This window comes from Chlorocebus sabaeus, chromosome 14, assembly GCF_047675955.1.
Source record: "Chlorocebus sabaeus isolate Y175 chromosome 14, mChlSab1.0.hap1, whole genome shotgun sequence".
NCBI classification, from domain to species: Eukaryota; Metazoa; Chordata; class Mammalia; order Primates; family Cercopithecidae; genus Chlorocebus; species Chlorocebus sabaeus.
In genome coordinates this window covers 48,254,125-48,500,717 of record NC_132917.1, presented here as the reverse complement: position 1 = coordinate 48,500,717, position 246,593 = coordinate 48,254,125, and the positions used below count along the sequence as shown (strand labels likewise).

At 40.5% G+C, this 246,593-nt stretch overlaps 2 protein-coding genes, 1 non-coding gene and 2 pseudogenes across 9 annotated transcripts; 2 read left to right on the top strand and 3 right to left on the bottom strand.

The window, feature by feature from the left end:
- Positions 1–6,045: 6,045 nt before the first annotated feature.
- On the bottom strand, positions 6,046–153,151 carry STON1 (stonin 1). Of its 4 annotated transcripts, XM_038006916.2 has the most exons (12): positions 153,054–153,151; positions 152,412–152,597; positions 104,051–106,027; positions 94,695–94,897; positions 67,786–67,887; positions 67,433–67,556; positions 42,692–42,747; positions 40,042–40,126; positions 38,112–38,701; positions 16,201–16,461; positions 14,471–14,560; positions 6,046–6,505 (listed from the first exon to the last, which is right to left on the bottom strand). In XM_038006916.2, the coding sequence occupies exons 3-12, from the start codon at positions 105,978–105,980 to the stop codon at positions 6,398–6,400; spliced, it is 3,549 nt and encodes a 1,182-aa protein (XP_037862844.2). In that variant the 5' UTR covers positions 105,981–106,027; positions 152,412–152,597; positions 153,054–153,151; the 3' UTR covers positions 6,046–6,397. The 4 variants fall into 4 exon arrangements, with proteins under 4 accessions (XP_037862844.2, XP_037862843.2, XP_037862841.2 ...); XM_038006915.2 differs by lacking the exons at positions 6,046–6,505; positions 14,471–14,560; positions 16,201–16,461; ... (3 more) ...; positions 67,433–67,556; positions 67,786–67,887 and adding exons at positions 88,017–91,275; positions 116,993–117,095; XM_038006913.2 differs by lacking the exons at positions 6,046–6,505; positions 14,471–14,560; positions 16,201–16,461; ... (3 more) ...; positions 67,433–67,556; positions 67,786–67,887 and adding an exon at positions 88,017–91,275.
- Positions 51,789–52,295, top strand: LOC103220305 (translationally-controlled tumor protein-like; annotated as a pseudogene).
- A 5,921-nt stretch (positions 153,152–159,072) lies between the features above and the next one.
- LOC103220310 (peptidyl-prolyl cis-trans isomerase A pseudogene) lies at positions 159,073–159,825 on the bottom strand (annotated as a pseudogene).
- Positions 159,826–167,716: 7,891 nt separating this feature from the next.
- Positions 167,717–238,440, bottom strand: PPP1R21 (protein phosphatase 1 regulatory subunit 21). Of its 4 annotated transcripts, none has more exons than XM_038006911.2 (22): positions 238,208–238,440; positions 228,157–228,225; positions 224,487–224,672; positions 220,884–220,985; positions 219,208–219,372; positions 218,976–219,034; positions 217,893–217,987; positions 214,270–214,322; positions 213,620–213,769; positions 208,413–208,514; positions 208,231–208,319; positions 204,811–204,947; positions 199,596–199,688; positions 192,970–193,097; positions 188,429–188,581; positions 184,201–184,293; positions 181,549–181,791; positions 177,478–177,510; positions 175,513–175,629; positions 172,633–172,731; positions 171,298–171,426; positions 167,717–168,401 (listed from the first exon to the last, which is right to left on the bottom strand). In XM_038006911.2, exons 3-22 carry the CDS (start codon positions 224,619–224,621, stop codon positions 168,372–168,374), a joined length of 2,205 nt encoding a protein of 734 aa, XP_037862839.2. In that variant the 5' UTR covers positions 224,622–224,672; positions 228,157–228,225; positions 238,208–238,440; the 3' UTR covers positions 167,717–168,371. The 4 variants fall into 4 exon arrangements, with proteins under 4 accessions (XP_037862839.2, XP_007968888.2, XP_072879057.1 ...); XM_007970697.3 differs by having other exon boundaries at positions 224,487–224,633; XM_073022956.1 differs by lacking the exon at positions 238,208–238,440 and adding an exon at positions 237,882–237,903 and having other exon boundaries at positions 224,487–224,633.
- LOC119627400 (U6 spliceosomal RNA) lies at positions 180,740–180,843 on the top strand. Its single transcript, XR_005243596.1, has one exon. It is a non-coding gene; the product is annotated as a U6 spliceosomal RNA (small nuclear RNA).
- Positions 238,441–246,593: the final 8,153 nt, after the last annotated feature.

Genomic DNA, 246,593 nt, shown 5'->3' with positions numbered 1-246,593 from the left:
ACTTCAAATAAACAGAATCATATAGTACATACTCTTTGTATAAGGCTCCTTTGACTCAACCCAATGTATTTGCTACTTATCCATGTTATTGCTTGAATATTGCTGATTAGTATTACATTGTATGAATAGAACATTGTTTCTATTCTTCTATTAATGATCTGTGCTATTTCCCGTTTTTAGCTCCTTTGAGATTTTATGATATAAATGTATAGACATAACTAGACACTCTACACATCCAATCTGTTTTCAATCCTTATGCCACTGTGCAAAGTGATTCAAAGGATCATAACATTATAAATTTTATAAAATCTCTTCTCTGTATTGTGTTTTTCACATTTCTGACTTTTCTGCTGCATAACAAGTTACTTGTCTTTATTCATATGCAGGCCTCTCTCGTAAGCTAGTGTTCCAAAATTTGTCTCAGCAATATAAAAGAATACTAATTAGTCGTGTTGCTGTATACCTAACACAAACTTTCTGATTCATATATAAATCCCAGAACCAAAACAGCTAAGAAAGCAAAAAAAGCATAAAGGAAAAAAAGGGAAATAAAATCTATTCTTGTGGAGAAACTTTACACACTCAAATGCAGTTTGAGACCAAGCTACTTCTACAAATACTCTGACAATAACTTTCATAACCTTTGCACAAAAACTGATGTTTATTTTCTACACGATAAGTTTTAACACATGGAGGTACAGTATATTGTCTTCCTCATTCTCATTCCCATATTCTTCAGTTGCTAAGATCTACCAGTTATTCTTCTGAATTGTCTTCTACACCAGTTTATATTCCAGGGCCAGGCATGGTGGCTCATGCCTGTAATCCCAGCACTTTGAGAAGACAAGGCAGGAGGATCACCTGAGGCCAAAAGTTCAAAATCAGCCTGGACAACATAGTGAGACCCCATCTCTACAAAAATTAAAATTAAAAAATTAGTCAGGTGTGGTGGCAATATGCCTGTAGTACCAGCTACTCAGGAGACTGAGATAGGAGAATCACTTAAGCCCAGGAATTCGAGGTTGCAGTGAGCTATGATCATGCCACTGTACTTTAGCCTGGGCAACAAAGTGAGACCCTGTCTCAACAACAACAAAAATTCCCATGTAAATGTAAACTGAAAAAAAACTGTATTCTTATTGCCACACCCACATCTCAGATCATTTTCCCCTTACTCTTGGAGTATCTCCCTAATTTTTATTCCTATCCCATCTTTCCCATGTCCATACTTTCATACCCACTACCACTGATTAATCGTCATAAAATCCTATTTCACCTTATTATATACATACAAAAAAAAAATCCTGAGCAATTCATCGGACCATAAATTTACATTTTAGAGCTTAGCCTAACATTCAGAGAGTCCTAACTTTATTTCTACTGATCTACTTTAAATCTACTAACTTTATTTCGTGCTGATTTTCTACATGAAACAAATTGTTCTAATCACTTTTCCCTAGCCATGCCATTCTTACTGTCTGAACACCTTATCCCTTACCTGTCCTTCCCTGCATCCTTTAAGGCCCTAAAACAACCACCACAGGTTTATCTTTTTTATCTTTTTTCTTAAAACAAAACAAAACAAAACAACCAGAGTCTCACTCTGTAAGCCAGGTTGGAGTTCAGTGGTGCGATTATGGCTCACTGCAGGCTCTACTTCCTGGGTTCAAGTGATCCTCCCACCTTAGCCTCCCAAGTACCTGGAACTACAGGAGTGCATCACCATGTCTGGTTTTTTTTTTGTTTTTTTTTGTTTTTTTTTTTCTTGTAGAGATGGGGTTTAGCCATGTTGCCCAGGCTGGTCTTGAACTCCTGTCTTCAAGCAATACTCCTGCCTTGGCCTCCCAAAGTGTTGAGATTACAGGCATGATCCACCGTGCCCAGCCTTTTTTGTTTTTTAAAAATTAAACTCTCTTTACTTTTTCCTTAATCTGCTATAGTCAAGACTCTTCCTTTATCCAAAATAAAGTAGGACACAAATGTTTTGTATTTTTTGATTAACATTTGATATTTTCACTGGTAGGCTGCAAAATGGCTAAGAGGGGTTAATTCATCTGGAATAATTCATCTAAATTTACAAAATGATTTTAAAAGGCAATGGTATTTTTTCCTCTATTTATAACATTTTCTGTAAAGGGCATGATTTTGGTTTCCTCAAATTGTAGTGAGTCCACATGTAATTAAGAATCTCTGTCACAAAGATTTCAATAAATGTGTTTATAATTAGAAATGATTTCCTCAAAATGAACAATATTTTTATCTTTTTATTCCCCTATGAGTTATTAACTAGGGCTTTCTACTCATAATTTAGCCTTCTAGTTATAAATCACAACATTCCCACTGGCTTAGAGTGTATTTACACAAAAACTAGGATAATATTAACCTACTAATATGAGTCAAAATAAAATCTCCCATTAAATCCCCTCCCTTTTTACCCACCACAATTAACTGATGCTATTCACTCTAAAAGTTATCCTTTTTCCTACACAATCTAAGTGACTGAAACTGAGTGTGTCAATTAGATTTCTTGCTGCTCTATGGAGTCTGAGCTATAGAGGTGATTATTTACAAACATTACAGCCATAACTGAGGTGTTCTGCACATTGAATAAAATAGGTAAATGTACCAGACAAGGTCAGTTGGTCAGTCCCTAAGAGACTAACTGTGCAAACTCAGCAAGATCTTCTTAGTCTACAGAGAGAAGAAGAAAGTATGCAAGAAAGAGCTACAGCATAGGCCAGGCGTGGTGGCTCACACCTGTAATCCTAGTACTTTGGGAGGCCAAGGCAGGCAAATCACTTGAGCTCCCAAGTTCAAGATAGGCCTGGGCAACATGGCAAAACCCTGTCTCTACAAAAAATACAAAAATTAACCAGGCATGGTAGTGCCTGTAATGCCAACTACTTGGGAGGCTGAGGCATGAGGATCTCTTCAGCCTGGGAAGTGGAGGTTGCAGTAAACTGAGATAGCACCACTGCACTCCAGCCTGGGTGATAGAGCCAGACCTTGTCTCAGAAAAAGAGAAGGGGAGGAGAAAGCGGGGGGGGGGGGGGGGGGGGGAAGGGGAGGAGAAACTGACAGGAGGAGAAGGGGAGGAGAAATGGAGGGGAGCGGAAGGGGAGGAGAAGGAGAGGAGAGGGAGGGGAGGGGAGGAAAGGGTTAGGGGAGCGGAGGGAAGGGGAGAGGAGAGGAGGAAAAGAAGGAGGGAGGGAGGAAAGGAGGGAGGGAGAAAGGGGAGAAAGAATTACAGCATGCTAACAAAAATACTTGAGAAATTCTCAAAGTATACTGACATAGAAATCTCTCTACCTATAAAAGAGCTTAGAAATGACATTTACCAAGAGACTGTCTTTATAAGAACTTAAGAAACTTAGAGTATTTTGTTATAAAAATGCAATAGGAAATGTTTGCCTTGGACATAATAAAGATGTTCCTGAAAGGAAAAGTAATATGATATCAAAGCCAAGTCTCAGGTAAACTCTCCTGACTTACAGGGCTTAAAGAGTAATTTTCTCTTTTAAAATGAACTAGTGTCTCACTCTATCTTTACTACACAGGTAAAAAATGTAGGTAGTGAAATCAATTTAGTGGGTCAACACGATCAATTTTTTTAATGAAACAAAACAGAATCAAATAGATGATGCTGGGAAGGCTATCATATGCTAAAGGCAAGCGTAATTTTCTGAAACTTTTGTCTCATTTGTGTTATATGTGTCAGTCGACATGCAAATATATACTGAGTTGTTAAATTGTATTTCTTAGTGTAGATTCAGGCCAAAAAATGTTAAAGTCACTGTTCAGATGACTTCTCAAGAACTACGATTTTTCCTAGCATTATCTGAGACTAATAAAAAGGTAACAGATCCAAAATAATTTGGTGATCTCTTAATTATCTCTGTAGTCACCAATAAAACTATGTAATTGGTTTATGTTAGCACACAAGGAAAATTATTATTGTTTTGTGATAAGCATACATTTAAATTGATTTTTTGCATTTTTAAAAGATGAGGGGCATGAGAGCAAGCAAAGACACAAATGGAACAACCATGACTTAATCTTTAATGATCAAATACACTACACAAATAAAGAGGCCCAATATAATAACAGTATGTGTAATACGCCATTTAAAAAATCACCAAAGTAAAATGAGATTTTAAAGTTCATAGTGAAGAAGAGGAAAAGAATTTTAGAAACAAATATTATTGCCTCCCTCGGGCACTTGAACCAACACATTAATTCCCAGCTCCCAGGTGTGTACACCATATCAATAAATTCAGCCCTTAATTTGCAATAAAATTTGCCTGGGGAAAATACAGAATGACTGGGTGGGCCTGAAAGAAAACAGGAAGAAGACAGTACACTTCTCACCTGTAATCCCAGCACTTTGGGAGGCCGAGGCAGGCGCATTACGAGGTTAGGAGATAAAGACCATCTTGGCTAACACGGTGAAATTCCGTCTCTACTAAAAATACAAAAAATTAGCCAGGCATGGTGGCGGGCACATGTAGTCCCAGCTACTCGGCAGGCTGAGGCAGGAGAACGGCGTGAACCCGGGAGGCGGAGCTTGCAGTGAGCCGAGATCGCACCACTGCACTCCAGCCTGGGCAACACAGTGAGATTCTGTCTCCAAAAAAAAAAAAGAAAAAAAAAAAAGAAAAAAAAAAAAGAAAGTACACTCCTCAGCTCTGTAGTGGGTACATTTCAGAGGCAGATGCAAAGGGCTCTCTTTTTACTTTCCATGTAGAGAATACAGACATTTCATGGAAGGCAACACCCTTGAAAAGAACGCACAGCTCCTGGGAGTTCTCAAGATCCAGAGAAGGATCTGGAATAGCACTGGTAATAAGGAAAAGGTCAATCACTTTTGGATGAAGGTCAATCACTAAGGATGAAGAGGGCCTAGTAGGAGAATACAGCTAGGGGACCAGCCCACTCACTAGTACTAACTGAATCCTCATGCGGCTGCCGACTTTAGGCCAGAGACAATACCCCATCCACGTTGCCCAGGGCTCAGAGGAGATCCATCCAGATTTCGAGAAGATATACCAATAGCTGAGCCTCTTGTGTAGGACAGAAAAGTGTTCGAAAAAATTAAACTCCCCAATAGGGTTGCTTTCCAGAAAGATATGGAGAATTTGCCCTGTAACCAGTCAGATCCAGATATCGAATCCTTAAGGAGCTTTAATAGGCCATAACCTACTCATCCCTGCACTGCTTTTTGTGTGACAGTTACTGTCCTTAAAATCACCATTCAGGGATAAAAACAGAGCTCCTAGACTTACAGAGCATATGTGCCCCACCTGTTAAGAGCAGCAGAGTGATGGGGAAAATGTTTCTGTGAGAGATGTGAATCTATTAAGCAAGAGAATATTATAGGATAACATCGGAATATTAATTTGCTTTGTTTTTATTGCTCCAGGAAAATGAGGGCTATTTATCTGATGTTTTGTTTTCTCTCTGTGATTTCAAGACAGTTATCCAGTCCTCCGTATCTCAAATGAAATTGCCAAAGCAGAAGTTCCTGAAGAGAACATCTCTTCTTGACTTTTGCTTTAGAAAGCCTAAAATCAATGAAGGAGATCCCTGTTAAGAAAAAGAGAGTGAGGCACTGCCTTTGAAGGGGAAAGGGTTTGCAAAGGGGTCTTCCACTGCACAAAAAACAGAAAAAGTAGGGAGAGAGAAAAACCCACCATGATTAGGCAAAATACAGAAGTATAAAATTTCAAGAAGTAGAACAGGAACCTAACCCACTTCTTCACAATTCCCCAGAAATATAAAGAAGAATGGCCTAGCCAGATGATAAGTCCAGAGAGGTTGATCCTTAGCTATAGGGATCCTAGCCTTGGCAAAAATTTTCATGTTCAAATAATAGTATAGGCATCTGCCTCCAAGGGACCATCTGGGCTTAAACAGTCAACATATTTCCAGTAATCAGTATAGAATCAAAACCCAAAGAAGCCTTTTTGAATATCCCACTACTTAAAAGACTCCCAAGGACATTCTATAACATGGTTTGGTGAGAGGTGGGAGGAATGCTGGTCCCAATCTAATAACTGATACTGACTTTACCATGAAGGGGAACTGAAATGTGATTTAAATTTTACTTCAAGAAAAAAGAAATGTGATACTTTTTCATGTTCCATTATCCTGATGCATCTATGCTTTGTAATGGTATAGAATGAGAGTTTTTAAAAACCCTGTTAAGACACAAAATGAAATACATATAAAATTGTGTATTTGTATCTGCATCTGAATTATAATTTTATTAAATTCCATACAGTGAACTACAAATTTAAACAGCTCTCTGCTGGACTATATTTAAAATAAAAATGAATTTCACAATATGCAATATAGACCAACTGATGTTCACAAAATAGCTGTACTGAGCTCACAAGGTTTACCACTCTGCATCACCAATGGCTTTTGCAAATACATAGTCTCTCCCTCCAAAACACATAACACCATCTTTCAAATAGAATTTCCATTTGTTCTTGCTTCGATGAATCTGGAGGGAGAAAAGTAGTTTACATTAATTAATTTTACAAGTTAAAGGATCACCTGCATTTCTTTGCTACAGTAAATGGGATTATTCTCACCCTAAATGTGAGTGCCTTAAAACTAAAACCACCTCAAGATAGTTTATTCATTCCACAAACATTTGAGTTCCTATGTGTTAGACACTGTTTTAGGCACTGGAAATATATTAAGATACATATATTTCTATACTGTATATTTTATATATAAAAACACACATCCTGTATATGTAAAACCAAAAAAAAAAATCCCTGCCTTTTAAGAGTTTACATTTTAATAGGGAAGGACAGAAACCTAATACTTAAGTAAATTGTATAGAATATTAAGCTGTCATTTGAGGTGACACTTGAGCAAAAACTTGAAAAGGTAAGGAATAAAGCCAGGCAGATATTGACTCAGAAGCATTCCAGATAAAAGGAACAGAAGTGAACAGTCCTGAAGAGGGGCATGCCTGGATTGTTCAAGAATAGCAAAGAGTCCATTATGTCTGCAAAGGAATAAACAGGAAAGACGTAGGTAATGTTACCAGAAATGAAAAACTGATACTTCATTGTGAGGAAGAAAGTCACAATAAAGCACTGAACAAGGTCAGAAGATACAGTTTATAATCTGTTAGATTCTGCTGGCTGTTTTCTAGATTCCACAAATCAGCCTAGACACAGACAAAACAAAAAATAAAAAATTTTACTACTTCAAGAGGTAACAAGCCATAAAAACTTGCTACCTCTAAGTAAACTGCAAGTGACTATTTAAAAGCCCTAGGAATATATGATCTGAGATCAAGAGTAAAATTTAAACCTAGTTGTTGACTACAAATAGTCAAGTCCAGGAAAAGCTGTGACTGGTATTCAGATGCATTTTGTGAAGCATAAGAAAACACACAAGGCTGGGCGCGGTGGCTCAAGCCTGTAATCCCAGCACTGTGGGAGGCCGAGACGGGCGGATCACGAGGTCAGGAGATCGAGACCATCCTGGCTAACACGGTGAAACCCCGTCTCTACTAAAAATACAAAAAACTAGCCGGGCGAGGTGGTGGGCGCCTGTAGTCCCAGCTACTCCGGAGGCTGAGGCAGGAGAATGGCGTAAACCCGGGAGGCGGAGCTTGCAGTGAGCTGAGATCTGGCCACTGCACTCCAGCCTGGGCGACAGAGCGAGACTCCGTCTCAAAAAAAAAAAAAAAAAAAAAAAAAAGAAAACACACAAGATAAACCCCTATTTTTGTGGCAGGGGGGTGGTTTAAGTCCTAGTAAATTTTTTCTGAGTTTTATTCCCAAATTGTCTTGCACAGGCACTTGCACATGTCTTAAAAATCCCTTGGGAATACAATAGTGACAACAAAAATCCCAAACTCAGCACAGGTAATAAAATATAACCAGAATTAGCAGAAGAACAGCAACAGAAGCAACAATTCATTGTGGTACCTTTATCTAGTGACTATATTTTTTCTAGATATACAACAATAGTTCAGTGTTAGGAATTTATTAATATAAACATCACATTACTTGAGTTACTGACAAATCGTATAATCACCTCTAATTGTGTTGAAAAAGTATTTAATAAAGCTATTGCATTTTAGATTTTTTAAAACTCACGAAAAAAAGATTAAAAGACTGTGTATTATATACACACACACACACACACCCCATCTCAGCCCAAAAGCCAGTGACACACTTAGTGGGAAAAATCCTGAAAGCATTCTCACTAAAGTCAGGACACAGACAAGGATATCCACTATTACCCAACTTCTTAAACACTCTAGAGGTACTAGCCAATGCAATTAGACAAGAAAAAATAAGTAGAGATATAAAAATTGAGAAGAAATAGATTTATAAATACAGTGATTGCATGTCTCAAAAATCCAAAATAATCAATGAGAAATTACTAAGAATGCTGATATAAAATTAATATACAGAAATAATTCATAGCCTTCATGTATAGAATCAACAGTTGGAAGACATTCCAGAGGAATAAGCCAATTAGCACCACAACCAAAGAGATAAATAGGAATACACTGAAGAAATACTTGACCTACTGGTAGCATTCAACACTCTCTCCTCTTTGAAATATTCTCCTCACTTGGCTTCTAAAATCCCCTGGTTTTCCACTCTCTGACCACTCCTTAGTTTCCTTTACTGAATCCTCCTTATATCTCTTACCTCTCAATTTTAAGGTACACCAGGATGCTTATTTTTGCTTATATTCACTTTTGGTGATTCTAGTCTCATGACTTTAAATACCATTTATATGCTGTTGACTCCAAGAATTTATGTCTAGCTCACAACTCTCCCTTAAATCCCAGATTCTCATTCAACTGCTTCAGCATCCTCTCCTGAATGTCAAGTAGATATCTGAAGCAAGTTTAAAACTATGACACTTATACTCTCTTCCCCAAACCTCACAATCTTCCCCACCTCACTGGGAAATGATCGCTCATTCTTCTAAGAGCTCAAGTCAAAAATCTTAGAGGTATTCTTTACGCTTGCTACTTACGTCCCATATCCAGATCCATCAGTACATGTTAGTTCTACCTACAAAACATATTCATATTCCAGAAACTTCTACCACTACCACTACTGTTACTCTTATCTCAGCCATCATCTTCTCTTGCCCAGATTAATACAATAGCCTCATAACTAGTTCCTGTTTTTACCCGTGTTCCCTGACAACACCCACTTTCAGTCTACTATAAACAGCATACCCAGAGTGTCTGCTAAAATCATAAATCAGACGTCATTTCTCTTCTCAAAACTCTCCAATGACCTCCCATCGAAAAACTAAAGCCCTTACAATGGACTACAAGATTCTTCATTTTTCCTAACTTACTGCTCTGGCCTCTGCACTGTTCCCTGAACACATGGGCAAACTCCTACCTCAGGACTTTTGTATTTCTTGTTCCTTCTGTCTAAAATGCTTAAAACCCTAATATCCTCACAGTTCATTCCCTTACTTCCTTCTGATCTTTACCCTATTACATTCTCAGTAAGGGCCCCCCAGACACTCCATCTAAAATTGCAACCTATTCCTCCCCAACATCATTAAAATAACAAATTTTATTAATATGATCTCAATGAAAATACCAACAGGGTTTTATTTTGAATCAGACATGTTGATTCTGGAGTTAATATGAAAAATAAACAAGAATATCCAGGAAAACTCTGCAAAAAAAAAAAAAAAGTAAAGAATTATTAGCCTTACCAGATATTAAAAATCTTAATAATTAAATCACAGTAGCATTGGCCTATGGACCTATGCTATCCCCTTTCTGGGTATTTAATAGATATATCTGCACACATTATGAAAATGTCTTATGTACATAGTAATTCAAATCAAAACACTGAAAAATCACAAATATCCATCAGTAGAGGATTGGTTAAATTTTAGTAATCCTACAATAGGATATTATACAGCTATTAAAATATCAACACAAAGAAAGCCTCCTTATGTGGGAAGAGCTGAGAGAAATGTTCTTTAAAGAAAAAAAGCAAAGTACAGAATATAGTGTTATTTAGGTTATCTTTTGTATTTGTATTTGAATAAAGAAATTCTATGAAAACTAATATAACTACTTATTTGCATTCAAGACAAGAAAGGAGCTACTAACAGAAAGCACAAATGGTGAAGGAATGTGAACCAGACTTTTCACTGTATACCTTTTTATAGTATTTTGATTTTTCAATCATGTGTGTGCACTATCTATTCAAAGAAGGAAATGTACATATATATAGACTATTAGACATATATATATAAAGAGACCATATATATATACACACATATATACATATCTCTCTGTATATATAAAGAAACCATGCTACACCCCTAGAAATTAATCATTGTATAGTATCTAAGGGATAAAGTCAGCTATAAGCAAGTCTGCTAAAGTGTCAAATGAAGATATAGGATATTCAAATGGTTTCACATTCCACTATAAATAGGGTCCTATTTGTAGCACAGAACATTTCCATCTGTAGTAAAAGGTTTCATTTCACCATTAATTTTCCCTATAATGTCTTTATTATTTAAATCTTTATATTAATTTTAGACATTCTCTAGGCCGCTGAAACAAAATATCTACACCATTTAACTAATTCTTATCCAGTATGTAAACCAGTGGCCTTCATTTAGTTCTTTTCCACTGTACCTGTTTATATTTTCAAAGTTTTCCCCCAATTGTTAAATTTTAAAGATAAATTCCATCTGTTAATCAAATCCAAATAAAATATACTAAAGAAGCCAAACAGTGCTTCTCAAAATTTAATGGACATGCAAATCATTTTGGAGTCTTGTTAAAATGTACATTCTTATCCAGTACTCTGGGGTGGGACTCAGGATTCTGCATTTGTAATACTTTCCCAGAGGAACTGATACTACCTGCCTTTAAAACAAGCTGAGTAAGTCAGCAGAGTGGCACAGCAAAAGCGTGCGGAGATCATAAAACACACTGAATTAGTAAAGCTCTGAAAAAAGACTACTGAAAGTTCTTTCAATTTACTTAAGTTGGGTTAAATTCAATACTATTTGAAAAGAATCAACCAGTGACCAGCACTGGAAAGTTTTCCTTTCATAAAGATTCACTATAACAGTGTTCCTCACCCCACTTTGACCTTATAGATACATTCTTTTGGCTATCTTCTGACTACATCACTCCCTTTTTAAAATGTTTCAATGGTTCCCCAATGCCCTGCTTTCCATTAACTTTGTTACCACTGTTCTTAAAATATTCACTAAGTAGAAGTGTTCTAAGATACTAGATTTGTTAGCAGTGTACATTTAATATCACTTCTATCTATTCCATAAGACTATTATAAGAAACAAAAGATAATGTATGAGAAAACACACTGAAAAAATACAAAGTACTATGTAATTAATTACAAGCTATCTCCCACATTGCAGCAAACAAAGGATACCATATCCATAATGGTCTAGAAAATTCTTCATGAGACTTTATGGAATGCATATATAATTAAATGCCTTATAATGTTTTTTTCATAGAAGGCAATGTATTGTTTATAAGAAACTAAAACAAGTCTCAAACTAAGAACTGTTCCTTTTCTATCCCCTATTCCTTCTTATGTTTATATTTTTATTCAGCATCTAAATTGCCATTTTCTATTTGCATAAAATGTTATAGGGGAGAAAGCGACCTTATTTTCAGAGAAAAAGATTTCTTTTTACAGCAATTCAAAACATTATCCTTTGTTTCCCCTAAATATATTCAAATTATGACTGGAATAAAAGGCCCATTAGTTATCAAGGAAACACAAATCAAAACCGCAATAATATACCATTCCACACCCATTAGAATAGTTAGAATTAGAAAGTCGGATCATGGCCAGTGCTGGCCAGGATGTGGAGAAATTGCAACCCTCAAACACTGCTAATAAGAATGTAAAATACTATAGCCACTTTGGAAAATAGTCTAGCAGCTCCTTAAACTGTCACCACATGACCCAGGAATTCAACTCCTAAGTATATGCCAAGACAGATGAAAACATATGTCCATGCAAAAACTTGTACACAAATGTTTATAGAGGCATTATTCATAGTAGCAAAAAGGTATCTGTGGGGTTCAGAACACATTATCCCATATGTATTCTGGCATCCTGACATTTGAAAAAATGGCAGAAGCAGGAAAGTCTTTCTGACCTTGCCCTCGCCCTTCTCCCCTGAACCAAGCCATGAAAGAATTATCTGACCTTCCTCTAAAGTAAGTCATAAAACCTTTATTACAGAGGTCCCTACCCTGTACACAAAGGAAAATAAGTGTCCTTATTTCTGAAGACACAGAGACACAAAAATCTGAACAAACAGGTCTTACTAAGTTCCCTCCGGTTTATTGCCATTATGTCATATACTTTTTTCCTCTGATTATACTTCCATATGACTGTCCAGGAAAATACTTTTCCCTGTTTCTTTGGGTCTTCATTTCTAAAGATTCCTGTGTCGGCCAGGCGCGGTGGCTCAGGCGTGTAATCCCAGCACTTTGAGATGCCGAGGCAGGCAGATCACGAGGTCAGGAGATCAAGACTATCCTGGCTAACACGGTGAAACCCTGTCTCTACTAAAAATACAAAAAAAATTAGCTGGGCATGGTGGCGGGTGCCTGTAGTCCCAGCTACTCGGGAGGCTGAGGCAGGAGAATGGCATGAACCCAGGAGGCAGAGCTTGCAGTGAGCTGAGATCACACCACTGCACTCCATCCTGGGCAACAGAGCAAGACTACATCTCAAAAAAAAAAAAAAAAAAAAAAATTTCCTGTTTCAGTAAAATGTACATTAGAATAAATTTGAATGATTTTCTCGTTAATCTGTCTTTTTCTAGGTGCCTCAACCAGAAATAGCAATGGGTGAGGAAAAGGTATTAATTTTTTCTCCCCTACAGTAGAAACAACCCAAATATCCATCAACAGAGAAATGGAAAAAGAAAATGTGGTATATCCATTCAATAGACTATTATTCAGCAATTTTTTTAAAAAACGAAGACCTGATATATGTTACAATATGGATGACTCTTGAAAACACTGTGCTAAGTGAAAGAAGCCAGTAACAAAAGACCACATATTATATAATTCCTTTCATATGAAATTCCAGAATAGGAAAATCCACAGAAATAGAGAGTAGATCAGTGGTTTCTTAGGCCTAGGGGCTTGGAGTAGTGGAAATGGGGAGAATACTGCCCTGAGAATTAAAAAGTATGGGGTTTCTTTTTGAGGTGATAAAATGGTTCTAAAATTGACTGTGATAATTGTTATACATATCCATGAATATACTAAACAAACCATTGAATTGTATACTTTAAATAGGTGAATCGTATACTGTGTTAATTATATCTCAAAGCCACTTTAAGAATATAAATATTCATGAATGAAAGACAAAAACTCCCCATTTGACTATATAATCACAGCTGTAGTGTTTTTTAAAAAGCACTATTATTTTTCGTTGCTAGAGTTAAACTGCTACTAACATAATCTCTAGGCTGGAAACCTGAGAGACACCTTCAGCTAATGACCAAGTCCCACTGATTCTTCCATCATAACCTCTGACTTTTCCATGTTCTTATACTGCCATCCTCAGTCTGGGCTCTGGGCTCTGGGGACTTCTCATGTGCCCTGCCCACTTTTACCATTTGCTTTTTCCAAATCAAACACATCTAACTTTTAAACCCAATTACAGTTTTCTCAATAACCTTCTCAGAAGGCTAGTGTCCCTCAGACCAAGTATAGATTTTTCCTACTAGCATTCAGGATATTCTAATCTGCTTTCTACTCTGTCTCCCAACGCAGCTTCATTTCCTAGTACTATACATCCAATAAGAGAACACTTTGTTCAAGCCAGAGCTATCTCTTCAGTGTCCCTTGTACATACTACATCCATTCATTTCTCTGCTTTTTATTGGGCTATTCTATTCTGATGCTTATTCTCCATATTTACCTGTATCCTACAAATCATTCAAGGCCCATTTCAAAACCCCACATCACCCATGAAGGATTTGTGGGGAACTCCAACTACAAATGATTTGTTACATTTCCTAGCCACCTCTAGCACTTACGATCTGTGCTGCATATCTTAGCATTTGATTTACGTGCTACTCATCTTAGCATTTGATTTACATTCCACATATTTTAGCATTTGATTTACCTGTCACATATTTTAGCTGTTGGTTTACCTACCGTCTCATTGCATGTCTTTCTAGTTTTCCAAAAGAAACATCTTGTTTCAATAAGATCATTACTTCCTTAAGGACTATCACCTTTTCTGGTATCACTGAGATCATATAGCACAGTGCTAGACCCAAAATACACACTCAGAATTTCCAGAATTACACTGCTGTTTTGATTAATTGTGAAGTGTAACTCACCATCTTATTTCCCATCATTTTACATACCTTTCTACTATAAATGCAATTAATAAACCCAAAGTCCAAAAGGTAAATACAGTACCTTATCATACTGACAGACAATTACATTATCCGTGTCAAACAGGTCTGGCACATCCTGTTCACTAACATCATCTCCAGAATTTAAAGGGTCCTAAAGATGAAAGATTATCACATTAAGGAATATTATGATGCTTTAAATTTTTTAAAGATAAAAAGACATACAGAAATAAAGGAACTTGGCCGGGAGTGGTGGCTCATGCCTATAATCCCAGCACTATGGGAGGCCTAGGCAGGCAGATTGATTGAGGCCAGGAGTCTGAGACTTACTTGGGCAACATGGTGAAATCCCATCTCTACCAAACATACAAAAAATTAACTTGGCATGGTGGCACACACCTGTAATCCCAGCTACTCGGGAGAGTAAGGTAGGAGAATCATCTGAGCCCAGTAAGTTGAGGCTGCAGTGAGCCATGATCGCACCACTTCACTCAAGCCTGAGCAACAGACTGAGACTCCATCTCGAAAACCAAACCAAAACAAAACAAAGAAATAAAGGAACCTAGAGCAGCAGAATATAATTGTACTAAAAGTCAAACAGCCTGGATTTAAATTTACCCTGTTTGAGCCGGGTGCAGTGGCTCACACTTATAATCCCAGCACTTTGAAAGGCCGAGGCAGACGGATCACTTGAGGCCAGGAGTTCAAGACCAGCCTGGCCAACATGGTGAAACTCCGTCTCTACTAAAAATATAAATATTAGCTGGGCATGGTGGTGTGCCTGTAATCCCAGCTACTCAGGAGACTGAGGCGTGAGAATAATTTGAACCCAGGATGTAGAGGTTGCAGTGAGCCAAGATCATACCACTACACTCCAGCCTGGGCAACAAAGCAAGACTCTGTCTCAAAAAAAGAAATAAAAAATAAAAAATAAATCCCTGTTTGGCCATTTAATAATTACAAGACTGACCTTAGGCAAGTTACTAATTCTCTCCATATCTCAGTTTCCTCATATCTAAAATCAGGATAGGAATAAGAACTATAGGACTTTGGGACTATTAAGATAAGGCAGGTAAGACTTAATATGATGCCTGGCACATATGTAAGGCTACCATAAATGATAGCTAATACTACTTATACACTTTTTAATAATCACACTCTACCTGGAGTTTATGACATTTATTAGAATTAGAGCAGATACTATATGTTTCTACCAGGTTGCCTTCTTTAACAGCCATTCCCATTCCCTAGATCACCTACTACCTCTACTTAAGACCAATACAAAAGCCCATTCCCAAATATTTATTATTGGTTTTAAATTACAGTTGAAGATTAAAAGTTTAAATCTAAGGATATATTAAGTCTTTTTTTTTTTTTTTTTTTTTTTTTTTTTAGACAGAGTCGTGCTCTGTCGCCCAGGCTGGAATACAGTGGCGCTTCTTGGTTCACTACAACCTCTGCATCCTGTGATTCTTTAGCGTCAGTCTCCTGAGTAGTTAGGTTTACAGGCATGTGCCACCATGCCCAGCTAATTTTTGTTTTATTAGTAAAGACAGGGTTTCAACATGTTGGCCCAAGCTGGCCTCGAACTCCAAACCTCAAATGATCCACCAGCCTCAGCCTCCCAAAGTGCTGGGATTACAGGCTTGAGCCACCATGCCCAGCCCCAAATAAGTCTTATTTCAAAAGAGTAAAGAAAAGATTAATCTTGCCATTCCTTTTGGTTCCAAAGCATAATAAAGTAGAAATGTTATAAATTAATAAAGAAAGTCTCAGCTGAAAAGCCATCCTTACCTCTTCTACAATGTCTACTTGAGGATCTTCATTATCGCTACTGTTTGTGGCTGAATCCTCATTTGAAATACTGTCAGCTTCTTCTTCAAGTACCTTCAGATCTCCTGCATCAATAACCCCTAGAAATTCATTCTCATCTACATCTCTTGCACTTCCTATTTCTTCATTGGAAGATGTATCACCAGTTCCATCGACTTGAATTATTTCACCAGTATCATCATCAGTAACCCGAATGCTTAAATCTACCCGTGAATTAGAATCCTAAAATAGAGAAAGAAATACACTAAAGTTCAAGTCAAATAAGGCATATAAAATATTGAATCCAAATTTAAAATTAACAGACATTCCACAGATGGTCACTTCAAGCAAATTTCTGCCTTATGACATTAAAATCTGAATAAGCCTAGCATTTCTATGTAATGTAGGAATAATTTTTTAAATTATAAATAAAGCAACCACCCACTTACAATCATAGGGAGACAGCAAATCAGTTCATGACTTTCAGATAATATTTACCAGTTTTTATACATACCATCTAAATTTATATAGTACCTATTAGGATTTAACTATTTCATTTGACTTTAAACAATAATTCAACGAAATAGAAAAGACAAATGTCATTGTGCTTAATGGATAAATAAAAATGTAAAGGATTATACTAAGTGAAATAAGCCAAACACAGAAGGACAAACCTTAGATGATTCCACTTATATGAGGCACCGAGAATAGGCAAATTCACAAAAACAGAAAGTAAAATCGAGGTTACTAGGGGCTATGAAGAGGGGAATGAAAAGTTATTGTTTAATGAGTACAGAGTTTCTGTTTGAGAAGACGAAAAAGTACTGGAAATAGAGAGTGGTTTTGGTTGTACAACACTGTGAATGTATTTAATACCACTGAAATGTACACCTAAAAATGAGTAAAATGGCAAATTTTTATGTTATAGATAATTCGCTGCAACAAAAGTAAAAAATATATAAAGGAAATTTAGTAAGCACCTCTAGTCACGTAGATGGCTATTATTTTATCATTACCTTCATCCAGTACAGTTAACAAATAAACCCCTCTGCTAAGTATTTTATAGGCATTTTCTTATTTATTTATTTATTTATTTATTTATTTATTTATTTATTTTTTTGAGACAGACTCTCGCTCTGTCGCCCAGGCTGGAGTGCAATGGCACAATCTCGGCTCACTGCAAGCTCCACCTCCCAGGTTCAGGAAATACTCCTGCCTCAGCCTCCTGAGTAGCTGGGACTACAGGTGTCCGCCACCACATCCAGCTAAGTTTTTGTATTTTTAGTGGAGATGGGGTTTCACCGTGTTAGCCAGGATGGTCTCAATCTCCTGACCTCATGATCTGCCCACCTCGGCCTCCCAAAGTGCTGGGATTACAGGCATGAGCCACAGCGCCTGGCCTGCACTCTTCACTCTTCAATGTAGGGTTCTGTATTGGCCATACCATACTACCCAACCCCCAATTAATTTGTCATAGATAGGACAAAGATCAATAAAATGTCAAGCTCCTTAAGATCAGGGGCTGTTTTATGATTATATATGCTACAGAATCTATAGCAGTAGTTCTTAACCTCTTTGGAAAAGTCAGAGGCCCCTTGAAAACTTGATGAAAGCTCCAGATGCTATAATGCTGGTTGTTTTGGAAATCCATACATATGTTGACACACATATTGCATAAACAACAGGTTACATTAACTTTAAGACTGAAGTATAGAAGTGTAGCCCAAGTATATGGAAAAGATGACTTTCCATCCTTTACAATCAGAAATACAAAGGTCATACTAAGTGAAATAAGGCAAACACAGAAGGACAAATCTTATATGATTCCACTTATATGAGGTACCTAGAACAGGCAAATTCATAAAAACAGAAAGTAAAATCAAGGTTAACAGGGGCTATGAAGAGGGGAATGAAGAGTGATATAGCACCCAAAGAGCCTTCATCAAATCAGCCTGGAAAGTCTTGGGAATTTTAAGAATCAAGAAGGCTACTAACAGAAGCCAAGAAGTTTTACTAAGATTTGAACAGATGCCCTTTATTTATATTTCTTCTGAGTTTGCTAGTCATAGGTGATGTTTAATACAATAATACTTAAGATACAACTTTAATAATCTCAATAACTTAAGATACAACTTTAATAATATGCATATACTCAACTTAGTTTTTGAGTGGACAACTGCCCTTCTAGGGTTCAAACCCATATGAATATTACCAATAATGAACTCTCAAAAAAGTATACCCAACAAATAATGCTGTGTAGAAAAATTCTAATTAATAGACCAAAATTATGTAAGTTTACATGTAATTAATTTTACTACATTGGAAACAGATTTCCTTCACAGATGAAATATAAGGAATATCACATGTATGCAAAAATTAGTGACTCTGTGCTCAAAAATGAAAATAAGTCCAAATTACATAAATAAGATAAATTTGTACTCTGCTATGAATACATTAGAGAAATCTTAGAGGGCCCACTGCCCATAATGTAAAAGCTGAAAAGTATGCTACTGTCACACTAACAATGAACAAAAGCTGGATAAATATACAAAATCACACCTTTTCTTGAAGCAGCCTGAAATCCAAGGAGGGACACCCCTTACAGATGGGACATACAAACATCTCTCTCTATAAGAAGAGTAATGCCTATTTCCAACTATAAATACTATTTACCTCAGTCTCTCCTTTATTTAAATAAGATGTCTGACATTCAGTTAAAAATGATGCTGGGCACAGACACTCATGCCTGTAATCCCAGAACTTCGGGACGCCAAAGCTGGCAGATTGCTTGAGCCCAGAAGTTCAGGACTAGTCTGGGAAACATAGCAAGATCCTATCTCTACAAAAAATACAAAAAAAAAAAAAAAAAAAAAATTAGCTTGGAGTGGTGGTGCATGCTGAGGAGGTGGAGGCAGGAAGATCACCTGAGCCCAGGGAGGTTGAGGCTGCAGTGAGCTGTGATTGCATCACTGCACTCCAGCCTAAGTGACAGAGTGAGACCCTTCTCAAAAATAATAATACAAACAAAAAGCAACAAAAACCAACCATCACACTGCAAAGCAATCAAGAGAACCAGACTCAGAGATACTTAGAAATGTCAGACTATGATTGATATACCAAATAATTTAGTGAAAAATGTGGAAAAAAATCCATGAACAAATAAATAATTTCAGCACAGATAACAAGTTTGGGGAGTTAGGAAAAGAAAGAAAAAAGAAAAACAAGAATTTTAACACAAAATTCCAAAAATAAAAACCACAAAATCAGAGTAAAAATTTCAACTGAAGGGGTCATCAGTAGATGTGACACAGCAAAAAAGAATCAAAATCATTCAGGAAAACAGAAAAAAGGAAGAACACAGACACACACACACACACACACACACACACACACACACACACCCTGACAAGTTGATTAATAACTATATTAAATATAAATGGCCTAAACATCTCATTTAAAATACAGAGATTATCAGACTGGATTAAATTAGCAAGACCCAACCATATGCTGTCTATCTGGGAGGCTGAGGTGGGCAGATCACAAGGTCAGGAGTTCAAGAGCAGCCTGGTCAATATGGTGAAACCCCATCTCTATTAAAAATATTTTTTTAAAAATTAGCTGGGCATGGTGGCACATGCCTATAATCCCAGCTAGTCAGGAGGCTGAGGCAGGAAAATTGCTTGAATCCAGGAGGCGGAGATTGCAGTGAGCCAAGATCGCGCCACTGCACTCCAGTCTGGACAACAGAGCAAGACACTATCAAAAAAAGAAAAAAAAAAGGGAAAGAAAGAAAGAAACTCACTTTAAATACAGTGACACAGGTAGGTTAAAAGTAAATGAACAGAAAAAACACATACCATGCAAACACTAATCAAAATAAACCTAAAACTGCTCTATTAATATCAGAAAATGTAAACTTCAGAACCAGAAATATTATCAGAGATAAATAAAAAACATTAAATAATAATAAAGGGATCAATTGAAGAAGATGACTATCCTAAATACTTATATACCTACAAACATAGCTTCAAAAATAAACTAAAAAGTAATAAAAGTAAAAGAAGAAATAGACAAATCTACTATTACAGGTAAAGGCTTAACATTCCTCTCTCAGTAGTCAATAGAAAAAGTGGACTGAAATTCAGTGAAGATACGGAAACCCTGGACAATGCAATCAATCAACTTGATCTAATTAATATCTAGAGAATACCCCACCCAAAAATAGCCAAATAGCTTCAAGAGCACACATCATGTTTGCCAAGATAAACCATATTCTGAAACACAAAACAAACCCTGACAAATTTCAAATAGATAAAGTATATTCTCTGACCACAAAAAAATTATACTAGAAACCAATAACAGAAAGATATCTGAAAAATTTCCCAAATATTTAAAAATTAAACAACACAATTCTAAATACCCAATGGTCAAAGACTAAATCATAAAAGAAATTAGAAAATAATTGTAATTGAATGCAAATGAAAACATAATGTCCAAACTTTTGAGATATACCCAAAGCAGTGCCTAGGGGGAAATTTATATCATTAAATTATTATATCAGAAAATAAGTATGTCTCAAATCAATGGCCTAATATTCCACCTTAAGAAACTAGAAAAAGAAGGCCAAAATAAGTCCAAAGTAAACAGAAGGAAGGAAATAATTAAAATTTTAAAAGGGAAAAACAGTGAAATTACAAACCGAAAAAAAAAAAAGAGAGAGAGAGAGAAATCAGTTAGGCCAAAAGTTCATTCTTTGAAATTATCAATAAAAGTGAAAAACCTGGCCAGGCAGGGTGGCTCACACCTGTAATCCCAGCACTTTAGCAGGCCAAGGCAGGCGGATCACTTGAGGCCAAGAGTTGGAGACCAGCCTGGCCAACATGGTGAAATCCAGTCTCTACTAAAAATACAAAATTCAGTCAGGTGTGGTGGCGTACACCTGTAATCCCAGCTAGTCGGGAGGCTGAGGCATGAGAATCACTTGAACCCAGGAGGTACAGATTGCAGTGAGCCAAGATCACACCACCTGAACTCCAGCCTGAGCAACAGAGCGAGACTGTCTCAAAAAAAAAAAAAAAAAAAAAAAAAATTGAAAAACCTCTAGCATGACAGAGAGAGAAAGAGCGAGAGAGAGACAGACAGAAGACACAAGCAAACAGTATTAATAATTAAAGAAGGGATGTTACATAGATCCTAGAGGCATTAAAATAATATATTATCAACTTTCAATAAATTTTACAACTTAAGTAAAATGGATAAATTCATTGAAAGAAATTACCAAAATTTACTCAAGAAGAAACAGATAACCTAAAGAGACATATCAGTTAAAGAAATTTAATTCCATTAAAAACCTTCCCACAAAGAAAAATTCTAAATTCAGAAAGCTAAAAACTCTATCAGAAAACAGGAGAGATACAGATATATAGCAATTCATTTTATGAAACTAACATTATCCTAATACCCAGCACAAAATAAGAAAACTACAGACCAGTATTCCTCATGAACATAGAAGCAAAAATCCACAACGAAATTTTAGCAAATTGAATCCAGCAATGCATAAAATGAATAACACAACATTACAAAAGGAAGTTTATCCTGAGAATGCATTTGAAAGTTGAACATTCAAAAGTCAATCAGTGTATCTCACCATATCAAAACATGAAAGAAGGAAACCCATTTGTTTCAACAGATATAGGGGAAAATTGTTTAAACCTAATGTCAACTCATGATTTAAAAAAACAAACTACATTAAAGAAAACTTTTTCCATCTGATAAAGGATATCTACAAAAAAAAAAAATTAAAACCATACAGCTAACATAGTACTTGATGAAAGATAGAATGCTTTCCCCTTAAAATCAGGAACGGGATTTCTGCTCTCAGCACTCTTATTTAATTTTGTACCGGAAGTCCTAAATCAGTGCAATAAGCCAAGAAAAAAAAAGCTATGGGAAGAAATATACATATACACCCATATTTATATATATACTTTATAAACATATATATAAAACATAATGTCCAAACTTTTGAGATGTACCCAAAGCAGTGCCTAGAGGGAAATTTATAGCATTAAATTTATGCTATAATGTGTGTGTGTGTGTGTGTGTGTGTGTGTGTGTGTGTGTATTTTTTTTTTTTTTTTTTTTTTTTTTGAGACAGAGTCTGGCTCTGTCACCCAGGCTGGAGTGCAGTGGTGCGGTCTCCACTCACTGCAAGCTCTGCCTCCCAGGTTCACGCCATTCTCCTGCCTCAGCCTCCCGAGTGGCTGGGACTACAAGCGCTCACCACCACGCCCAGCTAATTTTTTGTATTTTTAGTAGAGACAGGGTTTCACCACGATGGTCTCTATCTCCTGACCTTGTGATCCACCCACCTCGGCCTCCCAAAGTGCTGGGATTACAGGCGTGAGCCACTGCTCCCGACCCCAGAAGAAATATTTTTTTATTCATCAAAATAGATTACAGTCTATATAACACAACCCCAAAGGGTCTACAAAACAACTACTAAAATTATTAAGTGGGTTTAACAAGGTCACAGGATATTAGGTCAATTTACAAAATTCAACTGCATGTCTATATAGCAGCAATAAACAATTAGAAATTGAAATTTTAAAACACTACCTTTAGACCAGGTATGGTGGCTTATGCCTGTAATCCCAGCACTTTGGGAGGACAAGACAAAAGGATCGCTTGAGTTCAGGAGTTCAAGACCAAACTTATCTCTACTAAAAATAAAAATGTTTAAAAATTACCCAGGTATAGTGTTGTGTACCTACAGTCCCAGCTACTCAGGAGGCTGAGGCAGGAAAATCACTTGAGCCTGGGAGATCAGGGCTGCAGTGAGCTATGACCTGCCACTGCTCTCCAGCCTGGGCAACACAGCAAGACACTGTCTCAAAATATAAAAATAAAAATAATTTTTAAAATGTTTATTATACAGCATTTTATGTTTTAAAAAATTATTTTCATAAAATCCATTTTTACATTAGAGATCTCAAAATGGGAAAATAACAATGTTTTACACTTTAATACTTGTAGGCAGATTGTTTTAGGACAAGTAAAATAAACATATTTGAAGGATTAAGTTTCAGTTTTGATTGATTGATTGAGATAGGATCTTAGTCTATTGCCCAGGCTTAAATGCAGTGGCCCAATCTCAGTTCACTGCAGCCTTGACCTCCTGGACTCAAGCGATTCTCCCACCTCAGTCTCCCGAGTAGCTGGAACTATAGGAGGGGAGCGCCATGCCCAGCTAATTTTTTTGTATTGTTTATATTGATGGGGTTTTGCCATGTTGTTCAGGCTGGTCTTGAACTCGTGGACTCAAGCAATCCTCCTTCCTCAGTCTCCCAATGTGCTGGGATTACAGCCATGAGCCACTATGCCCAGCCAAGTTTCAGTTTAGAATGTGTAATATTTTAATACATCTACAAGGAAAACCTCTTTCCTAAATGGAACTTCTCTTTTTTTTTTTTAACTTGTACTTTAGGTTCAGGGGTATATGTACAGGTTTGTTATGTGTCATGGGGGTTTAGTTTACAGATAATTTCATCACCCAGGTAATAAGCACAGTACTCAATAGGTATTTTTTCTGATCCTCTCCCTCCTCCCACACTCCACCCTCAATTATTCCCGTGTTCATTGTTCCCCTCCTAGTATCCATGTGTTCTCGTTGTTTAGCTCCCACTTATAAGTGAGAACATGTGGTAGTTGGAAATAAATTTTTAAAATTATATACCTTTAAAGCATCAAGAGGAAAGCAACTCACCTACGTATAAGGAATCCCCAATAAGTGTTCTGGCAGATTCCTCAGCAGAAGTTTGAAGACCACAAGGCAGTGGGATGACATATTTAAAGTGTTTTTAAAAAAAAAAAAAAAAAAAAAATCAACCAATATTTCTGTGTCTGGCAAAATTATTTTTCAAAAATAAGGGAGGGAGTTGCTTCCAGTCTCTCTCTCCCACTGCAAAACCCAGCTAGAGTAGTTCCTATTGCCATGGATCTCCTTGAATAAATTCTGCCTTACCATCCTTTAAAAAATGAAAGATAAATTAAGACATTCCTAGATAAAAACCAAGGGAATTCATTATCATTAGATTTTCCCTACAAGAAATATTAAAAGGAGTCCTTTAAATTAAAATGAATAGATGCTAGATAGTAACTTGAAGCTACACAAAATGTAAAATTATCTGGTAAAGGTAAATAGATGGACAATACAAAAATCAGTGTTAACATAATTTTATTTTATAATTGATTTTATTCTTCTACATCATTTAAAAGACAAAAGCGTAAAAAAAATCTGTTAATGGGTAAATAATATATAAAGAAGTAATCTGTAACAACAATAAGACAAAGTGGGTGAGGGCGATGTTGTAAAGGAGTAAACTTTTTGTATGTGATTGAATTTAAGTGGGTATCTGATTAAAAGAGATTATTACAAGCCTAAAATATTACATGTAATACCCATAGTAACCACAAAGAAAATATCTATAGAATGTTCACAAAGGAAATGAGAAGGGAAACCAAAAATCAGTTATACACAAAGGAAGGTAACAAAGGAGGAAATCACAGAAAACCTAAATACATATAGAAAACAGCAAAACGGCAAGAGTTAGTTCTTTCCAATTAGTAATTACTGTAAATGCAAATGAATTAAATTCCCCAATCAAAAGACATAGTTTAGGAGAATGGATAAAATATAACATCCAATTATATGCTCTCTATAAGAGATTAAATATCTAGGACATGAATAGGCTGAAAGTGCAAAGATGGAAAAATAAATTCCATGCAAATGATAACCAATAGAGCTGCAATGGTTATGTTACCACTAGAAAAAAAGGATTTTAGGTCAAAAACTGTTATTTAAAAAGGAAAAAAAAAATTTAAATTACATAATGAAAAAAGAATCAATTTACCAAGAAGATATAACAATTATAAATACATGTGCACCAAACATTAGATCTCCTAAATATATGCAACAGGCCGGGTAAAGTGGCCCATGCTTGTAATTCCAGCACTTTGGGAGGCTGAGGCAGGCGGATTACTTGAAGTCAGGAGTTCGAGATCAGACTAGCCAATATGGTGAAACCCTGTCTCTACTAGAACTACAAATATTAGCCAGGAGTGGTGGTGGGTGCCTGTAATCCCACCTACTCAGGAGCTGAGGCAGGAGAATCACCTGAACCCAAAGGCAGAGGTTGCACTGAGCCAAGATTGTGCCACTGCACTACAGCCCCGGCAACAGAGTGAAACTCTGTCTCAAAAAAAAAAAAAAAAAAAAAGTCTGGGGATGAAGTGAAAACAATGGGGAGGGAAATGTATAGCTATAAATGCTTACATTTTAAAAGATCAATCTCAAATTAACAGTTTAACTTTACATCTTAAAAAACTATAAAGGAAAGAACAAATCAAACCTAAAGCTAGCAGAATGAAATAAATAATAACATTAGAGGAAAAGAAAACACAGAAATGAGAAACAATAGAGAAAAATCGACAAAACCAAGAGCTGCTTCTTCAAAAAGATCAATAAAATTGATAAACCTTTATAACTAGACTGATAAGAAGAAGAGAAGACTCAACTAAAATTATCAATGAGGGTCGGCCACAGTGGCTCATGCCTGTAATCACAGCACTCTGAGAGGCTGAGGCAGGTGGATCACTTGAGGCCAGGAGTTGGAGACCAGCCTGGCCAGCATGGCAAAACCCCAACTCTACTAAAAATACAAAAATTAGCTGGGCATAGTAGAGCACCTGCAATCCCAGCTACTCAGGAGGCTGAGGCACAAGAATCATTTGAACTCAGGAGGCAGAGGTTGCAGTGAGCCGGGATCACACTACTGCACTTCAGCCTGGGCGACAGAGACTGTTTCAATAATAATAATAATAATAATAAATTATAAATAAAAGAGGGGACATCATTACCAATTTTACAGAAATATAAAGAACTTTAAAACTATGAACACTTACACCACAACAAATCAGATAATCTATTTTAAAAATTAACAAACTCCTAGAAATACACAATCCAGACTGAATCAGAATAGAAAATCTTAATAAGTATATTGATTGGAAAGTAGACTGAATAAGTAATCAAAACCCTACCTACAAAGAAAAATCCAGAACCAAATGGCTTCACTAGAAAATTATACCAAACATGTAAAGATGAATACCAATCACCCTCAAACTCTTCCAAAAAATGGAAGAACAAAATATCTCCAAACTTATTTTATGAGGCCAGCATTACCCTGATACCAAAGCCAGACAAAGACAAAACATAAAAATGACAGACCAATACTTCTGATGAATATTCATGTAAAAATCCTCCACAAAACACTGGCAAATAGATATAATAGCACATTATAAGAATCCTACACCATGGCCAAATGAGATTTATTCCTGGGATGCAAGGATAGTTTAACATAAAAAAAAAAAAATCATACTGAATGGCAAATCCCTGAAATCTCTTCTCTAAGATTAGAAAGAAGGAAAGGACAAATACTTTCACCACTTCTAATCAACACAGTAATAAAAAAGAGTACTAGCTAGGACAATTAGGCAAGTAAAAGAAATTAAAGACATCAAAATTAGAAAGGAAAAACTAAACTAAAATTATCTCTGTTTGCAGATGTACTATTCACAATAGCAAAGACACGGAATCAGCCTAGGTGCCCATACACGGTGAACTGAATAAAGAAAATGTGTTACATATATACCATGGAATGCTATGCAGCCACAAAAAAAAAAAAAAAAAAAAGGAGGGAGGGAATCATGTTCTTTGCAGCAACATGCATACTGCTGAGTGCCATTATCCTAAGTGAATTAACACAGGAACAGAAAACCATATACAAGATGTTGTCACTTATAAATTAGGAGCTAAATATTTGGCACATACAGACACAGTAGTGGAAATATGGGGACTCCAAAAAGGGAGAAGAAGTGGGAGCAAGGGCTGAAGAACAATTTTGGGTACTATGCACAGTAACTGGATGACAGGATCAATCACACCCCAAACCTCAGCATGATGCAATATACCTATGTCACAAACCTTGCACATGTACTCCCTGAATCTTAAAAGTTGAAATGATAAATAATAAAAATTTAAAAATCAAACCAGTGTGTTATTAATGTAAAGACAGGTGTATATACCAATGGAATAAAGATCCCAGCAACAAACCCTTAAATAAAAGGTCAATTTTCCAGAAGGGTAACAAGACCATTCAATGTGGAATGGACAGTCTTTTCAACAAATAATTTTGGGAAAACTAGGACCACATTGAAAATAATGGGGTTGAACCCTAAATTTACACCATCTACAAAAATTAACTCAAAATGGATCAAAGAGCTAAACATAAGAACTGAAACTATAAATCTCTTAGAGGATAACACATGGTGAAAATTTCATGACATTGGATTTGAAAATAATTTACTGGATATGACACCAAAAGCATAGGTAACAAAAGAAAAAAATAGATAAAATGGACTTCACCAAAATCAAAAACTTTTGTGCTCAAAAGACACTATTAACATAGAGTAACGGTGACCCATGAAATGGAAGAAGATATTTGCAAATCATACATCTGATAAGAGGTGAATATCCAGGATATATAAAGAACTACAACTCAACAACAACAAAGCAAACAGTCCAATTAAAAAAAAAAAAATGGGCAAAGGACTTGAATAGACTTCTCTCCAAAGAAATGCAAACTCCATGCGCATTACACATTAACTCCCCATTTCTCACTCTCCCAGTCCCTGACAAACAACCATTCTACTTTCCGTCTCTATGAATTTGACTACTTTAGTTACCTCATATAAGTGGAATCAGACAGTATTTGCCCTTCTTCATTTAGCATAATGTCTCAGAGGCACCTCTAAAACAGATTTCAAAACACATTATAAGTCTGGCTCAAGATATGAAAAGGAATCAAGGAAAAAAGAATCACCTAGATCCAAATCTCAGTCAAGATCACAGTCTAGGTCTAGGTCAAAATCTAGATCAAGGTCTTGGACTAGTCCTAAGTCCAGTGGCCACTGACAGCATAGACCATGCTCAATTTTAGGCATGTATCATTCATTTACTCATAGTTCGGTTTACTTAAATTATCAGGAATACAATGTTGCAATGATGCTTTAAAAACACTTGTTAGTTTTCCCTGTACCAGGCAACAGTTATAATTAAATGATATGCTGTTGAGAAGCCACTCTTAAGAGTCCAGTTTGTCTAATGTTATGAGCAGCTACCAATTTGTGGTGTGTCTATATATTTTTGTAAAGATTCTCATTTTTTATGCTTGAAGTATTTGTTGAAAAATGTTGGTTGACCACAATTTGCAATATTGTCTCATTAAAAATAAACTTTCATATTCATATTTGGTAGAACTGTTAACCTAGAAATGTAGCTTGCTAATAAGATAGAATGATACAAAAGTGAAGTAGTAGCCACAATACAACACTGACTGCTCAGACACATTTAGGTTCAGGGTGGACCTTTACGTCTTGTCAAGATGTCTAGGCCCAGCCAGGCGCAGTGGCTCACACCTGTAATCCCAGCACTTTGGGAAGCCAAGGTGGGTGGATCATGAAGTCAGGAGTTCGAGACCAGCCTAACCAACATGGTGAAACCCCGTCTCTACTAAAAATACAAAAATTAGCCAGGCATAGTGGCACATACCTGTAATCTCAGCTACTCAGGAGGCTGAGGCAAGAGAATCGCTTGAACCCAGCAGGTGGATGTTGCAGTGAGCCAAAATCATGCCACTGCACTCCAGCCTGGGCAACAGAGTGAGACTCCATCTCAAAAAAAAAAAGTGTCTAGGCCAATGATAATTATTTTTGATGCAGTGTGGATTAGTTCTTTTGTTAACCCCACTGTCTTGGGGAATGATACCAGCTGGGTAATTGAGTTCTTGACTGAAACATGGAGGCTTGACTGCTTTTCTTCTCATTCCTATGAAGATTTGGAACACAGAAAACACAAAAACTCACCTTAAAATTTGAGCAGGTCGATGATGGCAAAAATAATTTTAAGGAGAAAGGAATATTCTTATGTAGTTATTCTAAAGTTTAAGGAACGTTGCTGACCATAATATTGCTTAGTTTTCTTACTGCTGTTAGAAGCAATTGTTTCCAAGTAGGTTTCGTGTGTGTGTGCATACTGTAAAAGAATTGAAAGTTTGATGCTTACAGCACTTGGCTCATGCATTTGTATCAAAATTTGTCTGCCTCTTTAAGAGGGAGGCCTGCTTTTCACACCTCAGTTTATTTAATACGAGGCAAGTTGAAAGATAACACTCATTCTAGGCGATTCTGTGGTGCCATAAAATTTAAAATAATTTGGGAAAAAGGATTAGCCAGTTGTAAGCAAGAGTCACGTCTTCTGAGCTTTCGATTATCAGTGTAGTACCTGACTAAAAATGAAGTAATACCCTTAACCATTTATAATTTCTAGTATTTCTCTGAAAGATCGTTTTGGGGACAAAAGTGACTTGACATGTCCAATTTCATTTCAGAATAAAAAGCTAGCATCTTTAAAAATCTCAGATTGCTTGCTTACAGATATAAGTAAGAATTATGGAGAAACAATTCCTTTTAGAGGATTACTTTTTTCAATTTTGGTTTTAGTAATCTAGGCTTTGCCTATAAAGAATACAATGATGGATTTTAAATACTGTTTGTGGAATGTGTTTAAAGGATTGATTCTAGAACGTTCGTATATTTGATAGTATTTCTAACTTTCATTTCTTTACTGTTTGCAGTTAATGTTCATGTTCTGCTATGCAATCATTTATATGCACATTTCTTTAATTTTTTTAGCTTTTCCTGGATGTATAGTTTAAACAACAAAAAGTCTATTTAAAACTGTAGCAGTATTTTGCAGTTCTAGCAAAGAGGAAAGTTGTGGGATTAAACTTTATATTTTCTTTCTTATAGAGGCTTCTAAAAAGGTATTTTTATGTTCTTTTTAACAAATATTGTATATAACCTTTAAAACATCAATGTTTGGATCAAAACAAGACCCAGCTTCTTTTCTGCTTGCTGTAAATTAAGCAAACATGCTATAATAAAAGCAAAATGAAGGAAAAAAAAAAGTTCTTGATGGCATTTTTAGGTACTATTTATAATAGCACCAAAAACCATGAAATATTTAGATAAAAATATAACAGAATAAATAAAATATGCATATGCTAAAAACTAGAAAACATTAGTAAGAGAAGTCAAAAACCTAAATTAAAAAAAAAAAAAACAAAAAACTTATGCCCCTGAATTGGAAGACTCAATATGTGAAGACATCAATTTCCCTTACTGATCTACCGATTCAACACAACCCAAAGCAGTCTTAGCAACTTTTCTTTTTAGAAACTGACAAGCACATCCTAACATTTATATGGAAATACAAAGGAATTAGAATAGCCCAAACAATTTGGAAAAAAGAACAAATTTGAGAAATTCACACTCTCTGATTTACTATAAAGTTGCCATAATCAAGACAGTGTGGTACTAGCAAAAAGACAGTCACGTGAATGAATGAAACAGAATGAACCTTCAGTAATAAACCAACACAGATGTAATAATTTTCACTAAAGGTGAAGTGCTTTAGAAATGTGCACAGACAGCTAATTCAGTGAGACAGGGCAGTCTTTTTAACAAACGATGGTGAAACAATTGAATATCCATATGTAAAAAAAAATGAGCCGGCCAGGCACGGTGGCTCATGCCTGTTTTCCCAGCACTTTGGGAGGCTGAGGCAGGTGGATCACCTGAGGTCATGAGTTCAAGGCCAGACCAATCAATACGGTGAAACCCTGCCTCTACTAAAAATACAAAAAATTAGCCAGGCATGGCAGTGGGCATCTGTAATCCCAGCTTCTCGGGAGACTGAGACAGGAGAATCGCTTGAACCCAATGAGCTGAGATCATGCCACTGCACTCCAGCCTGGGCAACAGGCCTAAATGTAAAATCTGTAACTATACAATATTTAGAAGTATAAGAAAATCTCTGCAGCCTTTGATAAGACACATGAAAAAGAAAACAAAAGATAAAAATAATAAACTTGACTTCATCAAAATTAAAAACTTCTCCTTACCAAAAGATAGCATTAACTACCAAGGATGTGGTGTACCAACAACAAATCTTATATATTGCTGGTAGAAATGCAAAATTCTACCATACATTGCTGGTGGAAATACAGCCACCTTGGAAATGAGTTTGACTGTTTCTCATAAGCATACATTTATCATCTTATCTAACAACCCCACTCCTAGGTATTTACACATACAAAACCTACACATAAATGTTTTCAGGGTTTTTTTTGTTTGGTTTTTTTGTTTGTTTGTTTGTTTTTTGAGACAGAGTCTCACTCTGTCTCCCAGGCTAGAGTGCAGTGGCATGATATCAGCTCACTGGGTTCAAGCAATTATCTCTCCTGCCTCAGCCTCCCAAGTAGCTGGGCTTACAGGCGTGTACCACCATGCCCAGCTAATTTTCGTATTTTTAGTAGAGATGGGGTTTCGCCATGTTGGCCAGGCTGATCTCGAATTCCTGACATCGAGTAATTCAACCATCTCAGTTGCCTAAAGTGCTGGGATTACCCAGCGCCTGGCCCTTTCAGGGGCTTTATTCACAAACACCAAAAACTGGAAACAACCCAAATGTCAAACTGATAAGTAAATGTGGTATAACCATACAATGGAATGTACTCATACACGCAATAACATGGATGAATCTCCAATGTATTGTGCTGAAAATACATGCTGCATGATTGTGTCTAACATTCTGGAAACCGTAAACCTATCCCAAAAGAAAACAGATCAGTAAGTGACCGCCAGGAACTGGGGGCTGAAGGAAGGTATTGACTACAAAGGCATGTGAGGAAACTCTGAGGTAATGAAAATGTTCTCTATCTCAGGTAGGGTTGTATAATTTCAGTTTGTCAAAATTCATATGGTACATCTAAAAACTACCTTTTAAAAGATGAATTTTATTGTATATATATCATGCCTCTTTAAATTTGAGTTATTTTAAAGCCAGTTAGTTTGAGACCAGCCCAGCCAACATGGTGAAACCCCCGTGTCTACCAAAAATACAAAAATCAGCTGGACATGGTGGTGTAGGCCTATACTCCCAGCTACTTGAGAGGCTGAGGCAGGAGAATCTCTTGAACCTGGGAGGCGAGGGTTGCAGTGAGCCAAGATCGTGCTACTGCATTCCAGCCTGGGTGACAAAGTGAGACTCCATCTCAAAAATATATAAAAAATAATAATAATAAAGTCAATTAGTATAAGATTTTTCCTAGGCCTAAACCACACATTGAAATTGGTTTTTTTGTTTGTTTGTTTGTTTGAGATGGAGTCTCGCTCTGTTGCCCAGGCTGGAACGCAGTGGCACGATCTTAGCTCACCACAACCTCCGCCTCCCAGGTTCAAGCGATTCTCTTGCCCCAGCTCCCGAGCAGCTGGGATTACAGGTACCTGCCACCACACTCTGCTAATTTTTGTATTTTTAGTAGAAATGAGGTTTCACCACATTGACCAGGCTGGTCTCGAACTCCTAACCTCAAGTGATCCACCCACCTTGGCCTCCCAAATTGCTGGGATTACAGGCAGGAGCCACCATGCCCAGCCTGGCTTTTCATTTTAATAGCAACAAGTACTGAAAACCTTAAACCATAAGATCTTTTGTTCAAAAATGAAGCAGAGCTTCCGTGTTACTTTGCCAGATGAGCATAAGCATATAAAGGAATACTGAAGATTTTAGGACTCTTCTAGTTGAATTTATGTAGCCTCATACCACTTTCCTTCAATCAGTGAGGCCCTCTTTACTCTGGAAGAGGATTAAAATTACAAATCTAAATTTAATTTCAATAACAGCAAAAGAGTTATCATTCTCAACTTTTTTCTTCAGAAGCACTTCCACCAGGTATTGAAAAATTCACGATTATCTGACTCCAATCTCTTCTGAAGTGGTAATTTGACCAAAATAGCCAGGAGTTGTGCAGCAACATCCATAATTGATACCGCAGGACCATGAAAAGATTTAAGTCTTTCATATAGCCAAACATCCACCACATAGATCATCAATTAACTCCTCTAGGTCAAATTGTTATGAGGGGGCTTTTGCTCCCTCTCAAAAATAGTAAATGTCTCCCCAAGGATCAAACAAGGGTCCTTTCAAGCATTGTCCTTTCAGCAGCCAGAAAAATTCTGCATGAAGAATTTAATATTCTGCCTACATTGTTTGATAAATGTCTTGGGAAACACAATAATTCAAAACCATGGTTCTAATATATTTGAGTTTTATGTCAGCAGATGAGACTTCTTTTAGAATTATTGGCGTGTCTTAGCACTAATGCATGCCATGTGCTGAAATAGATAGCAACGCTTTCTTTACTAAAGCAGCAAAACCATGTTTGCCAAGCATCTCGGGAGCTCCAATGGTGTAAAGTACCAAATTTTACTAGCCAAACTTTTCATTATTAGAAAGATGTCAGTTTCCAATTTAAAAAAAAAAAGAGCTCACAACATACAAATTCTTTGATGGTATCAATGTACAAATAATGATTAAAATCAGATGTTGGCAGCCCTAAGAAACACTGGTATTTTTAGCCTGTTGAACGTTAAAGGAAAGTCGCTGCTGATACTTCTATGAATTCCAGCCAAACCTGAAAGAAATGTCAACAATTCTAATGCAGATGATGTCATCTGACAGAGGAAATGCTTCCGTTTTTTTTCTCTGCTCTAAAACAAACCAGCTCAATAATGTCCAATATTCTCAGCTTAACCATGGTGTCTTTGATTGTATGTGGCTTCCATGACTGGGTAGTATAATAAGCAAGTAAATAGGATGCTTCATGATAAAGCTTTGCTTGCCAAATCCAGCTTCCAGTCTTTGTCATTTAAGGTTCCCTCCAATGAAAGAACCATATTTTTCCAATGGCTAGTAAAAGTTTGCAGAACTTTATACCCATATGTGGGGATAAATATAAAACAAGATAAGCCTAAGCTACAATACACATTCTTTTCACATTTTCAGCCTAAATTATGTCAAATTCAGTGGCCTATAATTGTAATGGCAGCGCATATTTTCTTTTATTCTTAACAGGAATTTAATCTATTACAATATAGTAACAATGATAATTATATATTACCTGACCATGTACAGTAGCATTCCATGCTACTTCACTCTTATTTGGAATGAAATATATCTTAATATATTTTGACAGATATAAAAAATTATTTTGTTAAATTGGCTTTCTTCTTATAATGAAGAAAAAGTCACATATCTGGTTTAAACATCTCTGACTTTGATATATTAATTTCATAATGGCATACAGAGACTCAAAAAGTATTTACTCAATTTAAATGAATTATAAAGTCAAATAATTATTGATAGGACATTTTATCTTTTAGAGGAATACGTGCGGACTTAGAAGAAAAATGAAAACTCTCACTTAGGAGTTATATATTCTCTTATCCTCTCACTCCATTTTTCACTCATACATTGATTTTGAGCTACATCAGTGGTTCTTAGCCTTGACTATATATTACAATCACTTCAGAAGCTCTTAAATATTGATGACTGAACCCCATTCCAGATCAATTAGATTTAAATCTCTTGGGGTAGACGTGCACTTTCTTTTAATGGCCCAGTGATGTTATCATTCAGCCAGGATTGAGAACTACTGAGCCAAATAAACTAATTCTAGATCCCATCCTTAAAAGCTTATACTCTAGTACACACGAGTGTGTATATATTCTTAGATTACTGCATATACAAAGATAAATGTACCTGTCAATGCAAAGAAAACATATCAATATATCTTTGAACTACATTATGACAGACGTGCTTCAGGCGACAAAACAGAAGAGCTACATCCAATTTAATAATGAAGGAAAAATTAGGTGGAGAAGTACTGAAGATTTCTGAAGGAAGTAACGAATAAGCAGGAATTAACCAGAGGAAAGGATGGTGGGAAGAAACTCCAGGCATCAAATGGGGGGGGATGACAAAAGCAAAAAGAAAAGTAGGAAACAACAAGGTTAAAAACCAAGAATCACTCACGGTTATCAGTTCCCAATAAAGAATATTCATGTGAGGAAGGAAGAGTAAATAGGAAACTTTGGCAGAGAAAGAACGTGTAATATGCTTTGTGTATGTATATTAAGGTGCCTGAAGTTTATTTATTATAGGTGAAGGGCAGTCAGTGATGTGTTAAGTGGAGAAAGACACAATCAGGCTGCATTTGGGACAGATCTCTGGAAGCCACCAGGAAGACAGTGCTAACATGCACTGAGCATTTACCACGGTGCCAGTGTGCTGCTGAGCACTTTTCATTGATTGTCTTAACTAATCCTACCACAATTATATGGTAGATACTATTATCTTTATTTGACAAATGAGTAACTTCTCTAAGTCATATAATTATTAAGGAATAGAGAAGGGATTCAAAACTATTCTGATCCCTGAAGCCTAGGCCTTTGACCTCTAGGACGGATGGATTGGCAGGAGCAGAGTAAGAGGTAGAAGAGACTACACACTGATAAATTAGTTAGATAAAATTATCCCACATGAGAAACAATTAGGGCAATGGCACTAGGAGTGGAGAAGGAGAAACAGATTCCAGGAATATTTACAAAATTTAAAAATTATCAAACTCACATAATTCAGCCTTAAAAAGGAATGAAATTCTGACACATGTTACTATATGGACTAACCTTGAAAACACTGTGCTAAGTGAAATAAGATAGTCACGAAAGGGCAAACATTGTATGATTCCATCTTTAAAGTACCCAGAAAAGTCAAATTCAGACAAAGAAAATAGAACAGAAGTTACAAGGGGCAGAATCAAAAGTTATCAAGAATATATTGTGTGAAACAGAATGTTAAACCCACACAGATCCTTACTTCTTAAACCTATAGATCCAAAAGCTCTCCAGTAGTTTACAACATAGGAAAAGTAAATGAGTAGAGTTGATTATAACTTGCTTTAAGCTACTTATAAAAAGTAAAACTACTTGTAAAGTCTTTGAAAATTAGTTCAGCATAAACTTACCAAACTGCTTACTGTCTCAAAGGTAACTTAAAATAAATCAATCAGCATTTTATATATACTCTTATATGTCTATATTTTTGTGTTTTAGATATAGACCTTTTTTAAAACAAACAAACAAGTTACATGAAAAGTTACCCAATATATTACAAGCTCATAGAGCATAATAGGTCTAATCTAAAGCTTACTATGGTGCCAGAAGCTTTAAATACTCAATATATATTATCTCTGATAATTCTCAAAATTACAAGGTTGGCATTAGGGCCAATTTAAAGACTAAAACTGAATTTCAGTGAGTAATGTTACACAGTTTGCTTGCAAGTAGTGAACCTAGAATTTGAACCTACTGTGGTTTCAAAGCTTATGTTCTCAACCACTACCCCTAATCAATCCCTGATTAATATCCCTTAACTAATCTATTTCCCCATATCAGAAAAAGGACATGATGACATACAACACATAACAGTAGAATAAGTCCTTGACTCATCACACCAAACATCTGCAAAGTTCACACAGAATCCAGGCAAAAAGTGCCTCCAAAAGTAGTAGTGATGAAAACAAACATTTTACATTTGTAGTTAGTTTTACCTCAAAACCAAATGTTTCATAATTATTAGTTTAGCCTACATTTATTTACTAAATGTTATATATTATGTAAAAACAAAATTTAAAAACTCAATAAAACATTTTAATATGAACACTTACAGCAAAACTAACAACAGATTTGCTCAGAGATCTTGAACAGGTTTCATTAAATATCTGAAACATTATAAAACAGGTCAAATAGTTTCTGATCATCATTTTCTTTGTTCATGGGCTTTCACTATGCCCTATATCTTTTCCTAAGTAGCAAAATTTAAATATCTTGAAGATAAAATATTAAGGTGGTGCTTAACTATCTATTGCTACAGACTTGTACAGTGGCTCTGGATGATGGCTAAACCATTAGCTGGAGCAAAAACCTTTAAGTATTTTTCACATGTCCTAAATTGTATAACTAGAATTAGCCACAAGATGTATTTCATCTTTGTAAAAAGAACGTAATTTTTTAAATTTTTATAATCCAAAATTATCCAAGAATCTTTCTGCCATTACTATTAATTCCTTGAAAATTAATAATTCAGACCTATTTTTGGTATCAAAAGTTAACTATAAGCTAATTTTTTGTAGTTTCAATACCAAAAGAAATTAAGGAAAACTAGTACTTTAGTAGGCAGGGAGAAACAAAATTACTAGCAACAAAATCCCTCATGTAGGGAAAAGTTTCCATATAAGAATTCAGAAAAATTAGGTAGAGCAGGAAAAAAAATACTTTGTGGGCTTCTTTTGTATATTACATTTGATAATTAATTATCTCAAAACATTCCATAAACTACTGGTATGGATTTCTGGGTCTTTTAATTTTTATCTGCAGACAAAAAACAAGTTTCCCAATGTAAGAGACTGGTAAATAGATTACCTTTTAAAACAAATGCATTTTCTCTAAAGATGTATTCTAATTCATCTATTGAAATGAAAACTTTAGAAATGCTAAGCATGAATATTTTAAGAACTGATGGTTATATTAAAAACAACAATAAAGATACAATCTTCTTGGTTGTACCACATGTGGATGTATATAACACTACTGATCTGTACCTTTAGAAATGGTTAAGTTGGTAAATTTTATGTTACGTGTATTTTATCACAATTAAAAATTTTTTTAATCAATAGAAAAAACAATCTTCTAAAGGAAAAAACAAAACAAAATATATATAATTCTGATTAACATTATAGCTTGAAAATACTCAGGATATCCAATCACTGGCCACTGTCTGTCCCGATACCAAGAAGTTGGACACAGAACTATACCTTCTCTGATACAGGAATGTTGCTGGGTTCCTCTGTATTTCTTGGTTGCTTTACAGATTCACATCCATACATCCCATTTTTAAGAATATGAAGCTGAATATCAGTCACGTGCTGGTGTAGAGCCCTGTGAGGGCTCGTGGAGAGGGACTCATCATGCAGATTTTGAGTCATGCTAGCTGAACCACTGAGCACTGACTCCACATTAGAATTTGTTTGAGAGACCTGTGGAGAAAATACAACACCTGGAAGACTGACATACTGAGAACTTTCCCGATGACGTAACAAAGCTTCAGGCACGATTTTATGCTCATTTCCAGGAGATACAAGTATATCACTGGTGGCATTTTCTAAGTGTTTCCTATCTACTGGCCCAGAAGGTAGAACTGTGGGTTGCTGTAGCACAGTTTCAATTCTCTGTGATTTTTCAGTAGTTGCTTGAAGAGAGCATGGATTTAATTGTGGAACACTAGTTTGTATTACTGAAGGCTGGCCAAGCTGTTGAAATACTTGCTGAATTGGATGCTGAAGAATACCTGCTCTTCCAGAAGTCTGCGTCACCATAATTGGTACATTGACTTTATAAAGGTGACCTTAAAAAGGAGGAAACAAACTTGTAAGTATAATAGAATTAAAGTTTCCTTTGACAACAATCACAAAAAAAATCTCATCCACAACAGGCTAGAAAAAAATATACTGATATGTTAATGGTGGTTATCTCTAGGGGTTTTTCTTTTATTCTTCAGACATTTTTGGATTTTCCACAATCAATATATAAATTCTTATTTTTTAATTATGTATGTTTAGCTTTAATTCCAGACTTCTCCCACAATTATTTATATGTCACACTCTGAGATACAAAAAGGCCACCAATATTTAATCCATGAACCTCTTCCATTGTTTGATAAATTAATGTTATCAACCAAAAACTGGATTTTAACAAATATAATCATGTAAAATATAACTTTCATATATTTAAAATGCCATATAACAAGAAAATGCTATCCAAAAGAGAGTTTAATGATTTCAAAAGTAATCAAATTTCTTCTCCTTTCTTCCTTTAAAATAACACTATAAAAGAAAAAAAAAGGCTGGGTGCGGTGGCTCATGCCTGTAATCACAGCACTTTGGGAGGCCTGGGCGGCCGGATCACAAGGTCTGGAGATCGAGAACCTTCTGGCTAACACGGCGAAACCCCGTCTTTACTAAAAATACAAAAAATTAGACGGGCGTGGTGGTGGGCACCTGTAGTCCCAGCTACTCAGGAGGCTGAGGCAGGAGAATGGCGTGAACCCAGAAGGCAGAGCTTGCAGTGAGCCGAGATCAAGTCACTGCACTCCAGCCTGGGCGACAGAGTGAGACTCCGTCTCAAAAAAAAAGAAAAAAAAAAAGGACTTATTTTTGAGCACTGAGTTAGGTGCTTTACTTAAACTTGACAACAACCCAAAGAAGAGGTATGATCCTCTTCAAAATTAAGAGATGGTGCTCTGAAAAGCAGAGACTGGTTAACCTCAAAACTGTTGTTTGTTCTATCAGACCATGCAATCTCTAATAAGAAAGAGGACAAAGGTGGATCAATCTAATCTTTAATCCGTAATTAGAGCTAGCAGGAATGCAGGTAAGTTATTTTATTTTGTATTTGCTAAAATTTAGATAACTGACTTGAATTAGAAAAAATACATACAAAGAACTCCTATACAATATTGGGAAAGAGAACTGGGAATGAAATACAGGACAGGCCTAGTACAGTGTCTTTTTGTGGTAGACTGTCTCCATAACAATAAAAACCACCATTTATCATTACTTCTAAAATCTATTTTATTAAAAGTTCTTATAACTTCTGGTATACAGTCTATTAAAAAATCATGAAGCTTAACGTCCAAAAAATAGTACCAATGCTAAAAACAAAAATATTCTTAGAATATACTCTCACCAGATACAGTCTGTAGTGTCACACCTGCTGGTACATGAATGGGATAACCAGGAAAAGTAAAGTTTGCACTGGAGTTTGAAGTACCCTAGATATAAGAAATTTATATTAGAAAGTTAGAAAAGGACTTTACTTGTATCTTTTTTTCCCTGATCTCACAGGGAGTCAAAAAATCTGATTCTGGACAATAGTTTGACAATACTTAACATTTAACATTAGGGCTGAGTTCTTTGAATAAAACAGTTTTTCGATATTGATCATCCCATTAAGGATCAAGAAGAATCCTATTCTACAGTTATTAGCAACGAAGTCAGTAAGTCCTAATGAACAGTATAAACATTGACTCAAAAAACTTGCCCAAGACATAGCTTTGCAGGGCCATTGATTCTCAGATCTGCAAAAATTTGAAAGATTGATAACATCCAGTGTTGTTGAGAATGTGATAAAAATTGGTTTTCTCAAACCACTGTTTGTATGAATGTATATTGGTACAATCCTTTTGGAGGGTAATTTTTGCAATATATATACCAAAATTGAAAATACATATGACCTTTGACCCAGGAATTCTACTTTTAGAAATTTGTCCTGCTTATCACACAAACACACAGAAATATATACAAGCATAACCAATGGAATACTATATTAGAAAAATGCTGGAAATAATTTAAATGTTCACCAACAAAAGTTTGTTAATTAAACTGTGTTACATCCACTAAGGCCAATGTGTACTAACTGAAATTGAAAGCAGTACATCTGTATTACTAAATTAGAAAACAGAAATTACAGAAACAGTAAAAAGAGTATTCATACTTTTTACCCTGAAAACTAATATAGCTTTCATGAAAGAAGTCTGGATGGATAAACATCAAACAGTTAAAATGTTTATTCTTGGAGTATAAGACTACAGAGCTCTTTCTTTTATCTATAAATGTTTTGCTTTTTTACTTTTAAAAGACAGGGTTTCATTCTGTGGCCCAGGCTGAAGAGCAGTGGTGCAGTCATAACTCACTGTAACCTCCAATTCCTAGGCTCAAGTGATCCTCCTGCCTCAGCCTCTCAAGTAGCCAGGACTACAGGCACACACCACCATGGTCAGCTAATTTTTTTAAAAAAAATTTGTACAGGCCGGGCACGGTGGCTCACGCCTGTAATCCCAGCACTTTGGGAGGCCAAGGCGAGTGGATCACTTGAGGTCAGGAGTTTGAGACCACCCTGGCCAACATGGTGAAACCCCGTCTCAACTAAAATACAAAAAATTAGTTGGGCATGGTGGTGGGCGTCTGTAATCTCAGCTACTCAGGAGGCTGAAGCAGAAGAATCACCTGAACCTGGGAGGCGGAGGTTGCAGTAAGCCAAGATCATGCCACCACACTCTAGCCTTGGATGACAGAGTGAGACTCTGTCTCAAAAAAAAAAAAAACTGTAGCGATATGGTCTTGCTATGGTGCCCAGTACCTCAGTCTCCCAAAACACTGATATTACAGGTGTGAGCCACTGTGCTCAGCCTATTTTTACTTTTTATTAATATAAGCTTATTATTTATTTAAACAGGAAAAAAATATTTCCTTGAATTCCAAAGGCAGAGGTATTTCTTCATTGGTCTCCTATCAAAAGCAGCACCATACTTTCCAAAAATCCTATTGAGGTGTGTGGTTTTGGCTGTTCTTAGTGAAGAAATGGAAATAACTAGCCCACTAAGCATTTGCCCTAGAAAGGCAACCTATGGGCAGAAAGAAAATTAAAAACAGTTAGTATATACTCCCAGTACTATGGAAGAAAGATAAAAGTGAAAAGCTGCTATTCTTCTCTACCTGAAAAACTACTTGGTTTTCTATGTTAACATGTACATTTATCCTCTGCCTCCAAGTACTAAGGGGAAAAATATTAACAAGCTGTACTTCACGAAGGTACAAAATGACAAAAATATTCCAGTTTAATTAAAGTAAAAACTATGATGTTGCTTCATTCTGGAGGGGAAAAAAAAATCAGAAAAAAAACCTCAAAATTATCTATTTAGGATGTAACAAGGATATAACATTATACAGTGTATTAAAACCTCATACAACATAACTTCAGACATTTCCTAACCTTGTAGGTATAGTCTTGGAAGATGCTAATGACCTCTTGGCAAGAAAATGTCAATTCTGAAACTTCTGAGTTTTATTACATCTATGCTATAGATGTTATTCTGTCGCCCCACTCTTTACCACATCTTTTGTTTCTTTTGTTTGTTTGTTTGTTTGTTTGTTTCCTTTGAGACAGAATTTCGCTCTTGTCACCCAGGCTGGAGTGCAATGGCATGATCTCGGCTCACTGCAACCTCTGCCTCCCAGGTTCAAGCGATTCTCATGCCTCAGCCTCCTGAGTAGCTGGGATTATAGGTGCCCGCCACTAGGCCCGGCTAATTTTTGTACTTTTTAGTAGAGACAGGGTTTCGCCAGTTGGCCAGGCTGGTCTCAAACTCCTGATCTCAGGTGATCCACCTGCCTCAGCCTCCCAAAGTGTTGGGATTACAAGCATGAGCCACCGCGCCCAGCCACATTTTTTCACTTTCAGCTGGAGGGTAAGAAATTACATCTACGTTCAGCATTTTGCTACCACTCACTAACAGTGGGGCATATCTTTTAAAATATATTTTAAGTAAGCCACATACCAGTTCTGCTGTAGTAAAACTTGGAAGAGTTCTACCAGCAGGAATAACTAATGATGCTGCATAGAAAACAAAATAAATATGCGTTCATTAGAATTTACCAATTTAATAAAATCACTAAATATAGCTTATTTTTAAAAAATATTTTCTATCACTAACGGGTTAAACCATGGTGAATTCTAAACTTCCTGATTCCAAGTGAGGTAAAAAGTAATTATATTTTTTGCAACAACTTCAGATAAAGACTTTACAAATAAACTCCTTTAAGTGCCGAAAGAAAATATCTCATTGTAACCAACCACACTGTACTTTGGAAATCCATAACAAAACACCTAGATTGTCCTTAGTAAGTAAAGGTAGCACTAAATCTCTCTTACAACCCTTCACTGGAGAGAAAAAGTAATATTTATTAAAGAGGCACATTTCCAAGAGATTATAATATTGAGCATAAATTTGTAACCCAACATAAACCCATTCTAAATTGTATAGGTTCAAAATAAATTCCAACTCATTATTTTATGAAAAGTTACTTACAGTACTTTGGGCAAGTAAGCAAGCACACCTGAATAGTTTTAGGAACAAAAGAATAAGAACATGTCTCCTCAAGTCTCTGCAGTAAAACAGGTACAACTGCTAAAAACAAATCCCCAGATTGACAACTCGACTTACATTAGAGCTACAATCCCATATATCTTTCCTTTATTATCTACCAGTTTTTCTGTGCTAACCAGCCTTTCATTTATAATACATCTCAAAGATTGACCAGCTAGTTGTAAATGTAATCTATCATTTAAAAATAAGTGTAAAGAAAAAATAGTAACTACAGTAGAGGGATCTTAGTTGATCAGTGTAATCATATACCTTAGATACTCAAGGTTCATTTTACCTAAACTTGACGAAATATGGCTGTTAGAATGTCATTTTCCCTCATCTTTAATAAAAACACAATCTTTAGCATGTTTATGTGTTAATGTAATATTTATTATGGCTTGTTTTTCACATACTGCATTAAGGAAAATTGCCCCAAAGATCTGTTCCTGACATTAGAATCGCTCCATCACATAAAACAACTCATAAACAAACAACTCATAAAAGCTAACATTTTTTTAAACTAACCATTCCTTCCACGTTAAGACAACAGAAGAAAGGCTACAGATTGATGGTTAATGAAGCACAGAATTGTTTTTATCCTCTGTTCATCTATGACTTTCCTTATTAACAGGCATTATCTTAGAAAAGCTAAATTAGAAAGAATTGAACTGGCAGGAACACAATGGTATTAGTCTTCATTAGCTAAAGTGAGCAAAGCTTAAGCTGCTACAGCTTAAGTAATAGCCTGAGAGGAAACAAAAATCTGTTAACACATTGTCTAAAGCAATTAAAAGAATTCCTTGAGAAAAAATAGCAACAATCATCCTCTTTTAAATACTTGCAATAAATCCTGTAAGATAATTATCTATATTTAAATAAATCAAACAGGACTATAAGAGAGTTTTTAAAGTTTCTTTATAGACATTGGAATAAAAGCATTGAACAGTTTTATAATGAAGTTTCATGCAGCTCCTACTTAATTTTGATACTAAACTAACAAGTTATATAATTGAACATATAAAAATAACTTGTGATCAACCACACCGTACTTTGGAAATCCATAACAAAACACCCAGATTGTCCTTAGTAAGTCAAGGTAGCACTGAATCTCTCATATAAATCATATAAAAATAACAAGTTATTTTTACATATTCACGTTATACCTTTAAATGTACGTGAAACAAATTTTAATATTCAAGATGGTTTTAATAACAAAGTAAGTTTTAAATGAGTATGTATTTTTACTCAAACTAAAAGTGTCATAACTTTGATCTTCACGTATATGTTCTAGAAATACTACATTTTTTTAACTTTTAAGTTCAGGGGTACATGTGAAGGTTTGGTTCCACAGGTAAATTCATGTCACAGGGGTTTGTTGTACAGATTATTTCATTACCCAGGAATTAAGCCCAGTACCCAGTAGTTATCACCCTCCACCCTTAAGCAGACCCAGTGTCTGTTGTTTCCTTGTGTTCATGAGTTCTCATCATCTAGCTCCCACTTGTAAGTGAAAACACGCAGTATTTGGTTGTCTTTCCTGCTTTAGTTTGTTGAAGATAATAGCCTCCAGCTTCATCCGTGTTCCCACAAAAGACATGATCTCATTCTTTTTTATGGCTGCATAGTATCCATGGTATATATGTACCACATTCCCTTTATCCAATCTGTCACTGATGAGCATTTAGGTTATTCCCTGTCTTTGCTACTGTGAAAAAATGCTGCAATGAACATTCGCATGCATCTTTATGGTAGAATGCTTTATATTCCTCTGAGTATATACCCAGTAATGGGATTGCTGGGTCAAATAGCAGTTCTGCTTTTAGCTCTTTGAGGAATTGCCATACTGTTTTCCACAATGGCTGAACTAATTTACACTCCCACCAACAGTGTGTAAGTATTTCCTTTTCTCTACAACCTCACCAGTATCTATTAGTTTTTTACTTTTTAACAATAGCCATTCGGACTGGTATGAGATGGCATCTCCTTGTGTTTTTGATTTGCATTTCTCTAATGATCAGTAATATTGAGCTTTTTTCCATATGCTTGTTGGCTGCATGCATGTCTTCTTTTGAAAAGTATCTGTTCGTGTCCTTTACCCACTTTTTAATGGGACTGTTTGTTTTTCTCTTGTAAATTTAAGTTCCTTATAGATGCTGGATATTAGACCTTTATCAGATGCATAGTTTGCAAATATTTTCTCCCATTCTGTAGGCTGCTTCCTCTGTTGATAGTTTGTTTCACTGTGCAGAAACTCTTAAGTTTAATTAGATCTCACTTGTAAATTTTTGCTTTTCTTGTGATTGCTTTTGGTGTCTTCATCATGAAATCTTTGCCTGTTCCTATGTCCAAGATGGTATTGCCTAGGTTGTTTTCTAGGGTTTTTACAGTTTGGGATTTTACATTTAAGTCTTTAATCCATCTTGAGTTGATTTTTGTAAGTGGTATAAGAAAGGGGTCCAGCTTCAGTCTTCTGCATATGGCTAGCCAGTTATCCCAGCACCATTTATTGAATTGAGCGTCCTTTTCCCATTGCTCACTTTTGTTGACTTTGTCAAAGGTCAGATGGCTATAGACGCGCAGTCTTACTTCCTGGCTCTCTATTCTGTTCCATTGGTCTATGGATCTGTTTTTGTGCCTGTACCATGCTGTTTTGGTTACCATGGCCCTGTAGTATAGTTTTAAGTCAGGTAATGTGATGCCTCCAGCTTTGTCTTTTTTGTTTAGGATTGCCTTGGCTATTCACGCTCTTTGTTAGTTCCATATGAATTTTAAGTGTTTTCCAGTTCTGTGAAGAATTTCATTGGAATTTGATAGGAATAGCATTAAATCTGTACATTGTTTTGGGTAGTATGGCCATTTTAATAATATTGATTCTTCCTATCCATGAGCATGGGATGTTTTCCCATTTGTTTGTGTCTTCTCTGATTTCTTTGAGCAGGGTTTTGTAATTCTCATTGTAAAGATCTTTCACCTCCCTGGTTAGCTGTATTGCTAGGTGTTTTATTCTTTTTGTGGCAAAGGAATTGCGCTCCTGGTTTGCCTCTCAGCTCGGCTATTGTTGATATATAGGAATGCTAGTGACTTTTGCACATTGATTTTTGTATCCTAAAACTTTGCTGAAGTTGTTTATTACCTGAAGGAGCTTTTGGCCAAGACTATAGAGTTTTCTACATATAGAGTCATGTCATCTGCAAATAGGGACAGTTTGACTTCCTCTCTTCCTATTTGGATGTCCTTTATTTCTTTGTCTTGCCTGACAGCTCTAGCTAGGACTTCCAATACTATGTTGAATAGGAGTGGTGAGAGAGGGCATACTTGTCTTGTGCTGTTTTCAAGGGGAATGCATTCAGCTTTTCCCCATTCAGTATAATGTTGGTTGTAGGTTTGTCATAGATGGCTTGTATTATTTTGAGGTATGTTCCTTCAATACCTAATTTCTTGAGTTTTTAACATGAAAGGCTGTTGAATTTTATCTAAAGCCTTTTCTGCATCTATTGAGATAAGCACTTGGTTTCTGTCTTTAGCTTTGTTTATGTAATGAATCACATTTATTGATTTCAGTGTGTTGAACCAACTTTGCATTCCAGGGATAAAGTCTACTTGATCATGGTGGATTCGCTTTTTGATGTGCTGCTAAATTCGGTTTACAAGTATCAAGTATTTCATTAAGGATTTTTGCAGCGATGTTCATCAGGAATATTGGCCTGAAGGTTTCTTTTTTGTTGTGTCTCTCCCAGGCTTTGGTATCAGGATGATACTGGCCTCACAGAATTGGCTGGGGAGGAGTCCTTCCTCCTCAATTTTTTGGAATAGTTTCAGTAAGAATAGTAGCAGCTCTTTTTGTACATCAGGTAGAACTCAGCTGTTTATCCATCACATCCTGGGCTTTTTTTGGTTGGTAGGCTATTTATTACGGATTCAATTTTGGAGTTCCAATAAGGAACTGTTCAGGGAATCAATTTCTTCCTGGTTAAGTCTTGGGAGGATGTATGTGTTCAGGAATTTATTCATCACCTCTAGGCTTTCTAGTTTGTGTGCATAGAGGTGTTTTTCACAATAGTTTCTGATGGTTATTTTCATTTCTGTGGGGTCAGTGGTAACATCCCTTCATTTCTAATTGTGTTTATTTGGATCTTCTCTCTTTATTAGTCTAGCCAGCAGTCTATCTATCTTATTAATTTTTTCAAAAACCAACTCCTGGATTCATTAATCTTTTGAATGGTTTTTTGTGCCTTGATTTCCTTCAGTTCCGCTCTAATTTTGGTCTTCTGCTAGCTTTGGGGCTGATTTGTTCTTGCTTCTCTGATTCTTTCAATTGTGATGTTACATTATTAATTTGAGATCTCTCTAAGTTTTTGATGTGGGCATTTAGTGCTATGAATTTCCCTCTTAACACTGCCTTAGCTGTGTCCCAGAGATTCTGGTGTATTGTATCTTTGTTCTCATTAGAAATTTAAAAATAAATTTTAACATAGCAAGAATTCAATTCCACAAACATAATTTTAAGAATGTTGTAATACACTAACATGGCATAACAATATCCACATTCATAAGTGTATTGTTTCTTATTCACCATCAAAAATCCTTTGATACATTGTGGCAGTTATAGTTTTGTGATTCTTGGATCTTCTTTGAACCAACCCAAATAAAATTACATGATTCACGAAATACAGAAACAGGTGAATTTCTTCTTTGTGAATACTCATTAGCATAAAAGATGTCTCCTGATGACCAAACAATATTCTAACTCTCAAATCACCTAAAGAACCAACCACATTGCTGAAATTTTCAACACATCTAAGTTGAAGAACAATTGGACATATAGTTTAACACCTATATTTTAGGAGTTTTAATGCTCAAATATGAAAGCCACCACAAAAGTCTCAGTGTCCCTGTTCTTCCCTTCCCTTCCTTCCATCATGACTGATAGTATCATTTCAAAAAGATCATGTGACATGAAGACCAAATACAGAAGCTGACTTGAAGTCCCCTAGAAATAAGGTAATCATAGGGTGACTACACGTCCCAGTTTGCCCAGGACAGTCCCAGTTTATACCTGTTAGTTATTCTGAGGTAATTATTAATAGAATCTCATTTCTCTCTCTCTCAAAATTAAATTATATATTACATATAGTCACCCTAAGTGCAGAACAACAGTTCTCGGAGTGTAATATACAAACCACTGAGGGTACCTAAGACCATTTTCAGTGTGTTCATAAGGTCAAAACTATTTTCATAATACCAAGACAAAGTATGCCTTTTTCTCATTTAGTGTTTTTATTTGGTTTTGTTGACATTTGAACTGATGATGCAAAAGCAATAACAAGTAAAACTGTAGCCATCTTAGCATGAATTAAGGTAGTAGCACCAAACCTTGCAAGTGGTCTCTTTATTCTCCATTGCTACTCACCACTAAAATAACACAACAGACAAAAGCAGCATGAACAACCACAAAGATATTTCACTTAAGATAAGAAAGTCCTTTGCATAATCTAAGAATTATTAATTATACTAAATTTCAACTAGCAAGTATACTTCCTTTTAATATTTTATGAGGTGAAATAGAAAGATAAAGCATTTCTGCAGCATACAAAAGTACAAAAAGTACAAGGAAAAGCATTTGTGCCATTGTTTAAGCTGGGAGTTAATATAGCCTTTTTTTTCTAAGGTGGCAGATTAACGCGTTAGCAGGCCTCTGCAATTTGGATATAATAAAATAGTAAATAAAGATCAATGGTGTAAGCTTTAATTCAAGAAGGAAAATGGGAATCCACTGGAGTCATGCAGGATACTCCAAATCCCAGAGACAAGAATCCCACCAAACAGTCACTGTGATGGCATTTGGCTGATGAAAGTAAGTGAAGCCCCAGTACATGAGAGAGAAAGACAGCCTCCCTCAGTGACTCACCTTTCCACTGGAGATCAGAGCAACCCAAGCTGAGGGAGAACTTTTTTTTTCTCCCAAGCCCTGAAGCTAACCTGGGGAGAGGGCTGTAGACACTGTGAGGGAAAAACACTAGAAGAAGCTGCAGATACTTTCCCAGACATAGGACCAAGCACAGGATGCTATTTTTAATCTGTGTGCATACAAAGTCAGCCATTCTAAGCAACCCAGCTGCATGGCCATACAAGCATTTTACTCTTGGGCCAGAGACTAGAGCACCTGCTCGGGAGCAGGATAGTAGTCTCCACAGTCTCCACCACTTCTGAGGTGGAAAGCACCTCAGAAGTAGGTACTGGAATTATACTCTTCCCTATTGCAAGCTTGGAGTGGGAGGAGAGCTGCTACCGCTGCAGTTTCTCCTGGGCAATGAGACTTGCAACCATGGCCAGCTTGGCAATCTGAAACTGAACTGCATGTGCCATCACTTGGTACCCCTGCCTGTTCCCCTGGGATCGAGGTGAAGTGGGGTCCCCTCTGCTCCACCCTCAGGCAGAAATCCAGGCATTCAGGGCACTCACTTGCCTGAACCAGCAGCCTGAATCACTCATCTTTCATGGGCAGAGATCATGGTGCAGCAGGGTCATCTCCACTCCATGCCCAGGCAGATGTCCAGACCTTTGGAGCACCCACTCACCTTGATTAACAGCCTGACCCACTCCACCCTTCCTGTGCAGAGATCCTGGTGCAAGGGGGCCCTGTCTGCTACACACCTAGGCAGATCTCCAGGTATTCACAGCACCTGCTTGCCTGGTCCAGCAGCCTGAGTCATCCCACCTCTCCTATGCAGAGATCTTGATGCAGGGAGGCCCTCTCCACTCCATGCCCAGACAGATCTCCAGGTATCTTGAGCACTCACTACCCTGGATTAGAATTTTAGGCTATCCCCCATCATTGTGCAGAGAACCTGGGGCAAGGAGGTTCCCCAGTTCCATGCCTAAATACACCTCTGGGCACCTGGTGGCTGCACAGTGGATTCTCCCTCAGCATCAGTGCTTGTACCTGCCACTGAGGGACCTGTAGATGGATGTGCCCAGTCTGGCCCCACTCTTCGTGGCCCCTGCCCTCCCAGACTGTCCAAGGTCAATGCTAAAGAAAAAATCTTAAAGGCAGCTAGAGAAAAAGGTGAGATCATGTACAAAAGGAAACCCTTTAGGCTAAAAGCAGATGTCTCAGCAGAAACCTTACAAGCCAGGACAGACTAGGGGCCTATTTTCAGTATTCTTAATGAAAAGAAATTCCAACCAAGAATTTCATACCCTGCCAAGTTAAGTTTCATAAGCACAGCAGAAATAAAAGCTTTTCCAGACATGCAAGCATTAAAGGAATTAGTTACGACTAGACCACCATTACAAGAGCTCCTTAAGGGAGCTCTAAACATGGAAACAAAAGACCAATGCCAGCTACCATGAAAACACACTTAAGCACACAGACCCTATAAAGTAACCACACAATAGAAACTACAAAGCAGCCAGCTAACAATTTCATGATAGGATCAAAACCTTACATATCAGTCAGACAGTGACTCATGCCTGTAATCCCAACACTTTGGGAGGCCGAGGCAGGCAGATCACTTGAGGTAAGGAGTTCATGATCAGCCTGGCAACATGGCAAAACCGTGTCTCTACTAAAAATACAAAAATTAGCCAGGTGTGGTGATGCTCGCCTGCAGTCCCAGCTACTCAGGAAGCTGAGGCAGGAGAATCTCTTGAACCCGGAGACGAAGGTTATAGTGAGCTGAGATTGTGCCACTCTACTCCAGCCTGAGTGACAGAGCAAGACTCCATCCGAATAAAAAAAAAAACCTCACATATCAATATTAACCTTGAATGTAAATGGTCTAAACACTCCACTAAAAAGACACAAAGTGGTAAGTTGTATAAAAAACAAGATGCACGTAACAACACCCATAGGCTCAAAATAAAGGGCTGAAGAGTGATCCACCAAGCAAATAGAAAACAAAAAAGAGCAGAGGTCACTATTATTATATCAGACAAAACAGACTTTAAACCAACAACAATAAAAAAAAGACAAAGAAGGCCATTATATAATGATAAAGCCTTCAATTCAACAAGAAGGCTTAACTATCCTAAATATACACTCATCCAAAACTGGAGCACCCAGAATCACAAACAAGTACTTCTAGACCTACAAAACTCTTATACAGCCACACGATAATAGTGGGGGATTTCAACACCCTACTGAAAATATTAGATCATCGAGGCAGAAAACTAACAAAGGAATTCTGAATTTAAACTTGACCAATTAGACCTCATGGACATCTACAGAATACTCCACCCATTGACCACAGAATAATACTCCCATCATCTGCACATGGAACATACTCCAAAACCGAACATAGGCTCAGCCATAAAGCAAATCTCAATAAATTCCAAAAAATGAACATCATACCAACCATACTCACAGACCACAGAGGAATAAAAATAGAAATCCCCTTTTCCACCCACTCCTGCCTCCCACCAAGCACTGCTCCAGCTGTATCATGTTCACTCTGATCTCTGGAATCCTGCTAAGCCAGCACCACTGCATCTCCCTTCAGCCTCCATCATGATTATCTACCCGGACCTTATTAGCCATGATGAGCTGTTCTCCAGCATTTACAATATCTGGGAGATTGCAAGTGGTCTGTGCATGTAAGTGGGATGGGGGGGTGGGGAGGAAGATGGTCAGTAGGACAGAGGGTGACATTGACAGAAATGCCTCCGCAGAAGGCCCTGAGGGTGAAGGTACCAAAAGCACATTAATCACTTATGTTGATACTGTCATGAACCATCACTTGCAGGAAACAAACTTCACAAAAGAAGCCTACAAGAAATACATCAAAGATTACATAAAATCAATCAAAGACCAACTTGAAGAACAGAGACCTAAACAGTAAAAGCTTTTATGACAGAGGCTGTAGAACAAACCAAGCACATCTTATTAATTTCAACAACTACCAGTTTTTTACTGGTAAAAATGTGAATCCAGAAGGCATGGTTGCTCTGCCATGAGGATGGTGTGACCCTGTATATGATTTTCTTTAAAGATGGTTTAGAAATGGAAAAATGTTAACCAATTGGCAATTTCTTTAGTTCTATCACCTGTCTTCATAACTGCCTGCTGCCTATCACCCACAGGACACAATGACTTAAGGTAAATTAGACTGATGTCATCTCAAGCTCTTCATTTATTTTGACCATTATATATTTGGAGTGGAAGTATTGTTTTTAAGAAAAACATGTCAGCCAGCATGGTGGCTCACACCTGTAATCCCAACACTTTGGGAGGCTGAGGTGGGCGGATCACAAGGTCAGGAGTTGGAGACCATCCTGGCCAACATGGTGAAACCCTGTCTCTACTAAAAATACAAAAATTAGCTGGGCATGGTGGAACATGCCTATAATCCCAGCTACTTGGCAGGCTGAGGCAGGAGAATTGCTTGAACCAGGGAGTCGGAGGTTGCAGCGAGCCGAGATCATGCCACTGCACTTTAGCCTGGTGACAGAGTAAGACTCCGTCTCCAAAAAAAAAAAACAATTTGTCATGTAGGTTGTCTAAAAATAAAATGCACTTAAAGAATCCTTTTTAATTTAATATATGTTTATGCTAAATGCATCCTATAGTGTTCCTGTAGAGGTTAGAGCCTGGTTTTAAGCCACTACTAGGATGAATAAGACTATCAGTAGATAACTTCTATAGAAGGAATTACTTCTGGGACTGGGATATAAAAAAGAATCAAAAGTTTTAATTCTCAGTTGAGTAAAGGAAGAGACCACGCTCATAGCAGTATCAACATCTGAAGTAGGGCCTTTTACATTTTATCACCTACAACAGAAGTAGTTAACGCTGGAAGACATTACCAAGAGAAAAAAAGAGACTAATACAGTTGGAAGCAAAAAACAACTAAAACAAAACTATACCAAGATTTCTCCAAATCACACAATTACATGGAAATTTTAAAACTTGCTCCTGAATGACTTTTGGGTAAACAACAAAGTTAAGGCAGAAATCAAAAAATTCTTTGAAATAAATGAAAACAGACACAACACACCAAAAATCTCTGAGATGAAGCAAAAGCAGTGTTAGGAGGAAACTGTATAGTACTAAATGCCTACTACAAAAAGTTGGAAAGATCTCAACAACAATTTAACATCACACCTAAAGGAACTAGGAAAACAAGAACTAACCTAGAGCCAGATGAAAAGAAATAACTACAATCGAAGTGAGACACAACAAAATTGAGATCCAAAAATTCATATAAAGAATCAATGATTTTCTGACAGTGATCATTAAGGGGGAGAAAAAGAATCAATGAAACCAAAACCTGGTTCTCTGAAAGGATAAACAAAATTGATAGAACACTAACTAGATCAACAAAGGAAAAAAAGGGAAGATTCCAATAAGCACAGTCAGAAATTACAAAGATGACATTACAACCAATCCCACAGAAATACAAAAGATCCTCAGAGACTATTAGAACACCTCTACATACAAAACTAGAAAATCTAGAGGAAACGGATAAATTCCTAGAAACAAAATCTCCCAAGATTGAATCAGGAAGAAATTAAAACTCTGAACAGACCAATATTGAGTTCCAAAATTGAGTTAGTAATAAAAAACCTACCACCCAAAAGAAGCCCCAGACCAGATGGACTCACAGCTGAATTCTACCAGATGTTCAAAGCAGTGCTGATACTACTCCAAATATGCTGAAAACTATTCCAAAATGTTGAGAAGGGACTCCTCTCTAACTCATTCTACGAAACCAGCATCACCCTTATACCAAAACCTGGAAAAGACATGATAAAAAAAAGAAAGAAAAGTAAAGTATAGGCCAATATCCCTGATGAACATAGAGCAAAAATCCTCAACAAAATACTAGGAAACTGAATTCAGCAGCACATCAAAAGTTAACTCACCACAACTAAATAAGCTTCATTCCTGGGTTGTAAAGTTGGTTTAACACACACAAATCAATAAATATGATTTATTGACAAATACAATAAACAATTAGAACATACAAACAGAATTAAAAGCAAAAACCTATGATCATCTCAAAATACATGGAAAAAGCTTTTGGCAAAATCCAACATGACTTCAGGATAAAAGAAAAACCCTCAAGAAACCAGGCATTGAAGGAACATACCTCAAAATAATAGGAGGAATCTATGACAAACTCACAGCCAACATCATGCTAAATGGGCAAAAATTGGAAGCATTCTCCCTGAGAACCAGAACAAGACAAGGATGCCCAATTTCACCACTCCTATTCAATATAATACTGGAAGTATAGAGCAATCACTCAAGAGAAAAAGTAAAAGGCATCCAAATAGGAAAAGAAGTCAAACTATCTCTCTTTGCTGATAATATGGTCTTATACCTAGAAAACCCTAAGGACTTCACCAAAAGACTCCTAGAACTAATACATGACTTCAGTTAAGTTTCAGGACACAAAACCAATGTATAAAATTAGTAGCATTTCTTTACACCAACAACGTTCAAGCTGAACGCCAAATCAAGAACACAATCCCATTTACAATAGCCACACGCAAAAATAAAATACCTAGGAACACATCTAATCAAGGAAGGAAACGATCTCTACAAGGAGAACTACAAAACACTGCTGAAATAAATCATAGATGACACAAACAAATGGAGAAACACTCAAGCTCATGGAATACAAGAATCAATATCATTAAAATGGCCATACATCCTAAAGCAATCTACAGATTCAATGCTATTCCTATCAAACTACCAATGTCATTTTTCACAGAACTAGAAAAAAACTATTCTAAAATTCATATGCAACCAACAAGGAGCCTGAACAGCCAAAACAATCATAAGCAAAAAAGAATACAACTGGAAGCTTCATATTACAGAACTTCAACACATACTATAAGGCTATAGTAACCAAATGGCATAGCAACAGTACAAAAACATACATATAGACCAATGAAACAGAATAGAGAACTCTGATATAAAGCCACACACCTACAGCCATCTGATCTTTGACAAAGTCGACAAAAATAAGCAATAGGGAAAGGACTCCCTATTCAATAAATGGTGCTGGGGTAACTGGTAGCCACATGCAGAAGAATGAACTAGACTCCCACCTTTTACCATATACAAAAATTAACTCAAGATGTAACTGGGCAGCTTAACTTCAAAATACATTTTAAAACTTTTCTTTTTCCTTTCCCTTTGGATTCAAGACTTAACCTTGAAGCAAACTACAGAAGCCTTTTCCCTTAGCCTGAAAACAGACTTCATGTCCTTCCCCTTCTCACTGCATATACTCCCTTCACATTTATCTAACTGTATGCCAATATCTAATTATGTGCCTAGTTAGAAGTTCTAGGGGCTAATCTTGAGACAAACAGACCAAGCCTGGAGACCCAGCTGCAAAACTGCAGTGATAAACTCAAGGCAGCTTGTCCAACACCTCGCCATTGTTGAGATGACTCCAGTCCCCAATCCAGGTGGACTGCAGCCCAAGAAAGCCAACAGAACAAGACACACAGACGTTGTACTCAGCAGAATTCTTGCATGCCTTCCATGCCAAGTTTTACCTTTTTAAACCCTTGACTTCCCCCATCAAAATTCAAAGTGATTGCTTTGGACAGGAATCAAGCCACTTCCTCCCTGCCAGCTTTGGAAATAAAGTCTTTTTTTTTTTTTTTTTTTTTTTTTTTTTTTTTTGAGATGGATTCTCACTCTGTTACCCAGGCTGGAGTGCATGGATTCTCACTCTGTTACCCAGGCTGGAGTGCAGTGACATGATCTTGGCTCACTGCAACCTCCACCTCCTGGGTTCAAGCAATTATCCTGCCTCAGCCTCCTGAGCAGCTGGGATTACAGGCACGCGCGACCACGCCTGGCTAATTTTTGTATTTTTAGTAAAGACGGGGTTTCACCATGTTGATCAGGCTGGTCTCAAACTCCTGACCTCATGATCCGCCCACTCGGCTTCCCAAAGTGCTGCGATTACAGGCATGAGACACTGCGCCCAGCTGCAAAGTCACTTTCTTTCTACCACACCTCCCTCTTGTTAACAAGACTCTGCAAGTAGTGAGTGAATGAACTTGCATTCAGTTACAAAGATAGGTTAAAGATTTAAATGTAAGACCTCAAACTATAAGAATTCTGGAAGAAAACCTAGGAAACACCATTCTAGAAATCGGCCTTGGGAAATTATTTATGACTAAATTCTCAAAAGCAATTGCAACAAAAACAAAATTGACAAGTGAGACCTAATTAAACTATAGAGCTTCTGCGCAGCAAAAGAAGCTACCAACAGAGTGAACAGACAACCTACAGGATGGTAGAAAATATTCACAAACTATTCATCTGACAAAGTTGTAATGTCCAGAATCTATAAGGAACTTAATTCAACAAAAAATCAAGTAATCCCATTAAAAAGTGGGCAAAAGCTGTGAACAGATGCTTCTCAAAAGACTATATAGAAGTGGCCAATATATGAAAAAATGCTACACATCACTAATCACCAGAGAAATATAAATCAAAACACAAGAAGATACCACCTCACACCAGTCACAATGGCCATTATTAAAAAGTCAAAAAACAACCAATGCTGGCAAGGCTGCAGAGAAAAAAGAACCCTTGTACACTGTTGGTGGGAATGTAAATTACTTCAGCCACTGTGGAGAGCAGTTTGGAGATTTCTGTAAGAACTTAAAATAGAACTACCGTTTGACCCAGCAATCCCATTGCTGGCTATATATCCAAAAGAAAGAAATCTTTCTACCAAAATGATACACAAACTCCCATGTTCATCACAGTACTATTCACAATAGCAATGACATGCAACCAACCCAGGTGCCCATCCACAGTGGATTGGATAAAGAAAATGTGGTATATATACACCATGGAACACTATGCACCCATAAAAACAAAGAAATCACGTCCTTTGCAGCAACACAAATGCTGCTGTAGGCTGGTATCCTAAGTGAATTAATGCAGGAACAGAAAAACAAATACCACATATTCTTACTTTCAAATAGAAGCTAAACATTGAGTACCCATGGATATAAAGATGCCAACAAGAGAAAATGGGCACTACAAGAGGGATGAGGGTGAGAGGAAGGTAAAGGCTGAAAAACTAACTATTGGATACAATGCTCAGTACCTGGGGGTACTATGCATTTGTACCCCAAACCTCAGAATCATGCAATATACCCATGTAACAAACCTGTCTGTGTACCCCTGAATCTAGAATAAAAGTTGAAAAGAATAAAAAAAAAAAATGGCCTCTTTCTTCAAGAAACACCATTTTTACTTGAAAGAATAACTGACAGCAACTATAGTTACTCAAACTGGGTATCTGGCAGACATTTTTTTAAACATAAACTAAGCATGCCCATCACTTCAAGAAAAACTAACAGCATGTATTTGCCAATGGTAAAACTTAAGTTTTCAAGCAAAAATTTAATTTTGGAAAATTCATATCAACCACAATGGATGAGATGCTTAGTTATATCAACGAATATGATTTTTTATCTTGTATAATGAACAATGTTTCATCTGTATGACAGCAAACCAATATTTTCCAAATAACCAATGTATGCTGTAACATCACACATGTGTTAAAGAGCCATTCAAAGTGCGAGGTATACCAATAAACCCTAATGAAATATTCCAAAAATTTTCTTGTGGTTCCAGATTCCATCAGGCAGCTAACCTCTCAGAAAGTACCATTTGCTGAGTTTTAGTGTAGTATCAATTATCTGAAAATACTATTAAAATGCTTCCCTTTTTTCCAACTATATATCTGTGGAAGGCTAGATTTTCTTCATATACTTTCACAAAAACAACATATCACAACAGATTGAATTTAGGAACAGATATGAGAAATAAAGAGACCGAGGTAGTAATTAAAAACCTCCCAACATAGAAAAGCCCAGAACCAGATGCTTTCAAGGCTGAATTCTACCAAATATTCAAAGAGGATGAACTCAGTAAAGTTGCAGGATACAAAATCAACATAAAAAATCAGTGGCATTTCTATACACAAATAACTACCTATCAAAAAAAATCATTAAAAAATCTCATTTACAATAGCATCTTAAAAAATAAAATTCTTAAGAATATATTTAATCAAGAAGGTGAAAGATATGCACACTCTGGGAGGCCAAAGTGGGTGGATTGCTTGAACTCAGGAGTTTGAGACCAGCCTGGGCAGTAGGGACAAACCCTACCTCTACAAAAAATACAAAAATTAGTCAGATGTGCTGGCACATGCCTGTAGTCCCAACTACTTGGGAGACTGAAGTGGGAGAATGGCTTGTGCCCAGGAGGTAGAGGCTGCAGTGAGCCAAGATTGTGCCACTGAACTCCAGCCTGGATGACAGAGTCAGACCCTGTCTCAAAAAAAAAAAAAAAAAAAAAAAAAAAAAAAAAAGATACATACATTGAAAACTATAAAACATTGATATAAGAAACTGAAGGACAAAAATAAATGGGAAAATACCCACGTTAATGGACTGGAATAACTGATGTCATTAAAAATGACCATACTACCCAAAGCAAAATATGGATTCAACATCTCTATCAAAATTCCAATGACTTTCTTTATAGAAATAAAAAACATTCTAAAATTCATGTGGAACAATAGAACACATCAAATAACCAAAGCAATTCAGAGGGGGAAAAAAAACAGAGTTGGAAATATCACATTTTCTCATTTAAAACTATATTACAAAGCTGTAGTAATCAAAACAGTATGGTACTGACATAAAAACAGACACACAGACCAGCAGAACAGAACAGAGAGCCCAGAAATAAACCCAAACACATATGGTCAACTAATTTTCAACAAGGGTGCTAAGACAACACAAAGGGGAAAGGATAGTTTCTTCAATAAATGGTTGCTGCTGGGAGAAGTGAATTTCCACACACAAAAGATTGAAATGGACTTTTATTTTTACACCTTACATAAAAATCAATTCAAAATACATAAAAGACCTAAACACGAGACCTTAAACCATAAAACTCCAAGACAAAAACACAGAGGAAAACCTCTTTGACAATGGCCTTGGCGATGAATTTTTGGATATCACACCAAAAGCTTGGGCTACAAAAGTAAAAATAAATAAGCCAGGCATACTGGCTCACACCTGTAATCCCAGAACTTTGGGAGGCCGAGGCAGGAGGACTGCTTCATTCCAAGAGTTCAAGACCACCCTGGATGACACAGGAAAACCCAATCTCTACAAAAAAATTGAAACTTAGCCAGGCATGATACGCTGTGCCTGTAGTCCCAGTTACTCATTAAGTTAAGGTGAGAGGATCAATTGACCCTCGAAGGTCAAGGCTACAGTGACCTGTGATTGCTCCAGTGCACCCCAGCCTGGATGACAGAGCAAGACCCTGTCTCAAATAAAATAAAATAAAAGACCATCGATGTGCTGTGTTAAAGAGACCCATCTCATGTACAAAGACACACATAGGCTCAAAATAAAGGGATGGAGGAAGATCTACCAAGCAAATGGAAAACAAAAAAAGGCAGGGGTTGCAATCCTAGTCTCTGATAAAACAGACTTTAAACCAACAAAGATCAAAAGAGACAAAGAAAGCCATTATATAATGGTAAAGGGATCAATTCAACAAGAAGAGCTAACGATCCTAAATATATATGCACCCAGTACAGGAGCACCCAGATTCATAAAGCAAGTCCTCAGAGACTTACAAAGGGACTTAGACTCCCACACAATAATAATGGGAGACTTTAACACCCCACTATCAACGTTAGACAGATCAACGAGACAGAAAGTTAACAAGGATATCCAGGAATTGAACTCAGCTCTGCACCAAGCGGACCTAATAGACATCTATAGAACTCTCCACCCCAAATCAACAGAATATACATTCTTCTCAGCACCACATCTCACTTATTCCAAAATTGACCACATAGTTGGAAGTAAAGCACTCCTCAGCAAATGTAAAAGAACAGAAATTATAACAAACGGTCTCTCAGACTACAGTGCAATCAAACTAGAACTCAGGATTAAGAAACTCACTCAAAACCGCTCAATTACATGGAAACTGAACAACCTGCTCCTGAATGACTACTGGGTACATAATGAAATGAAGGCAGAAATAAAGATGTTCTTTGAAACCAATGAGAAGAAAGACACAACATACCAGAATCTTCGGGACGCATTTAAAGCAGTATGTAGAGGGAAATTTATAGCACTAAATGCCCACAAGAGAAAGCAGGAAATATCTAAAATTGATACCCTAACATCACAATTAAAAGAACTAGAGAACCAAGAGCAAACACATTCAAAAGCTAGCAGAAGGCAAGAAATAACTAAGATCAGAGCAGAACTGAAGGAGATAGAGACACAAAAAACCTTCATAAAGTCAATGAATCCAGAAGCTGGTTTTTTGAAAAGATCAACAAAATTGATAGACCGCTAGCAAGACTAATGAAGAACAAAAGGGAGAAGAATCAAATAGACGCAATAAAAAATGATAAAGGGGATATTACCACCAACCCCACAGAAATACAAAGTACCATGAGAGTATACGATAAACACCTCTAGGCAAATAAACTAGAAAACCCAGAAGAAATGGATAAATTCCTGGACACATACACTCTCCCAAGACTAAACCAGGAAGAAGTTGATTCCCTGAATGGACCAATAGCAAGCTCTGAAACTGAGGCAATAATTAACAGCCTACCAAACAAAAAAAGTCCAGGACCAGACAGATTCACAGTCGAATTCTACCAGAAGTACAAGGAGGAGCTGGTACCATTCCTTCTGAAACTATTCCAATCAATAGAAAAGGAGGAAATTCTCCCTAACTCGTTTTATGAGACCAACATCATCCTGATACCAAAGCCTAGTAGAGACACAACAAAAAAAGAGAATTTTAGACCAATATCCCTGATGAACATCGATGCAAAAATCCTCAATAAAATACTGGCAAACCAAATCCAGCAGCACATCAAAAAGCTTATCCACCATGATCAAGTGGGCTTCATCCCTGGGATGCAAGACTGGTTCAATACATGCAAATCAATAAACATAAACCAGCATATAAATAGAACCAAAGACAAAAACCACATGATTATCTCAACAGATGCAGAAAAGGCCTCTGACAAACTTCAACAGCCCTTCATGCTAAAAACACTCAATATATTCGGTATTGATGGAACGTATCTCAAAATAATAAGAGCTATTTATGACAAACCTACAGACAATATCATACTGAATGGGCAAAAACTGGAAGCATTCCCTTTGAAAACTGGCACAAGACAGGGATGCCCTCTCTCACCACTCCTATTCAACATAGTGTTGGAAGTTCTGGCCAGGGCAATCAGGCAGGAGAAAGAAATAAAGGGTATTCAATTAGGAAAAGAGGAAGTCAAATTGTCCCTGTCTGCAGATGGCATAATTGTATATTTAGAAAACCCCATTGTCTCAGCCCAAAATCTCCTTAAACTGATAAGCAACTTCAGCAAAATCTCAGGATACAAAATCAATGTGCAAAAATCACAAGCATTCTTATACACTACTTATACACTAATAACAGACAGCCAAATCATGAGTGAACTCCCATTCACAATTGCTTCAAAGAGAATAAAATACCTAGGAATCCAACTTACAAGGGATGTGAAGGACCTCTTCAAGGAGAACTACGAACCACTGCTCAATGAAATAAAAGAGGACACAAACAAATGGAAGAACATTCCATGCTCATGGACAGGAAGAATCAATACCATGAAAATGGCCATACTGCCCAAGATAATTTATAGATTCATTGCCATCGCCATCAAGCTACCAATGACTTTCTTCACAGAATTGGATAAAACAACTTTAAAGTTCATATGGAACCAAAAAAGAGCCCGCATTGCCAAAACAATCCTAAGCCAAAAGAACAAAGCTGGAAGCATCACGCTACCTGACTTCAAACTATACCACAAGGTTACAATAACCAAAACAGCATAGTACTGGTACCAAAACAGAGATATAGACCAATGGAACAGGACAGAGCCCTCAGAAATAATACCACACATCTATAACCATCTGATCTTTAACAAACCTGACAAAAACAAGAAATGGGGAAAGGATTCCCTATTTAATAAATGGTGCTGGGAAAACTGGCCAGCCATAGGTAGAAAGCTGAAACTGGATCCCTTCCTTACACCTTATACAAAAATTAACTCACGATGGATTAAAGACTTAAATGTTAGACCTAAAACCATAAAAACCCTGGAAGAAAACCTAGGCAATACCATTCAGGACATAGGCATGGGCAAGGATTTCATGTCTAAAACACCAAAAGCAACAGCAACAAAAGCCAAAATGGACAAATAAGATCTAATTAAACTAAAAAGCAGCAAAACAAACTACCATCAGAGTGAACAGGCAACCTACAGAATGGGAGAAAATTTTTGCAATCTACTCATCTGACAAAGGGCTAATATCCAGAACCTACAAAGAACTCAAACAAATTTACAAGAGAAAAACAAATAACCCCATCAAAAAGTGGGCAAAGGATATGAACAGACACTTCTCAAAAGAAGACATTTATGCAGCCAACAGACACATGAAAAAATGCTCATCATCACTGGCCATCAGAGAAATGCAAATCAAAACCACAATGAGATACCATCTCACACCAGTTAGAATGGCGATCATTAAAAAGTCAGGAAACAACAGGTGCTTGAGAGGATGTGGAGAAATAGGAACACTTTTACACTGTTGGTGGGACTGTAAAGTAGTTCAACCCATTGTGGAAGACAGTGTGGCGATTTCTCAAGGATCTAGAACTAGAAATACCATTTGACCCAGCCATCCCATTACTGCATAAATACCCAAAGGACTATAAATCATGCTGCTATAAAGACACATGCACACGTATGTTTATTGTGGCACTATTCACAATAGCAAAGACTTGGAACCAACCCAAATGTCCATCAATGACAGACTGGATTAAGAAAATGTGGCACATATACACCATGGAATACTATGCAGCCATAAAAAAGGATGAGTTCGTGTCCTTTGCAGGGACATGGATGCAGCTGGAAACCATCATTCTCAGCAAACTATCACAAGAACAGAAAACCAAACACCGCATGTTCTCATTCATAGGTGGGAACTGAACAATGAGATCACTTGGACACAGGAAGGGGAACATCACACACCAGGGCCTGTTTTGGGGTGGGGGAAGCGGGGAGGGATAGCATTAGGAGATACACCTAATGTAAATGACGAGTTAATGGGTGCAGCAAACCAACATGGCACATGTAAGTATATGTAACAAAACTGCACGTTGTACACATGTACCCTAGAACATAAAGTATAATAAAAAATATAATAAAATAAAATAGAGACATCAAACTAAAAAGCTCCTGCACAGCAAAGAAAACAAATACAAAATAAAACAGCAGCCAACAGACTGAGAGAAAATATTTGCAAACCATATATCTGATAAAGGGCTTAATATCCAAAATATATTAAAAGATTTACACAACTCAATAACAGAAAAACAAATAACCCTATTCAAAAATTGGCAAAGGACTTGAATAGATCTTTTTCCAAAGACAACATAAAAACAGCTAGCAGGTATATGAAAAGGTGTTCAACATCACTATTCATCAGAGGAATATAAGTCAAAACTATATTAAGTTATCAACTCACACCTGCTAGGATGGGTATTACCAAAAAGAAAAGAGATGACAAGCGTTGGTGAGAGTACAGAGGAAAGGAAACCCCTATACTCTGTTGGTGGGAATGCAGAATGGTCAGCCATTGTATGAAACTGTGCAGAGATTCCTAAATGTATTAAAAATAGAACTACCATATGACTCAGCAATCCTTCTTATGGATATATATCCAAAGGAAATTAAACTACTACCTCATAAAAATATCTACACTCCCATGTTCATTGCAACATTACTCACGATAGCCAAGATTTGTAAACAACCAAAGTGTCTGCAAATGGACAAATGGATAAAGAAAATGTGGTGTGTCTGTGTGCGCACACACACACACACACTCACGCAGAGAAATATTATTCAGCTTTTTAAAAGAGGGAGAGTCTGCCATTTGTCACAACATAGATGAATCTGAAGGACATTATACTAAGTGAAATATGCCAGACACAAAAAGTATTGCATGATCTCATTTATATGTTTAAAAAAAAAATACAGTCAAATACACAGAGATAGAGAATAAAATAGCAGCTACGAGGGGCAGAAAGGGAGAAAATAAGAAGATGTAGGTTAAAGGATACAAAGTCACAGATACATAGGATCAATAAGTCTAAATAGCTAATAGATTACATGAGGGCTATACTTAATATTGTTGTGCTGCATTTGGGACCTGAGACCAAACAAAGTTGAGAACTGAAGATACAGGAAATTACTAAACAAATAAAAAACGAAGAACATATGATAGCGCAAACCAGTTTCTGGGGTGTTTTTTTTTTTAGGTTCAGCAGGTATGTGTACAGGTTTGTTACAGGGGTATATCATGATGCTGAGGTTTAAGCTTCTATTAATCCCATCACCCAAATAGTAAACATAGTACCCGACGGGTAGTTTTTCAACACTTGCCCCCTTCTCTCCCTCTCTCCTTTTGGAGTCCCCAGTGTTCTCACCTTTCTGTCTATATGTACCCAATGTTTAGCTCCCATTTATAAGTGAGAACATGCAGTATGTGGTTTTCTGTTCCTATGTTAATTCACTTATGATAATGGCCCCAGCAACACCCATATTGCTGCAAAGGACATCTCTCTCTTTTTTATGGTTGCATAGTATTCCATGGTATACATGTACCACATTTTCTTTATCCAATCCACCATGTATGGGTTGAGTTGATTCCACATCTTTGCTAAGGTGAATAGAACTGCAATAAGCATACAAGTGTGGGTGTCTTTTTGTTAGAACAACTTATTTTCTATTGGGTAAATGCCTAGTAATAGGACTGCTGAGTTGAATGGTAGCTCTAAGTTCTCTGAGAAATCTGCAAACTGCTTTCCGCAGAGGCTGAACAAAGTTACATTCCCACCAATAGTGCATAAGTGGTTCCTTTTTTCAGCAGCTTCACCAACATCTGTTTTTCAGTTTTTTAATAATAGCCATTCTGACTAGTGTGAGATGGTATCTTATTGTGATTTTGATAGAGCAAACAAGTTTTAAGATGGAACAGACAAAGGCAAATGACTTCTTGAATTGTAGATTTAATTTGAACTTGTTATCAAAAGAGATAAAAAGGTTCTAGAAGTTTAAGTTATTTTAATCAGGCTTTTAAAAGTAAACCATGAGAAGATATAATTAAGAAGTACTTCAATTTTATGAGACTATTTATTTCAAGAATCTTATTGTTGGGTACCTAAAGATGAAGAGAGACAGGAACAAGACTATAAAGCACTTTTAAGGGATACATGTACTTCCTCTTAAACCTCTTCGTTACAAATGATGTGGAAGAGAGTAAGGAGAAAAACTATTTAAAATGTAATTATTTCTATTATTCTAACTGCTAAGATACAGAATAAGGTGCTGAGTAAAAACAAACTAGATACATTAGTTGCAAGACTATTTTGTTATTTAAATCACTGGTAATATTACCATCTTGCGGCAAAATCTAGTATTGCAATTTTGAATGACAGAATCTTAGAAGTATTCACCATGCTTTTTTTTTTAAGATGGAGTCTCACTCTGTCACCCAGGCTGGAGTGCAGTGGCGCGATCTCAGCTCACTGCAACCTCTGCCTCCGGGGTTCAAGTGATTCTCCTGCCTCAGCCTCCCAAGTACGTGGGATCACAGGCATGAGCCACCACGCCTGGCTAATTTTTGTGTTTTTCTTTTTTAGTAGAGACAGGATTTCGCCATGTTGGCCAGGCTGGTCTAGAACTCCTGACCTCAGGCGATCCATCCACCTCGGCCTCTTTTGATAAAAGACAGTCAAGTATTTTCCTCTTCCATATCTACCACACCCTCATGCCAACCAGAAGTTAAAAAAAAAAAATTTAGCATTCTGTAATAAGTAAAACAGTGATTAAGAAAACAAAAGTCCAAAGGAATGTTATTTAAACAGAGAAGGGGATGTCCCAATGAAATAGCAGTTAAAAATTAAAGTATAGCCAAAAACCTAACTGATGAAAAATGTTTCAATGTGTCAACAATTAAAACTGCCAAGACTAATTCTTACAGAGCAAAATTATACTTTATAAACGCAGTATTCAATAAAACTTGTATTTGGTAATTCAGCATTCATTGTTAATTTATTCAGTTTTACATGTTAGAACTGCTGCCACATGTAAATTCTCCCACTTTGTAATAGAAGAAATACAAGCATCCTACAATGTTCTCTTCACCTTGGCCCATGTAATGTTCATGTGAATTTTTCCAAGCATGCAAAGAACTATCTACTTCTTACTGATAATCTAATCCAAAATCCACCCTCACTTCTTGCAGACTACTCTGTTGAATTTCAGCTAAACCCAATAAAACTTGTTTGTATGTGAGTATACATTTATGTATACACACGAGTAACATAAAGATTATAAGAATCAGAGGAGAAAGAATCAAGCATACAAAGATAGAAAACTCTAAGTTTTATCTTTTATTAGCTAGCCCTTTCCAGTTTAAATTGATAAGCATAACGTGGACAAATATTTCCCTTAAAAGCAGAAGTCTAGATTGCTAACTCCAAGAATAAAGATAAATGCACATGATCAATTTCTAGCCACCATTTTATATATCCAAAACAGTGAGGTAGCCTGAATAATCTCCATATTCTGAACTCTACATTCTGCTCCCAATACATCAGATCTATAACACACACACAAAAAATAAGAGAACGAGAACACACAAACTTGTGAGCTCTCATCTTTCCCTCTGCCACTTGTAATCCTTGACTAGACCCAATCAAATTATCTGAAATTACCAATGGGTGTTCCCAACAGCCAACAAACTGTGTGACTTTCCTTTAAAGAAAGGCTTTATCATCTTTGTAAAATTTAATATTTAAAATAAAAACTAGTTTGAATAACCCGAGTTTTTAATCAATAATTACATGCAGCAATGATTTATACTGTGTTCATTTAATAGAAATGATTTAGGTGTCCAAGCCTTCTCACCCTAAAAACATTACCCTGTCTAACTGAAAAACAACCCCAAATGAGAATTTGTTCTGAAGATACTAACAGTACTCATTTACTAACGGAATCCAACCTGTTGCCGATTGCAATGTTTGGTGCAAGCTGTGCGGCAACTGAAGAGTAAACAGAGGTGATTGGATGCTATTTCTGAAGAAGTCTTCTGTTGCTTTAGACTGTAAAACCTTGGTTTCCCAGAGCTGCAGAGGGAAAAAAAAAAAAAAAAAAAAAAAAAAGTTTGCTGTAAAATAATATATACATATATAATGATACTCCTTTTTTTTCAGTTTCTTAAAAACTAACTTGTCATCCTGATGGCACAATGAATGGGTAAGTATTAAACTATAATTTGAGAGATCAGAACTGCGTCAGTTTTGTATGCCAAAAAAACAACAAAAGACAGGAAGAAAAAGTTGTATCGCTACAAACCTGCTTCAAGTCTTTTAAAACTTGTTCCTCTATACCTTCTTCAGCAAATAGATTCCGGACTCCTTCAATTACATCTTCAATTACAGATCTGTAGAGTTTAGGCTATATAAAAGCAATTGTCAAAGTTTTATTTTATTTTATTTTATTATTTATTTATTTATCGAGACGGAGTCATGCTCTGTAGCCCAGGCTGGAGTGCAGTGGCACGATCTCAGTTCACTGCAACTTCCACCTCCTGGGTTCAAGCAATTCTCCTGCCTCAGCCTCCTGAGTAGGTGCGATTACAGGTGCACGCCACCACTCCCAGCTAATTTTTGTATTTTTAGAGAGACGGGGTTTCACCATGTTGGTCAGGCTGGTCTCGAACTACTGACCTCATGATCCACCCGCCTCAGCCTCCCAAAGCGCTGGGATTACAGGCATGAGCCACCGCACCCAGCCTGTTACAAGTTTTGACTTCTCAAGTTTGAACATATTTAGCCTTAAGAGATATGCAGTGTATACCTTCTAGTCTTGTAAAGTTACCATAAAAACTTTTACTAAGTACATTCGTATTCCCAATATAGTCTTAGCATTCCATAAACTGTTAGCTTCAGACCCATAGTTTCAGCCTATCTACAAGACTGAATTACAGGACTACAATAACATATGAGCTAATAATCTCAAAGATGTATGGTTATTGTCATGTTACTTGCCTTTTGTGTCAATATTTAACCTCCCCAACTCCTTTTAAAAGGGAAATTAATGTAAGTCAGCTGGAAATAGATCTTCTGTTTTCAATTTACCTTTTTATCAAAGTGGCCAAAGGAGAATTTTTTAGGGTTCACTATATTATTTCCACAAATATAAATAAACTCCAAGCCAGAAGACTGGGGTAAGCACTTAAAATAGAGCAATCAAAGCCCATCTCACTTCCAAAATACACAAAGTCCAAAAAATAAATATTCTGGACCATTGTCAAATACAACTGCTCCAAAATGGATTTCCTACTAGAACCAAAGAAGGGCACGAACGACCTTACCCGTCCAGTGTGCATACTGAAGAGACCAAATAACATTCTAAAATACCTCCTAGTCAAACATGCCATGACAACAAAGTTAAGCAGATTTCTTCCCAGATTAAACACTAGTTATAGCAAAACAAAAGAGGGTATGTGAAAAAACTCAGCCCTTCAAATCTACATAAACTATGCCCCCAAGCCAAAACGGCAATGCTATGTGCTGACAATACTGACCTAGTGGAAGGTCCACGGGCAAGAAACAGCAAGCAGGAATTTAGTTGAGTTGCTCTTATTTCAAATTGCTTAATGAGGCCAAAATGAAAATGAAAATTGTGGCACTCTAGGATTGCCTTTTCATACTACCCACTAAATAAATACTCTTAAATACTCCTGTTCATGCCAAGAGTAGCTATGCGGTTTTTTGTTGTTTGTTTGTTTGTTTGTTTTGAGATGGAGTCTTGCTTTGTCACCCAGGCTGGAGTGTAGTGGCACAATCTGGGCTCACTGCAACATCTGCCTCCTGGGTTCAAGTGATTCTCCTGTCTCAGCATCCAGAGTAGCTGGGACTACAGGCGTGCACTACCTCACCTGGCTAATTTTTTTGTATTTTTAGTAGAGATGGGGTGTCACCATGTTGGCCAGGCTGGTCTCAAACTCCTAGGCTCAAGTGATCTGCCCACCTCGACCTTCCAAAGTGCTGGGATTACAGGTCCAAGCCACCATGCCCAGCCCCCAAGAGTATTTAGTATTTAAAGCTATGCTTTAAACTAATCCTTCTAAAGACCCAGGGTAAGCCTATATGAATAGGCCAATCAGTAACATTTAAATAATGTTATTCACAAGCACATGCATTAAGACTAAATGCCCCTAAATTCGTTGCGTCTTCTAAAACAGTTTATCCTGATAAAAGCATACTAAATTGATACTTCAGTGATAGTCCCAGCTAGTGTGATCAAGCTTAACACTGAAGGAAAAAACTCTTAGGGCTAAAAACATCTTAACACAGCAGTAGTCAAAAAGTACCATTAGAAAACAATTTTTCAAAAATCAAAACATGTATTGAACTTATTTTCTCTTCTAGGACCACAGACTTTGTATTGCTTTCCCTGTTATCTTTATTAAAACTATGTCTAGTCCATCTTAACTCCTCTGTTTAAAACAGACACTACTTCATAGAATTCACAATCAGGTAAATTAGCAAACCTAGTAAGCTTATATTCAGGCAGAGTATAGGTATTTTAGGTATCTTAAAACACACTATCATAAAACAGATACAATTAAAGTAGCATGTCTCTAAATTAAACAGAGCTTTTATACTGCATATATGATAACCGGAACCCATAAAATTACACAGATCTGGACAAGCATATTGCCTTTCACGAAATGTGAAGTCTGTTGAGATGAATTGGTAATAAAGACGAATCCTTCATTTTTGTTCTTTAATTCAGGTTTTTAAGATTGATGGTCTCCTAAGTGCCACTGAGACTAGAAATTCTTACTGTGCAAATTAAGTGTCCGTTAGGGGTAGGAGGGTAATGTAGGTTGTACACTTAAGCATTAAGTTGTTAAAGGACAAAGAAATGGGCGGGTAGGGAAATATACTAAAAACGTGGGGAGGTAACATGAGAATCACATTGTTATTTCAAGCAGTAAATAATACAGCTTGGAATTAACAATGTCCACGGTAAAATTAACACAACCGAACTTGGGGGTTTTGTAACATCTAGGAAACCAGGAGGGTTGAGGGGGAGTTCCACCTCTAAACACCCCAACTAGATAGCCTCAGTTTTGGTGAAAAGAGAAAAAGGACAGTTCTTGTTTCGGCGGAGCTGGCCCAACTTTCTGAACTACTGGCCCTCATCAGTTTCCTCCAACACAGAGGTGAGGAAGAGCCCCAGCCGCTAAAGAAGAGGGTTTATGACAATCTGTAAAGTGTCAGGGGGAAACAAAAGGGTGTGCGGGGTTCGGCTGCTGTGAACCAGGAGTCCCAGGGCGCTCCCACTACACAGAGCTTGAGGTCCTCCTTACCACCGGGTTGAAGCAGGCCATGACAGCACTTCCAGCACCTGGCCCTGTGCGCCTGCGCGGCACTCAGTGCACGCGGAGGGAAACACTGGGCACGTTTGGAACGATGTACGTCAGGTGCGCAACCGCGGAGAACGCCGCGGGTGTGGCTGGGCAGAAGAGAACGTTAATAGACAGAGCCGGCTTAACTGGAGGCGGGGCCAGGGCGGAGAGGCGGTCGGCCTGTGTGGAAAAAGACACCCGCTAAAACGGATGGTTAGGTTGGGTCTAGCCGGCTTTGGGCCGTTCACAGGTTGTTTCCTCAATCTGCGAAAGATGAGGAAAATCGAGGAGGGGCAATGCAGGGGTAGATCTCAGTCTAACTTCAACTTTGAAGAAGATGGGGAAAGCAAAGAGGGGAGACTAGTGGTATCTGTCCTCTGCGTTTACCAATTTTCATTCTTCCCCCTACACCCCACTCACAGCTGAACTCCATTTTTTGTTGTATAAAAATATAACAAGAGCCAAATTTTTCTAAGACTTGTCAGCGTGGTACAGCGGCATTAGCAGCATCTGGGAACTTGTTAAATATGCAAATGATGGGTCCCACCCCAGCCCTCCTGAATCAGACTGGAGGATGGAGCCTAGCATTCTGTAAATTTAACATGCTCTCCAGGTGATTCCGATGGGCGCTGAAATGAGACCCACTGACGTAAGACAAAGGGTCTCAATTTTGGGTGCACATTAAAATCACCTGGAGAGCTGGGAAAAAAAAAAAGTTTAGTGCCTGAATCCCACTCGGCAGAATCTGATTCTAATATGCAGCCAAGGTGGAAAACCACTGCTAAAATAAAGTCATCAGCTAATACCTTCCTGTCTCCTTTTCCTCCTTAGACAGAAATCACCAGCTGTCTACCTACAATAATTCTCTCTCCTGAAGGGCAGAGCATCTTGGGGAGTACCTTACCTAGCTAAGCTGAGGGAAGATGTAAGCACAGATAACCTGGAGGATTCGAAAAGGGAAGAAGTCACCATCTGTTGCCACAACTCTGCCTTTTTTTTTTTTTTTTTTTTTTTTGGCAGGGTCTCACACTGTTGCCCAGGCTGCAGTACAGAGGCATGCCCACAGCTCGCCACAGCCTCTACCTCCTGGGCTCAAGCAACCCACCCACTTCAGCCTCCCAAGGAGCTGGGGCTACAGATGTGTGTGCCACCACGCCCAGCTATTGTGTGTGTGTGTGTGTGTGTGTGTGTGTGTGTGTGTGTATTTTGTAGAGACAGGGTTTCACCATGTTGCTCAGACTGGTCTCAGACTCTTGGTCTCAAGTGATCCACCAGCCCCAGCCTCCCCAAGTGCTGGAATTATAGGCATGACTCACCACACTTGGCCACAACTCTTCTAAAGAGCCCTTCTAGCCTGCAAATAGGTCTTGACCTAACCAGATGGATAAGTTATTTGATTATTAAAAACGCTATTAGATTTAAAATTGGCTCTTTATGTATTTATTTGTGCAAGTAAGTGCAGTAGAGCTGTTTATCCCCTACCACTCTGTATGTGATTTGCCTGGGTCAGGTACCTTATGGTTTGTGAGTTTCAAGTAGCTGATTTATATGACAATCTTTAGAAAAGTTTCCTACTTTGAAAACTATTAGAAATATCTTTTACAAAAAGCTAAGAAGTATATATGGTAATTTTTAATGGTTATATCTCTCTACCTGGCAATTTACTACCAGGAGTGTTCAAAGTGACTTATCTTTCACCCAAAGTAGGAAACCTAAAAGCAGTCATTGATTCCTACTGATATTATAAAATCCAATTAAATTATTCAAGCTGGGAAATAAGAAAGCTAAAAGGGTCTCTTGTTTTCCATCTTTTTCATAGCAAGGTTTTAAAGCTTTATTTCTATATGCTTAGGATTGGTAATCACCTAACTTTCTGTGACAGCATACTGTTTTACTTTATTATGCATTCTCCCCTTCTCAGAACTATACTGTAGATCATGTATGTTTTTTAAATTATTCTTGGATCTTGGTACCCATAAAAAGTGTAACTAAAAGTTGAATTGTTATTTCTTAGTACACTCAGTATACTCAAGTTATGGAAAGGCTATGTAATGTTAGCTGACAAATGTCAGCAAATTTCCATTTGCCCCTTACAGTCTGTCTGAATGGTCACTAGTCATTTCTTCCCAGTAACAGGCAATGACTGCTAGAGGAGGTATGCTTTAACACAAGTTCTAGGTGAATCCAAGTGGCAAATCTGCCACATGGACCTGTGGTAGTCAGTTTTCAAGATGGCCCCCAGTGATCCCTGCCTCCTGGTATTGACCACTTGATGTTGTCCCCTCCTACCTTGTACCATGGTTTGTCTGGTTTACCAGCAAAATAAAGTAGTAGTAGTAGCATATCACTTTTGAGATAAGGTTATTCATAGCTGTGGATTCTTTCTTGGGCTTACTCTATCATTTTGGAGGAAGTCAGCTGTCATGTCATGAGGATACTCAGATAGCTTATGGAAGGGTCTGTGTGGCAAGGAACTGAGACTCCAACCCACAGTCAGCAAGTATGAGAAACCTGCAAACAGTCACATAAGTAAGCTTGGAAATAAATCCTTCTCCAGTTGAACTATCAGATGATTGAAGCCCTGATAAGCTTGACTACATATCTTTGAGTTATCTTGAACGAAATCTACCCTCTAAGCATCTCCTAGATTCCTAATTCGCAGAAACTGTATGAGATCATGAATATTTGTAATTTTATTTGCAGTTACGTTTTGGGTAATTTGTTACACAGTGTGAAATAACTAAACCAGTGCCCATTCTCTGATTGGACTGTCCCTCATTGTAATCTCAAGTGTCTTGAATGCCCTCACCAGTCACAAGAGCATTTGAAAAGTATGTAAAAGAATCTTTTAACACTTATGTTTGATAGCTTATCAGATTATCATGAAACATGCAGAATATTATAGTCATAATGGTTACATTTCTTTTGTCAATTTTTTAAACTCAGAGAGGAAGTATGTTGCATACACAAACCACTTTATTTAGAGAGAGAGACAGGGTCTAGGTCTGTCACCCAGGCTGGAGTGCAGTGGTATGGTCATAGCTCACCGCAGCCTCGAACTCCTGGCCTCAAGCAATCCTCACACCTCAGCCTCCCAAAGTGCTGGGCATGAGTTGCTACATCCAGCCCACAAGGTACTTTTGACACTAAAATTGAGATTTCAAGATCCTACAGCCTCAATGAGGCAATTTTACAGTGACTATTTTTTGTTAGTAAATAAAGAATAAAAAAGAAATGCCAAAACTTAGTTCTGTTTTAAGTACTTATTCCTTTGAAATTACACCTCTGCCAAAGCATAAAGCTCCTCCTTAACTGGCCAACACAATTTGGAGCATCAGATTTTCATTTTTCTCCTACTTTGTTTAGAGACCATAATATATAATACATATTTATTACTGGTAATACCAGTTCTTGCAACATTTAAGCAAATCTTAATAATCAGATTAATTTTCCTCCCCATATGTTCTCATTACTTTTGCCTGGAGGTGTTAGTGATACTCTTCTGAAAGTAAAGAAATAATTTCACTTTGCTTATTGTGAGCAAAAGCCATATTTATGAAGTCCTTTTGTTGGATAAAAATATAAAGAAAGGTCGGGAGTGGTGGCTCACCCCTGTAATCCCAGCACTTTGGGAGGACGAGGTGGGCAGATCACCTGAGGTCAGGAGTTCAAGACCAACTTAGCCAACATAGTGAAACCGCCTCTACTAAAAATACAAAAATTAGCCGGGGTGGTGGTGCACACCTGTAATCCCAGCTACTCGGGAGGCTGAGGCAGGTGAATGGCGTGAACCTGGGAGGCAGAGGTGCAATGAGCCAAGATCATACCACTGCACTGTAGTCTGGGTGACAAAGTGAGACTCGGTCTCATAAAAGAAAAAAAGTAAAGAAAAATATTTTAGAGACAGCCCATTATTTTTTACATATTAAACTTTACAGTCAATTACAAAGTATTTCAATAATTGTATAGACTCTAAATAATTATTTATTAGTGATTAAAATGCAAGTTAGTATTTGAGCGTATGACTCAAGGCAGCAAATATTCATAATTAACTTCTGAACACTTTGCAACCAGTGCACTAAACCCAGCAGTATTGTGTTTCTCTGACTCTGTTTCATCCTTTACATCTTACAGGAAATGAAAATCCAGATAATCTCTGCCTCGCCCCGTAACTTTGAAATGGTTACAGTGTTGGCAGTTCTGATTTATTTTATACTCTAAACTTTTGTAACATTTTCCATTTTCTAATCCAGCTCCAAAATCAACTTGCTTTATTTGAACATCAGATTCTATTCCACCGTGATGAATTCCTCCTCCCACTCCAACAAGATTTCAGTTAAAGTGACCTGTATGACACAATGCAATGGAACACTGTTAATGAGTATATGACTGCCTACTTCAAAATATTTTAATATTCGAGAGACATATATATTGTGCACGTATTACTAATTATAATTAACCCATAAAAACTATGTAGGATGACTTCAAACACAATTTTCCTCATCACTACTTTTTCAACATTCTCATCTTGATAAGGTCTTGATAAGGATTCAGTAATTTCCTAGCTAACAAATGGTTATACTTTCATTTCTTTAATCATAGTGCGTATAATCATGCATGAACATAAAGTATTAGCAAGAATAATGTTTATTGTCTCCAGTTAATTCTCCAACCTAGACAAGGTGGAGATAAAGACAAATAATCTGAACCTAAGGCTATAACCTGCAGAAAACCAACCAGCTTTCTTCCCTCAAGAACTGTGCTTTTCTTCTTTCCTAATTCATTTTATAAGAGGTAAGTGGCAGCATCTTGACTGTTCTATTCTATTGTCTCAGATGCTTCAAATATTGGAAGAAGCAGGGACAACATAAAATAAACACACTTCTTCCTATTCATCCTGCTACGAACAGCTGAAATGTTATATATCTAAACATAAGAAGACTCTGAAAAGTGGGGAGAATATGGCAGATCAATTATGGACCTCGCAATCCCAAGAGCCACATAGCAGTGAGTTCTCCGATTTTCTTTTTGCCTCCCATATCCTAGATTGGGTGCTGGGGAAGCTGGCAACCCAGAAATACCAATGGTGACAGAGAGGAAACAAAAAAGCTTGCTTTTTCTAGCCAAAGGACCAAGAAAGGGTCATCAAGGCAGAAACCTTTTAGACAATAACCACTCTGTTCTGTCCAAACACCACAGAAAACCACTGTGGCCCCTTTCCTACCACTATCATCCCTACTTGTGATTGCGTTTTCTTTCGGCTTTGAAAGTGGCAATGTCACGGTCCCATAAATTTAAGCACACTGTAATTTGTAGAGTTCCATTTATTCCCTAAATTATAGTACCTAGTATTGTACTGGCCACATAAAAGGTTCCTAACAAATACTTGTGTTTGCTTATATGTGTTTACATGGGATGAGCTAGTGAATGATTCTTTATGTGAACATTTTCCATTTGAAGTTACATTTTATTGTTATGTGGACAGGTCAAGGAAATTAAGCATGGGATATTGTTTCAAGTACAAGAGAAAAAGCCATCTACAGTCACACAAGGTTTCCAAAATACCTTTAACAAGAGACAGATGTTTTCATTTCACGATGAGAAATAACACTCCTTGGCCATGCGCGGTGGCTCACGCCTGTAATCCCAGCACTTTGGGAGGCCGAGGTGGGTGAATTGCTTGAGTCCGGGAGTTCGAGCCTGACCAGTATAGTCAAACTCTTTCTCTACTAAAAATACAAAAAAATAGCCAGCCATGGTGGTGCATACCTGTAATCCCAGCTACCTGGGAGGCTGAGACACAAGAATCACTTGAACCCGGGAGGGGGGAGATTTCAGAAAGCTGAGATCAGGCCACTGCACTCCACTGCCTGGGAGACACAGCAAGACTCTGTCTCAAAAAAAAAAAAAAAAAGTTAAAAAGAGAGAGAGAGAGAGAGAGAAATAACACTTCCTTGCTAAGTTGCTGGGTGTTAAATAAGAAAACACAGTCCCAGACAAGCAATAGGTGCCAAAAAGCTAAGGGTGCTTTCTCTTCACTTTTACCAGCTTTCAAAATCAAGATTAAATCAGATTTTAAAACAAACATTTTAATAGTTTCCAACCCCTCGGATGTGTGTGTGTGTGTTTATTTTTTAAAGGGCATTTGCAACCATAAGCGTAATCGATTTTAAATTTCTTGAGGACTTAGGCTGTGTATTATTCATTCTTATATGCCCCTTGAGCTCCTAGCATAGTACCTCAAATATGGAAAACATTTGTTAAAAGTTATTGATATGAATTTATTCTTAAGCTGTTATAAAATGGAATTTCTAGCCTATAGGTGGGGGAAAATTAGGGATTAAAATGCAACTATCATAGGGAGAAAAGTAGTGCATTTATCTAAATATATCCGATCATTCATTCATGTAGTGTTTCTTATTGAACACATAGGTCATAGTCTCTGGCCAGGGGATTAGCCCCATACCACTGGCATTGCTCCTACCATCACCCGCCACCACCCTTGCAGAAGGTTCTCTTCCCAGAAAAAAGAAATAACTGTGGGCAGAGCCACCCCAGTCAAAACCCCAAAGAGGGTGGGCAAGAAGAAAAAAATGCAAGTAATTACAATATAACAGGATTTGTGTGTGTGTGTGTGTGTGTGTGTGTGTGTGTGTGTGTGTGTATACACCTGTGAGGTTCAGCTAACCTGAATGGGGAGGGCCAGGGAAGGCTTCTTAGAATTGGCCCCCTAAACTGAGGTCTGTGGAATGAGTAGGGGACAGAGGAAGGGGGCAAGGAAGAGTATTCCAGGGAGAGGGAACTGTATCAGCCAAAGCTTGGGGCTTGAGAACACAGGGGGTTTGAGAACATGATAGGTTTGAGGAAATGAGAGCAGTTTGTTTGGTTTAGCTAAAGGATAGAGAATAAGGCAAGCTGTAGTGAAAGCTGAGTCTCACTGGTAAGCAAATGCAAGATAATGTGTCCTTTCCTGTCTGCAGCACAAAGGGTGGACTGGAGGATGGAGGACAGCCACACTGAAGGCAGAGAAGCAGTTAAAGGTCTGTGGGGTTTGGAGGAATAAGTAGCTCCATTGGAAAAGCCTGCAGCAGAAGAACACCAAGATCTAAGTTACTGATATCTACGCTTCCATGGCACTCAATCACATAAGGCAAAAAGAGGGAGGGGGAGAGACCCTAAAAGCCTTGAGGAGGTATGGGGGAAGGGGCTGGAGCATCACAGTCTGAGGAAGAGGCAATAAAAAAAGGGCTACAAACATCGTCTAGTTCACAATCTTACCCAAGGCCATCTCTGATCCCAGTGTGAGTTTAATATAGAATGTGTCCTTTTCCACAATGAGTACTTAGCAAAGCCTTTGAAAAGTGTTTCAGAATATCTCAAAATTATCCACTGGAGAGGCAGGCTCTTGGCATTTAACAATGCCACTGTTCAAAGATGCTCTTTCCTTGTCCTTTTCATGGCACTTGAGGACCTTTGGGTGGAATTCTCTCTGAGCAGTGTGAAAATATCAAAATAAAACTCTATGGAAAAGGACAAGCACTGCTCTGAGGTAGCATCTCCCACCCCCGCCCAGCCACTCAGCTCTATAGCGTCTCTCTCAGAGATGAAAAGCAGAAAAAGAAACTGAATTCTAGAGTGCTCACAAATGGATTTCCCAAATCAGAGCTGCCTTAACCATTTATTCCCTGTTAGAGGGAATTGATCATCTCAGTTCCAAAATCACAACAATGTCCTTTTTGAGTCAGTATAGTTAATATTGAAGCATTAATACCAGTGACATCCACAGCAACCTCTGTCATGAAAAAAGAAAAAGAAAAACAGTAAAGAACACATATTAAAAGAAGTGATCAAACTTCTCAAGAAAAAAAAATTAGGCTGGGTGCAGTGTCTCACACCTGTAATTCCAGCACTTTGGGAGACCAAGGTGGGCAGATCGCTTGAGGTCAAGAGTTTGAGACCAGCCTGGCCAACATGGTGAAACCCTGTCTCTACTGAAAATATAAAAATAGGTCAGACATAGTGGCAGGCACCTGTAGTCCCAGCTAATTGGGAGGCTGAGGCAGGAGAATCACTTGAACCCAGGAGGCAGAGGTTGCAGTGAGCTGAAATCGCACCACTGCACTCCAGCCTAGGTGGCAGAGTGAGACTCCCTCTCAAAAAAAACAAAAACAAAAACAAACAAAAAAATCCCAAGGGAAAAAAAAGAAAATTAAAGTTGGTAATAAAGTGTCCTTAAACAGGATTCTCCATCTCTGGGACGGTGAAAAGTCTCTGAATCCCCCATTCCACTTCTGGGAAGAAAACTAAGAAAGAACACCTTAGATAATAGGCCTGCATTCATCTGTACCCATAGACTCTGTCTTGCCTCATTGCCGTGGATGAACTGTTTGTGCTTTTGTCTGTCAGTCCCTCTGCTGGTGCCTTGGGTCCCTTCTCCTCTCATCTGCTCAGAGATATGGCCCTAGCAATTGTCTCCCTCTCTCCTTTGCATCATTAATTTTCTTTTTTCTTCCCTGCACCCCCCCCCAACCTACCACTCTGTCACTCAGGCTGGAATACAGTGGCTGGATCCCGGCTCACTGCAACCTCCGCCTCCCGGGTTCAAGCGATTCTCCTGCCTCAGCCTCCAGAGTATCTGAGACTACAGGTGTGCACCGCCACACCTGGCTAATATTTGTACTTTTAGTATAGACCGGTTTGACATGTTGGCCAGGCTGGTCTCGAACTCTTGACCTCAGATAATCCACCTGCCTCAGCCTTCCAAAGTGCTGGGGCTACAGGCATGAGCCACTGTGACCTGCTGTATCATTAATTTTTCTTTCACCACTGGATCACTGCCAATTTGTGGAAGCATTCGTCATCCAGTGGTGTACCAAGTATGGGGAAGTCGGCAGTCCTGTCACCCAGGCTGGAGTGCAGTGGTGTGATCTTGGCTCACTGCAACCTCCACCTCCCTGGTTCAAGCGGTTCTCCTGCCTCAGCCTCCTGAGTAGCTGGGATTACAGGACCCTGCCACCATGTCTGGCTAGTTTTTTGTTTTGTTTTTTGTTTTTTTCCTATTAGAGATGGCGTTTCACCATGTTGGCCAGGCTGGTCTCAAACCCCTGGCCTCAAGTGATCCGCCTGCCTTGGCCTCCCAAAGTGCTGGGATTACAGGCGTGAGCCACCACGCCTGGCCAATTTTTTTGTTTGTTGGTTTGTCTGAGACAGAGTCTCACTCTGTTGCCCAGGCTGGAGTGCAGCGGCACAATCTCTGCTTACTGCAACCTCTGCCTCCTGGGCTCAGGGATTCTCCTGCCTCAACCTCCCAAGTAGCTGGGATTACAGATGCCCACCACCATGCATGGCTAATTTTTGTATTTTTAGTACAGACAGGGTTTCACCATCTTGTCCAAGTTGGTCTTGAACTCCCAACCTCAGGTGATCCGTCCGCCTCAGCCTCCCAAAGTGTTGGGATTACAGGCATGAGCCACCATGCCCAGCCAAACTTAGGTTACTTCAATTCTGTCATTCTGTGTGACCATTTGGAGTTTTTGTCTGTATCTTTAAATTTAAAAGACTAAAATGGAGTGTGAATTGCAAGATGTAATATTTTTGTTTAGTAAGTTTTGTTTCGTTACTTTATATATTAAATATTTACCATTTTTGAGTAATAATATTTTTAAATTGAAGTTTATTCTTCTATTTTAATTGTGAACTGTTTTGTTACATAGCTTTGAAAGGATTCCAAACACATATATAGTTTGCTATGAGTGACATATGTTTTACTGTGACAAGAACTTGCAAGGTACTCCCACTTCGAGAACGTTACATCACACCTTATCAGACCCCATATATGAGCTATTGACTTCAACTACTGGACTCCAAAATACAGTGGTGTGCTGTATAACCATGTTTATGTCAATGAGGGACCCCTTATAAAACAGTAGTCCCATGAAATTGTAATACCATAGTTTTACTGTATCTTTTCTTTGTTTAGATATGTTTAGATACACAAAACCATTGTATTACTACTGCCTACAGTATTCAGTGTAGTAACATGCTGTTACTGAGAACAGGTTTGTAACCCAGGAGCAATAGACCATACTGTATAGCCTAGGTGTATAGTGGGCTGTACTATCTAGGTTTGTGTCAGTAAATTCTATGATGCTTACACAATGAAGTCTCCTAACAACACATTTCTCATTTTGTACATTTTCCCATTGGTTAAGTAATGCATGACTTACCTACAAACCTAATAGTTTGACAGACACTTTGAGAGCTTAGGCCATGGCATGACTGCACTCTGTTGAGCTGCTTCTCCAAAGATCGTGAGCTCCAGGTGTGGCAGGGCTACATTCTGTTAGCCTTTGGGGTCCTCTCCGAAGCCTCAGCAGCAACACGAGCACTCTTGCATGGAGGGACCTCCTGTGTCTGCATGGATCTCTGTTGTGTTGGTCAAGTCATCTCTCCCAAAATCCTCTCTTACACACATACCTCACACTTCCACTAGCTTTTACTTTCCATAGAGCCTGCATTCATCCTAAATTGGTGAACTAGACTTTAGTAATTTTGGAACTCACTCATTACATGGTTAATACACTTCATCTATCGAGTGTATTCCCTATGAGATTTGTTCTTGTGATTCTCCCCCCTTAAGCATTGTGGAAAAAAAATCCCTTTGTATGACAATAAGCCATGTGAGTCATGAAATCATATTTTCATCACGTCCTTATTTTAACCATACAAAACAGTTTTAAAATAACAAAAAAATAAAACAATAAAACACCCCACTAATGGTATGATTTCACAGTTGCCTAAATTGTACCTTTCACAGATACTTTAATTTTATTAAGATTCACTTAATTACTGGACAATTGTTTACATAGAATATTACTATATCAGCTATAATAAAGAATCAAAGTTCAAACTATTAGGTAGATACAAAAGCTATGAATAAATAGGTGTGTTTTTTTATCCTGCAGGAACTTTGTAGGCATTCTTAAGACTGTGAAACCAGCAACTGGTTTATAATTATTCTGAATTTGATAACAAAATTCGAAGTGGGATTACCATCCTAATACGAAATGACATTGACCTGGTGAAATTCAACCAAGAAAAATTTTAAAACAAAGCAGGATGTGATTAAAGCAATGGCTAAATTTACTTTAAAATATGTAATGCCTACAACACCACACATACAGTTAATGAAAATTCTGAAGAAGTACAAGCTGGTATAGTCAAAGCACCTATGCTGGAAAGAGCAAATGATTCAGATGACATGGGCTAAAAGGTAACAAGGAATCATTTTCCATACGCATTAACAATAAGGAAGAGAAAAACTTTTAGCAAGAGTCAACATCAAGAAGATAAAAATAATAGTAATGACAAAGAAGGAGCCAGAGAGCAGACGAAGTATCAAGACTTGGGTCTTAAGGGATGTCAGGGAAGTATTAAGATCTCATCCTCCCCAGCTACTGTCCCAGTATTCATATTGACAGCAAAACTCCTCAAAACAGCTGAAGGGGGCCAGGTATGGTGGCTCACGTCTGTAATCCCAGCACTTTGGGAGGCAGAGGTGGGTGGATCACCTGAGATCAGGAGTTTGAGACCAGCCTGGCCAACGTGGTGAACTCCTATCTCTACCAAAAATACAAAAATTAGCCAGGAGTGGTGGCGCACGCCTGTAATCCCAGCTACTTAAGAAGCTGAGGCACAAGAATCACTTGAACCTGGGAGGTGGAGGTTGCAGTGAACTGAGATGGTACCACTGCACTCCAGCCTGGATAAGAGCAAGACTCTATCTCCAGAAAAAAGAAGTCTGAAGGGATTCACGCCATCCCAGAATATGCTGATTTGGCATATTGATTATTTTAAGCTGAAGGTGCTTGAGAAACAGAACATGCAGAAGGGCTCTGATAAGGTTTGGATGTGTTTCCCCTCCAAATTTTATGTTGTAATGTGACCTCCAATGTTAGAGATGAGCCTAGTTGGAGGTATTTGGGTCATGGGGGCAGATCCCTCATGAATGTCTTCATGCTGCCCCTGTGATAATGAGTTCTCATTCTGTTTGTTCATGCAGAGTTGAGCCTGGAAGCGCCTCCTCTCGCTCCTGCTTCTTTGTCACCATGTGACATGCGTGCTCCCGCTTCACCTTCTGCCATGAGTAAAAACTTCCTGAGGCCTCACCAGAAGCCAAGCAAAAGCTGGTTCCATGCTTGAGCAGCTTGCCAAACTGTGAGCCCATTAAACCTCTTTTCTTTATAAATTACTGAGTCTCAGGTATTCCTTTGTAGCAATGCAAAACAAACTAGCACAGGCTCTCTGACCTCCTCATTTCTACCTAAAAACATATCATAAAATTTTCCATGAAAAAGTTGCCTTTCCTCTACTAGGAAGAGAAGAACATTCTTGTCACCAAATACTAGGAGTTGATGCCGAAATGGACCTCCACATCGAACTACTAAAACGACCCTATCTTTCATTAGTTTCCCCCATGTATTTTCTAGGCACTGTCCTACAATTTAATGCCCCGAGCCCAAGCCCCTTTGTCTTGTCACATCCCCATAATTAATTGTTCTTTGCGTGAAAAGGCATATAAGCTTCATGGCCTAATGACATCCTAGTGTCTTTACTTCCCTTTGGAAGATTGCCATGTACATGTAAAAATATTAATAACATCGATATGCTTTTCTCCTGCTAATCTGTCTTATGTCAGTTTAATTCTTGGACCAACCACAGAACTGAAGAGGGTAGAAGGAAATTTTGCTTCCTCTACAAAGCCATTTACTCACTGGGTCCAAACCTGCTTGAGTTTGCTTCCATTGCTGTCACTTCTGTCATTTCAATGACACTGTTTCTGTCAAGGTCACCGATTTCCATGTTGCTAGATCCAGTAGCCAACTCTCAGTTCTCATCTTACTCTAGCAGCAGCATTTGAGGAAACTCATTACATCCTTTTTCACTTGACCCATGGAATGAATACCATTCTCTTTTTTCTTTATGGCATTGCCCTCATTTTCCTGACCTCTAAACTCCAGGGAGCCCAAGGGCTCAATTCTCAGCCCACTTCTAGTCTATATTCACCCCAGGTGATCCCAGTTAGTCCCATGGCTGAAAGTGCTGATATCTCTAAGAGGCGCATCTCTATCACAGCCCTCTTTCCTGCCTTGTACATTCAATTGCTACTTGCTCTCTCCATTGTATATCTAATAGGCATCTCAAAGTTAGCATATCCAAACATGAATTCCTGATCTTTCTCCCCAAAACCTGCTCCTACAACACTCTTCCCCTCATCCATAAAATCAACTCCATTCTTTTGCAGCTTAGGCCAAAAATCTGGTAGTGGTCTTGGTTCCCTTCTTTCCCTCACACCCCACATCTAATCCATTGGCATATACTATTGGCTCCATGTTTCACATATGTTCCGAATTCAACCATTTTTCATCTCCTGTCACCACTCTCAATCTTCATCACCTCTCAGCTGATGCTATCTGAATGTTTGTGTCCCACGCAAAATTCATATGTTGAAACCTAAACCCCAAGATGATGGTAGTGAAAGGTGGGGCCTTTGGAAGGTAATTAGGTGTGAAGGCTCTGTCCTTATGAATGGCATTAGTGCCCTCATAAAAGAGGGTTCAGGGAGCCCTGTTGCCCCTCCTGCCATGTGAGGACACAGCAAGAACGTGACTACTATGAGGAACAGACAGGCACTCACCAGACACTGAATCTATTGGCACTTGATCTTGGACTTCCCAGCCTCCAGATTGTGAGAAATTTCTGTTGTGAGAAATTTTTGCTATCCCTCAGTCTCAGGTATAGCAGCAAGAAAGGACTAAGACACCTGAGATATTGCAATAGACTCTTAACTACTTTCTCTGCTGTTGCCTTTACCTCCTTTTTATGTCCACAGAATCATCTTAACACGTAACAAAGTTCTATCCCTCCTCTGCACAAAGCCTTCCAGGGGCTCCCATCTCACTCAGAATAAAATCCATGGCCCACAAAACCCTAGGTGGTCTGCCTCCCTCACCTCCCCACGATCTCTCTGATCTCTTTCCACCTCTATCCCACCCCCTTGCTCACTGCGATATAGCCACCCAGCGGCCTTCTGTCCTCTGTGATGTTCCTCTGATGGGTTAGCACCCCTAGTCTCACACCTGTGCACTAGCAGAGCCCTCTGCTGGACACACTCTTCCCTGGGAATCTGGGAGGCACTCTATCTCATTTCTTTCAGGTCTCGCTGCTAGAATGTCATCTCATCAAAGAGAACATTCCTTACCAACCTATCTAAAATGGCACTCTTCTACACCTCTTTATTGTTTTACCCTGCTTTATTTTTCTGCATAGCAATAATCACAACTTGATATTTATCATCTGACTTCCCCCACTATTATATACTCCCTTTAAGAGCAGGAATTAACTGTCTTTGTAGTTGCTGATCCCTAGTACCTAGAAAACTGCAGACATATAGTAAGCACTTAAAAAAATTAGAATGACCAGCAAGATGATTATTTGGAACAAAAGTCACACTGCATTTTGAGGTGATTCAGAGTGGCAAACTGGCAGCCCATGTGTTAAGGAAGCCTTCTGTAGTTCAGAATGCTTTGGGAATGCTGCATGCGTTCAGCTACACTCATAGACTTACTCATGATATAAGGCTTTTGGAAAGAGAGTGTCCTAACTGGCTTTATAAAAGAATGACAACATCCACCCAGGAAGATTTCGGAGAGAAACACAGAGCCCATCTTGAAAAGGACAATGTTCATTACTGCTTTCTGAGGACTGAAAGAGTACCAAGGCTTGTCCCTGAGTCAAGGCAGCATGAAATATTCTCCTGAAAGCATATATCTTCGCTTGTTCTTACCTAAGAAGCTGAAAGTACAATCCTGGACTGGAGATTTTTAGGGACCGCATTGACCTTGACACATGCCAAAACAGGATGAATTAATTATAATATCTTACAAATATTTTAAAGAAAGAAGATTTTGAGTTTATTAACTCTCATTAGAAAAATTTTGTTTGAAACCTGCAGAGAAGGAAGACACTGTTTTTCTTTGTCTATAATAGTTAGAAATGTTTAGAGATGAGCATAGTATTTGAATCTTTAGGATATGTAAAATTGTATTTGACAGCATTTTTAGACTAGGCATTAAGAATACTTTAATGTGTTTGTCTATTGCATTAATTTTAATTATACTCCACTGGACTTACATGCTTTGAAATGCTTTATTGAATGCCCCCAAGATCTTGTACTAATCATAATACAAGCAGCACCAAATTTAAATTTCTAGCACCGGGTAGCATCAGCTTGCCTGAGAGCACCCTCTTCTGTTTCAAGAATGTACTGCAAATTACATTTCATGGAGTTCACAATGCTGGGTTCTACAAAAGGGGCTTCTCAGCAAAATGGCAACACACACAATCATATTATTTAAAGAAGCCACTCTTCCCTCTGAAGTTTGGAAGGCTGTGCGAGTGCAGATACATGAAGGGGAAGCAGCAAAACCCAGAGTCTAATGATGCTGTGCCTTTCTTCCCCAGGAAGTCTCATGGAAATGAACTGAAATATTTTAAAACATGGGGCAATTAATCTAATCAGTTTTCCTTTTCCTTACAGATGAAACATGATTTTAAAGGCACAATATTACTTGTAGCTTGTATCTATGGTTTTTTGTAATTCAACTATTTGTTTCTTGACTAGCAACTCTGTCTTCCTTTAAAAATTAGAGTCAAATTCATATTTCAATACCATTTCTAAGCAGGATAACGAAAAATGCTTGTATATATGACCCAGGGAAATATAGGGATAATTAGATTGAGCCCGTGAAATTCCCATCAAGAAAGGTAAATATTGGCGATTACATATGATTCAACGGAATACATATAGCCCTATGTTTTAGGGCCCTGGCTAAGGGTATAAGTTCCTTGGAATACAGTAGCTGCAGAGGATGGGTAGGGTCTAGGAGAGACAACATCAAAATCTACCCTGTGTCTACACAAAAGTGGTGGGACAGTCTAGCCAGAGTTGAGACAAAACAGGAAAGAACTGATGGATGGGATTTTGAGGACTGTTGTTACAAATACAGTCAGTTTTTGCCACTCAATCCTTTTGTCGTTCCTGAAGAACTAGGGCCAAGCCTTGTGAGTCCTAGCAGTGCCTAAAATGTTGCTTCATTTCTGTCTTCTACGAAGTACTGATGCCATTTTGAAATATTAACTTTAGTAGCTAAATAAAAATTTAATTTCAACACAAGGCAGATTTCTCGTAAAAAGGAGGGTGGAGAGGTTGTTAGGTCAGTCCTTTATAAGCACTGATTTACCTTCGTATCTCCTATGGCCTCCCTCCACTCCCCCACAACTTCCCTCCACCCCCGCAACTCCCTACCACTCACACGTATACCTTACCTGAAATATATTCTGTACAATTATGTAAAACTGGTTTTCTAAACTTTAAAAACACGGCTTTTAGGTGCACATTAATTCTACAGGACTACTCTACAAGTTGCCAAAGTTTGAAAATTCCATGGAATACTGTGGACAAAGTTTTTTCCATTTTCAAGGAAAATTTGTGAAAGGCTTTGAGTAGTAGTAATCTTATGAACGTATTCATTTCATTTTTTTTAATTTTTATTTTATTTTTGAGACAGAGTCTCGCTCTGTCGCCCAGGTTGGAGTGCAGTGGCACAATCTCAGCTCACTGCAAGCTTCGCCTCCCAGGTTCACTGTTCTCCTGCCTCAGCCTCCTGAGTAGCTGGGACCACAGGTGCCCGCCACCATGCCTGGCTAATTTTTTTTGTTGTTTGTATTTTTAGCAGAGACAGGGTTTCACCATGTTAGCCAGGATGGTCTCGATCTCCTGACCTCGTGATTCGCCCACCTCAGCCTCCCAAAGTGCTGGGATTACAGGCGTGAGCCACTGCGCCCGGCCTCATATCTTTATGAGTCATGATTATACTCTATTTTTAAAATCACCTTTTATAACATTATCAACTATACTTTGATGATGTCATTTTTCCAGGATATGCCAAGAGGTCATGGTCACCGACTCCTTAAGATTGGAGTCTGACATATGCCTGACAGAGAGTCAATTGTTTAAGGTTATTGAAGTTTATTTCATACCTTAAGAAAAAAAAAGAGCCCCAGGTCTTGCAGAAGAAGATATACATTCACAGCACAGTAAGAATCATTTGAAATACATTTTTAATTTTTGAAAAATCAATATTTAATCTACAAAATATTTTGTTACATGATTATTAAGGCTCAACCTGTTTTGTATTTGCATTGACAGAATATAAAACCATACTTTAAGTAAAACATTATAATAGTCATTGTTAAGAAAGGCCTTCTAACTGAATTTATAAGAAAAGGGGCTGTATCACAAGCATAGCTCTGGAATGAAGGGAACTAACATCCTAGAACTGTCTAATATATACATCAGGTTGTAAAATTCCAGCCTTTATTTATGTGCTGGAAAGTATCTTTTTTACATATCTTTTTTTAATGGATGAACTCTTGTGATTCCCACAGAAAAAGGAAATGTCCTTAAATTTAGATCTGCACAAATGATCTACCCATGAATTCATTTACACTGTTAATGTGATCCTGTAACTGGAAAAGTGAACAGACTAGTCACAAACTGGTCAGCTCCTTGGAAGTCTGCTCATTTGACTCCAAAATGGCCAAACTCACAATGGAATGATCTAAAGCAAAATGAATGCTAGAAAGGAATCTTTCCTCCCTCATTCCTTTCTTCCCTCCCTTAAAAGCAAGGGTTTTTTGAAGATCACTATTCCGGCAAGGGCAGTTCTACTTAATTTGAATCCTACCTGATTTTTCACCTAGAGTTCTGTAGTCACATCTGACCTTTTGCCAGTTCTGAGGTCAGAAGAATTGAATAAGCCTCCCCTCTCTACACAGAATGTTAATTTAACACTAAGTAATGAATATTTAAGGATCCTAATAGATGTGTGAATTAACAATTATGCCGTAACACCCCGCTGTTAATGCTGTCAGCCTCTGCATTGCCACAGACACTCCATTTGGGCTTTAGTCCAGCTTTTGCTATTATATTGTCAACACTGAATCTTGAGATGTCCTGTAGGCCCGGTGGCTTGTGAGTGAATAACACTGGCAGGGAGGGATACTAGTCGACCTGTGAAGCATGGGGGGCAATTAAGTGAACCCTCTACTGAATATATTTTGAGGTGTAAATAGTCATTAAGTTCATCCTAATCAGACTGTGAGTTCTTTGTCGCAGGATGCCATAAAACATACTCAGAAAAGAATGGCAGTAATTAACCCAGCTAACTTCACTGGGACCATGGGTAGCATCAGTTTCCTCCTGCCTCCACATTTGTTCTGAGCAGACTGAAGTCACTCTAGAGTGCACCCACATCAGATGATAAGAAAAGATGGTGGAAATTTTTTTAAATGACATACACAGATTTGCCCTACTCTACATCAACAGTGAGCCTCAAGCATATGATATTATAAGCAAGGCATCAAATGTAGTTAAAAAGAGAAATAGCAGCCGGGCATAGTGGCTCATGCATGTAATCCCAGAACTTTGGGAAGTCGAGGCTGGCGGATTACCTGAGGTCAGGAGATCGAGACCAGCCTGGCCAACATGGGGAAACTCCATCTCTACTAAAAATACAAAAGAATTTTAGCCGGGCGTGGTGGCTTGCACCTGTAATCCCAGTTACCTGGGAGGCTGAGGCAGGAGAATCGCTTGAACCCAGGAGACGGATGTTGCAGTGAGCCAAGATCATGCCACTGCACTCCAGCCTGGGCAACAGAAAGAGACTGTTTCAAAAAAAGTAAAAAATAAAAACAGTAATAGCAATTCCTTTCAACCAACCATCACCTTTTGCATCCTTTGCCTTTACAGTAAAATAATGAAAAGCAATAAAATCTGCTGATTGATACAGACCATCATAAATGTTTGTCTTAATCTGTTTTGAACAGATTGCAGTGGATGTAACATAATATTAAATAAAACACATGAAATAAACTCTGTAGGCCAACACATAAATGTTGTTTGGAAGAACATTAAATCAGTTTTGACTCAAAACAAATCTAGCAAATAGAAAAAAAATCTCCTAATTATGTTTAAGATTCAACATAAATTGAAGGTATATTAATACCACATGGGGGAGTTTGTTTTTCAGACTAAAAATAAATCTGGAAAATAGATTCCATACATTTTAAAATTCTCACTTTTCACTGTAAATGCTAAAAGGAAATTATAAATGGAATTATAGTTGCTAATGCTATTGACTTTTCATTAGAAACCAAACCATTATAGTCATTTACCTGACTCTGAAGAATAAAAATGTTGCCTCTTAGAAATCTGGGTAAAGTACCAAGTATCTTTCACTTTGCTTACCTTAATGAAAAATACTCCAAAATAAGCAGAATTAGCATAAAATAGCATGATAGCAGAACTAGTATAAAATAATCATCATGTGATTTAGACTTCTACTCAAGAGAGGCTTGTGTTCATTACAAATAATACTTTATCAAAATATATCCTTAGAGTCTGTACTTTTGGAAAATAGTATTTATAAATTTTAAAAATTCATCTTTAATATCTATAAATATTTTAACTAGTGTCTAATACTCAGATTCCATTTTGAAAGGAATCCTGCCAAGTGAAAGGAAATACATCTTAGTGATTTATACTAAAATATGTAGGACATCAGAAATAGCTTCTTTGCAGCACACACTAGAATACAAACACATTTTGAAAATGACAATACAGTAGGAGAGAGACAGGTACCAAATATAGCCAATTATTACTTACCAATGTGGTAAGAGGACAGGAAAATAAGTAATTCAAAAGCACAGATACTTCCAAATCTACATTTTTGCCTGTGGTTTCAACATCATTCTATACCTAGCCACATTTCAGAGGCAACCAAGAGGGAAAATTAAGTATTTTGGTGTATGTCTCCTTTGATTCCTTCACCCTCTAGTACAGGCACTAACCAGCAAGAAGAGATGGGAAAAAATAAAGACGGCACCTCAGTAATCCAGGGAGCAAAACAATCAGCCAGTGAGTAATCAAAAATCAAACTGGCTGCAGGGTCACACAACGAGTAACTGTGCCTTTGAGTTTCAATAGGAAGCAAAACATCACACAAATTATAGAAACATTTTAGATCAAATTCCTAGGACAAAAACATATGAAAAGCATAAAACACAGATTGTTCAGTTTTAGGTCTAAACTTCTCTAAACACAGCCATCAGACCTGTCTTAAAACCACTGTTCAGAAGTCATTTCCACTCCACAGTAGCAGGACTTGGTGTGTTTCGGTGAATTACATATTTGACAAGTGGGCTGTCATCATAAACTCTCGCTACTCCTACTGAGTTATGCAGTCACCAATTTTATCTGGGTCTTCTCCATCGATTTTAATCCACTTCTTTTCTATTTCAACCTGTTATGCAAAAGCAAAACACAGGCAGCATTAACAAATGCAACGCAGCACTCACACCTCTTCAGTCCTATTTTATACATGCAGCACAGACTGCACAAACCTCACCCTTTGGACACAGACACAGCCCTCTACCCTCCTACAGCAGCTTCCAAGTGAGGCACTCTGCTCTCCTTTTGAACAACAGAGCCCCCCACAAATCCTCCCCACCAGGGTCAAATCTTCAAGAGCACCAAAACTATCTTCTAAGTCAAACGTAGTTTTTATAAAATGTGTACAGAATACATATATTGAGAAAAACATTTAGAGATCTGACTAGACATATGACCAATTATCCCTCCCCCTGAATATATGGCTGTATCTTATATCTAGCCATTGGCTCCCCTGAGATTTATAATGCACCCAAATTATCTAACTGAAACAAACCAGCTTACAAACTATTAGGTTGGTGCAAAACTAATGGCAAAAACCGTGATTACTTTTGCAGCAAACTAATAGTAAGCCAGCTGGGCCAAACCATCTGCTCGTCGTCATTTTTGTCTCAGCTCAAATGTCACATCCTCCTGGAGGTCCTCCAGGACTACCCCAGATAAAGTCCTCCAGTCGTTCTCTATCCTGTTACCCTATTTTATTATCTTCTTAGAATTTGTCATTAGTTGAAATCATATGATTTATTTATTTACTAACTGTTTTTCATTTCCCCCCACTAGAAACTATGCTCCATGAGGACAGGGACTTTGTCTCTCTGTTCACACTGCTGTCTGCATGTGGAGCGGTATCTGGCACTTTGAAACTGTAACAGAGAATTACTGAATGGAAGAAAACATTTTGAAACTGCCGCCAGGTGCAGATCAACTAGTAAATGCCATTAAAGCTAGAGATACTTTGTAATTTTTAATTGTCCACTAAAACTGCATGAAGCTGGCACGTCCTGTGAATAGGAAAATAAGTATAAACGTAGTCTCTATGACAACTTAACCCACATTTGAGTCACACATAACACTTATATACCTAGTGTTACAGGTCAGGTTCCCCAAGAAATAGACTCTGAGATGGAGATCCGTGTGCAGAAAGTTTACTGGAGAGTGCTATTGAGTTCAACGTTCATGGAAACATTGCAGGAAATGAAGCTAAATGGGCAGAGAGAGAAGCTGGGCTGCCATGTAGTCAGAATGAAGGCTTCTGCCCATGCCCTGGAGAGCTGAAGCTGGGCTGACCTACAGAGTTAGCCCAAGTTGATGCAAAGGGGTCTGTACACCCCTGCCTAGATTCCAGGAAGGAGGCATGACCTCGGGGAAGGCAGCTATCTTCAGCCGAGGCAATTCCCACCTGCTGGGGAAATACATCCTTCAGGTCACAGCACTACCTATCACTACCTTTATCAGCAGAAAAAGGTAACTGGACCCAAACATAGACTTCTAAACAGATAGTCCAAAAATAAAGAAAAATCCTGACTCACATTACTATAGTATAGGAAACCCAGTTGATATTAACGATGTCATCTATAATATCACTATTTTTAATAGAAATAAATGAGTAGGAAATCAGAATGGCATTAATCATTGCTGCAAGTCAAGCAACACATAGATTTTAAAATGCTATTCGAGGGGCACATGTTCTCAGGACCTCCTGAGGGCTGTGTCACAGGCAAAATTTAAATTTTTAAAAATAAAATAAATGATATTAGAAATTATAAAATGTTGCTCATGTGAAAGTCAGAAGGGAAACATAAATTCTGAACTGAACCACCTGTCTGTAATGCAATGTCTAATTTTTATGATTTTTGAAATATTTTCTAGTTAAAAAATACGTTTAGGTCACGTGTGGTGGCTCACACCTATAATCCCAGCACTTTGGGAGGCCGAGGCAGGCAGATCATGAGGTCAGGAGTTTGAGACCAGCCTGGCCAGCATGGTGAAACCCCATCTCTACTAAAAATACAAAAAATTAGCCAGGCGTGGTGGCAGGAGCCTGTAATCCTAACCACTCGGGAAGCTGAGGCAGGAGAATTGTTTGAACCCAGGAGGTGGAGGTTGTAGTGAGCCGAAATCGTGCCACTGCACTCCAACCTGGGCAACAGAGCAAGACTCTGTCTCAAAAAAAAAACCAAAAACAAACAAAAAAAATCTTTTAAACGAGACCAGCAAGATATATCACCATTTCAAGATACTGTGGGAAATATGTGGCAGAGGACATCCATATATGTACTAAACTTGAGGATAAGGAGGGAAAACAAGTTTAGAAACAGATATAAGTGTATGTCCTCCTTTAGTTCATCTGCCTAAGAATGTCTGTCCTAAGTTCATCAGAAGAGCTGATGGCAGACATTTAAAACCACCATAATACCAGGCTGGACATGGTGGCTCACACTTGTAATCCCAGCACTTTGGGAGGCTGAGGCAGGAGGATCACTTGAGACCAGGAATTTGAGACCAGCCTGACCAACATAGTGAGATCCCATCTCTATTTAAAATTTTTGAATAAAACTTTAAGCTACCAATAGGCTAGCCATGGTGGCTCATGCCTGTAATCCCAGTACTTTGGGAGGCCGAGATGGTCAGGTCACCTAAGGTCGGGAGTTTGAGACCAGCCTGGCCAACATGGCGAAACCCCATCTCTACTAAAAATACAATAATAATAATAATAATAATAATAATAATAATAAATAATAATAATAATAGCTGGGCATGGTGGTGCCTGTAATCCCAGTTACTTGAGAGGCTGAGGCAGGAGAATCGCTTGGACCCAGGAGGCGGAGGTTGCAGTGAGCCAAGATCATGCCACTGCACTCCAGCCTGGGTGACACAGTGAGATGCCATCTTAAAAAAAAAAAAAAACAAAAAACTGAAAACTACCATAATAGAGAAACTCGGCATTTCCTAAAGCATGCTGCACAGAATACTATTCCACAAGATAGGGATAAGTGTTTTATATACACACACCCACATAGACAAGACACAATAGCCAATGAATTGGAAAAACTGGGTTAACTAAGTTTAACAAGTTTCCTTATTGCAGGACTTCTTGGGGGCCTTTATTTAACATTAATTTAGTATATGGCATTCCCTAACTTATTTTTTTCTTGGATAATTGTTTGGGACATGTGTTCTGCAGCACATATTTTGAGAAATTGTGCCCTAACATCATAATTTTTCTTATAAATATACTTCTAAAATGTAGATTCATTTTTAACATACTGTTTTTCATTGAGAGCTAAATTTTTAAGTGTTCCCAACATTCTCCAGAAGGGAGAGGAAGTGCTAAGCTCAATGGTGGCCATCAAGTTTCCAAAGCTGAGATCCTCTCTAGGGCAAATCCCACCACACATATACACACACACAACACACACACGATCACAAAAGACAGTAAAACAAATATTTAAAGCCAAATCAGGTCACAGTTCTGGAAGCTGTGGGGTGTACCTGGATGTTGTAGCAAGCTCGCTGCTGAACATGTTTCTGTGGCTGGACATCACTCTCCACCCCCAGAGACCTGACCTCTGTCTTTGAGGCACAGGTGTCAGGCACGGAAAACTCAACAGTAGCAAATGGATACCAATCAGAGGGAATTTCTTGGTCTGATCCAAGCTCTAATTTGTATGACAGACAATGAGGATGATCAAGACCTTGAGGAAAGAAAAAATCAAATAGTCAAAGTATTTTAATGGCCATTGAACATTTCTCTTCAACATAAAAGGCATTCATCTCTCTTACTAAGGAATTTCATTAGCACTGCAGCAGTGCAAATTCCATTTAAACAACATACCATGAAAACCTACGATTTTGCACTAACTAGGGGAAAGCTGTCTACGATTTTTAAGTGCTAGCTTTAAAAGTATGACTTTATTACTGTTTTGAATGAGTGGTAAAAATTTAAAAATAGCAAAAATAAAAAATATATTACTATACGCAGGCACAGATGAACTCCTAAAAACGTTTTCAATTAGAAATATTACTAATATTAATTAGAAATATTACTATATTTAGCAGATTATATTAGTATATAATATATAATATAATCATATTATTACTGTATTATAATACTAATATAATCTGCTAAACATTTATATTAAGCAATATTGTTTAATATTAATGTTTAATTTATATTAAACAATATAGTAATATTGCTAAACTTAATTGTTTTCCTTAATTAAAAGATATGAGTAATATTTATATTAAACATAATCATTTGGCCACAATGTGCTCAAGACCTGTACAAGCCTCTTTCTCTTAGACTAACATCTTATAATTATTAATTTATTCATTTTCTTACAATCTATTTATAGATAACTCAAAAACAAACTTCAGCCCAAATTAAGTCATATTTTAAAATTCTGATTTTTAAAAGCTAAACTTAACTTTTCAGAAAATGTTCCAGGCCAAGAATTCTTTTTTCAGTGGAACAAATTATTTTTCCCTACTGTAATTCTCACTCATCTTTCCAAAATACTTTGACTGGAACAGCTATAGAGAGTGGAAATGGGCATATTGGCCTTGAATATTTTAATCTAATATTGGTTTTCACTCAATTTGTCACTTATTGAGCATCTGTGCTATGCCAGGCCAGGTTCAGTGCCAGACCCAGAGATATTGGATATATTCAAAGATTTTAGATGGGGGTCATAGAGTATGTGTGTGTGTGTGTTATAAGGAAATGAAAAATATTTTCATTGTAATCACTGCAGCAGCTTTACAAACATTCTGTGATCCTGTTGCATTGTTCATGGCATCTCCATATCCAATGTGGCTATCTTTACTTAAATAAATGTATGACATAAGAGTAATTTCAAGAACCAAATTAAATTACTGTACCACTGACATAGCTGGAGAAACAGCATTCCCATCAGAATATAGCTTTAGGCACAAAAACAAGAGTTTAAAGGATTTTACTTAATTCTTAAAAGATAAATTCCCTTTCCTTCCATACAACCTGTTTCTTGTAGAGTGAATAATAGAATTATAAGGCTGTAAAAAGCCTTGAGAAGTCATCAATCAATTAACCAACAGATGCTCATTAGCCATCTCTACCACTTACAGGAAGGGTAGGACAACAGTGGCCTCTGAGGTGCTCTTAACAACCCGGATCACTGCAGGCAAGTGATAACTTCATTCTCATACACACACACCCAGAGAGATTCCACTCCATTACTCTTTCTAGTCCTCTGCCTGCAGTGAGGATACAGTAAGTTCATTTACACTTACTGCAGGCATTCCTCAGTCTTGTTATGGCAAAGTGATTAAGGCTAGGGTTACAAATTGCTTATCTCTCTGAGCCTCAGTTTCTCCATCTGAAAATGTGGATAATGAGGATAACCTGAATCTTATAAGGGCTGTTGTGAGGATTAATCAGTTCATACACATACAGCACTGGGGCTGTAGTATTCTATAGCAATATAGATGAGCTAGACATATTATTTTGTGAAGTGCTATTCAATTATAAAGCCAGCATTGTTTAATTACTATAATTTTGCTAATAAAGAGACTGTGACTGCTACACATTCAGAGTCAAAAACTATACTAGACATGATCTGATTTGATACTCACACTTTATAAGAAAAACTTATTTGGGGAAATTTTACGAGGAAAATTGAAGAAAAGAACTAAACCCAAGTTGAAGACTCAGTGCTACAAAAGTGTCAGAAAAAAAAACCTTTCTACCGCTTTTCTTTAAAAATGGTAAAAGAAAGCCTTTTTCCTTTCCAATTTTCTGGCTTATTTCTTAAGGCTTTTGAAAATGCTAAATGCTCTACAATGTTTAGTAACACACTCCCTCTTCAGACTTTGTGCTCCATAGGGACAGGTGTCATGTCTGTCCTTAGCACAATGTCTGTCATGTTTGGGGCTTCACGGATAATTTGTCAAATTCACCGATTAATGAATAAAAGATAAAGGAAAATCATGTTGTCTCAGTGCTGACCACCAGGGGGAACTGTCCAGCTTTGGTCATTGTTCTCTCAACATCATTCCTTTTCTTCGGACGGGGAATCAGTAAATCACAAAATCTTAGGTCTAGTTGATATCCAGTCCCTCTTGAACCAAAATATTTTACATCTGAAACTGAACTGTTAGAGGACCAAAGGGAATGAATAGCAAGATGATAACAGAAGTGGAGGAGTAGAGAGCAACCAATGTGCTGATGACAGGGCAGAGAAAAAAAGAGAAGAGTAGAAAAATGTGGGAATTAGAAGTAGATATATTTAATTGATCCTCCACCACTCTCATTCCTCTTCATAATTCTGTGCCACCATATACACCTCCTCTGGCTAACCAGCATCCTCATTTGTCTTCAGCTGTATTTCTCTTTCTTCCTTTCTCTCTCTCTCTCTTTCTTCCTTTCTCTCTCTCTCTCTTTCTCTCTAGCACCCCAAAAACAGCCTAAGCTCCTCTGCTGTCATTCACACCTTAGTATGAATGAAGTCTGTGAGCTAGTGCCTCAGGCAAACCTTTGTTGTAAAATGAGAGAACTGCCCACTGTTGAAGGAATACTAAGCATTGACAAGCTGGTTAGAAGGGACATTAAGGGACCAGTACCCCTCCCCTCCTTTCCAGAAATCACAGGTGATTTCCCCAATAAAAAATGTCAATCCTGATCCGTCAAATTCCCAGGAAGGCAAAAGAAAAAAAAAAAGTTTTATAATTAGAGCGTAGTAGACTAGTTTATATGTTCTTGCCAGGTGCGGTAGTTTACACCTGTAATCCCAGCACTAGGAAGGCCAAGGTAGGTGGATTGCCTGAGCTGAGGAGCTCGAGACCAGCCTGAGCAACACGGCAAAACCCCATCTCTACCAAAAATACAAAAAATTAGCCAGGCGTGGTGGCACATGCTGTGGTCCCAGCTACTTGGGAGGCTGAGGTGGGAGGATGGCTTGAGCCTGGGAGGTAGAGGTTGCAGTGAGCTGAGATCTCCCCACTGCACTCCAGTGTTTTCATTCTGTCTCCATTTTCAAAGTATCTTTTCAAGTAATGCATGTTTTTCAGAAACTATCTTGAAAAGGATAAAATTTTAAAGAGTTTTTTAAAAACTTTATGTTCTCTAAATACACAACTGATCTAAAAGTCATATAGAAAAATAGAGAGGCACTCTGGGATCCTGCTGTTCTAAGTGTGTTCCTTGGGCCAGATGCATTGGCATCACATCAGCACTTGTTAGAAACACAGTATTCCAGATCCCACCTGCTCAGTCGGAATCCACATTTTAACAAGGTGATTCCTCGGCACACACAAGTTTGAGAAGCACTGCCTCGGGACAAAGATTTCCTTTCTGCTCCAATCTTATTATTACCATACTTCTCAAGAGGCAAATTAGGTTATAGCCTGCCCTGGCACCCTCTCACTCTCTGCATTGCCCTCCCCACCCCCTCAATGGAGAAGCTTGGTGCAGGGCCCTGTAATCCCAGATATGTCCTGCCCCAAGCCAGGCCCACAGCTGCACCATGCCCTCTGGACGCCACCTGACACAGCCCCACTGTGTTTTCCCTGGGCCTCCTCTTTGTGCACAGACCTGATCTCAATAAAGCAGCTGTGATCCCAAAGGATTTATTCAGTGAATTATCACTGTGTAATTGACTGAAATGCCTGTAAAATGTTGTCCTGTGTGGGCCTAGTGATATGAGAGTTTTACAAAAGAATTCCTGAAGGCCAAGATCAGGTCCAGCCAGTTTCCCTGGAAATGTCCATTCTTGCTATTGTTCTTGGTGAGCTCCACTGCTAATAAATACTCATGGGAGGCCGGGCGCAGTGGCTCATATCTATAATCCCAGCACTTTGGGAGGCCAAACTGGGCAGGTCACGTGGTCAAGAGTTTGAGACTAGCCTGGCCAATATGGTGAAACCCCGTCTCTACTAAAAATATAAAAATTAGCCGGGCGTGGTGGTGCATACCTGTAGTCCCAGTTACTCGGGAGGCTGAGGCAGAAGAATCTCTTGAACCCAGGAGATGGAGGTTGCAGTGAGCCAAGATCACGCCACTGCACTTCAGGCTGGGTGGCAGAGCGAGACTCTGTCTTATAAATAAGTAAATAAATACTCACGGGAAAGCAATAATAGAGCTCTAGAAGACACAGGCATATGCAGAGCAGGGAGGAATGATTCCTGCCGAGGGGATCAGGTCAGTAGTTCTCAACCCTGGCTGCATGAGCCTTTAGAAACATCAATACCTGAGCCTCATCTTCACAGAGCCTGATTAGTAGGGGATGGGGACCAAATATGGGTATGTGTTTGAAGCTTTAATGATGCTAACATGTGGCCAGGGCTGGGAAACAGATTGTAAAAGGATAGGTGATGAGAAGATCCCAGGTGATCTCAGCTAATGGCACATTGCCCACCTATCCACCAAAGCCAGAGTCCCTGACCTTGTCCCATCCCCTCGCTTTCCCTCATGCCCATAGAGAATCTATCATCACTGAGGGGCATCTCCTCTGAATTTGCTCACCCATCTCTTGCCTCTCTCACTGCCACTGCCTTTGCTCAGCATCCCTCACCTCCTCCCAACTTCCCTGTGTCTATAATCTACTCCTAAATCTTTCCTCTGCACTGCACGCCGGCATTTCTGAAACAAGATATGATTCTGTAGCAGTCACACCTGAAAACAACCCTGAGGCCCTGTTGACAGGTAAACTTCACACCCCACAGCATGGCCCACAAGGTCTTCATACACTGGTATCTTCACTCACCACTCCCTCAGCCCCAAAACTTAGGTAAGAGCCCCCACCTACACACCTGTGGTTCTGCTGTTTCTTTCTTTGATGGAAACTCTATTGACTCTCCTAGCCATCAGCTCTTAAGCGAAGCCCTCCCTAGTCCCCAGGCAATTTATCACCCTTTCCTCTGGGATCCCTAAGTGCGTCTGTTTGTCTAAGCCTGGAGCTGTGCACTTTTCCACAGTGCATTTGGGTGGCTGCTTCAGCGTCTGTCTCACCTTCTAGACTGTTAAGCTTCTGATAGAGTAGGAATCATGTCTGTGTCTGTATCTCCTAAACATTCAGCACAGAGCCTATACCTAGAAGAAATTTCGCAGATGTTTGTGGAGTAAATGAGTGAGCCTCCTTCTCAATAAATTATTGTTGATTGAATCAGTTAACTACCCCATTAACTCTGAAAAAAAAATGCAGTGTTATAAACAGGATCATTTTCACAAAAAGCTTCATATATGTCTGCACTCCCAAAGTTAGAAAAGGTGATTGGTATGGTTTCTCAGTTTGAAAATTAAATGTGGTCACCCTGGCCAGGCTTTAGCCAAGTGCTTAGTTCCTTCAGGGCCTCCCGGGGCACCTGCTCTAAGTAGAGCAATAGGAATGGACTACAAAGGGGGCCTGTGCTCTTGTCCCTCTGACATCACGTGCACAAGCCCACAGCCTGAGCCTATTGTGCTTCTCTCTCAAAAGCATAATTACCACTTCAAGTCTATGCAAAAACTGCTTTGGACCTTTTGTTCCAGTCCCTGTGACCATCTCTATAGGATCAACAGAAAACAACAGGAGTTAGTTTACCACCCAGATTTCAGGGGAAACCTGCAGATCCAGGAGGTTCCAATAGGCATTCCAGCCTGCCTGACTTTCTGCCTGCCTCTCTTTCCCTTTTTGTTTAGCAAAACAAAAGCTAATACTCTGATTTTGTTTATACCCTGTAACCTAAAACTAGCGCAAATAACTTTTAGAATAGACCATTTGGAACCTTGTATGAAGACCTCCAAACTGGTTTCTCTGGCATGAAGATGCAAATGGTCCAATTTGCCTCTCTAGCTAAGTTATAAAAGAAAGCAGGGGCCAGGCACGGTGGCTCACACCTGTAATCCCAGCATTCTGGGAGGCCGAGGCGGGTGGATCACCTGAGGTCGGGAGTTCGAGACCAGCCTGGCCAACATGGTGAAACCCCATCTCTATGAAAAATATAAGAAATTAGCCAGGTGTGGTGGTGTGGGCCTGTAATCCTAGCTACTTGGGAGACTGAACCACTAGAATTGCTTGAACCCAGGAGGCAGCGGTTGCAGTGAGCACCACTGCACTCCAGCCTGGGCAACAGAGCAACACTCCATTTCAAAAAAAACACAGAAAGCAGGAAACATTATCTCAGTGGATTGTATCATGGTATGATGGAAGATACCGACCTTCCCTCCCATCACAGCAGAGTTGATCAGAATGTGCTGTTTGAGGCCATTCACTGTGACCACGCTGCACCATCACCACCTCACTCTGCCCTAAGGCTGAGCTATCCTTGCTAGTTTGGGGGAACTGAACATAATTAATGTGATTCTTGAGAACGCTGTGGGGTGAAATTTGGCATTAATGAAGAAGGGTGTGGGGTGTCAGGAAGAAAGACAATGTAGGAACTTCCCTTCCGCACAGGGTCTTGGAGGTCCTCAGCTCACCACGCCTGTGTCTCTCACCTGAAGGATCCTGCCCATAGCTCAAGCTCTCATCAGTCAACAGATGTTAAACCAACAAACAGAGAGTCATGGACAAGGTCCCATGGCCTCCAGGGTGCAGGCAATGCTGCCCCTCAAGTCAATTGTAGTCTGGGGCTTGCTCTTCTGGTTCTACAACTTTACAACACCTGGAGAGCAGTGTTCTTCCCTCTGGCTACACCTTATATCTGGAGAGATCTTCAAACAAATACCTGGTACCTGGCTCCCTCCCCTGACCCCTGCCAGAGATTCTGGTTTAATTAGCATGCAGTGAAGCCTGAACATTGAGATTATCTGAAAGCTTTCAAGTTATTCTAACATAGTCAGGTTTGGCCAAGCATGGTGGCTCACACCTGTAATCTCAACATTTTGGGAGGCCAAGGCGGGTGGATCACTTGAGGTCAGGAGTTCAAGACCAGTCTGGCCAACATGGGAAAACCCATCTCTACTAAAAATACAAAAATTAGCCAGGCGTGGTGGCTCATGCCTGTCGTCCCAGCTACTCAGGAGGCCGAAGCCCGAGAATCACTTGAACCTGGGAGGTGGAGGTTGCAGTGAGCTGAGATCACACTGCACTCCAGCCTGGGCAACAGAGTAAGACTCCATCTCAAAATAATAATAATAATAATAATAATAAAGCCAAGTTTGAGAAATACTGACATTAGGCCACCCCAAAGAAAAATGCTTCCTCTGAAGTCCACAGCCTGGAGGGTCCTAGATGAGCTTAAATTTCTCTGAAGGACTACAGCAGCTGTGAGCCATCTGGAAACAGGGATCAGATTTTTATTTATCTTTACCCCCAGCACTTGATGTGGCACTTGGTACACAGTAAGTGCTCAGTAAAGATTTGGATGGATGGGCCAGGCGCAGTGGCTCATGCTGTAATCCCAGCACTTTGGGAGGTCGAGGCAGGAGGATCACAAGGTCAGGAGTTTGAGACGACCCTGGCCAATATGGTGAAACTCTGTCTCTACTAAAATACCAAAATTATCCAGGCATGGTGGTGGCTGCCTGTAGTCCCAGCTACTCGGGAGGCTGAGGCAGGAGAATCCCTTGAACTCAAGAGGTGGAGGTTGCAGTGAGCCGAGATTGTGCCACTGTACTCCGCCTGGGTGAGAAAGTGAGACTCCGTCTCAAAAAAAAAAAAGAAAAAGAAAATAAAAAGAAAAAACAATTTGGATCAATGGATGGATGGATGGATGAATGGATGGATGGATGAATGCATCAACTCAGGTCGCCCAACTCTGCCCCCAGTTTAACTCTAGAGACCAGTGACCAGTGCTCTGCTAGGGGAAAACAGAAAAAAAAAAAAAGAAAAAAAAAAAAAAAAAAAAACTTCAACTAAATAGGGAAGAGCTCTAATGTTAAAATTTGGTTTTTGACTTTATTGTATTATGCCCACTACTAACTTACTACTCCAAAATAAATGTGGTACTATAACTGTCTTTTCAAGTTCTGACTTCTAGATAATTTTTTCTTTACAAAATTTTAAAAATTAACTGAATTTTTAACACTCAAATATGTCCACCTCATTCTTTTAAAACAACCAGTTGAGGCCAGATGAGGTGGCTCACACCTGTAATCCTAGCATTTTGGGAGGCGAACGTGGGAGGATCCCTCGAGCCCAGGAATTCAAGACCAGCCTGGGCAACATCGGGAGACCCTGCCTCTACTAAAAAACAAAATATTAGCCAGGCACGACGGTATGCATCTGTAGTCCCAGGTACTGAGGAGGCTGAGGCAGGAAGATCACTTGAGCCTGGGAAGTGGAGGCTGCAGTGAGCCATGATCGTGCCACTGCACTCCAGTCTGGATAAGAGTGAGATCCCATGTCAAAAACAAAAACAATACCAGTTGAGATGGCCAAATAGGTGAATTCAGTCAACAAAAATCAATTTGGGTAAAAAGGAAAGCAGTCTTATTTCAAAGAGCAGGGAGCAAACCTAAGGAAGAAGTGGTATTGGCTGAGAATGCAAAAAAGTTCAGGTATATTCATGGGTGATAGATCTTTAAAGATTAATTAGGGAATCTCAGCTATATTAGAAACATTTTTAACATTTGAAGTTGATGAGTTAATCTCAACCATGGATATCAACGAATTTTCTCTTAGTGCCACCATCCACAACAAATTCCTAGCCTAGCATGGTATTTCATATGACATTAAAAAAATGTTAAACAGTTAAACTTATCTGGTAAGAATAGGTGCAAAAGGAAACAAATAAACCAGCTCTTGAGCTAAATGTTCCATCTCCCACCCCAAAGCATGGCCTCAGCTGACAAATTGCCACCTAGCTCTATCTGGTTTCAACCCAAAGAGGAAGGTGAGAATATTTAAGCTATTTCCCATGAAAATAAACTTGGGGTATTGAATATTTACTTGAATTTTTGTCTGGAAGCCGATCTATCTTCCATACCACTGCCTGGTAGGCACTCTCATATTTTGCTGACCCCACAGTGACTTGAATGACAGGTTCAGATTCAAGTTCATGTAAACTCCCCAGACAGGCCCGGCGGTTCATTTTGGCTTTCAGAGACTTCTGCCTCTGGAGGTTCATGGTCCAAAGGGCCTTGATCCACTGCGATGGGACAGGAAAGTGTATCATTATATTGTCACAGGACCTTAAGGAACCAGCATGGGATGACCTCTGTGCCAATGGGGCCATGTTGACAAAAGCCTGAAGTTCCACATATGCTCCCTGGACAACCACTACAGACTTCAAGGAAAACGGAAGATCATCCCCGTTATACAAAGTCTTGAAACGCATCAGCTCACACCGGCAGGCATCCAGAGGCACAAACTTAATGATTCTTGATTGCTCAAATTCTTGTACTTTCACACACTTATGAAAATGGTAGTCAAGAATATTAATCCCTTTTTTTTCTGAGTCCTTCTCAAAATAGGATTCATCTCGCTTCGGCAGCTCAAGGTCATTCAAGGTTAAAAAGCATTCCAGGTTCCCATTCACAAAGCAGAGGCAATAAATTTGAGTTATCACAGCACTTTCAACCAATTTCCCTTCTTTTGTGACTTTACCCCAAAAGTTGTCCACAATTTCTAAGGAAATTTCTTGCTCCTCATAGTTCTTTTTTGGTTTTGAAACAGCTGGCAACTTCATCAGCTCCTCCTCCACAGTAGTCAGAAAGTCAAGGAAGTCGTGGTACGATGTGGACCCCAACTTCAGCATCTGCTCTATGTCTGGTTCATGAACTACTTCTGTCTTAGAATGGTATTTCCTTTTTTCTGTGTAAGACACATGTTCAATCTTCACAGTATGGATTTTTCCTGCTACACTGAAGTTCTCAACCTTGGGTTCAGAAAGCCTACAATATGGATCAAGCTGTATCTCTTTAAAAGGTTTTTCTAATCCCTGCTCATAATACATCTGCAAAATTCCTCCAGGCAAAACGTTCAGAAAAATTGGTCCCCATTGCCGGGAAGACATCATATTCTTCTTCTCAGGAATTCTCAGCATGAAAGACCATCCAGCTTTTGGGTGACTCCTGAAGAGTGCATGAGGGACAAAGGAAGAGGCATTTTCTTCAGCACATAGACAGTGCATAGACAAACTTCTAAGTGAGTCTTGGTTCTCAGCTGACTGGAGATGCTCAAGCTTCTCACAGATATAGTTGAGTGAACACTTATTTAGGCTTTTTTGATCATTAGGCATCTCTTTGTCTCTTGATGAGAACATCTTTTTGCTTCCTGGTGGGTCAAGGGTGAACTGGGAATCACTGCCTTCATCTTTCCAAAATGGACTTGAAAAAGCACAGTCCTCTCGAAAATACTGAAACTGGGGGAGATCATCACTTTGGAATCCTAGGCTTTCAGCCTGGTGAGGGTTAACTTCATCTGGAAGACCTACTTTGGGAGCTGGATGTGCACATGAGTGGTCACTGGGCAACAAGGCATGGGATGAACACGTTGGTCCGGTAGTCAGTAAGGAAGATTCTCCTCCTGATATTGTGAGTCGGCTGTCTGAAGATGATTCTGGAATAGGATAAAGCACATGAGTCCCTGCTTTGGGGATGCCAGGAAAACCTGGGAAGTCTTTGGTAGGTGTAGAAAGAGGAGAGTTACTTGGAGGTCCTGGACTGAAATAAAAGTCTACAATGGGGGAGGAGAGAGGGGTGCTGCTGGTGGAGGAAGATCCACTGGGAAATTCCTTGAGGCCAGGAAGGTTCAGCTTCAGTCCATTTGGTCTAGAGACACCTTGATTCTCCAGAGGAAAATTCTTTGACTTTTGAGAAGATTGGAAAGCAGGATCATCATCAAAGGTGACCCAATTGCCTGGGTTTGTGGAGCACATCTTTGGGATCAGATTGTGGTCTTGTCAAGAAATCAAATAGGTTGTCTCTGTTAAAAAAAAAATAAAATAAAGAGAAAATAGGCATACAAAATGAAGGGGGGAATCATTACTAAAGGTCTTTAGTTCTGATAAATATTTGGATGTAAAAGCATCCAGATTTACAGATTAACCAAGTTCAAAGAAATGCTTAAAAATTATAATTCTGTTGGTGGCTAAGTGGATTTAAAAAAGAAAAAAACCAGGATCCAACTATATGCTGTCTATAAGGGACTCACTTTAGATTTAAGGACACACATATGCTGAAAGCGAAAGGATGAAAAAAGATATTCCATGCAAATGTTATCTAAGAGAGAGCAGGAGTAGCCATACTTAAGCAAAATAAACTTTAAGTCAAAAACTATCATAGGAGACAAAGAAGGACATTATATAATGATAAAAAAGTCAATTCACCAGGAAGACATAACAATTATAAATATATATTAACCCAGCTGGGAATAGTGGCTTATAACTGTAATTCCAGCACTTCGGGAGGCCGAAGCAAGCGGGTCACCTGAGGTCAGCAGTTCGAGACGAGTCTGGTCAATATAGCAAAACCCTGTCTCTACAAAAAAATACAAAAATTAGCCAAGCATTGTGGTGGTCACCTGTATTCCCAGCTACTCGGGAGGCTGAGGCAGGAGAATCACTTGAACCTGGGAGGCAGATGTCGCAATGAGCTGAGAAAGTGCCACTGCACTCCAGCCTGGGTGACGGAGTGAAACTCCATCTCAAAATATATGTATATTTATATATCCAACATCAGAGCATCCAAATATATGAAGCAAGCATTAATAGAATTGAAGGGAGAAACAGATAGCCACTCATTAATAATTGGAGATTTCAACACCATACTTTAAACAATACACAGAACATCCAGACAGAAGACCACTAAAGAAACAATAGACTTGAACACTATAAACTAAACTAAACTGCCCGACCAATACAGAACATTCCACCTAACAGCAGCAGAACACATATTCTTCTAAAGCACACACAGAATATTCTCCAAAGCAGATCACATGTTTGGTTACAAAACAAATCTTAACAAATGTGAGAAGACTGAAATCACACAAACATTTTTTCTAACCACAATGGAATAAAACCAGAAATTAATAATAGAAGGAAAACTAAAAAATTCACAAATATTTGAAAATTAACATACTCTTGAACAACCAATGGATCAAAGAAGAAATAAAAAAGGAAATTAGAAAATATCTTGAGACAAATGAAAATGAAAACATGGCACACCAAAATTTATGGGATGCAGCAAAAGCAGTACTCAGAGGGAATTTTATAGCCAAAATGTGCCACTGCACTCCAGCCTGGGCAACAGAGCGTGACTCCATCTCAGAGGAAAAAAAAAAGAAGAAGAAAGAGGGCTGGGTGCAGTGGCTCACATCTATAATCCCAGCACTTTGGGAGGCTGAAGAGAGCAGATCACCTGAGGTCAGGAGATCGAGACCAGCCTGGCCAACATGGAGAAACCCTGTCTCTACCGAAAATACAAAAAATTAGCTGGGCATGGTGGCGCATGCTTGTAATCCCAGCTACTCAGGAGGCTGAGGCAGGAGAATCGCTTGAGCCTGGGAGGCGGAGGTTTCAGTGAGCAGAGACTGCATCATTCCTCTCCAGTCTGGGCAACAAGAGAGAAACTTTCTCTCAAAACAAAAAAAAAGTGGTGTTGAAAAAACTTGATATCCACATGCAAAAGAGTGAAACTAAACTGTAATCTTACACCAGAGATGTCCAATCTTTTGGCTTCCCTCAGCCACATTGGAAGAAGAAAAATTAAGGCCAGGCACAGTGGTTCACGACTATAATCCCAGCACTTTGGGAGACCACGGTGGGTGGATCACCTGAGGTCAGAAGTCCAAGACCAGCCTGGCCAACATGGTGAAACCCCGTCTCTACTAAAAATACAAAAAAATTAGCCAGGCCTGGTGGCATGCAACTGTAATCCCAGCTACTCAGGAGGCTAAGGCAGGGGAATTGCTTGAACCTGGGAGGCAGAGGTTGCAGTGAGCCAAGATTGTGTCACTGCACTTCAGCCTGGGCAACACAGTGAAACTCCGTTTCAAAAAAAAAGATAAAAGATTTAAACATAAGATTTGAAACTATAAAACTCTGGGCTTTTTTTGTTTGTTTCTTGTTGTTGTTGTTGTTGTTGTTGTTTTGAGACGGGAGTCTCGCTCTGTCACTCAGGCTGGAATGCAGTGGTCGGATCTCAACTCACTGCAACCTCCACTTCCCTGGTTCAATCGATTCTCCTGCCTCAGCCTCCTGAGTAGCTGGGATTACAGGCATGCACCACCACGCCCAGCTAATTTTTGTATTTTTAGTAGAGACGGGGTTTCCTCATGTTGGTCAGGCTGGTCTCAAACTCCTGACCTCGTGATCTGCCCGCCTTGGCCTCCCAAAGTGCTGGGATTACAGGGATGAGCCACCGCGTCCGGTGAAAACTATAAAACTCTTAGAACAAAACGCAGAGGGAAATCTTCATAACATTGGTCTTGGCAATGATTCCTTGGATATGACAGCAAAGCACAGGCAACAAAAGCAAAAACAGATAAGTGAGACACCATTAAACTTAAAACTTTCTGCACAGCAAAGGAAATAATCAACAGAGTAAAAAAGGTAACATAAAGAATGGAGAAAATATTTGCAAACAGCATTTCTTATAAGGAATTAATATCCAAAACATATAAGGAACTCAATAAACTCAACAGCAAGAAAATAAATAATGCAATTTAGTAATTGGCAAAAGTACTTGAATAGACATGTCTCCAAAAAAGACATACAAATGGCCAGAAAGTATATGAAAAGATGCTCAACATTACTAATCATCAGGAAAATGCAGATCAAAACTACAATGAGGTATCACCTCATACCTTTTAGAATGGCCATTATTTTCTTTTTCTTTTTTTTTTTTTAATGATAACATGGCCAACCACAGTGGCTCACGCCTGTAATCCCAGCACTTTGGGAAGCTGAGGCAAGAGGATCACTTGAGGTCAGGAGTTCAAGACCAGTTGGCCAACATGGTGAAAACTCATCTCTACTAAAAATACAAAAATTAGCTGGGTGTGGTGGCGGGTGCCTGAAATCCCAGCTACTCAGGAGGCTGAGGCATTAGAATCACTTGAACCCAGGAGGCAGAGGTTGCAGTGAGCCGAGATCCCACTGCACTCCAGCCTAGGAGACACAGTGAGACTCTGTCTCAAAAAAAAAAAAAAAAAAAAGGGAAAACAACGAATCTTGGCAAGGATGTAAGAAATCGGAACCCTTGTGCATTGTTGCTGGGAATGTAAAGTGGTGTAGCCACTATGAGGAATAATATGGAAGGCCCTCAAAAAATTAAAAATAGGGCCAGCTGTGGAGGCTCACACCTCTAATCCCAGCACTTTGGGAGGCTGAGACAGCTTGATCACCTAAGACTAGGAGTTCGAGACCAGCCTGGCCAACATGGTGAAATCCTGTCTCTACTAAAAATACAAAATTAGCCGGGCATGGTGGCGGGCACCTGTAATCTCAGCTACTTGGGAGGCTGAGGCATGAGAATCGCTTGAACCCAGGAAGCGGAGGTTGCAGTGAATGGAATATCATGCCATTGCACTCCAGCCTGGGCAACAAGAGCAAAACTCCATCTCGGGGGAAAAAAAAAAAATTTAAAAATAGAGCTACCGTATGATCCAGCAATCCTACTTCTGGGTATTTATTCAAAAAATTGAAAACAAGGTCTTGAAAAAATATTTGCACTCTCATATTCACTGCATCATTATTTACAATAGTCAACAGATAGAAACCACCTAAATGTTCATCGATGGAAGGATGCATAAAGAAAATGCAGTATATTCATACAAGAGAATATGATTCAGTATTAAAAGGAAGACAAGTCTGACGCAGGCTGCAACATAGATGAACCTTCAGCCATTATGCTAAGTGCAGTAAGCCCATCACAGAAGGACAAATCCTACATGACTCCTCTTATACGAAGTATGTAAAGTAGTCAAACTCATACAGCAGAAAGTAAAACGGTAGTTGCCAGGAACTGGGAGAAAGTAAAAATAGGAAGTTGTTGTTCAGTGGATGTAGTTTCAGTTACGTAAGATGAAAAAGTTCTAGAGATTTGCTGTACAACAATGTGCATATCGTTCATAATACTGTTTTGTACACTTAAAAACTTTTAAAAGAGTAGATCTCCTGTTACGTAGTTTCATTTGCCACAATTGAATAAAACTGGAATACATTTGAATCAACTCAATAAATCTTTATTTGAGTGATCACTATGTACCCAGACCTTGTTAGTATTGTGAAAAACACAGGAGGAGAAGAATAAAAATCCAATTTATAATGAACTTATAACCCACTGACAGTCCAAAAATATGTGAGGTTTACAGTTTAGAAACATTTTCAAATTCACAATCTCATTTATCAAAAACACCCTGTAAAGTGTATTATTATTCCTGCTTCATAGCTGAGATGCCTTGGCTTCAGGTTCATTGCCTAAAGTCGCCCAGCCAGTAAGAGGTAGAGCCAGAATTTTTTAAATAACAGTTTTATTGAGATATAATTCCTATACCATGAATTCACCCTTTTAAAAAAGTGTCAATTCAGTGACTTTTAGTATGTTAACAGAATTGTGCAACCATCACACCTATCAAATTCCACAACATTCTTTTTTTTTTTTTTTTTTTTTTTTTTTGAGATGGAGTCTCGCTCTGTCGCTCAGGCTGGAGTGCAGTGGCACGATCTCGACTCACTGCAACCTCCGCCTCCCGGGTTCAACTGATTCTCCTGCCTCAGTCTCCCAAGTAGCTGGGATTACAGGCACACAGCACCACACCTGGCTAATTTTTGTATTTTTAGTAGAAATGGGGTTTCGCCCTGTTTGCCAGGCTGATCTTGAACTCCTGACCTCAAGTGATCCACCTGCCTCAGCCTCCCAAAGTGCTGGGATTACAGGCGTGCGCCACTGTGCCTGGCCAAATTTCACAACATTCTTTTCATCCCAATAATAAACCTTGTATACTTATTAGTAGTCACTCCACATACTCCCCTTCCCACAGGCCCTCGAAACCACTAAACTACTTTCTGTCTCTGTGAATTTGCCTATTCAGGACATTTCATATAAATTGAATCATACAGCACATGGCTTTTGTGTCTGGTTTCTTTTACCTAGCATGTTTCCAAGGCCATCCATGTTGTAGCATATGTCACTGCTTCCTTCCTTTTTAAGGCTGAATAGTAGTTCATTGCATGGAAATATCACACTTTGTTTATCCATTTATCAATTGATAGACATTTGGTTTGTTTCCACTTTTTAGCTATTTTGAATAATGCTGCTCTGAATATTTGTGTATAAGTTTCGTGTGATCATTTCTCTTGAGTATACACCTAGGTGTGGAAAAAAACAGCGTTTGAATACAGGTCACTTCAGCTCAACCTGATAAAACAAATTACTGAAATTAATCTAATGACACCAGAGGCAATGAAGTGTAAGGACAACAACACTGATGTGGGGCTTGGATAACCCAAATTCTAGGCATTGCTCTGTCACTCACTAGCTGTGTGCACAGCCTCTCCAGACATTCAGTGATTACACTAGAATGAGCTCTGTGGTCCTTTCCAACTGCAAAGTGATGCTATGGTAGTTGACATCCAGTGGAAAATTTTGTCAAAAGCAGAAATTGTATTACCACTAAATACATGGGCTTTAGTGCTGGGATATTTATTTATTTATTTTTCAGAGGTGGGACCTTGCTATGTTTCCCAGGCTGGTCTCAAATACCTGGGCTCAAGTGATCCTCCTGCCTCAGCCTCCCAAGTAGCTAGGATAGCACTAACGTCCAAACTGACAGAAAATGAAACTCCCTGAGATCTACTGATGTAAAAATGCAAACCCTGCTGGAATCATGCCCTTGGGAAAGGCCTATTTTTCTCCTTCCAGCCCACTGTCTTGCCTCCCCTTGTGGATAATGAAGCTTCCACCAATGCAATCATTCAACCTTGGAAAACAGCCAACATAAAGAGTGAGAGAGCCTGGGGCTCCGCTAGGGACACAGCACTCACTGTTGTCATTTGCTGCATCCACACATTCCTGAGGGCACAAAAACACACAGCGGAGGGCAGCCCAGGCTGCTGGCTCTCTGGAGGCCGTTTCACTGTCACCACCCTCAGGCTGAAGTTGCTGTGAAGCACCTTCCCTCAGAGCAGGGAGAGCAGGGTTTCGTTGGGACGCACCAGGAGGCTCAGAGGTGGGAAGTCAGCAGCACTATTTCTCACCCTCTTCAGAAGGCATCCAGCCAAAATAACTCCTTCTATGGGATGACAGCTCAGGAAAATATTTACTTTAGTTGGGTTTATTAAAAAGAAAAGAAAAAGAGGAAATTATTCCGTTTCAGACCGAATACAATTCTGATGTATGCCAAAAATTTCACCTCATCAGTTTTCCTTGTAGCTTCAAAATTAGCAACAGTGGTGTTGGTTTTTAAGTTTTTGCTTATTATGAGACAAATAAACTGATTTCCATAAGCAAGACAAAGGAAATCAAGCCCATTACTTTGTAAGCAGCCCTGAATTTTTTTAAAGCAAACCTTACACAAAAACCTCCTAACTTAAACCCCAGATCTATGCAAAGTGCACTCCTACCCCCTCACTGTCCACATTTCACCCCGTCCAGGATTCTTCCAAAGGAAGCAGTCAGCAAATGTGATGTGAGTTTTATTCAACCAAATAGAACTTCATATGATGCCCAATAGGAACCCAAACCTTTATGTTAGAAGTTTGATACTATTCTGGAGTCAGCAGCTCTGATTCCCCATTGTCGAGGGGAGGCCTATTTCCCACTGTGCTCCTCTTCCTCCCCTCTTCAATCTCTTGCTATCTTCCTTTATCAATCCTTTTTGTTTTTCCCCAAGACAGAATCTTCCTCTGTCACTCAGGCTGGAGTGTAGTAGCACGATCTTGGCTCACCGCAACATCCACCTCCCGGGTTCTAGTGATTCTCCTGTCTCAGCCCCCTAAGTAGCTGGGATTACAGGTACCTGCCACCGCGCCAGGCTAATTTTTGTACTTTTAGTAGAGACAGGGTTTCGCCATGTTGGCCAGGCTGGTCTCAAACTCCTGACCTTGTGGTCCACCTGTCTTGGCCTCCCAAAGTGCTGGGATTACAGGCATGAGCCATTGCGCCCAGCCTATCAATCCTTTTTACACTTGCTTCCATTTCTCTCACCTCTTTCACCTCCTTCTTCTCTATGACTTCATCTTTCTCTTCTGGCTCAACACCCACCAGCCAGTTGGCACAAAGTCAACAACTAAGATCAATTCCATGCATCACCTTCCTTCCCTTTCCCTCCCTCCTAATCCTCTCGTAGGAAAGGGGGCCACACCCTGTCCAGGGCCTTGGTCTGTTAGAAGCCTATTGGGTCTCTGAGAGATAAGAAGCTCAGAGAAGTTTAGATGCATTTTCCTCAGTCATCTGCTACTTTACCCTGTGCACTTTGAGACATTGCAATCCAAGAGTATTCAAGTGGCAGCATCTATGTAACTTCAGTTTTTTTTTTTTTTTTTGAGACGGAGTCTGGCTCTGTCGCCCAGGCTGGAGTGCAGTGGCCGGATCTCAGCTCACTGCAAGCTCCGCCTCCCGGGTTTACGCCATTCTCCTGCCTCAGCCTCCCGAGTAGCTGGGACTACAGGCGCCGCCACCACGCCCGGCTAGTTTTTTGTATTTTTTTAGTAGAGACGGGGTTTCACCGTGTTAGCCAGGATGGTCTCGATCTCCTGACCTCGTGATCCGCCCGTCTCGGCCTCCCAAAGTGCTGGGATTACAGGCTTGAGCCACCGCGCCCGGCCGTAACTTCAGTTTTGTTTTGTTCTGTTCCTGCATTACAAGTAGGGTTGGTCTAGATATGTAACTGTTCCTCCCAGAAAGCCCTTCACAGGCAACATCTCATTTAAACTGCATGACAATCCAGAGCAGACCACAGCATCTGGGCACTTTCCCCAAAGTCTCAAAACCAGTTAGTGCAGAGCTGGGAACCAAGGACTCCCGGCACCAAGTCCCCAGCTGCCTTCGTGTGAAGCAAAGATTCCTCTCTTCTGAGTCCCTGGCTTTTCCCTCAGCTGTGGACTCCATCCCAGCCTGCATGTCCCATACTTTTTGAAGGTCTGTTTTCAATCTGGAATATCCTGCAAATTCCTAGAGGACAATTGCACACAAAATTCAGAGACAAGGCCAGTCACGGTGGTTCATGCCTGTAATCCCAGCACTTTGGAAGGCCGAGGCAGGCAGATCACTTGAGGCCAGGAGTTCAAGACCAGCCTGGCCAACATGGCAAAACCCTGTCTCTACCAAAAATACAAAAATTAGCTGGGCGTGGTATTGCTCCTCGCAGCTACTCAGGAGGCTGAGGCAGGAGAATCACTCAAGCCCATGAGGTGGAGGTTGCAGTGAGCCAAGATCACTCCACTGCACTCCAGCCTAGGGGACAGAGCAATACTCTGTCTGGGGAAAGGAAAAAAAAAAACTTAGCAATAGCCAAGACATCAAGACTCTGAATGAAGCCCAGAAAGAAAAGGAGAATATATTATGGCGAGAATTTCTAGAAAACCATTTCAGAGGTTCGAAGGTTTCTAGGAAAGTGTTTGCTTCCTCTTTAGACTATTAGACATTTTCTTCAGCTGCCTGTTTTCAAAGCACTGAACTCAAGAAGAAATTAAAAGTAGACACACATGCCTATTCACACCAGGAATACCAAGGATCTAGGAAACAATCTTAGACCTCAACATGTGAGACAAATGGCATTCAAACACCTAGCACGTGCTCTTGGATGTACCCAGAATTTAGCATTCCCCATATTTAGGGAAGCCCTGAACTAATTCATTGTCCCTACCATTTTAAGTGGTGATAGGAGGGTTCACACGAAGCATGAACAAAGGCTGCATTCGCACATAGTTCGTACACTCCACCCCTTTCTCCCACTTAAGAAATCATATTGGAATTCTTTTTTTTTTTTTTTTTTTTTTAATTTGAGACTGGGCCTCACTCTGTCACCCAGGCTGGAGTGCAGTGGTGCAATCTCAGCTCACTGCAACTTCTACCTCCCGGGTTCAAGTGATTCTCCTGCCTCAGCCTCCCAAGTAGCTGAGATTACAGATGCACACCACCACACCCTGCTAATTTTTGTATTTTTTGTAGAGACGGGGTTTCGTCATGTTGGCCAGGCTGGCCTCAAACTCCTGACCTCAAGTGATCTGCCTGCCTCTGCCTCCCAAAGTGCTGGGATTACAGGCATGAGCCACCATGCCCAGCCTGGAATTCTTGTAAGAGTATTATGGAGATTATCATGAACTGACTCTAAATCGTTTAAAAACACATCTTTCACAAACAGCAATACCTTAAATATTATTATGAATTGATTATCCCTAATTCAAAAACCCAAAATCTGAAATGCTCCAAAATTCAAAATGTTTTGAATGCCAACATGACACTCAAAGGAAAAGCTGACTGCAGCATTTTAGATTTGGGGATACAAATATTCCAAAATCCAAAAAAATTTAAAACACTTCTGGTCTAAGCATTTGGTGTAAGGGATACTCAACCTGTAATAATATTGCAAATTACTTGCAACAAGCCCTATAAATAAGAAGCACTGGTATGGAAAAACAATCTCACAAAAAGGAATTTAAAGATAAAATCTTTCAAGTTATCATAGGAAAAAATTAATATATTATTTGAGAATCAGACTGAAGCTTTTTCAAGGAAAGAGCATGTCTCATTTATTAAGACATTTTCCACACTGTCTACAAATGTCTGACACAAATACGAGAAGCTTAATACATTTCTGATTGAATAATTTTAAATGGTGTTTGCACTTTCCCACAAATTAAATCTCTCTACTTCCCTCCCCAGTTCAAAGAATCACTGGATAAGACATTTTCCACACTGTCTACAAATGCCTGACACAACTACACAAAGCTTAATACATTTCTGATTGAATAATTTTAAATGGTTTTTTCGTTTTTCCACAAATTAAATCTCTCTACTGCCCTCCCCAGTTCAAAGAATCACTGGATTTTAGGGTTAGGAAGACATTGAAGGCATTCTGTTCAATTAACCACACTAACAAACATTTATCAAATAACTATGTGTTCATGGTGTGCTCAGGGCTGTAGGCTATATATGCATGATCTCATTTAATACTCACAATCTCATGAAGCAATATTATCATTATTTTGTAGAAGAGGAAAATAAGTTCAAAGAAGCTAAGCTACTTGCCTAAAGTTGCCCGACCAGTAAGACGTAGAACCTAGACTGTGACCAGGTCTGTCCGATCCCAAAGTCCATCACCTTGGAGATCCAGAGAGATCCAATGCCTTGCTGGTGTCAGGGGTCCTGGCTTTTCTGCACTTTCCACCACCCCACCCTTTACTAATGGAACAGCACCAGGGCAGAGCCACCACCACTTTCTGGAGCCAGGAGTTCTAGATTGGAAGGATGCTGTTCTCACCTGAGAAGAGCCTATTTCCCCAGCAAGCCCACCACATGTATCTGCCCCTTGGACATCAGGCTGTGGGAAAAGTAGACTCTGTGATAATTTTCCCCAAGGTTGCTCAAGAACAACAGCTCAGTGTAAATTTGGGTCATTTCTGAGAATGGCTTTCATAACTCAGCTCGCCCTATTTCCTGCCCCTTCTTGACTGCATCAACTGGCTGTCCTACCGTCAGTGATGAACAATTTCTCAGAATTGTTGTCTAATAAATATATTTAGGTGTCCCGCCTCTCTTTTAGCAATGATTCTGGTATTCTGTGTAATTTTCCAAACTTTGTGTAAGTCCCTGCAAAGTCCATCCCTCCCACACCATCATCCCCTACTCCCCTCCATCCTCAAGAGTCTACTTCTGCCATTCTTTGCAGTTTTCCTCTACTTTTCTTCATAAACCACTCAAATAAAATGTAAATATGAAGTTCTACCTTCTCCTGTAGATTGTTGAAGTCAGATTAGATGCATGTGATAGGTGAAACAGCAATCCAGGTCATTTGCAGCTGAAGACTTTGTCCCCACTTCAGTATGCATCTGTGGGGAAAAGCACCCTCCAGTGTGGTCCCTACTGTCTGGCTCCGCTGTTTCTGCCAGATGTCGGGGAAGGAATGATGCTGGGGAGGTATTCAGCAGAGCTCAGGAAGGCATCAACACCTCTCAGTAGCCTCCTGGTATCAGCCCAACCAAACTGTCCCTGTTGGGCCAGTTCCTACTTAAGCCTCAGGAACACCCTGTCCTTCAGCAGAGGGCTGAATTGAGTACTTCACGCCTGTGGCTTCTCTTTGCTCTGTAATAATGCTGCATAATCTAGAGAAAGAATGTCTTAATGTCAGTGTGTCTGTGTGGTTCCATTGGCTGTTTCTCAAATAAGGAATTCTCAGACTCCCTATAGCGCCAGACTCCTCAAGAGCAACATTGTAACTAGACTGGAGCAGCATTTCCAAACCCTCAGTCTGTTTTTGCATGATTGGAGGGCTGCAAGCCAGCTACTGTGCATTCCAGAAACAACTGTACATCCTGGAGACAAAGCCAGTCAAGGACAAGCCAGTGTGTAAACATGCAGCTGTGAAGAATTTTCTTAAGGGCTTGCTATGACAGTATTTAAAATATCATTCCTGGCCAGGTACAGTGGCTCACGCCTGTAATCTCAGCACTTTCGGAGGCCCAGGTGGGCAGATCACCTGAGGTCAGGAGTTCGAAACCAGCCTGGCCAACATGGAGAAACCCCATCTCTACTAAAAATACAAAAATTAGCCAGGCACATTGGTGGGTACCTATAATCCCAGCTACTCAGGAGGCGGAGGCAGGAGAATCGCTTGAACTCGGGAGGCGGAGGTTGCAGTGAGCCGAGATCACGCCATTGCACTCCAGTCTGGGTGACAGGCTGAGACTGCGTCTCAAAAATAAATAAATAAATAAAAATAAAATATCATTCCTATAAAAGCCTTCCTTCTAAAGGGGAAAGCAAAAGTTTGGAACAAAAAGGAACCATCGGAAAACACAATACCTTGAGGAAAATTAAAAAGCCTCGCCTTCATCTTAGGTCATGGGGGAAGTGCCCACAGGCTGCATGAACCATATTATTAGCACATATGTTCTACAGCTCATAATGCTTCATCGCAAACATGTGTGCTATTTAGTTCAGCTATGTGACAGGGAATAACATTTGTAAAATATTAAGCCACAGTGAAACCTAACCATACCTTCAAATATTGTCAGTGCTGGTTCCAGCTCAATTCCCCAACACTGACCCTTCCCTATGACCTTTAACCTTCATTTTTCCTGCATGAATTTGGGTGCCAACTTTTTTTTTTTTTTTTTTTTTTTTTACATTGTTGTCATAATCTGTTCATTTCCTAAATTTAGAGAATAGTGACATGGATTCTCTCTTTGACCAAATTCTAGCCAGGCTCGGAGCCTGCTTCTTGAACGGGCCTCTCAACCTCAGCCTGTAACAACTTGAACAAACACTAATATAGCTTCTAATGGCTCGAGGCCACACCACTACAACACCAGCCTCTCTCAAAGTGCCTGCCTGCGAAAACGCAAGGCTGCCTGAAGAATTCAATGTTTGTTTCAATCAACGCCTGAAGATAGGGTCTCTGCCTTCCAGCCTCAGTAGGAGGGTAGGAGCCTAACTTTGATAAATGCCAGTTTGCAAACCCAGATGGATTTCACATGGACTAACCCCTCCTTCCCACTTTTTGTAATTTTTCACTTCCCCAACTCCCTTGAGCTCATTCACCCTTTAAAATGCCCAATCACAGGCTGGGTGTGGCAGCTCATGCCTGTAATCCCAACACTTTGGGAGACTGGGGTGGGCGGATCACCTGAGGTCAGGAGATCGAGACCAGCCTGACCAACATGGTAAAACCTTGTCTCTACTAAAAATACAAAAATTAGCCAGGCATGGTGGTGGACACCTGCAATCCCAGCTACTTGGGAGGGTGAGGCAGGAGAATCACTTGAACCCGGGAGGCAGAGGTTGTGGTGAGCCAAGATGGTGCCACTGGACTCCAGCCTGGGCAACAGAGTGAAACTCCATCTCAAAAAAATAAAAAATAAAAATAAAAAATAAAATGCCCAGTCACCTCTGTACAAATGGAAATTAAGTTTGGTTCAAGCTAGACTCTTTTCCCTGTTGCAATAGTTATTACCAATTAAAATCTATTCTCAGCACTTTAACTGATGTCCAGCTGCTTTTATATTTGACAATAATATGAACAGAATCCAACCCAAACTGGCTAGTCCCAGAAAATGGTCATTACATGCACAAAGAAAAGATTTGGAGTTGGGTGGATATTCAGATTTTAGAATTTTATCCTTAATATCATGACTTTTCTATGATGTATCCATACCATATTCATGTCACTGCCATAGATTCTATAGAAATTTGCTAAGCAGGTCACTGAGCCACAGTTTCCTCATCAGTAAAATGGTAATATTAATTTTACCTCATACATAAACTGCCTCATAAAAGTACTCAATATATGTTAGTTTTCCTTTCTCCTCCTCTGTCCCTACTCTAGCCTTTAGAACACCTGCTTTCTCCAGTCAGGAGGAAGCTAAAGAGGCCCAACTCTGGACCTTGGTTTACCATCAAGACAACTTGCTACGAATCCTTTTCTAGAACTGTGTCTCCATTCTGCCTAACTTATGACCAAGCCTCTATTCTGCCCTGGGGATCTGATCATACAATTCCCTGTCTTAGATCCCTGTGCCCAATTCCCTGCTCAGGGATCCTCCTTTGTTATGGGCTTAATGTTTGTGTCCCCACAAAATTCCTATGTTGAAACCTGAATCCCAACATGATGATATTTAGAGGCGGGGCCCTTAGAAGGTAATGAGGTCATGAGTGTAGAGCCCTCATGGATAGGATTAGTACCTGTATAAGAAGAAGCTGGCAGGCTGGGCACAGTGGCTCATGCCTATAATCCCAGCAATTTGGGAAGCTGAGGCGGGCAGATCACCTGAGGTCAGGAGTTCGAGAGCAGCCTGCCCAACATGGTGAAATCCCATCTCTACTAAAAAGCACAAAAATTAGCCCAGCATGGTGATGCATGCCTGTAATCCCAGATACTCGGGAGGCTGAGGCAGGAGAATCACTTTGACCTGGGAGGCAGAGGTTGCAGTGAGCCAAGATTGTGCCACTGTACTCCAGCCTAGGCAAAAAAAGGAAGAAAAAGGAAGAAGAAGGAGAAGGAGAGGAGGAAAAGGAGGAAGAGAAAGAAAGAAGAAGAAAGAAGAAGAAGAAAGAAGAAGAAGAAGAAAGAAGAAGAAGAAAGAAGAAGAAGAAGAAAAGAAGAAGAAGAAGAAGAGGAGGAGGAGGAGGAGGAGGAGGAGAAGGAGAAGGAGAAGGAGAAGGAGAAGGAGGAGAAGGAGAAGGAGAAGGAGAAGGAGAAGGAGAAGGAGAAGGAGAAGGAGAAGGAGAAGGAGAAGGAGAAGGAGAAGGAGAAGGAGAAGGAGAAGGAGAAGGAGAAGGAGAAGGAGAAGGAGAAGGAGAAGGAGAAGGAGAAGGAGAAGGAGAAGGAGAAGGAGAAGGAGAAGGAGAAGGAGAAGGAGAAGAAGAAGAAGAAGAAGAAGAAGAAGAAGAAGAAGAAGAAGAAGAAGAAGAAGAAGAAGAAGAAGAGGCAGCGGCGGCGGCAGCAGCAGCAGCGGCAGAGGCCAGAGGACCTAGCACATTATCTTTCTGCCATGTGAGGATGTAATGAGAAATCAGCCATCTGAAACCCTCACCAGAACCCAACCATGCTAGTACCCTGATCTTGGACTTCAGCCTCCAGAACTGTGAGAAATAAATCTCTGTTGCTTATAAGCCACCCTGTCTATGTGAGGACGTAATGAATTTGAGAAATCAGCCATCTGCAACCCTCACCAGAACCCAACCATGCTAGTATCCTGATCTTAGACCTCAGCCTCCGGAACTGTGAGAAATAAATCTCTGTTGCTTATAAGCCACTTGGTCTATAGTATCTTGTGATAGTAGCTCAAACTTGAAGACATTCTTGAAGATACCATCTTTCAAAATGGAGAAAAGTTAATAGGTTTGTGGAGAAAATACCCATGGTAAAATGCCTTTGAGAAATCCTTATCGGAAAGGGTTTACAGGTCTCTTCATGGCAATCCTTCCCAGAGCCTGTCACGGGCCTCTAAGAGGAGGCAGAAACAGGTAATTTTCCTTAAGAACCCATGTGGAGGGCAGGCGCGGTGGCTCACACGTGTAATCCCAGCACTTTGAATGGCTGAAATGAGTAGATCACTTGAGTCAGGAGTTCAAGACCAGCCTGGGCAACATAGTGAGACCTCATCTCTATTAAAAGTTAAAAAAAAAAAAAAAAATTAGCCAGGTATAGTGGCATGTGGCTGTAGTCCCAGCTACTTGGGAGGCCGAAGTGGGAGAACTGCTTGAGCCTGGAAGGTTGAGGCTGCAGTGAGCTGAAATCACACCACTGCACTCCAGCCTAGATGACAGAGTGAGACCCTGTCTCAAAAACAACAACAAAAACCTACATGGAGGATTTGCCTCAGAACCATCAGGAGCATGCTGAAGATACAAGAGTCTGAGCCTAGGGAACACACAGTCCACCTTTACCTCTGGACCTCTGGACCCCTTGGCCTTTCGTAGTCTGTTGCCCACTATCTGCTATGACCATGGGGACTGGCTCTGTGCCTAGAGCAGCTTCTTTCACTTAGCAGGGTCTTAGCATCACTCAGGACAAGTAAGAGCCACAGATTCTTTCCCTGGGACACCAGCAATCTTCACAGGAGGACGTTCCTGCCTTTGCTTTCCCAGACAGCAGACCAAAGAACTTCCACACAGACCATGACTGGTATGAGCTCTTGCTTTTGACCTTGGCAAACATGTGAGGGCTTTCTTCCCAGAGCATCCTCTGGACATTGAGAGTGGCACCTGGCAGCTCTCGTCACAGCCCCTCTGACTGTCAACTCTCAAGCCTTGCACCCATAGGCCCCAGGCCTTTCCTGGCTAAGGTGGGGAAATCAGGGGATCTCCCATGGGAACGGGTCTCTGCAATGCTGCAGGATGCCCAGTGTGCACTCTGCCAAGGGCCATGGGGCCACAGTCTGTCTCCACTCAACCTTACCATGTCGCCACTACTGGTCACCTGCCCTTCACAGGCCTCTGGGAACCCTCCTCAGTTTCCCACTACAGAGGGCGAGGTCAGTCAGTCTCATCTACAATTTGAGTAAGTAGCACTGAACTCTTGGGCTGTTCTCTCTGGGGAAAGTGAGCACCCAGTGTGTTGTTCAACCAAGTATTCTCCAAGTTATCAAGGAGGAAGCTCCCTTAATGGGGGCTTTCCCTGTGCTGGACACAGTGCTGGGGCTCATAGTCTCAACCAGCCATCTGTCTGGACTATAGGTCTGCTCTCCACCCACAGAACCTATAGGTGGCAAGATGGGCAACTTCTGAATCCCAATTAAAAGGAGCTGCTCCTTCGTAGGCTTCTGTGCTCTAGCCACAGCAAAGGCTCAACCCAAGAAGGCAGAAGAGCACAGAGATTTAGCATCATCAGCTTTCATGCCAAAGTCACTTGACCTCTCATGGCAGTTCTTCTACTTAGTATCTCTGAGGCAGTGTTGCTTCATATCTTTTGGCCTCAATTTCCTCTTCTGTAAAGTGAAAATAAGTAACACCTACTTCACAAGGACCAAAGAAATTAATGTTAGTAAAATTCCGCATAGTAGGCACTTTAAACAAATGTTTGTCGCAAGTATGGGCAGGGTGTTCAAATCAGCATTCGTCATTGCTACAAGCCTGGGAGCCCTGAGCAGCAAGGCGGTGCCAAGCCTGCAGGCGTCCCCACTGAGTTCTGAGGTTTCTGTACAACTGTGAATTGGTCTCTCATTCTCCAACAACAGAATATCGAGGTTCAATCCTAGTGTGTCCTGAATTGAAAAATGTGTAAAATGAAAGGAACTACTTAATCAAGCAAGTCAGAACAGCACCTAGAGATGTCAAAACTAACTGGGAAAAAGACTAATCAAAAGTAACATGAGGCCGGGTGCGGTGGCTCACACCTGTAATCCCAGCACTTTGGGAGGCCATGGTGGGTGGATTACTTGAGGTCAGGAGTTAGAGACAAGTCTGACCAACGTGGTAAAACTCCATCTCTACTAAAAATACCAAAATTAGCTGGGCATGGTGGCGCACGCCTGTAATCCCAGATACTCAGGAGGCTGAGGCACAAGAATCACTTGAACCTGGGAAGTGGAGGTTACAGTGAGCCGAGATTGTACTATCGCACTCCAGCCTGGGTGAGAGAGTGAGACTCTGTCTCAAAAATAAAAAATAAAAAAAGTAATGTGGGCACTTCATACAAATGGCTGACGTCTGAAAGGTGAACACCTGAAAACCTGGGTTCATATTCATTACCCACAACCCAGGACTTAGTATTACTCTGCACCAGTGGGCCTTAAACAGGAGCAAGTTGACTCCCCAGGAAACATTTGGCAGTGTCTGGAGACATTTTTCTTTGTCACAACTAAGAGTCGGGGATGCTACTAGCGCCCAGTAGGTAGGGGCCAGAGATGCTGCTAAACATTCTACAATGCACAGGGCAGCACCACAACAAAGAATTTTCCAGCTCAAAATGTCAAAAGCACGGAGGTCAGTGAGCTGGGGTCCACCCTTCTGCATGTGTCTGCTTTGTAGGTAATGTATCAGAGGCTTCTATTCGACGATTTTCCTGAGGTTTGCACAATCAGAAAATGATGCTGTCAGTGTTGAACCCTGTCCATAGCCCCACATTCTACACTTTGCCCTATAGCATACTGACTTCCAAGATGGAAATCGGAAGGGGGAAAGGGCAGATAAAAGAATATTGTTAAAGACTTGACAGGACCTGGACACCAAATGTAATCTAGAAAACAAAGGAGAATGGGGCATCTGGCCCTTGGACTAGTGGAGCCACAGGAGAGACAGGACAGGGAGCTGGTTTTACGCACATTGGTGAGGTCTGAGGTACATCCACATGGAAGCCTCATCCAAGAAGCTAGACACAAGAGGCAGTACCCAGAGAGAAAACCAAGGGCTCGAGGTATAGAGTGGAGGTCTTTCAGCGCTAAGCGAGAGCTGAATGCAAGACAATGGGAAAAGCCCCACACATTTTACAAGAGGAGGAAATGAAAAGGAGAAAGTAAGACACACCCAGAAAGGCTAAAGTGAAACCAGGAGATAGAGGAGCCCCCGAGGCAGAAAAGTTTCCTCATGGGCCCTTGAAGAACAGCAGAGAGCAGAGACAAGGGGAGACTTTGGGGCTTGCTGATTAGGTGGGTGGGGATAGAGTGGGGGCCAATTTCAAGCAGGCCAGGCTGCCAGTCTGGAAGCAAGGGAGCACGTGGCCTTCTTGCCCAGCATGGATGCTGCAGCCCAGGGCAGAGGCCTGGATCTTACCCTCCACCCTCTCACCCAGCTCCTGGGTTTCTGCAGCTGTACTCACTGCAGCTGTGGAGCTGTGTTGTTTCCTGGGTGGACTGGTTTCTGGCAGCCCCAGCCTCTTCATACCCTACCTACCTTCTATTCTCAGGAGCAGCACAAAGAGGACCCCAGGGCTTCCCACTCTCCAAAAAATCTAACCCACCCCTGGCCTTCAGAAGGAGGCAGACAAGCAGCCTTCGTTCAGGCAAAGACCTGCAAACAAGGCTTGCTTTCAGGGCTGCCTGCTGGCATCTGTGTTCCGTGGGCTCTTCAGTGGAAAGGGCAGGGCACTCAAAGACAAATGAAAAAGGGCATTATCCCCAAGGGGTCTCCAGGGTTGGGCTGGGGTGCAGGGCCCCATGGTCACTAGATGGTGATGCCTCGATTTTGATTCTGAATTCTCAAAGGAAGCTGGAAAAATAATGTGAGATAAAGTTAGCTGAAGGGCGTTTGGCTCAGACCACACATTTTAAATACTCAAATCTCCTCCTTCTCTCCCCTGCAGGCCCACCCCTGTCCTTCCTGAAGATAAGCAGAAAGTCCTGGAAGTTTAAAGAACTATAAAAAGGATCTCCCTCAGGTCTTAACAGTTCAGTGGGGGGATAAGTGAAACCAATCACTTTGCTATGAAAATTGGTCAAGTAATTTATCTCAATTACTACGTAACCACTTTTAGTGTTTTGAGAGGGGACAGGTAACTACATGGCCCAGAAAGGATGTTTAATACCCTAAAATGTAATTCCTTCCCACGCGCTAAACAAGCTGCATTCAGATTGGAATGGCCTGTATGAGAAGCGAAGAACCACCATCTGCAGAGGGTCACCCAGGATCTCTATCCTTGGATGCTAAGCCTTGGGGAAATGTTGGTACAAATGCTTGTCTCACACATCCCAGGCTTATTCATTCAGCAAAGACCACATCCCCTAAGTGCTGGGTTCTGAGTTAAGCACCATGGAAATCGCAGAGGTCTAATTCCCTGGTGGTATGGTAGAGAAAGGGCTTAGAAGTTAGAGAGATTTGTGTTTGAATCCTAGCCCTGCCACTGCCTAGCAAGTTACTTCAGTTCCCTGAGCCTCTGTCTTCTCAGGTGTGAAACAAAGATAACATTAGTTATGTCTATGCTCTGGATGTTTATGTCTCCAAAATTCATATGCTGAAACTTAATCCCCAAAGTGACAGTAGCAAGAGGTGGGCCTTTTGGGAGGTGATTAGGTTATAAGAGCTCTGCCCTTATGAACAGAATTAGTGTCTTTATCAAAGAGGCCCCAGAGAGCTTGTTCGTCCCTTCCACCATCTGAGAACACATAGAAGGTGCCATCTGTGAGGAACAGGACCTCACCAGACATCAAGTCCACTGGAGCCTTGATATTGGACTTCCCAGCCTCCAGAACTGTGAGCAAGACATTTCTGTTCTTATAAGCTATTCAATCTAAGCTATTTTTTGTTATAGCAACCCCAAGGGAGTAAGACAGTTATGTTAAAGGGTTCTTGCATACACTAAATAAAGTAACATCTGTAAAATGCTAGGAACATGGAAGAGATGTTAAATAGAAGCTCCTGTTACTACAGGTTGAATATCCCTTATCAAAAATGCTTGGGACCAGAAGTGTTTCAGATTTCAGAGGTTTTCAGATTTTGAAATATTTGTATTACACTTACTAGTTCAGCATCCCTAATCTGAAATTCCAAAATCTGAAGTGCTCCAAGGAGCATTTCCTTTCAGCCTCAGGTCAGCAATCAAAAAGGTCCTAACTTTCGAGATTTCAGATTTTGGATTAGGGATACTCAACCTGTATAGATTCCTGCTCCCGAGGCTTTTATAACCTGGTAGGAAAGGCCACAGAAAACAACAAATGAAAGATAAAATGTGGTCATCCTCCTCTGCTAAAGCGCACCGGGAGGTTAGGAATGAACAGTATCACATGCAGCCCTGGCTCAGGAGCAAGGAAGGCTTCATGGGGAAGGGACATCTGCTTGAGTAAAGATAAGGCAGCAAACCAGTCATTCGCCACTATACCCTCTGCTCATGTTTCTGTTGATTTGGGTCATGTGCCAGTTAACACCAGTGTAAAAAAATTTCTCCCACCTGCCTTTATTCACGCCAGTAAGCAGATACAAAATCCAATTATACACACTATGATCATAGCTATGGCAGATCTCTTCGCTGGCTGCCCAAACTGGGCCACAAATCACTGAGCAGAGATTAGCAGTATTGTGTGTGTGTCACAAAATCAAATGCATATTGGTTTGTCCATGGCCAGTCCTAGGCTGTTGCTGACCATCATGCTCACCTGGAAATGTCCACATCACTGTGGACACAGGCAAGTACTGCTGAATTACAGATAACATAACAACAGCATGTTTGCTTCTATTCCTCTCTACTTCCATGGAATTCCATTGATATATATGTGTATAAATACGTAACAACTTGAACAATAGTCTAAACAGAGAAAGTGTGTGTTTTTTTTTTTAGAAACAGAGTTTCACTCTTGTCACCCAAGCTTGAAGTGCAATGGCGCGATCTTGGCTCACCGCCACTTCCGCCTCCCGGGTTCAAGTGATTCTCCTGCCTCAGCCTCCCGAGTAGCTGGGATTACAGGCATGTGCCACCACACCCAGCTAATTTTTGTATTTTTGGTAGAGATGGGGTTTCTCCATGTTGGTCAGGCTGGTCTCGAACTCCCGACCTCAGGTGATCCACCCACCTCAGCCTCCCAAAGTGCTGGGATTACAGGCGTGAGCTGCCACCCAACCTAGCAGATTTTTAAAATTCTTTATTAAGGTCCTATATACAAACCAGTTAGAAAAGATTGGCATTTACTTTAGTAATCTCTTAGTCTCGAATGCACAATTCAGCCCACAAAAAAATAATATTCATGTCTCTTAAGTCTATGGGGAGTGCTTGCAAAATACTTGTGAACTTTATTGAATTTCAAAGACCACCAAAGGCTTTAACAAAGAATTTTGCACTTAAAGTTTGAGTAGAAACACATAAGTGGGAGCCAGTGACTGGATTTGCCAACTGACATTCTCAACATTAGCCTATATGTAAATTTACAGATCTCTAACTCTCAACCTTGGGCACTTGAGCTCCTGGCAAGCTGACCTCTTTCCTCCCAACTCTGAGTCCAATTTAAAGAAGTAAAAGGCTGGGTGCAATGGCTCACGCCTATAATCCCAGCACTTTGGGAGGCCAGGGCGAGTAGATCACCTGAGGTCAGGGGTTTGAAACCGGCCTGGCCAACATGGTGAAACCCCGTCTCTGTTAAAAATACAAAAAATTAGCTGGGCATGGTGGCACGCACCTGTAATCCCAGCTAGTTGGGAGGCTGAGGAAGGAGAATTGCTTGAACCCGGGAGGTGGAGGTTGCAGTGAGCTGAGATTGTGTCATTGCCCTCCAGCTTCGGTGACAGAGACAGACTCTGTCTCAAAAATCAATCAATCAATCAATAAAATAAAATAAAGGAGTAACACCCAGCCTCCTCAGGAAGCCCAAGTCATCTCAGGTGCCTCTGCACAGACCAGCCCAGCAAGACACACTAGCTCCCAACAGATCCAGCCCAGCAGAACTAGGGGCTCACACCACCTCTAAGGTGATGGCTGGTCTCCACTGGACACCACTCAGGGTTCTGCTATCGCCCCACACCCATCTCTCCAACAGACTTTGTACTCCTGCTCACAGCACACATAAGTCCTTTGGGTGAAGTCCCCACAGTTATTTGCCTGACCCAGGAACCATGAGGCCAGTATTTAGGTTTTCTTCTAACTCTACTTATCACTGCCTTTGTAAGTTTGAACAAGTCACTGCTAGCAAGCAGTTTCCAAGGTCCCTTCAAACTCAAACAATCTATGAGGGTCAATTCTCCTAAGAAGGGGTCTACCACCAGTCACGGTGACTCACGCTTGTAATCCCAGCACTTTGGGAGGCTGAGGCAGGTGCATCACTTGAGGTCAGGAGTTCGAGACCAGCCCAGCCAACATGATAAAACTCTGTCTCTACTAAACATACAAGTTAGCCGGGCATGGTGGCGTGTGCCTATAATCCCAGCTACTTGGGAGGCTGAGGCAGGAGAATCGCTTGAACCTGGGAGGCAGAGGTTGCAGTAAGCTGAGACTATGCCATTGTTCTCTAGCCTGGACAATAAGAGCAAAATTCTACCTCAAAAAAAAGGAAAGAGGAAAGGATAGGACAGCACAGGGGAAAAAAAAAAAGAGAGAGAGAGAGCGAGAAAGGGGGAAGGGGTGGGGGAGGGGGGAGGGGAGGGGAGAGGAGGGGGGAGGGGAGAGGGGAGGAGATAGGGGAGGGGGGAGGGGAGATGGGAGGGGAGGGGGAAGGGGGGAGGGGAGGGGGGGAGGGGAGATGAGAGGGGAGGGGGAAGGGGGGAGGGGAGGGGAGGGGAGGGGGGGGAGGGGAGGGGAGGGAAGGGAAGGGAATGGCCTACAGAGAAGTATGTGCCCCTTGAAGCTACCTTTCTGCCTAAACTCTTGAGCCTTCAGGCTAGTGGTTTTTCAAGGCACAGCAACAATATCTTTCATCCCCTGCTCTTCTGAAATGTCACCCTGCATCTCTTCCATCAAGAGGAAGAGTGTTTCCCCTCCTCTTGGACGTGGTGGGCCCTGTCACTGCTCTGACCAGTACAATGTAGCAAACATGATGATACTGTGACAAGTCTGGTCATAGCCCTGAAATGACCCAGAAGCTTCCATTTCTGACTTGTCAGAGTCTGGGATGCCATGTAAGAAGCCCAGCTACTTTGCTGGATAGAGAAGCCACATGGAGCAGCCACTCCAAGGCACCACCTTGGATGTTCATTTGCCATAAGGCTGCAACTACATGAGAAACCTCAAGCAAGAATCACTCAGTCTAGCCCATACAACCAGAAGAGAAAATATTCAATTGTGGTTTTCAACCTCTATATGTTTTCTGTGATAGAACATACATAAAATCTACCCTTTTAACCATTTGAAAGTGTACACTTTTATTTAGTTGTTATTATTATTATTTGTTTTTTGAGATGGAATCTTGCTCTGTCACCCAGGCTGGAGTGCAGTGGCGCCATCTTGGCTCACTGCAGCCTCTGCCTCCTGGGTTCAAGCAATTCCCCTGCCTTGGCCTCCCAAGTAGCTGGGATTACAGGCGCCCGCCACCACACCCTGCTAAATTTTTTTGTATTTTTAGTAGAGATGGGGTCTCACCATGTTGGCAAGGCTGGTCTCAAACTCCTGACCTCAGGAGATCTGCCCACCTCAGCCTCCCAAAGTGATGGGATTACAGGAGTGAGCCGCCATGCCCAGCCTGTAAGTGTACACTTTAGTGGCATTAAATACATTCACTTTGTGTAATCATCACAACTATCCATCTCTAAAACTTTTTCATCTTCCCAAACTAAAACTCTGCACCCATAAAACAATTACTCCTCATTCATCTTCTCTCCAGCCCCTGCAACCACCATTCTACCTTCTGTCTTCATGAATTTGTCTACTCTAAGTATCTCATATAAATGGAATCATACAGTATGTGTCCTCTTGTGTCTGGCTTATTTCACATAGCATTATGTCTTCAAGCCCATCAATACGGAAGCTTACATCAATATTTCATTCCTTTTTAAGGCTGAATAATATTCCATTGTATGGACATGCCCCATTTTGTTTATCTACTCATCTGTTGATGAAAACCTCAACATTTTGGAGTAGCTGCTCTGCAACAACAGATCACTGGAGCAGCAGGCAATGCAGCCACAGAAAGCAGAGCTGGGTTCCCACGACAGATGTCAGGACCTGGAGAGTCCACCCAAAACACAGGACACCAAGAACTAACCCTCAGCGTAAGTGAAGTTGGTGACTGACCAGGAATCCAGGTTGGAGCTCTCAACAGCACTTGTCACAGTCGGCTGGGTGTCTCCTCAGGTCTCTAGGCTGGGAGCAACTCCAGCACAGGGGATGGTAGGATCTTATTCATGCCTGGGTTCTCTGCCCTGGCATAGGCTGAGGGCCTGGAGTCCAATCAATGTTTGGTAAATGTACCTGACACTTTGGCCAGGTTCTGACTCATCCCAGAGTTTTTTACATGCTCCTTGCAAGGCAAGAGCCATGCCAAGGAAAGAGCGGGAGACTAGCTGCTTCTGGCTGGGAAAGAAAGGGAGAGGAAGCAGCAAAAGGACATTCTGTCAGAGAAAAATTCACTGCCAGACAGCTCAGGATCTCCATCAAAGCGCCCCTGCCCCCAGAATCAGGCAGGCAGCCACAGGGGGCAGAGGCTTTACCATCTGGAGGTTAGGAAGGTATCTAGGGCACCAAGTTGAGCCAACAGGACAAGGCCAGGGACAGGGGCAGGGTCAGAGGGGCTTGGTCCTTGATCATGGCACAGGCATGGAAGGTAGGGAAAGGTACTTGAACTATGAGCTCAATTGTATACCCCAGCCCTGGCAGCATTGGGGCAGTGACCTTCCTTCACTGCAGGAGGATTCAGATTAGTTGCATTATGTCCCCAAGCCTCTCACTCATACCAAATTTACCCAGGAAACACCCATCTACAACCCAACCCACTCTCCCTGTTGCAATGTTCTGCTTGGCCACATAACTAGGGTGCCTGACACAGCTCAGGACACACCAGAGCATAGCTGCTAATTCCAGGTTTAAGAAGAAGTTGTTCTCACTTGACTTAGAGTGAATGCCAACCAGGTAACAAACCTGCACATGCACCCACCTAGATCTAAAATGATCTAAAAGTTGAAAAAATAATAATAATAAAAAATACAGAAACCAGTAAAATAAAGAAAAAATAGTTACAAAAAAAAAAAAAAAAAAACCTTTTAAGTAAAAAGAAAAGAAAAAGAGTGAATGCCAACCATACAAATGCTCACCTGGAGATTTAACAAAAAGGATCCAAGTTGAATTTCAGTTCTGTATTTAGGTTTTCCAGTCCCTAAAGATAAAGTAACGCCTTGAGCAGTAACTGCGAAGGTGTTTTTCTCTATTTTCTTCCAGGCATACACCTTGAAATTTAGGAACTGCTTAACATGTGGAAAGCAGCTATAAACACCAGTGAAAGAATTCAGAAAACAGGAACTTTGGACTTTGAGCAAACCAGTTATCATCTTGAGCCTCGTTTCCTAATCCATAAAATAGAGGACAATATTATATATTCCCATGGTTTGGTTATGTGCATTAAAAAGAATAAATATATGATATATATATACACACACACACACACACACACATATATTTTCATAAGAAACACTATAAATATGTGAGGTTTCTGTTTGTTTTTTTTGAGACAGAGTTTCACTCTTGTTGCCCAGGCTGGAGTACAGTGGTGCAATCTCGGCTCACTACAACCACTGCCTTCTGGTTCAAGCAATTCTCCTGCCTCAGGCTCCCATGTAGCTGGGATTAAACATATGCACCATCACGCCCAGCTAATTTTCTGTATTTAGTAGAGAGAGGGTTTCACCATGTTGGTCTCAAACTACAAACCTCAGGTGATCCACTCCCCCTTAGCTTCCCAAGGGGCTGGGCTTACAAGCATGAGCCACAGCGCCCAGTATATAAATATGTTTGAGATATATTTATATTTAGTGAGTGCTCGTTGATAGCTGTTGAATAAATGTCTGAGTAACCTAAGATTCTGACAAGACTCCCATGTGGTGAGAGCAAGTCTTGCTCCACACTTCAGAATCCCCAACTAGAGCATCTACTGGATCCTAGAAGCTACCTCACTGCCTGGGGGCCACTGCCCAGCTGTCCCATGTCTTAACAACTGGTTTCCCAAGCCAGCACTCTTCCCTCCTGTCTGGACTTATAATCTCCCAACCTGCTCAACTGGAGCTGACCTGGTCTTGAGGACAAGAGTCTGCCCCACCACCCCGCCTACCCCTAGCCAAGTTCCTACCTCCAAACCTGGAACTAGACTGCTTTTTCTTTTCTTTTCTTTTTTTTTTTTTTTTTTGAGATAGAGTCTTACTCTGTCGTCCAGGCTGGAGTGCAGTGATGCAGTCTTGGCTTGCTGCAACCTCCACCCCCCTGAGTTCAAGCCTTTCTCCTGCCTCAGCTTCCCAAGTAGCTGGGATTATAGGAGCCCACCACCACGCCTGGATAATTTTTGTATTTTTAGTAGAGAAGCGGTTTCACCATGTTGGCCAGGCTGGTCTCGAACTCCTGACCTCAAGTGATCCATCCTCCTCGGCCTCCCAAAGTGCTGGGATTAGAGGTGTGAGCCACCGCGCCTGGCCTAGGCTGCTTCTTGAACCACTGACAAACCAGAACCCTAGGTCTGTCCTCAGGGCCTCCACACCTTTGATACCAGATGGAAACAACTCATTCCCTTTCCCTGGTTTTCTGAAGCATAGCTTCATGGAAGGTTTGTGGACCAGCAGCCTCCTCTACCCACTCCAGGCCTGGACTCCATCCTTGACCTTTACCTACAAAAGGAGGTTCCTATGGGTTCTTCTACCTTAAGTGCTTCAGGGAGTATCATATAAGGTGATGGACTTGAAAGTTTCTTTGAAAAATAGGAAGCACTTGATAAATTCTACTGGTCTTTTTACTCTTTTTAGTTTATTTCAGTGTGGTCTTACTAAGTCTATGGAGGCCTGGGATTGTTTCCCAGTTAAATTATTTTGGTACAATGACCACACAGAGGGAAAACAGCTTGCTGCTCTTTGTGACTCCAGTGCTATTAGCAAATGCACTGTGATCTCCAGGACAGAGGCTGAGAGGGAAGTCAAAAAATCTGGGTTCCGGGCTCATTGACTCTGCCAGTAAATTAAGCAAGTCACTAACTTCTCTGGGCGTTTTTCTTCATGTGCACAAAGGAGCTTAGAAGCCGCCCACATTCCTATTCACTAGGATACCAAGAGGGCCAAGAGTTTAAAAAAAAAACACTGCACAGTAAAGATGTTGTAGTATTCAGTGGGAATGGAGGGTTGAGAAAGAAGAGATAAAAAAGAAAAATGAGACCAGGCATGGTAGCTCATGCCTGTAATCCCAGCACTTTGGGAGGGTGAGGCAGGCAGATCACCCAAGGTCAGTAGTTCAAGACCAGCCTGGGCAACATGGCGAAACCCCCATATCTACTAAAAATACAAAAACTAGGTCGGTGTGGTGGTGTGCACCTGTAATCCCAGTTACTCGGGAGACTAGGGCTTGAGAATCACTTGAACCCAGGAGGTGGAGGCTTCAGTGAGCCGACATCGCGCCACTTCACTCCACCTGGGCGACAGAGGGAGATCTGTCTCAAGAAAGAAAGAAAGAAAGAAAAACAAAATGAAAAATGAAAGAAGAAAAGAAACAAAAGACAGAGAAAGCAAGCATTTTTGTGTAAAGTATGAGGCTCTTGAGAAAGCAAGAATGGAACGCCATGGAAGTTCCTAGTACAGAGCCTCAGAGTCAGTGTCTAGATAACATTTACCCCAGGTTCTCCAGCAGATAAAAGTGGAATGGAAGGAAAGGAAGTCTCCCAACATCTGAGGTGGCATAAGCATGTACCAGAAGCAGCCGAGGCTCAATGCTATGTGCTTTTACAGCTCAGCTCAGAGCAAGAAAACAGATAAGGAAATAATAAACGAAGTCCATTACCTATAAAAATTGTGTTATGTCCCTAGAAAGGCTCTGGCCAAGCCACATCCTGGCAAATGAGGTCCCATTCAAGGAGCTCCACTTTAAGGGGGACATTCAAAGACTAAAGAGGTACCAAAGGCTGGTCACCAGGACATCAGGGCATGCTGAGATCATTTCACAAAAGGAAGGGCTACGGGATCTGAAAGTGTTTACCTAGACTTGATTTGGTAAGGACATGAGAAGCAGAAAAAAACTTTAAGCCGCATCTAGTCCAACCCTCACAATTCAGGAATCCCTAATACAGCGTCCCTGATGGGGAATTACCCTGTGCTGCGTAAACTCTTCCAATGATGGAGACCTCATTACTGTATACGTGAGTTCATCTCATTATCCTGTAGACAAGATTAAACTCTTCTCCTTCCTATTAACCCCAAATTAACCTCCTCCTGGCTTCTATCTATGCTCTGGGAGATATCAACTAAATCTAAACACTTTTCACTTACCCATCCTTCAGATAACTTGAGATAAACAGCTGGCATTGATGGTTTGCACTGAGATTTATAGAAGTCTTCCCTGAGATCAGGGCACATTTTCAGTGTATCCCTGAAAGCACACTGCCCAGCTCGCTTCCATGCTTGTTTCCTGGTGATCTCAGGCCAGCTTTGACCCCACACTACCATGGGACACTGACTGCTGTGCCTGCCTCAGGGCTTCTCATCCTGGCCATGCCCCGTAGCTCTGTGTTTGCTTAACAACCAGGTCGTGGCCTCCTGCCTCACTTTAGGCAAACTCTGGTCCATCTCTTGGTTTCATCTTTGCAGCTCTGCCCAGTGCTAAGGGCCTGTCATGAACACACTGCATGGTGAGGCTTAAAAATCAGAGTCCCAAATTCACGTCACTGAATGTAAAGCACTGGTCATTTGACTTTAAGCCTAATAATAATTGAAGTTAGCATGTTCAGTGGGCATTAAATATTATCTTTTCTAATATTTCGTTTGAGAGATGAGGAAATAAGAGTCCAGAGAGATCAACTGATTCATTTGGAGTAACATAGCTGAGTGGATAAACATGAGCTCTAATCTTATTTTCCAGCCCCATATTCTTTACACTGTAGTTAAAAGGAAGTAAGGTTACATTATGCCTCTCTTCTGAATGTATTTTGGAGTAAATTTTCCATAGTCTGTGTGGATGTGCATTCATTCTTTATTTGACTCAACAGAAACTCACTAAGCACCTACTATGTGCTTTGTAAATATTCTCAGTAAGATTTGAAGTAAGCTTCCCATTGGGATCTATGTCTTGGTGTGTGCTCATGCAGAGTGGTGAAAGGTGTGTGTGAATTGATTCTTGTATGGCCAGGCACAGCAGCTCATACCTGTAATCCCAGTACTTTGGGAGGCCAAAGCAGGAGGATTGCTTGAGGCCAGGAGTTCGAGACTAGACTGGGCAACATAGCAAGACCTCCATCTCTAAAAATAATAATTCTTTCATGTATTCATTCAACAGCAATAACTGAGAGCTCTTACAACTATGCCATACACTGCTGCAAGTAAAAACACATCATAGTCCTTTAGCTTAGGGCATTTTTTGTCTAGGAGACAATTCTGAAGTACTTTGCTCATGTGATAAAGCCAAATCCAGTGTTCTGTGGGATGCAAAGCCAGATGCCTTATCAAGATTGGCAGGAATGATGGTGGCAAGTGTCCATAATTGTGATGGGGGGACAAAACTGCAGGTCCTGGAGGACTCCAAAGACCTCATGGAGGCATGAGCTTCCTAGCTAAATCTTGAAGGCTGATATGCTCAGGCAGAACAGAGTGCACAGAGCTGAGTGTGTGTGCAAAGACAGGGAGGGAGGAGAGAATCTGACTGCAGAGAGACAGCCGGGCTGGAGCCAGGAGTTAATGCAGGTGACACAGGGAGAGAACTACAGGCCAGTGAGGTCGAAGAAGCCATTCTGTCTCATGTTAAAGCTTGATTTTATCCAAAAGAAAATGAGGATGCAGTGAAAAGACTTAAAAGAGACAATAAACAGGATCAAATCAGAATTTTAGAAAGAGCAGAGGACAGACTGGAGGATGGCAAGGCCAACGGCAAGAATGTTAGATAGGAGGCTACGGCAGAAACTCAGGTAAGACACGAGGGTTGAAACCTGACAACTCTGCCCCCACACATTTGTTTTTTAAGTATAAAATATAAGACGAGAGAAGGAATTGTTTTTCATATACATCTCTCATGGCATGGGGAAATTTCCCCAAAGCTTTGCAGAGCTGCAACATCACCCTCATCATTCTCCACAGTGACTTGGTGGCCCCAGAAAGTGATGGCAGCCTTAGCATCATGACCAATCGTGATATGTAGGTACCTGAATCAGAGCAGCTGCTCAGTAAATGGGGCTAAAGGCATAAACCATATACATCACAAGGGGGTGGAGGTAGAGAAGTCCTAAACAAAGTGAGGTCACTGCCGGGAAGGAAAGAGAAGTCAAGTCCAAGCAAAGTAACAAATCAGAAAACAAACAGAAAATTTCCAAGAAGGATAAGGTTAAAGGAACTAGGTGATACACAGCCATGGAGTGAGGAGCACAGGCAGATGAGGAAACCAGTAAAAGAGCCAGTGCCTGTCTGGTGAGGAGATTCTGTGTGTCTCCGTCTCCGAAGGCAGAGAGTGACTGAGGCAGCCCTCAGATAATCACGGAAAGATGGCCCCCCTGGTTAGACAGACAGCAAGCTGGCCACTAGGGGCAGGAGTTTGCAGCAGGGACACATGGCTGGCCGGGGTCTGCACGCCCGTGTGGGTGCACACATGTGAGCAGTTAAGTCAGAACATCTGGCAAGGATGGGAATATGTGGGTGTGGAGGAGGCCAATACCAACAAGCAGGGGCTGTTGAAAGCTGGCAAAACCCCATCACATGTGGTATAGAGCCATTCTCGCTTGGAGTTTATAGTCAGATGATTGATAAAGATGATGTCAGATGCCCAAAATAACTATTTCCTGCCTTACTGAAGAAAAATGTTGACCTAGGCAAGTCCGAGCCTATCAGACAATTCCCAGGAAAGCCTGATCACATTTTTTTTAACAAGGTAATTTTTTCTGAAAATCAGGAGCACCTGACCACCAGTGTTCTACTGAGAATGACCTCAACTAGGCACCTTCTGCTGAAGCCAAGACTAACAGAGGCATCGGGATTTTCACAAGATGTTTAAGTCTCTGCCTTAAGCCACAAATGAGCAACAAGCCGGGAGCTGCAGTAGGAGAGATTCCTGGTTGCAAAGGATTGAGATTAAAATTTTTCTCTACGTTCGTGTTAACACTAAACGGAAGCCAACAAAAACAAGGTTTGTAGCATCAAACCTTATGGCCAGGCTCAGTGGCTCATGCCTGTAATCCCCACACTTTGGGAGGCCAAGGCAGGTGGATCATTTGAGGTCAGGAGTTCAAGACAAGCCTGGCCAGCATGGTGAAACCCCCATCTCTACTAAAAACACAAAAACTAGCCAGGCATGTTGGTGGGCGCCTATAATCCCAGCTACTAGGGAGGCTAAGGCAGGAGGATCGCCTGAACCCGGGAAGCAGAGATTGCAGTCAGCCAAGATCATGCCATTTCATTCCAGCCTAAGCAACAGAGCAAGACTCTGTCTCAAAACAAAACAAAACAAAAACCTTATGGCCTTATCATCCTTCCAAACTGTCCCTGAATAAGAGTTACCATAAGCTAGGAAGAAAACATTCAAAGGTATGAACAGCGGCCAACGTGTCAGCCCTTTCTCTGAATTTCTGGGCCATAGCTGTTTTAAATTAGATTACCAATGCTCAATTTCTCATGAAACTCCTGACTTAGCTCTGCAATGGAAAAGCTATTTTTGTGCTCTGAGCCACAGATATTTACATGAAGGCAAATCCATAATTCCAATTATGTTTTATTTTCATGATAGTCTTTTCCTCTACTTAAGAAATCATGATCAGAGGTCTAGACAGACAGACAGACAGAGAGACACACACACACACGCACACACAATCCAAAGAAGAAAAAAAAAGAATAGTCATAGCTATCGTCATTATTATTATTTCTGATGAGACACTTGCAAAAAGCAACATGCTCTTAGCCAAATACAGATTCCACAGGGCCCAGATAAATGACTGCTATAAAACAGGCACATTTTAGGTCTTGTAAAATTCTCAAAAAAATACCTTCAGTTTTTCTATCTCCTCCAGCCACCCCTTTGCTGATTCCCTACCCCCACCTACTCCTCAATCACTTGGGGACTTCATGATCCCTCCTGGGAAAACCTAGTCCCAGAAGTGGATCTAGCTGATATTTACATGTTACATAGTCTCTCTGGGGTCTTTGCATTTAAAATGTTATTTTTGTCGGGAGCGGTGGCTCATGCTTGTAATCCCAAAACTTTGGGAGGCCGAGGCGGGTAGATCACCTGATGCCAGGAGTTCAAAACTAGCCTAGTCAACATGCAGAAACCCCATCTCTACTAAAAATACAAACGTTAGCTGGGTGTGGTGGTGTATGCCTGTAGTCCCAGCTACTTGGGAGGCTGAGGCAGGAAAATTGTTTGAACCCAGGAGGCAAAGGTTACAGAAGGTTGTAGTGAGCCGAGATCCCACCACTGCACTCCAGCCTGGGCGATAGAGCAAGACTCCATCTTAAAAAAAAAAAAAAAAAAAAAAAAAAAAAAATGGTATCTTTAAAAATGAAATAAAGAGTTTTTATCTCCTAAAAGGCAGGAGCACCAACAAATAAGGCAAAGAGCTATTTCTGGTTAAGAGGGACATGGTTCTTAGTAACAACGCAGCTACTCTATAGAAAGATCCAGCAATAGGCTGGGAGGCCTACTAACAGCTGGTACAGAAGCAAAATAAACTGGCTGTCCAAAAAGTTTCAGGAAATTCATCCAAAATAAATCTAAATTGATTACCAAAAAAATCAAGATATGGTCGGGTGCAATGGCTCACACGTGTAATCCCAGCACTTTGGGAGGCCGAGGCAGGTGGATCACCTGATGTCAGGAGTTTGAGATCAGCCTGGCCAACATGGTGAAACCCCATCTCTACTAGAAATACAAAAATCAGCTGGGCATGGTAGCGGGTGCCTGTAATCCCAGCTACTCAGGAGGCTGAGGCAGGAGAATCGCTTAAACCCGGGAAGCAGAGGTTACAGTGAGCGGAGATTGCACCACTGCACTCCAGCCTGGGCAAAAGAGTGAGACTCTGTCTCCCAAAAAAAAAAAAAGTCAAGATATTAGGAGTAACCATGGCCACTCCCCAAACGGTCTCTGATTAGACCTTTTTTTTTTTTTTTTTTTTTGAGACAGTTGCCCAGGCTAGAGTGCAGTGGTGCGATATTGGCTCCGCCTCCCAGGCTCAAGCAATCCTTGTGCCTCAGCCTCCTGAGTAGCTGGGATTACACACATGAACCACCATGTCTGGCTAATGTTTGTATTTTTATAGAGATAGGGTTTCACCACATTGGCCAGGCTGGTCTCGAACTCCTGACCTCAAGTGATCCACCCACCTCGGCCTCCCAAAGTGCTGGAATTACAGGCTTGAGCCACCATGCCTAGCCTGTTTAGGCCTCCTGAAACACAATTCTACTTTGAAAGAATCAGAGTAGGGGAGTGGAGATGATGGGAGGAAATTAACATTTGTGAGCATTAACATAATGCTTACAATAAGGTTATATTATTTCCAGTTATCTCACTTAATCTTCAGAACCTTTTGAGGTAGATTTTGTTATTACTGTTTTACAAAGAAGACAATTTAGCTCCAGAGGTGTTAAGTAACTTGCCAAAGGTCACATATCTAATTAGTGGCAAAGCTTGGATTCCAACCCAGATCTGCTTGACTCCAAAGCCCATTTCTTTCCCATTGTCACTGACAGAGGGACACTGATAACGCTGTTAAAAGGGCCAGAGGAGAAGGCCAAGGACTATGGGGAAAATATATTTGTGTAGACTTCTTTCAGCATTATAAATAGGCTCCACTGATATTGATCAACATTCCCAGAGATGGAATCAGCCACAAGTAAAGAATCAATTGCTCAATGTAAACATCTGCACTGTTAGAGACACACGTACACATGCATGCCCAGCAGAAACAGAACATCGTCTTCATATCCAAGGACAATAGGAACTTTTCCACAGGTTTTTTCTTTTCAACATAGATGTAAGTTAAGATAGTAGTTGAGCATGAGGTTTTGATCTACTATAGAGAATCTAAAGGACAGCATTTAGGGACTGGAGCAGCATGGTTGGGAAATTCAGATCTTTTCTGGACTGAAAACATTGGACAGATGAGGCTGAGACACCACAGTAAGGGTGCAGGGTTTCAGATGGTGGCAGTGGCACACAGTATTATTTATTCAGACCTCTTCTCTGCCGCATTCTCTTACTAGCAGGAGATTTCACATGCAGGAGCCAATGTACATGTATTTACTTTGCTGTATTCTCTCTCTCTCTCTGTGTGTGTGTGTGTGTGTGTGTGTGTGTGTGTGTGTGTGTGTGTGTGTTTTGAGATGAAGTTTCACTCTTGTCACCCAGGATGGAGTGCAGTGGTGTGATCTCGGCTCACTACAACCTCCATCTCCTAGGTTCAAGTGATTCTCCTGCCTCAGCCTCCCAAGTAGCTGGGACTGAAGGTGTGCACCACCATGCCCAACTAATTTTGTATTATTATTATTTTTTTAAGTAGAGATGGGGTTTCACCATGTTGGTCAGGCTGATCTCAAACTCCTGATCTCAAGTGATCCACCTGCCTCAGCCTCCCAAAGTGCTGGGATTACAGGTGTGAGCCACCACGCCTGGCCTACTTTGCTGTATTCTATTTTACATATAACAAAATAAACTTTTTTTTTTTTCCTTTTGAGATGGAGTCTCACTCTGTCTCCCAGGCTGGGGTGTAGTAGCAGGATCTCAGCTCACTTCAACCTCCGCCCCCGCCCAGGTTCAAGTGACTCTCCTGCCTCAGCCTCCTGAGTGCTGGGATTACAGGCACACACCACCATGCCCAGCTAATGTTTGTATTTTTAGTAGAGACAGGGTTTCACCATGTTGGCCAGGCTGGTCTTGAACGCCCTAACCTCAAGCGGTCTGCCCACTTCAGCCTCCCAAAGTTCTGGGATTACAGGCGTGAGCCACCGCACCCAGCCCAAAAGAAACATTTAAATTAGGAGTTAAGAATCTCAGTCAGTATGACAGATTGGGTAGAAATATCCCTCTGTATAGGAAAAACTCTCTAACCGTGTTTTTCCTCTACTCTCACACCATAGTAATCACCAATACAGAAGAAGACTTCTTGTGACCAAATGTGTGGGGGTTTTTTCCAAGTACACCAAGCAACAGACACCAGCTGGGTGTCCTCTAATGAACTGTCTACCGTGAGATAGTGTCAGATCCCATAGGCTGAGGGCTCAGTTCCCAAGATTGCCCCTCTCCACATGCCAGTCACAAGTCTAAGCCTCAGGAACTTCTGACTGACCCGCTTCAAGTTGAGGCTCAAGACCGCGGTCTTCGGGTTCACCTAATTTGCTGGAGCGGCTCACAGAACTCAGGGAAAGTTATTTAGGTTTACTGGTTTACTATAAAGAATACTGCAAAAAATACAGATGAGGGGATGTGTAGGGTGGTATGAGGAAAAGGGCACGGCCCTTCCATGCTTCTGCCTGGGTGCACCATCCTCCGGGAACCTCCCTGTGTTCAGTTATCCAGAAGCTCCATGAACCCAGTCCTCCTGGGTTTTTATGGAAGCTTCACAATGTCAGCATTCCTTCCTCCACGGCATTGGGCACAACACTGTCATAGGCAGAACATTCGATTCCTGCCTTGGGGTAAGTGAAAGGAGGGCAGGAGAAGCTCAGAGGGCTGCCTCTGAGGCCTAACACATCCAACATTATAACAAAAAAACTGTAACAAGGGCTATGGGGCGTTATGAGCTAGGAACCATGGACAAAAAATAGTATATATCATAACACCATATCCTCCCATCCAAACACTTCAAAACACTGAACAAAAATATGATAACAAAAATATCATCTAAAACCTAGATAAAGTAGAAATCTCCAGGTACCAGAACTACAGGGAAGTGGAAGTTAGGTCAATGCATGGAAGCTGAGGCCAAGGGGCTCATAGAGAAATCCACAGCAGCAAGAGGCCTGAATAGCTGGGGGCAGGGGCTTTAATGACCATATATGCAGTGAGAGGGGTCCAGGAGATGGTCACCTTACACCATGAGCTGTTAGTGAGGCACTTAAAAAAGCTGGAGGTCATAAAAAGCTGCTCCATATGTGAAATAGGTCTAGAGGAACATCATTTACTAATCTGAGAAAACAGCCAGAAAGCTTCTCATCTGCTTGGGCAAACAGTAGAAAATAAGTGGCCTATAAAATTGGAAATCAGGCTTGTAGTACATGTAAGAAATGAGGTTAAATGCATACAGTGGCTCACGCCTGTAATCCTAGCACTTTAGAAAGCTGAGGCCCGTGGATCGCTCGAGCCCAGGAGCTCAAGACCAGCCTGGGCAACATGGTGAAACCCCCTCTCTACAAAAACACAAAAATTAGCCAGGCGTGGTGGTGCATACCTGTAGTTCCATCTGCTTGTGGGGGCTGAGGCTGGAGGATGACTTTGAGTCAGGGAGGTCGAGGCTGCAGTGAGCCAGTGAGCCATGACCACACCACTTCATTCTAGTACAGCCTGGGCAACAGACTGAGACCCTGTCTCAAAAAAAAAAAAAAAAAAAAAAAAGGACCAGTCAAGGTAGCTCACGCCTGTAATCCCAGCACTTTGGAGGCCAAGGCAGGTGGATCACCTGAGGTTGGGAGTTCAAGACCAGCCTGGCCAACAGAGCGAAACCCTGTTCTCTACTAAAAATACAAAAATTAGCCTGGTGTGGTGGCATGCCCCTGTAGTCCCAGCTACTCAGGAGGCTGAGGCAGGAAGATCGCTCAAACCCAGGAGGTAGAGGTTGCAGTGAGCCAAGATCACACCACTGCACTCCAGCCTGGGTGGCAGAGCAAGACTCCATCTTCATCTCAAAAGAGAAAACATATATCACAACACCACACACGTGTTAAAACTTGTATGATGTGGCTAAAGCAGTATTTAGAGGTAAATTTATAGATTTAAATAAATTTACTGAAAAACAAAAAGTAAGCTAGGCATGAATTCAAGTAGCTAGAAACAGAAGAAATGTAGATAAAAGTAAAAATAATGAAAAACAAAAAATATAGACAAGAACAAGCTGTTTATTTGAAAAGACTAAGTAGTAGACCTCTATATTAATAAAGAAAAAGAGTTGTCACAAATAAACAATATTAAGAATAATAAAAGGGCAAGGAGTGGTGGCTCATGCCTGTAATCCCAACACTTTCAAAGGCTGAGGCAAGAGGATCACTTGAGGACACGAGTTTCAGACCAGTCTGGTCAACATAGCAAGACCTCCCCATCTCTACAAAAAATACAAAACTTAGCTGGGCATAGTGGTGCACGCACACGTGTAGTCTCAGCTACTAGGGAGGCTGAGGCAAGAGGATAGCTTGAGCCCAGGAGTTTGAGGCTGCAGTGAGCTACGATGGTGTCACTGCACTCCAGCAGTGAGTGACACTGCTGTCACCTGTCTCTAAAAAATAGATCCTGTCTCTAAAAAATAAATAAATAAGCCGAGAGCAGTGGCTCATCCCTATAATCCAAGCATTTTGGGAGGCCGAGGCAGGCGAATCACTTGAAGCCAGAAGTTCGAGACCAGCCTGGCCAACATGGCGAAACTGCATCTCTACAGAAAATACAAAAAAATTAGCTGGGTGTGGTGGCACACACCTGTAATCCCAGCAACTCGGGAGGCTGAGGCAACAGAATTGTTTGAACCTTGGAAGTAGAGGTTGCAGTGAGCCGAGATCGCACCACTCACTCCAGCCTGGGCAAGAGTGAGACTCTGTCTCAAATAAATAATAAGAAATATAAGCTAGATTCTCAGCACCATAGGAAAGGTAATTTAAAAAATTGAAAAACAAAAAATATAGAGGCAGTATTTATAAAGCCCTAAGAGAAAATTACAAATAACTATGCTAAGAAGTCTAAGAACACATGAATGGATCATCTAAACTAAATTATCAAAACTGAATCAAGAAGGAATAGAAAACCTAAATTCAGCCGGGTGTGGTGGCTCACGCCTGTAATCCCAGCAGTTTGGGAGGCCGAGACGGGCAGATCACGAGGTCAGGAGATCGAGACCATCCTGGCTAACACAGTGAAACCCTGTCTCTACTAAAAATACAAAAAATTAGCCGGGCATGGTGGGGGGCACCTGTAGTCCCAGCTACTCGGGAGGCTGAGGCAGGAGAATGGCGTGAACCCAGGAGGCGGAGCTTGCAGTGAGCCAAGATCGCGCCACTGCACTCCAGCCTGGGTGACAGAGCGAGACTCTGTCTCAAAAAAAAAAAAAAAAAGAAAACCTAAATTCATCACTAATCATTTATGAAACTGAATCACCAAAAACTTGACCCATATACCCTTTTTTTTATTTTTATTTTTTTTTTTTTTTTTTTGAGACAGAGTCTAGCTCTGTCACCCAGGCTGGAGTGCAGTGGCGCCATCTCAGCTCACTGCAAGCTCCGCCTCCCGGGTTCCCGCCATTCTCCTGCCTCAGCCTCCCGAGTAGCTGGGACTACAGGCGCCCGCCACAGCGCCCGGCTAATTTTTTGTATTTTTAGTAGAGAAGGGGTTTCACTGTGGTCTCGATCTCCTGACCTTGTGATCCGCCCGCCTCGGCCTCCCAAAGTGCTGGGATTACAGGCGTGAGCCACCACGCCCGGCCCCATATACCCTTTATAAGTGGTTCAGATGATTTCATAATGAGTTTTACCAAATTTTAAGAAACATATAATCTTTATCTCTTACAAACTAGTTAAGAAAAACATATATGCCAGCCAGGCACCGTGGCTCACACCTATAATCCCAGCACTGTGGGAGGCTGAGGCGGGGGGATCATGAGGGCAGGAGTTCGAGACCGTCCTGGCTAACATAGTGAAACTCTGTCTCTACTAAAAATACAAAACATTAGCTGGGTGTGGTGGCACATGCCTGTAATCCCAGCTACTCAGGAGGCTGAAGCAGGAGAATTGCTTGAACCCGGGAGTTGGAGGTTGTAGTGAGCAGAGATCGTGCCACCGCACTCTAGCCTGGGAAACAGAGCAAGATTCCGTCTCAAAGGAAAAAAAAAAAAGAAAAACATATATGAAAGAGGAAAAGCCACTCAACTTACTTAATAGGGGTAATACAAGCTTGATACCAAACAATATAAGAACAATTTTCTTTTTCTTTCCTTTTATTTTTTTTGAGATGGAGTCTTGCTGTATTGCCCAGTCTGGAGTGCAGTGGCATAATATCAGCTCACTGCAATCTCCACCTCCCAGGTTCAAGTGATTTTCGAATCTCAGCCTCCTGAGTAGCTGGGATTACAGGTGCATGCCACCATGCCCGGCTGATTTTTGGCATTTTTAGTAGATAGGGTTCTGCCATGTTGGCCAGGCTAGTCTTGAACTCCTGACCTCAGGTGATCTGCCCGCCTCAGCCTCCCAAAGTGCTGGGATTACAGGCATGAGCCACCACACCCAGCCAGAGCAATATTTTAAAAAGAAAATTCTAGAACAACTTCACTTACGAACATTTGCAAAAATCCTAAATAAAATACTAGCAACTGATACCCTACAGAATAATATACCTGTATATGTATATTTATGTACATATGTTTCAACATAATTAATACACTTATTTATCACATTGTAATATCAAGAAAAAAATGATCATCTCATATAGTTATGAAAAAGACATTAAAGTATTAAGTAAAATCTAGACTCAGTCATGATACAATTTTTACCTTGTTACAAAATATTAAGAAAAGAGCAAAGTTCTTAATTTAATAAAGACTATCTACTGAAACCTTAAGCAAACTTCATGCTTAATGGAGAAACTTTAAGAGCAGTTAAAGTTAAAGACAGTAAGAAGACAAGGGTGCCTGCCATCACAGTTCTATTGAACACTGTACTGGACCATCTACCCCAATGCAATAAGGTAAGAAAAAGATGTAGGAGTCACAGAAATGGAAAAGATAAATTATTGTTGTTTTATGATTGTCTATATAGAAAATTCAAGAATTATCTATACGCAGACTATTAGAACTAATAAGAGAATCAGCTGGGATGCTGGGTAAAAAACAAAATCAAAAATCAGCAATGTTTGCTTCTATGGGCCAGCAAGTAAACTAGAGAATATACTAGGACAAAAGGTATTGTTTAAAATATCAACAAAATCTATAAGAAGTAAATACAGCAAAAGTTGTAGAAGACATTTATAGGGGAAATCACCAGTAATCACTCACCTGAGTAAAATGAGAAGCTAGGACGAGCCAGCATTGAAAAGATGTCAGTATTAATTGAACGCAATTTCAAAGAGAATCTCAACAGGATTTTCTATGTGTGTGCAACTAGACAAACTAACATTTATATAAACTGGTCAAATCCAAGATGGCTCAGAAATTCTGAAAAAATATAAAAGTAATCATAATAGCTAACAATTTTTGTGTTCTTCCTTATATAACAGGTATCATTCTAACTTTTTTTTTTTTTTTTTTTTGAGATGGCATCTCACTCTGTCACCCAGGCTGGAGTGCAATGGCACGATCTCGGCTCATCGCAACCTCTGCCTCCCAGGTTCATGCTATTCTGCCTCAACCTTCCGAGTAGCTGGGATTACAGGCACCCGCCACCACGCTTGGCTAATTTTTGTATGTTTAGTAGAGATGGGGTATTACCATGTTGGCCAGGCTGGTCTCAAACTTTTGACCTCAGGTGATCTGCCCACCTTGGCCTCTCAAAGTGCTGGGATTACAGGCCTGAGCCACCACACCTGACCTACTCTAACATTTTCATGCACTCTCTCTTCACAATATCTTTGTCATAGATACTATCATTATTTATATTTCATAGATGAGACTGAGAGAAACTGGCAACTTACCCAAGGTCACACAGCTCACCGGGTAATCACAAATCCTCACAAATTTGTTTTTTAGGCTTTTTGATTTATTTTTTGAGACAGGATGTCGCTCTGTCACCCAGGCTGGAGTGCAGTGGCCTGATCTCAGCTCACTGGGACCTCTGCCTCCTGGGCTCAAGTGATCCTCCCACCTCAGCCTCCCAAGTAGCTGGGACCACAGGGCACGCCACCATCCCCAGCTAATTTTTATATTTTTTGTAGAGGCAGGGTCTCATCATGTTGCCCAGGCTGGTCTCAAACTCCTGTGCTCAAGCGATCAGCCCGCCTCAGCCTCCCAAAGTGCTAGGATTAGAGGCGTGAACCACCATGCCCAGCTACACAAATTTGTGTAATCACAAATGCTCACTGACTGCTGGGTAGGATAAAATTTTCCAAATCCATACCTAGACACACCCGTGGAACATTTTAGAGAAAATCTTAAAAGCTACCGGGGAGAAGGCAGATTATAATAAGGTGACAATCATATGTGATCAGATTTCTTGTCCTGACCTCAGTTAATCCCCCCCCCCCATCGGCCTCCCAAAGTGCTGAGATTACAGGCATGAGCCACTGTGCCCAGCTGAAAGCCTTCCTCTTAAGGCATGTTTGTTATGTAATGGGCCAGGGGCTCTAAGAATGCTGATCCTTCTAGGGATCTCAAGGTACCTTCCACAAAGAGAATGGATGAGTGATCCCTAGGAGGAGCTTGCCTATGAGAGGACATGGTAGTACAGGATGTCAGCATTTTTCCCCAGAGCTCTCCTCAGAATCGCTCACACTAAATATTTCCATCTCACCCAAGCAGTCAAACTCACCAATGCATGGGATCATCCACATAGCCAAGCTTTCGAAAGATAATCTGTTGCTGTGTTTTCACAGTAATAAGCATCCAGCAATGAGCTTTTTTTTCTCTTTCTTATTCCATGGTAAACCCTTGACTTACCCTGACATTCCATGTAACACACAGGTACATTTAAGCCTGGGGGTGCTTTTCACCCATCATACTCTCCTGCCGCCGCAAAGAACAACAACACCCTGTAATTTGCAGAGCTCTGAAGACACAATTTGCCTGATCTACTTTAAAAATCTTGCCTTGTACTGAGGATTGATCCAGAATCCCTAAGGTTCCTGGAATTCCAGGCTGGCCAGGAAGCCTCCATGGAATTCTGGATTCTTCTGGTGAGTAGAGCTAGCTTGCAAGGAAGAGGTGAGCTACCTCTAAATCTGGAGCAGTTACCAAAGACTTCTTAAGAGAAGTGACTGGGGGAGCTGGAAGAGATGGGAGGCATTTTACATTTTACATAACAGTGTGTTTTTGTTTTTGCTTTTGTTTGTTTCCCCACCGTCCCCCCACCCCCCTCCCCACCCCTTAGGAAACAGGGTCTCGCTCTGTTGCCCAGGCTGGAGTGCAGTAGTGTGACCATAGCTCACTGAAGCCTCCATCTCCTAGGCTCAGGTGATCCTCCCAGCTCAGCCTCCTGAGACCTTGGGACTCAGGCATGTGCCACATGCCTGACTAATTTGCCCTACTTAGTCTTGAACTCCTGGACTCAGGTGATCCTTCCACCTCAGCCTCCCAAAGTGCTGAGATTACAGACACGAGCCACGGTGCCCATCAGTTCTTACTAAAGCATGAAACATTTTCACTTTCCTTTTCTACTTTTTCCTTATAATTAAAATAATAATAATACATGTGCAGGAAGATGGTAGACAGTAGTGATAGAGATGCATAGACTTTAGCCACTGACCTAAATTCACTTGATTCCAGCACTTAGTGGTGTGTGACCTCGGATGAGTTACCCTTCTGGTTCTAGTTTCTGAAACTCCATAATGAAAATAATAGTAATACTTACCTCAAAGAGTTTTCAAATGAAATACCATATGTAAGTGCTTAGTTATCAGTAAATGTTAGCTATTATTATTATAAAATTTGAGAAATGCAAGTACGAAGAAAATAAAAAGACAACTATACTCTCACCATCCATTTTGATGCATATAATTCCAGTATTTTCTGGATGTATTTTCAAACAGTAAAATTATAGTGCTTTCTATTTTATAATTTGCTTTTAAAAATTAACTCCAGGCCAGGCGTAGTGGCTCACACCTGTAATCCCAGCACTTTGGGAGGCTGAGGCGGGTGGATCACCTGAGGTCGGGAGTTCAAGACCAGCTTGACCAACACGGAGAAACCCCGTCTCTATTAGAAATACAAAATTAGCCAGGCATGGTGGCACATGCCTGTAGTCCCAGCTACTCGGGTGGCTGAGGCAGGAGAATCGCTTGAACCCAGGAGGTAGAGGTTGCAATAAGCCGAGATCGCGTCATTGCACTCCAGCCTGGGCAAGGAGAGCAAAACTTTGTCACACACACACACACACACACACACACACACACACAAGTCCTGTGTAATTCAACATTCTTATACAACACGATTTTAAAAGGCCACATAGTATTCCTTTGGGCTATTTTACATCTTTTTTTTCCTTTTTTTTTTTTTTTGAGACAGAGTTTTGCTCTTGTTGTCCAGGCTCGAGTGCAGTGGCACGATCTTGGCTCCCTGCAACCTCTACCTCCCAGGTTCAAGCGATTCTCCTACCTCAGCCTCCTGAGTAGCTGAGATTATAGGTGCCTGTCACCACACCCAACTAATTTTCCATATTTTTAGTAGAGACAGGGTTTCATCATGTTGGCCAGGCTGGTATTGAACTCCTGACCTTAGGTGATCCACCCGTGTGGCCTCCCAGAATGTTGGGATTACAGGCGTGAGCCACTGAGCCCGGTCTACATCTTTTTTTTTTTTCTTTTCTGAGACGGAGTCTCACTCTGTTGCCCAGGCTGAAATGCAGTGGCACGGTCTCAGCTCACTGCAACCTCCATCTCCCAGGTTCAAGTGATTCGCCTGCCTCAGCCTCCCGAGTAGGTGGGATTATAGGCACCCGCCGCCATGCCCACCTAATTTTTGCATTTTTAGTAGAGACAGGGTTTCACTATGTTGGCCAGGCTGGTCTCGAACTCCTGACTTCATGATCTGCCTGCCTCGGCCTCCCCAAGTGCTGGGATTACAGGCAGAAGCCACTGCACCCAGCCCATCTTTTTTTTCTTAAGAGATGGGGTCTCACTTTGTTGCCCAGTCTGGTCTTAACTCCTAGCCTCAAGCGATTCTCTGGCCTCCACTTCCCACAGTGCTAGGGTTACAGGCATGAGTCACCACACCTGGCACTTCACAGGCATGAGCCACTGTGCCTGGCCTTTTCCTTTTTTATTTATTTGTATCATTTTGCTTCTTAACCACCTCTGCCTTCCTTGCTCTCCACCAGTCCCACACTTCATGTATTGATATTTCCAACTCATCTGACTTGTCCAGATGATCAGTGGCTGCTTTCTGTGGCTGTCTGGAGATGTAGCCTTCATCTCACCATCCTGACCACCTACTCCTTAGGTTCAGGCCCCTGTGGCCTTCATTACATCCCCAGCCTCTCCTCGGACTGCTGGGCAGACTCTTGTGCCCATGGCAAACCATCCAGTTTAACAATATTTCATGAGGTGGTGCAAAAGCTGGACAAGGCAGAAAGGCAACTTTTCTCTAAACTGTATAAGGTTGACTTCCAGGATATTAAGTGAACTATTAAAAATTCTCAGGAAGAGGAAGAGACTAAAGATTTTTATCTGAGCACAGAGCACAGTACATTGTTTTTCTAAGCAACAGGGCCAAACGAGTTCAGAATTTATGGACTTACTTTTTTTTTCTTCTTTTTTTTTTTTTTGGATTTACTTTTTGAATGGAAGTCACAACATTTGCCTACCAATTATTATTTTTTTCTTTTTTTTAGACAGAGTCTTGCTCTGTCGCCCAGGCTAGAGCGCAGTGGTGCGATCTCAGCTCACTGCAACCTCCGCCTCCCAGGTTCAAACGATTCTTCTGCCTCAACCTCCCGAGTAGCTGGGATTACAGGTTCCCGCCATGCTGCCCAGCTAGCTTTTGTATTTTTAATAGAGCCAGGGTTTCATCATGTTGGCCAGGCTGGTCTCGAACTCCTGACCTCAACTGATCTGCCTGCCCCAGCCTCCCAAAGCGCTGGGATTACAGGCATGAGTCCCTGTGCCCTGCCTTAATGATGTTTTGAGACCACAGTAAAACATAACTGATTCATACCAATGGGGAACTGTCAAACTGAATCAGTGGAGAGAAGTGAATTACATCCTTTTTAACATAAACTTTTATTTCCAGTAGAACTCAAATAAAATAAAATCTTTATTTCCAAATGGTCCAATACTTGGACCTGTTTTTTAAGGAGTTGTTCAGAATCTGATCTACTACATTTGTTACAACCACATTTATTGTTTGTATGGAAACAGGAGTGGCTAAAATTTTGAGAAGCGTGTTCTTCCTAAAAACGTAAAAATTCAACATCCCCCAGCAACCATGCTCACACAGTTCACTCCTTGGTAGAACTTTTTCTTCCCACATCATGTGGAAGAAAACCCCAGCTCAGGCTGCTCCCGGCTGCTCTGGTTCTGAGTGTGCAGAGGTTTGCAATATCAGCCCCAGGTCAAACCCTGAAAAATCTCTCCAGACTCCAGACTTGATCTGTCCAGACCCATCTGAGAATTAATAGGCTCCCCATCGTGCCCAGAGAAGCAAGCCTGTCATGGAAACACTGATTCAATCATAATAACTACTGACATAAAAACCACACAAATGAACTAAACATTTCTTCCACCCAATCAGAGTCTAGGGGAGGCCATAGCTTCAGGATTAAAATAAGTAGGGCTGTTTTTATTATGTGGTCCAGCTCATTTGAGCCTCTCCCATTGCCTTGTTTTCACAGCTCCCTTTTATGAGAAAGAAAGTGAGAGTGGGGGAGTTGGGAGGGAGACTGGAGCTATGCAGACGGGAATGCCAGGCTGGGAATACCAACAGTGTGGTGCATGTCAGGCAAATTAAAACTTCTAGCCTGGAGGAGGCTGTAATCGTGTTTGCGGTTAGTCTGAAAACAAACTACACTGAACTTCTATCTCCCAGGAAAACAGTCGGGTGTGGACTGAAGTCAAAAATTAGTATTTTTAGCAAGTATTCTCTCTCTTCCGTTTATTATTTTCTTCCTTCTTCTGTCTTTAGATATTAGAAACGGTAATTACATGAAGTATCATTATTATTAGAAGAAAGCACAGTTAGAGGAGTTAAAAATAAAAAGATGCCAAACCAACAGAAACAGTGCATTCCTAAGGAGGAATATATTTTAATTTTTCCCTGTACTCAACGAGGTTTGTGGGCCCAAGGGACCCAACCCCGATACCCGGTGAATGGTCATACCTGCAGGAAATGTTTGGGCCAGTGTGGTGCCCCCGCGGCTGTGGCCCGGTGGCCTGACTCCTTGCCTGCCTTCCAAGGCAGCTGGGGACTCCGGGCTGTAGGCGCCGGCTGAGGTCCGAGCTGAGGTCCCAGGGAGCGGGAAGGGGGCAGCAGCTCAAATAACAGCAGCCAGAAAGAGGAGGGAGTCTGGGGGCGGGAGAGAGACACAGAGGCCCCGAGGGAGGCGTGAAGGGCGCAGAGCTGGTGGCCCGGGTCCGAGAGGTCCAGGGGCCGCGCGCGGGTGAGAACGAGCCCCGGCCCTTGCCCACGGAACTTAGTCGATATTCTTTTTTTTTTTTTTTTTTTTTTTTTTTTTTTTTGGTGTTTGAGTTTTCTCTTTAGAGTCAAACCCCGGTCCCAGCAGCAGCCTCAGAACAGAGGGGAGGCGAGGAGTCCCTGCTGGGGGGCCACCCCTCTGCGGGCCCCAGGGCGCCCCTGGGGACGGCCAGGGCGGGCGCGGGGAGATGGGGAGGCGCCGAGCGGCCCTGGAGACGCCCGTGTCCCGGGGCGCCCGCAAACTTTCCCAGAGACAGCGGGAGGCCCCACCCTGGAGAGGGGGGTCCCAGGACTCTCCGTCTCTGTCCCCCGGGGCTGGTCACTCACCGGCAGCGCGGTTGGAGCTCCGATTCTGGCCGCAGCCATCCACAGCGGGAGGAGGAGAAAGAGGAGGGAGAGGAGGAGGAGGGGGAGGAGGGCCCGGGGCCGCCGAGTGGAGGGCGGGGAGGGGCGACCACAGCTCAGTGACTCCTCCCGCCCCCGCCCCCGCCCCTCCTCCCCTGCTGAGCCTCCCTTCTCTCTTCACGCCTTCTTTCCCACCCCGAATCCCCCAGAGTTTTTCTGGTGTCCGACGCTCCATTCTCTTCCCTCCAGCGCATCTTCTGTCCCCGAGTCTCCAGCCTCCCAGAGGAGGGGAGAGCGCTCCCTCCCGCAAAAGTCGGGGGGCAGAGCGGGGGGCCAAGTATATGAGTTACGTTTCGATGCCCCCTTGAAGCAGATAGCTTGGACCCTTGGGAGGTCTGAAGTCACCCAGCACCCCCAGGCCTTGTCCTCACCTCTGGGTGGGGATGATGGAGGGCCTTTGCGGTCGTGCTTTCTAAGTTGCTTCATGGAGTTTTGTTTTGTTTTGTACCCCCGCCTCACCCCACTCCCCACTCCCTACCCCCCACCTTGTGATTAGGAGAACTAAAGAACTACTAAAGCCCCACCTTCCTGGGCGAATCAATCACAGCAGGAGGAACGACACAAGATAGCTTAGTGAGGGCCAAGCTGTGGGGGCGGGGAGGAGGTAAACGCGTCCAGGTGCCTCCTCTGTGCTGCCTGCAGAGTGCAGGGAGAGGGAGAAGGGGCGTTGTCCTCCCAGGAGAGGCTGCAGGGTGGCTCGTAGTCCCTATTCCATCACCTGCTGGCAAATGACTCTAGGCAAGTCACTTGGCATCTCAGCCTCTTCCTCAAGTGGGGCTGCCTCAGTGGGAGCCAGTCAGAATGAAAGCACCCTCCCCAAAACCCAGGACGAGAGACTGAGTTTGAACAGGCTCAGAGGGGAGAGAAAAGGGCATTTAAGGTCCCAGGGCATGGTGCTTTGGAGGTTGGCAGGACTGGAAGGCTTAGGGGAAGTGGGCAATGTTTAGATGGGAAGGTGGAGCTGGGAATGAAGCAGAATATAGGAAATCCCTGAAAGTTTTTAAGCGAAGGTGTACAATAGGCACCCAGTGAATCCTTGAGGATTGGAAATGACAAATAAGAAATACTGGTTTAACAGTGTGCAGGATGGACTACCTGGGAAGAAAGCGGTTGAATCCAAGGAGAGGGGTTAGGAGGTCCCGGTGAGCATCTCAGCTTGAAGTACTATGCTGGAAGGTGGAAAGGAAATGAATTTTTTTTTTTAATCATAAATTTCCTTGAGGAGCTGGGCTAACTCATAGGCAGTGTATCCAGAGTTGGTGAAAATGAGTGAACACTTCCTTGTATTTGCATAGCAGTGTAATTCTTTTAAATGTTCTTTCAGGTGTAGCCTTGTTTTTGACCTTGGAGTTCCCTGGTGAAATGGAAATATAGTCAGTACCCTATTTGACCCCCAGCCAGTGTTAAGAACCTGCCCTCAGGGCTTTGAGGAAGGAAAGTGACATTCCAAGAGGGCACTTCTTGAGATCCTGAAATCACACAGCCAGGATCTATTTAGGATACTTTTATTCTCAGATAAAACTACTAATTGTGCTTATGCTTAATATATCCTAAACACAGAAAAAGGCACTGGTTTCTCCTCAGCTTCTCATTTCCTCCAGCTACCTTCCAGTAATGGTTAAGAGTTGAGGAAGGGCAGGTGAGAGCCTAGGGAATAGGAAGTCAACTGACTGGCTGGTTGACTTGTCAGAGATTGTTCCATGGAAACAGACAGGTACTGGACCCTGGTAAGGAGCTGAGAGAAGTGGAGCAAGAAGGACACAGGAAGCAGGACGAGGAGGAAGGGAAGAAAAAGAAAAGTGGCAACTTCTCTTTGTTGTCCTCATGCTTTGACCCCAGGCATTTTGGGGTCCCCAAATTGAACCCCCAAATTGAACCTTTTGGGTCCTATGTCCAGCCCACCTTTCACCAGTGGGTCTTCCACAGAGGTCAGCTCATCTCAGAAACCGCCATAGCTAACTGGAGACAGGACTCATGCAGGAAGCAATGCCACATTTGACAAACAGTAATCATCACTGCATTTACAGTGTTCTGTACGCACCTTTTAAATTCTGTCATCTTTGAAAGAAGCAGTAGGGCCTTTATTAGTGGGTAGCCACCTGGTGAAAGAAATCTCTTTTGGAATCTTTGACACTTCTGCAAAGCAAATAGGCCCATAATTTTCTAAAGACTAAATACAGTTGGTTGAAAACCATTTTGTCTTTTGCAAAGGACAGGCCTTCCCCCTCTGTGTGATTCAGCATTGCCCCAAAGGTTGCCAGTTTCATGAATGAAGATTTATTTCTTGCAACTCCACCACGTATTTCCAAAGGATCCTTTCTGGTAGTGTCCCTTTGTATCAAAATCTGGTGGTAAACAGCTTAGCCTGGCCTCAATAGCTAAGCCACCACAGCCGTTCATCGCAGCTGTGACCTCATTTTACTCCAGTTACTGTTCTGTCTCTTGCTTTACAATAAGTAGACCCTCAAACTATGTCATTCTCCTTTTTATTAGCAGATTTCTCTTTCCTGGCAGTTTTTTCATGGAAATATTTAGAACTTCCCAACTGTTTAACAAGACATCCCCAAAGTATCTGTAGATAATGACCTAATAGGTGATTAGCTTGGAATTCCTCAAAACTCACGTCAGCTGAAGCTGTCAGGATCATTTAATATACATTCAAGGGGAGGGCTAAGTCCTAAATGCTTCGTAGGAACATTCCTCTCTAAAAACTTGGCAAGAGCAAATCTCTATTTACATTATAACACTCATTCAAACTATGACTTTTTGGCTGAGCATGGTGGCTCAGGCCTGTAATCCCAGCACTTTGGGAGGCTGAGGCAGGCAGATCACCTGAGGTCAGGAGTTCAAGACCAGCCTGGTCAATATGGTGAAACCCCATCTCTACTAAAAATACGAAAATTAGCAGGGAGTGGTGGTGGGCGCCTGTAATACCAGCTACTCAGGAGGCTGAGGCAGGAGAATCACCTGAACCCAGGAGGCGGAGGTTGCAGTGAGCCAAGATAGCAACACTGTAGTCCAGCTTGGGTGACAGAGCAAGACTCCATCTCTCTGTCTCTCTCTCTCTCTCTCTCTCTCTCTCTCTCTCTCTCTCTCTCTATATATATATATATATATATATATATATATATATATATAGTTAAAATAGTTAAAATGAAATCGAAAAAATTTAAAAATCACCATCTTGAGTACATGGTGCATTTTGCTCTGATGTTTGATAAACAAACACTGTTTTTAAATGATTTTTTTTTTTTTAAGCTATAAGTAAACCCAAATACTCTTTGGATGGAAAATTCCAAAGATAAATAAAAAGCCCACATCTTCACTGAAAATGCCAAATGAAATCAATGATACTTAGGAGTATGATAATCAGTTCAGAATGGCTCAAGATTGACTGTCCTTTGTCCTGAGATGGGATACTCTTGAGTGTAGTTGAGCCACATTGATCATTGCTACAGCTGGCCAGTCCCTTGGCTTGATTCCTAAAATGTATCCAGCTTTCATTTATTGAAACCCTACTGTGTATAAGACATTCTCCTAGGCACTGTGGGGGAGTAAGTATAAGGCACAGTTCCTGCCTCTCATCTGTTGCTGTTAAGGAAGATGGCATGTATTGAGAATAACTACATGAGACATGTTGACAATTTACCACAATACAAGAGGTCTCCTAAAGAAATATAGGAAAGCTGAAGAAAGGAAGAATATTCTCCACCATCTCAGCAAGACGTATGTGAATGACATTTTGTTCTTAGTTAACTGATCCGTGCTATTTCTATTCTTGGGCCTATAAGATGTCACCACTAAGCTATTCCACTACTATCTGGTGTTTAGGGAAGCAGTGGGGTTGAGCTGAGAGATAATTAAAGCCACTGGTAAAACAAACACAAAGGTTCTAAATGGGGAGATACCTTTTGAGGCCCCTATACCTGCAAACAAGCCAACAGATTCCAGTATGTTTCCATCTACCAGTCGATTCGATTCTTCTAATCCCTTTTTTTTTTTTTTTTTTTTTTTTTTTTTGAGACAGGTTCTCATTCTGTCACCCAGGGTGGAATGTGGTGGCGCACTCTTGGCTCACTGCAGCCTCCACCTCCCCGGTCACAGGTGATTCTCCCATCTCTGCCTCCTGAGTAGCTGAGACCACAGGCACATGCCACCACATCCGGTTAGTTTTGTCGTTGGTGGTGTTGCATTTTTTAGTAGAGGCGGGGTTTTGCCATGTTGCCCAGGCTGCTCTGGAACTCCTAGCCTCAAGTGATCCCCCCACCTCGGCCTCCCAGAGTGCTGGAATTAACAGGCGTGACCCACCGTGCCCTGCATATTCCTCTTCTTATAAAGAGTTATCCTAATGCTCTCTAACCCTTTTTTTTTTTTTTTTTTTTTTTTTTGGAGATTTGGAAGAGCTATAATGGGTTTTCCTGCTCCAATGCTTTGATTGCCAGTTAATTTCCTAATTTGGAGCTAACTACTAAACTGCTTAAAAATTTAAGACAAAGAGGCAACCACTTACTGACAAGCTTTCCATTTATTGCCATGGTATCTGAGGACATGGCTCTTAGCCGAGAACAGAAGCTTCCTCTTCTATCATAAAACAAACTATTCCCTTGTTAATATGGCTCTGCCAGATGTTTTCTTAGCCATCATCAAATATGTCGCTATCTTCATATGTAAAAGTAACAGAAGAGTTTGAAGCGCTTTAAGATCTGAGAGCAACTTCCAGGGTTAATGCTACATCAAACCATAAACTGCACGTTTTTCTTTCTGAATTCATATGTTCTTTATGAATTATAAAGGCTTAAATTCATAGCCATTTGGAGAGAGCCTTTTGTCCCAACTCTTTTGGTGGCTTTCTTAGCTAACTGGGTCTTCAATTATTTTTCACTTTTGTTTAGAAATGGTGTAGCTGAGTTTTGTTTTGTTTTGTTTCAAAGGGTAATGAACTTAGAAAGTGGTCATGTTGTTAAAAAGTATCTGTGTTAGTTAAGCCGGGCATGGTGGCTCATGCCTGTAATCCTACACTTTGTGAGGCCAAGGCGGGTGGATTGGGTGGATTGCCTGAGCTCAGGAGTTCAAGACCAGCCTGGGCAACACGGTGAAACTCCGTCTTTACTAAAACACAAAAAATTCGCCAGGCATGGTGGCATCCACCTGTAGTCCCAGCTACTCAGGAGGCTGAGGCACTAGAATCCTTGAACCCAGGAAGCAGAGGCTGAAGTGAGCTGAGATTGTACCACTGCACTCCAGCCTGGGTGCCTGGGTGACAGCGCAAGACTCTGCCCCTGCCTCCCCCTCCCCGCCTCCCCCCCCCCAAAAAAAAGTATCTGTGTTAGTTGAACTGATACAGTTTCTTACAAAAAACAATGGAGAATCCAGTTGTATCAGCTTTGCAAATTGAGTAGTATTGCGTGTAACAACTAAATTGGGGGAGGGGGGGTGGTGGCAACGAAGGATATGACAAAACAACGGTTTTTTATCAGTTTCTTAAAGTGTGCCTGGAGGCTCTTACCCCTTCAACCCAAGATCGCTGGGTTTGCTATTGAACACAGTGTGAATGGTGCCCTCTAGAGCTGTGCAACCAGGTAATTTACTCCCCCCTTCCTATTAAATACCATTTTTTTTCTCCTTTGAAATGTCTTTTTTTTTTTTTTTTTTTTTTTTTGAGATGCAGTCTCCTTCTGTTGCCCAGGCAATCTCGGCTCACTGCAACCTCCGCCTCCTGGGTTCAAGCAATTCTCCTGCCTCAGCCTCCTCAGTAGCTGGGATTACAGGCTTGCGCCACCACAACCAGCTAATTTTTTCATTTTTAGTAGAGACAGGGTTTCACCATGTTGACCAGGCTGGTCTCGAACTCCTGACCTCAAGTGATCCACCTACCTCAACCTCCCAAAGTGCTGAGATTACAGCCATGAGCCACTGAGCCAGGCCTCATTTGAAATTTCTTTTTTTTTTTTTTTTTGTTACTTAGTTTTTATTTCATAATCATAAACTTAACTCTGCAATCCAGCTAGGCATGGGAGAGAACAAGGAAAACATGGAACCCAAAGGGAACTGCAGCGAGAGCACAAAGATTCTAGGATACTGCGAGCAAATGGGGTGGAGGGGTGCTCTCCTGAGCTACAGAAGGAATGGTCTGGTGGTTAAGATAAAACACAAGTCAAACTTATTCAAGTTGTCCACAGTCAGCAATGGTGATCTTCTTGCTGGTCTTGCCATTCCTGGACCCAAAGTGCTCCATGGCCTCCACAATATTCATGCCTTCTTTCACTTTGCCAGAGACCACATGCTTGCCATCCAACCACTCAGTCTTGGCAGTGCAGATGAAAAACTGGGAACCATTTGTGTTGGGTCCAGCATTTGCCATGGACAAGATGCCAGGACCTGTATGCTTTAGGATGAAGTTCTCATCTTCAAATTTCTCCCCATAGATGGACTTGCCACCAGTGCCATTATGGCGTGTGAAGTCACCACCCTGACACATAAACCCTGGAATAATTCTGTGAAAGCAGGAACCCTTATAACCAAATCCTTTCTCTCCAGTGCTCAGAGCACAAAAATTTTCTGCTGTCTTTGGAACCTTGTCTGCAAACAGCTTGAAGGAGACGCGGCCCAAGGGCTCGCCATCGACGGCAATGTCGAAGAACACGGTAGGGTTGACCATGGCTAGTAGTACAGGACTTTCCTCGGCAGCAGCGTCTGCAAAGCCTGAAATTTCTTATAACACAATTCTAACTTTTTTTCTCATTCAGAATTTCTTGTAACGTAAGCCCACTTTAATTAAAAACACATTTATATATGCATGAAATAAAAAGCAGGAATAAGCAAAAACGTTAATAGCTAAATCTCTGCTCCTGATACTTTTCATTTTCCGAATTTTTAAACATTTTAATATATACTTTTTAATAGAGATGGGATTTCCCTATGTTGCCCAGGCTGGTCTCAAACTCCTGGGCTCAAGTGATCCTACTGCCTCGGCCTCCTAAAGTGCTGGGATTATAGGTGTAAGCCACCACACCTGGCCCAGTATTCCAGATTTTCAACAATATGTGTGTAATATATAATCAGGAAAAAGCAGGAAGTTTTGTTTCAATTTTGAAAATTCCATCTTCTCCAGAAAGCAATGAATGATTTTTTTTTTTTGGAGACACAGTCTCACTCTGTCATCCAGGCTCAAGTGCAGTGGTATGATCTCGGCTCACTGCAACCTCTGCCTCCTGGGTTCAAGCAATTCTCATGCCTCAGCCTCCTGAGTAGCTGGCATTACAGGAGTGCACCAGCAGGCCTGGCTAATTTTTATATTTTTAGTAGAGACAGGGTTTCACCATGTTGGCCAGGCTGGTCTTGAACTCCTGACCTAATGTGGTCCACCTGCTTTGGCCTCCCAAAGTGCTGGGATTACACGCATGAGCCACTACTCCTGGCCTGCAATGAAGGATTAATTAAAAGTCTTTTTTTTTTTTTTTTTCTGTTTTTCACTCCTATGCAGATTTCAATCCCTAGTCTGTGCATAGACTGAGAATCTCCTCTTTTTTTGGGCAGGGGAGGGGACAGAGTGAGACTCTGTCACCCAGGCTGGAGTGCAATGGTGTGGTCTCGGCTCACTGCAAGCTCCACCTCCCGGGTTCAAGTGATTCTCCTGTCTCAGCCTCCCGAGTAGCTGGGACTACAAGTGGGTGCCACCACACCCAGCTAATTTTGTATTTTTAGTAAAGATAGGGTTTCACTATGTTGGCCAAGCCGGTCTCAAACTCCTGACCTCGTGATCCGCCTGCCTCAGCCTCCCAAAGTGCTGGGATTACAGGCATAAGCCACCGCACCCGGCCTCTTGTTTTTGGGTTTTTTTGAGACGGAGTTTCACTCTTGTTGCCCAGGCTAGAGTGCAACGGTGCAACCCTGGCTCACTGTAACCTCCACCTCCCAGGTTCAAGCAATTCTCCTGTCTCAGCCTCCTGAGTAGCTGGGACTACAGGTGCCTGCCACTATGCCAGGCTAATTTTTTGTATTTTTAGTAGAGATGGGGTTTCAACATGTTGGCCAGGCTGGTCTCAAACTCCTGACCTCAGGTGATCCACCTGCCTCGGCCTCCCAAAGTGCTGCGTTTACAGGCATAAGCCACCACGCCTGGCCGATCTCCTCTTTCACTTTCCATGCCACAAGAGGCCCAGACAAGAGAGAGAGAGAATTTGTTCAAGAGGTGGGCTGTAAACACAAGTAGAGGGTCAGGGCAGTCACTAGAAGGGCTTATGGAGTTAAGAAAGGGTTGTTTTGAGGATGAGAGGCACTTGATGCCCAGGATATTGAGGAAGGCAGATCCCAAGACAACAGCAGTGCTGCCATCCCAGAGATCAAATGAGACAGTCTGGAGCAGGTCAGATGGTTCTGGGAGAGAATTCCTGAAGATGGAAGTTGGCTGAACACCCAACTGACTTTGACCACACTGCGAGGAGCGTTATACACCCGGGAGAGAAGTTAGGAATAAACTAGTGATAAGTACCATAGAAAACATTGTGAATAATTTTTTTAAAAAAGACTCCAGGGAAAACAGTTGTACAAGAAAGGAAAACTAATCACAGTAAATTACATGACTCAGCTATCACCAGTATTTGAATAGTCATAATGAAGTACATACTGAATACTGACCCAGTCCAAATGTTTTTGGCTTTTTGAGACGGAATCTCGCTCTGTTGCCCAGGCTGGAGTGTAGTGGCACAATCTTGACCCACTGCAACCTCCGCCTCCCAGGTTCAGGTGATTTTCCTGCCTCAGCCTCCCAAATAGCTAGGATTACAGACACACGCTACCATGCCCGAATAATTTTTGTATTTTTAGTAGAGACGGGGTTTCACTATGTTGGCCAGGCTGGTCTTGAGCTCCTGACTTCAAGTGATCTGCCCATCTCGGCCTCCCAAAGTGCTGGGATTACAGGTGTGAGCCACCACGCCCAGCCTTTAGTTTTATTTTTTTAGAGACTGGGTCTCACTCTGTTGCACAGGCTAGAATGCATAGGACAATCACGGCTCACTGCAGCCTTGGAACTCCTGGGCTCAGGCAATCATCCCCCCTCAGCCTCCTAAGTACCTAGGAGTACAGGCTTGAGCCACAGGGCTAGACCCAAATGTCAATGTAACTAGTTTAAACAGTGAGTGTATGTATGTGTATGTGAGTGATGCAAAGGGGAGGCAGATGAAACAAATACTCGTCTTCCAACTGTAAATTCGATTAATAATGCCTAACAAGAAGAGCAAAGGTAGCATGCCATTTGGAAATATAGATAACAAAATAGTGAATGGAAGAGGTTTTTCTATGGGGAACATGAAATGGCAGGAGGACCAGGGGTCTATTTTGTTTGTTTGCCTTATTTTATCTTAGTAATAACTGTTTAAGAACAGCCTAATGCAAAGTAAGTTCAAAACTTAATTAAAAATACAGATACAGGCTGGGCGCAGTGGCTCACACCTGTAATCCCAGCACTTTGGGAGGTTGAAGCGGGTGGATCACCTGAGGTCGCGAGTTTGAGACCAGCCTGATCAACATGGTGAAACTCCGTCTCTACTAAAAATACAAAAATTAGCCGGGTGTGGTGGTGCATGCCTGTAATCCCAGCCACTTAGGAAGCTGAGGCACGAGAATCACTTGAACCCAGGAGGTGGGGGTACCACCAGATATGGTGCCACTGAACTCCAGCCGGGGCAACAGAGTGAGTCCCTGTCAAAACAAGAAGAACAAAAATACACACACACACACATTTATACAGATACTACTTTAAAAAGAAAAGCCTCCATTTTTTGTTTTTTTTTTTTGAGATGGAGTCTCACTCTGTCGCCCAGGCTGGAGTGCAGCGGCATGATTTCAACTCACTGCAACCTCTGCCTCCCAGGTTCAAGCAATTCTCCTGTCACAGCCTACCAAGTAGTTGGGACTACAGGCGGCCACCACTCCGGGCAAATTTTTGTATTTTTAGTAAAGACGGGGTTTCACTATATTGGTCAAGCTGGTCTCGAACTCCTGACCAGGTGCTCCGCCTGCCTTTGCCTGCCGAAGTTCTGGGATTACAGGTGTGAGCCACGCGCCCTGTCAAAAAAGCCACCATGTATTATCTCTTCCTTGGTGCTCTGAGATAATCCCAGGACAGGGTGAACAAATGAGTTCGTGATTATAATTTGCGTGTTCACTCCCTTGTCTCACTAAAAACAGGCTGTAAGCGCTTCTCAAGGGCAGTCAGCACGTCTGGTGTGCATGCATGCCACAGTCTGCTGAGCACTGAGCACACAGCAGGCACTCGGCACCCACTTGCCAAATGAATGGTGACATGCGTAAGACAGGCTCCCATCTTTACAAACACCCGCAGAACTCAAGTATTTACAGACGAAATGACCCAGTGTCCGAGAATGGCCTTAAAATACTCCAGAAAAAAAGAAGTGTGGAAAAAAGATAAAACAAGATTGGCAAAATGTTCATAAGGAGTGATGGGGACATAGGGCTTATATGAGTCTATTTTTGTGCATGTTAGAAAATTCCCATAATAAAACAGTAACAACAAGGACATTTACACAGAAAGAGGACCAGAATGAAGGGATGGCATCATGGCATAAATATATAAAATGCAGAATCTGGTGTTCAGCAAGGCTGGTGTAACAAGGAATATGTACATAAAAATGAGGGATCAGGGCAAAAAATTATGTCACAGGCAAACCATATGCCAGGGACTTTAAATTAGCTCAAGAAGTTCACTAAAAGCTGACTGAAAGGAGGCACAGGGGCACTTAGTGAAGATGTAGAAAGGGGATGTTGAATGAAACACTGCTGGAGTTGCTAAGAAATGTAGGATTTTTCCTTTTTTTTTTTTTGAGACAGGGTCTTGCTCTGTCACTCAGGATGGAGCGCACTGGTGTGAACACGGCTCACTGCAGCCTTGACTTCCTGGGCTCAAAAAATCCTCCTGCCTCAGCCCCCCGTGTAGCTGAGACTACAGTCGTGCACCAACACCCCCAGCTAATTTTTAAAAAACTTTTGTAGAGGTCTCACTATGTTACCCAGGCTGGTCTCAAACTCCTGGGTTCAACTGATGCTCCTGACCCAGCCTCCGAAAGTGCTGGGATTACAGGCATGAGCCACTACACCCCGCCAAAATTTAATATTTTGTCTTCCAAATATACAGAACCTGAAGGAGTTGAAAACCCTCAATTTAAAAGGCTCATAGCACAGTAGTGAATAATCCAAGCTGAGTCAGGCTAGGCTGGGTTTGAATCCTGGCTCCAACAGGTACTGTGTGACTGTGGAAAAGTTGCTTAGTCCCTCTAAGCCTTGGCTTTCTATCTGTAAACTGGGGATAGTAATAGTATGTGTGAGACATGGTTGCTGGGAAGTCTAAATGAAGTAATACATGTCAAGTCAGACCTATGCCCAACTTATGGTAAGTGATTAATAAACAGTGGTTATTATATGCTTTGGGAGGTGACTGCCAAGAGAGCAAAGACCTAAGTCAAGTCAGCAGAGCACAATTTTGCCAGGGATCCAACGGTGCCCTCTACAGTCCTGCCCTATCCCTCAGCCCTAGGAAAGCTCCCAGGGGAACAGTCCCCTACAAAATGGCCAAGCAGTCCACAAGCACTGCCTCAGAACCTATAAGGCCACACACCATGCAAGACAATGGAGGTGTCTGGTCTGGGAACTCTGACAGCTGTCACAGATGGTGGGAGATACAACTCTCAGCCACCAAAGAAAATAGGGAAACAATCCCAAGATTCACATTGTCTCTAAGGGAAAAACAGGCTCATTGCCCAGGAGACATGAAACTTTCCTGATCCAGAGGTCTGAGAGTTTTTACTGTAAGCAGTAAAAGTAGAGGGAGGGTACACTGTGTATATGGAAGAGAATGAGGAGAAAGTGAGCAAGCAAGTGCCACATACACACTACTACTAGATTGTGCCCAGCAGACAACAAGGAGCCACTGTGAAGGCTTTCCATCTGGAGAATGGCTATGGCAGAGATATGTTTGAGAAAGATGGCCTAGTCAGGTGCGGTGGCTCACGCCTGTAATCCCAGCACTTTGGGAGGCCGAAGCAGGTGGATCACCTGAGGTCAGGAGTTCGAGAGCAGTCTGGTCAACATGATGAAACTCCATCTCTACTAAAAATACAAAAATTACCCAGGCATGGTGGTAGGAGCCTGTAATTCCAGCTACTTGGGAGGCTGAGGCAGGAGTATCGCTTGAACCTGGGAGGTGGAGGTTGCAGTGAGCTGAGATTGTGCCACTGCACTCCAGCCTGGTCAACAAGAGTGAAACTCCATCTCAAAGAAAGAAAGAAAGAAAGAAAGATGGCTTGGCAGAAGGGGTGGAAGGACTGGAGTACAGGAAGACAACTGGTATCCAGGGCTCAATTTAAGGTGCTGAATAAGGAGAGATCAGAAGTGAGTGGCACTGCAAAGACAGGAAGATTCAATAAGATGACCAACGAGATGTGTGAGGTGAAGAGGAATCAAAAGTGATTCCAGGTCTCTGGCTTCCATTACAAGCAGGTGGAAGCTACTTGCTCCTCCCTCAGTCCTCATGCTCAGTCAAGTTTGTTCAGGCCAAAGCCTTTGGCTTCATCTTTGACTCCTCTCTTCCGCTCACACCCCACATCCCGTCCAATCAACATTCATTCAACAAATATTCACTGATGCCAGACAGTGTTCTAAGCACAGGGAACGCAGCAAGACAAAAACACCTGACTTCTGGAAGCTGCATCTAGTGGGAGAAACAGGTTATACATAAGATACATAAGCAAAATATATCATATGTTAGATTATAAGTACTAAGGAGTAAAATAAAGCAGAGAAAAGTAATAGAAGTACGGGGGAAAGGAGTTGCAATCTTAGATAAATCTGTCAGCAAACTGTATCAATGGTGGCACGTGCCTGTAGTCCTAGGTACTTGGGAGGCTGAGGCAGGAAGATTGCTTGAGCTCAGGGGGTTGGGGCTGCAGTGAGCTGTGATCACGCCACTGCACTCCAGTCTGACGGAATGTGACCCTGTCTCAAAAAAATTCAATTAATAAAAAACAGTATGGGGTAAGTTCGGTCTATTTGGAAGCTGAGGGAGAGAAAATCAGTAGAATGAGACACTGAAGATCTAAAAGTGAAAAAACAAGCACTACAAAAAGCATGGCATTCAGAGTATCAGAAATATCCTAGCTTTAAGGGTAGCAGAGACACTTCCGCCTCTGAAGCAGGGGAGACTGGGAAGCATGGGTAAATATGCAAAGCAGTGGGGCAGTTGAGAAGTGATTTTGATGGTACAGATGGTACAGATCCTAAGACTGAAGGGGGCAGTCCTTAAGGAGAGAAGTGGTGTAGCCATTATTGAAATTTAGAATAAAAATGGACTAAAAATACCCCAAGGACTGTCCTGGAACAATGAAAGGCTGGCGGGGGCTCGAAACCCTAAGTTCTTGACAGAGCTAATCAGGATGGCTCTTTTTTCTTTTCTTTTTTTTTTTTTTTTAAAAGACAGAGTCTCACTCACTCTGTCACTGAGGCTGGAGTGCACTGGCGCTATCTCAGCTCACTGCAACCTCCATCTCCTGGGTTCAAGTGATTCTCCTGCCTCAGTCTCCCAAGCAGCTGGCATTACAGGCACATGCCACCATACCTGGCTAATTTTTTGTAGTCTTAGTAGAGATGGGGTTTCACTATGTTGACCAAGCTGGTTTTGAACTCCTGGCCTCAAGTGATCCACCTGCCTCAGCCTCCCAAAGTGCTGGGATTACATGTGTGAGCCACTGTGCCAGGCCCAGCAGGGCTCTCTGATGTTTCCCTCACAGTGTTTGGGGGTCTACATACAGCTGCAGTGAAAACAGCTGGCTGAGTTGATAGAAACTAACAATGCACAGGGCAGAGAAAAGAGAAAGGGCAAGTAGGCTAGGGACATGAAGGGCTGGGAAAAATGGAACTGAACCAACCCAGAGATTCCCCAACTCAGGATCCGAATGCTTTCACTGTGAGGACTGGGCCTAATAACCAGAGTCTCTCTGCATGGTGGGCTGCTGAGGACTTCGGGCAGAGGCCAAGGAGTTGGCTTTTGTGCTGAGCACAGAGGGAAGCCGGTGATGGGCTCTCAGGTAAACTCCAGAATAAAACATTTTAGAGGGGACTCGCAACTGTCTAGAGAGTAGCCTCAAGAAAGATGGTGCCACAGGTGGAGAGGTAAGGAGAAGGGGGTTTCAGGAACCCCTCAGCTAATGTGGAGACCTGGACATGGGTGAAATGGGCCTGTGTAAGCAGTTCAGAAAGGAGTAATATATTTAGGGCCTCGGGAGGAGGAGTGGAGAGTGCTGGCAGAGCCACTCCTGACACTGATACAACACAATGTTTATGATATAAGCCAAGGGGAGCCTTAAGGGCTCAGGCTTTTTGCTTGAAGTGTGGTTTTAAGTAGCTTTCAAGGCAAAACTCAACAGCCTTACTAAAGGATTAACTGTAGAATTATTCCAATTTGAGGAATCAGAGGATTACACCTAAGTCGGTTGGTATTTGATATGTTTTGTAAAAGCCAACTTTAATAGGGTTCAGTTTCCTTTATCAAATTTTCATAGAGAGACTGAAAGTGTGATATAAGTATGAATTTATTGGCATGAACTTCCTTTAGCTATTACTCTAACACAGGGTATCAAAGAGCTGAAGATAATGATACTAAACCCACAGGATCTGAAGTTTGCAGGGCTCCCTCCCCCTCAGAGAGAAAGGAGAGAGACAGAGAGACAGAAAGAAAGAGAGAGAGAGAGGGAAATATGAACAAATCTTTTAAAAAGAATCTGGAGAATGCCTTCAACTATAGTAAGAAGTAATGACAGTTTGACGATTTAAGCATTTTTTTCCAGAAACATATATCTATTCCATAGATACCAAATCGATTACCATATAATTGAGTTTGAAAGTATACAAAATATTTGTTGTTCTTACATACTGAAATTAAAACCTAATTTTAAAAAGTGCACAGTAAAAACAGCATAAGGAAACCTACAATATCCATGATATATGTATTGTTTTCCAATTACTGCCGACATCAACTTCTGTATTTGCCTCACTGGTTACAAGTATGTTTTAAATATTTCAAGGCCATTTCCAACACTGACTAGTTTACTAGGTCCAACAATACTTCAGCTTCCTGAAGGCAGCCAGCATGGACGTGGTCTCAGCCCCACAGCTCTGTGCAGCAGGAGCAGGTCTGGAAAGAACAGTCGCCAACCGGCTATTTGAAAACTATCGACTCTTGTTCTTTTTAGAATTCCCCTGTGCAAAGAAAAATATCAATAATAAGAACACAAACATAAAAAATAAACTCACATAGTTTATAAACCAAGCTGTCTGAAAGCCATATTTCACTTTGGAACACTTCCAAATGGGAGAATAGCTGATAACCTTGCATTAATTTATATTCAATAATCACAAAGTAGTTTGTTATACTCTCTCTCCTCTCTGCTTCCACAGACCCTATCCCTCTCGGGGCTGAGGACAGGAAATAAAGAAAGAAAAGAAAGCTACTATCTTGGATTTATCAAAACTACAAACATTCATTTTGTTCCAAAGACAAGAGAGTCTAAGATTTCAAGAAGCTGAATAAAAAACGTTAGCCTAAACATGTCTCGTCATTGTTTAAATAAACACCTTTTAAAGGTCTTAATAGGTAATAACTCTGAATATGTGCCAACACACACCCAAACGGCACTGATTATCTGTCAAAAGTCAGCTTGGATACTGGCTGAGAACAAATCAGGGAAGACAACTTAACTCCATTTCCTCAAATATGGAGATTTGAATTTTCTAGTTTTGTGTAATTTTTCTTCTTTCTGGAGAGGCTCCCTTCTTGGGAATACATTTTAATTAAATGCCTGTATTTAACTCTTAGGCATAAATATGTTTTCTTCATGGAAGAAATGCTTGCAGAATACAAACACTAAGAGCAAGATCATAGCAAACAAATGGTTGAGGGTGTTTACTTAGTATCCAATGGAGACAATGTCAGCCATAAGATGATGCTACAGTAATGTAAATTACTAAATGGGGGAAAAGCAAAATATAGGATTACAGAATGATCAAAGACAGGTTAATGATATAAATTCAAATTGAAGAAGGGTCTCTTAGAGTTTTATTAATGGCTGGTATTTTATCAACAAGCTCTAAGAAGCTGTGTGCAGTGGTTCACGCCTGTAATCCCAGCACTTTGGGAAGCTGCAGCCGGTAGATCACTTGGGCCTGGGAGTCTGAGACCAGCCTGAGCAACATGGTGAAACTCTGTTAAAAAAATACAAAAAAAGTTAGCCGGGTGTGGTGGTGCATGCCTGTAGTCCCAGCTACTAGGGAGGCTGAGGTGGGAAAAACTCTTGAATCTGGGAGGTGGAGGTTGCAGTGAGCCAAGGTCTCGCCACTGCACTCCAGCCTGGGTGACAAAGCGAGACTCCATCAAAGAAAAAAAAAAAAATGTCAGAGGAAACTTGAAAATTCCCTAACTTCTGAAGTAGCTGCAATCCAATTGCCTTCAGGACAATGAGCTTTGCTGTACTCAACATGTACCCCTCTCAATTCAAAACCAAATACTTCTGAAGTTCTAGATATTGAAAAGTTTTCAAAAATTATTGCTACTTCTTTTCAAATTTTAGGTGCTAAAACAGACTTTCTCATACTACTACACTAAAACAAATTATACATACCACGAGAAAACCCAAAACACTACCTCTTCAATGTGTGTTTTCTACCACTACTAAGAATGTAACTTGTGAATTAGATATTGCTCTGCTGGAATATGGAATATCAAGAAACCAAAAGGTTAAGGGATGCTTCCTTAAAAGGACCAGCCCCCCAACTCCCTTACCACCAAGCTCAAGTTTCCTGAACCACAAGTAACTGGAGAACCATAATGAGAACCATACTGGGTGGTAACAATAATCACAGAAACAGCCAAAAAAGCATCAGAGACAGCCTCCAAAGCAGCACAATCAGTGAATATCAAGAAACTATGTTGATAAACAAAATCATATAATGCAGATTCCAATGCATTAACATGATATATTTTCTAAGACCCTAAATGAACAAAATCCTGTCCTTACACCAATAGCAGATGCTAAAATAAAGCCATGGTTTCTTCATCTCTATTTCTCCCCAGTGTACACAGCAGAAACTCAATAAATGCCTGCTGAATCAAAAAGGGGCGGCAGCAGATCTCAAAGAGTGCAGGCTGGAGATGGTAAATCCCAGCTGGTGGTGGTATAATATTGAGTTATGAAAATGGGCTAAGCACATGAGATGATGCCAACTGAGTGAGCCCCTGGCCTCCCAAAGTTTACCTTTCATGGCAAAACGATATATACATTGTTACAGTAATAAGGACACGGTATGTGGATCTGCATTTCAGCCTAAACTTTCTACTCTCTCACTCTGGGCAAGCAGAGGGATTTTGGGAAAGGAAATCAAAGGAAATCTAGTTAAAAGGGTAAGACATTCCAAGGTTATATGAATATTTATGAGAATAAATTTTCTCAAGTTTACTCTTCAACAGTACCATTTCAGGTCTTACATAAATAAAGAGCAATCCCTTTCTTAAAGCGTTTTGTGAGTCCCCCTAACTCTTATGCAACAGTAGGAGAAATGCCCAAAATGCCAAAAAGCAGCTGATACCGTATTAAAGCCTTAGAGGCCAGACTTTCTCAGCTTTTAACTCAGCCAAAGACACTTAATACTTCTGGAAAAAAGGACAAATGATATTAAAGAAAATTATTTATAGATACTTTTTTTTTCTTTTTTAGAGACAGAGTCTCACTCTGTTGTACAGGCTGGAGTGCCGTGGCACAATCATAGCTTGCTGTGACCTCAAACTCCCAGGTTCAAGCAATCTTCCCACCTCAGCCTCCCAAGTAGCTGGGACTGTAGGCACAGACCCTCATGCTTGGCTAATTTTTTCATTTTTTTTATAAAGATGAAGTATCACTATATTGCCCACTCCGCTCTCGAACTCCTGGCCTCAAGGGATCCTCCCACCTCAGACTCCCGAAGTGCTGGGATTACAGGCTTCAGCCACTCCACCTGGTCCTTACACTTTAAATCTTATGTCCTCTTGCTCCTGAAATGCATGACAATAAAATGCCTCATATTAAATATTATATTACAGACTACCTCACCTCACCTCACATACCTTACTGGACATCTTTAGTGTGTCAATCTCTTCTCTCTGTTTAGATAATGTCTCATTCATGCTGCACAGGTGGTCACTCATCATACTTAACTGATCCTCGTAACTCCTCTTGGTAGTTGTCAGTTCATCCTAAACAGCAAAGAAAAAGAAAAATCAACATCGCACTAGTCATACCACTCTGAAGCTTTTTTAATTCACAAAAGAAAAACGTGGAATAGGGAAATTATAGTTTCCCAATAATTTACTGAATATTTCAAAATAGCTACAAAAGAAGAATTGTTATGTTCCCAACACAAAGGTAAATGTTTGAGGTGCTGGACATCCAAATTACCCTGATTTGATCATTACACATTGTACAAAGGTATCATAATAATCAAAATACCACGTCCCCCCAAACATGTACAACTATTTACATCAATTTTTAAAAAAATTCTTTTAATTGGAAACGCAACCTATCAAGATGGTCTATCTGATCAATTAACATGAAGGTGAAGGCACAAGCCTAACAAGAGAACAAAGTTAAAAGAAATGGGAAAACGTTTTTCTCAGCCTTCAAAATATGTTCATAATTTCTTTGCAAAAATTTAAGGGTTTCCTTCTATGCCAGGTATAAAATTATAAGAAAAGCCATCATTATCTTTCCAAATTCCCTTAGGTTTTGCTGAGCCATAGGTGAGGCCTACAACACACTGCCTCCATCCTACACCTCAATGGCCTACGGCCCTCCCGGCAGCACCGTCCCTGAAAGAAGCACCCTTCATCTCTCTTCCCATCTCTCATGCTCTCTTCTGCTGCCTAAAATCTAATCCTGTGTGCCTAGTTAATCTGATAAACGAATCTGAAGCAAAGAAGAAGTGGGTGTTGCTGTAGTGCTGTGTTTTTTCCTTGCCTGGCATCATGTTTTTATTAACAGAGGCTTTCTGAAAACAAAGATTTAAAACCAGGCAGTGAGTAAAAGGGAATATATTATAGCCCAACCTTTCAGTTTAGATCCGTTTTATGACACAGGAAAGAAAAGGAACAGAGTAATACGTACAGAACAAGCCTACAGCTCACCATGACGGGTATGTACAAGGAAGGAAAGATTCTGGGTAAATAAGTATTATTTAAGCAAATGCTGACTATAAAATGATTTAAAATTAGAATCAACTCAGAGAAACAATACAACTACTTTTTGCCTAACATAAGATGTTATTTTTAATGAATTAGAAATACAGTGGTTATTTTAAAAAGCATATCTAGAGATCAAATGCCTTTGGAAAAGAAATGCTGCTTTGCTACCAAAGAACTTTCAATGAAAAAACATTAAAACCGTTTAGGTAACACTTAACTCACCTGAAGTCTGCTGATGTTCTGACTGGCAAGTTTCATTTCTTCTGTCAATGCTTCCTTAGACTTTTCAGCCAAGGCCAGTCTTTTAGAGAGTGCTCGGCACTGTAAAATCAGAAAACATTCCATTACTAGAGGGAGCATTTTCTGAAACTAAATGTGCTTCAGGAAAGGTTGTTAAAAACACTTCCCAAAGGCAAAGTTACTCATTCATTCCACAAATAATCTGTTGAATATCTACAGGCATTGTATCACACATTAGAGCACAGGTAAGAAAGAAGTGGCCCCCACCTTTGTCATTTCAGTAAGGGGAAAAAAGTCTACCACCTTAAGATCAATGTTTTTTTCTTCGCTCTAGCCTGATGACCAGTGGTTACATATAATACATAAGAACTTTCTTTTTTCTTTTTTTTTGAGACGGAGTCTCGCTCTGTTGCCCAGGCTGGGGTGCAGTGGCATGATCTTGGCTCACTGCAACCTCCACCTCCTGGGTTCATGTGATCCTCCTGCCTCAGCTTCCCAAGTAGGTGGGATTACAGGCATGCACCACCACACCCGGCTAAGTTTTGTATTTTTAGTAGAGACGGGTTTCACTATGTTGTCCGGGCTGGTCTCAAACCCCTGACCTCTAGTGATCTGCCCACCTCAGCCTCCTGAAGTGCTGGGATTACAGGTATGAGCCACAGCACCCGTTCTTTACATAAGAACTTTCTACATTTATCTAGGATTCATTTATATTTATACTAGATAAAAAGAAAAGTGATTATTACAAAAATTATCAGGAGCTCCTGACCATGCACTACGGATCCTAAGGTACTTTTCTTGTGTTTTAAAAGTCCTTCATTAGAGACCACATTATAGGAGCAATAAAAGCTTTACTTTTATTATGCACTACTTACAAGGGAAAAAATGAGCACAAGATTGCAAAAATTCCAGGCTGCTTTCTTTAGGGGTTCTACCAAACCAACTCTATCCAGAGAGTGTGCAGATCAAAACGATAAAAGAAAAATCCTATTTCACAATATTGTTCAAAGAGGGTATGAGATTAAAAGGTTCACTAAACTTTCTGATAAGGTTACTGACAAGGAGGATCTGTTCAGACACAAGCAAATGCTATGTCATCATAAGGCTCTCAGAGCAGTAAAGTCATGTGGCGGGGGAGGTCACCACTTCCTGTTTACCAATAAGGAAAAAGTAGGACAATATAAAAATTCTTGAATCACAGTTGCACAGAAGATATTTACTAAAATAACCAAATCTCTTGGAAATAAAACAGCCTAAAAAAATTCCTCAGTTACTTCTTTCATTTCTCACAAAATTTCAGGGCAGTTCAGCCAACCAAGTCAACTGCCTCCTACTAACCAAACATCTACTCTGTGCTCAGCAATGACCCTGACAAAGAGGAAGACAGACATGCAAGGCACAGGTCCTTGTGAAAAGGACAATCGAGTCTGAGACACTAACTCAGAATCAAACAATGAAGATCCACGCCTGCTGGACTGCTGGCTTAGTGATTCAGCATTTCTACTGCTAGTCATTCAGTTTGCTGTCCTCCCGCTTTCCTGCATTCCAACAAGCTGTCACTACTGATCAGCTTATCAAACATGTATGCGATGGCTGCTTGTGAACAACACTGAGCTAAGCACATGACTTATTTTAGCAGGAAATAGATGCAAAGCCCCTCTTCACTTTTAGCAACTGGCCTCCTATCAACCTCTTCAACTCTAGTATAAAAGAAAATCAAGTCAGGTCTCAATAAAGGGTTTCTCCTTCTTTTTCCATTTATTTAACAACTTTAAGCATTATAATTATCTATCTGCTATCCATAACTGACCTTTCAATATAAAGTTTCAAGTCAGAGACCTTGAAGGCATTCTTTCACGTTGAGCAGCATCCATTCTATCTTACCATTTGTTTCCTACTCCTTGGTATCTCTACTTTCTATCTTCATTTCCCCCCTCAATTCTATTAATTGTGTACAATTTTATAGATGATATTGCATAGTGGAATAACTTTATTTTTTTTTTTTTAAGGCAGAGTCTTGGCCGGGGGAGGTGGCTCATGTCTGTAATCCCAGCACTTCAGGAGGCTGAGTCAGGCAGATCACCTGAGGTCAGGAGTTCAAGACCAGCCTGGCCAACATGGTGAAACCCCAACACTAAAAAATACAAAAATTAGCCAGGCATGATGGCGGGTGCCTGTAATCCCAGCTACTCAGGAGGCTGAGGCAGGAGAATCACTTGAACCCAGGAGGCGGGGGCTTTTTTTTTTTTGAGATGGAGTCTTGCTCTGTCGCCCAGGCTGGAGTGCAGTGGCATGATCTCGGCTCACGCAAGCTCTGCCTTCCAGGTTCACACCATTCTCCTGCCTTAGCCTCCCGAGTAGCTGGGACTACAGGCGCCCGCCACCACACCCGGCTAATTTTTTGTATTTTTAGTAGAGGCGGGGTTTCACCGTGTTAGCCAGGATGGTCTTGATCTCCTGGACCTCATGATCCGCCTGCCTCGGCCTCCCAAAATGCAGGGATTACAGGTGTGAGCCACCGCGCCTGGCTCAAATCAGTCTTATATTTATTGAAATAGAGATTTTTAGTTGGTATACAGACTAGTCAATATTAACTCCGCTCACGCCTGTAATCACAGCACTTTGGGAGGCCGAGGCCAGCGGATCACAAGGTCAGGAGATTGAGACCATCCCTGGCTAACATGGTGAAACCCCGTCTCTACTAAAAATACAAAAAATTAGCCAGGTGTGGTGGTACATGCCTGTAGTCCCAACTACTTGGGAAACTGACTTCTCTCTTACAGTGAGTAGTAGGAAAACAGGACAGTGATCTAATTCCTGCAGGGGTTAGGGAAAAAACCACCAATCTAAATCTACACTCACCTCAGCATAAAAATGCACTGACTTACTGTCAGCCAGCTGCAACTGAGACGTAAGTTCCACTATCCTTGCCATGTAGTGATTTTTAATTAAGTCTTCACGAGATTCCACATCTGGAACCTAAATAGAACACAAATACACATAAATAAACAAGTACCAGTGAGATGAAGCATTTCCAGGAAAAAAAAAAGACATTTTGTACATTTTCACTTGAAGTTTGATGAGGAATCACTGTTCTCCTACCCCTCAAAGAAACTTCAGACATAGCAGGGAAGTGTATATTTCAAATTTATTTTATTTAGCATCCTTTCTATTTCAGAATGAAGTTATGGCTTCAAGAGAACAGAACTAAAGTATTGAGAAGCCCACTGGAAGCATGCCCCTCCATCCAGCTTTTATTAGCCACAAACGTGACTTTCTTTTTTTTTTGAGACGGAGTCTCACTCTGTCGCCAGGCTGGAGTGCAATGGCATGATCTCGGCTCACTGCAACCTCCGCCTCTCGGGTTTAAGCAATTCTCCTGCCTCAGTCTCCCAAGTAGCTGGGATTATGGGCACGCGCCACCATGCCCAGCTAATTTTTGTATTTTTAGTAGAGACAGGGTTTCACCATGTTGGCCAGGATGGTCTCGATCGCTTGACCTCGTGGTCCGCCTGCCTCGGCCTCCCAAAGTGCTGGGATTACAGGCGTGAGCCACTGCGCCCGGCGAAACACAAACCTGACTTTCAAAATGTCCATCTGTCTGACTCCTATGCCCTCCTCCAACTGGAAGAGGGCAGGGGAAAGGGGCATATGTATTGGAACCACTAAAATCAAACATTCTTGTTTTCTCCAAAATTATCTTAAGACAACACTAATACTTGTAAACATACTAATAAATTAAACTATTTCTATATTGAAGAGTTTGTGGCCTTTGTCCCAGACTGGTATTTCTACTAGTTACTCAAACAATGACACCCTGTTGAGTTTAGTTTAAAAACACACACAGAAGTTCATGATTATCTATATTACAAGAATAAATACAGAAATCAAAAAATCTACAAGCTTACTTGAACTATATTAACCAGTTTGCCATGCTGAGTGGTCAGTTGCATGACTTCGGTGTTTATTTAACAGTTATTTATAAAGTTACATCTTAAAGCAGCTGGGCACAGTGGCTCACACCTATAATTCCAGCACTTTTGGAGGCCGAGGCAGGTGGATCACCTGAACTCAGGAGTTTGAGACCAGCCTGGCCAATACGGCGAAATCCTGTCTCTACTAAAAGTACAAAAATTAGCTGGGTGTGGTGACATGCGCCTGAAGTCCCAGCTACCTGGGAGGCTCAGGCAGGAGAATCACTTCAACCCGGAGGCAGAGGTTGCAATGAGCTGAGATCATGCCACTGCACTTCAGCATGGGCGACAGAATGAGACTCTGTCTCCAGATAGACAGATAGATAGATAGACAGATAGACAGACAGACAGACAGACAGGGTTACATCTTAGATTATTTCAAAATTCAAAAGTGCAAACCTATCCGACAGGCCACATCTGACCTGGGTTCACTTGCTTTGAGGGCAGGAAACAGCTACCAAGTACATTGTACTTAGTCAAGGCCCTGGATAGCCCTTGCTAAGCCCTGCTTTCCTGGCTGCCCACTGCGAGGACTAACACGGCTCTCAGCCTCATGTAGTATGCCAGCGAATGAAGACCCAAGCAGGAGCCTCATCTTGTCAAATCTCCATGGCAAGTCAGTCAACAAGGCAATTATAAAAACAGGCTATAATTTGTTGGTGACTGTCAAAACAGAACCAGAGAAAAGGTACATGGATCCATCAATGAAGGTGGAAAACACTGGCTCCACATTTGCTAGAAGTGTCAGAAAACAACAACAACAATTGGACAAAGGCGGCTTTTACAGGACTTTGTCGACAAACACGCTGCCAGATATTTACTAACAAACAACATGATGACAAGCACACGTTACCTCACTGTCCGATGTCCTCGTTAAAGTGCCAATCTAGAACATACGGGGAAAAATCTTTTAGAACAGAATGTGTACATTTCAAGCACAATAGGTCAAACACTTGTAATATTTTCTCCTCTCCGTTCATACTGTTTTACAGAGCATTGAGGGTACAGTACTAGAAGATCATCCTCGGACTGTCTCTTACTACAAGGACATGAAGATAGCTAACTGCATTTACTATTTATGCCATGAGGCAGTAACCAATAATGATCATCACTAAATCTTCTATCAAAATGCTGATTAGCCATTCTCACTGAAACCCAACAAATCATCCAGGAGAGAGGAGAAGATCAGCTTTTAACCACAGCTTGCCATTTCTACGCCTATTTCCAAACCAGTAGCCAAGAAGGGGTAAAGACAGTTTTATAGTGACTATAATAATTAAACATTTGAAACAGAAAATGCAAATAATAAACACTCTGATTGAAAGCTCAAAAGGAGAGAGAAGAAATAAATACACTTTTGATATAATGTTATTATGACATAAGTATAAATTTTAGATTTAAATTAATGAAAACAAAAATGTAATTTTAAACACATTAAAATGCTGCTAGATTTTTTTCTAATTTTTTTTAGACACAGGTCTCCCTCTGTCACCCAGGCTGCATTACATTGGTGCAATCAGTAGCATCGAATTCCTGGGCTCAAGAGATCCTCCATCTCCAGCCTCCTGAGTAGCTGAGATTACAGGCATGAGTCACCGTGCTTGGGTGCTGCTAGATTTTTTAAAAGTTTGTTTCTATAGTTTAAGATTTCAAAAACAGATGGTCATGATTACTTAATTCTGGTTATTGTTCAAGGTGGAGGGGCATGTGCTTGGGTACAATGACAAGGAAACTAATGGAAACTCAGTGTCAATGGATTCTATAAATAAGAGATTATACTCAATGAACAGTTTTTTTTGTTTTTTCATTTCTTTAGGGACAGAGTCTCACCCTGTTGCCCAGGCTGGAGTGCAATGGTGTGATCTAGGCTCACTGCAACCTCCACCTCCCAGGTTCAAGCAATTCTCCTGCCTCAGCCTCCCAAGTAGCTGGGATTACAGGCGCATGCCACCACGCCCAGCTAATTTTTTGTAACTTTAGCAGAGGTGGGTTTCACCATGTTGGCTAGGCTGGTCTTGAACTCCTGACCTCCTGATCCGCCCACCTCAGCCTCCCAAAGTGCTGGGATTACAGGTAAGAGCCACCATGCCCAGTCAACAGACAGTTTTAATGTATTCTAAATAGTATTCTCTGGAGTATTGTTCTCAACACTGAGAGTATATAAACTGAATGTGTACTAATGAATGTTATGCCCACCTGGCTGTAAAAGAGTCTTCAATAAGACCTTTCAAAATAGAAGAGCCATAATTTTTCTACTCAATGAAGCAGAAGTAGCAATTACTCTCTTTTAGTTAAAAATTGCTTGGAATAATACTCCAGTCATTTAATTTTACATATTCAAATATGACTGTAGTTTATAAAAATAAACTGCAAGGAAACATCTATTTCACCTGCTCATCCTCACCCCCTTACTCCTGGGTTATGATCTGAAAATGTGGTACAGCACCAAGTCCTTCAAAGGAATGGTATTGTTTAAATGCAAGGAAAACTTTTTACTTTTTTTTTTTTTTTTTTTTGAGACAGAGTCTCGCCCTGTCTCCCAGGCTGGAGTGCAATGGTACGGTCTCAGCTCACTGCAACCTCCGCCTCCTGGGTTCAAGCAATTCTTACCTCAGCCTCCTGAGTAGCTGGAATTACAGGTGCCCACCACCACGCCCAGCTAATTTTTTTTTCTTTTTAATCTTCAGTAGGGATGGGGTTTCACCATGTTGGCCAGGCTGTTTTCGAATTCCTGACCTCGTGATCCACCTGCCTCGGCCTCCTAAAGTGCTAGGATTACAGGCGTGAGCCGCCACACCCAGCAATGCAAGGAAAACTCTTAACACAGATTACTTCAACATTTTCTCATATGATACTAACAAGAGTATAAACTGATACAGTCCTTTTAAAAAATAATTTGGTAATAAAGATCAAGGAATTTGAAAATATTCATGCCTTCTGATGTAGTAATTCCAACCCTGAGAATACATCCTGAGGTAATCATTTAACATGCAGAAATAATCTTATACATAAAAATGAGACATTATTTAAAAGTTGTCACCAACGTCTAATCATAGGTAAACTAAGGTATGAGAGATATGGAATACTATGAAATCAGTAAGTTTACACTAAGTTTCTCATAACAGGAGGTTTATGTTTTCACATTATGCTAAAAGATTTGAAATTTTATGTAGTACAATCTCAACTGTATATGAAATTTAGTAGAAAAAAATGATAACATTGGTGGCTTGATTATTCAGGATGTCATTTTTATACTTAAAATATATGTTTAAAAATTCTATTAATTTAAGCAATGCTTTTCAATTCCAGCAAAAAACAGAAATGTCTATTGTTTTGTGCTTTTACTTTAAGGTTATTGCTATCTTTTTTTATAATATATAATAGATGGCTGAATATTCAAATTATAATACTAGAGATCTTGCTAAAAATTACAAGTATTTTACTCTTGAAATGTTACAGAGTTAGAAATAAGTTTCTATCTGAGGTTACTTCCTCTGCCTCAAAGTGTTTGAACCAAAGTAATCTCCCGGTAAGATGAGCTTCCTCTGTTAATCAATTAACACCGAAATGAGCACAGACTTGCTCCCAGCACCCAAGAGGAAGAAGACAGAAAAGGCACAAAGACACACACACATACACAGTCACACACTTAGTTCCCTTAAGGTCACTTAAAGGACACAGGGGTTAAAAGAAAGGCTGAAAAGTAGAAACATCAAGGAAAGCAGAAAACTCCATCTCTTTTTATTTCTGTTGTGCACTGTGTGCAAGGCAAGACTCCAGGTTATTTTTGGCAGAAATCTGTTGTTGGTAGTTAACCTGTCTTTTGTTATAGGAGTGCTGGCTGTGACCCTTATGATGGAGAGGAAAGGTATCAGGTCCTCTCCACCCCTACACTAACTAGTTGATTTAAATAGCAACTTCTAAAGTCACCAAACCCAACTAAGGTCATCATCACTCATGGCCCAATAGTGTTCAGTACTAAAGATTTTTCATGTCCCTAGAAATTGTTTTCACTTACATATGTAAGAATAGGGCTTTCCACTGAAAATGTTCAAATAAAAAGATAATTCTAAACTTTCAGCAATTGACATTAACAACTCAAATATACCAGCATTGTGCTTGCTTCAGCAGCCCATGTACTAAAATTGGGACGATATGGAAATTTGCATGGCCCCTGCTCAAGGATGACATGAAAATTCATGAAGCAATCCACGTTTAAAAATTTTTATTAATTTATAAAAAATATATATATGCCAGTGTTACCAATTCCAGCACCTCAGTAAGGCAAGCAGTAAGCAAATGAGTTTATTTGATTTTTATTTTTGTTTTTTGTTTTTAGAGTCAAGGCCTCACTCTGTCGTCCAGGCTGGAGTATAGTGGTACAATAATAGCTCACTGGAGCCTTAGACTCCTGGGCTCAAAAGATCCTCCTGCTTCAGCCTCCGGAGTAGCTGGGACAACAGGTGTGGGCTACCACACCCGGCTAACAAACGAGTTTATGTTGGCTAATCTGTTTTCTGACATGGGTAAGACACAAGGCTATCTTGGTTAAGAGGGCAAGGATGGGATGAGACATCACATCACTTATCAAGTGTGTGACTTCATGTGAGTTATTTTTCTTTGATCCTTGGTTTCCTCAACTATAAAACGGAGTTATGACAGTACCTACAATCTCACACAGGCTGCTGTCTATGAACCAGGAAACAGACCCTAACCAGACAGTGAATCTCCTAGCACCCGAATCTTAAACTTCCCAGCCTCAAGAACTGTGAGAAATAAATTTCTGTGGTTTACAAGATGCTCAGTTTATGGTATTTTGATATAGCAGCCTGAATGAACTAAGACAATGGTTAATGTTGAATATTAGATCCTTACCAATCAGCATTTTAAAAAGAAAACTGAGGGCAACCAAGAAGACACTTACTAGACTGGTGCTCTGAATGGGCTCGGACACAGCTTTAGCTGTGGCTTCATCCTGGCCAGCAGCATTTGACACGGCAGCATTTTCCTGGGCCAGCCCAACCAGCTGGCCACTACTTGTATTCTTCAGCTTATCTGCAATTCGCTGGTTTTCTTTTTCTAGCTTGATTTTGGCTAATTGTGCCTCCAACATCCAATGTTCTTTTTCCTGCTCCAGTTTAGAAATCTTTTCCAAACTCTGTTGAACCTTGAAAAATAACAGTGTTGTATCTTAGAGACTAATATAGATAAAACTTAGTGGCTAAAAACTATTTTACAGAATGTAAACAAAAACTACCCCACAGAGGTAAAAATATGATAATAAAGCTTGACCCTAGAATAGGGAGAGATTTATTAGACATGATATAAAAAGCACAATCATAAATCGAGAAATTAAACTATAGCAAGACAAAAAAAAAGAAAACCCTACTCATTGAAAAACATCAAGAGTGAAAAGAAAACTCAAAATCAAATTAGAATCTGTAAAGCATTTATCCAACAGAGATCCAATAACCAGAACATACAAGGGATTCTTGCAAACCAGTAAGACAGACAACTCAATAGAGAAAAAGGCAAAGAAAAAAAAAGAAAAGAAAAAAAAAACCCAACAAAAGACTTGAACAAGACTATAAGCAAATTAAAAAGTATGCAATGTCACTAATTATCAAAGCACAGCAACTTCAACCATCCACTTAACTAAAATAGAAAAAATAGAGAATACAAAAATGGGCATGTTTGTGAACAATTAGAACTATAGGTGGTGCAAAAGTAATTGTAGTTTTGCCATTTATTTAAAAGTAATATCAACAACTGCAATTACTTTTGCACCAACCTAATACCATAGCTGAACGCAAAAAGCCAGATCAGAAAGAGCATAATTGCATTAAAAAAAAAAAAAAAAAAAAAAAAACCCAAAAAAATTGGGTTTTAAAAAAAAAAAAAAAAAAAAAAAAGGTTCAGTATCAGGAGAGTATCCAGTCACTACTCTCCTACCTTTGGGAGAGAGGAGAGTAGTGACTGGAAATGGGCATGAGGAAGGCTTCTAAGGTCCTAGTAATTTTTAAGGTAAATCTTTGCTACAAAAAACTCTCAAATCATTTTTTCTCTGTTCTCACACTTTAACAATCAATACAGGAGACTTCTGTGACCCCATAATATGTGGGGATATTTCCCCACCAACAAACAAGTAGTCAGTTTTATTGTGGACATCAGCTGGATGTCCTCCCATTTAATTCCACCACTATCTACATGGAGATAGTGTTAGCTCCCACAGATTGCGAGCTCAGTTCCCAAAAATGCCTCCCCTGCAGACAGCAGTCGCAAGTCTGGACCTTGAGAACTCCCTCTTTGAGTTTGATTAATTTGCTGGAGTGGCTCACAAAAGTCAGGGAAACATGTTTACTGGCCTATTACTGAGGATACAGATTAAGAGATTTAGAGTGAAGCAGAGGAAGGTGTGCAGAATTTCCATGCCCTCCCTGGGCATGCCACCCTCCAAGAGCCTCTGTGTGTTCAGCTATTCAGAAGCTCCCAAACCCTGCCCTCCTGGGCAGTTTATGGAGACTGCACTGGATAGGCATAATTGACAACCATGAAGAAATGTGACTGGATCTAAATCCAACAAGCCCCGCTGGGCACAGTGGCTCACGACTATAATCCCAGCACTTTGGGAGGCCAAGGCAGGGGGATCACCTGAGGTCAGGAGTTCAAGACCAGCTTGGCCAATATGGCGAAACCTTGTCTATACTAAAAATACAAAAATTAGCCAGGCATGGTCGTATGCACGTGTAATCCCAGCTACTCTGAAGGCTGAGGTAGGACAATCGCTTGAACCCAGGGGGCGGAGGTTGCAGCGAGCTGAGATCACGACACTGCACTCCAGCCTGGGAGACACAGCAAGGCTCCATGTCAAAAAAACCCCACAAAACCCAATAAGCCCTGTCAGTTTAGATTCTTCTCCGTGCAGCAGCATTTCTTCCTCTAAGGTATGGGGCAAGACTTCCTCTGGAATGAAGGTCTTATGCCCTATAATGCCATATAGTCAGATTAGAGTCCTGCCTTAGGCAAGTAAAAAGAGGGCAAGAGAAGATCAGAGAGAGAGATTCCATTTACTACAACAAGGACTATGGGAGTTATGAGCCAGCAACCATGGACAAATATATACATATATTTTTTTTTCCTTTTTTTCTGAAAAAGACTGTGCCTCCCACTCCCACCCACTCCCCAAATTCAACTGACTACTAAATACTGCAAATTTTTCATTCCTGCTCCTTTAAGAAATGAAAATAACTCAAGAGTCACTAGCTCTTGCCCCCTCTTGTACTTTAGTATTTCAGACATTTAAATCTAGTACCTAAAAAAAAAGAATTAATCATCATGGCCAAAGTATGCTGATAGTACTTTAGTTCCAATTATAACACCAACTGAATCAAGATGACTTAGAGTGTAAACATGTTTTTCAACAAATTATGTCTATTTGCTTTTTAGTATGTATTAAACAATTCATTTCACATGTTTATGCAGACTTTTGAATCATTCTACATATCTTAAAAACTTTCTTTGAGGGATTTAACATTTCTGTTCTTTAACAATTTCCATGGTTTTCCCAGTGACATACTTGCTGTGCAAGGCCTTCTCGACTTTCAGTAGAGCTGAGAAGGATGCGGCGGTTTGCCAGTGCTTCCTCATAAGGCACAGACTCCAAGAGGGGCTTTGAAAAAAGCATCATAAGAATTAAAGAAAAAATACTGTATCACCCCTCCCCTGCATCCAACATACACAAAGAATGCTAAACGAGGTATGACAATAAATTCAGATGTATGTCAAAGTAGACTATTTTCTTTAGTACATGTGAAAAGAAAGATAATTTTTTAAAAGAAAAATAATAGGCCAGGTGTGGTGGCTCACGCCTGTAATCTCAGCACTTTTGGAGGCCGAGGCGAGTAGATCACGAGGTCAGGAACTCAAGACCAGCCTAGCCAATATGGTGAAACCCTGTCTCTACTAAAAATATAAAAATCAGCCAGGTGTGGTGGCACATGCCTATAGTCCCAGCTACTAGGGAAGCTGAGGCAGGAGAATCACTTGAACCCGGGAGACGGAGGTTGCAGTGAGCAGAGACTGCACAATTGCACGCCAGCCTGGGCAACAGAGGGAGACTCTATCTCAAAAAGAAAAAAAAAAAAGGGAAAAATAATAAAGAATTTATAACAATTATAAATGGTCACTGACTTACCTTGGTTCGACTGATGATTTTACAATGGTGCATTTAGTAGAAATCATACTTTTGAATACTCATACATACAACCATTCTGTTTTTTACTTTCAGTACAGTATTCGGTAAGTTATATGATATATTCAACACTATTATAAAATTAGCCAGGATTGGTGGCTCACTCCTGTAATCTTAGCACTTTGGGACACTGAGGTGATGGATGGCTTGAGGTCTGGAGTTTGAGACCAGCTGGGCCAAAATAGTGAAACCCTGATGCTACTAAAAATACAAAAATTAGCCGGGCGTGGTGGCACACACCTGTAATCCAAGCTACTCAGGAGGCTGAGGCAGGAGGATCCTTTGAATCCCGGAGGCAGAGGCTGCAGTGAGCAGAGGTTGCATCACTGCACTCCAGCCTGGGTGACAGAGTGAGATGCCATCTCAAAAATAAATAAATAAGGCCAGACACAGTGGCTCATGCCTATAATCCCAGCACTTTGGGAGGCCAAGGCGGGTGGATTACCTAAGGTCAGGAGTTTGAGACCAGCCTGACCAACATGGTGAAACCCTGTCTCTACTAAAAATACAAAAAACATTAGCCAGGCGTGGTGGCAGGAGCCTGTGGGAGGCTAAGGCAGGAGAATCACTTGAATCCAGGGGGTAGAGGTTGTGGTGAGCCAAGATCGTGCCATTGCACTCCAGCCTGGGTGACAGAGCAAGACTCTGATTCAAAAATAAATAAATTAATTAATTAAATTAAATAGGCTTTATGTTAGATGACTTGCCCAAGTGTAGGCTAATGTAAATGTTTTGAGCACATTTAAGGCAGGCTAGGTTGGTAGATTAGGTACATTAAATGCATTTTTGACTTTTCTTTTTTTGTGACAAGGTCTCACTTTGTCACCCTGGGCTGGCGTGCAGTGCTGTGATCACGACTCACTGCAGCCTTGACCTCCCAGATTCAAGGGCTCCTCCTGCCTCAGCCCAGCCTCCCAAGCATGTACCTGGGACTACAGGCATGCACTACCATGCCAGGCTAATTTTTTTTTTTTTTTTTTTTTTTTTTTTTTTTGTAGAGACGAGGTCTCCCTATGTCACCCAGGCTGATCTTCAACTCCTGGGCTCAAGTGATCCTCCCACCTTGGCGTCCCAAAGTGTTGGGATTACAGGTATGAGCCACTGCACCCGGTTGCAATATTTTCAACATACAAGGGGCTTATCAGGACATAATCCCATCATAAGTCACGGGGCATCAGTATAAGCTACACTAACTAAAACCATATGGACTTGCACCAATATAGACAGATGAAGAACAGAATAGAAAATCCAGAAACAAACAAAAGCATACATAAAAATTTATTATCTGGCAAATATTGCATTTCTGACTGAAGAAAAGATGGACTAAATAAATGATACAAAAACAACTAGCTAATTATTGAAAAAAATAATGTAGATCCTTCTTTGACATCTTGTATCAGAATAAATTCTAGTTGAATTAAAGATCCAAATCTAAAACTTTATTTATTTATGTATTTTTTTCCAGCTACTACAGGCTGCCTGTCCAAATATAAAAATTTAGACTGCAAAATGCTGGAAGAAAATAGAGGTGACTACCTTGGAAAGTAACCCCGGCTAAGAATGATCACCATGAAGAAAAAAATCTATTTGATGATACAAAAATAAAAACTTCTATTTTGAAAAACTACTACAACAAACTAGGGAAAAATACTTCCCACATAAACACAAAATTAACATTCTTAATATAGAGAGAGCTCTTTCAATCCTAATTAGAAACATTTATTTAAAAATAGGTAAATGACCTGAATAGAGAATTTATACAATAAACACAAGTGATAACCATGAAAGGATGTTCCATCTCATTAACAAGCAAAGATACATAAACCAAAACAACAGCAAGAAACTTCTGAGATGGACAAATATTAAATGCATGGGTTAAATTCATATTTCTACTACTGGCAAACTATAAATAGGTAACCTCCCTGGAGTATAGTCTGGAAAAACATGCCAAAATTTGAAACATTCACAGACTTTGAACCAGCAATTCACATAGGGAGATAGGTAGCTTTTATACTGTGGGAAGTATCCTTCAGAGTACCCATTTTGAAGGACAACTGGCAACTACTATTAAAACTTAAAATGTACAAGCCACATGGCCTACAACATTCTACTTCTCATATTCCACCCATGTGCCCAAGGAACCATTTACAAGGCTATCCATTGCAGTATTATTGTAACGGTAAAAAAGTGGAATTAACCTAAATGCCTACCAATTAAGGTAAACCTAAACAAACTATGGAACATCCATATTATAGAATTCTATGCCACATCTAAAAGGAATATAGTGAGTACCACATGTAATGATAGAGACAGTCTCTAAATCATTATTTTAAAGAAAAAAGGCAAATTGCACAATGAAACATGCATTTGGTAAGAAAAAAAAAAAGAAAAGAAAAAAGGAGAAAAGAACAAAAGAAAAGTGAAGGAAGGAAGGAAGAAAAATTCTGTGTATTGTTTATAGATTGCATGCTTATAAATGCTCAAAGAGCCTGAAAGGTTACACATCAAACTGGTAACTATGGTTACCTCTAGAGAGGAACTGGAATTAGGGATTATAATTTACCTGTAATGATCGAATTTAATATAAGAACGTGTTTATGCATTGCATAGTTAAAATGTTTAAAGAAATGAGAAAAAAGCAAAATGCACAAATTGCATGTGCAAGAATATCCACTGTAGCACTCCACTGTAACAGTGAAAAACAGGCAACAACTGAAATATCTACCAGCAATGAATTAAATTATACATTTACAGAAGGAAACACTATAAATAATGATGACAGCTGGCAGCTCTGGGTGCACTGTCTATAAGTTAGCCCTGCTCCGCAAGGAGCAGCTAAAAAATAAAAAAAAAATAGTAATTTATATTATATTTTATTATTCCTATTTTTTATTCTTTTTTAATGATGTCCCTTGAGTCATGTATTTTATAGATACAATTTTTGAGATACACATAAATATATCCTCAATGCATTAAGAGAAAAAAAATTCTAAAACAGTCCATGCACCTAAATACATTCTGCTTTTTATAGTATGTGTGTGCACTCACAACATATACTAACATTTTTTGGATATAAATATATTGTTTTCTAACAAAGTCAAGTGTAGCCACAGTTGGGTGGTAGGATTACAGGTGACCACAATTTTCTTCTTAATGTACTGTAGTATCTTCTCTTTTTTTTTTTTTTTGCAACAACCGCATATTCTTATTCAGAAAAAAAGTCACACACATATTTCTCTTTTTTCTGTTTCCACAAGTTTAAGAGTTTCTGAAGTTCAATGTTTACTGTTTGCCTGGCTACCTCACACCAGGCACTCTATCAGGCACTTGGGACATGAGTCCAACATGGCCTATAAATATAGGCAATGCTGCTTATCAGGTAAAGTCCGGGTCCTGTCACCTCCTCTTCCCCACAGTCCTCCCCCAACACCCACCAACAACCTGCAATATCGTATAAAATGTCAGCAATATAAACTGCAGAAAAACTCTTGCCATTCTATAGAATGATTCCTGATGTTTCCTGTGATTTAAACATTAACAGCAGCTAACAAACCTTTCTCAAAGACTTCATATAGGCAGCAGCTTTTTTCTTATACTGTAGCATGCATTCAGCGGAAAGAGGACTAATGAATCCACTCGCTGCCTTAGGTCCATAGCTCAGTGAAGCAATGAAGTAGTCCAAATTGTTGCTGAAGAAGGATGCAATCTAAACAAAGTGTGACAAGAAAACAGATTTTGTTTTCCAACAATATATCTAAAATATATATCTAATAGTTTTTGCAGCAAAGTTTAAAGATGTTGAGAATGGAAATGGAAATGAAATTCCAACACCTGCCCCAAAGCCCACATTTATTTATTTGAGAATACCTAGGCAATGGATTATAATAAAAAGAGGACACCAGTATAAATAGAACAAATTTCTGACATGTCCTTTTCTAGACAATTTCTATTCTTCCTGAAAACCAAGACTGATACTCATTTATTCTGTAGGTGACTTTCACGAGCTCTTTACCTCATTGATTTCTGCCGCTGTTCTTAAGATATCCATGTTTGGATTTCTAGATTCCATTTGTATTTTAACTTTGAATATTTCATATTCTAACAGAAGATATAGCATAGTATCTTGAATATGTAACCTCCATTTAAATTTAATTCTATAAATCTCAATTTATAAATTACAAATACAGAAAAGAAAGACTGAAAATTCAGTAGAATGTCATTTACAGATTCAACATTTGTTAACTCTATGTAATCAGCCACAAAGACCTATTGCTATAACTTTCTGAGCCATGATTTTGAATCTATAGTGTTTGGTAATACTTGTGATAATACTACCTCCGTGGTTTTGTATCTTAACAAGTACTTTAAAGTGACTTCAACATGTGTCTTTTTATTGAACCTTTAATAGTAGATCATGATCATCTGGATCATTAAATACTTAATTTTCACTACAAACTGACCAAAGTGTGGTTTCTTTTTTTTTTCTTTTTCTTTTTTTGAGTCGGTGTCTCGCTGTGTTGCCCAGGCTGGAGTGCAGTGGCACTATCTTGGCTCACTGCCACCTCTGTCTCCTGGGTTTGTTTGACCGATTCTCCCGCCTCAGCCACCTGAGTAGCTGGGATTACAGATGCCTGCCACCAGACCCAGGTAATTTTTGTATTTTTGTCCGTTTGTTTGAGACAGAGTCTTGCTCTGTCATCCAGGCTGGAGGGCGGTGGCATAATCTATGCTCACTGCAACCTCCACCTCCTGGGTTCAAGCCATTCTCCTGGCTCAGCTGCCTCAGTAGCTGGGATTACAGGCGCGTACCGCCACGCCCAGTTAATTTTTATATTTTTAGTAGAGATGGGTTTTCACCATGTTGGTCAGGCTAGTCTCGAACTCCCGACCTCGTGATCCGCCCGCCTCGGGCTCCCAAAGTGCTGGGGTTACAGGCGTGAGCCACTGCACCTGGCCTTATTTTGTGTGTTTAGTAGAAATTGGGTTTCACCACGTTGGCCAGGCTCGTCTCAAACTCCTGACCTCAGGTGAGCCACCATGCCCAGCCGAAAGTGCAGTTTCTTTCTTTCTTTTTTTTTTTTTTTTTTTTTTTTTTTTTTTTTTTTTTTTTTTGAGATGGAGTCTCACACTGTCACCCCAGGCTGGAGTGCAGTGGCGCGATCTCGGCTCACTGCAAGCTCCACCTCCAGGGTTCACACCATTCTCTGGCCTCAGCCTCCCGAGTAGCTGAGACTACAGGCACCTGCCACCGCACCCGGCTAATTTTTTTTGTATTTTTAGTAGAGACGGGGTTTCACCGTGGTCTCAATCTCCTGACCTTGTGATCCACCCACCTCGGCCTCCCAAAGTGCTGGGGTTACAGGTGTGAGCCACTGCGCCCGGCCCAAAGTGCAGTTTCTTTAAGAATCCTTTGATAAACCAGGTGCGGTGGCTCACACCTGTAATCCCAACACTTTGAGGCTGAGGTGGGGGTATTGCTTGAGCCCAGAGTTCAAGACCAGCCTAGGCAATATGGCAAGACCTCACCTCTTCAAAATGGAAAAATGAGCCAGGCGTGGCGGTGTGCGTCTGTGGTCTCAGCTACTTGGGAGACTGAGGTAGGAGGCCTCACTGCAGCCTCAACCTCCTGGACTCAAGTAATCCTCTTGCCTGAGCCTCCCATTCTGGCTAAATGCTTTAGCCAGAAAAGTTACAGTCTTGTATACATTAAAGAATATTGTAGTTTGGTAAATTTTAAAAAGTAATTTGTAAAACAGAGTATTCTACTTTGGCAAAAATTGGTCAAAAAGTAATTACTAATGGTCTGAAAGGTTATATTTTTCACTGATATTTTACTGTCAAATGAAATTCTATGTCAGGTAGTATTCAATAAAGTAAGGATTCCAAAAATCTTGAGCTATATTGTCCTTGTGAATGACAGGGATTCACGCAGTGTTTGCATTTGGATCACGGTAGTATATTGTGAGGTTTATTTTCTTTTTTCTAATATTTCTACATTTTCCAGACTTTCTTTAATATGAATATACTACACTCTTCTACTGGGTTCTTAAGGAAATTACGAACTGTAAAATTAGGTTAATCAAATCATACCAGCTAAGTATTTAGTATTAAGCTGACGCCAACTAACATTAGTTCGAATATTTTAGTTGAAAACCATTTATTAAAATTCCAGAGTGAAGATCAGATACCTTTCCTTGAGATGACATTTTATGGTTTCAGGCAAAGTAAAGCTAAAATAAACTATGAAATATACAAGTATTTAATTATTTCAGAGTTCTCAGGAGATCAAGACCATCCTGGCTAACACAGTGAAACCCTGTCTCTACTAAAAATACAAAAACAAAATTAGCCGGGCGCAGTGGTGGGCGCCTTTAGTCCCAGCTACTTGGAAGGCTGAGGCGGGAGAATGGTGTGAACCCGGGAGGTGGAGCTTGCAGTGAGCTGAGATGGCGCCACTGCACTCCAGCCTGGACAACAGAGTGAGACTCCGTCTCAAAAAAAAACAAAACAGTTGGCAAATACAGAGACTCATAAAATATCAACATTCTCTCTTTATAGAATTTTTCTCAACTGAATCAAAGTTAGGATTATCCTCCGAAAGCATCTGGCATGCTGTGGATGAAGGAGGTGAAAGAGAAGGTAGTGGGGATGGTCCTCTGGCTCAGGAATTCTGTCCACATAGATCTGTAAGCTGACGGAATCTAAAGATAACACGTTTTAATCACAACCCCACAGTATAGCAAGTGGTCACAAGACCAGTCCAACTTTGAAAAAGATGACACTGGAATGTCTAACATGATCTATGATCATTTCTGACTTGTAAATCACTTGAAGAATATTTGTTCCTATTATGGTCAACCTGTCAGAAGCAGAATAGTATATAAAGACAGAAACAGAGATAAGCATTTCCTTTGGAAATCACGCTCAGTCTGCTGAAATAAATGGGCTAAGATAGTTCTGAACACAGTCCTTTTGGTTTTATACATGTAGGACATTCTCAGAGAAATCTTAATCATTAAAGTTGTTGATGACAGCCACATGAACGCACACTCTGAGAATATAACTTCTGCTGAAACAGGAATATCCATGATCAAAACATTCTTTTTTTTTTGGAGATAGGGTCTTGCTCTGTCACCTAGGCTAGAGTGTGGTGGCTCAAACACAGCTCACTGCAGCCTCAACCTCCTGGGTCAATCAAGTAGCAGGGACCACAGACGCACATCACCATGCTTGGCTAATTTTTTAATTTTGTAGGGATGAGGTCTTGACATGTTGCCCAGGCTGGTCTTGAACTCTTAGGCTCAAGCAATACTCCCGCCTCAGCTTCTCGAAGTGCTGGGATTATAGGTGTTAGCCACTGCATCTGGCTTATCAAAGGATTCTTAAAGAAACTGCACTTTAGTCAGTTTACAGCAAAAATTAAGTATTTAATGATCCAGACGATCATGACCTACTACTAAAGGTTCAACGAAAAGACACATGTTGAAGCCACTTTAAAGTGCTTGTTAAGATACAAAACCACAGAGGTAGTATTATCACAAGTATTACAAAAAAATAAATAAATAAATACAAAAACACTAGGAGGAAAAAAACAAAATATTAATGGAACGTATATTGTGGTCGGTTTGTTTTCTTTTTTTGTATGTTCCCAGTGTTGTATATGGCAGACCCTTCATATACATAAGGATCTATGTTGAGACTACCTAGAATCTTCTAATCATCCAATACTGCATTAAAACATAAACAGGGACTGATCTACACACTCAAGACAAATGCTCAACAGTCACTGTCATATTGCTGTAAACATTAGGTAGGGAAGCCGCATGCAGTGCATGTGCCTATAGTCCCCGCCACCCAGGAGACTCCCGAGTCCAGCAGTTTGAGTCAAGCCTGGCAACACAGCGAGAGATCCCTCTCTTAAAATAATATGTCAGAGTGAATACTGGGTAGGAAGCAGAGGAAAGGGAGACAGCTTTATTTTACCTTAAACCCTTATATTCCAAAATCCTTTTACAGATCCACTTTCCTATGTCATTCAGAAAAAAAGCACATATTTAAGAGTTTTAACATCAATATAAGCCAGAAAAGAATTACCTTTCCTGCTCCATTTGTTAATGCCACTACTGATGACAGGATACAGTCATTAGTTGTTATCAGCTTCTGTGTTGCTGTTGGAAGTTCATGCTCTATTGTAGCTTTTTGACTATAATGTTTGGAAATATCTATAAAAGCAATTAAATGAAAATTCATTATTGTCTATATGTAAGTCACATACAGATAACCAGCCCATTCATTTCTCACATCTATTCTTCTAAATTTATAAAGTAAATTTGACAAAGAATGTTCTCAAGTGTCAGGATTGCACTGAATATCAATTAGGTCACAAATCCACATGGAAAGAATAGAGAGAAGTAAGGATCTCCGAACACCATCTTGGTTGTCTTTACTACAGCTACCAAGATTTCCTCATCGGAGTATTAATTCTAACATTGGGTAAATGATCCTGACCAGTATTTACCAGTTAAAAACCACTGTTTTGATAGTATAACAGGCATTAAGGAGAAATGATCTTGTACTTATATAAACAACCCATGAGGCTGGAAAGGAATAGCCAACACAACCACAATGTCTCACAATCCTTACTGGACCGTAGCTATGTTTCTAGTGCACACTCTAACTAGCAATGAGAAATATCTGCACAGCCAAATACGGATTGGATACTCCAGTGCCTGGCTTCCTGTGCAACCGTCTCCAGTCCAAGGATATTACAATAAAGGCCTGTAGTTAGGAAAGCATAGAAGAGGCATACATATACACACATATATATTAATTATATTATATATAATCGCATATATTAGTTAATAATATATTAATTGTATATACAATTGTATATATTAGCTAATATTAGCTAATATATACAATTATATATATTCATATATGAAAATCACAAAACATGAAAATTTTTATAGCCATTTTGTACACGGAGAATATCACTCATTCAGAATCAAGAAATTTAGTTGATTTTAGACCATAGATAATTAATGGAGGAAATAAGACTATTTGCAAAAAAATAGTATTTGAGATTTAACCTGAAATGATCATGATATTTTAACTCAAAATTACTATGGTCCATGAATGAGATTATTTTCACTAACATTTTAAAACTAGGGAATTTAAAAATAATTAATATATTCCTATATTTATATACACTTGTATAAATATGCCTTTGATTTAGGATAGTTTTAGACTTATAGAAAAGTTATAGAGTTTCATTATACCCGTTAGCCAGTTTTTCCTATTGTTAACACATTACTATGGTACAGCTGTCATAGAAAAGGAACCAACCAATTGGCACATTACTATTACATTCAATATATTTTTGAAAAGAAATTATTATGCTCAATATAGTCATAAGATGTCCAAGTGTATAAAAATTCAATTAGGATGTTGAATGTTTTTTGTTATGTTTTTTATATTTTATTTTAGAGGCAGGGAGTATATGTACAGGTTTGTTACGTGGGCATATTGTGTAATACTGGGGTTTGGACTTCTATTGAGCCCATCAGCCAAATGGTGAACATAGTAGTGGGATTGTTAATACCCAGTAGTGGGATTGCTGGGTCGAATGGTAATTCTATTTTTAGAACTCTAAAAATGAGAGAAATCTCCATACTGCTTTCCATAGGGGTTGAACTAATTGACATCCCACCAACAGTCTATAAGTACTGAATGCTTTTTGCATACAGAACTTGCTCATCCCTAACAGACATTTTTTTTCTACATACCAGTTTTACTCAATATTTTACTGGAAGTATACAACATTATAATAATACAATTTGGCTGGTAAGCCATCTTGGTTGATGGCAATTGAGGTACTCATGAAAAAAGTACAATACTAAGAACAATGCTATTGTAGCTTGATTATAGTCATTCTCGCAATCAAAAGGTTTACTCTTGGCAGGATGCAGTGGCTCACGCCTGTAATCCAGCACTTTGGGAGACCGAGGTGGGCAGATCACTGGAGGTCAGGAGTTCAAGACCAGCCTGGCCAACATGGCAAAACCCCGTCTCTACTAAAAATGCAAAAATTGCTGGGTGTAGTGGCATGTGCCTGTAATCCCAGCTACTCAGGTGCCAGAGGCACAAAAATTGCTTGAACCCAGGAGTGGGAGGTTGCAGTGAGCCAAGATCATGCCACTATAGTCCAGCCTGGGCAACAGCACAAGACTCTGTCTCAAAAAAAAAAAAAAAAAATTTATTTTTAATTATTTAGAGTGCTTTTTGACATTAAATTTTAACTCCAAAATATACAAAAGAATCATGTGGCTTAGACCACAGATTTTTCCTTTTACGTTTCCCATGAGTCTACCAACTTTACACCTCTGAGACTAAAGATCAAACAATTATCACTTAGAATATGTTCCTTGAAAGGGCTGTATTTGCAACACAACCCCCAAATGCTGAAGGAGCCGAGAAATCAAAGAACGAGGCAGGCAAATCCAGTTTATTGGTATAGGAAGATTTACTAGGAGGAACTTACAGACAGAAGCATGGTCTTCGGTGGCTGCAAAACAGATCGCTGCATGGCAAACCCCCAAACGCAGGGCTTATATCTTGGGGAAAAAGTATGCGTGTTCTGGAAGGAATGTGTGGGTGGCTACAGGAGTCACAGCCTATGATTTGTAATAGTGTCAAAGTTTGTTTTGAAGGAATCTTACAGTGAATAGGTATTCCTATATAAAGAGTAATACATTAGGCTGGGCACGGTAGTTCATGCCTGTAATCCCAGCACTTTGGGAGACTGAAGCAGAAGGATCACTTGAGTCCAGGAGTTTGAGACCAGCCTGGAAAACACAGAAGGACCCCACCTCTATAAAAAAAAAAAAAAAGAAATTTTAAAAATAAAAAATAAGAAAGAGTAATATATTAAATTGACATTTTGGAGGCATTCCCAGACTCAGGGTTAGTCAGAAGTTACACGGTGGATTAAAATTTAAAATAAAGACACTCTTGGCCAGTGCGGTACCTCACGCCCATAATCCCAGCACTTTGGGTTGGAACAATGTGTACTCTGTTCTGTTTCTCACTGTACATTACAAGGAAGAGGGCAGAGAAGGGTAAATTACTATGTGCACTACTTTGCTAAATGACTTTATAAAGCAGTACAAGTCAGTTAATGTGATGCCTGCAGCTTTATTGTTTGAGCTGTTTGCTTTGGCTATTCAGGCCCCTTTTATGGTTTCCTGTGAATTTTAGGATTTTGACATTGGGCCAGGTGCAGTGGCTCACGCCTATAATCCCAAAACTTTGAGAGATCGAGGCAGGCGGATCACTTGAGGTGAGGAGTTTGAAACCAGCCTGGCCAACATGGCGAAATCCCGTCTCTATTAAAAATACAAAAAAATTAGTCAGCATGGTGACGCACACCTGTAGTCCCAGCTACTCAGGAGGCTGAGGCAGGAGAATCGCTTGAACCTGGCAGGCAAAGGTTGCAGTGAGCTAAGATCACAGCACTGCACTCCAGCCTGGGTGACAGAGCGAGACCCATCTCAAAAAAAAGTATCTTTATTTTATAGCAAATGTAATACATATACACCACGGAATACTATGCAGCCATAAAAAGGAATGAGATCACGTCCTTTGCAGGTACACGGATGGAGCTAGAAGCCATTATCCTCAGCAAACTAAAGCAGAAACAGAAAATCAAATACTGCATGTTCTCACTTGTCAATGGAAGCTGAATGATGAGAACACATGGACACACGCCAGGGAATAAGACACACAGGAGCCTGATGGAGGGTGGGGGATGGGGAGAGGGATAGCATCAGGAAGAATGACAAATGGATGCTGGGCTTACTGTCTAGGGGATGGGATGATCTGTGCAGCTAATCACTATGGCACACATTTAACTATGTAACAAACCTGCACATCCTGCACATTTACCCCTGAACTTAAGATAAAAGTTGGGGGGGAAAAAAGTCATCTATTGATGTGTATTCATACTAAACTTTGGGAAACATTGGTCTATATATTTTCATAACTACAACTATAGACTATACTATAGTCACTTTAGAATAAAGTAGAAATCATAAAAAAAAGAAAAAAAAAAACAGTGTCTTTTTTTTAAATACTAATCTGCTATATAACTTCTGGCTAACCCCGAGTCTGGGAATACCTCCAAAATGTCTAGTTGATATATTACTCTTTATATAAAAACATGTATTCACTATAAGTTTCCTCCAAAACAACCCTTGATACTGTTACAAAAAAGCATAGGCTGTGATGCTATACCCACTTACACATTCCTTCCAGAGCACATGTACTTTTCCCTCAAGATATAAGCCCTGTGCCTGGGAGGTTGCAGTACAAAGACCTTCCTGTCTTATGACTGCCCCAACACCATTCTTCTGTCTATAAGCTACCCCAATAAATCACCCTATACCAATGAAGTGGATTTGTCTGCCTCATTCTTTGGTTACTCAGCTCCTTCAACATTTGGAAGTGACTACATATACTCCTCTTTTACAAAACAAAATGCCACTTGTTAAACAATTAAGTCACTTCTGTTTTAATTCCATGTAGGATACATATTTTTATAAATTCTTCTGTTTACACTGAGACCAACCTATCATCCAATAGATTAAGAATCCCTTATCCAAAAAGCTTAGGACCAGCAGTGTTTTGGACTTCAGATTTCTTCAGATTTTGGAATATTTGCATATACATAAGAAGGTATCTTGGGGATGGGATCCAAGTCTAAATAAGAAATTCATTTATGTTTCATATATACCTTATACATATAGCCTGTAAGTAATTTTGTATGATACTTTCAATAATTTTGTGCATGAAACTAAGTTTTGACTACAACTTTATCATGTCACGTGAGGGCAAGTGTGGAATTTTCCACTTGTGGTGTCATGACAGCACTTGAAAAGCTTCAGATTTTGAGGCATTTTGGATTTCAGATTATCATATTAAGAATGCTCAACCTGTATTAGCATAGGAAAATTTATTTTTTTTTCACTTTATTGTTTCATTTTGTAGAGACAGGGTCTCCCTATGTTGCCCAGGCTAGTCTCAAATTCTTGGGCTCAAGCAGTCTTCCCACTCGGCCTCCCAAAATGCTGGGATTATAAGTGTCAGCTATTGCACCCAGCCAGCAGAGGAAAAATTTTTAAAAAAAAACTAAAAAACTTGTAGCTACAGAGGTACTTGAGGTTTCAATGGCTTGGTTCTAGGCTAAGTAAAATTCTGGAAGAGAAGACTACAACTAAGTCTTAGCTCCTCAAAACAAAAGCCGCACAGGAAAAAAGCAACATCTCTTGGATTTTTCTATAGGCCAAACTAAATTCTGTAGGACTGGAGTTGAATATCATTAACTACCACCCATATTGCCTATCCAACTTGTGATTTCTGAAACCAAGGTTAATTCTGTAAGCACAGTGACATTCAAAGTTCCTTATAATTGGGGTCAAGCACAGTGGCTCATGCCTGTAGTCCCAGCACTTTGGGAGGCCAAGGCAGGTGGGTCACCTGAGGTCAGGAGTTCAACACTAGCCTAGCCAACATGGCGAAACCCCATCTCTACCAAAAATACAAAACTTAGCCGGGCATGGTGGTGTGCATCTATAATCCCAGCTACACAGAAGGCTGAGGCAGAAGAATCACTTGAACCCAGGAGGCAAAGGCTGCAGTGAGCGGAGATCACACCACTGCACTCCAGCCTGGGCAATAAAGTGAAACTCAGTCTCAAAAAAATTATAAAGCTCCTTATAACTGAATACAAGCCATAGAAAGGCCCATACTCTAGTGTGAATGGTAAACTGGTGCTTGGTAATACTGCCGAGACTAAGAATGAATCCCAGTGCCACAGATCAGGTCCCCCAATATATCCCTCTTTTCCATGTTATGAAACACAGCTTTAGGTTTTTAAAAATAATTTTAAAATTCTGTGCAATTAGTAATTGGTCACTAATTGTTAACTAAACACAATGAATCATCTAAGCATCCAACAGTCCTTAATGATTGCTCCTGTCCCTCTTCTCCTTCCCCTGCTTTCCCTACCCCAACAGTCTCTAAAAGGAAAAGAAAGGGAAAAAAACCTACAAGTAATTGCAAAGTTGTAGATTAGTCAGGACTCAGGATGACACGCTAAGCAGCATATGAAATGCTTTAAAAGGTTCCCCTCGGCCTTTCAGCAAACTACATTTTTAGGACCACAGAAGCAATTGAAAACTGACCAAAATGTAAAACCAGACTTTCATTTCTTATGGCTATGCCCAACAAGACAGGGCTTTAAAAGGCATTTAAAACATTAAAATGCACAGGATGGTGGAAAGTTAGTGTATTCCTTCTGGGGACCTGAAGCCTTGGTTTCCTCAATTCCTTTGTGCTTGGGCTCTAAGAAGTGCAACGTATTTTGCAAAAGGCCTCTGAACAGCATGTCTGGTTTCGTACAATTCACACACCTGCCTAAAGTCAGTGTAATGTATTTCTGGCTAAAGTACACAAGGATTTCTCTTCAGCACTTTGTTTACCTCCAGAAATAAAGCAGAAGGGAAAAGCAGAAGGCAGTGAGCTGTGCACTCAACATAAGCCGAATGCTACTAAGCCTTTATCCGGGGTCTATTACCCCTGGCAGTGTTTGTTTAAATCTTATTCAGGCAGATCGAAGGAAGTCGGGCAAAGGTTTTAAGCTTACGTTCTTTTTCAAGGCCTACCTTTCATAACGTCATGAAATCCATGCAGAGCAGCACCAACATTTGTTAACACAGAACTGTAGTTTGTCCGAAGGAGTCCATCTGGCTCTGTACCTAGGAAATCAAACTCACAAATCTAAGCATTTTCCTGAAAACTGGACGGCCCACTGTACCCCTCTACTTTTGAGAAGATAGAGAATGAAGATTGCTTGTCACATGCTAGAAATAATGGCTCTTAAAATCTTGGCAGATACATTCAGACATAATGGTGATACACATAAACACATCTAAATGATTTGCATCTCCTACGTCCACAAATATTTCTTAATGGTTGAGAAACAAAATTCAGTTGTTAGGCAGGATTAAGTCTGCCATGTCTTTGTGAATTTTTACCTTGTTATTACATAAGACATTTTTCATTCCCTACACATTATTTGCTGAACATCGCTAAAACACTCTTACCCAAATATCACAGAGTTCTGCTTCTGCCATGTCAGCATGAGGAGCTCTGTGGACCTGCTTGCCCTCTGCAAAACTGGTAAAATTTGCAAAAAGGACAAAGTCTCTGGAAACGGTTCTAAGGGCAACACAGCACATGATTTACTCAAGAAAATCTGTAACAACTCAGTAATAACAGTGAGAGTCTATGGTATTTAAACCAAGAATCACTACCTCCCTCCCACAGCTCAGGGAGAAAGAAACTCCATTCCCAATAGGTATAACCAAGAATACAAGACTTCCTCTCTCCCAACTCCTAGAGAGGTCTGGATTTCTCCTCTTGCTCCCAGCTACCTGTTACTGAAGCTAAATTCTGAGCAAGTGTGGACAGAGGCGGGGAACATTCCCCTTCTTTCACCCAGCCCCTACTCCTAGGATGGAGGCTCTACCTTGGGCATGGTGCTGACAAGAAAAGTGGGGCCCTGATCACCCTTGCCCCAGCTCATCAACAGGAGTTCCACCCTGAAAGAGGCAGACCAAGGAGACCAGGGGCTGCTGCCTACCCACCCCCTCCACTAAGTGCTCCGTTTCTAACAAGCGGGTACCACTTAGAGAAAAGTATGACCACTGTCCCCAGCCCCCAGAGATTTAGCCCAGGAGATAAGCAAGCCTTAGAACAAGAGCTCTGAATCTCTTCTTAAGGAACTGACTTAATTTGTAATAGAGTGTGGAGAAGTTCAAGCCTAAGGGTGTACTCTAAAAAATTACAGCTGTGGTGAAAGCAATGAAGAAGAAATTGATAGATTTATTAGAGATATAAGTTAAACTGTGGACTGGCTGGTTTACCAGAGAGAACCAGAAACAGAAATAGCTAAGAAGAGCCCTCCTGGGGTCAGAATGAAGCTCAAACACTGATCTCAAAAAACTATCCCTGCTAGGTATACGCTAGGTCTGTAAGTATACCTATAAAAGAGCCCAAACTTAATTGATTCCCTGAATAGACAATTGATGCCCCACAGCATATTGAAAATGAGAGCAATCAATCAGCAATCAGTGGAGCTTAAACCTGGGTGTGATCAAGGAAGGAGACAGTGAAGGAGAGCCCTGCCACCATCGTCATCCCAGGGTGACTGTGTGCATGCCCAAGGCTGAATGCTCTGAGAAGCAACATCATGGCACAAAACTTATACACTAAAAACTAGAAGATGTGTTTAAAGAAATTAAAGAGCTACATAAATGTAAAAACATACCATGTTCATGAATCAGACGACTAAGCTTAGATGGCAATACTCCCTGTATTAATTTCCTAGGGCTGCTCTAATGAAGTACCACAAACAAGCTGGCTTAAAACAACAGAAATTTGTTCTCTCACAGTTCTAGAGGCCAGAAGTCCAAAATCAAGGTGTTGGCAAGGGTCACACTCTCCCCAAAGGCGCTAAGGGAGAATTCTTTCTTGCCTCTTCCAGCTTCTGTTGGCCCTAAGTGTTACTTGGCTGTGGTAGCATAATTCCAATCCCTGCATCTGTCTTCATATGGCCTTCCCCCTTGTGTCTCTGTCTCCAAATCCCAAATTCTTTGTGTCTCTGTCTCCAAATCTCTCTCTCCTTATAAGGATCCCATTCACTGGATTTAGGACTCTCTTTAATCCAGTATGACCTCATCTTAATTTGATGACATCTGCAGAGATCCTATTTCCACAGGAGATCACACATATGGGTACTGACAGTTAGAACTTCACATATTATTTTGGGGGACACAATTCAACTCACAACCCTCTCCAAAATGATCTACAAGTTCAATGCAAATCCCTATCAGAATCCCAACTGACTTCTTCGTAGAAATCGACACAAGCTGATTCTAAAATTCATACGGGATTGCAAGGGACCTCAAATAACCAAAACAATCTTGGAAAAAAAGAACAAAGTAGGAAGGCTCACACTTCCTGATCTCAAAATTTGGTATAAAGCAACAATAATCAAGATATTATGGTACTGGTGTAGGACAGATCAATGAAATAGACCTGAAAATCCAGAAATAAATCTATATATCTACAGTCAACTGATTCTCTACAAGGGTACCCAGACCATTCAACAAGGAAAGAATAGGTTTTTCAACAAATGGTGCCAAGACAACTGCATAGCCACAGGCATCATATACAAAAATTAACTCAAAATGAGGCTTGGTGTGGTGGCTCACGCCTGTAATCCCAGCACTTTGGGAGGCTGAGGCAGGCAGATCACCTAAGGCTAGGAGTTCGAGACCAGCCTGGCCAACATGGTGAGACCCCCATCTCTACTAAAAATGCAAAAATTAGCCAGGTGCAGTGGTGTGTACCCATAGTCCCAGCTACTCAGGAGGGTGAAGCAGGAGAATCACTTGAATCTGGGAGGTGGAGTTTGCAGCGAGCTCAGAGTGTGTCACTGCACTCCAGCCTGGGTGACACAGTGAGACTCTGTCTAAAAATAAATAAACAAATAAATAAATAACTCAAAATTAATCATAAACCTAAGTGTAACAGTTAAAACTATAAAACTCTTAGAAGAAAACATAGGGTAAGTCTTCATAACCTCAGATTTGACAGTGGATTCTTAGATATGACATCAAAAGCATCAGCAGCAACAACAACAACAAAAATGGAGAATTGGACTTCATCAAAATTGAACACTTTTGTTCCTCACAGGACACTATCAAGAAAGTTAAAAGACAACCTATAAAATGGAAGAAAATATTGTAAATCAAATATCCAGTAAGGGACTTGTATGTATAATACATAAAGAACTCTTACAACTCAATAATAAACAGACAACCTAACTGAAAAATGGAGAAAAGATCTCAATAAACATTTCTCCAAAGAAGATATACAAATGGCCAATAAGTACATTAAAAGATGGTCAACATCACTTGCAATCAGGGAAATGCAAGAGAAAACCACAACGAGATACCAGTTAATACCCACCAGAATGGCTAAAATCAAAAAACCAAGTAATAACAAGCACTGAAGAGGATGTGGAGAAATTAGAACCCTCAAAAACTGCTGGTAGGAATGTAAAATGGTACAGTACTTTGGAAAACACTCCAGCAGCTCCTCAAACAGTTAAGCAGAGTTGCCACATGACCCAGGAATTCCATTCCTAGTTATACACACCAAAGAAATGAAAAGAGATGTCCACAAAGAAACTTGTACATGAATGTCAATAGCATCATTATTTGTAATAGCCAAAAGGTAGAAACAACCCAAATGTCCACTACACGACAAATGGGTAAGTAAAATGTGATACATCCATAAAATGTAATATTATTCTGCAATAAAAAGGAATTGAGTACTGATACATGCTACAACTTCTACGAATCTTAAAAAGCATGATGCTAAGTGAAAGAAGTCACAAAAGACTACATACTATATTATTCCATTTATATGAAATGGGTAGAATTGGAAAACATATAGACAGAATGTAAATTACTAGGGCTTTCAGGCTAGGGAGAGGTGGAACAGGGGAATAGGAGGGCGATAGTTAAAATACACAGGGTTTCTTCTTTGGGTGACAAAAATGTTCCAAAATTTACTGTAGTGACAATGCACATTCCTGTGAATATACTAAAAACCACTGAATTGTAAACTTTAAATTAATACATTGTATGGTATGTAAATTACATCACAATAATGCTGTTAAACAAAAAATCATAGTACCAGAAAAATTATGGCATTCTTAAAAATGTCATTTAAACTGAGCTCCATTCAGTTACCTGAAAATACTTTTTTTTTTTTTTTTTTTTTTTTTGAGACGGAGTTTTGCTATTGCTGCCCAGGCTGGAGTGCAATGGCAAAATCTCACCTCATTGCAACCTCTGCCTCCCGGGTTCAAGCGATTCTCCTGCCTCAGCCTCCCGAGTAGCTGGGATTATAGGCATGCACCACCACATCCGGCTAATTTTGTATTTTTAGTAGAGACAAGGTTTCTCCATATTGGTCAGGCTGGTCTCGAACTTCTAACCTCAGGTGATCTGCCCACCTCAGCCTCCCAAAGTGCTGGGATTACAGGCGTGAGCCACCGCAACCAGCCCTGAAAATACTTTTTTTTCAAGTTAGGCCAAACAGGAACAAATGGCATTTTTACTACTAAAGCTCCCCTATGCTACTTGTTGGAAAGCTGCTAAAAATTCTTATGATTTTTTCCTTTCCATACAAAAAAGAGGAAGGAAGGGAAGGGAATTAATATTTAATGCATGTTCAATGCCTGACATTTTACACACTTCCTTTTTATTACTTATTTATTTCAGAAACAGTGTTGCTTTGTTGCCCAGGCTGGAGTGCAGTGGTGTGATCACAGTTCACTGCAGCCTTGACCTCCTTGGCTCAAGTGATCCTCCCACCTCAGCCTCCAGAGTAGCTGGGACTACAGGGAAGTGCTACCATACCTCACCTGGATAATTTTTAAATTTTTTGTAGAGATGGGGTCTCCCTGTGTTGCCCAGGCTGGTCTTGAACTCCTGACCTCAAGCAATCCTCCCACCTTAGCCTCCCAACGTGTTGGGATAACAGGTGTGAGTCACCTGGCCCCGCCGTACATTCTTAATTTAACTCAATAATCACAACATTTAACTCCATCACACAAACGGAAAACCAGAAGTCCAGAGAGCTCAAGAGTTTTGCCTAAGGTCATAAATGTATTTGAATTCAAGTTTTCCTGACACCAGATCCTATGCTCCTCTCACTCTACTTAGCTAAACCATCTCCCTTTTCCAGCTTCTTGTACTCTTAAGTCCTTGAAGTTGACCCCTAAGCAACAAACATACTTACTTGGCAAGGCAAGAAGAGCTATGTAAGTCTGCAGCTTCTCAAACACAGCTGTCATTTTTTTCATGTCCTGGGACAGCTCTAGATTCCTGGCTCTTAACGCAGATGTGCAAAGAGAAGATTCACATTCTTCTTCTAAACTAGGAATAGGCAGATTTTCAAGAAGTGAGCAACCCAAACAATTTTCAATTAGCTATTAGCAGCCAACTAAATTCTCAAATAACTGTATCCAAAGAGACAAACTGCAGAAAAAGGAATTTGATCTCATTTGTATGGCTCCATTTTTTTACATCATGATACATACGCTGTTTGCTGCAAATACCAATAGAATAAGAGAGAATTAAATGGAGTAACAGATAAAAAGGCACATGTCCATTATCTTTCCATCCTGAGAGCAGCACAAAATATTAGAATATTTTAAATTTTCTTTTACTTTTTTTTTTTTTGAGACGGAGTCTCGCTCTGTCACCAGGCTGGAGTACAGGGGCACAATCTCGGCTCACTGTAACCTCCGCCTCCCAGGTTCAAGCCATTCTCATGCCTCAGCCTCCTGAGCTGCTGGGATTACAGGTGCCCACCACCATGCCCGGCTAATTTTTGTACTTTCAGTAGAGATGGGGTTTCACTGTGTTGGCCAGGTTGGTCTGGAACTCCTGACCTCGGGTGATCCGCCCACCTCAGCTTCCCAAAGTGCTGGGATTACAGGCATGAACCACCATGCCCGGCCATATTTTTAAATATTCTAAATGTAAAAAATCATTAAAATATTTACAGGAAAAAAATTTCACAGACTAAATTCCTAAAGAAAACGAATTAAACAGGAACTGGTATTATTAACACTTACAGTAGCAAGAGAATCTAGAAAATCTTAGAAAATCTAGAATCTTTTCCAGTATATACAGTTTTTCAAAAGCCAAACAGATTTACAATCTAGAGGCTCAAACTTAAAAGTAAATGCTTAACATTCATAAAATGCCTTTTACCATTTTTTATTTTAAATAGTTACTTGGGAAAACTTAATTATAAGGTTTTTTAAAAATGTAGTATCTTAGCTATTCATTTTAAAATGTGGAGGTAATCAAGCAAAAAAAAAAAAAAAGGTTTTTAGACAAAGCCAGAAAAGGCAACATAGGAATCATAATCATATTCATTTCCTCTCCCTTGCAACTTCTCTTCTACTTTATTTACAGCAGATAGCTTCATTCCATTCTACGCCCATTTACTGCTAAACAACAGGTCCTCTTGTCAATTACAGTGGTATTTAAACCAATGCCCCCAAAATTGCCGAAAAATATTAATAACTCATGAAGCAGGGCTGAAAGCATATGGGACAGAACATTCCAAAAGCAGACATCTTAGCTTAAGAAAGAATTCATCCAGTGTTTTAAAAAATATAATTGTGGAAAAAATGAAGCAAGATAAAATTCACAACTCTTTCAAATAGTAAATACTTGTGCAATGGTTCTTGAACAGATTCTTCTTAAACATAAGCCAAATCAAAGTTACATTCAACTTTAATAATAAACTTCTAGAGTCGATTTTCAAAAAATCTTTATACTGAACTATAACATATAAGGATCTAAAATAAAACTATTAGTTCATAATGATTAGTTTAAGCCATAATTATCTGATTCCCAGTATTTCCCAATATCCTATCATATGCACAAATAATAGAATTTGGTTACGGAAATACCTTGTAAGATTAGAATTAGGAGAGATGTCTCTTAATATATATTAATTTTTTTAACAAAATTTTATGTTTGAGACACTAAGCTTACTATTTTAGTTTTACAAGGAGCTATGATATAATTACTTATATATTTACTTTTCTTTCTTTTTTTTTTTTTTTTAAAGAGACAGGGCCTCTATCACCCAGGCTGGAGTAACAGCTCACTGCAGCCTCGAACTCCTGGGCTCAAGTGATTCTTCCATCTTAGCCTCCTAAGTAGCTAGGACTACAGGCACACGCCACCACCTCCAATTAGTTTTCTTTTTATTTTCAGTAGAGACAGTTCTCCCTATGCTGCCCAGGCTGTTCTCAAATTCCTGGCCTCAAGTGATCTTCCCGCCTCGACCTCACAAGGTATTGGGATTACAGGCATGTGCCACCATGCTGGCCTATTTTCAGTATCTGTAAGTAATTAACCTTTTTTTTTTTTTTTTTTTTTTTTTGAGACGCAGTCTCAGTCTGTTGCCCAGGCTGGAGTGCGGTGATGTGATTTTGGCTCACTGCAACCTCTGCCTCCCAGGTTCAAGTGATTCTCCTGCCTCAGCTTCCCAAGTAGCTGGGACTACAGGCGTGTGCCACCACGCCCAGCTAATTTTTATATTTTTAGTAGAAACAGGGTTTCGCCATGTTGGCAAGGCTGATCTGAAACTCCTGACCTCAGGTGATCCACCCTCGTTGGCCTCCGAGAGTGCTGGGACTACAGGCATGAGCCACTGTACCTGGCCAACCTACTTATTTTCTAAATTTTATTTTATTATAAAATATTACTTCTCTTATGTTCCAGTTGTATTGTTCTTTGATTTTTTTTTTTTTTTTTGAGATGGAGTCTCACTCTGTTGCCTAGGCTGGAGTGCACTCGTGCAATCCTGGCTCACTGCAACCTCCGCCTCCTGGGTTCGAGCAATTCTCCTGCCTCAGCCTCCCAAGTAGCTAGGACTATAGGGATGCACCACAGTGCCCGGCTAATTTTTGTATTTTTAGAAGAGATGGGGTTTCACCAAGTTGGCCAGGCTGGTCTCGAACTCCTGACCTCAGGTGATCCACCCACCTCAGCTTCCCAAAGTGCTGGGATTACAAGCATGAGCTACCGCACCTGACCTTTTTTTTTTTTTTTTTTAAAAGGGCTAAATCTTAGAATGGAAAGATTTAAATGAAATAGGTGTCTTGGTAGTTTTAAACCAAAAGTATCAAAACTTACAAGCAATATTATCAAATTTCCAATAATACGTATTATTTTTTCTGCCTTTCTAGAAATACTTAAGGTAGAATATCAAAGGTTACTAAATGACATATCCTATAAGGGCTAGAGTAGACAAGGTTTTTAGTTTATAACAAGTCACTAATAACAAAAATAAGAAAATATGCCATTTCAAAGAAACCTAAAGTTTATAGATCCTAACGTAGAAGGAAACTATTATTAACGCCCATCTAGATGTTAACTGCAAAAGGATAATAATGGTAACCACAGTACAGAACAACTGAAAATCCATAACTGACAGACTAAAATTCAACTTTCTTAAATTTAAATTTATGCTGCTTAACCATGCTTTCCTTTTTCACGGAAGTGCAAATTAACTGTGGAGCAGAGAAGTCAGGCAGATGACAAGAGGCACATTTTACTATTTTATTAAAGCCAGCCCAGATCAGGTTACACCCACAACTTCCCAGGTTCCCTGGCCTCTGGGGGTAACTACCTTTTTAACTGATAGGGAAGAATCTTCCTAAGAAAACATATGTAGGAGGTTAAGTGTTCTGAAAAAGTTTTCAATTTCACAGTTGTCTCCTGGAAAAGAAAAATAATTTCAAGGTTAAAAGTGCTACTGGACAAAGAGGAGCTCCCAGTTCCCAGAAGAAAATTACCAAGGAAGAAAATTACCAAGACAGTCACAGTATCCTCAGTGATACTTTCAAATAAATGAAGCATTCCTTCCTCAAGAGGGCGGACATAGGACGCATTTTCATGAAGGTATTGTGAGAACTAAACAGGAGAGAAAGTATTGTGAGTTAAATCACTGGAAAGTAACAAACATCAACACATTTCTAAATGGACCCACCAAATTATAAACCTAAATTATAAACCTGATAATGGCTCACTGCAGCCTCCTATGCTCAAGTTTTGGAAACTTTTTTTTGGAAATCTGGCTTAAAAGCCAAACCCATATGCTCCCCTCTAATAGTCCCAGATGATACCCCCAAGTCCCTACCCCATTCTAAATCAAGGAACTAGAAGAGGGGTGACACAATTAATAACCAGGCATCAGAGGAAATAGGGAGGGAATATTGCATTAGAACCTAGGACCAACAGGTCAGCTTCCCTAAACATCTGCTTCTCCATAGGGGTCCCAGTATAAAAACAAACAAACAAAAAAGACTTGAAAATCAAGACCGTATGACAAAAATGTTTGTGTTACATACCCAATTTTTAAAAAACAAGCCTACTGAGGACAGCTTATTTTAAATGTATACAATATTGGGGGTTAACAAATTCCAAGGATGTAATTATCAAAATGAGGATATAGAAACCTTTTTTTTTTTTTTTTTTGAGACAGAGTCTCACTCTGTCCCCCAAGCTGGAGTGCAGTGGTGGGATCTTGGCTCACTGCAACCTCCACCTCCCGGGTTCTCAAGCAATTCTCCCGCCTCAGCATCCCAAGTAGCTGGGACTATAGATGGGCACCACTACGCCCAGCTAACTTTTGTATTTTTAGTAGAGATGGGGTTTCACCATGTTGGCCAGGCTGGTCTTGAACTCCTGACCTCAGGTGATCCACCCACCTCAGCCTCCCAAAGTGCTGGGATTACAGGTGTGAGCCAACATGCCCAGCTTAAAAACTTTTTATAACTGTCACTGATAACCTTAATATTTATAAGGGACTAATTCAGTATGAAGAATAGTTTCAGAAAAAAATCCTATAGGCATATGGAAAATTTATAGGCAAAAAGATTATTTTCATTTATTAAATATCTCAATTATCTAATATTATATAATAGCTCAAATTTCAATTTCTCAGTACAGAAATATAAGATCTCATTTTGCAGAAATGTGATTCAGCTGACCCCATCCACTACAAACTACACAGATACATGGCCCTGGGTAACTTACTTAATCTCTCTGGGCTTCAATCTTTAGAGCTGTATAACATAATGCACTATAAGCTTACAAGTCTAAAAGTCTATTTTATGATGCTATTAACAAGTTTAAGCACTCCAGTCGTCTTTCAACAAATGGTTTCTGAATCTCCTTCAATAATACAGACTTATTAGAAAAATCACATAGGATCTTTTATAGGTCAAAGCACCAAAGGTAAAGTATTGAGAAATACATCAATTATTCAAAGTAATGAAATGTTTCAAACAAATTAAGATTAATATATTTGATTCTCACTATGTGGGTATAACATGGCAACAAGCTAAAATAAAATTCCAATAATGGACAAAGAACCAGTATTGGATGGAATATACTATCCAACACTGGTTAGCGTGTGTGTGTGTGTGTGTGTGTGTGTGTGTGTACACTTTTCAATATATTGATATGGTTTGGCTGTGTCCCCACCCAAATCTCAACTTCAATTGTATCTCCCAGAATTTCTAATGTGGGAGGTATCCAGCGGGAGGTAACTGAATCGTGGGGGCCAGTCTTTCCTGGGCTAGTCTCATGATAGTGAGTAAGTCTCACAAGATCTGACATGTTTATCAGGGGTTTCCACTTTTGCTTCTTCTTCATTTTTCTCTTGCCGCCATCACGTAAGAAGTGCCTTTTGCTCCCACCATGATTCTGAGGCCTCCCCAGCCATGTGGAACTATAAGTCCAATTAAGTCTTTTTCTTCCCAGTCTTGGATACGTCTTTCAAGTCTTTATCTGCAGCGTGAAGATGGACTTCTATGCACACACACACACACATATATATACACACACACATTATTTTTTCTTTCTTTAGACAGGGTCTCACTCTGTTGCCCAAGTTGGAATGCAGTGGCACGATCTTGGCTCACTGCAACCTCTGCCTCCTGGGCTCAAGGGATCTTCCCACCTCAGCCCACCAAGTAGCTGGGACTACAGGTACAAGTCACCACACCTGGGTAATTTTTGTATTTTTCTGTAGAGATGGGGTTTCACCATGTTGCCCAGGCTGGTCTTGAACTCCTAAGGTCAAGCGATCCACCCGCCTCAGCCACCCAAAGTACTAGGATTACAGGTGTGAGCTACTGCGTCTGGTCAGAAAATATTTTTTAATATTACAGGAAGGATGAAAGAAAGCATAACTACATTAAACTGCTGCAGTACTGTCTTCCCTATCCAGGTCTTCTGAAAGCTTTCTCCCATAGTGATATTAAAGAACATTTCAAAGGCCCACTGTTTAATTTTTACAAACTTCAATAGATGTGTAGAGTCAGACCAAAACTGATGAAAGCCAAGCACCTACTGATGGCTTCCTATGTGTAAAGCATAACGATGATGATCCTAAGACCAAATCTTTATTGGGTGCTAGTACTACATACCACGCACTGTTTTTAGTGTTTTACATGTATTATCTTATTGAATCCTCAAATACGCTTACCTGTGAGGCAGGTATTCTATCTCCCATTTTAAAGATGAGAAAACTGAAGTGCAGAGAGAGTAAGTGTATTTCCCAAGAGGACATAACTGAGAAAGTGGCAGAAATGGACTGGGAACCCAGGAAGTCTGACTCCTGAGTCCAAGTCTTGGGAACCACAGACATAAACACTATTAAAACCCTGAAAATACTGCACGATGCACAAAAGAAGCAGGGAATAAGAATCAGGTTATGTAGGACGAACGGCATGACTCACATTTCAGACTGCCACATCATGAGGCACAGAAGAGCACACATGTATAGCAATTTCCCTCAATTTCCACCCTGTGAGCGTCAGCTTCTAAGATGGTCTCAATTGTCCCCACCTCCTGGTATTTTTGGTTTTGTGTACTACCCTCTCATATTGTTTCAAGGTGGTCTGGTCTGTGTGACCAATACGATACTGGAGAAGTGATGATGTGTGACTACCCAGGCTACGTCATAAAAGGCACCGTGGCTTCCACCTTGCTCTTAGATCGCTCGCTATGAGAAATGCTAGCTGCCATTTATGAGGACACTCAAAGAGCCAGGCGATAAGAAACTGAGGTTCCCAGCCAACAACTAGCACTAACTCACCAGGCATGTGAGTGGGCCACCTGGGATGCAAATCCCCCAGCTCCAGTGACATCCTGACTGAAACCTCATGGGAGATCATGAGCCAGCTAACTAGCTCCTCCATTCTTGACCCGCAGCCACTGTGAGATAGTAAATGTCTGTTGTTTTAAACTACTAAGTTTTGGGGTAATTTATTACATAGCAATACATAGCTAATACATTCACAACATTTATTTTATCCTTTTCAGTTAAATGAAATTTTGTAAGCTACCTTCAACTGTTTTTTAGAATTAGCAGGGGAGAAAAAAGGGAAAGAAAGAAGTAAAATCCAATCGCTCAAAAAAAGCACAGAGACTGAAGGAAGTGACATTTTTAAACCCTGTCTGAACTTCACAAACCCTGAAAATGCCCCCCAAGCTCAACTGGATAAGCAGTTTGTCTCCCACTCCATAACTCAGTAGGAAGGAAAAAGGTCAACTATACCACACAGGTTGTTTTACTCCTAAACATGCCCAATGATGAAAGTTACACTAAATCAGGGAGAGAAATGCCAGCAAATTAATTTTTCCAACAATAAAATGGCACTTTTATGTCACCCCCTGATCAAAAAGCTATAGAGGCCTCAATCCTACAAACAAAGTAAAGGTCTATGTCTTGGCCTGCTCTTAGAGGCCTTTTAGAATCTGGAGTCATTTTTTGTCTTTCAACCTTACTTCCCATTCCTCCCTTTCCGAGGACTTCACATTCCAGTCAGGACAGTTTGCTCATTATTCCCTCTGCATGCCTCCCCTGTTCCCAACACCCACACTCCCTATGCTTTCCTGCTCCATGATTTTGTTCATGTCATTCTCTTCTGGGGGAAAAAGCGTATCCCACTTCTCCCCTCCCCTAATCAAACCTTGCTAATTTTTCAAGACCCATTCAAATCCCCAAAGAATCTTTCCCAGACAGAACCGCCTACAGCGACTTCCATTCCCTGGTGATCTCATACCACTTACTGGCCATACCACTCACTCGCTCACAGTGAGGTCTTTTAAAAACTTCCCTAAGGCCAGGCACAGTGGCTTACACCTATAATCCCAGCACTTTGGGAGGCTGAGGCAGGCGGATCACTTGAGGTCAGGAGTTTGAGACCAGCCTGGCCAACATGGTGAAACCCTGGCTCTACTAAAAATAGGGAAAAAAAGAAAAAAAAAAATTAGCCAGGGTGGTGGTGCATGCCTGTAGTCCCAGCTAGTTGGGAGGCTGAAGTGGGAGGATCACTTGAGTCCAGGAGGCGGAGGCTGCAGTGAACCAAGATCACACTGCTGCACCCCAGCCTGGGTGACAGAGCAAGACTCCACCTCAATTAAAAAAAAAAAAAAGGAAAGGAAAAAAAACCCTCCCTGATATGGTTTGTCTCTATGTCCCTACCCAAATCTCATCTTCTAGCTCCCATAGTTCCCACGTTATGGGAGGGACACAGTGGGAGACGACTGAATCATGGCGGTGGGTCTTCCCTGCACTGTTCTCACAACAGAGAATGGGTCTCATGAGATCTGATGGTTTTAAAAATGGGAGTTTCCCTGCACAAGCTCTCTTTTTGCCTGCCGCCATCCACGAAAGATGTGACTTGCTCCTCCTTGCCTTGATTGTGAGGCCTCCCCAGCCATGCGGAACTGTTAAGTCTAATAAACCTCTTTCTTTTGTAAATTGCTCAGTCGCCGGTATGTCTTTATCAGCAGTGTGAAAACGGACTAATACACTTCCCTAGTATTTAATTTCTTAAGAATCTCCATTTTTGCCATATTTTATTTTGAGAGTAAAAACTATGACTTTGGGTTTTTTTCATGTCCTTTGCAGTTCTTGGATGGTGCACAGAAGAGGTCCGAAAACAAATAATATCTCCCTATTTTTTTCAGGGCAAACAAAATGTATTCTGAATTAAATTTACCTTCTGATTCAATGGAGATATAGTGTCGATGGCAGAATCAACAGGAAAAATCTGAATCCTCTGTTCTGTGTAGGTATGAAAGTTTAGAAGAGCCGTCACAAGATCCTGAACAAAAGCCAGGGCCTGCCCAGCAATATCTCGCATCTTCAGCTTTAAAATGAAAAATACACAGTTAAGGTCAACTCTCAAATTATTATCCTAAAAGAACTTTATTGAGTCTCTTCTGGAGAAAACATTTGAATCCTAGTGTGATTATTCCTTAATTTAAATTCATCTGCTCCCACTTGAATTTTAATATTCCTATCTAACTAAATTAGAAAGCCACCAGTTTGGCAAATACACCTCCTGTACTTAACCCAGAACACTTAAGTATAATATAGGTCTACCAACTTACAAGAAAGTATTGCTCAAACCATTAATGCATCTCATAACTTATTTCTAATGTTATCAGACAAGAGAGCAAAAATCTGTTTTACTTACGAATGTAATAAAAAGCAAGCTACATTTGAATAAATGTATGAGAAACACGTAAAGCAACAGTTAAACGCAATGACTGAATGCACTAAACAGAGGTCCAAACAACTAATTCTTGTTTCTGGAAAGTTTGATGTATACATAACTGAAAATAAAACATGTACTTCATTCTTTACCTGGTGTCTCCTATTGTGGAGTGGAACGTTCAGAGCATTATACTGACTATATTCTACAAAAGAAAAATAATGTACATTAAGTCTCTCATTTCACATATATCGGAAAATAGCTTAAATGCAATATAATGAATGCTCTGAAGCAAAATCAGCTTTGCATAAGAATTTAAAATAATGAACAATACAGAATAACAGAATTTACATAGAATCAGTGGTTTCTCAGATAAAGTAATACTTCCCATCTTTTTTTAACTTCAGGCTTAAAAAAACCCAAACAAATCCGGTGTTTCCATTTCTAAGAAATCATTTCAAACACTGCTTTCGGGCTTATCAAGACTACTTAGAAAGGCTCATGATGTTCTTGCTGTTTTCAGTCATTCTCCCTTCTAAAATAACCCTCCACAAAGCCACCACACTAATCAGCAAAAAATACCACTGTTTTCCTGACACTACACTACCGGAAAAATCTATCACTGTCTGCCACTGTGGATCCCAATGACTCAATCCTAACTTTCCTGGATGGCATCACTATCTTTCTCAGTCTTCCTCTCTATCCTGGTCTGTCGCTAACCTCTGGCAGCTTCCTCACACCTAGCCATACCTCCTCAACCTCCTCCTTAATGAGCTGCATCTTTCCTCATCTCTACTCATCCCTTCAGCCACTCAAACCTGCCCTTCTCTGCCCAGGTTCTCAGTCAGAATGACCCCAGTGCCAAAATATGATTCGGAATGTTCCTGTGGCATACTCACCCAGTTCCCTCTTATGTCTCCATTGCTACTCACTGGGCTATGCATTACCAGCTTGGTCTCCTGTCCACCAACACCTCAGGACACTTCTATCAGCCATCTTTCAGCCTTGCTTGTTTTGCTTCCCAGCCTGGTCCATTATTTCAACAACGCTTTTGCTAACGCAAATCCCAAGTAAGGTCCACTACAATTTACTCTGCTTAACTCCAGCGGGCTTCAACTCTACTCAGTAATCCACAATTTCACTGCCGTGTGCCTATTTTATTTCCCATGACATCTATCCCAAACCTTTTCTGTTTTAAGCTCCTAATATCATTCCTCCTCTACTCCCTGCTACCCAATGGACAGGATGGCCTCTCCCTACTCTTCCAAAAAAATCACAGCCAAAGCAAAAGAGTTCTTACATTCCCCACCCTCCACCTTGGTCTACTGCTTGCATATCCTTTCCTCAGCTAACCGTGCTCCTGGGCCCTTCTGCTTCTGATCCCCTCAGGACCTTAGGACATAATCACTCCCTGCTTCTATCTTCAGTATCTCCTCATTACAAATAAAGCATTTGCTGCAGCTCACTTAACTCTGTCTCCACAGTGATTCCCTTCCATTACTAACCACACTTAATTCTCTGCCGACTCCTGTCCCCAGCACACGCAGCCTTTTCTTTCACTTTGCCCGTCTGTCAGGCTCTCATGCTTCTCCATTTCCTTCATTCCCACTGCTCAAAAAATAGCATTGCTCTGCCTGTTTCCTCAGCACCCACTCACCTCAACTCCCTGTCCTGGCAATCTAGTGTCAACCTACACCCTGCATAGAAGCGCTCCTCGCAAAGTATGCTAGTCCTCTCGAGGCCACAAAATTCAGTCACCAAACCCAGTCGCCTTGCTGCATCACCCTCTGACTCTCTACAGCAGTGTGCAGAATGATCTGCATCATCAGGCTGAAACTGCTGAAACTCCCTTCTCCAGCTTCTACCTCACTCCGTTTCCACAGCTCCTCTCCGCCTCCTGATCACTGGGATGGAGAACTCACCAAGGACCCTACACAAGCCTGACTGCACTGTGCACCCACCACTCCCAACAAGAGGGCTCCTCCAACCCAATAGTGTTGACATCAGTTTCTCTCCTGAAGTCTAGTCTTTCATTTAGAAAGGCATACATCAACAGTTACATAGATACATATGAACCCATCTGTCAGAACATTAAACAACAAAGTTAACCTCGTCTCTCCCACAAACCTGTTCCTGTCTACCTCTTTTCTTTCAGTCAACTGCATCACCATCTTCCCCATCATTGCCTCCTTCTCCCTTGTCTCCTTGAAAGGACCAATCTGTTCCCTCTCCTTCCACAAGATCTTCCACGTCTCCCTAACAACCCAGGCTAAGCCTCCATAATAGCACACCAGAACTTCTATCATCACAATAGTCTTTGACTCCCTTGTCCCACTCCAAGGCAATCGACACTCTGTTGCCAGATTAACCTTGTGAGTACACATATAGCAATATGATGTTCCCTGGCTCAAAAACTTCTCCAACAACCCCATGGCCTTATGAATTAAGTTCCCAGTCCTTAGACCAGAACACTAGGGTCCAGTCCCACCATACCTTTCGGAACTTAACATGTCCTTGCCCTGCACATCCCACCCACCCTAAGCCTCCTGTCATACTGGATTACTGCTCCTGAGGGCATGATGACACCTTTTGTCCTATATACCATACTTCAAGTAATTCCTTAGATTCTACCCTTATCTCTGCCCAATAAAACCTGCTCACACATCCAGGCCCAGCTCAAAGCACCCTTCCTCTGGGAAGGCTTCCCCACACCACACCACCAGCTACTGACTTGTCTAGGCACTCGGCAAATGATCTTTAAATATTTCAGGACTAAAAGTAATAATCCACATGTGACATGAAAGGGACCTAAAACAGGGTAACAACTAGTATTACAAAAGGAAGGATAAATCCATGATTCAGAAGGAAATTATTAGAACCTAATGATTGAGACAAGGCTTAAAGGGAAAATGTAATGCCACAGTTTCAAATCCAGTTAATCCAGTAGTATTTACATTAATGTAGAAGCTAGAAACAGGTGTTATTTTCAAGGGGGAGTTTAAATTTTTGATATAATGATGACATGGGCTGATTGTAATCCTAAATCGAACTGCTATTTTTCTTTTTTTTTTTCCTCTTTTTTTAGGTCTTCCCTAAACAAATTTAGAGGAAGTAAAATATTAATTTCAATCATGTGATTACAGAAAAAGGAAATGTGCATCAATTTGAATGTAAGTTTCAAAATCCAAACAAGCAAATATTTTCTTTGCTTTTGAGGTTTTGACTTCTTACCTAAAGGTTGCAAATTTGGCACCTATTACACAAGTAAAGTAGTATTTTTTAACTTCTTTTTTGCTGTTCTTGGGAATGTAAATTACCAAACCATTCCCAGGGTGCACAGGAAGCAAGGCTTAACCAAGTTAGCTTCCTAGCTATCGCTGGGAATTGACCAAGGGGTAAGACATCACTTTGAGAAGATTTAACTCCCACCGCCAAGCCTCATTTCCCCTACCCCAATCAACAATTTTTCTTGTACAAATATTCAACTATTTTATGCGCAGGTTGTTTTTTACCTTGGGAAATGCTAAATACATGCAATCAAAAAATGTGGATTTGGGCTTCTTCCAAGCAGACCGGCTTTGGAGTAGTTATATGACAATTTAAAATCTTCTTGTTAAATATAATTGCCACGGTTGATCAAAGGAACAAAACGAAAGCAATCCTCTGTTGGGCCAATTAAATTTTTTGCCCAAAAGATCAGAAATTACTTTAATTAGTTGGCTACCACAGAGAGATTCAAAGTTACAAATAATGGAAAACTATACATAATACCTACTTGTATCGTTAAAAGGTACTTTTTCACTGATGATTGATAAGGATTCCTCTAATCTACCTGACAAATCTTCATGAAGATTCTTTAACTGTAATTGACTGCAAGAAAAAAATACAAAACCACATTATCACCAATCATTGAGTGAATCCTCATTTATTTGTTACCTCAACAGCTGGTAGTAGACTTCCAGAGAACTGCACCTGACATTTGGGATACTCTTGGCAGAGAGTTGTTAAAAGATGAAGATAACAAAAACGCTAACCTGGCTTCTCAAGTCCCAGGGACTTCTGGAGAATGATGTGGAAGTCTGGAGGAATTTATCATGGTCCCAGTGTCTTAGCCAACCTTACATTTATTTCCCCAAGCTCAAAGTAATCTTAGAGCCACTTCAAAGTCACAAATGTTCTCATTACAACACGTAAGTATTCACCCTAGTATCACTGTAGGCTCTTTTTTTAAGTACATATTACATTAGCCTTCTTTTCCCCTTGAACTCAAAAGCTGATAATTTCTGGGTTTGGTTCAATTATGCACACAGGTACGCATCTAAATCATGCATGTAAATCTAACAATGCAACAAAATTGATATGAGAAATTCACTTAGTTGATCCTATTAAAAACTAAAATATTATTATCAAATAAACGTTGGAGTATACCTTTACCATGCATTACTAATATTTTGACTTTAAGATTTATATATCTCCAAATTAGATCATGTAACCTCTATTTTATTCAAAATGTACCATTAAAAGATTGATATGGTGATTATCAGTTTTCCTTCCTGGGACTATCAGAGGCCCCTTCTGTTTAGAGTAGTTTCAAACAGAAAGTCTCCAGTCTTTAGTACAGGAGCTCCAGAACACTATCTGCCACAGCCCCAAACCCTTGCAGGCTGAGGACTAGTACACAGGCTACCCTATCAAGAACGCCTAGGGCCCCGGAGATCCCAGAATTGAAAAGGACCCTGGAGATGACTCCCGTTTTCTCCTTTTAAATATAAGACAGGACAGAGGAGCTGCTACAACCAAAACTCATGTCTTCTGAGTCTTGCTTCAGAACCCTCTTGGAATTCAAGTTTCCACATACCATTCTTCCGTTCGAAGTCGGCATTCCTTGGCTTCCTTTTCTAGAGTCTGAGATTTTACCTGAATTTCAGAAGAAAAAGAAAAGTAGATGGCTCAGGCTACAGATAGGAGCACACTTAGTAAGACCTTGCAGGCAATAGTCTCACCAGAAATGACTAACTCTAAGTGCATAGACAATTTATTAATATAAAAGTCGTAATTATTTTTTACTGTGCTCTCACAATGGGGCTTACTTCTAGTTTAGCCTTGTCATTCTGCAGCTTCTCAATGGTTTCCATGTACTTCCGGGTGAGACCGTCAACCACAGCTTGGTGCTGGGCTGCTTCTGTCTCCAGAGTGGCCAGCCGACTCCTCAGCTCTGCTTCCACATGCTTATGCTGCTCATCAGCTTCAAAAAACTAAAAAGAGAAGACCATTTTCTCTTCTCACAATATCCTAATATACATAAATGAGAAAAATAACAGCAGTGACTATTCACTGAGCAACTTCCATATGGTTCCATACACTGACTATGTTAAACCCACACAGGCATTATCTCATTAAATCCTCACAGTCTATCAGAAGTAGCTACTGTTATTCCTCTTTACAGATATGGAAACTCAAGCTTAAACGAGTTACATAACTAGTCTTATGTCTCACAGCTAAAATATAGTAGAACTTAGATGTGAACACAGGAAACCTACTCTAAAGCCTGCACCTCCTACCTCTTAGTCTCATGAATTTCTATTTTAAACAATGTCTGGCATACATAGAATTCAATTGATCAGAGTATAACTTTTCTACTAAGCTAACTTTCACATAAAATAATCAAAATTAAAACAGGTGTTATTCCTAAAACAGGTAAAGCTCTTTCCTGTAATTAGAGTCCAATGCTAATAAGGAATTATGAATACTTAGATATAAAATACACTGAGGTCAAAAACTTTATTAACATTTTCAAAGACTGAAAAGTGTGTTTCCTACCATTTGACCAAAAAAAAAAAAAAAATCAGGAGGTTATAGTTGGATACACTACACTACAAACCTTTTTTTTTTTTTTTTTTTTTCTGACATGGAGCCTCACCCTGTTGCCCAGGCTGGAGTGCTGTGGCTCAATCTCGGCTCACTGCAAGCTCTGCCTCCCAGGTTCACGCCATTTTCCTGCCTCAGCCTCCCAAGTAGCTGGGACTACAGGCGCCTGCCACCACACCCAGCTAATTTTTTGTATTTTTAGTAGATACAGGGTTTCACCATGTTAGCCAGGATGGTCTCGATCTCCTGACCTCATCCCGCCTTGGCCCCCCAAAGTGCTAGGATTACAGGCGTAAGTCACTGCGCCCGGCCCACTATGAATCTTAGAATACGCTCAATGGTTTGGGGGCAGGCACTAACTTTTCAACATTCCATAAATATCTGAGCGCCTGACATAAGTAAGACACTGTCCTGGGACTGGACATAGAGAACATACATGGTTCATACCCTCAGAGACCTTACAGTTTAACAGGAGTAGGGATAAAAACCAACTAAACACCAGTAAATTAAAGACCTAAACATCGATTTAAAAAAAAAGGGGCAGGGGGGGCGGGGATGGAAAAAAGCAAATACCACTCATAGGTAAGTTCCCATTTAAATGATACATGTAATCACTTCCTATATAAAATGAATAATGCTCAGTATACTTTTGCACTGTTAAATTATAAAGCCATTCTGCTGTCTTCTGAACAAATGAGTATACTTCAAAGCACACATCCACATTAAGACTGTGTGATATTTAAGAAATGAATAAGTGACATTGACATATATACTTGAAGACCACAGAAGACATTAAAACACCCACGCAGACACGAAACACTCCAGCTGCATTCGCTTTTCCACATTAACAGATCACAGACCTATTTTTTAATTCATATGGAAAACCAGATTTTCTCACTTGTATATGCAACCGTTCATTCTCTTCGATCTTCTTCTGCAGATCTTCATCAAAGACAGTCTTCTGTTCTTGACTCAACTGAGAAGAAGATTCTCCACTTTTCTGATGGAAAGAATAAGTTATGTCCACATAACTTTCATCCTTTAGAGAAACATCCTAAGGTACACAGATTCTCTATCACCTTAGAAGCTTGTCTCTTCTACGTGTTCACCATTCTCAAACAATCCTGCAAAAGGTATACAGTTCATCATTTAACTTTTCCTATGTGACACAAGTTGAAACTGCAAATATTGTAATGAGCAGGAAAGCTTTAAAAAGGGAGAGAAAAGAACAGATAAGGCTTACTATTCTTTCCAGATGAATTCACGAGTAGTTCTGTTGGAGGACGGAGCAGACCTAGAAAGCTCCAGCAATATAAAATAAGCTCATAAATATAATTTCAATTTAATCTTTTGGTTTGGGAAATCAGAGTTACAGCAATTTCATGAGTCGGAATTGTTAAACTCCATAAGAAATTGTAATAAATTTTGTAACAGCATCTACAAAGGTAAGTTTAAATAAAAGTTCATATAAATTTCTAAGTTAAAAAAATATATAAAATAAAGCTATTATAAATGAATAGGAAAATTCTCAAAGATTATTTAAAAATCCCTTTCTTTTAATTTTTTACTAATATGAACTCATTCTACATAGAAGAATAGCACTATTTAAAAGATCTAATAATAAGCATTTGTTTTCATGTAATACATAGAACCGAGACTATTCAAGGAACAGCCTAACAATGAAACTGTGTTCAGACATCAGTCACCATCCTTTCTCTGCTTTTTTTGTAGTCTCACTTCTCACTTAAAATGAAGTCACCTACTAATCCAATTTGAATCAGTGATTTAAAAGCCCTTTGAAAATGGAGGAGCCATATAAAAAGAAATTAAATATCCATCATGTTTGAAAAACAAGTGCATAAGGAACACTGCAGAATGACATATTCGGGGTCCTCAGTGCTTCCAAATTTGATGAGCTTTAATTAAAATTAATTCTCAAGTATTACACCCAAACCTCTGCTCAACAGTCCTAGGCAGGGATATTAAGAATCTGAAGAACACGTTTGAAGTACAAATGACTATTGTCTCCCCAAGGGTCTTTCAGAATTTCCAGGGCATGTACATCTTTTTTTTTTTTTCTTGAGATGGGGTCTTGCTCTGTCGCCCAGGCTGGAGTGCAATGGTGTGATCTTGGCTCACTGCAACCTCCGCCTCCTGGATTCAAGCAATTCTCCCACCTTAGTCTCCTGAGTAGCTGGGATTATAGCCGCGCGCCACCATGCCGGGCTAATTTTTTGTATTTTCAGTAGAGACGGCGTTTCACCACGCTGGCCAGGCTGCAGTGTGATCTTGGCTCACTGCAACCTCCGCCTCCTGGATTCAAGCAATTCTTCCACCTTAGCCTCCTGAGTAGCTGGGATTATAGCCGCGCGCCACCATGCCGGGCTAATTTTTTGTATTTTCAGTAGAGACGGCGGTTCACCACGCTGGCCAGGCTGGTCTTGAACTTCTGACCTCGTGATCCGCCCGCCTCAGCTTCCCAAAGTGCTGGGATTACAGGCGTGAGCCACTGTGCCCGGCCTGGCACGTATATCTTGAAAAAGTTTCCCGAGTGATTCTAATACATATGTGTTATACCCTCTCTGTTGCCTCCTTTATTTGAACACTAACACTCTAGCGAATTATTCTATGTAGCAAAATGCATATAGAAAAACTATTAACATGTAACTATGGCAATTGCTCATTACATGGGAAATATGGCCCTAGGCACTTTTACATGATCCCATAGAATCCTCACAACAAACCTGAAAGGCTCATTGCCACTTTGCTGATGGTGAAACTAAGATTACAAGGTTAAAAATTGTGCCGAAAATCATAGATTTATTAAAGGCAACCAAAGAATTAAAGCCTGGGCTTAAATCTGAAGCCTGTGCTCTTCTGGCCATACTGCGCTCCTTCAGAGTCACCGTGTGCCTTCTCCTTCCCGTCTACCCATTCTACTGTTACTGCCTCAATACATACATTTGTGGAGTGTTAGTCTATATACACACAAGACTTAAAGACTCAATCGGCCGGGCATGGTGGCTCAAGCCTGTAATCCTAGCACTTTGGGAGGCCGAGACGGGCGGATCACGAGGTCAGGAGATCCAGACCATCCTGGCTAACACGGTGAAACCCCGTCTCTACTAAAAAATACAAAAAACACTAGCTGGGCGAGGTGGCGGGCGCCTGTAGTCCCAGCTACTCAGGAGGCTGAGGCAGGAGAATGGCGTGAACCCAGGAGGCGGAGCTTGCAGTGAGCTGAGATCCGGCCACTGCACTCCAGCCCAGGTGACAGAGCGAGACTCCGTCTCAAAAAAAAAAAAAAAAAAAAAAGCAGCAACCTCTTCATCACAGTGTTCAAAAGTACCAGATTATCCACCTTAGATCAATAACAATCTCGCCTCACCATATAAAACCATAAGGGAAAAAAACTCATCTCTAAATCTCAAGACAAGAACACCAAACTGGCCTCATAAGAATAAATGCGAAGAAATTATATCTGCAGTAAACTTACAAACCTAAGGTATGAGTATTTCAACTGCTACTTTCATAAGAGTAGTAACACTGACAATCTCCCTCATTTTATTTGCTCAACCTTGGATTAATGGCAACCTGGTAAAACCAAAAGATGTCAACAATTTTAGCAATGTAAGATATTCCATTGTCTCTTCTCGGTCACTAACCAACTACGTATATTTGCTCCTAATAAATTATTTAAAATTGACTGTCATATAAAAATGTTTCTAACATTTAATATATATTAATAATAAATGTCTGCTTTCTTGACCTAATATCCAGGTGTAATAATGGAACATTAAAAATTCAGGGCTAGGGCCCGGCACAGTAGCTGATGCCTGTAACCCCAGTACTTTGGAAGGTCAAGGCAGGCAGATCACCTGAGGTCGGGAGTTCCAGACCAGACTGACCAACATGGAGAAACTCCATCTCTACTAAAAATACAAAATTAGCTGGGAGTGGCACATGCCTGTAATCCCAGCTACTTGGGAGGTTGAGGCAGGAGAATCACTTGAACCCAGGAGGCGGAGACTGTGGTGAGCTAAGATCGTGTCATCGCACTACAACCTGGGTAACAAGAGTGAAACTCTGTCTCAAAAAAAAAAAAAAATCAGGGCCAGGCATGATGACTCACGCCTGTAATCCTAGCACTTTGGGAGGCCAAGGCAGGTGGATCGCTTGAGTCCAGAAGTTCAAGGCCAGCCTGGGCAACATATTGAGACCCCATCTCTATTAAAAAATATAAAAATTAGCCGGTCAAGGTTGTGCACGCCTATAGTCCCAGCCACTCTGGAAGCGGAGATGGGAGGATCACTGAGCCTGGGAGCGGAGGTTGCAGTGCACCAAGATCATACCACAGCACTCCAGCCTGGGTGGTAGAGCAAGACCCTGTCTCAAACAAACAAATAATTCGGCAGTGGGGTCTTCTGGTAAAACCAGGATGCCCTGTAGGTGTCAGTTACTAATGACAAGGTCACACTAACTTGCCTGTATTTGAACGTACCTTGTTTTTCTTGCCTCGTGGTTCACTTAGAGCTAGTTCATCTTGAAGTAGTTCTACCCTCTTGGCAAGCTGCAGATTTCGAAATGTCAAACTGTCCATTTCCTGTTGTAGTTTTCTCAATGACTGATCTTTCATTTTCAGTTGCTCCTATATCAAAGTGAAAACAGATTGGTCCTCACAGTTTAGCTGTAAGGTTTAGAAATTTTATTAAAAATTATTTTTGTTTCACCAAAATATAATCAAAACCGCTTGCTTTAGGAAATTCAGGTTGTATAAGCATCATTTCAGTTCTTAAGTTTTTAGCACTTTGTGAAAAGATAATCTTTTGGCTAAACCAAGTAAACATAAAAATAAGAGCAACTATACTAAAGTAACAGATCATGATCAACTAAACATCCTGTGACAGTGAACAAACACAAAGATTGAAGCTACAAGTTTATAAACTTAGACATTACTTATTAATTATTATTATTATTATTTTTGAGACAGAGTCTCGCTCTATTGCCCAGGCTAGAGTGCAGTGGCACAATCTCGGCTCACTGCAACCTCTGCCACCCGAGTTTAAGTGATTCTCCTGCCTCAGCCTCCCAAGTGGCTGGGACTTCAGGTGCACACCACCACGCCTGGCTGATTTTTTTGTATTTTTAGTAGAGACAGGGTTTCGCCATGTTGGCCAGGCTGGTCTCAAACTCCTGACCTCAGGTGATCCACCCGCCTCGGCCTCCCTAAGTGCTGGGTTTCCAGGCACGAGCTACCGTGCCTGGCCGAACTTGGGTATTTAAAAAGAACCTCCGATTTACTGATGATTCCCTTCAGTGAAGAAGAATGAGAAGAAATATATCTGTATTCCAGTTTTTCTGTAAATCCTCCCTGAATTTAAATTAGTCAAAATAAAGTCTTTGCAACACACTTAATTTTTCTTCAACTATTCTGACATATCAAAGATAAAAATCAGTATCATACCAAAAATATTTTCAGATGCTGTCCTACAATAATTTACTTTAAAGCTAAATGACAATAGAAACAAAATCTAAAATATTCTGCTAATCTTTTTGACACACCCTCTGCTGACCACTTTGTTCTGTTTATGCCATAATGGGGTAAGAAAATGGGAAACTAATGAGAAATATTTACTTTCACTCTATTTTTTAAAAGAATTATTCTAACTATATTTTACTTACGATGTTCTGACAACTTTTTATTCATTGATTATCAAACACAGATGGCCATATAATACTATATATTTAAAGAACTGGGCGGGCACGGTGGCTTATGCCTGTAATCGCAGCACTTTGGGAGGCCAAGACAGGAGGACTGCTTAAGCCCAGAAGTTGGAGACCAGCCTGAGCAACATAGTGAGACCTCATCTCTATTTAAAAAAATAGAAAATAAAAAAATAAAGAACTGTATGTTTACCAGTGTCACTGAAACAATTATAAAACATGAGGGTCATGCTTTAACAAACAGATGATTTCACTATATTGAAACAGCAACCTAGGCCAGGTGCAGTGGCTCACACCTATAATCCCAGAACTTTGGGAGGTTGAGTGGGCGGATCACTTGAGGCCAGGAGTTTGAAACTGGGTTGGCCAACATGACAAAACTCCGACTCTACTAAAAATACAAAAATTAGCCAGGCAGGGTGGTGCATGCCTGTGACCCCAGTGACTCAGGAGGCTGAGGCACAAGAATCGCTCAAACCGGGGAGGCACAAGTTGCAGTGAGCCGAGATCGTGCCACTGCACTCTAGCCTGGGTGACAGAGTAAGACTCTGTCTCAGAAAAAAAAAAAAAAAAAAAAGGGAACAGCAACCTAAAAACCATAGATTAGTGTCTACACTCTATTGACATTACCTACATGTTGAGAACAGTGCTAGAGGGATAGAACAATACGCTCCTGTTAAGGAGAAAATCATTTTTTTCCTCCATTTGTTTAGTAAAACCTTAATTTTCACTTGTAGCTCAAAGGTAAATTTAGGCCGAGCCCATGTCCAAACCATCATGTCTTTCGAATTTTAAAACTTCAAATCAATGAACACTGATTACACCTCACTGAAGGAGTAAACCTAGTAATAAAATTAAAAGCCTACTGTAACACAGGACATCCTAATATTCCTGTCTAGCAAACTGGCATATTGTCACTTGGTGTACTATAATTACAATGACTACTGTAATAAATATTAAAATAAAAAATAATTTATTTTTTCTCATAATTTATATTCTTATAATTATAATATACAATTATGCTTCTAGTTCTTAAAATGAACTAACGTTTCAACTCCATTAGCCAATCATTAATTTCAGAAAACATCTATCCCAGCCTTTCATTAAACTCCAGTTTCTGTAATGGGGATGATAATGTTATCTGACCTCATAGGGTTGTTGTGAACACTAAATGAGATAATAGATATAATGTACTTAGCACAATGCCTGGTATATAGTGAGTGCGCAATCAATAGAACCAGCTGTCACCACTCCTACCACACTGTTCCTACCATTGCTGCCATCACAGAGTTAATCAAACACAACCAGCAACAGGAGGGTATGAAACACCAGCACAGGCTACTAGGACAAACTAGGAAAGACCTTCCCCAGCAATAACTTTAAATATTATTAGGGGATATAATGATCATTTCTTCAACAACTTTGGTAAAATAATAACTTGACTAATAAATCCTGACTATAAAGCTTCTGTTTTAATCATCTTGGCTTGGGTGCAGAGAGTCTGGAAGTATGGGTGGGGTGTTCGGAACCATCTCAGCCCTGAGACTGTGCTAACCGCACCTAAGGAGGAGACACTCAGAGACAGATTTCTCTCCTATAGGATCCAACAACTGGCTACGTAAAACGACAATTTCTGTGGCTTAGTTGCCTAAGTGGAGCCACCTTAGACATATTACTGATCAGGGGCTTCTCCACAAAGAGATGGGAGTAAGAAGAATCCTAATCCCATCTGTCTAAAGAGAGCAGAGGGAGCAAGAAAGGGAAAGAGCAAAAGAGTGAGCTAGATAGTATATTTAACTGAAACTTGGCCAAGAAGAAATCCAAATCCTAGGATTAATTTATCCATTTAAAAATATCACTAAGCAATATTTACTACATGCCTACTAGAAATGAGGCAGAAACAAATTCCTTCATCTATCATATTTCTCCCCTCAGCTAACAAAAGTGCTGATGGTAAAATGTATCACTCAGAGTATCCTGATTAACACAGGTTATTACTATCAAATAGCTCAACTAAAGGCAAGATTTAGGGACTAAATGATTCACACAGTGGAATCTACTTATTAGAGACCTCCCATCTGCTGAGTGAGAGGGATTCAAATAGGAATATGGCATAGCCTCCCTCAGAGAGCTGTCTGATGACAACTGATAAGAAGCCTCAATAATCCAGATAAACTGAGCTAAGTGAAGGCCTTGAGGCACAGGAGTAAGGCACTAGACAAAGTTACATAATATCTTTTTTATAATTTTTAACTAAGGAAAGTAAAGTACCTCATATTCTTACCTAAGCAAGTAGGAAAATTAACCACAAAAAACTGTATTACTGTCCCTTATCCCTAGTGAATCAGTGTCAAGAGTTGGAACTTTAACCCAGAAAACCCAATGAACCTGTTTTGAGCAACACCAATTGCTAACAACCCTCACAACACAAATACCCTGTTGCCCACCTTTAAAGCTGCAGAATTTGCTTGTTCATCCACAACACCTTTTTTCAGAACCTGATTCTGAGCCCGAAGCTGAAAACAGAGAAAGCAATAATTAATTTTTAATATAAAGCAATTGGTTATATCAGGAAATCACATCGATTTTAAAGGCAACATTACATTACACTGAGTAAGTAGCTTCTCACAAATATATGAGAACAAAAAAGTATTAGACCCAAAGAGGGTAGTAGACAGGATAATTCACCATTTTACAGATAAGGACACACAGGCTGAGTTGCCCAGTGACATACCAAAAATCAATGGCAAAACTGGGACTAAAATCCAGTCTCCTAATTTCTAGTGTGTCACTCTTTCTATAAAACCAAGTCCCACCCCTAAATAAAAACTAATACAATAAATAATAGGGTACTGAATATGCCATGTTCCTTGAAATTCTGACACACAATTCATTTGTAAAATACATACAACTGGACTAATTATTAAGTAAGAATTCCACAGAAAATAAAAATGTTGGGGCATCAACATACCCAGCAGGAGACTGTGCCTAATATTAGACATGCAAATGTCATCATCGACAATGGCTTCAGGCATCAGCTGGGGCAGTATACAAAAGCAACTAAGAAGCAGGCTCCATTCAAAAGTTAATAATAATACCCACTTATATTTGAAGGCTCACTACAAACCAGGCACCGTCCTAAGTACTTTCATGTATTACTTCATCTAATCCTCACAATCCTATGAAGTGGGTACCCTAATTACCTCCATTTTACAGATGAGGAAACTAAGGCACAGAGAAGTTAATTAGCAATGCTGAGATTCAGACTCTACCAGTTTGGACTCCAAAGTCATAATGCCAATTAGACAATATTGGCTATTTCACAAAGCTACATGTAAGTGAAAAAAGCAGTGAGCTGGAGAGGTGAGAGATGCCTTTCGAGAAAGAGGTAAAACTTGGGCTTTTCTTCACAGTTAATTATTAAATATTGAGAAATAACGTTATTTTAAATAAAGTATACAAATCAGAAATTATGCAGCTAAATGCATTTTTACTTATGTATGCATCTATACAACCACCACTGACAGGGTTTTAAAAGATAAAATTTACTTCTGTAATAAGAGGAAAATATTCTCAGCAAAAAGAACATAGAGCACTTAAGTATAAATATACAAGTTCATTGCAGCTGAAGCAAGAGGTTTACAGACTAATATTCCCAGGGCTCAGTGCAGATATCATGAAAGACCAGGTTCTTCTCTGAGAAATTGAAAGAATGAGACATCCTTCTATGTGAGCTTTAAAAAAAAAAAAAAAAATCTATTTCTAAAATTAAAAATAAAAAAATTTTAAAAATCTTTCTAATTCTGCATAACTCAGATCTGTCTCCTGAGAACAGAGAACAGAAACGACCCTTTTCTGTGCCAAAAGAACAGGCATATTTGCACGCTAAATCTTAAACTGAGTATTTAAAACTCAATGGAAAATTTAGCTAAGATTCTGAGATAAAATGCAAGAATACTGCAGGATATTCAACAGTTTAAGCAAAAGACAGACTAAAAAGATGAGATTCTTCTATTTTTAGAAAGTTAGAGATGACAGTTCATTACCACAATAGAAAGCAGATCCAAATCTTTGCTCTGCCATTTATTAGACAATATAAGCCTGGTAAATTCACTTAACCTTTCTGAGCTTCAGCTATATGGTCTATAGAATGGGTAAATTCATTTACCCCATCTTCCTTCTTCTGAGGCTACTGTGAGAACCAGGTAAGAAACCTATGTCAAAGCACTTTCTAAACTATAAAATGCTCCACAAATGGAAACAGAACACTTCTTATTAGAACAGATTCAAAATGACAACAGATACCTTTATTATAGCTTGCATGGTGTAAGTCATTGTACACCCTGATTGATATGGGGGAGAGATGTAAAAGATGTGGTCTCTATTTTCAAAGAACTTACACTTTAAAAGGGAAGATAAAATATTAAACGATAACTAGCAATACTAGTATTTCCTGCTTGAAAAAAAAAAAGGAGAAGATATTAAATTCTCTAGAACACGGGTTGGCCAACTAAGGTCTGAGGGCCAAACTGGCATGCTATTTTTAAAGTTTTATTGGAACACAGCCATGCTCATTCATTTACGTACTGTCTATGGTTGCTTTTGAGGTACAATGGAAGACATGAGTAGCTGCAACAGAAACCACATAGCCTCAAGCCTAAAATACTTACTGTGTGGCCTCTTACAGAGTTTGGTAACCTCTGCTCTATAAGTTCAAAAGAGAGAAATACCACTTTAATGTTGATTTCCATGAAGCAGTGTCCTACTTTTTAAGCAAATATCAACATACCCTTGAATAATGTGCTACTTAGCAGAATTCAATAAATACTTTCAAATCCATATAGCCAAAAAAATAACAATACTGCTTCAGTCTCTAGATTTTATTTTATATACCTAAAGTCTTTAGATTTTATTTTACAAATCTAAAGTCTTTAGATTTTATTTCATATCCCTGTCTTAGCTGCAATCTGTAATCTCTTACATGTCTTCATTGTGTGATATTTAGAAGCTCCTAATGACTACCTCAAGGACTAAGAATGAAGCTTCAAGTTCACTGAACTGATAATTTCCTGTAGGACCAGAACGACAGCAATTAATTTTAAGAAAAATAACCTCATCTTTCATTCCTAAGGCACACTGAAGAGTATTGAAAGCAAACTGAACAGACTGCTTTGTTAAAAACCAAAATGAAACTTTCAAGCTATTGCTGTTAGGAATTTAATATAACTGATTATAACCAAAAAAAATTAGGATTTTCCTTTGGAAAATATTTTTTGCTAAACTGGTAACTCAAACACGGTTTCAATGAAACCATTTAACAGACAATGCAGCTTTTTAAGAAACTGTTATCTGAAACACCTTTCTATTACTTAGTAGGTAGAAATGGGGGAAGATGATAAGCTTGCATACTCTACTGCCATTTTAACTACTCTTTGGGGCATTTGACGTTTTTCTGTATTTCAGCATCACTTCTGCCACTCTTACTGCATTACTGAATGAGCAGCTTATAAAATGCTGAGCTGCTCTTATTAGCCTGATTTGTTTTAATTATTTTATTTATTTATTTATTTTGAGACTGACTCTCGCTCTGTTGCCCAGGCTGAAGTGTAGTGGTGTGATCTCAGCTCACTGCAGCCTCCACCTCTCGGGTTCAAGCGATTCTCCTGCCTCAGCCTCCCGAGAAGCTGGGATTATAGGCATGCACCACCACACCTGGCTAATTTTTTTATTTTTAGTAGAGACAGGGTTTCACCATGTTGGCCAGGCTGGTCTTGAACTCCTGGCCTCAAGTGATCTGCCTGCCTCAGCCTCCCAAAGTGCTGGGATTACAGGCGTGAGTCACCACATCCAGCCAGCCTGGTCTTTTAGAATCTATCTTTCTCTGCACCAGTATTCACCACAGAGGGGAGGCAAATGAACGCTGTTTCTCTTTCAGATATAGGTATAAGATTACCAGACGGTCACTACTGCCTCTAGGAGTCCAGAAGGAAGACTCCAACGCATATGACATACCTGAGAAACAATTGCCCTGAAGTTTCTATTAGTATAGAAAAGCTCTCCGGCAGATGATAGAGGTTATTTTCAACAGCTGTGCACCAAGCTCTTCTGTGCCATTCAGTGGGGGAAGAGTACCTCTGAATCCCTCTTAATCCTTTTAAATCTCATATTTCCTTGTTTTGTAATCTTCTGATTCATTTTACCCTTACTTTGAAAGCACAGCCCTTCCTCAGTTTGGCCAACCAAATCCCACCTGTTCTCTAGGATCCTGCTTTTTACCTCTGGCCCTACTTCCTCCATAAGTTTTCCTAATCACTCCCTGACTCCCTATGGCCCACAGAGAGTCTGTGCCTCAGTTCCTTTGGCACTTACTAACAACAAAACATCTCTTATTAAACTATTCAGTTTTAATTTTACTTCTAAAATCAGTAAAGTTTACATTTTACTAATATACATATTTCTGTATAGGCTGGGCACGGTGGCTTACGCCTGTAATCACAGCACTTTGGGAGGCCAAGGTGGGCAGATCACCTGAGGTCAGGAGTTCAAAACCAGCCTAGCCAACATGGCAAAACCCCGTATCTATTAAAAATACAAAAATCAGCCAGGCACGGTGGCAGGCACCTGTAATCCCAGCTACTCGGGAGGCTGAGGCAGGAGAATTGCTTGAACCCAGGAGACAGAGGTTGCAGTGAGCCAAGATCACACCACTGCACTCCAGCCTGGGAGACAGAGCAAATCAATCAATCAATCAATCAATTTCTGTATTCATTTCCCACCTGCCAACTTAAACTGTTCTCCATGGTAAAGACTACAGTATACTTCCTTGTATTTCCTGCCTGCAATGAAAGATCAATGCTATGGATAGAGAAGGAACTCAATAAATTTTTAGTTAATTAATCAGATCAGTTAATTTGATTAATCAAATTAATCAAATCAAATTAATAAGTTATACCACATATAAAGGTGTTTAAATGTAATACATTATATAAGAGATTGCCATTACTTTAACAGTTCTCTTTGAAGACTCTCCAAATAATGTGAACCTCATGGTCCTATTGGACACCAAGAATCCTTAAAAGCCTTGAGCCTAGCTCTCTAATGACCAGTGCCCAGACCTGCTCTCTATGACGGTGGTTCTGGAATAGCCTAGCTTCAGTCAGGCCTATCACACAGCTGTTTCTCCTAGGACAGAGAGTGGTGGTAAGCTCACCATGACTTCGCTCATGCCACTCTGACAATATGTGATAGACTAAATGGCCCAAGATTAGGGATTTATTACCTTCAATCACAAAATGTTGGAAGAATTTGTGGGGAAAGTGAGATGAACCACTCATATGCATTTTCTCAGCTAATCTCAAAATCTTCTGTGTTAGAACCACTTTTACATGACCGTCTTCATGCAATGGACTTTTTTTTTTTTTGACATTTATACATACTTTATAACCCTATAAAATAAACCTTTAAACATACAGTCTTTTCTTCAATATACAGTGATGTGTGCAAGACAACCCCACGCCACACTAAAACCCTGATTCAAAGCTTCAGAATACTGAAGTCATGTGCAGACCCCAGCTGCAGTTATCTGGCCTGGATGACCCCTAAAACTCCTTCCAGTCCTAACATTTTAAGTATTCCAAATTACTGGGAATCCTTAGTCTTTCTTTCTGCCTACTTACTTGTTCCTATTCCAGGACAGGGATGAAGTACGTGCAGGCTACATATTATGCAGTAGCTGGGGTTACTTTGTCACTGAGGCAGGAAAAAACTCACATCTGCCTCAAATGGCATCCTTTCCCCTGCTCCTGCTCCCATGCAGAGAAACTCACTAGGACAAAACCTCAACCCTTGCAGTTTAGCTAACCCTCCGTGAACTGGTGAGTAGATCAGTTAAACTAAAGAGGAAGAGGAGGTTGCCCCTTGTCTTTCCAGGGCCTTGTCCCAAGTGTGGTTTTGGACAGTTGCAATACTCTCACCTGGAAGCAGAATCTCAGGCCCCATCCCAGACCTACTAACCCAGAATCTGCAGCTTAACAAGGTCTTCAAGTGAGTAATTTAGACATTTATGTCTGTGATGCACAGACCCAGGGTCTAAGCTAGCGCTGTCCAACAGAGTACTCAATAGCTACATGTGGCTATTTAAATTAAATTATTCAAATTAAATAAAACCTAAAATTCAGTTCCTCAGTCACACACTAGCTACATTTCAAGCACTCAACAGCCATGCATGGCTAGTGGTTACCCTGCTGGACAGCACAGATACAGAACATTTTCATTCTCTTGGAAACTTCCATTGGATAGCACTGAACACAAACCTGTTTTCCAACCCAACTTTACTAGTAAATTCTACCTACACATCAGGGTCAAAAAAAAAAAAGAAAGAAAAAAAAAAGCTCATACTCAATTTTAATCCTATCCAGCTCCTGAGTCTATAAAAGTGGGTGATAAATCAGGTACTGCCAAATCCTGTTATCTGGAGAGCAAACATGCTGGATCAAAACTGATCCTTTCTCAATATGAGAAGCTGTGTACTAAGAGTAGAAGTCTAAAAAGTTCCCAAAGGCAATCCCCTTTGCAAGTAAAGGAAGCATCAATTGCAAAGTAAACTGTAGAGAAATCATGGATGTTTAGCTTTCCTGCTGGCATCCACTGTCTCAAAAAAACAACAAAAAAAAATCTTTAAAAAGATTATCTTTATTTCTGCCAAGGCTACTCTCCCAATACCATTCCTTGAGCAATGATTTTCAAAGTTAGCATGAACCCAATCACTGGATAGGTTTGTTACAACACAGATTGCTGGGTCTCACTGCTAGCTTCAGATGCAGTAGTGCAGGGTGGACCCAAGAATTTACATTTCGAACCCACTCCCAGATGATATTGTTTCAGGTCCCACACTTTGAGAATCACTGACCCAGGGTAACACAAACATTGGGAAGACAGATAGAACTTGAAACTTGCTTACACACATACCACGGTGCCAGGCAAGAGTGCTCCCATAAAGAAAGCAGGCTAAAATCAAATGAGCCAGAACTGAGCACTTTTTGCCTCTCTTCTCCACAATGAGATACAACAGAGCATCAGAAGCTGAGCAGGTCATGGAAGAAACAGCAAGTCAGAAATGGTTGTTCATCCTTAATCCATAACGTAGCAAGTGAGGTCTTGATTGACTTTCCCTCACATCTTAAGGAGGTAACTCGCATCTGTTATTTATTAACTTCACACACCTCTGAAAACCAACCTCTACACACATTCATTCTCCCTCCCCAAACTCGATTGAACCTGAAATTTTAAAAACCTCAAATGACCCTCTAATTGCCCAAACCATTGGGTCTTAAACTCCCTTTTTACTAACCTTTCCATAACACTTTCTTTTAGCAACCTGTTTGCCTCAGCAATTCTCATCTGCTTTGACCTCCACAGTTCATCTTTTATTTAACTGGACAGTCTGTAATGGGAGCTCCTCAGACCACTATTTGTTTCTTTTTTTTTTTTTTTTTTCTTCCTTTTCAAGAGGAAAGATTTTGAGTGGTGGGACCTTTCCTGGAACAAAGGCTGAAATCTGCATTAAAGAAGAGTAAGAGTCTGCCAGTGTCCTTGGCTTAGAGATCATGCTTGCTGCTCTCTTGATGGGCTTCCTTCTACAGATTGAGGACATCTTTTTCCTTTGTATCCTAAATAAGGCAGAAAAATTATGCAACTGGATTTCAACATCAGCCCACGATACTTGTACCAGGGAAGGTAATAAAAAGGCAGAATACCCTTAGGCACAGGGCTGGAGAGAGCACAGATCTTATCCAGAAATTGCCTGCTACTAGAATTGACAGGGAATAAAAAGCACAAGAAATCTTTTTTTTCAGGATCTGTTCTCTTGTGTTCTGAAATTCCCATCACATTGCAATTAAAAGAAAGAAAACTGGGATGGTCCAATAGGGGAGATGACCCCAAGTCTGGCAGGTTTCCTATAGTCTCCTTAGCATCTCTTCCTCCTCCAGGCACATCCTTCCCACAGGTGTTTCCCAATTTCCACCCTAATTAACTCTCAAAGTGCATCGTGATGGGACTTACTCCAAAAGTGCTAGCCTTTGTCCTGACTTTTAGTCAGTCCATCTCCATTAGAAAGTTTCAGTCATTACTTCCAACATCACCTCATACGTGAGTAACAAATTTAGTGTGCCTTCCAACCCTAAAATTCCTAGACTGTATCTAACCTCCCTTACAGCCCTTCACTCTGAAGGGGCTCTTCTTCCCGCTGGCCCTCATTGTGTCAGTGGCTCAGAACTGCAGGGACAACTCTGAGTCTTCCCACACTCACCAAGTCCCAAAATGAATGAGACGCAAGGATGAATGCCTTATATCTTTCACTAGTGCCATGCACATAGCAGGCACTCGAAAAAAAGGAAAGCTGAAAAGCATTTTTTAACCATAATTCCTGAATCAAGCCCCTTCTCTACAGCCCAGAAGTCATTAACTTTATACAAACCTACATTACTCTCCCAAAATCTATTTCAACAGTCTACTGTCTGCTCTTTTCCCCACCAATCTTTCCCTATTTCAATCCATCCTCCACAGTTATCGGTGTCCTTCCTATAAGTAACGTCACTCCCCTGCTTAACCTTTGGGGTCTCTCCATTACTCAAAAGGTAAAGTTCACTCTTCTTACTTGACATTCACAACCTTTCACGATGGGGTCCAAATTATCTCTCCACCCTCATTTCACCACTCTCTGCCGTGTGAAGGCTCATTAAGAGTAATCTTAATGAACTTTCATACCAGCAAACATGGACTGTTCCCTTTCCCTGGAAAGCTACCACTCCCTCATTTCCTCTTCTCTAATCCCCACTATAACCTCAACGTTTACCCAATGTCTTCGGTAGTCCCACTGAACTGACACTTGTCATACTATATCATAACTATGTACTACGTTAGAATACTCCATTAAAGGTGACTTGTTAAGCTGGAACCCTGCCTCACTCAACAGACCCTGGCAGACTGCTCACAGGGGGCACATATTGTGTGTTGAACAAGCTTACATATCCAAAAACTTTTCAGTTTTTATTACTTTGGGAGGCTATACAATTATTTCAGCAATGTAGTCCCTACTCAAAACATTTTTCGAACGCCCCTCTTGCCATTTGGAATGGCCTTCTGAGCTTGCTGGCTCTCTGGAGAAGAAAATCAGTCCCCTCCCTTTATGCTCACGGAACATTTTCTTATTTTTTTCCTTCTTTTCACAGGTGTTGATCATGAAACATTTTCAACCAAAAATAGTAGAGCCAAATTTGAGCATTGCCAACCTCCACCCACCTCCCTTCATCACATGGATTTGTTCCAAACAACTTCTGGCCCTTCAAGCAAGGAAATACTCCTTCAGAAAATGAAGACTTGCCATCACTAACATTGTGCCACAGGCTGTTAAGACAATTTCAAATGGAAATGCAACAAAGTTTTGCTAATGGTAGCATCACTGAAATAAGTATAGTATCTCAAAATATTCCTATTTGATGGTGAGGACTTAAGTGTGTATGTTTAGGCACTGGTTTTATTTTTCAAAGAATATTTCATCTTGCTATTTGTTGAATGAAATCCTAAGGTATAAAATGTGTCTCAGTTTCTCCAAATTGCAAAAAGGGATTACTATCTTCCCATTAACTCCATGAATGCCAAGATCACGGAAAACTAGGCTTAATGATTGTTGAATCAATTTCCAAAGATGTAAAATTCTGCTTTAATAACTTCATTAAAATATTCTTAAACTAGAAACACCCTACCCAGAAACTGCAGCATCCTTTTCCAAGGAAAGGGTTCTATCATTTAAGAGACTGATGCCATAAACACGACAAAGGGGCAGGTCCCCATGTTGCTTAACATGTATTGAGCACCTGCTGGGTGTCTACCCCATTCCAGGTGACTGAGGGACAAGAGAAAGAATAGAGCCGTAGCACTCAAGCTTTCAAAATCATTCCTGACAACCTCTTGCCAAAGCAGTGAATACATTCATAACCACCCATCCCTAGTGAAGCAGTTTACCCGAATGTCTCCACCCTCTCGAATTGATTCGGGGGAAGATAAATCTCTTTAACCTCATATCATCCCTGCGGGAGGGGAGAAGGGTTGATCTTCCCCATTCCTAGGCTGAGAAAATTGAGGAATCAGCGAGGGGAGGAGTGGTCCACACCTTTCCCTTCCCTTCTCGGCCAGCATTAGAGGCAAGAAGCCAGAATTTCTGACATCCCAGTCCCAAGCCTGCTACTTCAGTGAAAAGCAAGAATCAAACTCCAGCTCCTTCCTGCAGAAACGCTCACGGACCCAGACACCGCCCGGCCCCATCTCCTAGGAGCTGCAGGTGGAGGCACCGTAATGGTGGACGGAGGCGGCGGAGGGGAAAGGTGGGGCGCGCTCGCGTGCCCCTCCCGCAGTACCCTTCGGTCCCGACAAGTCGCTGCCACGGCAACCCGAGGCCGCAGGGCGGGGGACCCCCTACTCCCAGACCACGATGGGTACCTTCGAGTACTCCTGAGCCAGCTTCTGGTACTTCCCCTGCAACTCAGCCGAGGCCATGGCCTCCCCCTCCCCGTACAGGCCAGGCCGCCCAGGCGGCTCAGCCTGTCTCCCGCCCCCAAACCCAGACACGCTCCCGGGAACGGCTCAGGGAGTCTCTGCCTGCTTGGCCACCGCCGCCGCCGCCGCGCCTCCTCCTCCACTTCCGGGTTCGCGGGGTGGGAGGAAGGCGGAGTGGGGCCGGGGGCGGAGCGACTACAGAGGGCGGGGCGACGTCTGGCGTCACTGCCCCACCCTTCGCACCCGAATACGTGCGTGCGTAGCGTCACCGGCATGCCTGGGCTGTACCTCTGGGACCATGGGGCGCCATCTTGACGCATGGTCCAAGATGGCGACCTGGAACGCACAACGAGAGAATCAAGAGGGGAAGAGAATCATGAGAGCCTATAAAATGGGCGTAGGACCTAGGAGAGGGACGATAATTGCGAAGAGCAGAGGGCCGGAAGAAGAAACATTCTAAGCGCATCAAGAATTCTGGCTGACTCCCCGCAGCCCCGGGTTTCCATGGCAACCGTCTGTCGCTAGATCGTTACGTCTTTCACAAGCATGGAAAGATTTGTGTATTCGGCTATTTTGTTATCCGCATATTATAGCATCTGCACTGTAAACTCTCAGACCTCCCCCAAATTGGTAACTTTTGCCGCTGCCACTGGCCCCGGCTCCAAACTTTCACTGTCCTGTATATCGTCATTGACATTTCTTTGTGTCCGTCTCTACCCACCTCATCCGCCCACTCCTCCCCCTTTACACATACCACATCAGAGCTTTTTCTGGGTACTGAGTAAAAGACCTTTAGGAAATTTCAGGTATTTATTCGTTCTATGCATGCAGAGTAGATATGAAAAGCGAAAAAAAAAATTGAAGCAAAAATAGTCTGCCGGAGAAATTTTATGCGGATATTGCTTGAATTAAAAGCCTGCCTCCTTCATTTAAATGTTTTAAAGATACTGTTCTAGGTATTGTATGCGTTGCAGCATTACAATGTTCATTAATAGAGAAATTAGTAAATATAGGGTATATGTTTGCCATAAATTACAATGTGGCAGTTAAAATTAATAACCTAGATCTATATATGTGTATATAAACATGGCAAACCATGTCAAATGTAAAAAGCAAATTGCAGTACACTATAGTATGAAAGGATACTTTTTAAAATACAAAGTAACATTTTTGTTGTTAATGGACACATGTACTAAAAATACAGAAACAAAAACTGAAAGGAAACACATCAAATTCTGGATAGTAGTTGCCTTTAGTGAGAAAAGGGGAAAGGAGATGAGGGGAGCATAAACTTTCTCCTTATTTCTTTAATTTTTTAAAGTAAGTATAACAACATTTTAACGTTTATTATCTAGGTAATAGGTAGAGGAATATTATATTGGCACTTTAGAATGCTTGAAAATTTCCATGAGTAAAAAAGTGTTAATGCTATTTTTATTTGACTATTAGCCAGGAATTTTATAGTGAATTTTCAGCCATTGTAGTGTGTAAGAGAATTACAAACTTTTTAAAAATGTTCAGTTTTCAATTTGCTCATAGTCAGATCCCACTGTCTAGCAAACTTTCAGAACAATAATTTTTTAAATTATTACTCTTAGTTTTCTATGGCACCACCAAGAGGCAGAATTAAATATTGTAAGTGTATCTCAATGCTATGTAAAATAATGGAATTTTTTATTATTTAAAAAATTGCCGGCTGGGCGCTGTGGCTCACGCCTGTAATCCCAGCACTTTCGGAGGCCAAGGTGGGCGGATCACCCGAGGTCGGGAGTTGAAGACCAGCCTGGCCAACATGGTGTAACCCTGTCTCTACAAAAAACACAAAAAATGAGTCTGGCGTGGTAGCAGGCGCCTGTAATCCCAGCTACTTGGGAGGCTGAGGCAGGAGAATTGCTTGAACCCAGGAGGTTGAGGTTGTAGTGAACCGAGATGGCGCCACTGCACTCCAGCCTGGATGACACAGCAAGACTCAAGTCTCAAAAAAAAAAAAAAAAAATTGCCATTCCGGAAATGACATTCCAAGGAAAGAATGTGCAGTGTTAGCCAGAGAGTCTGTATAAGTTCATTTTACTGAATTTAGAATTTTATTTTGCACTACTGAATCCAGTTGCTCTATCAGATGCATTGTTTTAAACTCCTAATTGATAAATCTGAATACATTTAAATTAAGAATCTCTTACTGAAAAGACACTATTAAGCGAGTGAAAAGACAAACCACAGGGCGAAAGATGTTTTCTATATGTATATCCAACGTAGAAAGGTCTCTTATCCAAATATATAAAGAGTTCTTACAAATCATTAAGGAAAAAAGGCAAACAAATAGAAAAATGACCAAGAGACTTCCAGAGGGGAAGAGAATCATGAGAGCCTATAGAATGGGCTTCAAAAAGGGAGGTAGACAAATGGCCAATAAACAGGCAATGGGGTGTTCAGTTCCATTAATAATAAGGAAGAAGTGAAATTCAAACCACAGTGATACACCACAGCACACACACAAAAATGGCTAAAATTAAAAAGACAAGTGTTAGTGGGGATGTGAAACAAGAGAAACTCATAAAATGCTGGTAGGAATGTAAACTGCAACAGTCAGTTACAAAAAATAATCAGTGTTATCTACCCATTTAAAAAGATACTGCTGGGCGTGGTGACTTACACCTGTTATCCCAGCAGTTTGGGAGGCCAAGACGGGTGGATCACCTGAGGTCAGGAGTTCGAGACCAGCCTGACCAACATTGTGAAACCCCCGTCTCTACTGAAAATACAAAAAATTAGCTGGGCATGGTGGCGTGCACCTGTAATCTCAGCTGCTCAGGAGCCTGAGGCAGGAGAATCGCTTGAACTCTGAAGGCGGGGATTGCAGTGAGCCGAGGTGGTGCCATTGCACTCCAGCCTGAGCAATAGGAGTGAGACTGTGTCTCAAAAAAGAAGAGAAAAGACACATACTCATGACCTAGCAATTCTACTCTTATGTAAATGGCCAGTAAAAATGTGCGTGTATTCACCAAGAATATTCACAGCAGCATTATCCATAATAGCCAAAAATGCACAAAAAAACCTCCAAATGTCTATCAACAAAATGGATAGGTAAATGAGCATTCATGTTATGGAATACTAAACAGCAACAAAAAAGACTGACCTACAGCTACAGTAAATTTTAGATAAGTCTCAAATAATCCAAAGCAAATGTCTGACCTTTGAAAACAAATTACATTGTATGATTTTGTTTACATAGTGTTCAAAGAATGGTAGAACTCAAGTAAAGGTTCAAGTATGCATGCTTGGGTGATAAAACAGAAAAGTAAGGAAGTGATAACCATAAAAGTCAGGAGCATGATTACTTTTGGGGAGGAGAAAATGGTAACTATTTGTATGGGGAATGAGATGGTCTTCAAGGGTATAGGCAGTGTTCTATTTCTTACCTGTGTAATAATGACACGGCTGTGTTAACTTCATGATGATTCCTTGCAAGTTACATATATGTTCTGTGTAGTTTTTTGTATTGGTATTATATTTCACTATATATATATATATATATATATATTTTTTTTTTTTTTTTTTTGAGACAGAGTCTCACTCTGTCGCCCAGGTTGGAGTGCAGTGGTGCAGTCTCTGCTCACTGCAACCTCCACCTCTGGGTTCAAGTGATTCTCCTGCCTCAGCCTCCCAAGTAACTGGGACTACAGGCATCTGCGACCGCACCCAGCTAATTTTTGTATTTTTAGTAGGGATGGGTTTCACCATATTGGCCAGGCTGGTCTTGAACTCCTGACCTTGTGATCTGCCTGCTTTGGCCTCCCAAAGTGCTGGGATTACAGGCGTGAGCCTCCGCACCTGGCCAATGAAATTTTTAAAAATCTCAATAGTCTCATGTTTGCCAGCAATAATTTTCAACCTATAAACATAGTATACTTTGGGGAATGGTGTAAAGGAAGGTTGATGGGAATTATAAATACGCAAGTGCTAGAATGGTCATTAAGTCATTTAAAAACATACTGCTTGGGTTTTTAAAATTTCAGTTGCAAGTGTCAGCAGCTGAACTCAAATTAGCTTGGACTCAGGGAATTTACTGGAAGGATGTGTGGCTATTTTGCAGAAAAACAGGAAGAAATTAGGAGATACAGGACCTCAGACAAAGCCTAGACCAGAAATCTGAATGCTTCTTCAGCTCTCACATTCTCTGTCTCTTCTTGCAGGTCTATATCAACTTCTACAGGGCAGCAAGCATAGTTGCCCACTGCACTGAGCCTTCCATCTCATAGTTTTGCTTCCATTCCCTCCAGAGAAGAACCAGATTGCTTAGCTCCAGTTTGAAAAAATTTCAAGGAGGGTCTCTGATTGGCCCTGCTTCAGTCAGGTGCCTATCCCTGGAACAGTCAGATCTAGCTTGAGGTTTTAGTTACACAGGCAGGCAAGTCAGCTGGGAGGACCCCTAGGTCCTGACCAAGCCAAGACAGACTAGATCACTCTTTCCCTGAACGAACATTTCTGTGGCAGATGCCACCAGGGTAAGCAAGGAACGCACCACCACAGAGGCCAGCAAGGGTCAGAAGGCAGCATCAGACCCCGCATGATGCAGATCAAGGTTCCCTGCCCTTCCCTTGAAGGCACATACCTAGAAGCCATCTTGGGAGGCGAAAGGGTGAAGACAACTCAGAACAAATGAGCATTCATGAAAGAAGGAACTGTTGTAAACCAAAAGAAAACTGTTTTCACTGAAGAGACTAGGATGGTATTAACTGAGTTAGCCGTTGCCCTTCCAGTGAAGTATAGACTTTTGAGGAAGGCTAGATCTGTCACAGAGAAGGGAGAGGCTGCATTTTCTCTGCATACCTAAGCATAATATGAATCAATTGTGGTCACACAGCATGAGCAAGAAAAAAGTTTTGCTTGTGTTGTTCATATATCACCCTGAACAATAGATCTGGCATAAAACAGGACTTGGTTCCTTATGCATCATGGAGGGATAGTGATGGAGAACAGAGCTTGCCAGCTCTCATGTAGGAGACTGTGCAAGATTAAGTTGGGCCCTGGGGCAGAAAAGGGGACTAAGATGGGAACCATCCAGGTCCTGTCTGAAAGGCTACCTCACTTTTATGTGGAGGATGTTCCATACCACAAAGATTGGATACTTTTGAGCCATGTGGCAGGTGGGTGGGTAGAACGAAAACTGCATAGTAGTCGAAGGGCACATACCTATTTTATTATCGTAGATAATGGCTGATACAAAGATGAAAAGTGAGATACTGAGTGAAGCTTGGGAACCCATGATTTGGAGGATGGGTATCAAGTCTGTAAGATGAAAGACTAGCTCCTGATTTGAGGACTATTTTATTATTTTATTTTATTTTACTTTATTTTATTTTATTTTAGATACAGTTTCCCTCCATCACCCAGGCTGGAGTGCAGTGATGCAGTCTCAGCTCACTGCAGCATCCACCTCCTGGGTTCAAGCAATTCTCGTGCCTCAGCCTCCTGAGTAGCTGGAATTATGGGTGTGCACCACCAGGCCTAGCAAATTTATTTTATTTTATTATTTTTTTTTTTTAGTAGAGATGAAGTTTTACCATGTTGGCCAGGCTGGTCTTGAACTCTTAATTGAGGATTATTTTAAATGCAATGCCATTTTCTACATAATCTATCCAATCTAACAGTGAGTGATTCATATTTGAATACATTGCACACTTAACCCCTCACATCCCTAAAAATTCAAATAATGGGGGCAAAAAATGGGATTTTGCCGACTTACAGCAGGCTCTGGTATGTAGTGTTTACAGTCAATCCTTATTATTTATGGACTCTGTATCTGCGAATTTGCCTACTAGCTAAAATTTATTGGTAACCCCCGAATCAATACTCACAGTACTTTCATGGTCATTTGTAGACATGCACACAGCAGTGAAAAGATTTGAGTCACTGGAAGCCCACATTCCCAGCTGCGGTCAGAGAAGACGATGCTCACTTTCTTGTTTCAGCTCTCGTATTGTAAATGTGTGATCCTTTTGCTGATCATGTTTTTTGCATTTCTGTTGGTGATTTTGCTGTTTAAAATGACCTGCAAGCAAAGTGCTGAAGTGCCATCCAGTATTCCTAAGCACCAAAAGGCTGTGGTGTGCCTTATGGAGAAAATACAGATGTATGATAAGTTTTATTCAGGCATGAGTTATAGTGCCGTTTGATGTTAATGAATTAACAATATATATTAGTAAGGTATCTTTAAACAGAAACACACATAAAACAAAGTTATATATTGATCGGCTGACGAAAATGCTATGACCAGAGGGTCACAGGAACTTAACCCTGTATTTTCCTTAGGAGTAATGTGATTTGCTGATTCAATGTTTGCTGCGATTTTTAGAGTACAACTACTATAAGTAATGAGATCCAATTGTTTATAGATCGAGAACAGTGTGGAACTTCCCTTGGTCACACAAACAATGATTGATTATGCCATCAGTAGAGTCATGTGTTTACTATCTTGGCTGTGAGATACATTTTCCATGTTTGCGCACACTTGAAAATCAAGAGCTTTTTTCAAGTTTCAGGGCTCTCTCCACGTCCTTTAAATCATGCATTCTACTTCATAGTAACTTGCTGAATGTGGCCGCTACTACAGTGATATTGGAAGACCAGTTAGCCCCACTAGCACTTCCCCAAACAGTCACTAAAATAACTAAGCGAAGATTTTCTCTGGCCTGGTTTTACAGTCACCATGGCTGGTTACCATACTTGATTACTGGGCTAACGAACAACTAAGATGTATATATGGAAGGACGTAGGGGAAGATTTAAGGAAGGTACCTGGTGGGCTTTTTATGACAGCACACTGTCCTTGTTGTTATTTTTGTTTTTAATCCAGTGCAAAAATGCATGTCACTCTATCTTAAATTGAAAGGAAAAGAGGAGAGGGGTGGGCAAGGAAGAAAAGAACTTTCCTTCACGTGATTTTCTCTTGAGCAACTAGCTCCAAAGTTCAGGTTTAAAAAGTGCTCTCTGAGGCAAAAATCTGAACAAATTCTGGTGATTTGCAACTTTGAGGAGTCCTACTAAAAATAGGAATTCAGTACTTTGAAGTTTTGCAACTTTTTTTTTTTTTTTTGACTTTACCCCAGTGCTTTTCATATCTCAGTTACAGCAACACAGAAGACCAACTGAGCAAGCATAGAGTCCCGACGTTTCTTGTCCAGAGTCACATAGCGGCACAGCAGAACCGAAACCAGGACCCAGGTCCTCCACCTCTACTGCAGATTGTACTTTCCCTAAGTTAGGCTAAGTGCCCCCATGTGGGAAACCCTTTACTTTTTAGCTTAAAAAAGAAGAAGAATGAGTTCTAGACAGGATTGAAGTGCCAAAGCAAGCCTTATATTTCTCAGTATTTGTTTGAACTTGTACCTTCACAAAAACATAGCATTGGAGTTGTTTGGAGGGGATCGGGGGATCAGGGTGGGGGCTGATAAAAGTATCCAGTACTTTTTTTGCTCACAAAATCCAAGAGCAGGGTCTCAGGGAGTGGGTGGGAAGCAGACACAGTGACATTTTACAGCTCGAACTTCATCTCTCTCCACTTCTGTCCTTCTATCTCTGCTTCATTCTTGTTTATTCTCTTCTCCCAAAACTGGTTTTTTTTCCTGCCTCCCTGTATAATGACAGGAAATAGCCACCTACAGCACCCAGATTTATATAAATTAGCATACTAGATTTTTTTAAGTTTATGACTTTTTATCATGGACAGTTTTAAAAGATGTGCAAAAATAAAAATAAGAGTGTAGTGAACCCCATGTACCCCTTATGCAGTCTCAGCAGTTCCCAACTTTAGGTCTATAACTCCATCCACGTTCTCTCACCCGACTTGATTCATCTGAAATAAATCTCAGACATTATTTTATGCTTAAATGTTTCAGTAAACACCTCTAAGAGAAAAGAGTTCCCCTGGCCCTTTTTTATTGATGGAAGTCTGGCTCTGTTGCCCAGGCTAGAGTGCGGTGGCACCATCTCAGCTCAGTGCAGCCTTCACCTCCTGGGTTCAAGTAAGTCTCCTGAGTAGCTGGGATTACAGGCACCCACCACCACGCCCAGCTAATTTTTTTGTTTTATATTTTTTGTACAGACGGCGTTTCACCATTTGGTCAGGTTGGTCTCAAACTTGTGACCTCAAGTGATCAGCCCACCTCGGCCTCCCAAAGTGCTGGGATTATAGGCGTGAGCCACCACGCCCAGCCCGAGCTCCCCCTTTTTTACATAATTATTAACTAAAGTGCATACTTTATTCATATTCCCTAAGGTGTTTTTGTTGTTTTTTTTCTGACATCTTTTTTCTCTTCTTGGCCATGACA

Excerpts from the sequence above, each read along its gene's own strand:
- PPP1R21 (XM_007970697.3), bottom strand. The coding sequence starts at position 238,264 with ATGGCCTCGGCTGAGTTGCAGGGGAAGTACCAGAAGCTGGCTCAGGAG. Across the intron at positions 208,320-208,412 it reads AGGATACTGTGACTGTCTTG|GAGACAACTGTGAAATTGAA; the intron begins GTAATTTTCTTC and ends TTTCTTTTCCAG. Across the intron at positions 193,098-199,595 it reads ATTTCATGACGTTATGAAAG|ATATTTCCAAACATTATAGT; the intron begins GTAGGCCTTGAA and ends TTGCTTTTATAG.
- STON1 (XM_038006916.2), bottom strand. The coding sequence starts at position 105,980 with ATGTGCTCCACAAACCCAGGCAATTGGGTCACCTTTGATGATGATCCT. Across the intron at positions 94,898-104,050 it reads GCTTCCAGACAAAAATTCAA|GTCTTGATCATCCTCATTGT; the intron begins GTAAATATTCAA and ends TCTTTCCTCAAG. Across the intron at positions 6,506-14,470 it reads TTGTCTGTCAGTATGATAAG|ATTCATCGAAGCAAGAACAA; the intron begins GTACTGTATTTA and ends TTCTCCCTCCAG.